Source organism: Lytechinus pictus, chromosome 13 (genome assembly GCF_037042905.1).
Source record: "Lytechinus pictus isolate F3 Inbred chromosome 13, Lp3.0, whole genome shotgun sequence".
Taxonomy (NCBI): domain Eukaryota; kingdom Metazoa; phylum Echinodermata; class Echinoidea; order Temnopleuroida; family Toxopneustidae; genus Lytechinus; species Lytechinus pictus.
Window position 1 is genome coordinate 5,671,369 of NC_087257.1, and position 212,046 is coordinate 5,883,414.

Sequence of the window (212,046 nt, forward strand, 5' to 3'; positions counted from 1 at the left end):
AAAAAAAGGAATGAAAGGACAATAAGGAAAAAGAAAATCAAGAGTAGCCCTAAGAAAAAAGGGGTATAGAAAAGAGAAAACAAGACGTAAATAATATACTAGTGTGTGCCCCTTATAATAAAAATAACAAGTAAATAGGCCTATATACCAAAGAAGAGCCCTTAAAGGTCCAGCCCACCCCTACAAAAATATATTTGAATGAAAAAAAAAACATAATACAAAAATAACACTTAAAATTTCATTAAAAATGGATTTAGAATAATAACGTTTTGTTTTAAGATTTTGCTTTATTACTTTGTCTCAGTTATATCCAAAACACAGTAATATGCAAATGAGAGTCCATCATTCACTCAACGTTATTGTTGTCTGTAAATATGCCATGTTTTTCAGCTTGTTGAATTAGTTTTCTCTTTTCATGAAGATGATTTTGTTTTCCGGTTAATTTTCCCTTCAGAAATGCCCACTTTCGAAGCATCTTATTTAGTTTACGGCCTTATGTAAAATTAGTCACCTCTCTTCTCGTGTGTGTGGGTGTGTGTGCAGTCGTTGTGTACAAAGTCAATGGGAGAGGAAAGAAGTCAACAGCGCTGACAAAATAAACGGTAGTGAATGGACTGGTGACTATATGATGCCTTCTTTTGGTAAACACTTATGTCTTGCTGCTGCAGAAACTCGAATAATTCTTGTTTGAATCTCAACTCTTCGGATTTTCAGAGGGTGGGGCTATTCCCTAAGAAACAAGGGGCCCGTCTTACAAAGACTTACGATTGATCCGATCAATACTATGGAAAGCAAGCATAGTCAACATATAAAATGCATGTTTGCTCATTTTTTTTCCTAGATAATGTATATCCATAAAATTCATTGATTTCTTGTAAGTTCGGTGTGTTCTCTTTTGTTTACAAAGGACATTTTGCACATTTCCTGTAGAAAAAAAATTATGACACTGATGGATTTCCATAGAGTTATGATTGATTGGATCAATCGTTACTCTTTGTATAAGACAGGGTCCAGGTGTGGCAGGGGCCGCGGAACGGTTTTCAAAGTGGGGGGGCTGACCATGCAAAAAATCACAATCATATGGTAATTTTTACGTTTTTGTAAAAGGTTTTTGAAAAAAATAGGGTGATGAAGCCCCCCCCCCCAGTGGCGTAGCTACGGGGGGCCTGGGGGGGGGGCACGTGCCCCCCCTGAGATTTGGTGTGCCCCCCCCAGGTGCCCCCCCTGAAAAAACTTGGCAGAGCAAAAAAAAAAAGGGAGAAAGAAGAAAAGAAAAAAAAAGGAAAAGAAGGAGAAAGACAAGAAAAAGGAAGAAGAGGAAAATAAGAGGAGGAAGACGAGTGAATGAAATAATGTGAGGGGAAGACTTGCAAAAAAAAAATCTTTCATGTTACTATATACAATTTTTGCTTGCGCTTCGCGCCAGTATTGCCTGTTCGATGAGATTCATATCTTGCTCAATAGGCTGATGTGGAGCAAGTTTTGAAGTCAATATACAAAACATATTTTAGCTCGGACATCGAGATTTCATTATTTTTTTTTCATTTACAAATTTAAGTGCTCTGTAAAATGTCCGTTTATGGTCTACATATCAGCATTTTAAGCTCACGCTGCGTGGTCACATTGTTTGATTTGCCAAGTTCCTATTGTCTACGTGTATTCCATAAAGTTCCATTAAACAAATGTATTCATAATGCCTAGATTCTAGGTCTAAATTTAAAACATGCGCGATAGCCTGCATGTTCTTTTTTTTAATGTAGTTAAATTATCCAGTTTCACATCAGAATATCAATAATTGTCTGCTCACGCTTCACGATTGCATTATTAATGATACCCAATTAACTATATCCTATTTATGATTTACAAAATATGAATAGAGTGTCCCGCTTTTAGGTCTAAAATCTCAATTTTCTTCCTCTAGCACTTCGCGCTCACATCAATTGTTTAGTTACATACCTATCCCATTTATTAATACAAAAAGTGCTTAGAATGACAATTTTTTAGGTCGGAATGTCAAAAATATTTGCTCGCGCTTCGCGCTCCCATTATTGAAATATATACCGTCTTCGTGGGTAACTGTAAGCAGTCCTTAACAGCTCCCTTTTTGATAATGCTAGAACAGTTAAATAAATTTCTGCTCGCGCTTGGCGTTCGCAGTAAATCATCTAGTTACATACGAATCTTGTTTAGGATCATACATAACATTGCCCAGAATATTAAATTTTCAGGACAAAATACATGAAAGTAAAAGATAATCGCTCGCGCTTCGCGCTCGCACTTTTTATAAGGCTTTTATGAGATCATTTCATGTATATGTTGTTTTATAAGAATAAAACTAAGAAGTGACTGATCGGGGAAAATAAAGGTGAAGATAATTTCGGGCTCCGGTCCCCAATTGGCGAAAGTCGGATCCGCCCTTGTGACACATACACACACACCGGAAAAATGGTGCCCCCCTGAAAAAGCAAGGACCCCCCAGTGCCCCCCCAGGAAAAAAATCCTAGCTACGCCACTGCCCCCCCCCCCCGCTTACGCGGCCCCTGTGTGGTCCCAGCATATTAGATTGAATGATAATGATGATTATAGAGGTATTCATAATAAATAATATGCAAAATTTATAAAGCGGTTAATAATTATGTTTCGAAGTGCTCCCGGCTTTATAGCTAGGCTACCCTTATCGGACGCTCGGGCATTCATGGAATTTCTATCTATCGGGTACCCATACACGTGGGTGGAGAATGGCAAATGTAGATAAACGCATTGCCAAAGGACGCGAGTGCTGCGGTGGGATTCGAACCCCATGCATGCAGATCCTGTGGTTTTAAAGACAGGAAACAAGCTATATAAGATCACACGGCCCAGAATCTAATCTTTATACTTTTCTTTCTTTCGGCTTCCATTTTGTCAGTCACTTCATTTTGTCCCTTTTTCACTACTTAAGAAAAATTGTGGGCGGTCGCCTCGCCCCCCCCCCCTCCTCTGGCCGCACGTGCGCCCCTGTTCGAAAAAAGGCCACGGATTATAAGCCATGATCCATATTGAATAAAACGACACTAAATAGTTTATATGATTGTATGTTCAAAATAGATTTAATTTCCTCACATTGCAATACAATATTGCATAAAAAATAGTCGATCGTGATTGTACGACCCGATAATTATGATATAAGTTCTTAATCCTCAATTATACATACGACATAATATGACGTCAGCCTATTTGCCCTGTGATTGTTTATTAGTAAGCATGCATGCATGCACTCGACCAAAGCAAAGATTTTTGTTGTAAAATAATTTACTGATTTGAATTCATTATTCATCCAAACTCTCGAATTAAATTGATGCCTTGCACAATGACAATTTTTTTCAGCGTGTTATTTTATGGCCAACATAACTATTATGATTCTATCGCCAATAAAAACAATTCTACATTTTCAAAATTTTGATATTTTTGTGTTGGTCGCGTGCATAATGGGTGTTGGCTGGTTTTAATACACGCGAGTTATAGGACCATAACAAACTCGACGACATGGGACATGTTGTTGCATAATACATTTAACCTTAATCTGGTAAAAAAAAAGAGGATAATCTCAAGTTAGCTACTATCTGATACTCATTTAAAGGACAAGTTCGCCCCAACAAAACATTTATTTGAATTCATAGAGAAAAATCAAACAAGCATAACAGTGAAAATTTCATCAAAATCGGATGTAAAATAAGAAAGTTATGATATTTCAAAATTTAATATCACAAACAGTTATATGCACATCCTGGTCAGTATATGAGGAGGCTGATGACGTCATCCACTCACTATTTTTTTTAATTTTTATTATTATATGAAATATTCTGATTTGCTTCGCAGTGTCAAGAGAAATGCGATTAATTCCTCCCTGAAGATGTGGAATTAGCATTGTCTAATACCATATGGTTCAGTCAAGTTGGTCCTTATTGTCAAATCTGTAAAAAAAAATGAAATATTGTATAAATTCAAACAATTAAAATCAAAAGAAATAGTGAGTGAAGGATATCATCGACTGTCTCATTTGCACCCTTGAGAACCAGCAACCTGCATGTATACATATATATATATATCACCTCAACTACTCTGACCATGCTTCTAACCCATAATGCAACAATCTTAGCAGTGTAGTCTTGTAATATAGTCCCATTTATGTGATGATATGCCAATTGGCTATTTAACACATTCATAACGCAATAACTATGTTACTAGTATAAGAAAACAGGTAACTCTCATCTAAAAACATTTTAGTATCTCTGTCATGTCTATACAAAATAAAATTAGACCTCTTTATTACCAATATTCATCTTAAAAGGTATATTTTTAAGACTAGCCATTTATAACACACATTCAATTAGAGACAACATACAGTATTGGTAAGTTCGCTCTTTCTTTAAAGGGGAAATTCACTGTCTCTGACAGAAAATTTATTGTAAAAATAGTTTAATGTTTAATGTTACATGTAAAAAATATATATTGCCGAAGGTTTAAGAGAAATCCATCAAAAATAAGAAAAAAGGTTATTAGATTTTTATTCATTTGATTTGTGAAGTCATATCATGTATAAGAGCAGCTTTCCTGCATTATAGTATGGTAATAAAATCAATGAAATGCCATTTTTTCAGAAAATTGAAAATGGTTTTGATTGTAACTTCAGTAGACCAATACAAAATTGATTTCACGCCCGCTCTTAACAAGAAAATAAGAGATAAGTCATCAAGTCAGGGTGAAATTCCCCTTAAGGAATCACGGGCCTAAAACATTTTCCCATAGACTCGTGTGTTAAAAGGGCACTTTAAAAAATCATTAAAAATAAGGAAAAGATTCGGGGGTTGAATGATTACTATCATGGATAGAAAATATATCTGACAATCAATATCTGAACAGAAAGGGATCCCTCGACCGGCTTATTTCAAAAATAAATCGGCATTTATAAAGGCATCTCCTGAGGGATCAATTCATCACCTGAAACCGTGAAATAGCCCTTATCCTTCCACCAGTCAAATATAGTTCCAAAGTTGGTGACATTTCTTCGCAATTCGGGAAAAGAAAGTTCAGTAGTACCCTCAATAGAATCAGTATTAGATGGACAATCATATTCATACACTTTGTCAATCAGCTATATATATCAAAATATAAAGAAATGAGAATGGGTTGGCTCGAATGAATATATTTTTCCTTTCCATTGTTAAAGGAGAATGAAACCCTTGAAACCAGCTGAATCCATATCAAAGAGAAAAATCAAAGAAACATATTGTTGAAAGTTTGAGGAAGATTGAATGAATAATAAGAAAGTTATGAGCATTCGAATATTGAGATCACTAGTGCCATGTAGATCCTCCCAACGGCAATGCGACCAAGATCTGTGATATCACACACGTACAACTCCCTCATTACTTTAGTACTTATTTCACTTATATTCTCACTTTTATAGAGTCTACCACAATGTGAGGTGTTCTCTTTATGAGATGACAAGTACAGAGGTTTCGCAACATTATATCATTGATGAATCGTTTGTCATATGATTAGAATGAGCAAAAAGAGATGTTTTGGGGTATATTTTCAGTGTCCAAATGGGAGAGTTGTACGTGTGTGACATCACAGATCTTGGTCGCATTGCCAATGTGAGGATCTCCATAGCATTAGTGATCTCGACATTCAAATGCTCATAACTCTTGTATTGCTAGTCCTATTTTACTCAAAGTTTTGTTGATCTTATTCTTTGATTTTTCTGCTTTCACAAAAGCTAACTTGCTCCAAGAGTTTCATTCTCCTTTAATGTGACCTTTAAAGTTTTGCAGACTCGAGTAGGTTTGCGATCTTGTTGAGGGCCAGAGTTATTTGGCGAAAGAAGAGGTGGGGATTTGTGTCCGCACAGCTCTTGAAAGAACTCACAGTAAAGCGAAGGCTGTATTTAAAAAAATAATAGAATTATGAAGAGGAGATTTAAAAAAATCATTAAATCGCTTATCACATCTTACATTACGAGCTATTTCTTTAATTTTGATTCAATCCCATCGCCTGCCCTAAACAAAGCTGAAGTTGCTTCAACATAACAATTAAAAAGCTACAATTTCATTCATTTTTTTGTTCCAAAAATTAAACCAAAACTACACACCAGATCATTTTAAATTAAACCCCCAATTAACACACAGCAAAAAAGAAAACAAAACAAAAAGCAAAATCTCAGCTAGTACACTTTGCTGCCTCGTTCGTTTGTATGCTGGAACATAAATTCTCCCCCAGGAGAATAATCCTGTGTTTGGTCATGAAGGGGGGGGGGTGAAAATGTTTGTAGGGAATTGTGTATGTGTGTGCTGTGTGTGTGGCAGTCAGACAGACAGAGAAAGTGAGGGAGAGTGGCGGAAAGAGAGAAAATAAAACTGAAAGAGAGATATAGAGAGAAGGGGGAGATGGAAGGGACAGAATGTGTGTGAGAGGGGGTGCAGTGTGTGTGTGGGGGAGGGGGGGGGGGGGTCAAGGAAAAGGAAGGCAACTTACTGCTGTTTATGATAGCTGTAACAGCACATATACCCATCCTGTCTCATGGGGGACATAGCTGCTACCCCGGGGGTACCCCCTAAGGTACTGGTAGAGAGTGCGAAGTTACCTCCTCCTCCACTGCCAAGAAAAAAAAAATTGCAAAGAAATTCGAGTTACATCAATGTCTTTGTTAATGAAGCCGAGTATGAATTAGAAAAATTATGTATTGAAGCAGTTCTTCTTTGTCAGATTTCCTGTGCAAGGGAGCGACTGCCCCCTCGACCAGTGGCGTACCTAAAATTTTCCAAAGGGGGGGGGGGCAAATTCGTCCGCCAAAAAAAAAAAAGGTCTTCAACCGCAAGTAAAGGACATTTCGCACCAGAAAAAAAGTGACAAGCAAAAAAAAAATTACTCCGGAGAAACTCTCTCCAAAGCATCGATTCCTTTGAAAATGGAATTAAAATCACAATTGAGAGCTGAGAGGCTTAATGGACCGGGACAGCATCAGAATCCCTTGACTCTGGACAACGACATAATTCAAATTGTTCGTCCGGTGCAAATATTCGAATGATCTGCTGTCCCGGTCCACCAACTTTCGACAAACATGACAAAAGCCTCTCAGCTCTCCATTGTGATTTGACTTGCAGTTTCAAAGGAATTTGTGCATTGTAGAGTTTAAGATAATGCGAAAAGTGCGGACTGTCAAGCGATCTTCGACGCAATGCTCCCTCAAGCGTAAAAAAAATCCAGGCTCCCGTTTTATAAAGATTTACAACTGTTGTAACTTGGCAATTATGGTAACTACTATGGTAACCTTGATTTTGATTGGCTACTGAGCCCTGTTGGGGGCAAAGTTACAACAGTATTAACTATTTATGAAACAGGCCCTGGACTGAACATCCTACCTGAGAACGAAAGCCTTGTCTAAGAATATCTCAGGTATTGGCATGTTCATTTCTTCGGATAGGACGTAGAGACCTAGAAGATGGCGATCAATCCCATTACCATTCACGGCTTCCGCCATGAGGGCCAGGTGTTTGTCATGGGCTTTCCGCAGCAGATGTAGCTGATGAGTGGGCTAGGAAAAAAAAAGTAAAAAAGGGTCATTAAATAGCCAAGAAGTGTGTGTGTGTGTGTGTGTATAAGTATTGCAACGCGATGTAGCCTGTTTTCAGAACCATACCCGGGAAAGAGGGAACTATATAAGTGGAAAAAATAAACGGTCTTTGCTCGTTTTCTGACATTTCGTTATTCGATAGATTTATTATCAATCACCAATGTTGTTCTTAATTTGTGTTCTTTTTAATTTTTTTTATACTGAAATACACAATTTCAGTGCATGGCCCTGCATGGATAGCGGGACTGTGGGAGCCTATAATCTAGGCGGAGGCTACACTTATTGTCTTTGCTGTAATGCTGAATGCAAGCGATACGCCTGATGTGGCAAAGACTACGACTTTGAGACTGCGAATGCAGTTTGTAGTCTTTGCCGCATCAGACGTATCGCTTGCGTTCAGCATAACAGCGAAGACAACAACAAAGCCTCCGCCGAGATTATAGGCTCTGGTAGCGGGGGTGCTTGTCAATGTTTTTCTTAACAGCTAGACTAGCACCTCCTCTTAGAAAATCTTTCCCCAGGCACCAGACTTTGAGTGTTTCAATAAATAACAATCTTACAAAATTGGTGGCTGGCCAGAGGGAAACGGGGCGACCGAAGAGGATCGACACGTAAGAAGTAAGTGGTGGTGGAGAGTATCTAGGAGGGTAGGGTTGAGGGAAGAGGATGTACCAAATACACTGCAAAAACTATGTTGATTTAACACCAGCCCGGAATCTATATATGTCCACTCCAGGGAAGTGTTAAACAACACCAGTTTCGTTTTGGTCTAACACCAGATAGGTGTTTATACAACACCAATTAGTATTAAAACAGCATCGGTTTGATTCCAAACGGGTGTTGTTTCAATACTTCTCTGGTATATATAGATTCGGGGATGGTGTTAAATCAACACCGGAGTTTTTGCAGTGTACTAGTAAAGTAAGAGGGAGGGTGTGAAACTGATCTCTGTGGGGCGAGGTGAGACCGGCTTCCCATACTCGGGGTCTACTATTACAAGACTACACTGCTGGGAATGTTGCATTATGGGCAGTAAACCTGGCCTAATTAGGACTTGAGGCGGGACGATAAGGTTGCTGCTTCGTGTGCCCTTTAATGCTTACATCTGGTTGTCTATCCAGCATTGCTTTACACCAATCAATGGCCTCCATGGTACACGATCTCATGGTGTCTGTTCGTCCATGGTAGAACTGACGAGTTGTTGCCGTTTCATATGCTGCTCCAGGCCTAGAAAATGGGGGAGGGGGGATGACCAGTAATAGAGAGTGCCGTGATGTTATTTTTTTGCTTCAGTAGAAATGTTACACTTTTATATATTGGTACTTTATTTTGTACAAACTATTGAGATGAATTAATGAATTTTATGTATGAATCATCAGATCAAATCCCTTTTGACGCTTGATTTATTTTCCATGTGTAGAGACTATTCAACCAAATTATTGCGCTTAAAACATTTTCATTAAAAAGTTATTGTTCATTAACAGGAAAATTTCTTTTTGCCAAGATTATGTTTTTTTAATGTGGCAGTCATATAATTTCTGACGTAAAACATCCGTATGCATCTTTTTAGAGTTTAAACATGCGCATTAGTTTGATTTCAAATATAAATTAATCAAAAGTTAAAAAAGCGCCCTCTCTTGATAAAACTTACTTATTAAAAGTTGTAAAGTAAGCCAGCTGGAGAGCCAATTGTATAGTTGGGTCGGGGTGCAGCTTGTTTCTCTTCAAGAGGTCGCCTTCAAACAATATGTACTCACTATACAAAACTTCGTAATTGGAAGCCTAAAACGATGAGTTTAAAGTGATTCGTAGGAGGTGGGGCATGGGTAAAAAGAAAGAAATACAAATGACTAGCTGATAATAAATTATATTCAATGTGATCTGCTAAATATTTGAGTAATTACGAAGACAAGGTAGAAAATCTTCCTTCATTATCTCTCGTAGGATGGAGATCTGTGTTAAGCAAGGTGGTGCGTCCAGATTGGACCTTAAAGGGATGGTCCGGGCTGAAAGTATTTATAGCTTAATAAATAGAGTAGAATTCACTGAGCAAAATGCCAAAAATTTCATCAAAATCAGATAACAAATAACAAAGTTATTGAATTTTAAAGTTAAGCAATATTTTGTGAAAACAGTCGTCATGAATATTCATTAGGTGGGCTGATGATGTCACATCCCCACTGCTTTTTTTGTATGTTATTATATGAAATTAGGTTTATTCAAATTTTTTCCTCCAAGAACTAGAAAAATTGGATTGGCAACTGATTTAGTGCATTAGATATTTATTGTTGCAACTTATTTCATTATAAGGAGACATATATTATTCACACAAGTATGAAATAATTAAAAAATTATGATTTTATGTAATAACATAGGAAAACGGAAAGTGGGGATGTGACATCATCAGCCCACCTAATGAATATTCATGACGACTGTTTTCACAAAATATTGCTAAACTTTAAACTTCAATAACTTTATTATTTGTTATTCGATTTTGATGAAATTTTCAGCGTTTTGCTCAGTGAATTCTACTCATTGTATTAAGATATAAATATTTTCAGCCCGGACCATCCCTTTAATGTCTGAAGCTCTCTTAAAGCTATAACGAAGAGGGTGCAAATGTCCTAATTCTCCCACCACCTGAATCCCACTGGTTTGTTTCCAATTGGTCTAATACCAATTGGTCCAATAACCAACTCGTCTACTATCATTTGGTCTACCTTCAGTTCGTCCACAATCCACATGGTCTAATCAACATTTCGTCTAACAGCCATTTGGTCCGATGACCATTTGGTCCAATAATTCGTCTAATCACCAGTTCGTCTATGACCACCTCGTCTAATAACCAGTTGGTCCAATAGCCATTTAGTCCATATGCCATTTGGTCTAATTGGACTAAGTGTTAATTGGGCGAAATGAATTAAAAGAAAATGGGTATAAGACCAACTGATTGTGGCGAGACGAAATGGTCATAAACGAACTGGTGATTACACGAAGTAATTATTGGGCCAAATCGTTATTGGACCGAATGGCTGTTAGACGAAATGTTGATGGATAGAATGGCATTAGACTAAATGAAGGTAGACCATGTGATGAATGACGAATTGGCAATAGACGAATCAGCAGTTTACCCCTTCCATATCATTATGTTAACTTTGGGAAAGAGAGCTTCCATACATCAAGGTACAATATAGTCGAGGTGATGCTGCGCAGGGGGGCGTGGGGCGGAGTGACCGCCCCTGTAATTTTTCAAGTCGTGAAAAATGAGAAAAACAAAAGAAGATGAAAGAAGAATACCCCGCGTCTTGTCCTCTTTCAGAATAAATGATGGCCCTCTAATCACAATTATCGAGAACTGGTGGAGGTGCCGTGGCCGAGTGGTCAAAAGGTGACCGACAAGACACATGAAAGTCCGGGGTTCGATCCCCGGCCACGGCTAGTGAGCAAGGCATTTAATCAACAGTGATGTTTTTATCCTACATTCAAATAACTGAAAATGCTATATGCAATCTTGGTAACTATTGTTTAAAACAGATTCGAAGATTTCTTTCCTATCCGCCTTCATCAAAACCAGACCTGCCAACCTTCTACAACAACAAAAGTATTCTTAGAAGGAAAAACAAATATTTTTTGAAAAAAAAAGAGGTTTTTTTTGGCTCAACATAACAATAGCCAGACTGTTGTAGTGAGATCGTTAAAAAAACGTGTCAAAATGAGTCTACTTGAAAATTTGATAATTCACCCTTTTAAACATGTGCTCATAGACGATAATTTACTTGTTCCTTTCATGCAAGTTACTGGCCCGACAGTGATTTTTACTGGTCTTGGACTGTTGGACCGGCCCAGTGTCACGCGCTGTGTATAATACATATATGTATTATATGTATTATACACATGATCAGAATTAAAAAAAAAAATAACAAATCGTACAAAAATCATTGATGTATTCATAGCAAAAAAGAGGAACAAATAATCTAAAAAGGGAACGGGTGGCATGTCTGCAAAACACATTTTCAATTTTCGGCCATCTCGGAAACATTTCTTTGTTAAATAGGGTATATTTTCTTTTTAAACTTTATAAACATCTGTCCTTTGACAGAAAAGGGCAAAGAAGGTTTATACCAGTTTATGATATGTCTCTGTCGCATGCTGAATGTCATCTTGAACCTTCTGATCGACAGTGAAGATCATTTCTATCGGCATGGGAATGTCTGGTCTGACTGTGAGCTCACCCTGAGGAAAAGAGAGACAGAATTAGAGCAGAGAAAGAATGAGAGACAGGAAGCAGTGGTGTGTCTAGACTATTTGGTTAGGAGGGAGATAATCATTCTCTGACGACTAAAAAAAAACTCGTCTCCGTTTCCGGAGCACTTTCGTCCAAAAATGTGGGCATGGCAGAGCCGATTGCGAAGCCATGCCCTCCTCAGGAAGTTGGTGAAGGGGAGAAGTAAGACGGGGGAGTAATAAACATTGGCTCATGTAGCTACATAAGTAGAACAGTATGAAGGTAGGCCTTGGGGATGCGGGTCGGGGACATGCACTTCAAGCACCCGCACGTTTCGAGGAGGAAAAAAAATGCCATGATTTGTATGATATAAACTTATACCGAAGTTACTATCATTATCATTCTCATTGTTCTTATTTTCATTTTTTAAAGTTATCTTTCTAGTCAAATACATCATGATCAAATCTGTTCAGAAAAGTTGTTTTGTCTTGCTCACACGCACTCACATAATATTGATAGGCCAATATGTTTACATTACCGTATACACCCACACACACACACACACACGCGCGCACACTAATATATTGGGGCTTACGGGGCACTTACCCCAACCCCCAAAATAATGGAAACAAAATGTGTACGCACTCACATATGTATAGGCCTATATGTTTACATTACCGTATACATACACACCCACATCCACACACACACACCCTCACCCACTAATATATTGGGGCTTAGAGGGCACTTACCCCAACCCCCAAAAATAATGAAAACAAAATATGTACGCACTTACATATGTATAGGCCTATCAGTGTGTTTACATTACCGTATACATACACACCCAAACACACACACCCTAACCCAATAAGATTAGAGGGTGAGGGTGTGTGTATATGTATAGGCTTAGAGGGCACTTAACCCAACCCCCATAATAATGAAAACAAAATGTTCCATCATTAGGAAAAAGTAAGGGAAAGCACAACAAAATGCCCGCTAGCCCCTTAAGCATTTATAATAGGCCTACAGCACTCACGGGCCAGTCTCCACCATCCTTTATGATCCTCGAGTTCACAAACATGCTTAAGATTACGACAGCCATTCCATCCATAGGGGCGTGCTGTAATAGAAACGACCATAAGCAAGATTTCAAAACAAACTCAGTCAAAATGACTACATAAGTAGTCAGCTGGATGTGACCATTATGTCTACTCATATTGGCAGACAATATTGACGGTGATATACTCTCTAAATTGCTGATATTGAAATAGATTGCGATCAAAGACCAATCCGGATGAAGTTTTTAAATTTAATAGATGTAGAATTCACTCCCATTCTATTGGAACTTTCGATCCAATTTTGGATTCATCTCTATTAGATTGACTTTTAATCTACGGAATTTAGAGAGTAGTAAACTAGTTTTTAATTACTTCCCTTTTAGAGACCATAATTTGTAAATCATCAATAGGCCTATTGTTCTATAAATGAATTGTTTTTTAATACAGACGGAGCCCACATAGATGAACAATTTTGGGCAATAAACTAAGATGATATTCAGACAAAAAGTGAATTTATTGTATTTATTTAATGCTCGGATCTTAACCCCTAATCCTCCTCTCGTTAGGGGTGATTACTTTTTTGGCATGAAAAATAACGATTCTTATTCCATAATGATTTATCATTTTATTTGCTCAGATAAAAAAATAATAAAACATGATTTGAAGGACCAAAGCTGACAGAATAATGTTTATGATGATAATAATCATAACTATAAATGGAAGAATATTATTTCATAACAACTACCAGGCCATAAGTGGTGAATAAAAAAACCCAATACTCACATCGGCATTAAAACAGATGGTGCCGTTGGAAGTGACTATGGAACTGAGTGTTTTGTCAAACCAGCGATTGCTAGCCGACGAACCTGCGACTCCGTTTGAACAGGTCTATGCAATTGTACGAATGAATGAATAAATTAATTTAAAAATATCATTAAATATATCCTTTCACCGTAGGTGAACCGATTAATGTATATAACTGCTTCTTACGAGCTACATTTAACTTCAGTTTTTTTTTTTTTTTTTTTTTTTTTGGGGGGGGGATTAGGGGGTTCTACCCCCCCCCCTCCTACGTCGGCTGCCAAGTAAAACAAAAAGTAATGACCTACATTTTGGAGCCAACCCCAAATTGCCTTCTATAGTGAACCTTTTTTTCAAAATTTTCAGTCAAACCCCCTCCTTGGATAAAGCTAGATCCGCCCCTGTAAAGTAGTAATTTCTTTCAGTTATATACCGCTTTGCTTTCTGATTCGTAAATATTTTATAGATTATGTGATGAAAAAGAAGTAAAGAATTAAAAAAAGCATACAAACTTATATAAATAAATTTCAGCTAAGACTGCATGCATGGTCGAGAAATCTGTTTGCGCCTGCGCACTGCCTCAGCTCCGGGTCAAAATTGACCCCGGAAAAGTATCGATGTGACAAAGCCAAAGAGCCAAATCTGACCCAGAAGAGTGCCCCAAATGGGCTAATCTGCTAGTCAAATTTGACCCAAGACTTTTTGTTTTAGAGATTCCCGATTTTTTAAGAAAAGTTTCTGTGTAGAATTTAATATACCGGAAATGGAAAAGGAGATTTTAATACTGTAAGGGCTCGCTATTCCCAAACATTTACTTTGCATAAACTGAAATATTCATTCGTAAAAAATATGAAATAGGACCTCAATCCGAATATTATTTTGTGCCATTATTTTGTGCATTTATTTCGAAGGTTCATTAATCCGAATAGAAAACAAAGTTTGTCATCCCAAAGGTTTGTTATTCCAAGTCTTCGTTACTCTTCAAACAGCACCCCATAACATCTTACCTCGGCCAAGTTCTTTGGAATCCCATCATCGAGAACCAAGCCAATGATACTCGTCTTGATTGTTTCTATGTGACCTCTATTACATGGATCGAGAGATACAAGATGATCGAACGCCTGCAAACGAGAAAAATAATTAATTTCAAAATTTGTGTAAAATAGCCCATAATATCAACCAGAATGTTTCGTTTGGTGTTATCACTGGAAAAACGAGAATCATTTAGAGGAGGAGAAAATAACCATATCGTACACTCTAAAAAGGATTAGTCAAAATGACGATTTTCTTGGTTAATATGTGCCCGCCCGAGAACAATTGTCAAAATCAACCAAATCATCGGATAAAATCTATCATAAATTTGGCTGATTTCGGTCGAATACAAATTAACTGAGAGAATGGTCATTTTGAACAATCCTTTTTAAAAGTGAAAAAATAAGGACAAAAACATGCGAATGAAGGTTGGCGAATAGAGTTACATGTTTTTCCTGAAGTTTTCATTTTGTGACGTCACTGGCGAGCAGCTCCATCACCAATAATAAATTATACCGTAATTGGGTGATTTCAAGTTCAGTGTTGACCTTTTGGTGTTGGTGTTAGGTCAATTTTTACATGAGTATAACACCAACCATAAAATGAAGATGGTCCTGAAAAGTCACTCACTGGCTGTTGAGCTGTCAATAATGTGATCTGGATCAGTTTTACAAACTCAGAATAGGTTTTGGAGCTAGGAGAAGCAATCGAAATTCCAACACTAGCACCAACACCAACGCCAACACCGGACTTGAAATCACCCAATGTGGCTGAGCCGACCGAGTGTGTAATAAGCGAGGGTGTGCGCGCGAGTGGAAGTGTGTTGGGGTCATAGGTTTGGGTATGGGTAGGGGTGTAGGGGGGGGGGGGGGGCTAAACATGTACTTTTTTCATACACATTCAATGATAAAAGTGTTTGGAAAGGATTGAGGTCTTGGTCTTTCCGCGGCTGGTGATGAAAACATAACTATAATCATGCATTTTTTTTTTAAGGCGCTTAAGATTTTTTTAAATTTCTTTATTATTATTATACCTGAGCGTAGGTGGTCCTGTCATCTGCCGTCAGTGCCCCGATGCCCTGCCCTCTCTGACGAGACAATCCTTTGATAAACACCAGCTGTCTATAAACCGACACAGTAACAACACGTAACACAGTCACACTAATGAAACCGACTCCATACCGACCGACTGTGTTATCATTAGAAATAATGTGTTAAGCTTTGGTCGGCCCATACTCAGATTCGCCGGTACGTCTGGGGCCCATCTTACAAAGAGTTACGCTTGATCCGATCAATCACAACTATGGAAAGCCAGCAAAGTCAACATATAAGATGCATGTTTGTTCAAAAGATTTTCTAGATATGAATGTACATCCATGAATTCATTGATTTCTTGACAATTCTGGTGTGTTCTCCTTTGTTTATAAAAGACATTTTGCAAATTTCCTGTAGAAATAAATTATGACACTGATGGATTTCCATAGAATTACGATTGATTGGATCAATCGTAACTCTTTGTAAGACGGGGCTCTGAAGTATTGGTATATTGAGTTTGACGATGATTATTTTCAAATTCAATTTAACATTTCTTTCTTTCCGATTGACATTTTAATCATTTTTCACGTAGAATATACAAATCAATAATATCATAAATATATTACAAAACCAATAAATGTAAAATGCAGAATGAAAATCATGCACATGGAAAAAGGCGTACCCCCCTCCCCTCCCCGAAAGCAGGTGCTTGTGTCGGGATACGCCTATAAAACAATATGGCTTAACAAAAGAGGATTAAAAAAAAATAGGAGGCTTTAGTCCTCGAATCGGAAACAGAATTGAATCATGAATAATAATTAATCCACGCTGTTTTTCGTATTTACAACTTTGAATGGATTATGTGCCTTAAGGGCATGAAATACAGTGGCAAAAGAAAATTGGTTATTGGTGCCATATCATGTAAAATCAAATTATTGATTTTGTGTATGTATCTAGGATTTACTGCCAATTTGTCTCAATCTGTACACGCACCATTGATTGCAACCCCTATTGTTACTGTTCATTCGACATATGAGAAATAAAAAAATTGAACTTAATTGAATTAAAGAAAAAGGGGCCAACAATATTTTAAACTAAGAAGTTTAACCATTTGTAGCTTTTGTTGTGATCTCTTTTACTCTCTCTCTCTATCTCTCTCTCTCTTTCTCCCCCCCCTCTCTCGCTCTCTCACCCTCTCCCCCTCCTCCCTTAACATTTATCTGTTTACTTATTTCTTTCATTATATTAAAAAAAAATCTTTGTTATAATATTATTATTTTCTTCTTCTTCTCATTATTGGGGAGGGGGGGGGGGCGTTCCTGTACTTACTTGTGTATTTCTGGAGCGGTCAGAGCTTGACCCTCCCGATCGAAGACGGTCATTTTGAAGATATGGCCGTTGCATATCACGTGAATATGAGTGGGGCATGGTCCCTCATTCTCTGTTTAATTAATGGAATTAGCGAGTTTTCGTAATTAAAACGGGGACGGATAATCTATTGAACAAGCCCGTAAATCATAAGAGGTCTTTGTCGAAAATTGGTAAACTGGGACAGTAGATTGTCTTAACATTCGGAGCTGATTAACAATTGCAAATGTCGTTTGTCCAGAACGACACTGCTGCTTTGATTCATCAATTTTCGACAAAGGCTGCTTTGTTATGAAGGGTTTTTGACAATAGATTCTCTGAGTTCCAGAACGCGTCTGCCTAGTGGTTGTGAAATTCCCCTTTTGACAGTAATCATTATCAGACGGAGTCATGGGGGGTGTTGGGGCTACCCCACCACCCCATCCCTTTTGAGTGATATGGTTTTTCTTCAGAATAAATAAAAATGAGAAGGGGGGGGGGGAGAAAGAACTGAAAGACAGCATTGACAACAAAACCCGGATTAATTGGCAGCAAAATATTCTTTTATTGATTAAACAAGTGGAACGCCTCTCGCAGTCTCGCCTGTATTACGCGTTTTAATATAGCAGCAGTGCTAACATTGAAAACTACTGTAAGATAATCATTCACAAAAACACCATTCATATAATGACATAATACCACGTTCATTGACCATAGATGACATTTGAACGGTGACTTAAGACTTGTCAACTACACCCATGTCCACATTTCATTCACTCTATCCATAAACTTTCAAAGTTATGATGGCAATTCAACAATTACCCCAACATGGCCTAAGTTTATTGACCTTAACTGACCTTTGACCTTGGTTTTGTGACCTGAAACTCACAGGGGATGTTCAGTAATACTTGATTACTCTTATATCCCAAGTTTTATGAAATAGATCCATAAACTTCAGAGTTAGAATGGTAATTCAACAAATACCCCAAACACGGCCAAAGTTCATTGACCTTAAATGACCTTTGACCATGGTCATGTGACCTGAAACTCGTACAGGATGTTCAGTGATACTCGATTACTCTTATGTCCAAGTTTTATGAACTAGATCCATAAACTTTCAGAGCTAGGATGGTAATTTAACATATACCCCCAACACGGCCAAAGTTCATTGACCTTAAATGGCCATTGACCATGGTCATGTGACCTGAAACTCGCACAGGATATTCAGTGGTACTTGATTAACCTAATGTCCACGTTTTATGAACTAAATCCATAAATTTTCAAAGTTATGATGGTAATTCAACAAATTCCCCCAACTTTGCCAAAGTTCATTGACCCTAAATGACCTTTGACCTTGGTCATGTGACCTGAAACTCAGGCAGGACGTTCACTAATACTTGATTAACCTTATGTCCAAGTTTCATGAACTAGATCCATAAATTTTCAAAGTTATGATAGTAATTCAACAAATACCCCCAACTTGACCAAAGTTCATTGACCCTAAATGACCTTTGACCTTGGTCATGTGACCTGAAACTCAGGCAGGATGTTTAGTAATACTTGATTAATCTTATGTCCAAGTTTCATGAACTAGGTTCATATACTTTCTAAGTTATGATGTCATTTCAAAAACTTAACCTTAGGTTAAGATTTGATGTTGACGCCGCCGCCGTCGGAAAAGCAGCGCCTATAGTCTCGCTCTGCTATGCAGGCGAGACAAAAATGGATGTCCTTTATAACATAAAGCCTATACATATCAACCCCTTACACCACCTCTGGGCATCAACGACACATTATGCATTATCGCGAAACGATAGAAACGGAGACATTTATTCACATTTTGGTAATATTCATTTATCACTTTATTCATGCATGCATTTTGCTTTTTTTATTCAGATATATTTATTTGCCATCTATTTCTTTTATTGAATAATAAATGAAAGAATATGTAGATTTATTCATCTATTAATCCATTCATTATTATATCATTGCTTAATTTATTATAATCATGAATATGAATTTTCTTTTGGAAGCGAGGGGGGGGGGTAGTAGTGGATGAAAATGACAAAACCTGTTTTGAAGTATCTGTAGAGGGCGTCCTTCTGTATTCCTGGCTTCCGACATGCATTGAACAGCCCTCTCATCTGATCCATAGAGAATCGTTGGGTTCCAGACCTGTTCTTGTCTGCTGGGAACATCTCCCTGTAATTTGTACACAACAACAACAATGATTATAATAATAATGATGATAATCCTGATGATGATGATGATGATAATAATAATATCAATAATGATAATATAATAATAATAATAATAATAATAATAATGATAATACTAAAAAATATTAATGATGATGATGATAATAATAATGATAATAATAATAATAATGATAATAATAATAATAATAATGATAATGATAATAATAATAATGATAATAATAATAATAATGATAATAATAATAATAATGATAATACTAAAAAATATTAATGATGATGATGATGATAATGATAATAATAATAATAATAATAATAATAATAACAACAATAATAGTACACTCTTAAAAATGATGGGCGACATATACTGTCCACACGACAATTCAACAGAATTTTATCAAATTCTGGGTAGTTTCAAACCAATGATGTGTGCTTTTGGTGAAAACTACACAGTATTGGTTGAAAACTACCCAGAGTTTGATATTAAAAAAAAAAAATTGCTGTGTGGATAGTATGTTGCCCAACATTTTAAGAGTGTAATAATGATTATCACGTTAATTGCAATAGTATACACAACAAAAAAGTAAGTCCCCCCTTAAACAAACATCAATAATTTCCAAACCAATGCGAGTTTTTGATATAATTTTACATGAGCGTGTAGGTAATTTTATAAGCTACCCTCTGTGTAAACGTTATGGACGTATTTTACTTCATGCTTCAGTGAGCACCGTCAGAAGGCAAAAATGTCACTTTTCAAAAGTCACAAGCCAAATATCATGACTTTGATTCCATTTTATTGGAACTAATTCCACATTCTCACCATAAAAAATAGTCAGAAGGCTTGTAAAAGGTACTCTCTAAAAGACAATACAACTTTTTTGCCTAAATTTCACGGTTGAATAAACACAAGTCCAAATTGGCTATAATTGGATTTTTTACACATTTATATCAATAAAAATGATAGAATATGGTGACAGTTATTTTTGGAAGAGTTTCTTTAACAATATTCATCGTTTCACGGTTCAATGAACATTTATTGAAAACAAAAAATACGATTTTCAAATAACATAGGCAAGTATTGGTTCATTTTGAGAACTGAAAATGATCTTTTCTCAACTTTTTCGTTATGTTCATGACCAATTAACATGCTTCAATGATTCAAAGGCGTTTAATTAAATATCCACGCTTGAATGAACATGTGGAATGCGATTAGCTCTTTTGTACGTTATTGGAAAAAATGCAATTTGTTACTATGAATATCTGTCACAAACCCCCTTGCATAGTTCATTTGATTTGATTTTTATGAAAATCCTGATGTTTAATGCATCAGTGAGCACACAATATTCGAAAATTATGCAAATGAGAAGAAAGTTCAAGGCCTTAGCCCCACTCTGTGTCGTATCGAATCGTTATTTTGGTGTGCGCGCCTTTAGGATAGTGTTACTCTGAAGCCATGTACGAAGTTTCATGAAATAACTATTGGCAGAAGTAACAAAAACCGTCCATGGAACAAACCCTCATTTCATTTTTGTTAAAATTTTGACTTCGTCTCTCATAGACTTGTGTACATTATGGGTGCACATGTTTAAGAATAAGTAACCCCTTATTCAATACGGTGGAACTTTTTTTAATGTTTATCAACCTATGGGCAGAATTCTGTGCAAAAATGAAATCGATTTGTTTATTTATGGATGAGTGAGCACGCATCAAAGTGGGAAAATTTGTATTTTCAATGTCACAGACTCATTTTAAAGGGTAATAAAGTGAATATTGGGGGCAAATTCGGTTTCAAATAAGACTTTAATTGCTATTTTTTTAATCATCCATCATTTCTATCACCACACACTTTCCGAACTTTAAACATTTTCATGGTTGAGCGTGCACATTCGAAAACTTAGGAATAAATACTCTATATACTGCATAAATGTATTCTTTTCCTAACAATTTCTCATGATCAGTTCAATTTATGGACAAATCAGTGGTGGGTCCAGAATTTTAAAATGGGGGAGGGGCCTATAATCGGGGGAGCCACCAACATTTTCAAATTTTAAAATGATCTAACAAGTTGTAGAGGATACTACCATAAACCCCTATGATGATACGTCACAATACAGGGGCCGGGGAAGGGTTTTCAAAGTGGGGGGGGGGGGCTGACCATACAAAAAATCACAATCGTATGGTCATGTTTACATTTTTGTACGTGCTTTTGGAAAAAAGTGGGGGGGGGGGGAAGCCCCCCCCCCGCTTCCGCGACCCCTGCAATACATTGTGCTCACTCAACCATGAACATATGATATCAAAATTGTGTGTGGAGTGGCTAAATGATGGATAGTAAAACAGCATAACACCATAAAATTCACCTAAAGACAACATTTGCCTAACTTTGTATTTGCACAATCTGAAAAACGACTCGTGTGACTTTCAAAAATTGTCATTTTTAATTCAATCTTTAATTACTCATGCATGACTCAACTGATTAATCTTATTTTTCCCCAGGAGTTGCTTAATGAGTGTAGAAAACCACCTACGGAATATCATATCTCAAAATAATTCTGTTAGAAAGTTACAGCAATTTGATTTAGGGGGGACTTACTTTTTTTGTTGTGTATAGTTGCCAGTATGGCGAATGTAGAATAGTCATATGAAACGGGACCGTGATGTGAGTCACGCCTGCAAACGTAAGTACCAGATAATATTTGAATATAAATATTCTTGAGCTTTGGATAAAGTATGTTTAACATTCAACATTAGACTTTACAGGGGCCGCGGAACCGGGGGGGGGGGGACTTCAGCCCCCCACTTATTTCCAAAACCGTGTACAAAAACGTAAAAATTACCATATGATTGTGATTTTTAGCATGGTCAGCCCCCCCCCACTTTCAAAACCGTTCTGCGGCCCCTGCTTTAGACTTTAGACTTCGTGTGAATTCTTACTCACTATACAAATATCGTACCTACGAGATACATGTACGTTATAGATAAAGAATCTACCCAATGCAATAGAATATGTTTCACTTTTAATGATATAAGATCTGTCGCATACAGCCCTGGAATACAACGATCCAATCTATGTTCTGCCTGCAGCTATATTCAGATATTCATACTTTGTTCATTAAATGTAGTGTTTTGTTTTGGGGTCAATACCATTATATTTTCTTGATCTACGACACGGTAAGACACTAATTAGTATATTCCAAAATTTGTTATATAACAATATTAATTACGACGCGTCATGTTATCGTCTTTGTATTGTCTACAAAATTTTTCTCCATAGATAAAGAAATAACATGAAAAATCAAAGGGTTTATATTGATATTGAAATCATTTTCTTATTTTTTGCTAGCAAGGGCAAATGATTTACGCCTTATTCACTTTAATTCATCATGAAAGAAAACGTTTATTGTGTATATGGATCATTTCCGTTTTGAAACCCTTCTACCAGCGGTCCCTGCACAACATAACTTGTCACTACAGTATACCCATCTCCAATCTGAATGCTGAGCTCCTATATAACAAGGAGACAGGAGGTCCCATTTTCATAAAGACGTCGGGATAACTCAGCCCTTATTCGTACCTCCAACCTTCCATTCCATCTACCACTGAGGAACATTATGTGTATTTGTGATATCCAATCAAAGGACAGATTTGAATCTGAAATTCAAATTTGCATAAACATCTCGTTTGATTTCACATTTTGATATCTATCACAGAAAACAGGTCATTTTGTGACGCGCTTTAATTAATGAATGAATGATAATTCTGAAGAAATAGGAATTGGCAAATATGCCCTGTCTACATTTTGATAATTATGAAATAAGGCTGGTTGATTATGTGGAAACAGCTAGTGAGGAAGGTCTATGGTCTTTCATTCTTTTGGTGTTTTACTTGACACCTTCCAGCCACGTTTATTATGATACTCACAATTTTGTTGGCAACATTTCATTCTGATTCGCCCAGGGCTTAGAGGGTGCTGGTTTAAATTTGACAAGAAAAAAAAGGTTTTCACTGCAGAATACAGGTCATTTTGGTTACATTTCCGCTATTAATCAATCTACCGGTTTTCAAGGGGTCGGGATGCTGCCTATGGAAAATAACATATGCATAGCAACCGATCATACCCTTATCTCCCCTTCGTACCAGAATAGTTCTCATATGCCCTAAAAACGTCCTTTCATTTTTTTATTTAAAATAGAAAGTAAAAGAAACACACACACTGGTTCCTATGACACCTACGCAGCATTTATTTTACTTAATGTATAGAGGCAGCAGCATGAGTTCCAGATTTTCGTCGAAGGTCCCCGATTGCGTGGTTCAGACATGCTACGAGTATGAGGGCGTCATCATGCCAAACTTCATGCCCTTGCGTGTAATGAAGCGCATTAGGACATTTGTATGTCGACCCGATGATCTTTTCGTTGTGACCTACCCAAAGTCAGGTATGTCGGCCTACACATAATCTGAACTTCCAAACATCATCTAATTCAAATTTGTTACAGATTTGAACATCCTATGTAGAAAATCATTTCAAATTTCATTTTCCACAATATTCCGTTCATTCCGTTTTCCCTCTTTTTGTTTCGCTTGCATGCATAAAGAGCGAGACTAAAATAAGCACCACTTTTCCGACGGCGGCGGCGTCGTCAACATCAAATCTTAACCTAAGGTTAAGTTTTTGAAATGATATCATGACTTAAAAAGTATATGGACCTAGTTCATGAAACTTGTACATAAGAGTAATCAAGTATTATCAAACATCCTGCCTTGGTTTCAGGTCAGATGACCAAGGTCAAAGTTCATTTAGGGTCAATGAACTTACACCATGTTGGGGGAATCAATATCGAAATCTTAACCTAAGATTAAGCTTTTGAAAAATCATCATAACTTAGAAAGTATATGAACCTAGTTCACAAAATTTACACATAAGGATAATGAAGTATTACTTAACATCCTGTTTGAGTTTCAGGTCACATGACTAAGGTCAAAGGTCATTTAGGGTCAGTGAACTTTGGTCATTTGGAGGTATTTGTTGAATTACCATCATAACTTTGAAAGTTTATGGATACACTTAATGAAATGTGGACATAGGGGTAATCCAGTATCAATGCTCATCTTGCACAAGTCGTAGGTCACTTAATCAAGGTCAAATGTCATTTAGGGTTAATGAAAGTAGCAGTATATTATTATATGAATGGTGTTTTTTGTGAATAACTATTTATAGCCATTTTCAAAGTCAGCACTGCTGCTATATTGAATCTCGTAATGTAGGCGACACTGCAAGAGGCGCTCCACTTGTTTATCTATATTTTCCATTTTCATATTCCATTTTATTTCTATTTATGATTTGTTTTCAGTTCAGATATATTCATTTAAAAATAAGTTTACTTATTTATTCATATATTTATCTATTTTTTTATTTTTATTTATCTATTCATTCATTATTGTTATCATTAATATACATCTTTTTTTTTGGGGGGGGGGGTGGGGGTGGGGATGGGCAACGGCACCAATCCCTAACCGCACGTAATTTCTGGACATGTAGCTTGGATGCTATTTCCATTTTTCGGGTTCAACATGGACGGGACATTTGTGTGTGTTAATAAAGCACGACGGTGATCTCGGCAAACTCGGAGGCGACCACTTGAATAGACATTTCCCGTTCCTTGAGATGGTCGAAGACATGGGTAACCCAACGGTAGGTCAATAGATTTCCTTTTATTTACACAAGCAGACAAGGGCGGTTCCAAAATTTTCAAAGGGGGGGGGGGGGCATTTTTATCAGGAAAAATTTGACAAGCAAAAATAAAGAAAAAAGTTTTCACTACCAAATCGAGGTCATTTTGTACCAGGGAAAACTTGCCCTCTCCCAAAAAAGGGTTTTCGCTACCAAATAGAGGTCATTTTGTTGCAGTAAATATCAAACAAGCAAAAGAAAAAAAGTCAGCACTAGCATAATGCATGACATGTTCCTCTGATACTGCACACGGGTAAATGATGCAGACCAAAACACCGTTTTTATTGTATTACTAAAGCCCCTTTCACAATTGGTGGCGCGACTGCTTACCGTTACGATTGTGTGAACATAATATTGTGACCAAATGATCGCAAACGATCACAAGAGCGATTGTGAAAGCCCCTTTATTGTATCGCTAAAACACTCTATATCGATGATAGTTTTGCATATTCATATCATGACGTCATTTCAGACCTCGCCAGCATTGATTGATTTGGCTGAGAAGATGCCATCTCCAAGGATGCTCAAATCTCATTGTCACTCCCCCTTCCTACCCGCGGATATCGGAACCGATGATCCGAAAGCAAAGGTAATTATTATACATGTATAACAATATGAACTTCTGATAAAACATAAACACATGCGCCAGCAATCATCCCAATTATAGTTACGTGATTGAAGAAAACAATATTATTAGGGGGCACGATATGGTGTAGGTCTACATTGGAGAAATTGTTGAATTTTTAAAATGACAATCTAACTTTTTGATAGATTTGATATCGTATGGAACAAAACAATCTTTCTACACCCTCATTTTTTTTTCTTCCTTTTTTCGTGGAAGTTTATTCATTAGATGTATTAACCCTATCTTAACTGGGCTATTTCAGACCAGTATATACTAGGGGGGGGGGGGAGGGGTCAATTTGACCCCCCCCCAGATCTCGGCCGCTGATCGCGCGATCGCGGCGAAAATTTGCACGCGCGTATAGAGCCGGATGTAAACTACAAAACTGTATGGTAAAATTAAAAAAAAAGTAATTCTTTATATTTTTAATTAATTAATTATGCAAATAAGCGTATGAAATTTGCCCTAAATTTTGTTTTTTGGATATGTTTTTGCCTTTAACTCAATTTATATAGATAGTAGAATGCTAATTTTTTGTTGGAGTATCAATTATTACATTTCTAACAAATATCTACAAAAAAATTGCAAAAATATAATTAATTTCTTATGTATTTAATTGTTTTTTTTAATTCTTATGTATTTCTTTGTTTTTTTAAACCTTTGTTTTTAATTGTTTTTTCCAATGAACTTTGTCGGGGGCCCTTCTGCGATCATAAATAGCATAAAATAAATCCATTTAAACCAACAGAAGTAAAAATAATCATACATCTATGATTTTTGGTTGAAAAACACAATTTGCATTGATTTTGTACACGGAATCACGTTTTTGAGCAATTTCGGGTCTGACATGCACTTACAAAATGTTGCGTAATTTCAGAACCGCGTCCCCGGGCGTCGCAATTTTGGTCTCAAAAGATGTGCAAGGATTGAAAGTAAAAAGTCAGTAAGCGGCGCGATCAAAAAAACTTTGTGCGACGGCGTAGTGATGAAATTTGTCGAGGGGGGGGGGGGTCAAATTGACACCACCCCCCAGTTTAATAAGGGTTAAACCCATGCATGCCTTTGGTCATATACAGTGCGTATTAAAAAAACGAGACATTTTTGAAAAGTCTATAAACAATTTGTTTTCAAATTATTATATCTATATTTCAATATTAATAGATGCTCTGAGATCTTATATTTGAAATGACATTTAAAAAGTAAATTTTTTTCATGCTTGAGCTAACACGGGACGTTTTTGTCGGGGGTTCAAAAAGAGGCTTGCGCCAAAATGGCAGAAATGAGAAATTTGACGATTAGACTTTTGGCTAATCAGCAGACTTCCTCTTAATCTTTTAATTATCTTTGCCATAATTTTCGAATTATGCTGTCAAATTTCATTTACAAATTTATTTATTTACCAGAATTATTTTGTTTTTCATTTAAACTTCTTTTACCTTTGAATTTTCCTTCATAAAATGTAAGAAAAGAAGACTTTTTGTCAACCCGAGTAAGAAGATTTGCATTATTAACTGGGATAATTTGTAATTATTCAAATCCTTTTATTATGTGAAACAAATTATGTTATGGTTCCTATAAAAGACATGAATCCTATTTTCAAGGGTTATTGAATCCTTCACCATGCATGTTTAATTTTGTGAATGACAGGACAAACAGGAAAGGACTCATGTCTTTCAATGGCAATGGTGTATTGAGTCAATTTTGAAGGAGCAAGATATGGCAGATAGGGTAAAATGTATCAAAAAGTTGTGAAGCGAGCAAGCAAACATTTCCACTTTTTTATTAAAATATCAAATTTTGTGATTTTGAGATAATATTCAGAAAATGATATCATATTTCACTTTTCTGTTATTTTCCTTTCCACTTTTTTTTCTTGGTCATGATTTTTTTTTTTTTTTTTTGGGGGGGGGGAGCATCCCGAGCCCAACCGATCAGTATGCCACTGTTCAAACGCACTATAACATTTGTAGCACACAATGAAAGGATTTGAAAAAAAAGCTCTCCCATACTTCAAAGCTAAAAGAGAACATATTAAAAAGCAACAACAGCAGAACTATTCAAGCAAATAAGTATATTTAGAAATGATTTTGACCACATAATTCGAAAATTATGGCAAAGATAATGAACAGTTTAAGAGGAAGTCTGCTGATTAGCAAGAAGTGCGACCATCATATTTATCATTTCATGCCATTTTGGCGCAAGCCTCCTTTTTAACCCCAGACAAAAACATTTGTGTTAGCTCAAGCATGAACGAAACTAAATTATTTTAATGGCATTCAAAGGATAAGACTTCAGAGCATCTATTGACACCAAAATATAGAGATAATAATTAAAAAAAAAAAATTGTATAGACTTTTCAAACCTGTCCCTTTTTTTTATACGCAATGTGTATTTTAGTTATACCGATACATGCGAAGATTCTTTGCTACATCACTCCTTTGAAGAAAACAAAAAGATAATTGAGAATAATTGCGAATGCTGGCTAGGAAATCTGCAACATTTTCTTAAGGGATTTAACATATATTTGGATGTGAATAAGAATTGTTTAGAACTAGGTGAGATAGTCGATAGTGATAGAGTATTAAAAGAAGAAATAAAAAACAAAGTTGAAGATATTTTCAATCGCCAGTTCTTATTGGATTTACGTAATGATCGAGCAAATGATGTTGAACAAAATAAATTGAGACCTTATAAACTTTTGATGTATTACTGATTTATACGACATACAGTTATGAATGTTTTTGTGTATGTTATCATTGTATATATTTTAAAGCAAAATATTCATGCCATATGAATAAAGTTTGTTAATAAATTCAAATTCAAATTCATGCGATACATAGGCCCTATATATCCGTACGACGTAGATTGATATATGAATTTTTAGGTCTGAATGTGGGGCATAAATCAAATATGTTAAAACGATTTCTTTTGTAAAATTTCAGGTCATTTACGTAGCGAGGAATCCAAAGGACACGGCCGTCTCCATGTATCATTTCTGCAACTATGTTCCGAATCTGCCAAGTTACGAATCTTGGGATGTTTTCTTTGAAGAGTTTCTAGCCGACAGGGGTAAGTCCTAATTCCATAACAGACCTTATGTATAGGCATCCTCGCGTAGCATTGTCTTGCATGCGTTGTTGGCGCGATCTGCAACCGGCGCGCCGCGGCGCATCTCTGACAACTCTGTTTCCGCGTATTCCTATATCCTCTGAGGGAGGGCGCTGTGAGATTATGACGTCATATGCATGAGGTGTATATTACTATACACTGTAATGCGCATGCCCAAGGGTACCGGGTAAAAATGACAGAGGTAAAAATGGCAGAGGTTATAATGGCAGAGGTAAATATGGCAAAGGTAAAATGGCAGAGGTAAAAGTGGCAGAGGTAAAAATGGCAGAGGTTAAATTGATAGAGGTCATAGGCGGCGGAAGCGGGGGGGGGGGACGGGGGGACGTGTCCCCCCCTAAATTTGAGGTGGGGGGGGGGTCGTTGATGACCTTTTTTTTTTTTTTTTTTTTTTTGCTTGTCAAAAATTTTAGTCGGTCCCCCCTAAAAATTTTGGTTGTTATATAACTTTTTTTTTTTGCTTGTCAAAAAATTTTGTCGGTCCCCCCTAAAAATTTTGGTTGATATATAACTTTTTTTTTTTGCTTGTCAAAAAATTTTGGTGGTCACCCCTAAATTGTTTGGCTTCCGCCGCCAATGATAGAGGTCATGTACTAGCAGCTGCCCCGTATTTTATGCACCAAAATACATACTTTTCAATTTTTTAATCAGTGGTTCATGATTGCCCAAAAAATTCTTTCAGGAGCGGATGTGAAATGATTTCTATGTTGATATACTTAGGGTACAATAAAACCATTTTCATTTTTTTAAGAAAATGACATTTCATTTATATTTTTTATTACACCATATGTGGGAAAAACTGCTCGCAAATGACGGCACCGTTAAAATGTAAAATTCCATTAGATTTTTAAATCTTTGATGGATTCCCTAAAACCCCCACCAATATCATTTTAATTATTTGCTTCTATTTCTACAATAAACTTTATGTCAGTGTGAATTTCCCCTGTAATGAATTAAGTATAATACTTGGGATCCAAAGTTTGCTTCAAATTTGAATATTAGAAGAGCGATGTAACATGAGACGGCCGTGTATGAAAGGCCAGGAAAAAATAAGAAATACCAATTCAAGTGTTATCAATTTGGTGCAAGATCTACAGTATCATTTTAAAATGTTACCCTTTCCATTAGTCAAACATTATAATTTCAGAACATTTCTTATATAAATTGTATGCATGCATTATGGAGGGGCTTTTTTATTTTTTGGCATGGGGGTTTAAGACTGACCATTTATACTTCTGCCATTTTTACCTCTGCCATTTTTACACCGAGCCTGCCCAGGAGGAACAGCTCTCGGCAAGCGTCTAACAATAGGTTTTGGCCAAATAGGCGTGTCACAGAATAAGTTGCGTCGCCTAAAACCGTTACCAGCGACGTATGCTATTTTTTAAATGCTGCAGTCAGATTTCAACTGCGGTGCCCGCACGGCGAGTCGAAAATTAATTCCTACTCAAACCATCTATAATTATGTAACTGGTCCAGAAATGTTCAAACGGCCATAAGTGCTGTCATTATGCTTGCTTTCACATACGTTCGGTGGCTATACATTCACAATAAAAAATAAAAATAAATCAACAATATAGCAAGTTGTTCAAGCCTGTCACTCAAACAACAAGTTGTTTAATCTTTGATGTAATTGTTTAAACTTTTTAAACAACATGCTAAAAATTTTAAACAGCGTTTTTACAGTGTTTAGACAGGTTTAATGACGAGTAAATATTGAATTAACAGTTGCACACCAAGACAGATATTCCTCCATCTAGCTTCGAGTTGAATGAACACAAACTCTATTTCCATATCGGTGGCAATATTTAAAGATTTCGGTCAAGGGAGGGGGGGGGGGGTCTACTACCATCTTCCTGGGGTCGACGCCCATGGCTGTTTATGAATAGAAAATTATTCATTTCGATGCTCCATTTAAAAGTTTCTAGAATCCATTTTTTGCCATATATATATATATTTACATATATATATATATATATATATATATATATATATATCAATATATAATTTTTACTTCAGCCCATGGATACACTTGATTTGAAAACGTGTTACCAGTAGACGAAATCTCAAGTACAAATATACGGGGAAAAATGGGTTAGGGGTTAGTTAACTTCGTTGGTTCTTATCTCTCCAACAGCTCCTGAAGGGTCTTGGTTTGAAAACGTGTTACCATGGTGGAGAAAAAGAAATCACCCTAATGTTCTCTTTCTCAAATACGAAGATATGAAGAAGGTAGGCATTATCTGGGATCGAAAAAAAAATGGTTTGACAAAGGTGGCGCTCACGGGGCAATTATTGGATGGGCATAATAGTCCGTCTATCGATCTATCTGATAATGCAACAGTTACAAAGCGCTCTATGCCATAGTCTTAGGGAAAAAAGGTGCGTATTTGAACCCTTTTGTCCAGTATTTGGAACCCACGAGAACAAGACTTTCCATAAAAAGGTTCTTTACTTGCTCAGGAACCTCCAGTGGTTCGATAAACGATTATAAAAAGGTTTAAAAGTGGCTGTTTAAGGTACTTCATGACATTTTATGGAACCTCTATGGTCCGTATTCTGAACTCAGGTTTAAATTAAACCCTGGTTTAACGTAGTGATTTAACTATGGAGAGCCAATTGGGGTACAAATCACTAACAGTACACATCCAATCTATTAACTCATGACACCCAAATTGTTCATAATTGTCTGGGAATGATAAATTAAGTATTTTGATGTATTTTTTCTTCATTATGAAAGCAAAACATTAAACATAGCAAATATAAAATAGAAACAGGATTTTTGAATATTTGGCTCCCTATAATTTTAGCACAGAGTTAGACCATGGCCTAAATTAAACCCGACTTCAGAATACGGGCCTATATGGATTTCAAATAAAGGACAAGTATAAAACTTCTAAGAACCATAGTTTTCTGAGAGTGAATGTGTCTAAGCGCTGCATGCTATTACCCCAACTTTAGCACGGCCACTGAGCAGATGCTCGAGCTTTCAAGGATTTTTACGTACCAGCTACCCATTTATACACCGGGTTTGAAAGAGTCCAAGGACACGAGGGCTGCGGTGGACTAGGATCCTGGACCTGAGTGCCTATAAGTCCTGAGACTATCCGCTGTGTCATACCATGTTAAAACGCCTTATTGAATGACGCATGTGTTGAGGCGGGATTTGGACCGCGGACCTATAGTGGTGCAAAGTCCAGAGACCTATCAACCGAGCTAACTATTTTTCATCCCAAAACTAATCAGGATCTCCCAGGGGCCGTGCGACAGATCGCCGAGTTCATGGGTATATCTCTTTCTGATGACGTTATCGCAAAAATTGCAGAAGCTTCGACGTTCAAAGCAATGAAGAACAACCCTTCATCAAACCCAGATACTATGATAATGAAGGGTATAGAGCAGGCTGGGATGGAGAAACCAAAAGACAAATCGTTCATGAGAAAAGGTAAGAGATTACATTGTTCTATGAGAAGTAGAAGTCAACTTGATACCGGGGTGTTCAAATCAAGCGCTTATCTAGTTCTGTTTTTATCTCACAAAATATGAACTGCAGATGCACTCGGCCGTTCTTAAGAAAACATTACACAATTCATGAATAACGGCTCAACAATCTTTTGGCCATGCCCACGCAAAATGATAAAAGAGATGAACACGTACTGCATCCACTTTCCGTGACCGGCAACTCCCAGATCCGAATATGAATGCAGTTTACAAATGGTTTTGTTTCGGATACTGTTACGGCTGTTAACAAACTTATCCTCATTTCCAAGAATCGCCTGCCACCAAGCACATAAGTGTTCCAATGACCATCCATGCATGCTATTACTAATGAAAAATGCAACAAAAATCATGCAAGATTTGCTAAAGTACAGGAAAATTGTGGCATTTTTCTGAGAACGACCCTATCTAGAAAACCAAGTAAATACATTTTTTAGCTCCTTGTCTCTTGTTCTAACATAAATATGTTGTGAAAGAATGAATGAAGAGAACAATGGTCATGATGGTAGGCGTAACTTAAATCAAGGTTCCCGAAAGCTATCTACCCTAAGTTGGAATAATTATTGGTGATGTCGAAAAATATCTCTACCGGGAATCAAACCCGGGCCCCCAGCTTTGAACGCCGGTGCCTTGACCACTAGACCACAGAGACGGGTTAGTGGCTAGAGCAACCCCGATCCGATTGACCGTCAGGTAAACAAATCTCCGACATGCACCACCAATTAAATTTTCTTTGTCGGATGTAGGTGAGTTTTGAACAATAAGCTGGGGAACCTTGATTTAAGCGACGCCTACCATTGTTCTATTCATATATATATATATATATATATATATATATATATATATATATATATATATATATATATATATTAATGAGGCAAAGTGGTAATGCATTGTACTTTGTTCCAACAGTGTATTTTGAATTCCAAATTTTCGACGTTAAACATACGTCTTCCTCAGGGATACAATAAAGCTCACCATACTGTATATATATATATATATATATATATATATATATATATATATATATATATATACAGTATAAAATAATCACAAAAGGTTAAGTAAATGCCGTGGAACTAAAATCGAAGATTTTAAAAGGAGCATAGCTATGCTCCTTTTAAAATCTATGATCTCATTTCCACGGCATTTACTAAACCTAGTTTTTGTGATTACTTTATTCCATATGCCGAAGCAGACTATTTCTATTATATATATAAATATATATATATATATATATTTAATAAATATACATATTTTATATTTTTTCTCCATCAGGCGTGGTCGGAGATTGGAAGAATTATTTCACTGATGATCAGAATAAACGATTTGACGAGCTATATGAGAAGCAAATGGCGGGATCTGGACTTGAATTCGAATTTTAGGATTACAGTCAGATTGAAACAACCAATCTCATCGTCGACACGTAGGAGACAAAAATATCTATAATTCAAAGAAATAATGGGCCCGTGAGCAAATTTTATATCCAAGAAATTAAGTAGTTCCTGTGTTCTAGAACAGAAGTTTTGTATTACGAAATCTAAAATCTAAGAACAAGTTTCGTTCTCTAAAACACTGTAACAATACTAGGTAAAGTTTTAACCAGCACGAGGGTAATTATGTGTCCAACCCATTTGGGGCAGTATTTTGTTCAATGCGGGAAGCATATTGTCCAGTAAGGTTGAAAAATAGGCAGCAATTACTTTACAATGGCCAAAAATTTCATCACACTTGATAAATAAAAATGCCCAATGTTGGTTGGAAAAATAATTACCAACATAGAGCATTTTTACCCAATGTTTTTTTAGAATGATAGGGCATAGGTTTACCATGTCTCATATCAGAAGGAGCTAAGAGCTCTGCAGCAGCAACGCTGCAAAATTACCCTGGCTTTAGCAGATCAGCTGTTACACCCGGCCTAAGCGTTTCAAGTGTTCAGTGCAGTATAAACATTTCTTGCGGATTGGACGCCCTGTAAGGTTGGTTAAACATATTTGAACTTGTATGCATGTAAGCCCTATAAGCAAAAGCATAATGACTCGATTCTCTAAAGCCCATATTCTGACGTCGGGTTTAATTTAAACTCGGGTTTAAAGTTGGGTTTAAGTATGGATAGCCAATTATTACATAAATCACTAACAGTAGAAATATAATATTTCAGCTCATCTGGCTCTCAACTCATTCATAATTGTCTAGGAAGTAAAAGTAGATGATTGTCTTCACCTTTGAAGAATCAGGAAAGAGCACAGCAAACATACGAAACATACAACTTAATAAAGATTTTGACAATTTTGGCTTTCTAGTTTAGCACAGAGTTAGACCATCGTCTAAGTTAAACCTGACTACAGAATACGGGACTAAGCGTTTCAAGGGTTGAATGCAGCGCAATAAAAATTTCTTGCGGAAGGAAGTGGACGTCCTTTTAGGTTGTTTAAAAATATTTGAAAGTGTATCCATGTAGGCCCTGTAGTCAGTGGCGTACCTAGGATTTTTCACAGGGGGGGGGGGGCAAAACCGTCCGCCAAAAAATTTGACAAGCAAAAAAAAAAAAAAAAAAAAAAAAAAAGAACTTCAAGCTCGTCAGGGGGGCAGACTGCCCCCTCTGCCCCCCCCCCGTAGGTACGCTAGTGCTTGTAGTGCAAAAGCATACAGACTTAATTCTCTATCTGTTTATCAAAATGTGCCAGGGTGTATAAATTCTACTTTTGACAATCAGCTTTACGAGTACGTAGTAGTATGGTCCATCCTACATGTACTTTAACTACTTTACTTTACTTTACTCAACGATGTAAAAGGAATAGGTCTGTTCAGGTATAGGCTGATGAATCAGATACTGTTATGCTTGTGTAATATGCCAAATAATATTTTGTATAAAATTATTTTATATGTGATATTTAATCGTGTTTAATTGTATGTCTAGTAACAATAACATCAGAACTATAATTTAATTATATATACAAGTGTCCTAGATTATTATAGATCATATTTTTTTACGATTTCTTATACCCAAAAATGTTAACATAATTGTCTATGCCGGTGATAACAAAAATCCACACAATTACAGATAACTATTTCTGTTATAAGCATTTATGTAACATACACTCTTGTAAAGATTTGGTCAAAATAGCTAATCAATAAACTAATTATAATCTATTAGAAATTTGGTTTATACTGACCATTTTTTTTACCCACAATACAGGAACGTTTTCTGAACAAATACACACAACGAAATGATTCAAACCGTTTTGACCTCGTCTTTATAACATAAATGACAACGGTCGTTTGAAATAATTTTGAGCTTTGAAGTTTTATTCAAAAATTTAAAGTCTTTGTCTGATGTGAAAACATCAGTAAAAGGTAAGTGAAGATAGAAAAAGAGAGAGAATGAGAGAGAGAGAGGGAGAGAGAGAGAGAGAAAGAAAGAAAGAAAGAGAGGGGAGAGGGAGAAAGAATGGGATGGTAAAGAAAGACCTCTGCCCAAGTTTTGTCTGTCTGGCTAAAAGTATTAAAGATCAATTAATTTTTTTAAATGGCCGACACAAAATTTTGATATTTGTTGGGTTTTTTTTTGCGATTTTCTTGCATCTAAAGCATAAAAGATGATTGACTAACTTTCTAAGAATCTGGTAGAAGAACAGAAGATGCCATAAGAAGATCGACGCCCTCTCTAGTTGGGTTCCATCTTCTGGCGGCCACACCGATGCCTGGAACGTGAGGGGGCCAGCGGGGTTCTGCAGGACCCCCAAGGGAAGGCGTGTCTCCAAGTACGCCTTGTCTTCCCACCATTGCTCAAGCTATTTGGGGGAGTGAGTGAGTGGGTGTGTGTGTGTGTGAGAGAGAGATAGGAGGGGAGAAGGAAGGGGGTGTTAGGGTGGGAAGGGAGAGAAAGTGGGTGTTTGTGGGTGGAGAGAGAGGTGGTATAGAGAAGTGAGTGTGTGAGAGAGGGAGAGGGGGGGGGGGTATACAGAGGGGGAATGGAGGAATGGAAAGGAGGCAAAGGAAGGGGTGATGTGGGGGAGACGAGGGAGGGGGGAACGAATGAATGAATTTAACATGAACACGCTGAATTGATTTCTTACGACAAAATGACCCCAAGTGAATAACACGGTGATAAGAGTTGCTTTGAATAATGACCCTTTAATACTATTAGTGCTCCTGATGAACATTGGTCCTATATTAATGAAACTGTGTTGTCCCCATGTTATCATAATTAGCAAGCAGACCCAGTATTATTTCGAAGCTCAATGACTAAACAAAATACACTGAAATATATTGGTATAAACAAAGTTAACGATAAATAAAAATGAAGTGACTATAAAGAAGAAGAAACACGAACTACACAATCTTCCTTAGATTGTCATTATAAGGCAACTTAAAGCCAACCGCACACTATACGAGTTTATGTTCTGCACAAACGCATAACTATAGTATTTGCTAAAAGTATATAGCACCAACGGAAGTAACGTCGCAAATCCAAAGCGGCCGCCTAATATCTACGGTAGATATGAAGTTCGTATTTCATCAAATGTTGTAGAGGGAGATGAAATGCCGAAAGACTTTTTTGAAAATATCGAATTATAAACTAAAAATAATAATAAACACTTTTGCTATCTGATTTACACCTTCTTTAATGACTCAGTGTTAATTCATGCCTAACAGTTTCATTTGAGAATATGAATATAAGAATGGCCCAATTCCATGATGGAACAATACTTCTGTTAGTCCAATGAGGGTTTTGGTCAGCCTTTGATTTACTTTGAGCCATTCTGGGTATAACATTTCAGGATATATATATTTCACACAGATGGACTCATGTTTTTAGAAACAATTCCTTGTATATAACTCAAGTTTGTCAAAACATAGACTGGCGTTCTAATATATACTCAATTATCTGACAAGTTTTGTTTGTTTCATGTGATATATTCACGGTTAAAAAGATAATAAGTAGTTTCCCGCAATCAGCATGAAGCTGTTTTTCAGCGAGGCCGTGATAATTACAAGAATCCAGAAAGTTATAAAAAGCAAAACATTATATAACAAAACTAAACAAAACAAGAACAGAAGATGACAAGAATATGATAAAAATGATAATAACAGAAAACAAATGAAAAAAGACTAATTATGAAAAGCGTTACGAATGAATGACTGTATATGAAAAATTACAAAATTATAAAAATAAGTCCTACCCAATTTTTCATCTCTTTGGCTCTGTCCTCGAGTTTTGTATGAAGGTTTTTGCCAACACCACGACCAAACTCCCCCACAATCCTCTCTGTTTCCTTGTATTCATCTTCCGACAGAAATGGCTTCACTATAGAAACGGAAAATAATACGATTTCTATTGTAAAACTGGTTATTTTGTTTCAATGTACATCGCCATTAAAATGGCCATACGCTGACATTTTTTTATGGAAGGGGGGGGGGGTGGACAACAACACGCACGCAAACAAGATTTTTTTGAGGAAGCTCGAAAACGAGGGAGCAAAGAGATTGAGCTTGTCACTGGTGCAATTGCTTTTTGCAAAGTGAAATTGAAGGATTTCATGCACTTTTTGGTGATTTTGAGAGAATTGTCAGAAAAAATGTATTTCTTAAAAATAACTTTGGGGGCAATTTACTGCCGCCTGCCCCATCCCCCCACTGCATACGGGCACGATCATCATCATTATCATCATCATCACCACCACCATCATCATCATCATCATCACTACTACCACACGGTAGGCCCTATAATTATTTTACAACCGCCACTGGAACCTTTACTTGATGAAAGACATGTTTTTACATTACACGTTGTCGTAACAAGAACCTGGCACCATATAAACTAATTTCAAACACCCCCACACACCCCCAAACACACACACTCACACACATCCACCCTTACCATCACACACTGCAAAAGCATTATTCCTATACCCCGGTGCCTACCCGATTCGAGGTATTTGTTGAGAGTTTGAGTGAGCGGTGGAACCGGCAGTGATGGCAGGCTCTCATCATACTTGAAGGTCGGTTCCCACTGCGAGGTCGAGTTCAAAGCCATGCTCTTATCCTTGAAGATTCAGAAGAGGGGAAAAATTAATATCACAAGCGTTTAGCATGAGCCAGACATATCAATGAAACCGACGTTATAAGGCAGAATTCTCTCCAACGGATTCAAAGACATAGAAAATGTATTGTCAAATGCCCTTCATAGGCGGTGCTGCACCAGCCCGAGTATGCTCAATCTCGAGATTTTAGTCCGATCAGCCATCTTCGCGATTAATCTCGAGATTCAAGAAACCCCATCTCCACCAGCGCAAGAAGAGCAATTCGTGCTCGAGCGAGGCATCTAATCCCTAGTCGAATCCCGAGTGTGTCTGCACCTGCGAATTAGCAGGATAATTCGTAAATAGCGCGCTATTTTGCAAATAATCCGAAGTTGACTTAGCTTGCATCAATTTTTTGTTAATATATCCATTCTCTTCATGGTTACAATCGAGTTTTCAGGTCTCAATAGAAAACTTTTTCAGCTCCCGCTTCGCGCTCGCATTTTTTTGTTTGGTGAGATATGTATTCTTTTCATGAATCTTGCAAACAGTCTTGAACAGGCCTTTTTGCAGTCAAGTATATTGAAAATTTCAGCTCGCGCTTCGCGCTTGCATTGGATCGTTTACTGAGATACGCATTTAGATTATGATTACAAAAGCTGCTCAAAATGTTAGATTTTCAAGTCTAAATATTTAAAGTATCCAAACATTCGAGCTCGCGCTTCGCGCGCTCTCATGGTAATTTTATATTCAGGCCACATGAAATGCCTTATCTTGTTTCTATAAGAATGAAAATTTTGTTAGGACTAACTCCTAAAATTAAAAAGAAAAAATAATCAGATGTTGGCGGCCACGACGGGGAAAATGTAAATGAAAATATTTTTCGCCCCCCCCCCCCATTGATATGAAAGCTGGGCTGCCTCTGGATATGACGACAGAAAATGTGACCAAGGAGAATGAGGAACTCTACCATGACTCATGGTTGCCGGACGTCGGTAATCGGGGCCTCGACACACCCCCCCCCCTCGGATCAGGCCTAGCGAAGCCCCTGGAGGTAACTTTCTGGAGCTAAACACTATATCTGGTAAATGAGTCATGAAATGTTTTTGGTTCTTAATCATATACAGTCTACATACCTCAGATGAACGTTTCAAGAAAATATCTCCAGGTTATAAATGCTCTTGATCAAACAGGGTACCCACTCGTTATAATGAATAATTTTGCAATAAATGTGCATGCATGTATTATGCAGAAACATGTATGTCAATAATGAATAAATGGACTATGAACGTCTCGTTCTATTTGCATACATAAACTTGTGTTATCTTCGTTTCTTGTCCTGATTGTGTTGCATTTATATCAATTATCATTATCATATTATTTTCATCCCTTTGAAAAAAAACTGTTTAAATACGGAGAATGATATTCCTAAGTAGATTTACAAGATAAGACACTTCTACACACCCGTCTTTGACACTATTGAATGACATACAGCAGAGATTAATAAGTGAACAGAGTATTAATTCAAAGTGATGATACCGATAGTTAAAGAGTAAAGGGCGAGAGAAAAACAGAGTATGAAAAGAGAATGGGAGAGAGAGAAAGGGGGATTGTTTGCACTCCTTAAAGGGATGGTCCAGGCTGGAAATATTTGTATCTCAATAAATAGAGTAATATTTACAAAGCAAAATGCTGAAAATTTGATGAAAGTCGGATGACAGAAAACAAAGTTATTGAATTTTAAAGATTTGCATTATTCCGGTGAAACAGTTCTACTGTTCTAGGCATGCTTTGAATATTCATTAGGTGGGTGGTGATGTCATATGTGATTAAGTGCATTAGTTATTATTGCCGCAACTTATTTCATCATAATGGAGACACATCATTTACGCAAGTATGTAAAAATGAAACATTTATGATTTCATGTAATAACATAAGAAAAAGGAAAGTGGGGATGTAACATCATAAGCCCACCTAATAAATATTCATGAAGACATGCCTAGAACGGTTTCACATATCTTTAAAATTCAATAACTTTGTTGTTATCCGATTTTAATGAAATTTTCAGCATTTTGCTCTGTGAATTTTACTCTATTTATTTAGATATTTAGATATCTTCAGCCCGGAGTATCCCTATATTAAGCAAAACTTGAAAATGTCACAACTAGCTTTTTATTTTACAATCAAGCTTTCATGAAATTTGCAGTTTTAAATTCTTGTTGGACTTTCACTCTATTTTCATATCAAATTTCTTTTTGGGGGTAGACTTGGCCTTTAATATTTTAATTTTTTCATTTATTTCACCTCCCTCAGGCTCTTTCTCTGTCACTTGCGTACTTTTCTCCTTATTCGCTATCATCAGATTTCCTATTCTTTACATGTAGACACAGACACAACCACCTTCACCCACACACACCTCACCTGCACCCCCACACACATACAATGGAAGTATGGAACCGAAATCCTCATATTAATACATACTAGTCTTCCATTGGTTTATCCCCCTCCATACAAACAATTACATTTACAACAAATGTACATTTTGAAGATTTGGTTTATTAATTTCATATGATTTCCATGAAAATTAACTGGAAAAATATCAAAAATATATATATTCATATCTCATCATATACAAACATATCAATGAAAGGATAGATTTTAAAATAGCCACAAACTACAGAGGATTTGCACAACTTAACCTCCCTGTGTCAAGTACATGGAAGGCCGGGGTAGCAGTAATTTTTTTTCTTTACCAAAGAAAAGATAACAAAATGCACATAAATAAACATTTAAACTATAATGATTTGATCATTTGATTTTTTTTAGGGGAAGGGGGGGGGGGGGGGTTATGACAAACCAGATACAGATTAAAAATTTTAAAAAGCGATAATTTTCTAACTTGTTGTACATGTACACAAGAAAGTATGTACTGGTCATCTAACACAGAATATATTCTCCACTATACATTTCATCTAAATGACCAATAACTCTTAATGTCTTTGTTAAAATATCTTGCTGTGCTTTAAAAAAAAGTAAAATTATATTTCATGCTTAGTCTTGCAATGAAATGTTCAACAGTTAATGCAATACGTTATTGCAGCATTTTTTTTCTCCGAGAAATATTGGCAAATGGATACAAAAAAAGGAACATAATATACTCTAAGCATTCGAACTTGATGTTTGATAATCAAAAACGGTACTTTACCCACAAAGCATGAAACAAACATCTTACTCTGTGTAGTTTGGTACAATATTCTGGGCCATTTTCATCAAAATGTTTAATTTGTGCAAGTTGCAAGCAATTGTTTGGTGAGGCAGAGAGAGTCTACCATTCATTACTTGATTACTTAGCCGGGAAAAGACAAGAAATATGCGGCACTGTAATAGAAATATTACATTAAGTAGCATTTGCATAATACCGACGCACAAGTACCACTAAATTAACCCTGTGTTTATTTCAGCTATCAAATATTGAATACCTTGACAACTTTAATTCAACAAGAATTGATTTTGTTATGACACATAACAGATACACAATTAGAGATGAGCTTACATGAACTTACTTAGCAAATACATTTAGGACTGTCAATAAAATGAATATTCATTGTCTTGAATGGCTGAAATCTGCTTTTCATGATAAATTACAAAATTACAAGATATCGGTAATGTTGTAGACCATGATTACATTAGGAAAAAATTAACTTAACCCAGTGACTACTGAATTTTTCAAATTCAAATAGACTTTGTACAGAGATGAACTGGTTATCGTACCTAATTGGTTAAACAAAATATTTTAATATACATGCACTGATATTTACCTGATGTTGAGTGTAGGGGAAGGGTGCACCACATGATGTCCAGAAATTTGAAAATTATATGTTAATAACAAAAATGTATTCATATTTTTTCATTTAATACCTATTAATATTTCTAACACAACTACATAATATGTGTAGTACTGCTTTCATATATATTCCAAAGAATTAATAATCTGATATATGTAACTTACACGTAAAAGGCAAAAAGGCAAAAATAAATTCATGAAAAAAATCATTTGAAAAAGCTAAAGATAACATCACATCTTGACTATTGGCTAAATGAAAAATATCCATCGCTATTTACTGATACACTGTACATCTAACTTACAAGTAAAAGGCAATTCAAGGTATTCACAAAATTCATAAAAAACAACATCTTTTGAAAAAGCTATACATATAGATCACATGTCTTGGCTTCTGGCTTTTATGAAAATTTTCCAGAAAGCGATTTCAGTTTCAATATTCAGAAAAATCATGACAAAATTGATACAAAATGAAATACCTGAGAGTTGATCGATAAGCATTAAGTAATGAGGTATTTCAAGAATTACAATTGTACACATATTAATGATACTAATAAACATTGCTTACATAGCGCATATAAGGTGGTATCATCACGAAGAGGAAGAGGAAAACAAAAAATTAGAAGGTAAAAAACAAAGGGGAGCATATAATCAAAGATGGTTCAAGTATACCTTAAGATCTTACAAAAAGGAATTATTTCAAAGGGAACCTACATTATTCACAATCATCATATCATAATTCAACGCACCAAATGCTTAGCATGAAAATTAAATCCTTACCAAATGTAAGAATGAAGGGATTACTGATGAAAGCACATATCTTTTGTGTACTTTCAAGTGCATCCATCTAATTTGTATTGTATTCATATTGGAAAACATTGTTTTTTGTCTAGTTTAGTATATTTATAAGTAATACCACACTGGTGCATTGGCTCAGTTGGTAGAGCATCTGTCTCACAACCGGGAGGTCAGGAGTTCAAAACCCGGCCGCATCAGACCAAAAGACGTTAAAAGATGGGAGTTGCTGCTACCCTGTTTGGCGGTCAACGATTAAAGGGATAGAGCCTTGTCGATCTGGCACTGCTCAGCAGCTGCTGGGCCCACGATCAATTGGGCAAAGCAAATTTTTTGAGTATTTCATTTCATGTTTATTTAAAACAATATAATATTGATTTTCATTTTTTTTTCAATATGAAGGGTACACAAAGTTGGTTTAGAAAGCAAATACGATTGCAAGAATGTTTGAATAAAGTAAAAAATGTCAGTCCAAATATTTATTAGAATTTCTCAAATTACTGATAATGTTGTTCTGGTTTGACTTTTAATAGAATTAGGCATTGAATGTTTATCATGGTTTGAAGGTATCTGTTTACCTTGGGAGCAAGACTTTACTTGATTGGCATTGGCCAAGTAGAAATTGTAACATCACTTACATTGATCATTTGAAAAACAGAGATATACTTAACTACTGGACCAGACGCAGCTGTCGCTTTAAGAATTTTGCAGAAAGGAATAAACTTTCCAATCTGTGATGAGAGCTGAGATGGCTAAGATGACCTCACCATAAAATAGGTGGGTATTGGTGAACATAACAGTGATGCCGATGATGATGGTGATTATGATGAAGATGGTGGTGGTGGCAGTGATGAAGATGGTGATGATGATATGATGATGATAAAGATGATGAAGATGATATTAAAGTTTGGCATTGAGGAGCAGGTTTCCAATCTTATTCAGAGCCAAGGTAATTTCACGGAATAATTGGTGGGTGTCGGTCTCGGCACAGTTCTTGAAGGCACTTACAGTAAACTGAAGTCTGGATGATGATAAACAAGACGAAAAAAGAGAGAAAAACACACTATACCTCAAGAAAATGATCACTTTTAACTAGCAAGAATATATCATGGCATATTAGAAGCTACAGGTATACTAGAAATGTTTATGTCAATAATAATGATAATACATGTAATAATAATCATAATAATAAATACATGTAATAATAATAATAGTAATAATTAATAATAATGATAAAAATGATAATAATCATACTAATAATAATAATAATACTAATACTAATAATACTACTACTACTACTACTACTAATAATAATAATACATGTGGCTTATAAAGCGCCAAATCCAGTCTGTCGAGTGCTCAAGGCGCATAAAGAAAATTAAGAAGTAAAAAGAAAGGTTTTAATAATTTTTTTTAAGACTCAACAGATAAAATGTGCATTGTATACATCCTGTCTAAATACACACAGCTTTATCACTAATATCATTATTACCTTTCTCATTATCATCATTATCTGTATAATTATATTTAATTATTATCAACAATATAGTCAACATTACTATTATTATCATCATCATCATCATCATCATCACCATTATCATCATCACCACCATCACTATCATCATCATCATCACCATCATCATCATCATCATCACCATCATCATCACCATCATCATCACCATCATCATCACCATCAACATCATCATCATCATCATGCATCATCATCACCATCATCATCATCATCATCACCATCATCACCACCATCACTATCATCATCATCATCACCATCATCATCATCATCATCACCATCATCATCACCATCATCATCACCATCATCATCACCATCATCATCATCAACATCAACATCATCATCATGCATCATCATTACCATTATCATCATCATTACCATTATCATCATCATCATGAAAACTGTAATAGTCTATATTTTTAGATATATATATTACTACTATTACCAATTGATTGTTAGATATTACTTACTCATCTTTTCCTATCCTATAGCAGCACATATATCCATCATTTCTCATTGGCGCTATAGATCCAAGGATAGGTGTATAACCAAGGGTACTGGTCGACAAGGTAAAATTACCGCCTCCACCACTGCCAAAAAAATCACAGCATTAAACAGGTTGAATGCAAAACTCATAATTGATTCCCTTAAAGAGGTATTTCAGACTGAATGGGCTAAAAATAGCACAATTGAACAGATCGATTCAAATTAGACAGAAAAAAAAACGCCGACATTTTCATCAAAATCAGATGAGGAATAAAAATGTGATGACATTTCAATAATAAAAATGTTCTATTTTTTTCTTACTCTCTGTTTTTTAATGTATCATTTTGGTGAAAAAGTTATATGCATAACTCCATTAATATGCAGAGTGATCTGATGCAATCTCCCAAATTTTTTTTTGTATAAAAAATATTCAGTTTTACTAAAAAACAAAACTTCGACTGAATATGTGAGATCACAATCACTGTATTCAATGTATGCATGCCTATTTGTGATCAAATTTGTCAGAATTATTAGTTTTTCATAGTGGTTGCGGCTCTGTAAATAGCACAGCCTCACCTGAGAGTATAGGCTTTATCAGTGAATAGGTCGGGTACTGGTAATCCCAACTCTTGAGAGAGAATGTAGAGGCCGAGAAGATGACGGTCTATTCCTTGACCGCTGGCAGCTTCGGCCATCAGGGAATTGTGTTTGTCATGGGCTCTTCGCAACAGAGATAGCTGGTGTGAACTCTGAGAGGTGAAAAGTGGGAATTGTCATTCATAAATTAGGGAATAACAGTCTCTCTGCACCTATATCTTTTTATTCTCCTCCTCTTTTTTTCCCTCTCCTCCTCCTCCTCCCTCTACTCTTCTTCCTCCTCTACTCCTCCATTGCTCTTCTTCTCCTCCTTCCCTTTTCTTCCCCTCCTCCTTCTTCCTCCTCCTCTTCTTGTTCTTCTGCCGCCTTCTCTTCCCCTTGTTCTTCTCCCTCTACCATTTTCCCTCTTCTTCTTTGTTTCTTCAACTTCTTTGTGATCTCCCCATCTTGGACTAATCTTTCTTTTGCATCATCCCCACTAAACCCTCTCTCTCCCTCCCATCTCTCTCTCTCTCTCTCCATCCAATATTTACCTCTGCCTTGCTATCCAGCATAGCTTTACACCAATCAATAGCCTCCATGGTACACGATCTCATTGTGTCTGTTCGTCCGTGATAGAACTGACGAGTTGTTGCCGTTTCATATGCTGCTCCAGGTCTGAAAAAGCATTTACGGAAAACAATAATACATCTTGTTCCTTCAAAATTTCCGGTTCTAGTCAAAATATAAATAGCATTGACAAAGATATCACTGGTTGAGTATGTCTTTGGACTGTTTATCTTGGAAAGTATGCTGTTCAAATTTTGCAATGACACTAAGACTTTCACGCAAATTATCAATCAGAATCTTTGGGTGCTTCATGAAACTGTTTCTTGTAGGTCCCTCTGGGCCCCGTCTCTCTAGGAGTTGCGATTGATCCGATCAACCAAAACTATAAAAAGCCAGCAATGCCACACTTCTAAAAGTACATGTATGTTTATTCAAAATGTTTTCTCGATATGATGCATACTCATACACGTACATTGTCTTGACAATTCAGTGTACTCCTGTTTGTTTATGAAAAACATTGTACAAATTTCCTGCACAAATAATTAAATCATTGATCGATTTCCATATAGTTGAGGTTGACTGGATCAATCGCAACTCCCTATATGACAGGGCCCTGGTATGGATGCTTGTTTTTTTTTGGATGGGGGAGTAAGAAGTATATCCAACAAGATCAAATTTTAAAGCTAAGTTCGTATGAAGACTTGGGGGAGTATCGACTTACATTTCTTTGTACCTTACATTTTTTCGTTGTTGTACATTAAAGCTAGGTCTGGGTTTACTATATCTAGACCTATAATAACAGGGTAACAATAAACCTGAGTAAACCTTGAATTGAAAAAAGCTTTCTTTGATTTGTGGAATAGTTTGCCAGTGTATCTATGGTCTCCTACATCAGTGGTGTCATCACAAATAAATCTAAGGACATAATCATCTTTGTTGTAGTGTAATAAAGGCCAGCTGCATGTAAAGAGCAAAGAGCAGTTTTCATTGATCATGCTCTATACAAGCAACAGTTTTATACATGTATATTATGAATATCATTATTTCATTTCTCATTGTCATTCCTCAAAATTCTGCTGTAAAACTAGTTCTTGAATCATCATCAAATAGCTCCCATTATTAAATGTAGAGGTGTTGTGGATCAGTGGATAAGTCTCCAGACTTAGAACCACAAGGTCTGGGGTTCAAATCCCACCGCAGCACTCGCGTCCTTTGGCAAGGCGTTTATCTACATATGCAACTCTCCACCCAGGTGTAGTAAAGGGGTACCCGGTAGAAACGAATTCCTTGAATGCTCGAGCGTCCGATCAGGATGGCCGTGCTAAAGCCTGGGTAATAGTATGCAGCGCTTAAAACATTTGTATAAAGCGATATATAAACTTGTATATTATTATCAAAATGAAATTATTATATATTATTAAATGCAACCACTGGCTCGATTCTTACTTCCCAGTAGCTGTATAGTATGCAAGTTGGAGTGCCAGCTGTATCGTTGCATCGGGGTGCATCTTGTGTTTCTTCATGAAATCTTTGCCAAACTGATTATAAGAACTGCATAGAACATCAAAATTGGAAGCCTGGAATTGGAAACAAACAAAAGGGGTGTTCAATCAATCTGTCCACCGTTAGAAGTGTTTAACTCTAAAGGCCACCGCACACCTTACGACCCGACTGGTCAGCGACTGGCTTGCGACTGAGTGAGGGAAGATGTGACGTCACGGCTCTTGTCAGCTTGTGCGTCGCAGACCGGTCAGAGACAAGTCGCAAGGAAAATCGGAAGGATTTGACATGTCAAATCCTTATGACTGGATCGCAAGCTCAATCCAACTTCCAGCCAATCAGACTGTAGAGTTGCACGATGCGTATATGATAAACAACGCGCATATGCAGTAGTAAGCACACTTTCTCAGTTGCTATGCCCAAAAGCAAAAAGCGCATGCGTAAGTCGCAGATCGGATCGCAAGGTGTGCGGTGTCGAGGCTTATGACTACCTTGCGATTCATTTCCCCTCACCCAGTTGCCGACCAGTCGGGTCGTAAGGTGTGCGGTGGCCTTTAGTCCCTCATAAAAACCCACCTCTTCTAATGAGTGTGACCATCCCATCCATCCCTTAGTTATTACACTGTAAATCATAATAATTGTATTTTGTATTTTAGAAGTTTCCTAGGGTGCTTGATCCTAACATTTTACAATGAATGTATCAACTCATGTGATTTTTACCTTATAAATAAATTGAATTTAATTGAAAAAGAATCATGGCCGACTTCAGAAAGAATTCTGGCTGACCAAAATCTTTTCACCGTTCAAACTCAAAGCTTTAAGACATTATTTACTTGATAGTATTGCCTTCCTCTTCTAGCAGGAACATGGTTATGATAACCAGGAATGTATGAATACAATACCCTACCAGTTTATGATATGTCTCTGTCGCATGTTGAATGTCATCTTGAACCTTCTGATCGACAGTGAAGATCATCTCTATCGGCATGGCAATGTCAGGTCTGACAGTATGCTTGCCCTTTTAGACAGAGATGGAGGAAATAAAGAATGTAAGAGAGGAGAGAAAGCTGATCGAGTTTTAAAGCAAGATGAAAGTAATCTCATCAAGCAACATTCAATAGCATTTAACATGCATCAACCTGATCAACTCGAAAGTATGCAAATATTCCATGTTTATGAGTGCGATCGCTCTGAATATAACATGAGTGGGCAAGTTGGAAGAATCTATTCAATGACGTGAAGCAGAGTTGAATAGACTGCTTAAAATGACTGAATGTAATATTTGAACAGTTGCATGGATGACAAAACATTGAATATTTGTTTTATACAATGCACGATTTGTAGACATAGTATTGACCAAATAACCAAAATAGATCAAAAGTATTAATAGGACTTTCAAGGAATAATAAGGCTAGAAGTATAGGGGCCTTTTCACACATGAATCTTGAATCATCATTGTATTCATGATTGCAATTCGTCTTTGGAATCATCAGACCTTCACATGCTCACTCGAAAACTGTGAGTTGAATTCAAATTCCCGAGCGAAGGCGGTATGTGTCCTTGGTGACTTGTCAATCAAAGCACTGCATCGATACGATGAGTGCATGACAATTGTGTTATCTACGGAAGTGCTTGAAAGGACACGTAAGCTCTGCTCCCCAAAAGAGGTCAAGTCTTTCACACGTAAAATTTGTACCGTAAGAATCTATATATGTGATGTATAATAATCACTTACAGGCATGTCGCCACCATCCTTCAACATCTTCTGATGAATAAACATGGATAAGACTACCACCACCATCCCATCGAACGGAGCATGCTGTAATGAAAGAAAAGAGATAATCACAATAATGTTCTGCTTTCATAAAGTGCTTATCGAGGTAGCATTTCATGAGAGGACTTGTCGGATGTTTTTTGCCAACAAGTCCTGTTTTATCCGACAGTTACTATAGTTACAGTGGCTCTCAGCCAATCAAAATCAAGGAAAGTTGTCAGATCTGACAACTTGAAACACTCCCCTGGGCCCCAATTTCGTTAAAAAGTTTCTATGATAGCAATTCTTGCTGGAATACCACCTTTCATTGGAAGACCCAACCCCAAAATCTGAATTTTCACGATTGGGGTGATTCCATACGTGTCGTACGGGACATTTAGAGAACATTTGACAGTTTTTTTTACAAGAAAAACAAAAATATTCCAGTAACTAAAGGTGATCATCAAGTACTACCAGTGTTAGAAAAACCAAGACTTAACATGACTTGAATTCACATCCTGTATAATACAGATTTAAAATAGTAATGTGTCGTACGGACGCAGAAAAGGTGGCTTTTTTCGAAACCTCAAGTTTGTACTCTAAAGTCTGTGAGTTGGACAGATAATTTTCATAGAAACTGAACTCAAATTCATATTCAATTACCCAAGAATAAACACATCTATGAAAGAAAGCAAAATAAACATTCATGAATAAATAAAGCAAATTACAATTTTCGAGAACATTGTGGCGTACGGGACACTCAAAATGTGTCGTACGGGACATCTCTAAATTGAAGCCAAACTTTCTTACTTTATGTCTCTTTGACTTCTTCAATCACTTTATTTGGCTGATGATAATGATAATCCTATCAAACTAAAGACATTCATTATGTTAAAAACCGCTATTGGCTGAATATTTCTGTCAATATATCATAAACAAAATAATGTGTAGTACGGGACACTTCTGTGTCGTACGGGACACTTGTGTGTCGTACGGGACACTTGTGTGTTGTACAGGCACTCGCGTGTTGTACTGGGCAGCCTGAATAAAACAATGAACTTTTTATCAGAAGGGGAGCATTGCCCCTAAATTCGTCCTTTTTAATGAAAAGTCTGTTAATAAGTAGTCATTCAGGACAATATAATTAAGTAACCTCAATATATACAATCGGGAGCAATATGCTAACATTTTTTTTTCATGTTGGGAAATGTACAAGGGTTCACAGCATTTTTACGATCTAAAAAACTTGAGGTTTTGTGTGAAATTATATTTTAGTGAATTAATTTATGATTTCCAATACACTATTTAAACAATGAATGAATGAAACTGTTTGTGTAAATTATGGGGCTAAAATGTTATAATTTTTCATATAAAATGTATATATATGACATATATCACAACTTTCACTTGTAATTCCACAAAATATTTTTTTCTAAAGAAATGCGGTTCTACTTTTTCAAACCTTTCTGCATTTCATGAAACCATATGGTTTGTCTTATTTTCCAGATTTTTTTTTTACAACTTGAAAAAAGTAAGGAGTTTCAATACCGTATATAAAAAAAATAGTGATCATCAAGGGAAGTCCAAATAGTTGATTGATATGTAATTTTTTTTTTACATCTTATAATAATTCCTAATTAGCATGCAAGAGGAAGTCATCTTCCAGGTTAGGGTGAATCAATTATAAAGGTTTTCTTTTCGTGAAATTAACCTGCTCTGACCAGTGAAAATCACCAGTTTAGCTGAAGGGATTCACAAAAGAATACACCTACATGAAATCAATTAAAATGGTTAGAATCACCTATTTCATGTTCTATGGAGATAAAAAAAACATATTTTTTTTAGTTCACTTTATGTAAAATCAATTACTTGAATTAAAATAGGCCTACTACTTACAGTTTCTGAATCCAAATCCTGCAATTAAATGCATTATATATTGTGTCGTACGGGACAACTTTTAATAGGACAATTATTGAAAAATGAAGGGCAGTGATTAGATCCTTATGGGATAAATCGATCACCCATGGGTCAAAGAAAGAGAAACTGATATTGTGAAATTGCATCATCAAAAATAAAATTGTAGGAAAAACTTTTGCATTTTCATGTGTCGTACGGGACATTGCCAAAAATAGGTTTGGAAAATTCAGCGCTGCCCCTATTATGGATCATGAAAATGTTGTAGATGTTATTTGGAACCATCAATGATACTTTATTCCAATGACCTGCAATATTTTCAATCTTCTCGTGCTTTGCCAATAATTGTTTCAGGCAGTGTTTGTACTTGACTATTTAATTAGCAAAGTTATTGGAAATTGAAAATTCCATTGTTACCCCAAAAAAAAACTATATCTGACTCAACTTTTGGTTAAAACTCATAATTTTCATAAAATTTAGGTATCATAGTAAAATATTACACTACTTATGACTTATTGAAAGCATGTTGAAATTTATGATATTTTTGAAGTTCTAGTGTGGAATCGCCCATTGTCATGATGGTAGTTGACATTCCAGCAAGACTTGATATACTAGCAATTCTGTATGAAATGGGCCCAGGTTAGCAAGTCTTGAGCACTTTAGAAAATATATTATAACCCTAGTCCGTTGAGTCTGTCTTGGCCACAGACGGGGTATGTACGACTGACTTAAGACATGTCTTTGAGACAGTGAATTGTGTGTTCTGTATGGCCTTGGTCTCAGATGCTATAAATGTCTTGGTATTCTGTCTCAAGGGGAAATTTCTCATGCATCGGATCTGATGTTTGGAGCGTCGTGGCCCATTGGATTAGTCTCCGGACTTTGAAACAGAGGGTCGTGGGTTCAAATCCCAGCCATGGCGTAATTTCCTTCAGCAAGGAATTCATCCATAGTGTGCTGCACTCGACCCAGGTGAGGTAAATGGGTAACGGCAGGAAGCAATTCCTCAAAAAGCTGTTTGCACCTGAATAGGTAGCCTAGGTTAGCTGGGTAATAATAATAGCAGGGAGAACAGTTTTCGGAACTGAAGTGGCTACACAGGGGCTCCATGCAATTTCCAAAGTGCCAAAAAATGAGACCAGGAAAATCTCCATTCAATGCAAAGTAAAGCCACTCAATCCAACGTTGCAGGTTTACGCCGTAGGTTATGAAAAATGCCCCCCCCCCCAGAAGTGACAAATCAAAATACCCTGGTGGGTGCTTCATAGAGCTGTTCGTAAGTTAAGAGCGACTTTAAGAACAACTGGTGATCCTTTCTTGTGGTATATGGTATATTCATTTGCGATGGTATGGCACGCAAGAAAGGTTCACCAGTCGTTCTTAAAGTCGCTCTTAACTTACGAACAGCTTTATGAAATGGCCCCCTGGGACTATAAGGGTTAAGCCATGCACTCCAAAATTTTTTTGCTCGATTAGCAGTGTTGAATGTCTTGAGTCAGTGATTGCGTAGAACTTGGTTTTAAATAACATCATGGCTACCTGTTCCTTGTTTCATGAAGATCATCATAAAAGACAATCTGACATTCAGACCATTCAACAGTAAAATTGTTATTTTGATTTCCGGAAACAACCGTCAATACATGGCAAATCTCTTAAGTTTCCAATGCAATTTGTCAATGATAATACCTTTTGAGGGCCTTGATGGCTAACACACTTACATCTAGATTTGAGCAGGCACATCCATTAGCAGTCATGACTGTGGAGTATCCCTTGTCAAACCATCTGTTGTGTGGTGATGGTCCCGCTATTCCATGTGCACAGGTCTACAGGAATAGAGATTTGTTTAAAGATAAATTCCAGTAGTTGCAGTAAACACTGATTTCATGAGAAAGTCTGTAAAACCAGGCTTAATTGTCAGTATATCATCGAGGATCTAGATCTGGTACAGTTACATAAACTGAACTTTGTGAAATCTTGAAATCTACGCTGAAAAATGTTCGGACTGAACTTCCCCAACACAGATAAGCGCACGTGGGACTGTGTATAATTATTGCTTTGAGCGTCGGGCCCGACGCTCTACCCGAATCCTGTGTTTATTTGCTGATTTCTCAGCAATTACACAATTTCTTCCAGAATCCTTTGGCACATGCGTTTTATTTATACAAACAGACACTTTGGTGGTCATTTCATTGGATTCTGTACGAACTCATTTTGATATCGTTACCAAAACTAGCATTTACCTTTAAAGGTCATGCTAGTTTTAAAAGATGCTGAAATTGGAATCCCATTCCATTTCGTGTGTATTAATCCTCTAAAATACTTGGAGGGGAAGGACTGGAATCCACATCTCGTACATTTTCAGATGCAACGTCTGCAACACACCTCGGTTTTGGCATGTTGCCATGAAATTCAAATGATCTTTTGGGACTAACCGAGTATAGAGAGCATATTATTCTAAAGTTTTGCAATATGTTGTACTTTGGACCATGTGATTTTGCACTTTGGTTGCCTGATCCATTGTACTGAATTTTACTGGTTTGTACTGGCTAGGACTGGATGGTGTTGCATATTACAGAACTGGTGCCATTGTACTGTATTTTACTGGTTTGTACTGGCTTGGTCCAGCTGGTATTCCATTTGTCACCTGAGCCATAGTAGTGGATTTTACTGGTTTAAACTGGTTTGGACTAAATGATATTGAATTGTTACCTAAGCGATTGTACTGGATTAGACCGGTTTGTACTGGTTTGAACTGACCAGATAGCGTTCTATTATTTTACCTGAGCCATTGTCTGTGGGTGACCATCGTCTATGATACAGCCTACGATACTACTCTTGATCGTCTCAATGTGAGCTCTGTTGGCAGGGTCTAATGATACCAGATGCTCGAAGGCCTGGGAATTAATTACAAAGAATTTTTTAACACTATAGCATTATCTTTACTGCATTCTGTCGAAGACTGGTTCCAACCAGTTGTCATGAATATTGTCCTCTGCAGAATTTATACACAGTCAATGGGAAACAAGGAACAGAGAAAATATGGTATGATATTGACTGCAAATAAGGAAAATGATTGCCAAGGAAAAACACCTCGTATATAGGTAATAATGTGCCAGAAGTAAATTGCCAATTCGTCAACTGCCAGCTCGTCCACTCACCACATGGTCTACTTTCATTTAGTCTAATACCATTCCGTCCATCAACATTTAGTCTAACAACCATTTGGTCCAATAACCATTTGGTCCAATCACCACTTCGTCTAATCACCATTTTGTCTCATAACCAGTTGGTCTAATATCCATTTCATTTTCATTCATTTTGCACAATTAACACTTAGCCCAATTAGACCAAATGGTATATAGACTAAATGGCTATTGGACCAACTGAATATTAAACGAAATGGTGAGTGGACGAATTGGCAATTAGACCATGTGGATAAGGATGAACTGATGGTAGACTGAAAGACAGTAGACTAGTTGACAATAGGACAAATTGGCATTAGATGTATTGGAAGTAAACCGTGCCACATTGCACAGTCTAATGAACAATGATCATTATAAAATGACAATGATATTGGATGGATTTTCTTCATGTGACCAAAAATATTCCACTCATTTGAACCAATAATGCACTGACCTCATAAATAAACTATTGAAACTACCATGATATTTTTGCTTCCCAAATCAGCCTCAAAATGGCAGTTATAAAGAAAATAAAATGTGAATACAAAAATGCATAACACTGAATGGTGGTAACAAACATACCTTTGCATATGTGGGTCTATCATCCGCAGTGAGAGCACCAATGCATTGCCCCCTCTCCTTGCTCAATTCCTTGATATAGGACATCTGCCTGCAAGAAAGAAAAGAACCTCTAAAAACATACAGGCAAAGTTAACCACTAAAACAAACAAAACCAAATGAAACAAAAACATTGTAATACAGTGAGCAAATCTATGTACAATGAACTTAATTGGAGTTTTATTTACCTACGTCTATGAAGAAGTCTAAATGAACAAAATTTGCTGTTTCTATTAAACTGTTTAAAGGGCTGCAAATTGGCTAGAAAGGGAAAATAAAAAGAGGGGGGGGGGAAATAAAAAGAGGGAGAAAAATAAAAGTTGCTTGGTGTAATAGCAAAACGAAGAGAGATATGGTAGATATTCTACAGGATTGCAAATAATAATTTTAAATTTTAACACGGGAAAAATCCTAGGTTCACACATTAACATAATTGCCTAGTACAAGTATGTTAGTCCTTGGAAATTGTCCTTACCTGAATATCTCTGATGCTGTCAGCAACTGACCATTGCGATCAAAGACGGTCATCTTGAAGATATGACCATTACATATCACATGGACGTGTGTTGGGCAAGGTCCCTCTCGTTCTATTAAACAAAAAGAAAAAAAGTAGGAGAGAGATCAGTGAGCAAACTAACAAGTATCAATAAGTTGTAGCACACCACTACATTTCTTATTCATACCAGCTACACATGGCAGAGTCACTGGTAATATAGAAAACTAAGATTTCTTGACGAAATAGATTCTTAATAGAAAGAGAGATGAAATTAATCAATAATTCTCTCTTACTCAGTCATTCAAGATTTAAATATTCAAGTCAAATGAGGGTGACCAATCTCTTGGGCAGGCAAGGCATAGACATTCTATCATGCTATTCAAGAAGGGGGGAGGGCATTACAACAGATCCTCCTCCCCGAACAATAGGCTTGTACTGAATCAATGACTGGTGGCCTTGGATTACTGTAACCCTTTACTTGAAGAGGGGGGGGGGGGGAGGACCATAAATAGCCCCCCGCTCAAAATCTTTAACAATAAATGTACTGTACGGGCACTTTTTACTTTCCTGTCTTGTGAAAATGTCGAGACCACATTTGCGAAAGCCGAGTATGCAGTTACAAAATTACACAACATTTATCTCTTTACGGGGGGGGGGGGGGGGGGGGGGGGAGGACCATGAATTAGCCCCCTTCGAAAGTTTTAGCAATCAATCTACCATGCAAATATTTTTTTGCACCCCTCGTTTACTTTTTTCTTTCAAGTTTTGTGAAAATGTTGAGACCACACTTGCGACGGTCGTGTTACGAAATTGCACAACATTTGATTAAAATAACCCTACACTTTTTGGCGGGGAGGGGGGGACCTTGAATAGCCCCCCCCCCCTCGAAATTTTTAGCGATAAATCTACAGTGCGATTTTAAGAAATTGTGCAACACTATGTAAATACATGTCAGCTCCCCCCCCCCCCGAAGTGACAAGAATCAAAATACCCTGGGACTATTAGTGTTACAATGTAAGCCATGCACTCCAGTTAAGAAATTAATAGAATTGTTCTTTATAAATACACACCTGTTTTGAAGTTTCTAAAGAGGGTGTCCCTTTCCAGTCCAGGTTCTCGACAACTGTGGAACAAGCCTCGTAACTGGTTCATGGAGAATATCTGGGTCCCTGCACGGTTCTTATCCACCGGGATCATCTCTCTGAAAAAAGTAGTACCAAATATAATGCATATTTATTATTTATCTTAGGGCCTTCAATCAATCCTACGAGATGGGTTTTATGTCGTGTGCAGACAAAAAACTGTAACATTATGATGGGAATTAAATATTTTGCTTGAACGAGTGTTAAAGACCATTTACCATGTACATTGTCTTTAATTTGTTACCAAGTCACATTCACAGATGCACATTTCTATGTTAATATTTTAAGCATTAACTAGTGCATTCAATGTAAATTGTAATGAATGTCTACCTGAATTATGATATACTTGAAATAGTGCTAAAAATCAATCCACTTTGGATCCCAGGAAGTTCATGATTGGGCATCCAGTTCAGTTCGGGTTATCATCACCCTAATCATCGGATCCTGGCTTGGCAACATAATGGAAAATAAGCACTTTCCTCCACTCACTGGGGAGCATTCCAAGAAAAGTTTCCGAACTCCATTGCGAGGCATACTGCACAAAGGCTTCCATGACATTATTTCAATTTCAAAAAGTTTTTGCAGAACTACCCTTTACTATTATATAATGTAGAAACAACTGGGCAATTCCATAAAATATGTACGTCCGACCCCATATAAACTGTATCTTTCTAATTTCTGGTTCTTTTGACAGTCTGTAATGTTCTCAAAAGGGGTCGGATGTACAAAAAAGGTTGATTATTTTACTGAATTGCCCATGTGTGATCCAATCATGAATCTAATCACAATACGTATGTTACTAATGTTGCACTGCAGCCTCCCATTTGCTTGCATATAACAGGCTTAGTACGTGTAGGCATTGTACAGTGAATTCTATACAACTCGCCTCATTGTGGCTTACTTTCTGATAAGTTGGTAGAAGCTGAGTAGATACCAGAGGCAGATAGCCCCCCTCTCGAGTTGGGACCCCTCCCTAGGGGGCCACATGGAACCCTGGGCGGGGATGGGTCCTGAAGGGTTCTGAAGAACCCCGAGAGGCAAGCGCGTCTCCAGGTAGGCCTTCTCCTCCCACCACTCCTCGAGCTGGAATGAAATATCAACAAGACATAGTCCGGTAAATTCATCTCTCGGATATTTGCAGGGAATCTCTAACAACTGTATGTATTTCGATAATGACTACTTAATCTTATCTTACTTTTTTTTTTTACTGCGGGGCAGTTTCAAAAAGCTGTTCCCAAGTGAAGAGTGACTTTAAGAATGACTGGTGATCTGTTCTCGTGGTAAATGATATTCACCTTTACATGTTCATTGGTGATTGTTTGGCCCGTAAGAAAGGTTCACCAATCGATCTTAAAGTTGCTCTTAACTTTATAGGAACAGCTTTATGAAATATCCAGCGGGACCCAGTTGCATGAAGGTACTATACCGGCAAATTTGCCATCATATGGCAACTACATGCACCATCAGGTTTTAAATTTTCACCGTTTTTAGAGCAAGGCCACTTTACACTGGAGCAAATGCCTATACATGTACTACAGCACAAATTGGGAAAATTTTACACAGGGCACAAAAAATAATCCATATCCATTTGAGAAGAAAGATTGAGGCCAACCAACAGGGAAAGAAAGGAAGAAGCAAATCAAAGTTAACAACCTTGGGCCCCTTGCATATTAAAGTTACTATTATGGTAACTTTGCCATGCGATGACAACTACCATGGTAACTACACTAAACAGCCAATCAAAATCAAGGATTTCATGGAAGTTACAATTGGATGGCAAAGTTACATGTACCACAATGGGAAGTTTTATGCAACAGGGCCTTGTTGGATCAATCGAAGCCTCTATACGTTGGTAATAATAATCAACAACCAATCAACATCAAGGATTAAAATTGAAGTGAACATTACTGCCGTACTTGGCAAAAGGAAGCAATTTAAAAAAGTATCATTTGTTGTAAACAAGCAATGTGTGTTTGGCATTTAAATAGGCATCAATGCAATATTTTCTTCCAAGATCTTTCCATAGAACAATCATTTCTTCCCCAAATTATGCATGAACGTGCAACATACAAAGGCTGTTTCAGAAACAACAATAACTTCCCTGAAATCCTTGATTCTTACTGGTTGTTGATCAGCGTTACCATGGTAGTTACCATTAGATGGCAAATATACCATAATAGTAACTTTCATGCAAAGAGGTCCTGATCTTAATTATTCATTTTGTTACAAACAAATGTTTTCAATGAATCCCACAAACATGAATTTCAAACCAGATATTGTAGTTGAAGCAAATTCAAATGACTCACCCAATTTTTCGTCTTACTGGCTCTCTCCTCAAGTTTTGCATGAAGTGTTTTACCGACACCATGACCAAACTCTCCCACAATCCTCTCTGTTTCCTGCAGCTCTTCTTCAGTTAGGAAAGGTTTTACTGTAGACAAAGCAAATGACACTGGGTAATTTCAAGTTCAGTGTTGACCTTTTGGTGTTGGTGTTAGGTCAATTTTTACACGATTATAACGCCAAACATAAGATGAAGATGGTCCCGAAAAGTCACTCACTAGTTGTTGAGATATCAATAATGTGATTTGGATCAGTTTCACAAAAAATGAATAAGTTTTGGAGCAAGGGGAAACAATCAAAATTTTAACACCAACACAAACACCAAGGCCAACACCGAACTTGAAATCACCCATTATACTATATAGTAGATGAATGATTATTTGAATGCACTGTAAAAAAAAATCTATAATTACAATGCTTGCTTTAATACTGAAGATACATGCACATACTATGTAGGTATTCTGGATGAATAAGACAATGGATAGAAAAGATGACTCCACAAGCAAAGAAAAATAAGGCAAAAAAGGTTATCCCTCAAGCACACAATCTCAAGGACTATGATTCAAATCAAAGTGTATGCATGGGCAATGTCCACCACTTGTATGTTAAATATTGTGTTTTCTAACATTATGAAAATGGGCAAAGGACCGAGAAAACTAATATCATGCGTATTCCTAACATTAATCGTAATGGGGTGTTGCATGAAAGAGGACGCAATCAACTACAAATAAACATTTAATCAAGGGACTTGATTACAGACTATTATAATAGGATGGCACGGACATGTGTCACAGTGCCGGTGAAAACAATCAACCACTGCACATATATCACATCCACGCAATATTTTCACTCGAAGTCAGTTGCTGGTTCGGCATGTAAGAGACCCAATTGGTGGATGTGGGACAGTCCCGGATGGTTTATTTTCATTTGGTCCAACGCAAATTCGTCCAATTGCCAACTCGTCTACTATCATTTGGTCTACCATCAGTTCGTCCAATATCCACATGGTCTAATTGCCATTTCGTCCCCTCACCATTTTGTCTAATAACCAGTTGGTCCAATAGCCACTTAGTCCATACCCCATTTGGTCTAATTAGACAAAGTGTTAATTAGGCAAAATGAATGAAAAAAAAAACCGAATATTCGACAACTGGTCCTGATATGAAATGATCATGGACGAACTGGTGATTAGGCGAAGTGATGATTGGACGGAATGGCATTAGACTACATGAAGGTAGACCATGTGGTAAGTGGCTGAGTTGGCAGTGGAGGAATTTAGAAATTTACCTCCCGGATGTCCACAAAGACCTACAAAATGTATAGGCTTGATGTGGAATTGAATGTACAAAAAAATCATGAAAGTTTTATGCTTTGCTACATTAGTCTTCTACATTGTATATAATACCTGATTGTAGGTATTTATGGAGGGTTTGCTGTAGTGGTGGAACAGGCAGCGAAGGCAAGTCCTCGTCATACTGGAATGTGTGTTCCCTTTGAGTAGATGAGCTTGAATCCATGGCAGAGGTGTGCACCAGACCGCAGTGGAACTCTGAAAGATAAACCAGTTATGAAGTTAATAAACAAATACAATTCACCCAAGAAAAAAAAATTTTTGCTTCATAGGCAAATTAATTACATCATCATAAAATTCAGGGATGATTCTACAGTGAGACAAATAACTCATGGCTTCATACATTGATCAGCAAGAAGAGTTTGTTATTTTCATATCAAAATTAGGTTGTGCAGAAAATTTAAAATTTAAACAAGATTGGTAAAAAATATGACAGTGTTCATGACGATTGGCTTTATTTCTTTTGTATTCTTTGTTAAGTTTCCTTCCCTGATTTATATGGAGAGTGGATTCAGATTCACACACAAGTTTCTGCACAAATCATCACCGATACGACTGGGTATTTTTGTAATCTGCCAAGCGTGAAAGATTTGCTAAGTTTTAGGACTCAAATCAAAGAAGAGATCCCCTCTTACCATATTTATCTTGCCAAATTGTTTATTAAAACATATTTAAGAATTGTAATGCACTGTAACTACATACTTTCTGCCTCGATCAGTCAAAATTCTAGAAGTCAAATAATCAGCAAAGTGAAAGCATTTTTTCTAACTAGGATGTTGTAACATAGTAATTTACAATCAAATGGATCTCCATGAAAATATGCTTTAACAAGTAAATTATTACAGGATCTGAGCGTGCATTATTCATCTTCTAGTGGAAAGTCATTCTTAAAATAAATTCTGAAATATTGTCTGAGAGATATGTTAACCTTTACAGTAGCCCACTCTTTAACCTGAATTGGATCATCAATACATCAATCTCCTTATAAGTAGTCTGTACCTTGACCTATTATTATCAAGTACTGCAGAGCAATCGTTATCATTGTCTTCTTGTAGTATGATGAATAGTGATAAATGAAGACAATGAACCTCTCTATATTTCTACAGTTTATTAAGTTTAAAAATAACCTAATTCTGATAGGGAAAACTTTGAACTTTGCACAACTGGGCCCCATTTCATATTAAAGGTTTAATATGATAGTCACGTAACTCTTGCTGAAATGTCAACTACCATGACAACAGTGACAATTCTGCTTCCCGGTTGGCTCCTCCATTGAAAAAATGTTTTACAGTTACACTGTTAGTCTCTCCAGTTTGTATCATTTTTGTTTTCCTGTTTACCAGTACCCCAGGAGGGTGAATGAGTTAATAAACTAAACTACATATATACTAACAAGAGTTTTTATCTTTTTTTTATGAAATGGGGCCATGCGGGGGAAAAATAGGTCTACCGTATGAACTCATCTATTTAGTTTAATAAAGAAAGACAGTAGAAGTCTAGTGACTGCAATACTAGGTGGTTTCAAATCTATAGCTAGAAATATGAGCATTATAACTTGAAGTTCTACATACATGCACCTCATAGGGGGGGGGGGGGGGAGAGTCTCAGCCTTGTTGGTAAATTTGACCCCCCCGACAAAGTTGAGCTTGCGCTGTAATTATTCATAAAGAGGTGGGATGCAAAACGGCAAGTGTCGTAGACCTCTCTATCGAGGGTCAGGGGAGACTTGGCTACTTGGTTGATGAGGTGCACATTTTAAGCACATTAAAAAAAAATTACACCTTTTACGGTAATAAGTGATCAAACTTTTCTTACAAACAATCAACTAACAATCAGGCAAGGTCATCAACTCAAAATCAGTGAATGAAAAAAAAATCAAGTACTGTACTGTAGGTCAAAGAATTTTACCATGACAATATTTCAAGGTAAAAATAGTTTGGGGAAAAACAGGCAGGTTTTGCAAGTTGCAACAATCAGGTACATGTACCATGCCAGCAATGTAAATTCAGCTGGTTTTAGTATAATTTAATGAAAAAAAGGAAATTTTTACAAAAGTTGCAAAGTTAGGCAACGCGAGTTGTTTTGTGTCCTGACAAGCCAAATTTCAATTTTAGAGAATTGCGAATAATATTTAATAGTTTGGTGGTAGTAATGAGACAGTTATTACAATGCAAAAAAAATCTCATATTTGATGCAACATACCGGTACATACTACATTGTCATTACATAATGCAGATCCACACATATTGATAAGACCCACAAGAAAAATGATTTCATTTACATGTAGGCCTAGATCTAGATATAGGCCTCGGTGTCACACTCAATGCCATTGGCCCACCCAAGTTAGGCCTAACATTAGAGATTTAGATCTAGGCCTAGATCTAGACTATATTTAAAAAAAAATTATCGGCTAGTGTCAAATTTTACTCAAAATCAATATATTGTTCAGCATCATTGCCATTTTATTACTAATTAGGTAGGCCTAGTGTCTTTTGTAACTAAGTTACAGACAGCTCTTTGTAAGTTAAGCTTTAAATATGAAACACTGAATGACTGATCAGAAAATTTTGATGTTAGACTCAGAGTCAGACTGTCACTTTCGTCATGTTTGTGCAAATAATTGGCCCCTTGGCCTTATTAATATAATCATGATAATTAATGTTACTTACATTCTGAATAGATCTAATGTTAGTCGTTACACAAATGATTTTGTTTCTTTGTAGTATAATACAAAACGTAGTCTCCATTGAGCTTACTTTTCTTTACAATATGACTGTCCCAAAAAGGTCTGATCGCTCTCGAGTGAAGTGCAAGCTGGAGACTTCTTTTCGCCATGTCAAGCGGCATTCTAGCGGCCATGAGTAAGATCGCAGTGCCGAAGCTCTGGGTGGGAGAGAGAGGGGATAGTTCCGTAGAACCGACCAAACAAAATCCAATCGACGCCAAATCAAATGCACGTTTACAATAATTCATTTAATCATAAACACATACCGTAATCAGAGAATGAAAAAAAAAGAAAGACAAAGGTCGAGGTATAAAAAATATTAGTCTATGCTTACCATACAAATCACAAGATACGGTTTTTCATGAACTTTGAAACAACTCCCGAGCTTCGGCGACGCACCTAGCTAAACGATCGTAAAGTGGGCCAAACAAAGTGGGCGGGGTTGAGGCATACCCTGCTGGTATATGCATATGGGTACGTATGGTGGTATGATCCGTCAGGGTCGGGCATCAGGCCGGGGCCTACATACACAACTTAGGCACTCGGGTGCACAGGCAGATCTTTTTTTTTTTTTTTTTTTTACTTCTCTCAATCTCTCTCCCTGTCCCCTATATTCCTCCCATACAGTGGCGGACCGTGACCCGGAGGAGACAAAGCATTGGAGGGGCACAGCATTGTTCACAAAGAATACAGTGCCCCTCCAATCATTTGTCTGCTTCGGTTCACAGTCCACTACTGCTGCTCGAATATATAGCGCCGGTCATATTTCTCCTACCTCTTTTATCGTATACTCTCTCTCTCTCAATTCCCTTTGCATTTTCATCTGTCTTTCTTCTTTTCCATCTCTAATTATCTCTTGCTCATTATTTCTTTATTTTCCACTTCACCTTACCCTGCCCCCTCCCTCTCCTCCTAATTACTCATTCTGTCTCTCTCTCCCCCTCTCCCACCTCCTCTCCCTCACACAGTATACCCAAGCCATCGTGTAAATCATATTAGTTTTGTCATGATATTTTTAAAATATTCTCGTGCTCGTTGATACATGAAAAATCATTGTCAAACAATGACACAGAGGGTAGGTCAGGCAAGAATCAGAAAAATAATATCATGGTATCCTATCTCAAAAATAATTTAATACAATCACTTGTACTATAAATAAATCAGACATATCATCTGGAATGTGGAATGTCTTGGAATACTATAACAGAAAAATACAGCACAATCAGGGAAATACAGTACATGATAAAAAATCTGAGAATATATTACATTACCATAAAAATCTACATCTTGAGATGAATAAATATCTCTTGACCATTCTATACACATGTAGTTCATAACTAATTCAAATACCACATTGGTTTGGCAGATGAACAATAAACGCCTCCCAGGAATATTACTCCAGGCTGAAAATAATATGATTTGAACAGATGAAGAAAAAATCAGACAATAACAAAGTTACGGCATTCCCAGAAGGTAAAACCAGTTCCACTGGACCAGTTAGACCAGTATAATTTTAACTGGTAACTCTGGAAATTGGAACATCGGTTTACTGGTCTAACTGGTCATACTGGTCCAGTTAAAATTTTACTGGTCCAGTTAAAATTAAACTGGTCTTGAAATACTGGAATTTTATACTGGTCTTGTTTCTGGTGGTTGTTACTGGTCTCACTGGTCTTCATACTGGTCTCCGATCAAGCTGGTCTTTACTGGTATTTTCTACTGGTCTGACTGGTCTTCGAACTGGTCCTCGAACTGGTCTAACTGGTCCTCGTACTGGTCTTACTGGATCAATTTATTACATGCATTTGGTTTGTTATATACCATGGTTAGTGAAATGTGATGGAAAAGATGGTTAGTAAATTAATCTTTCTGCTTTTATTTTAGGTGTGATATATGAAATTACACACTTTCATTGTAAATTAGTTCACACACTCATTTGGAAAGTTTTTAAACAACAATGAGTGCCATTGCAAGGATATTCCATTCTAAATCCTGATTTTTCTGTTTAAAATAGGAAATATGCAAATGAGGTAAACCACGTGTTCAGCATCATCAGAATTACTGGTCTTGACCAGTTCAATTTCAAACAATGAATTACTTTAGACCAGTTGACTATATCAGAGGAATATATCTTGCTTTGATCTTAATCATAATTAAAGGAATTTATTATTTTAATGATAATGTTAATACTTGATAATTATGATAATTAATAATAATAATTACAATATCGATAACAATGATAACAGTAATAAGAATGATAACAATAATAATAATAATAATAATAATTATGATAATTATAAGAACGAATGATAACAATGATAACGAATCATAATAACTTTCTCTGAATTGGAAGATTCATTTTCCATAATTCGTCAAATGATCTGACTTGAAATAAAGTCATTATTTATTGGACCAGTAACACCAGTTTGATGAAAAACAATTTAACTGGTATTACTACTTTGCTTCAACTGGAATGCAATTGTTTGAACTGGTCTCCAGTTGATTTTTACTGGTCCAGATAAAATTCAACTGGTCCAGTAAACATATACTGGAAACCAGTAAAAATCTACTGGAAACCATTTATTGGACCAGAAACACCAGTTTGATGAAAAACAATTTAACTGGTATTACTAATTGCTTCAACTGGAATGCAATTGTTGGAACTGGTCTCCGGTTGATTTTTACTGGTCCAGTTAAAAATCAACTGGCCCAGTAAAAATATACTGGAAACCAGTAAAATTCTACTGGAAACCAGTAAAAAAAATTACTGGTCTTACTGGTTTTTCCTTCTGGGTTTAAAGATTTGCATTATTCCGATGAAACATTTCTTGGCATGTCTTTATGAATATTCAATGAGCAACCTGATGTCTTATCCCCACTTGCTCTTTTGAATTCTATTATATGACATTAGGTTCAATCAATTTTTTTCCTTCAAGAACCCAAAAAATTGGAATGACAACTGATCTAGTGCATTACGTATTCATTGATGCAACTCATTTCATTACAAGGGAGACATATCATTCACACATGTATTAAAAAATGAAACAATTATGATTTCATGTAATAACTAATAACATAAGAAAAAAGAAAGTGAGGATGCGATATCATCAGCCCACCCAATGAATATTCATGATGACATGCATATGAAGTGTTTTTACAATATATTGCTAACCTTTAAAATTTAATAACTTCACTATTTGTTTATCAGATTTTGATGAAATTTTCAGCATTTTGCTCTGTGAAGTTTACTCTATTTTTTTTAGACATTAATATTTTCAGCCCGGAGGACCGGCCCTTTAAGTCAGCAAACTAGCACAGGTAAGTTAGGATTAAAGCACTTTCTCTGCCTCCTGGGGAAAACGTGGACAGACATAACTGTACACACCTGGGCCCACTGCATAAACTCAACCACTGATGATGTTATTGTCATTTATCATAACCAAAAACAGGGCCAACTTAAAAGCCAACGAAAATCAAGGTGGGTCAAAGCAAAGCTGTGTATAATGTTAAGCACATCTTCATGCATGATTGGAACATGTTCTTTGGTGCTAAGCCAGGTCCGTACGCATGGTGGGGTAACATCATTTAGCACAATAAAGGGTCACCACTCGTTTCTAATGTATTTTGTAAGTTATGAAGTACAAGCTTAATGAAACATCCACAAGGAGATTAAAGTTAAAAGTGAAGTATTCAATGGAACCTCGCGGATATCCAGTGACTGCATCTTAGAAGTGAGTTGCAAATTAATGTAGACACCATAGGACATAGTCCAGATTGGAAGTTGGTGTATGGAAGCTCTCTTTCTCAAAGCTGACAAAGAGGGCCTCCTCTGATTCCAAATCCCCTCCTCTCCCCTTCTCACCCGAGGAGGGGGAGATGAGGGGAATGGCACTGTGTAAGGGATTGGGAGTCATGATGCCCCTCTATGTTAGCTTTTGGAAAGAGAGCTTCTATGTATATGAATGTCCAATCTGGACTACACAGGACATTGATGGTGCTTAACAGTTTCGAACACTGAACCCTATAGATCCCTTTACAGAGCACAGTCACTACTTACTGTGGAGCATTCAAGAGACACTAAAAAAATATATACTTCAGAAGGTTACCATGGCTTCAGCTCCAAAACTAAGGATGAAACTGCTGTTTCGGTTCACCGCGAGTTTCAACCAAAACCTCCAAGCTGTTCATTGTCATTTGATGGGCTTTTTCAATACATTTGCTGTGTTCTTGGATCTGTAGTGCGTCATGGACGTCAAAGCTCCCGAGTATAATGCTTGAAGAGAAACTTAATTGTACATTAGACCAAGGTTTTGTGGTGAAGACATACCATTTGTCATCACAAACGTTCTCTTTCACATCCATATTTGGTGTCTCTATTTTAAATAGTACTGAATGATACTGATATGGTGGTGCCATGATTTATTCTTGAACAGAATAGAGTTCAAATCCAGCCTTGCTGCCCTCAAAAGTTTGGTGGCCTTGACATATCATTTTAATACCTTCAAGGTGATATATTTAGTTGTGTTCACTGGCGGATCGGGGGGGGGGGGGGTTCACAGCCGGCCGCATGCCTCCCCTCTGAGAGCCTTAATCAAAATTTGTGATGTAAATATACCACTTTTACCTAATTGTACCCCCCCTCCCCTTTTGAAAATGGGAACCTTTTTTTTCTGCTTGTCAAATTTTCAGCTGAAAAATTTGCCCCCCCCCCCTTTTGAAAAATCCTGGATCTGCCCCTGGTTGTGTTTATACCATGGCACCACCAGGTATCCTTGAAAATAAAAGATTTCAAATCTAGTCTTCTTGCTTTCAAATGCTTTGAGGCACTGACATATCACTTAAATTGTAGGTGGGTCAAGTTTCTATGGCATCGCCATCATTTATCCTTGATAGGCTACTTTTGAAATTTAGCCTAGATGACTTCAAATGCTTTGCGGCACTGATATACCAATTAATTTCTAGTTGGGTTGTGTTTATATTATGGTATTGCCATCCTTTACCCTTGAAAAGGCTAGATTTCATATCCAGCCTAAATGAAATCAAATGCTTTGCAACAATGATTATTAAACTTTCAAGGTGGGTTGCATCTCTACGTCTTCATCATTTATCGCTGATCAGGCTGGATTTTGCATCTGGCCTACGTAGATGACGTCAAATTAGTTATTTGGCAAAAAGAAGCTGCTGAAAACTGCTTATCTAATAAAAGAGAGCCAATGGAGTAAATTAGAAAGTCAAAAGGGGCCTAAGCTTTCGATCCTAGCAGAATCTTCGTCGGAGGCAAAATTAGTTATTTGAAATGTCATTTAACTTCAAGGTGGTAATCTTGGTTCTATAGCATATGGAGGCACCATCATTTGTCCTTGAATAAACTCGACTTCATATCAGGCCTCGGGGCCTTCAAAGGCTTGGTTGTGCTGATCATATGCCTTGCGTAAGGATTTTCATGAAGACCCGCTTTCCTCAGTGCCTGTTCTAGCTTCAGCCTTGGATCTGACATCACCTGAAAAGTTTAATTGAAAGGCAATTTTGTCAACGTTAATACAAAAATATACCGACCCCTTCCTTCATATTGGTGCTATTTTGCAGTCCTTAATAATTCTCTATTTTTTTTCTTCAAAAGAACCAGGAAAGTAGTACACAAGAAATAAAAAGATTGTAAAATAATACTGTTCTATAATGTTAAATTCAGTGACTGATAAAATTTTGACCAAACTGATTGTTTTGACGAAACTGATTCTAAATTGAAAATTTAGATTAAAAGAAACAACCTGAAAATAATATTAAAACCAGACACAAACTTGACATTGTGTCATTTGTTTCTATTCATAACAACTTTGATAAAACTTTTATACGAGAATCTTGACTTACCTTATCTGAGCTGAATGTATTCATTTCAAACAAAGGTTGCTGGATGTTGATGTCTTGTTCTACTCCTATACCCAGGTGAGCCTTATAGGCCTGAATGAAAGACAAGAAGGTTGTCATGCCATAATTCGGTTTGCGATGGATAGTACATAGATAAAACAGTAAACAATGATGATGGTAATAATGGTTATGTTGACGGTGGTGATGATGGTGATGATAGTGGTTATGATGACAGTGTTGATGTTGATCATAATGATGGTGATGATGATGATCAAGGAGGTGATGATGACGGTGGTGGTGATAATAATGATGGTGATGATAATGGTTATGATGACGATGGTGATGATGATGGTGGTGTTGATGAAGATGATGGTGATAATGATGACGGTGATGATGTTGGTGTTGCTGATAATGATGGTGGTGGTGATGATGATGATGGTAATGGTGATAATGATTACGGTGGTGATGATGTTGATCATAATGATGGTGATGATGATGGAGGTGATAATAATGATGGTGATGATGGTGGTGGTGATGATTATGATGATGGTGGTGGTGACCTAAACTTGTAAATAACTTACTGCGGTAGCTTGCATCACGCGAACTGGGTCACTCTCAACATGCACTGCAACCTGAAAGAAAAAGATTTTTAAAAGTAAAAATGACAAAATAATAAGAATAGGTGCATTGATAATCGCGCAGCTAACATACGCACATACTCCACTGGGCTTGAAACATGGTATCATATGATTACCACAGCCACAGCTGAGCTGCTACTGATGGCCATTATTAGAAGTATTCAAGGAATCAATGATGCCAGGTAACCATTCGCCTCAACTTGAGTGCCGCACAGTGCGGATCAATTTCTTGATGAAGGCAACCACAGCATGGCTGGGATTGATCCCAGACCGAGCAACTCCCCCCCCCCCCAGTGGCGTACCTAGGATTTTTCACAGGGGGGGGGGGGCAAAACCGTCCGCCAACAAATTTGACAAGCCCCCCCAAAAAAAAAAAAAAAAAAAAAAAAAAAAGGTCTTCAATCACAAATAAAGGATTTCATACCAGAAAAAAAATTGACAAGCAAAAAAAAAATAAAATAAAATAAAAAAGGTCTTCACGCTCCTCAGGGGGGGGGGGGCAAAAAAGGTCTTTCAAGCTCGTCAGGGGGGGGGCAGGTATACGTCCTTTGCATGGGTTGTGGCTCGTCAGGGGGGGGGGCAGACTGCCCCCCCCCCCCGTAGGTACGCTAGTGCCCCCCCATCTCCGTAACATGCAAACACATCCAAATATAACGACCCATCGACCAGACTTGACAAGATTTGCAAACTGACTGAATGGAGCTAATGCATTTTACGAGGGGGAGGGGGAGGAGAGGAAGAGGCAAGATAACCCATGGTGATATTTGAATAAGTAAGGCAATATAGAGTTGCATAACAAAGACCACCCTTTAAGGTACTCTTTTTTCTTACTTTCTCCTTCACTTTTTCTTCACTAATTGAAATAGCGTAGGGAAGAGGGAAGGGGGAAGAAGGGGGGGGGGGGGTAATCACCCCTGCCCCTCCTATAGCATCACTCTTGCTTCAAATTAAAAAGATTATCATCATAATATATATGGTTACCTGTTCCCTCAGCGCCTCCAGTCTTCTTTCCCTCTCTATTTCCTCCTCTCTTAACCTCATCTTTTCTTCTGCCATCCTTTCTTCCTTCAGCTCTTGCAAGTGTTGACGGAAAGCAACTCTGAATAAAAGAAACAAAGATTTCACGAGAAGGTATGAAGATCCTCTCAAGATCTCGATTTTATGTAATTACATAAACCTAACATTGTGATATCATGAAATCACAGCTAAATAAGTGGTATGCCCCTGGCAGTCTTGCCCACATTATGCATTTCAATAAAGCAGCAGTGTTGACTTTGTGACATTAAAATATTTTCTCCTTTTATATACCCTTTGGATACATAATTCATTGTGCCACGAACACAAAGGGCCAAGGGGCCCTGTTGACTAGCCATAATGCACATTGGCAATGGACATTTTTGGTCCTTTTCCCCATTTGCGCAGTTGTAAGGAATGGACTTGCCCTAAATAACTTTAAAAATGTTTGGCCTGAAATTCAATCAAATATTCTGAGTGACCAGGCGCGGATCCAGGGGGGGGGGGCACAGGGGGCACGTGCCCCCCTTTTGAGAAGCAAAATTAGAAATTTGTAATGTAAAAATGCCATTAAAACAGAGGTGTGCCCCCACTTTTGAAATTGAAGACTTTTTTTTTGCTTGTCAAATTTTTCCTCCAAAAGAAATGCCCCCCCTTTTGGAAAATCCTGGACCCGCCCCTGTGTGTGACTGATCGCTCATCCACCAGAGGTAAAGTGTCGCACCACTATGCTCATGGCTACTGTATTTGTGTACTAACCTCTCTTTGTCATGTTCAGCCTGTATTTCCATCGCCTTCCGGAGTTCAGCCAGTCTTTCTCGCTTCTCCGTTTCCTCTTTTTCATGCTCCTTTTGCAGCTGCTCCTTGTATACTTGTATCTATCAGCAAAGAGTAGATGTCAGTCACCCATGTTTAAAATCCAAATTAGTCCCCGACTAATAGCCAGATTCACCTTCCACTTCACAGGGATCACCCTCCAGGGTTCCCAGCTTTTCAAGAAAACAAAATTCCCCGAGTTTTCCCTGATGAAGTTTCAAAATTCCTTGATAATTATTCAAACCCATTCCCAGTTTCGCAGGTTTTCTAAGTTGTTGCAGTGAATTACATGTATTTTTTTAGTATAAAACAATAATGTAAAACTAATTAGTACCACCATAACCAGACATTCAATGGATGTTATTTTGATATGTGACAAAGTATAACAGAGTCTGACTTTTGGGCTGATCAAAATTCCCTGATTTTTCCCTCATTTGAGGCATTTTTCCCTGATTTGAGGTATTTTTTATCAAATTCCCTGATTTTTCCCTGACTGGAAAAAAGTAAAATAATTTTCCCTGATTTCCCTGATGGCCTGGGAACCCTGCCCTCACCCCCTTCCTTCATGTCACTCTAGGCAGGACCTAGTTCTGGATTTGGATTACAAAGAATAAAAAATAGACAGCAACAGTGGAAAACAAAGTGTATGCGATGGCTCCTTTTATTATAATGCAGACCTGCCAACCTCTGGGAATGAAAAATTGTATTCTGTGATAAAAAAAGTGTATTTTCCCCCAAAAAAGTGTATTTCATAATAAAATGCGTGGCGCACTCGCTCATGGCGGCGCTCAAGCTGCATGCAAGCTAAAATGGGCACTGCTCTTGCAGATGAAAAAAAAAAAACATTTAAACATGTGTTTATCTTACCCTGGTTTTAACAAGATTGAAAAAAAAAAGTTACCTGAAATTACATTGATCTAATAACCATAATTGTGTAAGTTTTCATGAAGTAGAGACATATAGAGATGATTTTTTTCAATAAATTACGATTTTGTAAAAGAAAAAAAAAAAAGTATTTTTTAAAGAAACAAGTGGAATGCCTCTGGCCGTCTCACCTGCATCACGCGATTCAATATAGCAGCAGTGCTGATTTTGAAAACTACTATAACTCGCACAAGATGTTCAGTGATACTTGGTTACTCTTATTTCCACGTTTTATGAACTAGACCAATACACTTATAGAGATATGATGGCAATTCAACAAATACCCCCAACGTGGCCAAAGTTCTTTGACCTTACATGACCTTTGACCTTGATCATGTGACCTGAAACTCGCACAGGATGTTCAGTGATACTTGATTACTATTATGTCCAAGTTTTATGAACTAGACCAACACACTTTCAAATTTATGGCTGTAATTCAACAAATACCCCAATTTGGCCAAAGTTCATTGACCCTAAATGACCTTTGACCTTGATCATGTGACCTGAAACTTGCACAGGATGTTCAGTAATACTTGATTACTATTATGTCCAAGTTTCATGAATCAGATCCATAAACTTTCAAAGTTATGATGGTAATTCAACAGATACCCCCAATTCGGCCAAAGTTCATTGACCCTAAATGACCTTTGACCTTGGTCATGTGATGTGAAACTCATGCAGGATGTTCAGTGATACTTGATTAACCTTATGTATAAGTTTCATGAACTAGGTCCATATATTTTCTAAGTTATGATGACATTTCAAAAACTTAACCTTAGGTTAAGATTTTGATGTTGATTCCCCCAACATGGTCTAAGTTCATTGACCCTAAATGACCTTTGACCTTGGTCATGTGACATGAAACTCAGGCAGGATGTTCAGTAATACTTGATTAACCTTATGGCCAAGTTTCATGAACTAGGTCCATATACTTTCTAAGTTATGCTGTCATTTCAAAAACTTAACCTCAGGTTAAGATTTGGTGTTGACGCCGCCGCCGCCGTCGCCGTCGCCGCCACCGCCGCCGTCGCCGTCGCCGCCGCCGTCGGAAAAGCGGCGCCTATAGTCTCACTCTGCTATGCAGGTGAGACAAAAACGTAATGCCGTATTTTGGTTGCAAAAACGTACTAAATACGCCAAAAACGTACTGGTTGGCAGGTCTGATAATCCCTTACAATATTGTGCACTTTGAAAAATATCTATTGAATCACTTTCCTACCAACCTCCCATATGGAATGGTCTAATAATAATTTCACAAGCTGTTTATCATTTTTTGCTGCTGGCGTTTGAATTTTTTTTTAACGTCTAAGCCTTACCTTCTGCTTGTCTGCAGCCCTCTTCTTTTCATCCTTCTCCTTCTCCAATTCCATCTCCTTCTGTACGTTCTTCAGCCTTTCTGCTTCAAGTTCTGCTTCAATACGCATCGCCTCAAGTTTTTGCTCTCTCCATAGCTCAATCTTATCAAAGGAACATATTAAAGATGCCATGAAGTATTCAAGATTAAAGATAAAAAGATTCAATAAAACCATTCATTAAAAATATTTTCAAGGAAATCCTAAAAAAAAAAAAACTTAAGGCCACGTTGGTTTCAAATCATAACCAATCATACGATTGCTAGGTCATTACTACTATATATTTTACATGCTGTTATTCCAATAATGATGGTAGCATAGTCAGAGATTTGAACATAATTATTGGTATGATGATTTAGAACTTTATGCAGTTCGATGTTCCAAGTCTCAAAGAGTTGGACCAAAACTTACTGTTTCATTCAAAAGTTGAATTGCACACAAATGTCCAGTGGCCTTTGGGAAATGCGCCCACTAGGAAAAGTCGTTATCGCGTCACCACGGTAACCATAATTTAACCATCTTCTCTGGTGGCCATATACGTTTTCTCACTACATGTACATCCTCAATTTACCTTCTCCCGAAGCTGTTGGTTGATCATCCCTTGTCGTTGCTCATTGATAGCTGCAATGGACTCGAGCTCCGCTGCGAGGCAAACATCCGCAAAGATAGCCGCTGCCTTCTCGTAGAGCTCCTGCTTGTCCTTGGCCCAGCAGCTGACCAGGGTGTTCCTGAGGCGGGTGTGGTATCGATGGGTAATCATCCAGTCCTCGTGTTCAACCTTGACGTTTAAGAACAATAGCGGCAAAGCATCAAGAATACACTGTACAATACTAGGAAAAAGTGCAAAGGGGTTGCGGGGTAAGAAAAGAATGCAAAGCGCACGAGAACGGCAAGCATCTGGAAAATACATATTTCAGCAACACCTCATCTGCTCTACTCCTAGCTTTTGCACTGCTGCTTTGCAGAGCTTACCATGATGCCTGAGAAGTTTTGTTAACCAACCTTGTTCGCTTGAGTAGTCTGCTCTTTCTAAGAAGACTTAGAAAGTGCAGACAACTCAAGCGAACAAGTAAAGTTAGAAAGAAGAGACTTTCAAATGAACTTGATTCACTGCACCTCATGGGTTAGTGATAAGATGACAGTTAACCAAAAAAAATGTTATCCAACTGTAGCGAGGTAAGATATTACCCAGCTAATGCAGTAATCCAGATGAGGTGTTGCCAAAAAATCAATATAAATGCAGGGTACCCTTGTCTGCTGATTGCACATAGCAGGTAGTATAAATCAATATATTTAGACACCTACCTAAAGGGACCCCCATGCGACTGTCCATTACTATATAATTTCTGAAGGTTTCCATGGCGAAGAAGAATAGTGTAGTAGGTTTCACGGTACACCGTGAAACCTACTACAATGTCAACCGTGACAACCGTTCAGAGGATTTTGAGAGAAGCCGACATTGAGGTTCGTCATAGTTCCTCAAATAAGCTTCAATCTGCCCTCACTACACATAAGGACAAGCGCAACTCCAAGGACCTCCCTGGAGTTTACCGAATTCCTTGTGAATGCGGTAAGGTTTACATCGGAGAGACGGGTCGTTCCTTCAACACTCGGATTAAGGAACACAAGGCCCATGGTAGGAGAGACGAGAGGGAAAAATCTGCAATCATCGATCATGCCCATACGCATGATCACCGGATTCTTTGGGATGAGAGTAGACTGGTCACCCGTGTCCCCTACTGGTATCAACGGAGAGTCAGAGAAGCGTTGGAGATTGAGGAACATAATACTGTTCCTCAAGACAGCGGCCTCCAACTCAGCAATATCTGGCTTACCGTTCTAGACAAAGAGGCTAATTTGCCTAATTAGCCTACCCGGACGTTCCACACACGTGTGAGCACTGCAGTGTATGGGCGGAAGTGGTGACATTTGTCATTCATGCTAATCCTAGCGGGAATGATAACTGACAGCAATTTCCGGTCGTCGCTGGTTTTGCGCGCCCAATTTGTGTGTTGTCACCCACGTCCGCATATGTGGATGTCATGTGACCTTTCTAGCCAATCAGAGACATGTACCCTGCGAGATACCGTGCATACGGCACTTCGACAGAGTATATAAGGCCTGCTTTTACAAACTTTGCTCATTCTCCTGAGGACGACAAGAACACACTTGTCGAAACGTCGAGATTGGGTGGTCCTTTTCAGGACCAACATATGCCCAAGAAAGAATACATGGTGTACCGTGAAACCTACTACACTATTCTTCTTCGCCATGGAAACCTTCAGAAATTATATCATTCGTCTCTACGGGGAGCAGACGTTCCAGCACACCAGAAGACTACAGCGGAACAGGATCAAGGAAGCCAGATTTGTCAACCATCTCACCTTTCTCAAAAGGTGCAGGGATTCAGGGGTTATCCCCCGCGGATTGGTGCTCCATGCACCTGTCCGTTCCAGACGAGCGGAGCAGGTTCTTAGACATGCTTCTGAGAGTCTCATCAGAGAGAGGATCAGACACGTCCATAACCAGCTCAGACAACTTCAACCTTTTGTTGAAACATCGGAAGAATACCTAAAGTCAAAGCTCTCGAGCAAGGACTGGGGTAAAATCGATCGTTTCATCAAATCTTCCAGCCACTTCGTTTTTGAGACAACTAAGTCCAAACAAGTGAGGAAGTTTGAGAAACTGATCCGTCCTTCCCGTTTCAACAAACACCAGCCGAGACACAACCGCCAGCCGAGACACAACGGCCAGCCTAGACACAACTTGCATCCTAGCAAAACTGTTGTCAACCTCAGTCAACGTCAGTTGTCTGAGAATGAACATCAGGTCCTCTCATTGGGACTTAATTTTGCTATGGCTCCTAAGCAAGTAAACCGAAAAGAATTCATCCAGAAGATTGAACCCAGCCTCAGACATCTTACTCGGTCTCAATCAGACACAGTGCGTATCCAAATCTCACAAGTACTGACTTCGGTTAACCCACCTCGGCCCAACCTCACCAAAGCCGAGAAGTCAGGCCTTGCTAGTCTCCGAGAGGATAACTCCATTCATATTCTCAAGGCAGACAAGGGTAATGCTACTGTTGTGATGGACAGAGTGGATTATGAGACCAAGGTTCAAAGACTACTGGATTCGGGGACCTATAGGAAACTTCCTAGAGACCCCACACCGGCCATCGAACGTAGGGTTAATGATAAGCTCCTCTCTCTCCAGAGGAAGGATGTCTTGTCTAGACCCATTTACCGACAACTCCGGAGCTCGTCTGCTCTATGTCCCATAATCTTTGGGCAACCGAAGATTCATAAACCAGACACTCCACTCAGACCTATTGTGTCTACTAGAGGATCTCCCACGTACGCACTGGCTCAGCATTTGACTTACATCTTACAGCCTCTTGTTGGTCAGGGCGTGCATCACGTGAGAAACTCTAGACATTTCGTTGAGCAGATCTGTCAGATGAACGTCTCTAACAATGACCTCCTCATCAGCTTTGATGTTGAGTCATTGTTCACAAGTGTACCAGTTAAGGATGCTTGCGCCATCATCCTTGAGAGATTGAAATTTGACAGAACTCTCCCTGACAGGACACAGTTGTCTCCTCTAGAGATCCATGACCTGCTTGAGATGTGCCTCAATTCCACCTCTTTCAGATGGAGAGACACATTCTACAGGCAAACGGAAGGGGCTGCCATGGGGTCTCCCCTGTCCCCAGTGGTAGCCAACATGTTCATGGAACATTTCGAGGAGACGGCTCTCCAGTCAGCAACCCACAAACCCAAAGTGTGGCTTAGATATGTGGACGACACTTTTGTGGTTTGGCAACACGGTGCTGAGGAAACTAGCAATTTCCTACAGCACCTCAACTCTCAACACGAGTGTATCAAGTTCACCATGGAAATGGAGAATGAGGGATCTATCCCCTTTCTTGATACAAAGATTACGAGGACGGCACAGGGATCCCTATCCCATCAGGTTTATCGGAAACCTACTCACACTGATCGGTACTTGAACTATCGTTCATTCCACCACCCATCAGTGCTAAGATCCATCAACAAGACGTTAGTCAAACGAGCGCATGAGGTTAGTGACCAGATCCACCTGAGAGGTGAGCTTGAGCATATCAAACGTGTTTTGAAATGTAACAACTACCCCTCACATAAGATCTGCACTGAGCTTCCCCCCTCGCGGAACCCTCGTGCAGGACAACCCAAGGCGAGAGTCGTTCTTCCATATTTGGGAGCAGCCTCTCACAAAATTCAGAGGATTTTGAGAGAAGCCGACATTGAGGTTCGTCATAGTTCCTCAAATAAGCTTCAATCTGCCCTCACTACACATAAGGACAAGCGCAACTCCAAGGACCTCCCTGGAGTTTACCGAATTCCTTGTGAATGCGGTAAGGTTTACATCGGAGAGACGGGTCGTTCCTTCAACACTCGGATTAAGGAACACAAGGCCCATGGTAGGAGAGACGAGAGGGAAAAATCTGCAATCATCGATCATGCCCATACGCATGATCACCGGATTCTTTGGGATGAGAGTAGACTGGTCACCCGTGTCCCCTACTGGTATCAACGGAGAGTCAGAGAAGCGTTGGAGATTGAGGAACATAATACTGTTCCTCATGACAGCGGCCTCCAACTCAGCAATATCTGGCTTACCGTTCTAGACAAAGAGGCTAATTTGCCTAATTAGCCTACCCGGACGTTCCACACACGTGTGAGCACTGCAGTGTATGGGCGGAAGTGGTGACATTTGTCATTCATGCTAATCCTAGCGGGAATGATAACTGACAGCAATTTCCGGTCGTCGCTGGTTTTGCGCGCCCAATTTGTGTGTTGTCACCCACGTCCGCATATGTGGATGTCATGTGACCTTTCTAGCCAATCAGAGACATGTACCCTGCGAGATACCGTGCATACGGCACTTCGACAGAGTATATAAGGCCTGCCTTTACAAACTTTGCTCATTCTCCTGAGGACGACAAGAACACACTTGTCGAAACGTCGAGATTGGGTGGTCCTTTTCAGGACCAACATATGCCCAAGAAAGAATACATGGTGTACCGTGAAACCTACTACACTGTCCATTACTAATTCTCACATTTCATCAGAGACAAAGCAATAACGGGGAATGTGGGGAGGCTGCTTTGATAGATACACTGTGCCTTTATAGCAGGTTCCCTGTTAAAAGACGCAGCACAGACTGTGGACAAGGGAGCCTTAGACACCGTTCACACTACCTTCCTAAAACTAGTTTAGTGGAAACTAGTTTAACATGCAGTGGGAACGGTTGAAGCGATCTTCCAAACCGGTTCAGAAAACCATCTCACAATGTAGTTTTCAAGATCGCTTTGCCTCGTTAAACTGGTTATAGCGTGAGGACACAACCGTTCTTCAGGAAGCTATCTTTGCACATTTAGAGCGCGCTACTCCACACAACAGGTGCAGAATGCATACACTGCGGTTTCAAATTTTGCGCGAAACGTGTCACCCAACTGCGTATCCATAGCAACAAGATCGCTTTACGTGAAGTGATTTTTAAAACCACTTTCGTGGGAACTCTAGCAAAGCGATCTTCCAAACTGGTTTCCTGAATCAGTTTCCAGTAAACTAGTTTTAGAAAGCATAATGAGAACGGCCTCTTAGGTATCTTGTTAAAAGCCAGAGCCTGTCGTTTGCCCAGGAATTCTGAAAGCGGCCTTTCATTACCAATCCTTACACTTAATCATAGACAAAAAAAAGGGGGAATGCAGAAAAGCTACTATGAAAAGATGCAAATTGCATTTACAGCAGCTAAAGAACCGGCACAGACTCTGGACAAGGAGCCTTATCCAGAATCTTCATTCTGCTTCTTGGGCAACATGACAAAGGTCTTTGGAGGGTCTGGTAGCAGGAATCCTGCAATAAGGATGCTATGCGTCTTCATTGCAGCTTTCCTGCGGTTCCCATTGTTTCATCTATAGTGACTAGACCTGCGACGAATGTCAGTTTTACCATTCGATTATTTCCTGAAAAGACAATCAAATGATTTGATTGTTCGTCGGGAATCACGTCTTTTAAGTCACAATAGTTGACCTACTTTATGGTGACCTCCCTCATGAAGAAATCTCCATCAAAGTCACATGTTTACTGTTTTGAGCACGCAGACAATGATGTGTATCGTGGGCAAGGCCGGGTGGGATTAACATTTCTGGAGCCCTTGCAGGTCGGTGCTTATAACTGTGAATGTGATACGATCATTTATCATTTTTGGCAAATTACCTCGGTAACATCATTTTCAAACCTGTATCAAGTATTCAAAAACCGTTGTCATCATTGTTATCTTGTCATTTTGTTATTATTACTTGGGTATTCAAGTTATCCCAACGTCATAATCGGGATCTGCCGAACATTCGATTAGTGTAAATTTTGCTAATCGATTGGCGATCGGCGGCAAGCAATTCGAACCAATCGATCAATCGATGTTTACTCCCAGGCCTAATGGTGACTGTGATGATGTATCATGACAAGATTCCTGCGGGAAGGGCCTGGCTCTGACATTTGACAACGTGCCTTACCAGTTGTGCTCTTGTTCTCTTCGGAAACTGTTTTCTGAGTCTGTCAATGTAAAGCACACGTCTGTTCTGCATGTCTCTGGGGTACATCTCAACTATGCTCTCAAAAATCAAGTGATCATCTCGACTCCAACCACCATAAGAATTCCTGCACAAGTCAAACAAGGATGAACATTTATTAAAGATCATGGACATAATAAATTTATTTATATATCTATTCAATTATTTCATTTCCAGGCAAGAAAGCATGATAGCAATAGAAACATAATACAAAAGAAATGTAAAATTGAGCACCAGCTAATGCCTGGGGATCACCTATTAAATAGAATTGAAAATTCTGTCAAGAGGTTCTCCACATTGGCTGGTGCCTACATGGGATAACACAAAATAGCAATAAATTTAAACATGTAATTACAATACTTCTAAATACATTTACCTTCATCGTAATATGAAGAGAGAAACAAACAAGTGGAATGCCTCTGGCCGTCTCACCTGCATCACGCGATTCAATATAGCAGCAGTGCTGATTTTGAAAACTACTATAACTCGCACAAGATGTTCAGTGATACTTGGTTACTCTTATTTCCACGTTTTATGAACTAGACCAATACACTTATAGAGATATGATGGCAATTCAACAAATACCCCCAACGTGGCCAAAGTTCTTTGACCTTACATGACCTTTGACCTTGATCATGTGACCTGAAACTCGCACAGGATGTTCAGTGATACTTGATTACTATTATGTCCAAGTTTTATGAACTAGACCAACACACTTTCAAATTTATGGCTGTAATTCAACAAATACCCCAATTTGGCCAAAGTTCATTGACCCTAAATGAACTTTGACCTTGATCATGTGACCTGAAACTTGCACAGGATGTTTAGTATTACTTGATTACTATTATGTCCAAGTTTCATGAATCAGATCCATAAACTTTCAAAGTTATGATGGTAATTCAACAGATACCCCCAATTCGGCCAAAGTTCATTGACCCTAAATGACCTTTGACCTTGGTCATGTGATGTGAAACTCATGCAGGATGTTCAGTGATACTTGATTAACCTTATGTATAAGTTTCATGAACTAGGTCTATATATTTTCTAAGTTATGATGACATTTCAAAAACTTAACCTTAGGTTAAGATTTTGATGTTGATTCCCCCAACATGGTCTAAGTTCATTGACCCTAAATGACCTTTGACCTTGGTCATGTGACATGAAACTCAGGCAGGATGTTCAGTAATACTTGATTAACCTTATGGCCAAGTTTCATGAACTAGGTCCATATACTTTCTAAGTTATGCTGTCATTTCAAAAACTTAACCTCAGGTTAAGATTTGGTGTTGACGCCGCCGCCGCCGTCGGAAAAGCGGCGCCTATAGTCTCACTCTGCTATGCAGGTGAGACAAAAACAAGGTTATCGAATTAATAATTTAAGAAAGAATGCAGATTGGGTCAAATCAGCAATTAGTCATTTATCAAATTAGAAACAGAGATGTTAGGTCAATTGGTTGAAATTTGAGTCTGAAATGAATTGTACATGACATTTGTTACAGTTATATGCGGGTTTAACAAAAACAAAAACAGCAAAGTAAGTATATAATAACAAATAATGATTAAAAAAACAATCAAGATTCATACCCAAAGTATATTCAAGAAAATGACTTCTTACATGTAGATATCAACTGAATTTAAGCTACCATATAAAGAAAAGTAATTAAATTTATGTGTAACTGAAAAATTAAGCAATATAAAGAATGGGAACATATGGCAAAGCATTAGAAAATCAAATAATTAATCACACATTCAAAGAAATAAATGAAATATATTTCATATTGTCTTGAGATTCCATGCAGAAGCAATCAATTTTCAATTATTGAAATATCCCCTATATCATAAATATCTCGGAGAGAAACTAGTAAGAAAATAACTTACGCCTACATAAGCACTCTCTTTGCATTTTGAAATTAGTGTATATCCAAGTACATCAGCATTTAAAACTGTCTTAAAAGACTTTCTTTAAATCTTCATGAAATTTATTTCACTGGTTTCAATATTTTATTGATAAAAAAACTCATAAAACTGCCTTGGATGCCATGTAGCCATCACCATAACAGCATAATAATTAGCAGTGTAATGATCCAATAAATTTGGTTTATTTCCAATTCGTCTAATGCCAATTCGTCCAATTGCCAACTCGTCTACTATGGTCTAATTTCATTTAGTCTAATGCCATTCCGTCTAATAACCAGTTGGTCCAATAGCCATTTAGTATACCACTTTCACTAACTGTTCAATTGTGCAAAATGAATGAAAACAAAATGGATATTAGACCAACTGGTTATGAGACAAAATAGTCATAGACAAATTGGTTATTAGAGGAAGTGATGATTGGACCAAATGGTTGTTACATGAAATGCTGATGGATGGAATGGCATTAGACTACATGAAAGTAGACAATGTGTTGAGTGGACGAGTTGGCAGTAGACAAATTGGCAATTTACCATAAATTTCAGGTGTATGGAGCAAAAGTTCTTTTAAAAGGTTTTGAGCGGCCAAAGTGAGTGAACCAAAAAATGACTGTCTCAGTGAGAAGAGCTAAATTGTGATAGATTTTGACAATAGATTTACAAAAAAGTACCATCACCCTTTTAAATTCCTTTCTTTCTTTTTCTTATTTCTTTTTCTTGGTGGTGGAATTTAACCCATTGACTACCGGAACAGGGTGGTCCCTGTACAAGGTCTATGGAAATTACAGAATTCAGTAGTCAGTGGGGTAAGGGGGCCCATGGTCTCCCCCTCTACAAACTGTATACACAAGTGATACTCACAAGAGTGTGCTTGAGTGCCTTCTATCAAGATCTCCCAGTCTTTCCTTGTATTTATCATCAAGAGTAAGGAATTCCTGAAGGACAGCATCCCGAATCTCCAGATCTGGACATTCCAGGACCTCAGCCTCCATCGGTATCCCTTCCGTCACACACTTCTCTGTACCTGCAATATTAAGTCAGATACGATATGAAAAGTACAGTATAGCGGATTGCTGCTCAGTCTGAAAACACTTGGTGTTATAGCCATTGGTCTACTCCAACTTGTTTTAAGTTGAGTCTTAAATATTGCTGCAATGCCCTTCCACAGAGAAGAGCAGTCTCAGCACAGATGGAGTAAACCAAGCAAGAATATGAGAGGAGATAGCTCATTTCCAGCACCCACTGCTTTTGCTAACAGGATGTGTTGGTCTCGAGACTGATCTTAAGCCAAATCTTTAATTGTTACTTTTACATTTCGATCACTATGGCCTTGTAAGAATCAAGCATCTAAAAACTTTTTTAGTACCCACTACTTCAGACCAAGACCAATACAATCACATCTTGGTCTCAATAATAGTCTTGACCATCATCTTAATTTCTATTTACCTAGACAAAGACCTTGGAATAATCCAGGAGCTAAGTCCCTCGCTAGTACCCACTACTTTGGACTAGGACCAAGACAAGTATATTTTGGTCTCAAGACTTGTCTTGATCTCATTCCTTAAGTGTTTTTTACCTAGACTAATAATACCTTGGGATAATACGGGATCTATAATACTCTCTACCACCCACTGCTTTGGACGAGAACCAAGAAAATCACAAGTTGGTTGCAAGAATAGCCTTGATCCTAATATATCATTGCCATTGTTCTCACCTAGACTAAGACCTTGTAAGAATCCAGCATCTAGCTCACTCTCCAGCGCCCACTGCTCGTGTTCCAGTTGCTTCATGACGGCTTCCTGTTGTCCTTTGACACTCTCGATGACTTCACAGACCTCAGCATGTTGGTCATCCAGTTCGTCATCTCCTCCACTCTGCAGCTTCACTCTGTTCCTTGATAACCAGACCTTCAGATCATCCTAGGAAATAATAATTGATGTTGTGAAATGTAGACTACTAAATTCTTTTTATTCTCTGTATCAAGCTTCCAGACCTCAGAATATTCTGAAGCCATCATAGGCCATAACCTCCAACTCCCCTATTATACCTTGGTCACATTTGCTCTACGGCGGCCGTACGGCGAGTCGAAAACAGCCGTTTTATTAATTTAAATTCAAACCACCTATATGTAGTTGGTACAAAAAAATGTTAAAACGGCTGTTTTCGACTCGGTGTACGGCCGCCGTAGAGCATATGTGACCAAGGTATTACCAACTGCAAAGCCCATGTTTTTTTATGATCAAAGTCAACGCCACTAAAATCAAGCCCTTTCTTGTTTGGTCATGGCCCACTTTGATCATAAATATAATTTAACTAAAATAATTACATGCCCCTTTAAATGTACATGTAGCCTTGTGCCCTTCCTATCGACCTTCGTAATTGTACAAAAGGATGAATTTACCGCCAATGACTAAGATTGTCATTGCTTATCATAGAGAGAAATAATACCTTGAGTGACCAGATAGGTTCAGCCGTAGCCTTCCGGAACTTCTCCAGCTCCTCCGTCAACTGCATCTTGTAATCCTCCGCCTCCAGCATGAACATGGTGATGGACGATCCTTCCGAGGTTCCCAGCAGAATCAGCCGCTCTTGCTCCCTCTCCAGCCGATGTCTGATGCCGTCCAGCTTCCCCAGCTCCCTCTGCCAGACTGTCCGGTGCTGCTTGAGCAGGGTGTTCTCCTTGCTGGCCTTGGAGAAGCTCTTGAGTTTGTTCATCTTCAGGAGGGAGCGGTTACCGGAGATCTTCCGCTCCAGGGCAGCGGCCTTCAGCTGGTCGTAGTCCAGCTTGGTGTAGCGAGTGCTTCCAAGGCCTTCCTTCATGCGGACTAGAAGCTTATCTTAAATAGGAGCGAAGACATGGGGTGATTTTAATGCGCATTGCAGGTTAGGCATATCATACTTCATGATTAATGTTTTAGATTTTGAGTTTTAAGGTGAAACAATGCTGTATATGAAGAGTTTAGTTGCAAAAGGGCTTAGGTCCACTTTGGAGCATTCTGAGAAAAACCATGTTTTTTTTTCTCACTTACTGCAATATTCTTATGAGAAACTAAATTGTCATGATGTACTACCCTATCATGTGAACATAAAATTGGGGATAAAAGAAATCTACCCGTCTTCAATTTTTTTCTATAAATTCTTTTAAAAATTATCATTGTGGACCTAAGCCCTTTTGCAAGTAAACTGAAATAAATCCCATCTATTTTGATTAAAAAAGTGATTTTTCTTTGCCACTTTTTTCACGTTTTTATGTAAATTTCAAATTTTCTTTGTTTTCATCAAAGCAAAAAAAAATTTAGAGGTTTTGAGACAGAAAACAATAAAATTTATGAACAATGGACCTAACCCCTTTTGACAAATGAGCTCTTCAGAAGAGTTTGTTTGCAAAAGGGGTTAGGTCCACTCCAAGAAAATCATTTTTTTTAATTCTCCTATATTGCATATTCTTATGCGAAACTAAATTTTCAAGATTCACTACCATGACAACATAAAATTTGGTATAAAAGAAATCTACCTTTATTCATATTTTTTAAAATATTCTTTTCCAAAAAAATTCGGTGTGGACCTAATCCCTTTTGCAACTAATCTGAAATGGACCTAACCCCTTTTGAAAAAAAAGTGATTTTTCTTTGCCATTTTTGATCACTTTTAAATAGGAATTTCAACTTTTCTTTGGTATCATCTTATTGATGAAAAATGGACCTAACCACTTTTGCAAGTGAGCTCTTCATATACATGTAACATTGAATCTATATCAAATGTTACATAGATACACACAAACAAATATAATGACATGGGGATACTACTTTAAATGAAAAATTTGTACACATAGTGGACACTTTCTCTGATGTCTTGTGCTTCAGGGTCCTGTCTTCCAAAGAGTTAGGATTGGTCCGAGCCACCTCAACTCTATGGAAATCCATCAATGTTATAATATTTTCTACAAAAAGGTTGAACAATGTCCTTTGTAAACAAAGATAAGCACACGGAATTTCAAGAAAACAATGGATGTATAAATATACAGCGCATGCAGAAAATATTTTGAGCATGCATAATAGATGTTGACATTGCTGGCTTTCCATAGTTGTGATTGATTGGATCAATCGCAACTCTTTGTAAGACAGGGCCCGATGTTCATTCCGTTTATGAATCCACCAATAGCTTGAAGTATCAAGGTATTCACAGAGAACAACACAAAACCTCATTGAGGGTTAGGATTGAGGCTTGAACAAATCTTTGGAATAATTTTAGGGTGATAACTTGTTTTAAAGTGATATTGTAAATTTGTAACAAGGTAATGACATCCATTTGATAGTTCTAGATAAAGACAATTTGGTTCAAGCTATATGACATCCAAAATTGTATGGTATTTTACAAATATTAAAGTGTGAATATACAGTGCATTTCAGTTAATCTACCAGCTACATTTGGTGAAGAAAGCATCACTGTTTTTGTCAGATCACGTTTGTAGGATGCACTCTACCGTGTCTTAATCAATGAGATTGTGTGTTAATCATGTGCGGGTTGTGACGTAAGCATGACATCTAATCAGACTTAAATCTTTGTGAAACACTCCCTCCTCCTGATCTTTAGTATAATCATGTACTAACACCATGTCAAGTTACACTAACCTGCTTCATCTGGACGACCCGTCTCCCTTGCTCCAGTCCTATGAGTCGTCAAGAACCCTCTGTAATCCCTACCGGTCATCTTTGCCCCCTCGATCTCAGGATGTTTCTGACTTGATGTTTGTTGTTGTTGCAAAAATCTCTCAGATATCTAGAGGCTATTTCATGAGAGAGACACAAAAGGAATTGACACTGGATGGTTTCAAATTGTAGTTGGTGTATGAATTCAATATTAAACAATTTATGAAATTTCTAGATTCTAGGTCTTGTGATATCGATGATGGCCATTATGGCCATCATTGACATCACAAGACCATTCCTCTAAAACTTCTAGGTCTAATATTTCATAAATTGTTTAAAATTGATGTAGTATAGACTGCATTTACTTAGATTACCGTAAAGCTTTTGATACAGTCCCACATGAACGCCTTCTCAGCAAGTTAGTAGCATATCATATGGCATAACAGGAAATGTCCATAGATGGATAGAGGCATATCTGTCTGGAAGATCTCAGATTGTTAATTCATGTAAATCAATGTCACAGCCGGGATTCCTCAGGGTAGCGTCCTCAGACCGATTCTGTTTTGTATGCTTTATCAATCACTTGCCTGATTATGTTGCATCTAGAGTTAAACTCTTTGCTGATGACACAAAAGTTTACAGAATCATGGATAATTCAAGTGATGCCAGCTATCTTCAGAATGATCTACATGTACATCAAATCTCAGACTGGGCAAAGAAATGGCAGCTCTAATTGTGACTAAGTGCAATACAATGCATTATGGGAGACAGAAGATTAAGGACATTAAGGAGAGCGAAGTTGGCTCAGTCGGTAAAGCGTCTGCCCGTCGAACCAAAGATCGTGGGTTCGAGTCCACCCGGGCGGATGACTGAAGCCAGTGCGTTGTGTGTAAACGTCTCTCCCCTGTTTCATAGATGCAGGCTATGTTATAGTGGAAAACACTCCGTCCCTTGGATAGGACGTTAAATGGAGGCCCCGTGTGGAGGAGAATCACCACCTTTGCACGTTAAGAACCCGCTGCACTATTCGAATAAGAGTAGGGGGAAACCCCGGTGTAGTGGTCCACCTGCATTCCCCAACCAGTTATCGGGAGAGACCTGCGGGTCACAGTTCTGTGTGCGCGCCCTTCTTGGCGACACAGATTGGCTGGCTCCTCCAATGCGCCTTTGAATGTCTTTGACAGATATATGGCGCTATACAAATGCTGTGCATCATCATCATCATCATCATCAAGATGGAGTTTAGCTACACCATTTCTAGCCAGGATGGGGAGTATATGATCCCCTCTGAGCAAAGTGAAACTGAAAAGGACTTACGAATTCTATTTGACCCAACTCTAGGCCTATCCTTTGCTCTTGCATACAGAAGGCAGAGGACAGAAGTCATCCTGGGGCCCGTTTCATAAAGGACTTGCAATTGTTGTAACTTTGCCATTATGATGGTAACTATGATGGAAAACTTGATTCTGATTGGCTGCTGACCCCTATTACCATGGTAGTTGCCTGGCCTTCAAAATCATAAGAGGATTGACAAATGTTGACACTGATCTGTTCTTTAAACAAATACATAACTAGGCATGGCCATAGTGCACTAGCGTGCTCTCGCGGATGTGCAAACAATTTGTATAGGTGCGTAGGTTCCCTTGTTTGATTCAAATGAAATAAAGCATAGATTATGTCATTTTCTTTCATTGTGCAAATTCTTCTCGGCCCCCCCCCACCACCTCTAGATTGACGAGACTCAAAATACCCGGGACTACATGTATAGGTACTGTACCGGTACATGTATGAGGAATAAACTTAAAAAGTGTTAACTTACTTTAGAAGTTTAGTGTTGTTTTTTTTAGGCATTCAATTTCCATGATTTAGTAATTTTGGGGGAAATATGAACTCTTCTGTTGGAAATACAGTAACAAAAATTGTAGTCATCTCTTACTTACTCCAAAAATGAATTTAAAACATAAATCAAGACTGTACAGTTTGATTGATTTACCGAAAATTGCATATTCGTTGGGAAAAAAAACGTTTTAAAACGATTAAAAGCGTTTTAAAACAATAAAAAAAACATTTATTTGTTTTTTATAATAAAAAACATTTTTTATTACAACCCTGCGTAAATCCAAGTAAGTAATTTGCTAGTAAATTCCTCGAAATTGCTGCCTTGACTGTTATCGGGCCTTGGCTCGGGACCCGTCAACTCAAGGGTTCATTACATGCCACCGCGCACAGAAAAATCAAGCCATAGAACTAGAAGTCGTGTGGGTAAGAGTTCCATATGCACCCACCACTAAAATTGAAAATAAAAATATGGAGAAGGTTCAGAATAATATATCTAGCCCTAATAATATATAGAACATACATGATGGGGGAGTGGAAATACATACCAAAATATGGCTTTATTCCGTCAAATTTTGAGCGGTTTATTTAGTCAGTAAAGGGTCTGTGAGTCAAGACTAGTCGAACTATCGGCCGATAATTGTTAAAATACCCCTTCCGGTAGGGTGTCTGGAGAAAAAAATTATTTTTCTTATTTCAAGAAAATATCACATTTTCTTTGTGAATTTGAAGAGAAATTACCTTCAGACTGACAGAAATGTAACATTTTTGAAAAAAATCCAATCATTGGCTGCAAAAAAGAAGAATGAAATTAGGTAAATTTTCAGCATTTCTCTGCCATAGACTGTGTAGTTAAGAAATGGACACACACAAATCCAAATTTTTAGCTTCCGAGAGCTGTTATAAATTTATTATTAATGCCAAAAACTTGTCCATAAAGAGTCCAATAGGATTTTTCATGCTCTATCTGATGGTATGATTTTTATAAAGATTTGGAAACCAGATCACAATGAAAAATTGCGACAAAGTGAAAAAAATTGTGCAAAACAGAAATTTTATTTTCCCATAGAAAACGCATGGAGAAATGGCAATTTCAACACACACAAAATTAAGGGTTTGCAATTTATCTCTAAATCCTTATTTAAAATGATCATATAAACTTGTCCTTACTGTCAAAAGAAGCCCCTGAATTTTCTCTTTCCATACATGCCAAACACAAGTTAATAATCAATTCAGATCACATTTTTCTAGTAGCCTGAACTTCCCCGAAAAAATGTGCCATATTTTCCCCTAAATTAGCCTGTTTTATGCTGACACTTTTCAGTGTGGCTTCAGACACCCTACTTCCGGTATCAGCGCTTCTCGCTAGCATAGCGCCTTAGCGGGAAAGGTTTTGACTGCAGATAAAACGAGGTGAGTTCGAGTCCCAACTAAGGTAAGCAACAGTAAAGAAATGATAGAAAAATCTGAAGTAAACGAACCGGAACGGAAGTCTCAACAATATTTTTTAGTTTTAACTTTTATTTTTGGTGGGCAGTAGAGGCGCACGGCCAATATTGGAGACTGTCTCAAATGTGGGAGATTATCTCCAATATCAGAGACTTTTGTAAAGAATTTGGGTATCCAATTTCAGAGACGGTCTCCAGTTTTGGAGACCAATTTCCTTTGTTTACATTTGCTGCAAAAGGATTACCTTGGCGGCAAATAAAAATGTGATAAGGAGATTCCTCATGAAAAATTACCCATTTTCACCTTCTACTTTAAAAATTCACCGTCTACTTTTGTTTTGATAAGGATTTTTGTTGTCAATCACACACAAAACAAATGGGCTTCTGACCTCAGTGAGACAAAATTTTGGGTTGAAAAAATTATGCTTTTGTTGGTGTTGTTTCTTTTGTCCTTTTGCAAAGCAAGTCTCCAATGTGGGAGATTGTCTCCCCTATTGGAGAGAGTCTCCCATATTGGCCGTGCGCCTCTACTGGTGGGGGGTGCATTAGACAGCTGGCAGCCGTCTGTTTCGAGGAGTTTTTTAACATTTTTTTTTTTTTTTAATTTCTCCTCATACACAGACGGCTCGCTAGCGTGCAGCCACCATTAGGGGACTTGCAATGCAAAATCCCCCCGTCGGGGCTCTTCAATTTTTGTCTTTAATGAGTAAAAATTTTGAAAATTCACGCGACCAAAATGCAAATTAATATTCCCTCTTGGCATCAATTGCCAAAAAACGGAGGAAAATCAAGTTAAAAGGAACAAAAACAGTGACTTACCTCGGCTGTCGCGCAAATTCACTTCCCCGTTTTATCCGATCTTAAGTATGGCAGTGTGTCCAAACTTCGCGCGTGTCCATACTTCGCGGACGGTCCTTATCTCAAAAACTAGCCAATATCCTTAAAATCTGACATCATCAACGTGAAAAGCGACCTACAATTACCGTTTAATGAAAATTTCTTTAGGATGAGTTCAGTATTCATGAAAATATTGGCAAAAGATCGGCAAATTTGCCACCGCTAGCGCCCGTTTTGAAGAAATCACAAGCATCACGATATCACCATTTTGCAAGCAGAAGTCATCAAAAATGTGAGTTAAATGTGGTACTAACCGATTCCATAGCATTTTGCCATCAATCTGATTTAATTTTTCACTTTTTGAACTTGAGTTTTTGTTTAAATCTCCACAAAAGCTTTGGTGCGCGAAGTTAGGTCACACTTTTCAGAACGGTTTTCCAGCACAGCCCGCATTCGCCGATCGGAATAGAATTTTGAGATCGCGATACCGGCGAAACCCCTTGACCTACTTTACATTTTCGTCCATGATTTTATAGTTTACGATCTTGCCGTCAATGTGGTAACTATTTCTTTAATTGGTTTTGTATAAATTATGAATATTTTGTGAACAAAATTAAGCCTGATGAATATTTTTGAAAAGTGCGCGAAGTTTGGACACCCCATCATACATAAACATATGGCCATTGAGTCCCCTGTACAGATCGCGCTAGAACTTCGGTCTCTGTATTTGGTGAGTGAAGCCAACGGAGTTCAGCTGAACAACCAACATAACAGTGACCGAAGCTTTTGGTCTAGGGGTGCATATATGATATGCCTATCTAGTTAATGGTCTATGCCTATGGAACTCTTTCCGTCATGTGTTGTGGACACCAGGCAGAAGTGGGGTCTCACCGTCTCAGCACGTGCGACCCACTACTCACTAGTTAGAAATCCACTGCCAAACGCGGTTCATGGTGCGAGGTTAGTATACCATTACCAATACTTATCCCGCAATACGTGCGAGTGGGACCCGTCTAGATCCAGCAGGGCTCTACACTACAGCACAGGCCCATCGGCCGCCGCCCTCGGCAGAGGCAGGGAAAGCAGTCTCCGTACCGCCTACCGGGTCTCTTTGACTTGAGCGTATCGTAACTAACAACCAGGGAAAACAACACAATCGACCTTATAGTTGCACTTATTATCTATTCTAGTCAACATTATTAGATTAAATGTCCACATGTAAACCTAGGCCTACACGAAAATGAAATGAAACACTTAAATTACAAAGCAAACTGATATTATTATTCATTATTGATAACTTACTTGAATTGAGCGAAGCGTTGATTTACGAACCTTGATTTACCTTGGGTACCAAGAATTTACAGTGTCTTCAATTCAAAGAAAAGAAAAAAGTAAAAGGGGCGGGTGGTGGTTATCGGGCGATAAGAAATGCTTAGGCCTCCCGGGTTAGGCCTATAAAGTAATAATATTCATGGGCGACACCAGAGTATTGGAAATGTATATCTGAATTCAAGTTTGCCAATTTATCATGTAATAAATACATGTATTTATATAATTGCAATATAAATTAAGGCTAAAGGGATGGTCCAGCTAGGCTTATAAGTATTAGAGTAAAATTCACAAAACAAAATGCTGAAAATTTGATTAAAATCGGATAAAAAATAACGAAGTCATTGAATTTTAAAGATTTGTTTTATTCGGGTGAAACAGTTCTAGGCCAAATTTCATCAAAATCGGATAATCAATAATTTTTTTTGGGGGGGGGGGTTTGTTTTTTGTTATCCGATTTTGATGAAATTTTCAGAATTTTGCTCAATTAATTTTACTGAATTTGAATTTGAATAGATATTTTCAGCCCGGACCATCCCTTTAATATTACTAAAATTCCAGTGGCGTTAAAAAACTGCACCAATATATATATATATATTTTTTTTTTTTTTTGGGGGGGGGGGCTAGATCAATGGCGTATCGGGCAAAATTCATTTTTTTTTTAAATCCAACTTTTTCATTAAAAAAAAAATCAAATTTGGTGATAGATTTTAACATAATATTCAGAAATAATATTATATTTTACCCTTTCCTCCAGTCTTTCCTAATTTTGTTTTCCTTTTCTCCTTGGTTGTTATTTTTCATTTTTTTTGTATTATTGTCATTATTATAATCATTATTATCATCTTTTTTTGGGGGGGGGGTGGGGGTAAACGCCCCAAATTCCCCTTTCTGTACGCCACTGATTTGAAATGATGCTGTACTATATAAAACATATTTGTTTGGTCTTTTGAAAGTTAAAGAATTAACAAAATATAGGGCTAGATACATATTTGATGTCAAAGGCCCTGTTCTACTTGTGCAGTATTTCAATTCCATCAGAATGTGCGGCCCCAAAGGCATTGAAAACTACCTTTACCCTTTCCAAATCCTTGTCCCCCCCCCCCCCCCTTCCGGCCAAAGGTCCATTCAAGATTGGTACTATTCGCAACAGAAGCTAGCACTCAACTATCACACAATCTCTTTTTTTTATTTGAACTTCTCAAATATCTAATTTTGGTGAGTTTGCTTCAAATATTCACAATTTTTCCTTCCCAGATCAAACCCGAATCCGATTTAATCCCAGGATTCAATATAATTGAAGTAAGGGATCGGTTTGTAGCGCTGAAGAAAAAACGGTAGGTCAGATCATTCACCTAGCAATCAGATGCATAACAAGTAGCATTGTTTTTCTGGGCTTTTGCTTGATTCCGTATGCATAAAAATTAGCGAACAAATGCTTTTGCTAGTAAGTTCAAGCAGTACGCGCTTACTGACTGCTAGCATTTCATTGACGATTAATCTATTGCTAAAAAGCGTATGCATAAAGCGAACATTTCGCTTGTGCGTTTAAAAGCACTTGCTCAATTGGTTTTCTATATTTTTTAAATTTTTTTTTCAAGTTCCGTTAGAGCAGCTTGAGCGTTTGCTTGATCAGGGCGCTCGCGCGTTTTATAATCATGTTTATGCAGCAGCACCTGAGAGGGCAAAGGTGTACAGTACAGCCTACATGTACGTGTTTTCTTCCTAGTAAGTGTAAAACCGAATGCAAACTATAGGTCTATAAATCTATTAATTAGAAACAAAAGGAATAGTTCGACACCACGTCTAAGGGAAAAGATGTTACATGACAATTTGTTTTAAGTGGACCCCAATGGCCAGTTTTTGGCAAATAAAGTTAGCGAAAAGACAACTACCAGATAAAATAAACTTGGGTGATGAGACCGTCGTTCAGAAGTGAGGACCACTTTTATTGATCTATTTATATATTTTTTGCTTGTCTAAAATTTTCTGGACGAAAATGCCCCAATGTGCTTGGAAATTTACGGTAACCTTCGAAAAGCGACCCTCGCCCCCAACCGCCAAGGCAAGAGGGTTCCATGAAATGCTAAAAAAATACACCCTTTTCTGTACCTTTCTTTCTTTTCTCCGACCGAAAATTTCACTGTATGTTAGCTTTCTTTCTCCAACAAGACTAGGTAGATGAATAATACAAGTGCGAAGCGCGAGCTGAGATGTTTGTTTGTTTGTTTGTTTGTTTGTATTTATTTCCATAAAAAGATAAAATACATACATGCTCAATTTAACATAAAATACAGATCATATGGAGGATGGCCCATTTCAGCGGTATTAATAAAATACCGCTGTTAATTCTTCCATGGGGTCCTTTAAAACATAAATACATGCATATAAAGCAAATATACAAAAATATACACAAAACTTCAAATTTTAATTTAATGCATGAAAAGAAAGAAACTTCACTACAAAGAAAGCAACAACAGGCAAAATGATTATGGAAAACCGAGATACAATTGAAGATTTGATTTAAAGGACTGAATCGTTGAACTAGACGATAAATTAATTGGTAATTTGTTATAAAGTGTAGCCCCCCTATACAAAAATGTCCGTTTACAGCTGTTTGAATTTGGTTTTGGGAGACTGAGATGATTTTCAGTACGCAGAGAGTAAGGGTATGTTTTACGAGAAAATTGTGTTTTCATATAGTCAGGTGCAAAATTATTCAAAACTTTAAACATCATTACGTACATATGTTCCTTTTGCCGGGTATTTAAAGTCTTCCATTTCAAGATATCATGGATGTATGAGGATGAAGTATGCAAATATGGATCGATTTTTAGAATAATTCTTCCTGCACGATTTTGTAGCTTTTGCAATAAATCCAAATACTTTTTCGATGCAGATTGCCAAACAATATCAGCATAATCAAAGTGTGGAAGGATAACCGAAGAATATATTAAATTTAAACTAGATTCATTAACAAATCGCCTAAGTCTGCCAAGGAAACCAATCATTTTACCGATTTTTGAACACATGTGATCAAAATGAACATTCCATTTAAGTTCCCTATCTATAAAAACTCCAAGATATTTAACACTTTCTACCATTTGAATATCTGTTTCGCGAATGCGTAAGTGAAGATTTTTATGTTTTGCCAACATATGCCGAGTACCTAAAAACATACTTACGGTTTTATTACAGTTAAGTTTTAATCGATTTTTGCTCATCCAATTTGCAACATTTTTCAGTTCATTATTAAGTGTTCTTTCAACTACAAGTGGATTTTTGTCCGAGAAATATAAAACAGAGTCATCGGCATATAAATGAAAAGAACATTTATGAAGAGAGCATGACAAATCATTTATGAATATGACAAAAAGAAGCGGACCCAATATAGACCCCTGGGGTACACCATTTGAAATTACATATTCATAAGAAAAGACATTATTCAAACAAGTTTTAATTTTGCGATCGGAAAGATAGCTTAAGAACCAATCGAGTGATTTACCAGTAACTCCAAGAAGAGAGAGTTTAGATAAAAGAATTTGGTGATTGACTAGGTCAAAGGTTTTTTGTAAGTCTAAAAAGACGGCTCCCGTATAATCCCCATTATCCATGGCAAGAAGCCATTCATCAGTAACCTTTGATAGTGCTGTCGTAGTTGAGTGTTTAGGTCTAAATCCTGATTGTTCAGAAATGAGGATTTGGTTTTTATTCAGATAATGCAATCGCTGTTTTTGAATGACCCTTTCAAGTAACTATGAATATAAGTGTATGGGCAGAATGTGATCAGCCAACATCCTAAAATGTGCAAAATGAAAAAACAAAAACTTGTTGAAAAGTTTTAATAGTCGACACTAATTTCAAAAGATAACATTTTGTCTGTGAACTAGCCAAATGCACATTATAAAATGTTTGAATGCATATTGAAATGTTTGAGAAAAAAAATGTAAGAACATATTATTATAGCAACATTCTACTAAGACTGTAATTTGGCGATGTCGGACCCATTTGTGATAGTAACTCGTCTGTCATTCCTTGTGAGCACTCGAATTCGTCCATCTTGGGTCCAGAGTCGTTTTACAATGTCTTTGTGTTTAGTTTTTAACACACGAATGAGATCACCTCTGCTTTTTGTTAGACTTTCCTGTATGTAGATTTGTTGTCCTTCTTGTTCTCTAAGCTTTCTCCTTGCTTGGTATATGAGATTACGTACTTTATAGTTAGTAAAACGCATTATGATCCCTCTCACCTTTCCTCTGTTAGGACCTAATCTATGAGATCTATCTATATCTGTTTTCTGCAACTTTATGTTAAGTTTCTCTTCACACATCTCCATCACTGTAGTATCAGTATTCTCCAACATACCTTCTGCTAGCACTTTCTCTGGTAGGCCATGGAAAATCAAGCAGTTCCTCCTAGAGTATTGCTCTGCATCCTCCTGCTTCTCCTTTAGGCTATCAATTTCCTTTCGCATCTGGTCTATCTTGTTGTCCCTCTCGTTGAGCTCGAAGTCAAGAGTTTCTTTAATATTTCCAGCAACGTTTTCCGTTATAGTATTGGTTAACTCCTCTATCAATGCCTCCTTTATCCTCTTTACAAGTTTATCGATGATATCATTGCTAGATTCAATGGCATTTCTCACCTCACCTCGGATTTCCTTCGTCAATTCTTCCGCTGAAATACGGGACCGTGTCATGATTGTAAACTCACTGGCAAGTCTCGATAAGACACATAAGCTTCTCGAAGTAGATTGTTAAAAATCACCGGTCTCTCGTTTCACAAATAAAATCGACAATACAATGCTGACAATTGGAGAAATATCACGTATGATTCAAGTTCATGAAGAAAATCCTCGGAAAAAAAAACTCATTATATTCCGTAACTTTACTACATAAGGCAAAAGGTAGGGGCCGAGAACGGAGTGGAGCGAAAAGTAAACACGTCCTTACATGACGACGAAAACGACGAAAAAAAAAGATGTTTAGAAAGAATGGCATGACCATCAATTATCCATTTTGATGACTCTCAATTTGATAATTCCCTTTTCTAGTCTCTTTTAAATTTCTGTTAGCATTTCTTTTGTAAGATCTCTACTAATTTTATACCATGAACCTAAATAAAGAAAACTTACAAAAATGAAGTGATATTAAAAAGGGTAGTAAAAAAAACCCGGGGCACTTGGTGACGGGGAGGGGTAAATAATAAAAAGAAATGTGTATAAAACCATGAACATGTTATTCTATTTATTTTCATCCTGCATTTTTGTTTCTTTCTCCATCCATAGGCGGATTCAGGGGGGCCGAGGGGCCCGCCCCCCCCCTATTGGCAGAGCAAAAAAAAGGAAAAAAAGGAAAGGAAGAAAAAAAAAAAGAGGGAACAGAGAGGAGAAAAAGAAGAGGAAAATAAAAAGAATCTTTCATGTCACTATATAAAATTTTCGCTCGCGCTTCGCGCTCGCATTGCCTGATAGGTGATTTTCATATCTTGTGGAGTTTAGATATCAAGTTTGGAAGTCAATATACAAAACATATTCCACCTCGGAAATCGAACTTCCATTATTTTGTGTGATTGTTTTCAAGACAGTTTGTAAAAAAAAATTTGGCTTGCAATTGCGCTCGCATTAATGGTTAAAAATATATTAAATGATGCAACCTATTTATAATTACAAAAATGCTTGAAATGCCCAGTTTTCAGGCCATAATATCATCAGATTTTGCGCCCTCTTAGGCATTAATGAATAAGATATTAATTTAATAATTAAATTGTCCCTTTTGTTTCATCTCGCGCTTAGCAAGAGGAATAGGAAGATAGTCATCATTTTCATATGATGACATGTCCCGGATGTCCCGGTCCTATGTCAAAACGCAAGGTAATAATGAAAAATATCAGCTCTTTATTAAGTGCGATCCTTATCAACCTCACAATTTTCCTACAAAGTGGTTGAAATATAGAGCAGAAATTACTCTTTTTTCAGATTGGAATATCAAATAGTTTAAGCTCGTGCTCGCTTTGATTTTCATGATAAAAGATGTATTTAGATGTCCCGTTTTTAGGTCTAAATCTCGATTTTTTCCGCTCGCGCTTCGCGCTCGCATCAATTGTTTAGTTTTATAGCTATCCTGTTCACGATTACAAAAATTGATTAAAATTTTCCTTTTTTTATGTAGAAAATTCAATTTTTTTCAGCTCGCGCTTCGCGCTCGCATTATTTGATTGTTGAAAAATGTAACGTCTTCATGGCTAAGTGCAAGCAATCCTTAACAGGTACCTTTTCGATCAGCTCAAAACATATGTAAAATTATCCTTATCCATCAGTTCATTTCTGTTCGCGTTCGTAGTAATTATTGCATACACATGCATCTTTTTCAGGAAAACAAACATTGCCCAGAATGTTCAAATTTTAGGAAAAAATACACAAGATTGAAAAAAATTAACTCGCGCTTCGCGCTCGCATTATATAGATAAGCATTATAATATTATATATTAATGTTGATTTATAAGAATAAAGCTAAGAAGTGACCTTTAGGACTACCCCTTCAAAGAAACCAAAAAATCATCTTCGAGCGGCCGATCGGGGAAAATATGGCTGAAAAAATTCCGCCCCCCCCCCTATTGGCGAAGGCTGCATCCGCCCCTGTCTCCATCCATTATGTATTTATCAGTTTTCCCAAAGGAATAGATTCATTCAATCAGTCAATTGCAGTAACAATTCGATTATCATTATTACTATCATTATTGTAATAATAAAAAAAAGCTATCGAGATACTTGCCCTAATAGCGTCAACAAAAATGCAGGTGTTAACAAACCCCTCCCTCATCTTTAATTCCTCGAAAATTTATAATGAATATTAATTGGCCTATGTCATTTTGTTTAACTTGAAGATCTGTCACAAAAAACATGTTTGATCTTTTACTACATGTTGATAGTTTATAACATCGTAAATAATGAAGAAAAAAAACTGTTATAAAACAAAAGTATGAAGATCGGTACTTGCCCTTTAATATACGGGAGTTAAAAATAAAAAAAGAACAGTCGCCCTTTCAAACTAAGTCACGAATTCATACAGCGTGACTGTCGTCAACAAATTGCTTAATCGCATCGAATTAAGCACGGGGGCGGTTCTAGATTCATTATTCATACTTTTTTTTTCGGGGGGGGGGGGGTGATATAAATTGTAATATAATTGAAGGAGAATGTCCTATATATCCTCAATTAAGTAACTAACTATTATGCTTAGGCCCAGCACGGCTTATGTCTTAGGGGTAATTGTAAAGATTATTATCATTCTTTTTTATTTAAACTATTAAAAGAGTATATAGGCTATCCAATGATGCAAATATTATTTCGAAACTCCAAGTAAAACTCAATATATCATCAAATTACAAAGGTCATAAATATAAATAATCGTAAAAATACCCTGTGGAAAGCCGCCGTTTATGTTTAAATTTTAAGCACGACATAATTTTTTGTCAATCAAATGGATTTATGTCATGATTTATGTCGCGATTTATGACATAAAGCTTTATGCAACAGATTTATGTCAATATTTGTGTTTATGTCATGATTTACGCTGATGACAAAAATCTTAACATAAATCATAACATAATCAATACGTAATTTTTTATGCAACAGGGCCCAGGCCTTAATTTCGAAAGTATAGAGGGGAATTATTCGTCCACGGATGTACTGGCAAAATTACTATTTTCGCCCCTCTGGGAAAATAGTAATGCCAGTCCATCCTCGGACAAATATTGGCTCTATACTTACTCAAAGCCTGGTATATTTGTATACTATATATCGCCATTATTGATTAAAGTAGCCTAGTAATAGTAGTCGTGGGGGTGGTGGTAGTAGTAGTAGTAGTAGTAGTAGAAGAAGAAATAGTATTAGTAGTAGTAGTGGTAGTAATAGTAGTAGTAGTAGTAGTAGAGGTAGTTGTAGTAGTAGTTGCAACAGTAGCAGTAGCAGCAGCAGCAGCAGCAGTAGCAGTAGTAGTAGTAGTAGTATTAGTGTTATTAGTAGTAGTATTAGTATTAGTGTTATTAGTAGTAGTATTAGTGTTATTATTAATATAATTAGTAGGAGTAGTAGTAGTGGTAGTGGTAGTAGTAGTAGTAGTAGTGGTAGTGGTGGTGGTAGTAAGAGTAGTAGTAGGCCCAGTAGTGAAGTAGTAGTAGTACAGTGGAAGTATGCAGTGTTAGCTGTAGAAAAAGTAGTTATAGTATATAAGAGTAAGAAAATAATCTGTTGTTAGCACTATATTGCAATTATGATAACAATTTATGCTCGTATTTAAGTTTTTTTTACTGCATGTATCAATTTAGTGACCCTTCTTTATACATTTCTAGTTCATGAATATGCTTCTTTAAATATGTGCGTACTCTCTGCAGGTTTTGTATTGGAGAAAAAAAAAGATTGTCATGTTTTCTTATTAGATTCGTTGTCCTATTGGATTTTCTTTGACCGTGTTGACTGAATTATTGTTAAAAAACACCCCTTTACAACGAATCTAAATTCTTCACTCATTACACAAAACATTAAATAAAAATTATCGGAAAAGTCATTTTACTATAATTTGTGAAGATGATGCATGATCTGTAGTCTAATTATAAGCTCAGCCAAATGAATTTATTCGATTCATTCATAAAATTCACACTAGCATTATTTTGTCCACTTTGATCTGCCACGTTCTACCTACAATGAATAAGAGCATCGAATTTTCAATTTTCCATACATTACAAGAATTAGTCAAATATTTGGTATGATATTTTTTTAATGACGTTAGTTTATTTAGTAATGCCATATTATAGTTTTATCAGTTTTAACAGAACTCTACCCATGCGAGTATGCAACTGAAAACTTAGTCAGTAATCATGTAGTTTAGTTTCTATTTTGTCCTAAAATATCTTTACATAATATGCACTGGGAAAAGAAAAGTTTGTTACTAAAAGAGACAACAGGGGGCAATACAAAACGAGACATATCACCTACTTCATGGAAAAACAATATCTCGAATAAAATGACAGAAAGGGATGTTTGGAAGTGAAGGAGGGGAAAAAGGGAAGAATTAAAAAGTGAATTTGGCTCAAATGAATCACATGAAATATTCACAGTGTGGCCACATTGATTTAAGAAAAAATAAGAGACGAGGAAATAAAAAGTTGATCCTTTTCCTTTTCTTTTAGGGATTTATCCCTCCTGAAACCCCCTTATATTTCGTTTAATAAAATTAAACCAATATTTTCCTCTTTAATCACAATCAATAAACTTGTTTCAGATTCATCATAATTATATTTAAGAAGGCCGCAATCTATTTTTATACATTTCACGATAGAATGGCATGGAGTGGTCAACGCATTGGATGACGTCATCTGTGAGCTGATCACGTGGTATGGGCCCAGATTCACGTGGCGCCACAAAACTTGTGCTGTTTAAAGCTGTGGCATAGAGCTGCTTGCCCACAGCTTGCGACATATTCTCCAATGGTGTTACAAAGTTATTTGGGAATTCTTGACTGGGGGTCCATTGTAGAAGGTCATCGCTGTATGGAAATCCAACATCATTACAGAAGGCCCTCAAAATTTTCCGAGGTTCGGAGGCGAGGTCGAAAGCGTCAATGATGATTGGATTCGGTTCGATGTGCTCTCTGACGTATTTCCAAAGTTCGTGCTGCTTCTCGTACCAACTCTTCGGGCGTGTCGATGCGACATCATCACGAATGATGTCGAACATGCGCTCATCTGTGGCGTGCTCCGGGAGGTGGCTTTCTGGAATTGATGGCGCCGCAGCCAGAATGCTCTTCCGGTAAGATGCGAAAACTCTCGAAGGTTCCCGAGTTAGAAACACATATCTGAAGCCTCGGGGAAGATATTCTTGAACAAAGCTGTAAGCCATATCTTTATTGAAAACATACTTGCTTGACGCATTCTCTAAGTCTTGCTTGATGTCAAGGAACCTGAAAATAAAGAAACGACAGACCTATACGTTAATTTTTTATAGGCTCAGACTCTCTATCTCATTTTCTCATTATTTCTCTCCCGGGTTATCTCCTCCAAAATCTATAAAGCTGAAATTTCCATCTGTTAATGGTTAGGATTTTTTTGTACGTTCCATTTGTATTGTATACATATGCTTGTATTTTGCTTTGTTCTATGTTATACAGGGCCAACATGTACAACACTATTTGCATTCTCATGGGGCTACCTTTTCTAATTAATTAAATTAAATAAATGAATAAATACATGAATACTTAAATAAATTTCTACATGATTTACCGAAGCGAAATTCAAGAGGCATTTATTTCGAATATCTTCTCAAATCCACCGTGATCCACCGAAATGAGTTCGAATTTTAAGCATCGCCACATGAAGAGATCGACGTTTATTGAAAACAAATAATCTATACCAAGCGAAAAGATTTTAGAGGCGACCTAATAAGAAGTCCGAGCTCATATATACTAGCTGAATTGAAAAAGAAAAGATCTTGGAAAATAAACTTACGATGCTCTCCTTTGGATGATTTTTCTGCCGATTGACATTGCATTGAAAAGCTCACTCATCTGGTCGTAATCCTTCTCGTTTCCTTCTAATTGGGATGGGAGCCTACGACCCACTACCGACTCGAACATATTAGATGCCGCATCGGCGTGAGAAAACAGTTCGAAATAGACCTCCGTCCCGTCGATGACACTCAGGCATTTGGTTAGTACTGTGGACAACGATCGTGGCACGCACCACAAATTTACTTTAACTTGCTTCTCGCCCATGGTATTATATAAAATGAAAATATATATTCCTTTGAAGATTAATATCAACGCGACAAGACTTGTAAGCCACCCCTTTTACAGTGGCCTCCAAACATGCTAAAAGGTAAAATATTAATCTGCAAAATAGAGTCTGAACTCGTGATAATAAAGATTAAAGCTAACAAACCCGAGTTAGATTAAACAAAGTTAGTATTCATATAAATTATGTCAATGCCATGTCAATACAAGAAACTCAGCACCTTAATTGGCAAATATCAGTCGGACTCTGAACTTACTGAGATCCCTTTTTTTTCGAGGTGGTCTCGAGTGTGTCATGGTGTCAAAGCAAAAGTGGAACGATGGAATGAAGTTGTCCAGGCTAGAAGAGGCATGACCTTTATATATATTATATATATATATATATATATATATATATATATATATATATATATATATATATATATATATATATATATATATATATATATATATAAATGTGATCAATCTTGGCTCATCATAATTATATATATATATATATATATATATATAATTATGATGAGCAAGGACCTAAACATTGCGTGGGTGCTTCAGTGAGTAATATATTGGCGAAGAAGCTCAAAAAGCATTGAAGCTAGAGACGTAGTCTGGATTTCTTTAACTTTTATTAGTACAAGCTTTCGGCCATTTAGTTGGGCCTTCTTCAGGTATCTGAAGATGTAAAATACATAATGGCTTTACAATTACCATGCATATATTTGGATTAATTTACTAAATATAGGTATATCTTAAAAGAAAATGTTTACATCGGTAATGTTTAATTAGGATTATCCAATAGCTATTAAAATCAATTAAGTTTACGCACATTTTTATTACAAACATTTTATTACAAACATTTTCTGTGATTAAGGTATCAAATAAAAGAGCAGATATTGAACTTTTTATACAGGTGATTTTCTTTTTGAAATTCAGATACCCCCCCCCCAAATGAGTTTTTGGTATCCTTTCTTCAATTTTTTTTTGCTCACTCATGCATGAATGAGGAATAATCAAAGTAATTTCAGATAAAAGAGGAGATTCGAAGCTTTACATTGGTAGGTCATTTGTCCATTGTATTTACGATTAAGTTATGATAAATCATCACTTAATCTCCGTTTTTGTTTTCTGGGACGCACTGTATGTAAATATATATATAAATGTGTGAAGTTATACATGTACAACAGCTTTGGCAACTCTTTTCTTTAAATATTGTGTGAAAGAAATGGATGAAGAGAACAATGGTAGGCGTAGCTTAAATCAAGGATGCCAGAGCTATCTACCCTTTGGAAAAATTGGTGATGCCGAAAAATGTCTCTGCCGGGAATCGAACCCGGGCCCCCAGCTTTGAACGCCGGCGCCTTAACCACTAGACCACAGATACGGGTTAGTGGCTAGGGCGACCCCGATCCGATTGACCGTCAGATAGACAGATTTTCGACACCACCAGTTATAATTTCCTTTGTCGGGTGAAGATGGGTTTTGAACAATGACAAGCCGCCATGTCTCAGCTGGATCAAAGGTATTGCTTTGATACAGTACACGTATGGGAAAAAGTATACAAATGTGTGAAGTTATAAATGTACAACTGCTTTGGCAACTCTTTTTATTCAAATATTGTGTAAAAGAAATGGATGAAGAGAACAATGGTAGGCGTAGCTTAAATCAAGGATCCCCAGAGCTATCTACCCTTTGGAAAAATCGGTGATGCCGAAAAAATGTCTCTGCCGGGAATCGGAGCTTAGTAGAAGACATCAAGAAATCCATGAAATACGACACAGTGTACGAGCCCTGCAGCGGCGTTGGAAGGAGGCAAGAAAAAAACCCCAGAATACCATAGAAATAAAAGATCTAGATGACCTCAGAGATGAGCAGAGAAGGAGGTTGAAAGCCCTGTCTAAGGCTGAGAGGCTTAGAAGGAAAAGGAAAGGACGCGCTAAACAACTACAGAAATTCTGGTGAACTGAAGGTCACTAGAGAGGAGTTACAAGATCATTTGAGAAACGCCTACTCTGACAGTGTGAGGAACCTACCCCTACCTACAATGGATAACTTGGTAGTCCAACGTCTCCAGGTGAAAACTTTGATATAGACCTTTCACGCCCATCTGAGGTAAAAAGATTTGTCAATAAGGCAAGGACTGGCTCATCTCCAGGACCTAATGGTGTGCCATATAAAGTCTTAAAATACTGTACCGGGATGAGGAGGCTATTGTGGAGACTGTTGAGAGTACTGAGGAGAAGTAACGTGGTGCCAAAGGAATGGAATACAGCTGAAGGTGTGTACATACCTGAAGAAAAAAATGCTGAGAGGATAAAATCATTCCGTCCAATATCTCTCCTTAATATTGACGGTAAGATCATGGTGGGAATCCTTGCTGGGCGTCTTTCCAATTAAGTACCTACTCGTGAATAGATTTGTTGACACAGCTGTTTAGAAGGCAGGAATTCCAGGATTTTCTGGCTGTGTTGAACACTCTGCAATAATATGGCCCTGGGGGGGGGGGGGCACTCAGTACATAATGTGCCGCGGAGGGGACCCCCGTTTTTACACTAGCTCAAATTTCCGTTCCAAGGCATAGCATTTTTGTCTTATTGAAAAAAAAGAACAAAGAAAGCCGCTCCAAAGCATGGCATTTTCTTCTTATCGAGAAAAAAGAAGAGAGAAATCCGCTCCGAAGCTTCGCAAATTTTCCGTTACGCCGTTCCAGCCGTATTGATCTGCTACAATGAGCCGCAATTTTGGTGAAAAGCGGCCGCAGAGCGCTGTCCGACCATTGCATCTGCGTTAGCGCACCCGGCGTCCGTGCCGCCGGGCTAGCTGCATGCACGTATGCCCGTTCCATAGGGATGAAAACGCACTCATTCACAGGGGACCCGTTCCAAGGACCCCCGTTTTCACAAACATTTGTAGTTCCGAAGCCCGTTCCGAGGACCCTCCTTTTTACAATAAGCCCGCTCCAAGGCCCCCGTTTTTTGTCTCGCCCGCGGCACATACCCACTACTTTTTTGTCGAGTGCCCCCCCCCCCCCGGGAATATGGCACACGACCCAAGAGGCAAAGAGAAGGAGGATGGACCTTTCAGTTCTATGGCTGGACTTGGCCAGTGCATACGGTTCATTGCCACAGACGGATTTCTTCTACATTCCTGAGAAACTTGTTGATTTTCTAAAGTGTTACTTCCAGGATTTCAAGATGAAATATTTTTACCAAGAAATATACAACGGCCTACCAGCACCTCGAGATAGGCATCCCACTGGGATGTGCCATTTCCCCAATTCTATTTGTCATAGCAATGGAAGTCATAACGAGAGCTGCATGTTCCAGTTGTAGAGATGTGATCGAACCTGGACTCGAGCTGCCACCAATACGAGCTTTTATGGACGACATTACCTTACTCAATCCATGCACATCCGATGCACATAAGGCTCTGGAGCGGCTAGATCAATTGATAAGCTGGTGCAGGATGAAGTTAAAACCTAGGAAGTCAAGGGGTTTGACCATGAAGAAATAAAAGGTAGATGACAGGACACACTACAACGTTGGTGGTGAGGCCATTCCATCGATATCAGATGCCTCTGTTAAGAACTTAAGGAACTGGTTCACGGAGGATATATTATCAGACAAGAACCAGATAAACGAGGTCCGAACGATGGTAGAGGATGGACTATATCGTATCGATAGATTTACCCTCCCAACTCCTAAATAAACTTATGGAGCCTGAAGTTGTTTTTCTTCCCATGGATCATGTGGCCATTTATGATGTATGAGATTGCAATGACGCATGTTGAGAGGATGGAGCAAAGAATCTCAGTGCACATCCGGAAGTGGCTTGGCATTCATCCATGCACAACAAACATAAGCTTCTATGGCCATTCCACAAAGCTGAAGCTACTCCTGAGTGCACTTACACATGAGTTTAAAGTGAAATGGCTCACATGTACTCAACCCTTAGGGACTCCAGCGACCAGTTTGGTAAAGGGACTGTGCCAGACATTCGCACAGGACGCAAGTTGGAAGACCAGCAAGAAGTTGATGAAACGGAATCTCAGCTGAGGCAAAAGTTTTATCTTAGGGGTCCAAGACGTGGGCCAAGACCGAGAATGGCCATAGATGTGGAAAGGAAGGTTCACTCAGGCACATTCTATCAAATTGTCAGATGTCTCTGGTAGACATGGTAGAGGGCTTGTAGACATGGAGGCACAATGAGATTTTGAAAGAACTGAGCAATGCCCTAACGATCACTATTAAGAAAGTAAAACCAGACAAAACCACAAAATGCTCCAGCGATGATCTCATTTGTGAAGGCTTGAACAAGTACTGGAGCAAACAGGAAAGTTACAACGTTGTAAACTTTGTTGGACTGACAATGTATGCGCGTGCACTTCCATCAATGCTTGAACGTTGCCCACTAACGTTGAAGCAACGTCGTAATTGACAATTCAGACAACATTGTATCTGGAACATTGTTGCTGGACAAGTTTGACCAACGTTTGAAACGTTGGTCTAACGATGTATGCGTGACTGTGCACTTCTATCGACGATGCCACGTTCCCTGCCAACGTTGAGACAACGTTTGAAAAAAAATTCCCAACGTTGGTCCAACGCTGTACATTGTTCCCTGGGTATATACTCGTATTTAAGTTTTCTTTATTTCGGGTACAAATTTAGTGACCCTTCTTTAAACATTTCTAGTTCATGAATATACTTCTTTAATGAACTCCATACAGCATGTGCGTACTCTTTGCAGGTTTTGTAATACTGTATATGAGAAATATTGTTTTTCTTAATATAATTTATTCGTTGGCCTATTGGATTTTCGTGTTGACTGAATTAGTGTTTAAAAACACTCCTATCCAAATCGAAATTCTTCACTCCTGAAACAAAACATCAAAACAAAAATAAAAAATCAGAAAAGGCATTTTACTATAATCTGTGAAGATGATGCGTGCTCTGTAGTCTAATTATAAACTGAGCCAAATGAATTCATGTAATTCATTCATAAAATTCACACTAGCATTATTTTGTCCACTCTGATCTGCCACGTTCTGCCTACAATAATTAAAAGCATCACATTGTCAATTTTCCAAACATTACAAGAATTAGTCAAATTTTTGATATAATCTTTTTAATGACGTATTTTTATTGAGTAATGCTATATTATAGTCTTATCTTCTAAGTATAAGCAAATCTTTACACATCACATTCAGTTTTACTGAGAATTGGTGATAACAGCGTTAATAAAATTGGAAAATTACAAGGTAGAACATTCACATTTGACTCTTTCAGGTCTTCCGTAGCAGAAATGATGTGTTACAAAAACTCAAAGAATAATTGGTATACACATATTCGTTTAGTTAAAAAATGCTTTTAGAACTGGAACCACTTTGAATTTGTCAAGAATAAAGAAACTATTTAAGTATGGGGTGTAACAATGGGAATTAAGTTCCAGACGGTATTTTTTCTAAGGTGTGCATTCTGAAGTTTGTAGAAAAATATTCAAAAATATGATATTTTAAATGGGTTTGCACACTAATATATTGACAAAGAGTGTACCCTACCGGTCAACAGAGCCCTACTCATGCTTCTGAAAACTCAGTGAGTAATCCTATAGTTTAATTTCAATTTTGTCCTAAAATATATTTACATAATATGCACTGGGAAAGAAAAGTTTGTTACTAAAAGAGACAACAGAGGACAATACAAAACGAGAAATATCACCTACTTCATGGAAAAACAATACTGTATCTCGAATAAATGACAGAAAGGGATTATGGAAGTGGAGGGGAAAAAGGGAAGAATTAGAAACTGAATTTGGCTCAAATGAATCACATGAAATATACAAAGTGTGTTAAAAATGAATCAAGAAAAAAAGAGACAAGGAAAAAAAAGTTGATCCTCTTCCTTTTCTTTTAGGGATTTATCCCTCCTGAAACCCCTTATATTTCGTTTAATAAAATTAAACCAATTTTTTCCTCTGTAGTCACAATCAATAAACTTGTCCGAAATTTGACAGAGATTAATTTTGAATGTTAGTACAAGACAGTTGGAAATCTGATGCAGATCCAATTTTTCCAATGAAAAATGAAATAATTTTGTGCATGAATTTCACTTCTGAATAATCATTTAAAAACATCGTTCATGTTTTATTTAATCAATGCATGAATCTTCAAAACAAAAGTATAGGCCTATTGTTTTTATAATAGACACAGACAGATTTTCATCTTATATGTTTAAGAAGGCCGCAATCTACTTTGATACATTTCACGATAGAATGGCATTGAATGGTCAACGCATTGGATGACGTCATCTGTGAGCTGATCACGTGGTATTGGCCCAGATTCACGGGGCGCCACAAAACTTGTACTGTTTAAAGCTGTGGCATAAAGGTGCTGGCCCATTGCTTGAGACATATTCTCTAATGGTGTCACAAAGTTCGTTGGGAATTCTTGACTGGGGGTCCATTGTAGAAGGTCATCGCTGTATGGCAATCCAACATCATTACAGAAGGCCCTCAAAATATTCCGAGGTTCGGAGGCGAGGTCGAAAGCGTCAATGATGATTGGATTCGGTTCGATGTGCTCTCTGACGTATTTCCAAAGTTCGTGCTGCTTCTCGTACCAACTCTTTGGGCGTATCGATGCGACATCATCACGAATGATGTCGAACACGCGCTCATCTGTGGCGTGCTCCGGTTGGCGGCTTTCTGGCATCGATGGTGCCGCAGCCAGAATACGGCTCTTCCGGTATGATGCGAAAACTCTCGAAGGTTCCCGAGTTAGAAACACATATCTGAAACCTCGGGGAAGATATTCTAGAGCATAGGTGTGAGCAATATCTTTATTTACAACATACTTGCTTGACGCATTCTCTAAATCTTGCTTGATGTCGAAGAACCTGAAAATAAAGAAACGACAGACCTATATATCAATTATAAAATATGGGCTCATATACTCTCATTTTCTCATTATTTCTCTCCCACCCAATGTCCTCCTCAATCTATACAGCTGAAATTTACATCTGCTAATGGTTACATTTATGTATCTTCGAATTGTATTGTTTATATATATATATATATATATATATATATATATATATATATATATATATATATTTTGCTTTATGTTATACAGGGCCCCCACAGGGACACCTGTATTTGCCTTCTGATGGGGCTACCCTTTCTCAATAATTTAATAAACAAATTCATAAATAAATATGTACATTAGTTACCGAAGCAAAACTCAAAATGTATTTATTTCGAATATTTTCTCAAATCCACCGTGATCCGAAGAAATGGGTTAAAATTTTAAGCATCGCCCTTTGAAGAGATCGAAGTGTATGGAAAACAGATAAACTATAAGGTATAGAGCGAAAAGATCTCAGAGGCGACCTTATTAGAAGTCGGAGCTCATGTATACTAGCTGAGAAGAAAAAAAAAAGATCTTGGAAACGTACGATGCTCTCCTTTGAATGATTTTCCGGCCGATTGACATTGCATTGAAAAGCTCACTCATCTTGTCATAATCCTTCTCGTTTCCATCTAATTGGAACGGGAGCCTACGACCTACTACCGACTCGAACACATTTGATGCCGTATCGGCGTAAGAAAACAGTTCGAAATAGACTTCCATCCCGTCGATGACACTCAGGCATTTGGTTAGTACTGTGGACAACGATCGTGGCACGCACCACAAACTAACTTTAACTTGCTTTTCATCCATGGTATTATACAAGATGAAAATATATATTCTTTTGAAGATTAACGTCAACGCGACAAAATTGGTGAGCAACCCTAATACAGTAGCCTGTAGACGTGCTAAAAGTTAAATTATTAATCTGCAAATTAGAGTCTGAACTCGTAAAAATATAGTATAAAGCTAACAAACCCGAGTTATAAAACAAAGTTAGTATCCATATAACATGTATAAATTATGTCAATGCCATGTCAATAAAAAGCAACAACAAAAACTTACGTGACTTTTGGCACATATCAGTCGGACTCTGAACTGACTGAGATCCTTTTTTTGAGGTGGTTTCGAGCCTGTCATGGCGTTAAAATAAAGAGTGGAACGATGAGATGAAGTCGTCCAGGCTAGAAGAGGCATAACCTATATAATTATATATACATATATATATTATATAAATGTGAGAAATTATACATGTACAACAGCTTTTGGCAACTCTTGTATTTTATGTTATGAAAGAAATGAATGGAGAAAACAATGGTAGGCATAGCTTAAGTGAAAGTTCCTCAGAGCTATCTGCCCTTTGGAAAAATTGGTGACGCCGAAAAAATGTCTCTGCCGGGAATCGAACCCGGATTCCCATTTTTGAACGCCCGTGCCTTTACCACTAGACCACAGAGACGGGTTAGTGACTAGGGCGACTCTGATCAGATTTACCGTCAGATAAACAGATTTTCGACACTATACCAATTATAATTTCTTTTGTCGGGTGTAGGTGGGTAATGAACAATGACAAGCCGCCATGCCTCAGCTGGATCAAAGCTACTGCTTTGATACAGTGCACGTATGGGAGAAAGTATACAAATGTGTGAAATTATACATGTACAACAGCTTTGGCAACTCTTTATTGAATTTATGTATATTTATTAATTTATGTATATTATATATGTATATATATATATATATTGTAAAGAAATGGATGAAGAGAACAATGGTAGGCGTAGCTTAAATCAAGGTTCACCAGAGCTATCTACCCTTTGGAAAAAAATGGTCATGCCGAAAAAATGTATCTGCCGGGAATCGAACCCAGGCCCCCAGCTTTGAACGCCGGTGCCTTAACCACTAGACCATATATATATATATATATATATATATACATATATATATATGTATGGCATCTTGGTTTTCCACGTATTGGCAATAATAAGACATCAGAAATGCGAAACAAATGATATTCACGAGTAATGCAAGTTTGCAATGCCAACAAGTTCTTTATTTATTATTTATTGGAAAGTGAATAAAGAACTTGTTGGCATTGCAAACATAATAATAATAATAATAATGTGGTTCTTATATAACGCATTTCAGACCCGAAAGGACTCTCAATGCACTTTACAAAAATAAAAATTATACAATATAAGGAATTACTTAGTATAACAATTGGGAACAGCAACATTAATCAGTTACATACATGTATGGCATAAGTATTTGGAAAGGCTTGCATTACTCGTGAATATCATTCGTTTCGCATTTCTGATATATATATATATATATATCAAAAAGTTGATAGCATTACAAAAGAATGTGGAATCTGTTGGCTACAATTTGCAAGAAAATGTCAATAAATCACATGCCTGACATATCAACTGAGAGAGATGGTACTCCTCCCTTTTTACCTTCATGGTGAGATATTGAACGGTTCGATCAATCATTATACATTCCTGCTCCGGCCACGGATCGAGTAATCTAAAGAAGATCTCTGCATCTTTCTTTTCCAGAGGAGAAGTGTGGATTGCTTTGATGTTTACTTCGATGGACTCTAATTGTCAGGTGAGACAAAGATTATTTTCTGGAAACTAGGGGATCTCACCTGTTCCAAATTAAGAGCTACGTATGAAGATGGTTACACATATATCCACTATAGATTTAGCTACCTCTACCCTTTCCGAGATGGAAGCTAGGGCAATCGCTGAGTTCTTAGTTGATGTGAGCTTTGGACATTACCTCAAACTCTCCATCATACAGTTAGTTCTAGTATTTCGTTGATTCAGCCAGTAATGTCCAGGTCCCTTAGGGCACATCTGATATATCAATCTGGAAACTTAACACAGGAACAATAGGACTAACATAAAGACTTAGCCACAGTTTGCCCAAATTTACCTCAAAGGCTTGTTTTCTTATTTTCATGTGAATGGTAAAAAATTATGTTGTTTAAATGTTCAATACTCATTACTCACAGTTGTCAAATAACGTTGAAATATCTTTGGATGTAAATCATATCATTACCAATTAATTCCAGAATTTTGTGCTTAATTTAACCCTAGTATCAGTATCATTACAATGCAGATACAAGTATTCTAACATTCTTAAAGAATTGATTTTCATAGGATTATCATAATCTCTTTTTTTCCACTTTTATTCATCCTTTATGATAAAAATTAGTTACAATATGTCTTACTTTTTATCAAAGAGCTGTTAATTTAGTTAATTACTTACACTTATTAAGCTAATTCTTATAAATATCTGAATGAACAAATTGTTCTCCCCAAAACTTCTACATAATGCATGAAATATCCCTCCTTTCAATGATAAAAACACTTCGGTTGATTTCATATGTCTTAGAATATATTGTTTCTCTGTCTTCAAATTCTTATTCATTATTTTACAATACCTGGCATTTTGAAGCGAAAACTAATTTTTGTCAAGGATTTAACGTTTTCATTTTTCTAATCTTCACAAATCGAACACAATACCTCTGTTGAAATTAACCGTCTTTTGAAGTATTTTTTTGTTAACCAGCTGCATTGTCGTATTCTTCACGCTTCGAATCAGTTAATCCTCATCCCTATGTCATGTATGTATAGGCAACAAGAATGTTGTAAAATAATGTATATTGTGTATTGACTTTGAAAGATGAAGATGAAGATGAATGTAGGCCTATATTATCACCTCCTCACCATTAAATTTACGCTGTTTAAAAATTTAAGCACGTTTACTAATTTAAGCTCGTAATTTCAATCAAATTGTTTAAACTTTTTAAACAAGTTGTCTAAAAAGTTTAAACAATTACAAAAATAGGTATAAAACAACTATTTGTTAGAGTGACAGGCTTAAAGGGATGGTCCAGGCTGAAGATATTTACATCTCAATAAATAGAGTAATATTCTTAGACCAACATGCTGAAAATTTCATCAAAATCTGATAACAAATAACAAAGTTATTTAATTTGAGAGATTGGCATTAATTCCGTGAAACAATTCTAGGTATATCTTCATGAATATTCATTAGGTGGGTTGATGATGTCATATCCACACTTGTTCTTTGGTATTTTAGTGATATGAAATTGGGCTTATTCAAAAAAATTCTGCCAAGAACTAAAAAAAAAAGGAATGAAAACTGATAAAGTGCATTTGTTATCTATTGCCGCAACTTATTTCATTATAGCGGAGACACATCATTTACACGTGTATGAAAAAATGAAACAATTATGATTTCATGTAATAACATAAGAAAACGGAAAGTGAGGATATTACATCATCAGCCCACCAAATGAATATTCATGACGATATACATACAACTGTTTTCACAATATATTGATAAACTTTAAAATTCAATAACTTCGTTATTTGTTATCCGATTTTGATGAAATTGTCAGAATTTTGCTCTGTGAATTTTAATATATTTACTTAGATATAGATATTTTCAGCCCGGATCATCCCTTTAAACAACGTGCTATTTTTATTTTTTTAGTGTGTATGATTGAAGAAGTCTATGCTCCCAATGGGAACCCTAAGCGATATGAATGTAAAGCCATACATACCATACCACAGAGGAAATTTTGTTCAGAGCAGGGGCGTGATTGCCCGGTCGCGAATATTTTGTCCGTACATGGAAACGCTATGGGACATGAATTATTCATAAGTTAATATAAAAACTGAAGTGCGCAGGCGCCATGGACTAGTTCGAGATTTATGAACGAATGGATGAGCACAATGAATGGACTGTTCTCGCATTCTCTCTCACCCTCTCCATTGCACTTTCTCCCGGTTTCTTTATTGCCTTCCTCTTTCTCTCTTTAAGTTAAAACAAAGACGTCTTTGGAAAACACCTTTTTTTTATCGACACCACTCGTTCGCCCATCTCACACCACCATTTTTACCGTCACTTAATAATACAGTTAATTTTTTGCTGCGTTGTAAACTTGCTGTCATGATTTCTCACTGCGGATTGTGTGAGCCTAACTATCTTGACTGTTTTAAAGGTACTTTAGAGGTAAGTTCCAATTAATCATAATTTTAAAAAATATTCAGATGACCATGCATGATGTCGTCGACCGCGCGGTCATGCATGCGAACCGTCACACAGATACGACATACAGTGCAAACCCATTTCAGAGAAACTCGACTTCAAATTTTACTATAATTCCAACACTTTTGTCCCAAGCTTTGAAATATTTTCAATTTCTCGACAGTCCTTAAAAAAAAATGATTTCGTCTTTATGTTTTTATGTCACCGTGCACTCGTCCTGAGCATGCTGAGTAATTACATGTATTTATTAGACCTGTTTTAGAAAGTTTTAGAAATGAATTAGTGTTTATACCTTTGGAAATAAAATAATGTTGAAATGAAATGTTGATCATTAAAAAGGCTTAAAATCTCAGGAGCTTGTAATTTCGGTATGAGCGATTTAGTTATACCGTATAAGTTCTCCCCAAACCCCCAAATCTATGGTGGCCCTGAAGGGACATCGCAAATAGACCAAATCGCGAATATTCACGACGAAATTGGCGACGAAATTCACGACGTCGCCAATTTCGTCGTCAATTTGAATATTCACGACGAAATTCACGACGTCGTGAATTTCGTCGCCAATTATTTCGTCGTGAATTTGTTTTGCTTGCCTGGGCGGTATGCAGGTTGAAACCAATTCGTCTGCTGCTAATTCGATCCTCCACTCACAACAGGGTCTACATTCATTTAGTCTAATGCAGTTCTGTCCATTAACCTTTCGCCTAACAACCATATGGTCTAATAACCATTTGGTCCAGTCATCACTTTGTCTAATCACCAGTTCGTCTATGACTTTCTCGTCTCATAACTAGTTGGTCTAAAAATCAATTTTATTTTCCTTAATTTTGCCCAATTAACACTTAGTTCAATTAGACCAAATGACATATGGAATAAATGGCAATTGGACCCATAGTGGTCGAACTGATGGTAGACCAAATGATAGCAGACGAGTTGGCATTAGACCAATTGAAAATAAACCATTGAAACGACAGAACGATGTCCACTGCTATCCATATGCATAGGCGGATCCAGGGGGGAGGGGGCCGAGGGGCCCGCCCCCCCCCCCCTATTGGTGGAGCAAAAAAAAGGGAAAAAGGGAAGAAAGAAATAAAAAAGATGGGAAAAGAGCGGAGAAAAAAAAGAAGACGAGGAAGACGAGGGGAAGACATGGAAATAAAAAGAATCTTTCATGTCACTATATCAAATTTTCGGTCGCGCTTCGCGCTCGCATTACCTCTTAGGTGTTCCAGGGGCGGATCCAGCCTTCGTCAATAGGGGGGGGGGGGCCGGAATTATTTTTCAGCCATATTTTCCCCAATCGGCCGCTCGAAGATGATTTTTGGTTTCTGTGAAGGGGTAGTCTTCTTAGCTTTATTCTTATAAATCAACATAAATATATAATATCATAATCCTTATTTATATATTGTGAGCGCGAAGCGCGAGCTAATTTTTTTTTGGAAATCTTATGTATTTTTTCCAAAAATTTGAACATTCTGGGCAATGTTTGTTTTCCTAAAAAAAGATGTGTATGCAAATAAATAATTACTACGAACGCGAAGCGTGAGCAGAAATGAACTGGTGGAAAATATACCTGTTAAAGACTGCATGCAGTTAGTCATGAAGACGTTACATATTTAAAAAATCAAATAATGCGAGCGGGATGCGCGAGCTGAATTTTTACCTAAATAATGGAAATTCTAAGGACTTTTTGTAACTTAAACAGAATAGGTATATAATAAACAATTGATGCGAGCGCGAAGCGCGAGCTGAAAAATTTTGACATTTCTACATAAAGAATGAAAAATTTTAATCAATTTTTGAAATCGTGAACAGGATAGCTATATAACTAAACAATTGATGCAAGTGCGAAGCGCGAGCGAAAAAAATCGAGATTTAGACCTAAATACGGGACACTCTATTCATGTTTTGTAAATTTTGAAAAGAATGAGTAATTCCTACATTTATGATGCGAGCACAAAGCGCGAGCAGAAAATTGTTTATATTGTGATCTGAAACTGGATAATGATTTAAATAGAGAACAAGTTGAATATCTGAATAAACATGCGCGCGCGTGTTTCATATTTAGACCTAGAATCTAGGCATTCTAAATAGTTATTGCATCTTTTATCATGAAAATCAAAGCGAGCGCGAAGCACGAGCAATAACTATTTGATATTCTGATCTGAAAAAAAGAGTAAATTTCAGCTCTATATTTCAAGCACTTTGTAAGAAAACTATAAGGTGGATGTGGATCGCATAGAGCTGGGTTTTTTTTTCATTATAATTACTTTGACTTTTGACATAGGACCGGTACACCGTTAGGACATGTAGGACATGTCATCATATGAAAATGATGACTGTCTTCCTATTCCTCTTGCTAAGTGCGAGATGAAACAAAAGGGACAATTCAATTATTAAATTAATATCTTATTCATTAATGTCTAATGAGGGCGCGAAGTCTGATGATATTATGGCCTGAAAACTGGACATTTCAAGCACTTTTGTAATTATAAATAGGATGCATCAGTTAATATATTTTTAACAATTAATGCGAGCGCAAATTGCGAGCCTAAATGTTTGTATACATTGTCATGAAAAGGGGATTGTATAATCAATATTGAGACATACAATCAAAATGCGAGCGTGCAGCGCTAGCTGATACGTTTTGACAATCAGACCTGAAAAGGGATATTTTGAAAACTTTATGGAATACAGGAAAATAATAGGTACCTGATAAATGGAAATTTGCGAACGCGCAGCGCGAGCGGAAAATGTTAATATTCAGACCATAAAACTGTCATATTTACAGAGCACTTTTTAAAAATCAATTTGTAAATCATGCAAAATAATGAAAGTTTGATTTTCGAGATGAAATATGTTTTGTATATTGACTTCCAAACTTGATATTTCCCTCCATATTGAACAAGATATGAAAATCACCCAACAGGCAATGTGAGCGCGAAGCGCGAGCGAAAATTTTATATAGTTACATTAAATTTTTTTATTACCATGTCTTCCCCTCATCTTACTTTATTCACTCGTCTCCTCCTCTTCTTTTTTTCTACTTTCTTTTCCCTCCTTTTTTTTTTCTTTTGGCGACGTCGTGAATTTCGTAGTGAATATTCGCGATTTGGTCTATTCTCGATGTCCCTTCAGGGCCACCATACAAATCACATACCCAATATGTCAAAAGCCATCAATACCAATGAGCAACAGCTGTTCTCACATTTCAAAATGTATTATTGTTGATATATGTATATATATATTTTTTTTCTGCTATTTTTTTTTTACAATAAAAAAAAAAGAAGAAATTTATCAGGTATAAGTATATTTCAATTAGATTGTATATCATGCATATGTTATTAATTATATAATTTGCTTATTATGTTATGCTAAGAAAAAAAAATGATTACACTTTTTTTGGAATGTGGAAATAAATAAATCAAATCAAATCAAATCAAATCATGCACCCCTCCCCCTAAAAAATTATGGGGGCTGACCGAGGTCACTTAATACATATAAAAGTATTGGGCATGGTATAACGTGTATAAGGAAATGATTGTCCGAATGTTGCTGTATGCAGAAATAGGTCTATGGTGATCGAGAGAGAAAATACAAAAGTGAGCGAGACAGGAGAGACAAGATTGCTATGGCGTTATCTCAGAACCTATCAATTTCCCTAATCAATGATGCTTGATAATCTGTCTTATTTCGTCTATGCCTGTAGAAATTATGTAAATTGCTGGATGAAATAATAATAAAAAAAAATCAGAATATAGATTCAGATTCAGATTCAGATTTATTTCCAACAGAAATAACATGAATATTGATACAAATCATTTTCATACATTGTAAAAAATATTTGCGATACAAATGATTGTCATTATAACCATAGTAAAAAACATCCATGATAATTAACATATAAAGATATATACATAATGTGGTGCATTTCGTAGACAAATAATATATAATTCAAATAGAAAAAAAAGGTATGTGTGGAAATAGGAGATTCACTCAAAAGCAAAGCTTGTATAATGTGAACCTCCATCAAGGAAGAGAAAAGAGGAGAGAGATTATAGAGATTATATAGATTAATTATTGTAAAACCATCCATTAAACAAATTGAATTGCGTATAAAATTTAGGGCTATTTGCCAGATAAAATTCATGAAGACATATAATATTTAACAAAATGCAAGACTTGAAACGATTCCCCACATGCCCCAAGAAAGAAAATACATCCCTACATTACACAATCATTGATGTGATTGCTATTATCCATATTCTTATTCTCTTATTATTATTATAATTATCATTATTTATATTATTATAATTATTTTTATTACTATTATTATGGTTATCATTTATATTGTTATTATTATTGTTGTTGTTGTTAGCATCAGTATTGTAATCATCTTCAATGTTATCATCAATGATATCAATTTGTTATCATCAAATATGTTTCTATAATTCTTCTTTTGTTAATTGTTCGAAGTAGGAGACAGTTCAGAACTGATATTTTTGTAAAATATACCCGTGTTTGAATATGAAATAGAAATTCATCTGGAATTATAAATTTCAGAGATTCCATTTCATATTCCATTTCATTGCTATACGTTAATTGCAGACAATACTGCCATCACAGTATGAACATGAAGTTTGCAGCTATGAGCCTCTTGATGGGGACAATTTCAAGTGCCAATTCAGGTTGAAAATAAGCAGTGAAGAACAAGTACAGAAATGGTTGCAAGATTTCAAAAGGGGGACCAATTCTTCGACATGGAAGGTGGCTAGGACTTATCCAGATGCTGGTAAATTCAACCAATTTAGGGTGAGGTCTGCATCATTATGAATATTGACATGTACATCATCTAGATTGTTTTGTGAAAATCTGTATGAATAAACTTCGAAGACGATTGTTATTTTTATCAGATTATTTCTACAATTTACCTCATAATTGCATTCCTTGCTCTATCCACCTTTGGAAACTGTCAAAGATAATCTGAGGAGCGATGCTCAGAAAGCTCACTTGTTTCCATAAATCTATCAATGTTCCAATCGGTCTCACCCACCTTTCCACTCCCCCGTCTCTCTCTCTCACTCACTCTCATTGTCTGTATCCCCGAATGCTCTACAGCCTTTCTTACTTGAATAGTAATTTTGAACAAGTTTTTGCATTTCATTCATATACATGTATCAATAACGAATTAAGATCTTCATACAATAACAATGATATAAATGAACACATTTTTAACGTGACAATCACAAATTATAATGTCAAAGACCGACAGTTTCATTATAAATAAAGCATGTAAAAGAGTAAGTCGGGTAAAATGCAGGGGCCAGATATGATATGCAAAAGACTGCCTAAAGCAATATAGCAGCCAGGAAAATGTAAGAGTCAGTTGTGAATTGAGTAGACCCTATATACTGATTTTTTTTCTTCTACAAAATGACATTCTGGATTAAACAATATAATTTAACAATACTGAAAGACCTATTAATTTTCCTCTTGATCAATGTTCTTGATTTTTTGTCAGGTCGATTTACGATGCCAACATAACACCAGGTACACCTCGAGACCTGGGAAAAAAACTAAAAATACATTTTGTCCTGCCTCGGCATTCATCGTGCTCAAACGATTCATAAAGCATTCCAGGTATGAATCGATTAATTTGATGCATAAAGAACGTTATTATTATCACATTATTAACCAAGTTGCACTGTAAAGATAACCTTCTTGACATTCTTGACAATAGCTAAATTGCATTGTTGATATAAAGTTAAATAAACAGTAACTTTAAAAAGACTTTAGTAGAATCAGTACCGGGAGTACACATTTTAGATCACCAGTTAGACATTTTCTTTTTGCCCTCTGCCATTTGAATAAATTGACGATTCTATATGATAACTGGCTGCATGCCTTTGATATTTTAATTGCATCGTGTAAATTTTGCTCTATGTTTTAGGTCTAAGGATTCCCACATCGAGAAAGGACTCTTGTTCATTGTGACCTTGAATTACGCACACAACCATCCCCTGTCATGTGCAGATGCTTTGAGAAGGAATGATGTATCTGAAGCCACGGAGGAGAAGCTTAGAAGTCTCTTCGAGCATGGTCACTCACCAAGCTCCGCTCTGGACCTGTTGAAGGACGATCTCCCGGAGGAACACGGAGACAATTACATCAACGCCTCTGCCGATAGGTCCTTGTGCCCCGATGTTCAGTACTGTTACCGGTAAAACTATTTTGTATATATCATAATATAAAAGAACTGGAAAACCTAGATACTACGACTAGAAACGGTTAACTCATGCTAATAGTATGGGTTTGTTAGAATTCAGGTTAAATAAATTAATTGCCCCGTTTTAAACAGCCACGAACAAACTGCAAATTATTTCCAACGGGAATCAGATGTTTGGCAAAGGGAAACATCCGCTGCTAAACATAAATACAACTGATAAATAAGACTGCCTGAAGGTGAAATGGCCCAAATATATACGTTTCAACCTCAGTCTTGTTTGTTATTGTCACTTGAAGTTCCGTATTTGTCTCCATTTTATTACATATCATTACAGGTTGTATGCTAAAATTTTCAAGAAACGATATGGAGCAGCATCCGGTGAAGAGATGTATGCTGACCTTGAAAGAAAGATACATGAACTTAACGAAGAGCAGCACCGGCTATGCGCCAAAATTAAAGTGACACCTAACAATCAAACAATTGTTGCCATTTGCACCCCTCTTATGAAGAGGGTACATGAAAAGATGAAACATAGTGGCGAGATTATTTACGTCGATTCAAGCGGGAACTGTGACCGGCACAACAGCCGCATCTTTGTGGTTTTAACACACTCATCTGCTGGCGGCCTTCCACTTGGGATGCTCATAACTACGTCAGAATCAATGCCCACAATTCAAGCAGGATTTAGTCTCCTCCAGTCTATCCTACCAGAGAGGGCATTTTTTGGAAGGGGTGCAATGGGGCCGCAGGTTATCATGACGGACGACTGTAAAGCCCTCCGTCAAGGACTGCATGCAGTGTATCCCCAGTCATCGTTGATCCTGTGTGTTTTTCACCTGCTACAAGCCCTCTGGAGATGGTTGTGGGACACGCATAACCATATTAGCAAGCAGGATCGTACATACCTCCTTAACACTTTCAAGGAGCTCATTGGTGCCGACAACTCTTTAGATTTAGAAAGCCGGTTTCAACAGATTCAGGAAGACAAAGTAGTTGCAAGGTATCAACAATTCAAGGAGCACTTAGCAGAGATCTTCGCGAGGCGCAATGCTTGGGCTCTTTGTCTCCACCAATCTGCAAACCTGCCTCTTCGAGGAAACGTAACGAACAACTTCGTTGAGGATGCCATGCGGGTAATCAAGGAGAAGATGTTTAACCGACCCAAAGCCTTCAATGTTACCCAGTTGTTCCACTTCTTGGTTACCCGTTTGACTTCGTACTACGAGCACAGATTGATAGATGTGTCAAACAACCAGATGACGAACCCTGCTCAGTCAAAATACAGAAAGGATGTCAAAGACGTCAATGTAGACGGCATAATACATGTATTTTTTTAAAAACAAGAAACACTTTTTATCGATCAGTAGAAGGAATACAATTAACCCAGATTATGTTTTTTGACGAGCATGATGAAGGCAACAGAAGATTGATACAATTACCTGTACAGAAAGAAATGTAAAACGAGAGACATGCACATTTTGAAGCCACTAATAGGGAGAGAATATTGCACTAAATAGTGTTAACTTTTTCGAATGTGATCAATCCAGTAATTCCATTTCGTTTGGTATACAACTCATTAAATGCATGAAATAAAGGAAAGGATTTCTATTTTTGACTTAATGTAAACTGTGATTTTTAAATAGAAATGTTATGAATCGACAGCTTCGTATGATTACAAATTTGTTTAAATAACAACAAATATATAGATTATAAGAGCGTACAGTAGCAAGCGAACCAAAATTTACACAAATAATTGTATACAGAACATTCAATCAACTAACTAATTGCTTGAAATAAATAGATTGATTTGTTAAATCCACGTGGAAGCGATAAATAGGCCAAAGAGACTCCAGCTCCCAGTGGTATTTGGTCCCTAATGCTAATTTCACCATAGTCAGTTTACATGTGCTAGATATCTGTGTTAGATTTTTTCTCGCAATTGGAATACTAGTATTTACACAAAGTCCCATGACTTATTTATCATCCTAATCTTATTGTTTCTTGATTACATTTGCTCATTGTGGTGTCTTTTCATTTTCAATTCTGTCCTACTTAGGAAACTGATTCTACTTACGCTGTACCCAGTGCGCAGTCGGAAGTTGTCTATTATGTCGACACAAACTTGGAAGCATGTACCTGTACCAAGGGAGGGAGTGGTGGGCCCTGCAAACATCAGTACGCCGTGATGAAGAAGTTCCATGTCACCAATTCGAACTGTCTTCCAGCTACAACGCCGCATCAAAGGAAAGTTTTTTACCAAATCGCAACGGGTAATTATTAGTATGGCAAACATTCATTTTGAGTAATCAGAACCCGCCTTTTCTCAAATATACCGAGCAGTCGCCCCCCCCCAAAAAAAAAATGTTTATCCAACAACAGCAAAAATCAAGGGGGAAATATTAAGTATGGTGTTTCTCACCATCTCTCCAGGCTCAAACAGATTAGATAAATAATAAGAAGCTACTAAAATGATATGGACGGCCATGCATGAATCCTAACGTTCATATTGATATAATGACGATGATGATGATAATAATACAAATAATGATATCATAGTGATAATGTAATAATAATAACAATATTATATGTAATATATTATATATATATTGTATATATATTTATATATATATATATATTCTTTATTTTTTTCAGGTAGAGTTGATGTACCGGACGAAGGGTTTGCGGACCTTCTCCCTGACGAGCAAGCCGACTTTCTTCCTGACGATGACGACATGATGGTTGCCTCCACGTCAAATGTACGGGATACTCAAATCGAAAGACAAGACTCTTTGCACAGAGATCTTCAAAATAACTTTTCTCACAGAGGACAGAGAACGCGCACTAGCAGCCTTTCAAACAAGCTTGACAATATGTTTGAAACCCTACGTTTCAAACTTGATAATGACGAGGAATCCTTCCACGCTCCGCTCACTAAGTTCGTTGAGCGGTTTGAGCACATCACTACGGACAGTGCTCTCATATCTGCCTTGTCGACATTTGGCAAGTACAATAGCGGCTTTGCCTTGTCAAAAAATTCTAGCCATGTTGGCCAAAGGAGAGCGATGCTCACCTCAAAGAAAATCGGTGTGCAACCAACAGCAGTCAGCCGAATGAAGACTACAGGTGGTAGAAGAAGGGCACCTATTACTGGACGCCCAGTAAAAGGAACTCAGAAGGAGCATAGTTAATATGCTCGAGCAAAGAGCTCTGTGAAGAGAGGCGTTCTTTCAAGAAGTCACGATCGTCCAGCGCCACATTCACTTTCACAATGTGTAGAAAGAAACATGGCATTGGGCATGTTGGGTAAACATTCTTCGTCGTGTTAAGATGACTTGACAAGAAGAGCGCGAGCGGATCCGGGGGGGGGGGGGGGTGTAGGGTTGTGGGGACTACGTGCCCCCAGCCCACTTAAGGATCTTCATAAAATATTTCAAGAATGGTTGATAAATGCTAATTATTCTTTTTTCACTTGTTTTTAAATGTCTTTTCTTTAAAATTTTTGTTTTGACTATAGTTAATAAAACAATCGAATTCTGTGCCCCCTTTTAGTAAAACCTGCATGGATCTGCCCCCACTTGACACTGCTATTGTAAAAAAAGTTTTGATATTATAGAAAGTTTCAATACTGTTGAGCCTCATTTTTCAAATGATTTATTCATGACAGATGACTTAAATCGTTGAGTTATTCTTCACATGTGAGATTCCAGCCCACACAAAAGAGAAAACAATGAATTGAATAAACCCTCACAGAAATATAAAGTACACTTATCCATTAATAGAAGAAGGGCCTATGAGCAAAGAAGAATACGATAATCATGATAATAAACACGATAAAAAATTTACAAGCCGGCAAGCACTGTGCACGGATTATACGCAAATATGACCATTGACAATAGACTTGTGCATAGCTAAGACGGGACCGTTTTTCATAAGACATAAGACATACTTGACAGAATTATGACAGAAAGTTAATGTAATTATTCGGGGAATTAAATAATCCGATTTAATTCATATCAAGTATATTAATTCAAACCCTTCTTAGGTTTAAGCTCCATGAAGCTTGTATTTTCTATACGAACTGTAAACGATATAAAAATGATGTATGTAATGATAAGATTCTATTGGATGATTTGAATTTGTGATGAATAATTGATTATTATTTTATAAGACCAGCTGAATTAATGGTCGGTCCCTCTTAATGTCTTCTACTACCCCCTCTCTTTATTTTATATTTCCATCACTTTCTCAGTCTCCCACTTTCAGTCTCTTGTTATCTCTTGATCCCCCTCTCTCTTTCTCTGTTTTTTCCACCAATTTCTATCTCATCTAATTGACATTGCGGCTACGCTCAAAATATTCCACGTTTCACCATTTTCATCGTATCCATGACAGCTTTTAATTGGGAATCATATCTAACTGCCACTTTATAAGTGACACGCACTATCATCAATTATCATTTTTTGAAAATCCCTGGATGGCGATTTGACGCAGTTTCATTTTCACGTTTGGATACAAATTATCGATCAATATCTCAAGGGACTGTCTCACTCTTTGACTCTGTCGAACACCGAGCAAACGCGATACAAATTGTATTAACTTTGAGAGACGGTCTTTATTTCATAGCCATATACACTTCATTACCGATATCTCAAGAGTCTACCTCTCACTATTTGAGTTTTTGAATTTTCGAGCTTACACAGTGTAAATTATATTTACTTTGAGAGCAATTCATTTCATCGTAAGATAGACGTGGTTACAATGGATGGTAGGCCTACTAATTGGTCAATGCTGATGACGAACCTAACGACGTCCAATGAGTCGAGTACCAGTGAGGACATCGAGGAAATCGGGTTGGATTTCGATATCAGCAACAACACCGCCGTCAATCTAACCTACTACATTACCTCATTGATCTTTGGTATACCAGGCAATGTTATCATTCTGCGGACCTACGCTTGGAAGAAACGGAAGACGAGCACGGACATCCTCATCATGGGCCAAGCCGTCATCGATCTCCTCGCTTGCTCGTTTTCGTTACCTTTCATCGTCCGGAGCGGTTTCCCTCACCTTACTACGATAGGTTTGTGTCGCTTTGTTTTCTACGCGGAAGAGATGTTTGCGCTGAACGCAGTTCTGATGACCTCCCTAATCGGCATCGATCGTTATCTGGCCGTATGTCGTCCCCTCCGACGTCGGTTGACGGTACGAAAGTCGATCGCACTTATCACACTTTGCGTCGTTTTCTCTGTCTCGATATACCTACCAAGTCCCATTGCGATATCTTTGGTCATGTGGAAGGGAAGAGTAGTTTGCAAGATAGTTTCACTGAATCCTCTAGGCATCGTCTTATACGTAATGTTTATTTCACTTGTATTTACCGTGTCGTTTGTTTTGAATAGTATCCTCTACAGCTTGATTTATGTTTTCCTGCAAAAGAGGGCAAAGATTCACGCCGAGTTGACGGGTGGCACCGAACCCACAAATGCGGTTGCCGCCTCGACCATCGCGAGTTCGCTCGAGTCGAATTCGAGGGCAAATCACGCTGAAGCAAAAAGTGACATTCCTCACAGCTCGCACGACACTCACATGAAGAACCCATCTCGACCATTACACAATTCGTCGAAATTAGATACAGCAGAGTGTTCAAATAATACCAACCAACCACCGTCCATCAACCATGACAGCGATACCCCAGGTTCTTACCTCGCAAAATCCACAACGGAACCCACCAAACAGCACAAGGTGAAACTAGATAATAATGCGCCATCAACAACAATAGAGGCAGTTCAGCAAGGTGGCAATCAACGCCCGAATCCGGCAAAGAAGAACAAGAAAGACTTTGGACGAAAAACAACTCGCATGCTTCTTGTTGTAACCATATTCCTCTTCACCACTTGGATCCCGCAGATTGGGGTTCCGTTCATCCCTTCTTCGGAGATACTTGGAAAGGATCATCTGAAAACTTTCATCTCCGTTTTCTATAACCTTCGGCTCACCAATCACATTGTCAACTTCTACGTCTACTATTTCGTCAATAGCTCGTTCAGGAAAGAGGTCAAGGAGTCATTTGCAAAGTACCCGTGCTGCAAGTAAACTGAATAGAAATATGCAGTAAATATACATTATAAAATCATAATTACACTCGTAATTGCGCTGACTGTATAGGTTAGGCTTATCTTTGCATTGTAAGAAATATTAATTTGTTTATATCGACCCATTGTTCATGATCCTATGACCTTTGACTTGTGGAAGTGGTTTGTGGCGTGTGCAGGGAGTAAGAAGTCTCTATAGGGCAACTCCTATCCGGGAGGACAACTCCAATGGGAACACTCACAAAGGGGTTGCCTCAGTAAGGTGATCTCTGGGGAGACAAATACGTAAAAAGGCCTCCACCAGGGCCCCGTCTTACAAAGAGTTACGATCGATCCAATCAATCGTAACTCTATGGAAATCCATCAGCATGATCAGTGTCACAATTTTCTCTACAGGAAGTTTGTGAAATGTCCTATGTAAACAAACGAGAACACGCCAAATTGTCAAGAAATCAATGAATTTATGGATATACATTCGTATCTAGAACAAATTTTGAACAAACATGCATTTTATAAGTTGACTTTGCTGGCTTTCCATAGTTGCGATTGATCGGATCAATCGCAACGCTTTGTAAGACCTCCACCAGGTGAGATGCGTTCTACCGTGAGCGTAGAAAAACAAAAATTGACACCTCGCAATTTCCCAATTTAAGGAAAAGAATGCCACGAACACATAATTATTATATATGACCTAAAAGAGTATGTTCACCCAAATAAGTTGCTGCCATATAAATGTGGTACATGTTAACGTTTGGATGACCAGGAGAACTATTCTTTGCAGTGATGTAAATTTTGGTTTGCGCACAAATTAAGGCATGGCTGCAATAAATGAATCCAATGTCAATGATGTCATATTCCTACAAGGGTTGTATCAAATTTCATTTCAAACTACTTTTTTTTTGTAATTTACATTATATTTGTTTAAAAAGGACATTTCATGATCAATTCTAAAGTTAATTTCATTGAGAATGGATTAGCAAATATGCTCACTAACTCATGGAGGATTTTGACCACATTGGCGTCTGGATTCATTCATTGCCGTCATGCCTTACTTTGGCGCAAATCAAAATTTACATCACTGCAAAGAATACCTACTGATTGTCCAAGCGTTAAAACATACAACATAAATATGGTATCAAAATATTTGGGAGAAGATATTCTTTCCAGCCATATATAACAATTATATGTTCATCTATATTTGTCCCCTTGAACTTGGGAGTTGTGAGATGTCAAGTTTGTTTTTACTCACACGGTTTATACAAAGATTCAAATTGTATAAGGGCAATAGCTACAATGGCGAGGAAATTCAAAGTAAAAGGCGACAGGACAGGACGTTGATCAAGACTTGGCTTGGTGATGACGTAGAGACAAGTAGATGATGATACAGTCACAATGTAAACCGATAGATTGTATGTAATTTGTAACTGTATAGAAATTGGTCGATCTGGAGTCGATTTCGCCAGTGTATCACTGTGCCATTAGACAAAAAAAAAACGAGACACGGTTTCTTGTCAGGATGCTGTAATGTGGACGTGAACAACAAGTTGATCTGGTATATATAAGGATAATTTTGTTTGTTGGTTTTCGCCATATAGCCACTAACCCGTCTCTGTGGTCTAGTGGTTTAGGCATCGGCGTTCAAAGCTGGGGGCCCGGGTTCGATTCCCGACAGAGAAATTATCGGCATCATCAATTTTTCTAAAGGGCAGATAGCTCTAGTGAACTTTGATTTAAGCTACGCCTACCATTGTTCTCTTCATTAATTTCTTTCACAATATATTTAAATAAAAAGAGTTGCCAAATCGGTTGAACATGTATAAATTCTCATTTATATATATATATATAGATATAGATATTTTATAGCGTATAGCGAGGAAGATATGTTCCATAATACTCTATTCCATTCGGGCACTTGTGAAGACACAGTGGGGGAGGGGGAGGGGTGCTAAGAGGTATATAGCCCTCCCTTTTGGTGAGTAAATAAAAAAAAATCGGAAAAAAAGAGAAGAAAGTCATCCAGTCAACTTCGTAACACTTTTCGTAAAACATACAAAATAACCAAATCACGCCCCACGCCTTACGATATACCGTCATGCATGTAAGAAAAAAAAAAAGGTTTGTACTGTTGAAGTTAGCAAAATTTGACATGATTGTTCGGTCGGTATGATCCCTGGCACATCTTTCCTACCCTTTGCGGTCACTTATATTCCAAAACAGGGTCCTTGTTTGTGACTCCATATGCCACGTTACTGGAGGAAATGTGTATAAATCATCTTCCTCGAAAGGTTACTAGCTTCTTTTGTATTAAATATTAAGGGTATAATAATCCTAATTATGCTTACAAAAGTCAGCTGTGGTCCGTCAAACGAAATTCAAAGATGTCATCGAATTATCAACGAAATAATTTGAGGCAGTTTAGCACGCATTATTCTGTAATCATGAAAATTGCAATTCCCGATAATATTTTTTAGGATTAAAAATGGTTTAGATAGAATAAAAAAATAAACTCCTAGTGGTCTTTGATTTGTTAAGTGTTTCAATTGTGACAATCATGAAAGAGGAGGTGAAGTAGGCTCCACCTAAACACTATGGACATTTTTTTTAATTAGGGTTCATACATGTATTTATTGTAGTATAAATTACGATACGTATTCGGTTAGTTATCAGAAAACTTTTTGTTGTTGTTTCATCTTTTTGTAGGATTTTGATAGGTTTAATAGTTATAATAATAATAATAATAATATAGGGTATTTATATTGCGCACATATCCACCTTGTAATTAGGTGCTCAAGGCGCTCCTATATTACCCGGCTAAGCTAGGCGTTCATAGCGCACACAGCTTTTTAAGGAATTACTTCCTACCGGTACCCATTTACCTCACCTGGGTTGAGTGCAGCATATTGTGGATCAGTTTCTTGCTGAAGGAAATTACGCCATGGCTGGGATTCGAACCCACGACCCTCTGTTTCAAAGTCCGAAGACTAATCCACTGGGCCACAAGTTATTGACTTGATGCTTTTATGAAATTATGTTTACAATCTTTTCTTCAGTGTTGATTATTACATGAAGTATTCGATTATCATAATGTCATGTAAAATATGTTTTGGGTCATTTTCGTGGCACTCAATAGATGAAGATACTTAAAGCCCAAGTAATCCCTTCTTGTATGCCCTATGGAAAATGACCTCTTGATTTCAAATGTTACTTGTATATTCAATAATATCTGATGATTATTTTTATTGTAATTCATGTTCAATTCAGTTTTGTACTGCAAGACGTGCTGTCTTTGATAAAAAACATTTTTTTCTTATTTATTCAAAAGATCGATATTCATAGCTCAAGGATACATTTATGACTAACTGTCCTTGACTTTTGTGTGACCCCCCCCGAAAAAAAAAAGCCTACAGCATTTTTCACATATTTGAGTTTTGTATTTTTTTTTTATCTGTCCTCAGTCAATCGCAATTTTTCTTTGGAACTTGCCAGAATGTTTATGTGCATTAGACCGTATTAAGTATCCTGAAAAGTCATAATAATATACATCATACATTTATATGTTTTTACTTTGTAACACTTTGCCGTCGGACTTTTGTCATGTATCCATTTCTCACAATGAAATTAGTCAACTTAATTAAACTCTCATTTTATTACAAACAGCTAAAATAAACACTTACATGCCGAAAGATTTTGAGGATTCTGTATAGCCTTTCAAATTTCTTATTAACAGTATATCAATTTGTAATCAATTTTCTTCAATATGATTTTAATTGAAAAAAAAATTATGAGGTTTTTCTGCTGAAACTTAATTTTTCCCAAGGATTTTTTTCTCACACTTTTCGAAGAAAGACGTATTCCATGTTTAAAATACACTTCTCTCTCAATTGGAGTCCTCCATTTTCTAATGTGCGATTTGTATTCAATTATCGTATAAAAATGATCACCATAGCTAATTCATGTTTTTCTATTACTTTCTTTTATAAACCTATGAAACCTCACCTGAGCGTATAATCTGAATTATTTACACCTGAGAAGTCACCAAATTGCCTGTGGTTAATCAATAATTCATTTGATATCATTCGAAATGCAACGACTGACATTTATCTCAACAGATATCTAATATCCATCTCTATGGCAATGATGTACTCGTTCAGGAAATTCGCTCCTTAAAAAAAATCAATTATAGAAAATAACGGGGCACATGCAGACCTTTTAACATAATTAATTTATAAATGGTTGGGGCATGGAGAGACAAGCAAGGTGAGAAAGAATATGCTCGCATTAACAAAGCACAGAGGAGGAGGAAGGAAAGATGTGTGTTGTACGTGACGTCCGAATGCTGGTGGTGGTAATTGTGGGATGAGTGTGTGGAATGAAAGGGGGGATGGTTAGACCGATCGCAAACATGGCAAATGAGACAGAGATGAGAGAGACAGAGAGAGAGAGAGAAGGGGGGGGGGGGGGAGAGAGGGGAATGAGTATGTCTTTACTTATGTGTGAGATGATATTGCATGTGTGTGAGAAATGAGGGGAGTGTGAGTGTGTGTGTTCCGTGGCCGAGTAATCTAAAGCGACTGACTAGACACAATCACGAAGGTCCGTGGTTCGAAACCCAGCCACGGCACTTATACCCGTGAGCAGTGGCGTACCTAGGATTTTCCAGGATTTTCGTCAGGGGGGGGGGGGGGCAAAAAGGTCTTTCAAGCTCGTCAGGGGGGGGGGGCAGGGATACATGCATGGGTGGTGGCTTTGAATGGGTGGTGGCTCGTCAGGGGGGGCAGACTGCCCCTCTGCCCCCCCCCCCCGTAGGTACGCTAGTGCCCGTGAGCAAGGCATCTAATCGACCATGTCGACAATGCTCTTTTATCCTGCATTCAAACAAATGGAATAGACATTGCTCTTATATCCTACATTCAAACGAATGGAATTGACAGTGCCCTTTTATCCTACATTCAAACAAATGGAAATGCTATATGCATTATTGGTAACCATGCATGGCCCTTTGAAGCGGGCATGCTGAAGCACCCCCAAGATTTTCCCCAGGGGTTGCTGCGTGTATTGACTTTACATTTTTCATTACTTTACACGAGTGGAGTACCTCAAGAACCTCGTCATAAGGACAAACATTTTTTTGCCAACAAAAACAAATATTAAAAAGTCAAAGGTCACTTCCATTCCAAAAGCATTTTCCTTCCCGTCTGATTTTTATTGACCAGTGATAAAAAAGAGCTCAAAGACCACCATTGTCTATTGTCCTATAAAAAAAACTCCTTAAAATCCTCAAGAAAATAATTTTTGGCTACCTTATCATCTAAAAAAGTTTATATTTTTTTGGAAAAACGGAGGTCATTATATTTTCATATCTGTATTTCATGTTTTGCTTTACATTGTTGAAGTCGAATTGAAACACAAAAATATATACAATGCAATATCCCCCCGATTTTCAGTCCAGACTTTAACCAATATTTCCACCAAGCAGCAGTCATCATAACTGACATGATTAATGGCTTTGCAACATTTGAAAAAACTATGAAAATATTATAAAGCTAGTATTGTCTGGACATAACTGTGGGGAACTATAAGAAAAGTGCGCAGTGGGAGCCCCCCCCCCCCATTCTTCTGGGACAGGTTTGGTTTCCAGGCAGAGGAACTGTCATCACAAAGGGAGGGGGCACCTTAATCGAACACAAAAGCACGTATAAGGGTAAAAGTATATTTTTTTTCAGTACAAATGAAATCAAAACAATATACGCATTAAAAAGAAATACAAATACGAAAGTAAACATAGTAATATATAGATATAAGAAATAAAAAAAATACAAAAAAAATAGATCCTTCTATTCATAGCCATTGATAATAATGGCTCTCTTCTTCCTCGATGTACATTCCTCATACTCGATCGCCAGTCATGTTGATAGCTCTATAATCAGTTTCGTGAGTCTTTTATATAGGCATGATATTAAAATTCTAATGAATTTTTATTCTATTATGGATTTTTCTCAAACCTCCGGCAATATTTTTTCAGCTATTTTTACAATGAACTTTTTGCTAGGTTGTAATTTCCATTTAAGTTATTTAATTATACGATTTCTAAAAAAAAAATATTACTAAATGTAACTGATATAAAAATCAGTGCTGGACAGTTCAGTGACGTAAATGAGCCGAACATTTCGAGGGGGCTACAATGTAGATAATGCATATCGGCAAGCGAAGCGAGAGAGCCTAAATTTCGACATTTTAAAAACAAAAAAATCAAGTTTTGTGATGTACTTTGACGTAATATTTAGAACATAATATCATATTTAACCCTTCTTTTTTTTCTGTTCTTTTCTCCATTTTTCTTGGTCGTAATTTTTTAATTCTGATAATTGTAACACGATTGCTCATTTTGAGGATGTATACGTGATTGTAATTCATAATTAAAACCAGATATATAGATAATGGGAGGGGGGATGGGTGGGGGCGATCGCCCTTCCCCTCCTACTGCAATGAAAATATTGGGAGGCAAACATATCGATTCGTTGTCATACTCTAGACTACTTGAAAATAATGTATGATACGAATTGCAAATATCTGATTATTTCTTTTTGTTTTATGAAAACATTATAAAACCATTAAATGTTTAATTGAATTGAACAATTTAATTTCATATTCGAAATTGTAGTTTTTCGGCGGGCATTGCTGTATTGTAATTTAACGCATTAAGCGGACAGAAATATTTGGATTTGTTTGCCTCCCCCTTCCAAAACATGGATCGTCGCCCCCGTCATTATTTTTCATCCTTTACCTTTTACTACATTAACAATTAGAAATCGTTTTCTCATTAGAACTCAATGGTTGAGTCAAATGATAAAAAAACAGAAGGCCTAAAAAATAGACAAAGAGAAGTCGTGGCGGTCTGAAAAAATGTCCTTAATCCAACTGATCGGTGAAAGTTTTGAAAGGCTGCACACTATAAACACGTTCCGGTCATATTGATAAGTGCCCCCTGACCCGTTGACGTCACACTTAGAAATAAATTCATATAAAATCAATGATGCACATTTGAGAATCCTTTTTAAAATGAACGGAAATTGGTATTACTTCTGCTTCAGATAAGCAGTAAAGTAGTGTCATTTGATCCTTTTAGCATATAGGTACTTTCTTAGTTGCACAAGAATACCTATCACCACTGTTGCGGGAGCCAAGTTTAAAAGAAAAAAAAACACCGCAGAAAAACATTTTTTTATATTCTCAGGAAATGAAGGATATTTGAGGATCTATTAATGACAAAGGGTATGAATTTTGTTGTTATTAACACTTTTTTAGTGGTTTTACAAATCTCATGAGCCTAGTAAAATGTGCCCATATAAGTTACATATACCAGCGTATTTCGTTATGACATTCATGAGGTCAGTGCAGGGATAACTTTCACATTTTCTCCTTTATCAAATAAACAGGCGAATTAAATCATTTGTGAATGCATCGTCCAAAGTCGAAACATCCCTCGAAGTTCATTTGCACAACTAGTCGTCATGTTACATGTATCATGATCTGCTTTCAATTTATGTTTTTTTTTTCATTTACCTTTGAACTGAGTTCGTGTGTAATCATCAGGTGAGCTTTTCGCCTTATTTAGGTAAGGACGGCACATTAATGTGTGGTAATATTACGAAGTTTTGCTGCATGCGATGGGTATAGTATAGATTTTGTTTTCTTTCAACACGGCAGTAAGATTAATAGAACATAATTATCTTAGGAAAGAATCGAGTTATGCATAGGTATTGCCATGTTTTAAGAGCAAACAATATACCATGCAGTATGCATGCCAGCTCGTTAAAAGTTGTCACTTTCTGATAGACCCGAATAGACATATTGTTTTATTTTTCATACCTCTTGCCAAACAATGGAACAGCTATTTATCGACAATTTAAAGAATGCTATTCATCACTGAACATGTTGAATTACCATTGTCTAACATTTTTTTGTTAAATAAAGAGGGTCTTTTGTCTCAAAGCAATACAGAAAATATTATAATGCAAACAATAAAAAGGCCACACAAATTGTGAGTTAGTGAGTGATACCCTCAACTCTCTCATTTGCATAGCACGTTGTGCTTAGCTTATTTGTAAGAGATAAGCGAAAATCTCAATGGTCATAACTCTTTTATATTAAATCCGATTTTGATGAATTTTTAGGGTTTTGCTTGTTTAATTTTTCTATATACACTGTAAAAAATGAAGTGATAATTTAGCACTTCATTTTTTACAGTGTAGGGTCGACTCAAATCAACATTTTCCTGGGTTGCACTTGACCTTCATTTTTCCCTACGCTGTACAAAATGAAGTGCTAATTTAGCACTTACAGTGCTTGTATATAGTGACTGCACTACGAGCGCTGATTTTCTAGTTTTTTTTTTTTAAAGCAGTATTTCTGCATTTATTAATAAATCAAAATTACAAATTTATAACAATGATATAAAATGAAACATACATACTGATCAAGTTACAAAGGTGACAATTGTATAGTAGTTAAGTAGATATAATAGACATAATATTCATGTAAACAATAACAAATGAATGTAAATGCAGAGGCCAGCTATCGTAAGCTGAAAGCTTGAAATAATAGCAGCCAGGGGAAAAGAGGCTACATGGAAACCATAATAAAAATACCGAGTCTTTATTATTTAAAAGTGATGTCACTTATATAGCTTAAAATATAATAAAAGGAAGGGGGGAAGGGGCAAGATGAAGTGTGTGCAAGTGAGTGCGAGTGCAGGTGAGAATTTATAAGTATTTAGATAAAAGGTACCTCTTTAGTGAAGCTTTAAATGATATAAGAGATGCAGCTTGTTTGATATCATTCGGAAGGTTGTTCCAAACATCCGGGCCGTGATGCCGTATTGTTTTGTGAGCAATTATTAGTTTTGGGTTTGTTAAATGAAAGTCAGATGAATGTCGAGTAGGGTATGAATGAATGTCTCTATTATAGACAAAAATATTTCGAAAGGGTGTTGGTATAGTGTTGGTGGAAAATTTGTACATAAAAATAGCAGTTTGATAAGTGTGAATATCGTAGATCTTCAATGTTTTAAAATCATGAAATATAGGATCAGTATGAGCGAGATAATGGGAGTGATGACAAATGCGAAGTGCTTTCTTTTGAAGGCGCAATATTGAATCGATTTTGATTTTGTTACTATTTCCCCATACAATATTACAATAAGATATATACGATAAGATAAATGAGTTATAGAGCATAAGTAACGATCTTTGAGAGATATAATATTTTAATTTATACAAAATGCCTATGCCTCTTCCTGCCATCATGCTTATATTACGAATGTGACTACTCCAAGTTATGTTAGCATCGATCACTACACCTAAAAATTTAGTTTCTTGTTTTTCATTAATGGGTATATCATTGATATAAATATTATCGCGAAATATATGTTTAGAATTAATGTGTTTGAAGTACATGAAATTTGTTTTATCTATGTTAAGTGAAAGTTTGTTTGATTTAAACCATATTGATAATTTCTTTAATTCTTGATTGAGAGTTGCAACAAGTATGTTTAAGTTGTGGTGTGAATAAAATATGTTGGTGTCATCTGCGAATAAAACATATGTAAGTAAGGGTGATGTGTTCACAATGTCGTTCATATATATTAAAAATAATAAAGGTCCCAGGATTGAACCCTGTGGTACTCCACATATTACGGGGCATATATTAGATGATTTGGATTTAAAATTAACATATTGGCGTCTATTAGCTAAATAATCTTTAAACCAAGATAGTACGATCCCTCTGATTCCATATGTCTTTAGTTTACTCAGTAATATGCGATGGTCCATTGTATCGAACGCCTTCGATAAATCCATAAAAACCCCAATAGTGTGCTCCTTTTTTGAAAGTGAATCAGTTATTTTATCATATAATTGTAAAATTGCATAATCGGTTGAATGGTTTTTTCTGAAACCATATTGATTGGGGATTAATAATTTGTTAGTGTCCAAAAATGAGTATAAACGATTGTAAACAATTTTTTCAAGTATTTTGGAAATGCTTGGTAACAGTGAAATAGGGCGGTAGTTTACAATCCGACATGGGTCATCTTTTTTATATATTGGAATAATTTTGGCAAGTTTTAGCGATTCAGGAAAAACACCTTGAGAGAGAGACAGATTGAAAATATGTACAAGTGGAGAAGCCAGGAAAAAAATTATTTGTTTAAGTAGATATACACTTATCCCATCATGGCCACTGGATTTGCTGGGTTTTAAGGATCGAACAATTTCTAACATTTCCTGAATATTTGTAGGGTTGAAAAATAAGGAGTGTTCGTTATGGTTATCTAAATATTGTGAAAAATCATGGTCATTGGTAACAATTTTCGAAGCTAGGTTTGGACCAACATTAGTAAAAAATGAATTGAATGCGTTTGCAATAACACTGGGGTCTCTGATGTGGTCACCATTTTCTAAAAATTCATCATTGTCTCGATCATCTTTTTTCTTACCTAGAATGTCATTTATTGTATGCCATAAAGTTTTGTTATTGTCTTTATTGTTTTCAATTTTGTCTGAGAAGTAAGATTTTCGTGCTAAACGGATTACAGATGTTAATTTATTACGATATTTTTTGTATTTATTTTGATGTTCTATTGTAGGTGATTTAAGTGATATCTTATACAATCTATTGCGAGTAAATATAGATTTAATTATTCCTTGAGTGATCCATGGTTGTTTATTCTTCTTTTTGTTTGAAGTTATTTTTGTCAAAGGTACGTTTTTGTTGTAATAATGAAGAAGTTTGTTTATGAATATTTCATATGAATTGTTAACATCCTGCTCTTGATAAACATCTTGCCATGTTTCTGTAAACAGATCTGTTTTTAGGGAATCTATGTTGCGCTTGGTCTCTTTTCGTCGAGTATTGTGTTCTGTGTTGCATTGTTTATGTAAGCGATAGGTGCTTGAACATATCGTGAAAATAGGTAAATGATCAGAGATATCATAATATATTATTCCATTATTATTGGTATTAAATACATTTGTAAAAATATTGTCAATAATTGTATGTGTCGCATTTGTTATCCTCGTAGGTTTATCAATGAGAGGTTTAAAAGAAAATGATGACATCAAAGTGATCATGTGTTGGCCGAGGGCAGTATAAGGTATTGAGAGATCTATATTAAAATCGCCCATGATGTAGATGTCCTTATTTTCACGAGATACAGTTTCGAGACATAATTCTAATCTATCTAGGAATATATCAACAACGCTGTTTGGTGGCCTATATATTACACCGACTATTTTATTTTTATGTTTATCATCGATAATTTCTATGAATAAAGTTTCTAACCCGTCAAGTTGAATATCGTCCCTTATTTTATAATGCATATCATTGTGAATATAAAAAGCGACCCCACCTCCCTTACCTTGTTTACGATCTATATGGTTAAATGTATAATTATCAATTTCGAATATGGGAGGGGTTGTTGAGTGTAACCACGTCTCGGTCATACCTATAATAGAGAATGGAAATTTATTCAATATATTTAAGAATTCACTGAAAGTTTAAAAGTTCTTTCGTAAGCTTCGAATGTTTATGTGCATTAAGCTAAAGTGATTTGGTTTATCGTTTCGATTTTTAGTATTAAAAGCTGAAATAAATTCTTTAGCAGTGTAATATTTGCTCTGGGGGGCAAATACTTCATCATTAAATATGTCATCCAAATGAGGTACATTTTGGTTTGCAGTACGACTGGGAGTGCTCGGTGCGTGCAAGGTGCTAGGAGGGGTGCATGTGTTTTGCGTTGAGTGTATAAGGGTGTGTTCACGCGTGACGGTCTGACATACTCAATTTAGTTCATATTTAAACGAGAAAATCAGCACTCGTAGTGCAGTCACTATGTTTCGATCTGCACACATTTATGAGGACGGTTAAAATGAGTGTAGGTCAGGACTTCAAAGATAAGAATATCAATTGTTACATCAAAAACTGCCCCCCCCCCCTGTCGCCACCACCTCCTTTGCTTGTCTCGCACGTGTCCCATCCCCAATAATTATGTTTTCCTCTTTCCCAGTCTACCTCTTTATTGAGCCAAATAATATCACCTTTTTAAAAATTAATATTTTCTCTTTTCCGTATACAAATATGTTGTACACCCTCCCCCCATCTCTTTATCTCTCTTTCTCTCCCATTATATCATCTCTCTCTCTCCCTCTTCTCGCATTTTCATTTTTTTCTCTCTCCCTTTTTAAACGTTTACTTCTCTTTAATTAGACTATGATATCTCTTTTCTCTCTCTCTCTCTCTGCTCTTTCTTTACAGTTATCACCCTCATTCCTTTAAATTCATTTCATTATGACGTCTGAATTCAGCTCAATAGTAGAGGGCGCTGTTTGTAAAGAAGCACACTGTGAATCGATTACCGACGTCACGTCATGAAGGAAAAGAAGAAGCTCTGTCATGACTGCGCCTTGAAAAAAGAATGCATCGGAATAGTTCGAAGAGGTGAGCCTAATCTCTTCTGTCAGGAACATAACGAATTAATACGTTTGTATTGCAGAACACATAACGTAGCATTATGTTATCCATGTGCGTTGACAGATCATCGCCAACAACATTGCGTTCATGAGGATATCATGCTCGCACTGAAGAAAAATAGAAAAGATCTCAGCATCCTAAAGAATAGGGCGATTGATAAATCAGAGATATGTCGCATCTATGGGATTGAGATTCATAAGACCAGACAAGCCAAATACCAACATTTACAAGCTATTCAGAATGATGTTGATTCCGAAATCGAAAACGCGATCGAAAGAGACAGAGCCAGGGAAAGGGAAGATGCTGATTTAATCGACAAGGAGATTGATAGGGAAAATGAGCAACTGCAAGAGGAGATTCGAAAAATCCAGAATAAAATTCAAAAGAACAATGAGAAGAGAGAGAAGCGGCACGAAGAAAATCGATTAAATGCAGAGAAAAGACGACAACCGATAAACAACACATTCTTCATGCTGGCATTCAGAACATCGCTCAAGAGATCGAGAGAAAGATGGGAGAGCTTGAGAAATCATGGCAAGACGACACCAAATCAGCAGAGAAAGCAAAAGAGACACTGGACAGAATTCTTGAAGACGATAAATATATTGTCATAGATGGACATCGTGTGAATGCATCAGTGAGTGAGGAACTAAAGAAGCAACTGAATGAGGATGAGGTGAAAGAAATAAATCGTGTTGTATCAGGTGTGAGGTTTGTGAAGGGTGTTGGGAGAGAGAAGTATGATGGAAGAATTGATGGGTATGATGGAGATTGGAAGTTCATTGATACAATCAATGTAAGTGATAAAATCAGATTCCCGTTCATTGTTGGATGTATAGATGAAGATAAGGTGACGATCAGAGATTCACTGATTGGTGAAGGACATACCTACATGTTAGATTTGAACAGTAAAACCACACAGGGAGTGATCAACGGTCGTGATACATCATTTACATTCTCATGTGCAGTACTGAATGATGACGAGATAGAATGTGGTAGATACATCAAAGGTTGTACAGGAGACAGTCTACCTGGATGCATCAGTGTATACGACAGACAGTGGAATCACATCAATTACGTCACAATACCAAGAAACACGACGAATAACGATGCAGGGTTGCGCGTTGCAATCGATCATGATGGGATGATCATCGCTGCTGAATGGGGTCAGTCTATGATATACGTCATCAACCCAGTTAATGATGAGTTTATCAATACCATCACGTGTAAAGAGAAGATAGTAATGTACGATGTGCTGTCATCAGGTAACATCATCGCTCGACCTTCACCACCTGATCGCAGAGCTCTCATCATTGACAGAGAGGGTTATCATAGGGAAATCTCCCACAGTGATGTCATCTTGAATGTGTGTGTTGATTGTATGACAGACGACCTCTACGTCGTGACATCAGATGACGAGTACAATACGTGTGTGATTGATCAGGTGATGAGTGAGGGTGATGTGAACAAGAGAAGGGTAGCATCATTCCCTTTATCAACTAGACCGGGGAATAGATATAATCACCTGTTAGGATCTCGAGTGATGATGACGTCATCAGGGAATATGATTGCTTGTGATAGGGAAGATATTCTCATATTCAAAAATATATTTGTCTTCTAGATCCATGAGAGTGTTGACGCGGTATTGCGACGCGGAATATGAGTTAATCGAATTATTCGCTCTGTAGAAACAGGTTGGTTTAAGTGCGATACGGTTTTTCGATTCCGGAAAAAAATAAACCGTTTTCAACCTTTCTCTGAATTGTACACTTTATACCAGATTAAAACGTTACCTTCTGAATAATGGTTGTTATGTATCTGCAGAGCAGCGTTTTATCACTTTAATTATGCATTTTTCTTTTTTTCCCCCTTTTCACTATGTGATCAGTTGTATAGTTATTATCATAATCACAATAATATTATGCCTGATTATAGGCATTCTTTTACCATGTATAACGTGCCACCTGTATTAAAGCTATGATGACATAATGAATCAGTTCTTGATGCTTCAGTCTTCACCTTATTCAATACTGAAACGAAAATTGCATGACGTGTTATATTATGATATCCGAGTGAAAATAGAGAAACTATTGTAAAAGGATTGGTTTACACTCTGAATCACATTTTATATGCTGTAAATTTAAACTAGAAAATCAGCACTCGTAGTGCAATCACTATACAAGCACTGTAAGTGCTAAATTGGCACTTCATTTTTTTACAGTGTATGAAGCCAGGTTTAAACATTATCCTAGTGTACGGTACCACGTGTATTATAGCTATGACATAAGCATGATAATGAACCAGTCTTTGTTGCTTCAATTAAATGTTCAATGATATTCTTATTCAGCAATGAAAATGAAATTACATGACGTGTTTTTCTATTATCCCGAAAATATAGAAAAACTATTTTAATATGACATTTTTACACTCTTGATCGAATTTACTGTGTGGAACCGACTCTCATATATATAAAAAAGAATAATAATGAAATAGTCCCTTATTTCTATCTCGGAAAACTGGTAAATGATATGACCCTTTATAAACAATATAGATCACAAATGCACACGACCTCACGATCACAAGCACATTATTTCAAAATAGCTTTCATAGGTTGTGATTTGAGTGATAATAACAGCCACGTTTGATGTAGCTAAATGCTCATTACCTTTGTATGTATGTTTGTTTGTCTGAATTTATGTCCAAAATCAGACAAAACTCTTTTTGACAAAAAGAGGTATAATGATGTAGCTACATAGGACCAACCCCTGGAATGATGTCAATAAGGTCTTTGACTGGGGCCAATGGCCGATTGATCGGGATTCGCCGGGAGAGGGGGCTATATTAGGCGATACATTTTAGTAAATTGCACACTGTGCAATAATATGCTGTACTGTACAGTGTTACTTAAAATTCTTTGTGATTTTGTAAAAATAAAATACCGGTATATAATGCAAATTTATCACATTGGTAAAGTAATTTATAACACATTCAATTTGGTTACGTATAGCTATGAGACAACGGAAACATTTTTAGAGTTATGTCTTTCATTGGTTCTTTACACGGATAACGTTTTACTTATCACTATTTACCCTAACTTCCTACAATTAAAGGTGATTCTGAAAAGAGTTTGAAAAAAAAATGTAATTGATTGCTAGTATATTTAATTTTAAATTGCTGTAACCGCGTTTCCCTAATACAGTACCATCTCAGACTGTTTATCTTGCCTATATTGTTTATGAACTTTTCATATTTTTCAAATATGTATGAACCACTGAGAAAATGAATTAAGAATATGACGAACATAATCACAAAGGGCTTTTGAAAAGTTTCGTTTGTAATCATTTGATTTGCTTCATTTTTTCATGCTAACTGATTAATGTTTCCATGTTTTTAATAAAATTATGATGTTGGCGACATTTTGAAAATATTTATATCTCAATATGAAAACGGCCCAAGTCCAATTTTTGGCGATATTGAGTTAAATATGGGAAATTGTTCCTATACAATGACTCATCTTGTGTATAAATGATAATTCTGAAATTATCTCAGAAATGCCTTATAAAGGAGGAAAACCTGGTATGAGTGTAAGAAAAGCCCATGTCCAGGACTAGACATGGGCTTTTCTGGCACTCATATCATAGCGCCCTCTCTCTTTACTACTGCTTTCTACAGAAGTCTACCTTGTGATGTATATGAATGTAAGAATGACCCAAGTCCATATGATTCTAAAAAACGACCCAAGTCCACCAGACAAAAGACCCAGCCCACAAGTAATGTGAATATTAATGTTCTATTAAAAAGATGTACACTTAAATTTGTTTTATAATGTTCTTGGATGTCTTTTGGCAAAATATACTTTAGTTTCCCAAATTAAAGAAAGAAAAAAAAATCGATGTAAGGGTAATCAAGCATTACTAAAGATGCTTCTTGAGCTTCAGGTCACATGACCAAGGTCCGAGGTCATTTAGGGTCAACGAAACTTGGTACTGTTGGAGCATTTGTCCAATTGTCATCATAAATTTAAAAGTTTATGGATCTTCGTGTACTTCATGAAACAATGTAATCAAATATAAATAATTGTTTTGCACACATATTAGGTCACAATGATCATGGTCAAAGATCATTTTGGTCAATTGACATAGTATTTTATTACCATTTGAATATTTTGTTTTGTGACTAATTATCATTTAATAGCTGTTTTCAAAGTCAGCACTGCTGCTATTTTAAATCACGTAATGCATGCGAGACTGCCAGAGGCGTTCCACTTGTTTTTACTATTAACCAGGGGCCCGTTGTATAAACCTTTTGCCATAAAAAAAAAACTCGGGCAAATAAAAAAAAACTCTGGCAAACAAAATAATGCCATTGAAAATTACACATTAAAAAATTTTTCATGGCAATTTTTTTTAAGCAACGGCCCCACAGGAGTAAGCAGACCATTTGCATATACCTTAGGCTTCAGTTACAACTCAGAGCGGCGACCGGCCGATAAGTAGCCTTCTCGGGCGCCGCTGGAATTGAGGCATCGCCCAACGATTTTTGTAGAAGTCGAGCGGGCTATAGAGACTTATCGGTGGCCGAGCAGTACCCGGTCGATTACTCATTACTCAAGGCCAAATCTGGGTCAAATCGGGGGAACTTTTCTGTTTGGCGTCCGAGAAGTAATCGGCTGACGACCAACCGATTCCCTATCGCCCGTCCGATCTTGAATTTGCCGTGATATCATCGACCGATCTCTGAGCGGCCAGTGGCCGGTGACCGACCGGTGACCGATTGACAGCCTTTGATCTAACGATTTCAATTTTTGATCTAAATCGTTCGACAGCAACCGCTCGACTACGTCGGGGCCCGGAAGGCGACCACCCGGGCACCGAGCGTATTTAGGGCGGTGAGTGAAAAGTGAGCAGTCGCCGCCAGAATTTGAACACCGCGCTAAATCTTGATCGGCGACCGAGCGATGCCCCAAAACCAGTGGTGCCCGGACGGCCGCCGCTCGGTGCCCGGGCGAAATTAGTTAAAGACTCGCCGCCCGGTCGCCGAGCAGGCTTATTTTTAGGGGTTGTGACCTTAACCTTACATTGTATTATTCGGACATCTATCTGCTAAAAAAAAATTGAAAAAAGAAAAGATTATTGGTGTTTATCATCATGCTGAGATTTCTGTTTCAATAAAATTTCATTACCTTTCAAAAAATCCAAAAAATTTGAATTCGTAATTTTGATTAGCATTTGTGATTCTAGTTTGGTTTCATACGTGCTAAAAAATCGTTATTAGCCTTATTGTTCACTGGAATCATCATCTAAATTACGATTTTTTTTTTACCACGAATCTGGGAGCATGCGCAGTTCAACATTGAGAGAACATATCAAGCATGAGCATGCGCAGTTTTCCCCATGAAAGTGTATCGAAAAATTTACGGAGCTAGAAGAAAACTACACGGAGCTATTTGCATCGATGCGTTTTCCTATTGAAATGATACTTTGTCACATGATCACGAATTGACCAATTGTTTATCTAGAAAACTCGTGAATATTCATAAGAGGGATGTTATATGAAATATAATAATTTAGATACATGAGCTACCGTGAATCTTTATTATATTTGTTTACTTTCCCTGTTTCTACCAAGCGTTTTACACTGTATTCGAACTTTTCATGTTTGTAGTCGTCGTGTAATTGATGATCATCAACAAGAATAAAGAGCTATTTAATAAAAACGTTTTTGTTAGATACAGTCCTCTTTTGAAGAACAGAGAGAACGAGTTATACCCGCATTAATCAATTAATAAAATCCTATTACACCATTCCACCTGGAAATTTGTTTAATCAAGTTTTCAACTGTGTAGGAAAACAAGGACACAGTGAGACATCTCAAAATCTAATCATCAAGATTAATTTGAAATGGCTCAGACGTAATTAGCGAATAAGAATAAATTAAGATTAATTAACAGCTTCTACACATGTACAAATCTATAATTATTACCGCCTTTCTAATATCCCTTATGAAGTTGCTTTCCATCTTTTCCCGGTCTTTCGCTTAAAATTTCGTATTGATTTTCCCCCTTTCAAACAGGACTAGAAAATGTCCGTTTACAAAACACAACATGATACAAATTTGTCATAATCAGATAATGAACGATTAACGATTAAATGAACAATTAAAGTTTTCGACAATTAAGTCTACTGATTTGATTTCGAATCATCCTACTGTTATTTTAAGATGCAAATTCTTCGTACATTAGGCCTACCCCATCACTCTTGTTGGTGAAAATTCCGCTACTCCGCCGATTCAAACTGTAAATCGACCAATCATTTTCATTTGTGGGTGGAAGAAATGGGGAAGAATTGAAAGTACTTTTTGTTATACTTGCCTACTTACATTTCCACATTTATTCATGTAGAAGATAAACAGGGTGCTTTAGAGGTTTCCTCAGTGATTGCAGAAAATCATGGCACCCTCGTAAAGCAATGACATACTTCATAACGGACAACTTCAGAAACACTTCATATTCGACATATTTTCATATTGACGGGTTTCGCGTCCTCTTCCACGTTCTGTATCTGCGTTCTACATTGTTTGATTTCGGTCCTATATCCTCCATTTCCCAGTTTTGATGGTCAGGGTAAAATAAGCCAATGCTCTCTTGATGTTTGCTGCTAATGATGCTGTACTTCTCATACCGGATTAACATGTCGACATTGCTGAGTGCTTACAAAGAACGAGATATGAAAAGTTTATTTGCTGATAGGAAATATTTCATCGAACGCTTTGAGAAAGGACAGCTTCAGGCCAACCTCAAAGTCGACATATATTAATTCAAACTGATAGAAGACGATAGTGTGTCCCTTCCACGTCCTAGACCAGAGTTGTTGTTGTTGTTTTTTTGCTTACCTCGGTCCTAGACTTACTCTACCATTATCATGGATGATGATCATATGGACGACCATCATATGGATGATGATCATATAGATGATGCTTTTATGCATGATGATCATATGGATTATGATGTTACGCATGACGATCATATGGACCATCATGATCATATCATGGACCTACATGATCATATGATCGAGACAGACTTTGATGAGCAAAACGCATGTGAGGCCGAGGTCCACGAACACCACGACGAGGATGTACACCAAGAGGAAATGACCAACAATGCGATCATCAGCTTGGTCTTCTACATCCTGGTCCTAGTCTCTGGCTTACCAGGAAATGCCATCATCTTGCAGACGTACGCGTGGAAGAAACGGAAGACGAGCACAGATGTCCTCATCATGGCCCAAGGCACCATCGACTTCATCGCCTGCTCATTCACGCCTGCGTTCATCATCGAAAGCGGGGTCCCGGACCTACTGACATCCGCCTTGTGCAGGATGAAGTTCTCTATAGAAGAGGTAACAGCTCTCACTTCGCTTTTCCTGACCACTCTGATCAGCGTCGAGCGTTACTTAGCAGTATGCCACCCTATGCGACGTCGAGTGTCGGTAAGGAGGTGGATTGCAGTTCTGGTAGTATTCGTTGTCCTCGTGACAGTATTTACTGGTAGGTTTGCGAGTTTTGCTGTTGTTTGTTCCTATCACGAGATGATGGTCTGCCAACAGCCAACATCACTGGGTTACACTATGTCCAAGACGGTATTCTTCATCGTATCGTTTACGACGACCACCATACTTTACGCCCTCGTCTACGCTTTCCTCCGAAAGAGAGCGATGATCCACGCCGACCTGGTGAGCGGTCAACTCTCCCAAGCAACAGTCGGCTCAAATCACCCAAGACCACTCGTCGCGATGATCAGCCATGCAGCCATGAGTTCCAATCTTCACCAGTCGGGAGATATAGGAAGTCATGAAAACAAAGTTGAAAGAATCCAAATTCCATCGTCTTTGATGACTCCTGGATGTTCAAGTCAAACGAACTCTCCCCTGCCATCAAAAAAGCTATTTGGCGGGACGAAGACGAAACCTGAATTGATAACCACGGAACAATCACACGATAGCAATGGCCCGGCACAATTGCTTGCAACAAACACTGATTCCTACTCCACCCTACATCCTAAACAACAACAACAACATCGCTCTCTCGACAAGGATCGCCTTGCCGAGCCAAAGAGCCGAAAGGAATTCGATTTCGGACGGAAAACCACGAGGATGCTACTCGTCATGACGATGTATTTCTTTCTGACCTGGCTCCCACATATCGTGATCATCCACATTCCCCATCACGTGATAGAAGAAAAAGGGGAAGAGATCCAGGGATTTTTTGCCCTGATTGGAATCCTTTTGACGGTGAGACTCACCAACCACACGGTCAACTTCTTTGTGTATTACCTGGTAAGCAACAGGTTCCGTAAAGACGTCAAGGACTCCTTCAAAGTATGCGCGAGCAGGATTGGCGGGAAATAGTTCCGCAATGATACAGTCCCACCAACGAAACAGACTCGGAACGACAGGTGGCATGTCAATGGGAATAACGCCATGGGTTTGGTCAATCTGGGTCCCGTAACACAAAGGTTTAAATAGCGATTGATCGTACGCTTGATTTTCTCGATTGATTGTACATTGTAGTCAATGGAATAAATCGTAGAAAAATGTTCTTCGATCATTTCCCCTGGAGACCTGGAGCCGGTTTCGCCAGTGTGACGGCGCTATGATGAATGACAGTTCCCAAAACGATAATATTACTACTCAAGCGTGTTCAAATACTAAATTAAGCTGCGACTGTATTTTCGCATTGCGCATAATTTTACAGTATGTTCTACAATGTATGCTAATGTTTGTATATATATATTTTTTAAATTCATTTTTTTAAACAGAAAACAATGTGATTCAATTTCTACTGTACAGCGCGTCCCACGAAAAAAAACCGAAACCGAGATTTATAATAACTTAATCACAAATATAATAGAAAAATGACATATCATTGTACAGTTTACATGGCTTAGTCTATTTTTTCTGATATAAATCAAATGACACCTTAGTCACATGAGCGAAAATAAAAATTGAATAAAGGAAACCAAAAATTGATTGAATTTCGAAAATGAATCACATGTCCAAGAAGTTCAATCAATATCTGCTCTTTAATTTTTTTGATACCTCAATCAATCGATTTTTGTATATAGTTGTATATATAGTTTGTTTATAATTATTATCAAAACTAGTTCAGGGGCTTGCCTTCTCTACAAGCTTTTGCTTTTCTTGGCAAGTCCCTCCGTTCATTTCTACATTCTTTTCATAGATAAAATTATTGCAACACATTGTAGTTTTGTTTAATTTATATTCAACATTTGTTACGAAATTTCATTGATCTGTTTGTATTATATTAAATATGCATTGTTACTTTGATTATATTTTGAAAAAAAATTGTTGAACGGAAATAAATAAATCTAAATCTAAATCTAAAGAAATGTTCAAGAAATTCCAATTAAGACGATTGACAGGCTAGTCGTCGGATTTGCTCCACATTCCGTTTTGCACCCATTTTGTTAACCATACGATAGCATCGTTGGGAAATCAGTGAAAACGCATTTGTTTTATGAAATCATGGAAATACTATTTCAAACAAACAGAATTTTGTTAATCCATGGCGATTTCTTCATTCATCGATTGACTTTCATTTTCTAATAATTTCCCCTCACCGCGATGTATATTTTTGGACTTCCTTTTCTCATTCATCTCTTGAATCTCAAAATACTGATGAATTGCAGCTTTGTGGGGTTAATGTGTATCAGTCGATGCCGATTGACGACTGCGGCATGTTAAGAGTTAATAAATATGCGTATATTAGAAAGTGAAAGTTGGCATTAAATATCATAGATATTATGAGACTGATTTCTTAGCTTGGGGAAATCCAGAGTCTGAGAGTCGAGGGTTTAATACTTCCGGGTTGGACGTATCCTCGCTTTAATCACATTTTAAGACAGGATCAAAATACTGGTAAACAATAATGTGATTCTCATTAGCATGAAAACGATTTCATGCTAAGGGGATATTCCAAATTATTTAAAAATTAATATTGAACTTGTTTATGATCTGGGCGATTTTCGAAGAAAAAAAAAACGGGATGGAATCAGATATAGCATGTCTAAGATAAAGTTGAAGAGCAAATTAGGGAACTCCTGCTAATATTTACCCACCTGTCCAGAAAATGATCGTTGAGAGGGAAAAAAAATTGTCATTTTCTTTTAAGGATTTCACTGTATCTTGGGAGCTGCGCAGCCGCTTAAAAGACGATTTCAAAGACTTGTGTGTTTTTTTCGCCAACCAAAGAATTTTTCGGGATAAAAGAACGATTCGAATTCAATCAATCACGAGTTGTATCACCATTTGATACCAAAAAAAAGAGGAAAATTATCATTCATCGTTTCCAAGCAATATTGATGATTATTTTTTTTCTCAATCTTTGCACAGTTTCGTAAACATGGTAAAGTCAAATTGCATGAATTACAAATCGCTCATATGAATAATATCATGTCACATGTCTTGTATTAGTTACGATGCATTTAGCGCTACTTAAAAACTGATTATTAGTGTAATTCTCATATGTAACTTAGAAGTAATGATCGTTTACTCAACCTGTTTTACAATTATTTTAATCATATTTTGTTGACTGCGTAAGTGTTTTTCATGGCAAACTTATTTGTTTTTGTCTTTTTATATATTAAGTTTTACAATTCATCGTGTAAATTTAGTGGTCTAGACTTAATTGATGTAGTTTGTAGATTTCTATAGGTGTTTTTTCATAGATGTACATTGTCTTCAATTACTGATGTAAGGACCCCATTGAAAATAAGCCATCTCGGCTTTCATGGGTAATCCTGTCAAGGTATACACTTCTGTTTATAATTTCCTTGTACTTGTTAGTTACCTGACAAATAAAATCAATCAATCAATCAAACATTAATATACATCGCCAGAAAATCTAATGAATGAAATGATTTTCTTAAATCTGTAATGAACACTCGTACTTCGCTCATTCACTTTTCTTGAGCTAGAAAATAATCTTCATTGCTCTTTTATTGTAGAATGAATAAATGGAAAATACTATTTGCATTATTGGTACAGGCTTGTGCATGTGTTTATTTTAAAAAGCGGTATAGCAAATTAGAAAACAAATTTATTGAAGGGTTCCGCTTTAGTCTTTCAACATGCTAAAAATAAATGGATACGTATACACAATCGGCATTATAAATCATTGACCATGCTGACAAGGACTATAGATTTATTCAAGATAAAAATTTGATAATTTCAACGGAACTTCGGAATATCTAATATTAGTGAACGCTAATAGTGTGATTTTCGAAACTTTATTTTGGCTAAACTATGATGTTCCGAAAGGAAAGCTCCCTTAAGCTCATTGAGTTTTTCTCATTATTCTGGGTCCTTTTGCTTGAGATGTCGTCTACACACTGCAAAACTCCGGTGTTGATTTAACACCAGCCCGGAATCTTTATTATGGCCACACCAGAGAAGTGTTAAACAGCATCGGTCTGATTCCAAACTGTTGTTGTTTCAATACTTCTCTGGTGTGGACATAATACAGATTCCGGGCTGACGTTAAATCAACACCGGACGTTTTGTAGTGTAACATTAAGAGTTTGTATTTTACTTTAAAGAGTATACTTAGAGTTTTATGATTGGCTTGCCGGAAACAAAATAATTAGTCATGGGGCAAATGTGTTCTACACTAGAATGAATATTATAAAATTGTAATAAATAAACAGATAAATAGATGAATGCATATGCCTCTATTATTTTCTCAATAGTCTAATCAGGACCTATATTCTGTTTTACGACAGTCGGATCCCGTCTTCGACTACGTGCCTGCGTCAGCCGTAGTGGTCAAGATCCCGCACCCACCATGCCCACGAGGCTGCAAACACTTACTTCTGGTGACTGTGAAAAATTGATGCAGCAATGATGACCAAACAAGCTTATATTACCTGGAAGTATATTAATTTATGTATAAATTGATAATAATCAATCGCAGACTTTCTCCCCGAAGGCTGACTACCACCCCCCCCAAAAAAAAAATCACCTCATGAAAACTTCTATTCAGCATCACATGTTTCCGTGGAATATTATAGCAAAGGCAAGAATGGCGTGCAATACAGGATCACCTGGAATGTTAGAAGAGTGAAGGTATTTTAAACAACTATACATTTTTTCTTAGCCCGTCGCTCTAACAACTACAAATAACTATTAAAGAACCAATGCTGTTTAAACTTGTGTTGGCTTTATTTCTGGCAATATTGTTTAAAATTCATGACCTGCATTTTGAATAAATGTTGAAAAATACGTAACTGATTATTGTGAAATAACAACGCATTGGGAATTGGCGATAGACAGGTTTCTTTTTAGTTCACACCTTGGTCATTTTCATCATGGCGCGTTACTGTTTAAAAAAGTTGTTAGAGTGACGAGCTTAAACAACGTTCTCTAAAATTTTAATCAGCGTATTTAGAACGGAATGATATCCACCAGATACATCATAGGACAACATGGCTGCAGAGTCTTTCTTTCTTTATTGGAGACACTCTTTCACCCTAGCCCAGTACCTCAGGGTTGATGTCTTATTGAAACCATAGGGACCGCCGTTGTGTATGCGGGCGAAGTCTTCACACGTAGGGATATGACCGAGGCGCGTCTCGACAGCGTAGCGCGCCATATAGCCCTGGACTGCATCTCCGCTACATCTGAAGTCACCAGAACACTTTCGCCAAGCTATGGATACGAAATACAAAGAGAACACCAAGGAGTGAGAAAGGAGGGTTTAGATTAGGTAGCTGGCTAGTATTTTACATTTGGGCAATGGTCTATAATTATGGTCTAATTCTGAGCTAAAAAATCAAGCCGATAATGTCAAAATCTTGTTTCCCAATGTTTACTTGTATGTACCGTATGTGCTCTTTTTTACGCTTTAATGGCGGAGAAGGATATTTAGGTGTCATTCTCGGAAAAAATGATTTGGAGTGTAAAATGAGCCGAATGAATTTTTAATGACCTGTGAAAGGGACTTATGTCACGTGGCGTTCCATAGTTTAACTACAACTCGGTATAGAATAAAACCGAGTTTAAATTAAAACTGTGTTCAGAAAGCGGGCAGATGTGTCCAATGGTTTGGCAACCCATCGAACACCTCTGTACATGATTTTGATCTTGAACTATCGAGAGTGGCATTTCATACATCAAGTCCATCACATACATTACGATTGGCCTATAGTAGTCTACAAATGTAGACCCACCATCTGCAGTATGTGTATCACAGCTGATTCAACGAGTCTGCATAGCAGACTAGGTCTACTGAGGCTGCAGATTGGCTCGCTTCGCTCGCCCTTTCATGCTGGTTTGCTTCGCAAACCAGCAGATCCCACATCACGAGCCATTCAGAGTCTGCATAGCAGACTAGGCCTATAGCGGCTTCAAATCGCAGCCGATAATTACGTCATTACGATTTCGAATTGAATATTCTTTGTTCGTACGGAAATAGACGGGAATTTCGCTTTTAAAATTGAATACAAATAATTAATTTCTGCCCTAGGCCTACATCTAAACATTTTGAGATTGATATTGAGATAGATTGACAAATAGATCAATCCATTTGGATAGACATATACATATAGATCCACACACAGACAGGCAGATATACAAATTAATAGATAAATTGTTTAATGACTTGGTACATAGATAGTCAGATATATAGATAGATAGATAAATATATAGAAAGAAAGATCGATAGATATAAAGAAAAAAATAGATGAACAGATAGGTAGATAATTAGATAGATATAAAGCAAGCAAGAAAGATAGATAGATAAAGAAGAAAGAAAGAACGAAAAATTGATAGATAGATAGATAGATAGATAGACAGAGATGGACAGAGAGACAGACATACACAAATGTGAAAGGTGGAGACCTACATCCATCGAGTGCACCGCCTTTGAGTCTAGCGTCATTCCAGTAGTCTTGCTTCAGCTGGTAAGGACCACATGACAAAGATCCGACGTCCACCTGACAAAGAGGGTTGGGCATCTTGCATTCGGATTCCACAAAGCAAATACACTTCAGACAGTCGAGTGGAACCGGAGTCGGAAGAATGACATCTTTTGCTATGAAGATATTAAAACAATGGAATGCTAGTAGCAGATGAAAATAATGGCAGTATACTACTACTTCTACAACAACAACAACAACAACAACAACAACAGCAACTACTACTACTACTACTACTACTACTACTACTTCGTCTTCTTTTACAACTACCACTACTTCGTCTTCTTCCTCTTCTACTACTACTACTACTACTAATAATAATAATAATAATACTCATACTAAATGATTAAATAAATGAATGAATAAATGAATACATAAATAGATAAATCAACAAATTGATAAAAAAATTGAATAATACAAATGATGATAATATAATTTTTAAATTAATTTTGATGGTTAAAAGGGTTTACTGGGTCAGATATGAAATGTAATTCCTCTCACAAGCCAAATTTCTGCTAGGGGTTCACAAAATAATTCATATTATTTGAACTCATGTAAGTAAATGAATTTTATTGCTGATCCATGTTTATGTTTAATTTTAAATTCATCCATTCATCCATCCACCATGTCCGTTTATTCATTCATTAATTAATTCATTAATCCATCCATCCATCCATTCACTCACCCACTCACTCACTCGCCCACGCACTCACTCACTCTAACATGAAGGCCCAAGATAAAAAAAATCGAGCAGGCCTGTAAAATAAAGTTTTAAAATTCTGCTTACCATTTTGACCATGGTTAGCGGCGCGTTTATCAGAACCGGGGAAAACCTTACAAGAAGCAGTGATAAATAACACTACACACAAGATCAGTGTTTTGCCGACAGCCATGATAGAGCCTCAATCGCCGAATACAGCTTTACTCGTACAGTATTTACTGGATATGTCTAGACGGTCAAAACTGTTTCTATCTGTGAGTTTCTATCATCATGTTATGAATATTCTAGGGTGCATTGGCACGTATCGCAATGAATACAATGCCCATTTCCTTTTGATTACTTCCGCGAATGGTCATAACGCTCATCGGGGGAAGTCCCGATCGCATATTGCTTTTTATTCGGTCTTTTCTCGAAAGGTTAGAATCGAAACATATTTTGCGCGTAGTCACTGACGGTATTTTTTAATATGGAAGAATCACGACTTTGCTTTAGAAATAATGGAACAAACTGTTTATTTCGGGGAAGTTCCATGTAAACTGAATTGGATTCGAGACGCGTATCGGGCATGTCGGCCGGGGGGGGGGGGGGGGCTGGCAATTGGGGATTATTATATTGATACTTGTTTGTTTTGTTTGTTTGTTTTATTTTTATTTCTGCGTTCACAATACATTATCATAAATATTTACATTGTTTGTAATATACAAAATAATTCATAATGCATACAATATAAACATAATACATAATTTGAAGGGAAAAAATGGTGTGGGCATATACTTCACATTTTGATAATAAAAAGACTTGGGGTCGCACACTCGCAGCACTCGCAGTAACAGGTCTATGGGAAGGGGGTGCATGTAGGGGCACATGCCCCCTGACGGCACTCTCTGGGGCGCAAATAATAGGCCTATGAATGGGAACTGAAAAAGTATAATGAAAACTTAATTGAATGAACAAACGGAGAAACCAATTGTTCCAAAATTAGCGACGATTAAAGCCATTCATATTAAGTTTTTGTAACTGCTTTAACAGTTCATCAGTGCCTTATATAGTACACTGGTAAGCCTATTTGATTTGTTTATAAAGGATAAAAGATCACATACGTAATCGTCATATTACCAAAGATAATAAATATGCAAATTACGTTAGAACCAAATCATAGTACAAACCTCATGCCCTGTCTTCATCCCTACCCCTCGCCTCCTGCTTCTCTCTCTCCCATCTCTCCATCTCCCCTTCTTTCTTTCTTTCTTTCTTTCTTTCTTTCTTTCTTTCTTTCTTTCTTTCTTTCTTTCTTTCTTTCTTTCTTTCTTTCCTTCTTCCTTTCTTTCCTTCCTTTTTTCTTTCTTTCTATCTTTCTGTCTTTCTTTCCTTCTTCCTTTTATTCCTTCTTTCTTTCTTTATTTCTTTCTCTCTTTCTTTTGTTTTCTTTCTTTCTTTCCTCCTTTCTTTCTTTCTGTCTTTCTGTCCTTCCTTCCTTTCTAGTTATTTGTATTACTCTCTTATTCTCGTTTTCTCCTCTTTCCACCTATTCTATTGAATTTCTCTTTAGGCTACGATCTTGGGTTGAATTATCATCCGTACACATTTCTCTTCATTGTTTAATTCTAAGTTTCTCATGTGATGTTCTTTAAATGGATCCTTTGAAAGGAAACGTAATTCCTATTTTCGCTATAATATTTTTTGTTAAACATATCAGGTTTTGAAAAAACCCTGAAAAATATTGTATTTTTCTACATCCAACCCACATGCGCGGTCAAACATTGTAAACAAAAATCGATTCATAAGATTATACCTTTTATTACATGAAGAAAGCAGGGGGTTTACGGGAAAAAGGTGTTGATGGGCTTGCCCATGGTCCGGCGTTATACAGGGGTGCGATGGGAAATGACCATCCCTGTAATTCTTGAAGTCGTTAAAAGCAAAAAGCGAACAAGGAAAAATAAAACCGAAGAAAGAAAGAAGGGTATCGGCAGATCAAAGGGAGATAAGTGAGTAGCAGACTAACTCCCTATATGCAAACTCATATTATTCAATTGAAGAAAATCATGACGTCACATGTAGGTCGTCTTATCCATATCACTAAAATCTGAAGATTTGATGTCCCCTGGTTTATATAAAATATATTCATAAATTCTCAACACCATGACTATGATCTACACAACAAAACGCCCGTACAATGTATACATAAAACATAGTCATGATAGTGTGTTCGTCGTAAGTTATATACATACATGTATATCCCATATATAGATATCCCTCCCTAATGTTGATAAACCTCATAGTTAAATTCATTATGGGGAACTTGATAGACCAGACTTCTGAACAAAATAGTATCGGCATGAAAAAGTGTAACGAACAGGTAAATACTACTCTCAGTACAAATTATTAGAAGAGACCATAAGTTCACTGTACAATAAAATGTTTAACATTCGATAATAAGCGCTCTTGCTATAAAAGGCCGAGAAAGGGAATATTGGGTAACTAACTCTTTTTCTTGATGATCACACACAGATATGCACATAGTGTATGAGCCAGAATGAACCACGCTCCTATCGAAGATAGTTAAGATTAATCTATTTCATCTCAGTAACCTATGTCTGAGTCTGACAACCTGATAAGGGGTACATACAGGTCCTCAGATGATCAAATTTGGGTAATCGATTTGGAGAAATAGATGAACTGTAAAACTTACCCATATATTTGTAACCTTTTTTTAAAATAGATAAATGACTCTACACAATAGTTGTTCATTATCATCATCAAATATGCAGGCATGTTTCAGGTAGAGGGAATCTTCGTACAGATAAAGACCACTAGATATATGGAGATATAATTCAAATTCAAGTTCCAGTGTGGCGTTTCACAAAGCTTTTCATAAGTTGTGCATGAATTTACACACGAATAAGACAATATACTAAGTCACCTATAGGGATCGATTGGGTCACCAGACACTCCAGTCGTATAGAACAGTTTTTTTAACTGTCCCGTGCTATGAAAAATTTGCTATGGTATACACATCAGGGGCCCGTCTTACGAAGAGTTGCGATCGATCTGATCAATCGCAACTATGGACAACTATGGAAAGCCAGCAAAGTCAACATATGAAATGCATGTTTGTTCAAAAATTGTTCGAGATATGAATGTGTATCCATAAATTCATTGATTTATTGACAATTTGGTCTGTTCTCCTTTGTTTACAAAACACATTTGGCAAATTTTCTGTAGAAAAAATTATGACACGGATGGATTTCCATAGAGTTACGATTGATTGGATCAAACGTAACTCTTTGTAAGATGGGGCCCTGATTTAACATCAAGGGTAATCAGTCTGATCCTATAATTGTGGTCATCATCGAAAGTGTTGGTCTTCGTCGGTACACATAAACAGATCCCCTATCACAAAGAACAAGTTCATTAGGTGACAGACTGGCTAGCTGGAGCCACTCACGCTGCTCGTGCCACTCTAACTGGAGCTCCTCGACAACGGTCTCAAGGTGGTCTCCAGTTGGGGAATACTTTCTGAGAGTGCATCTCCCATCATTAGTTACCATAGCGACGAAGATGTTGCCCGCTTCGTCGATGCAGGAGAAAGGAGAGCATCCCAAGCGACCGATGATGTGTCCCACGGGACGTCCTTCCTGGCTCATGATCTCGACAGCATCTCTAAGACCTATGGTGCATTCGGTGACGGCGATGTGGCCCGACTTCATGATGGACATACACCATGGCTGCAGGACGGTGGCGATGTTCCTCAAGAATCCGCCAGTTGTCTCAAAGACCTCGATGTTGCTGAACTCTGAGTAACCCATATATATCGTATCCTTGTCGTCGACGCTCACGCAACATGGTTTGTTGGTCTTTTGAGTGAAGAAAAATGAAGACATTTTGTGTCCTGCCTGTGTGATCATGCCTAGTTTATTGTCTGTTGTACAGAGAATAATGTGTCCCGAGCTCATGAGAGCCATACTGCTGATCCTAACATCATATGCGATTCTGCTCGACTTCTTGGTATCTAGATCTATTATATCCGCTCCACCTAGCCTGTATCCCACCACGATTTTCCGATCCGTCAGTTTGATGCAGACGTTCATCTCTTCCTTCTTGTCTTCGGGAAGGTCAAACTGCTCCACAAATTCCCATCCGGAGACTTCCTCTAGGTGGCCCAGGTAAACCGAAGGACACGCTACCATTTTCATATCCAGCTTGTTCAGGTTCATAAGGGGTCCCCTATCAAGACAAGCATTTAGAATGACATCAATCTTCTGAGACGCAGATTCGAATTTGGTGACGTCGTTGACATACTGTGCTTTCTCCTTCACCTCCATCAGGGCCAGCTCGCACTTCTTCAGCTTCGACAAAGCGAACCCATACACCTCTGGGCTCGCCGACCTCTCCAAGACGTTCGCTTTCTCAATGAGTGCATCCCTTTCCTTGGACATCATGTCATGAGCTTCGGAGAATACTTTGTAAATACCTTCACGCATGACTTGGATACCAACTTGTGTCTTCGTGATCATACCGGTCATGCCACCCTTTCCTTGCTCCCTAATCCTCTCAAGACGATCTCTGGCCTGGTTCAGCCGATCGAAGCTGCTCTTTAACCTGTGTTTGATCTCGATGTGCATATCATTGACGGGGACGATGTTCACTGTGTCATATTCCTCCAGACATCGCTCGCATATTTTATCCTTACTCTTTTTACAGTAGTAGGATGCTTCCCTGAAGCTGTGTTTATTGCACATGTATTCAACACGTTCTTTCTCGTCTTTTGGCTGTTCACCTAAGAAGTCAAATTTAAAAAAGTCATTTAATATCATCAATAACGGGTTTTGAATAAAAAATAAATAGTGAACGTACTTCTAGCAAAAAACTGTAGTTATTCATTTCTAAGAGTAGATGTTTTAAATATGACTAAAATATAAATGTAAGGTAACTGTTTCAAAGAGTATACGAAACTTAGAGTTTAGGATGTAGAAATATGATAGAGGTGTCATATGGGTCATGGGCTCTCCCTGCCCCTTCCACCGATTCTCGTTGACGTCAGCAATTTTGTTCCAAATCATAATTTTCATTCAACTTGTCCTGCCTCGGCCAAATATAAATTACATGCCGTGTTATTAGGATGGTTGAGCGATAAGTGAATGTCAGAGGTATACTAAAGAGTGAATAGTTACATTGCAATTGATCAAATCGATAATCACTTAATAAGGCACACCCCCCCCTAAAAAAATCAAATTATTGAATTAGTGGCTGGAAAGTTCTTTCAAAATGGCAACCTCAATTGAACTGATAATTTCGATTTGCATGTACACTTGTGGAGGGCTACGTGAGTACGCCATAAAGCCTGTTTAGTTGACTGAAGCTTTGCGATATACAGAGCATGCGCAAGCACGCACTGTTTGTCCACTTACCTTAGGGAAATACGTGATTTAGTAAAATAAGTAAATTGCCAATTTGTCTATAGCCAACTCGTCCTCTAATCACATTGTCTACCTCCATTTAAAATTCCAACAGAATCCAGATTTCGATTGGCCCGTTACTACAATCTATTTGGATCTATCTGCAATTTAGAGTGAATGTCTTTGCCATTAACAGTTGATATGCCAGGCCCCAATGGTCGAGTTTGCTGGGCATTCTTAGTGTCTCGCGTTGCTTCATTACTATGACTTATTAACGTCACATCCACTACACGTGGACTCACTAGTCGAAAAGCCCCTAATGTCATCCGTCCAAGCCAACACGAATCAAAGCCGAATCAAGAGTGGATGATTTACCTATAACTCTTCCGGCTAGATCTTTCCTCTCGACGAACTTGAGTGCTTCAGCAAGCATTAATCTGGCTGCTTTGGGCGAAACTGTGACGTAATTCTCCCAACTGAGAAAAAGGGCCTTGAAGGCCGCGCTTATGTCATCTGGGTGATCACCTAATGTAAAAATAAACATATTAAAAAACATTGTAAAGGAAAGACATCAAATGATAAGTGCACTTTGCGATCAGTTAGGCCTAAATATAATTCATCATCGTTTTATTTCAGGTTCATACAAATATCTCTGCTGTAAATCACACTATGTTTACAACCACATTGGATTTACATGCTGGAGTATACGATGTGATTCACAAATGACAGATAATTTAACACTGTGGACACCACCACGGTACGATTGTTCATGAAGACTGTGTGAAAGTGTGTTCACATAGTAGACTCTTTGAATGTGTGATTAAAAGTGGTTATTTGAGCCATCTAACAGTGTGAGGGCGATTTCACATTGCGTTCCAGAGTAAGGACGCACTGTGGAACACAATGTGGTATACTGTTTTCTATCAGAAGGTCGTCCAAGGCTCACTCGAATTTAAAAACGTGGTGATTTTCCTGTTACTTAGAAAGAACACATATTTTTATTTATGTATTTGCTTGTTTATATTTATGTCTTGGCTGTAATGTTTAAATCTCCGTTAATTTTTAAGCCAATGCGTATAAATTGGGGATTATCCTCGATCATATCGTTAGGTCTTTGGCCTTTGTCAATCCCCTAAAATCCACTGCATATCCCTATATTTGTACCATTTCATTTTAAATTCAAATGACTTTTTATTTATTGATTTCATTCTTATGTTCACATATTGCATGTATTGTATGTATTCTTGATTTTATTTTAAGGGATGTGAATAAAGTTAATTTGAATCTTTAATCTGAATATTTACTCCCTATTTCCACAGATATTTACACATTTTTGTGTACTTTTCGAATTGTCTATACAAATTAAATAATCTACGTGTACGCTTTCTCAATCTGCTTATTCTCAGTTATACGTACAGTTGTAGATAATAATTATTTTGATTTACATCTTTTCTGTTGGAAATAAGGAAACATGATTTTGCATTGATCGATGTATAAGTGTTTGATCGCTTACCTCTGATTTGATTAAGGGTGTCTTTATCATAGTCGAGCTTGAGACCAATCGGATAGAAATCTCCATTCTCTAAGGTCGGAATAAGGTCCAATAGCTCCTCATCCGAGAGCCGTTCAGTCAACTTTTTACTGGATAAATACAACGCAAAAGAGAATATGTGGTGTCAAGATGGGTATTGTTATTGGAAGCATAAATTAGATGGCATTCCCCATGCAGTACAGCCAGGGGCGGAAATCTCTCCCAAAAGGTAGGGGGGACACAGGGGCGGATCCAGCCTTCGCCAATAGGAGGGGGACGGAAATTTGTTCCAGCCATATTTTCCCCGATCGGCAGCTCGAAGATGATTTGTTTGTTTCTTTGAAGGGGTAGTCCTCATTAGTCACTTCTTAGCTTTATTCTTATAAATTCATATATAATATCATAATCCTTATTCATATGATGCGAGCGCAAGCTATTCTTTTGGAAATCTTATGTAATTTTCCTAAAATTTGAACATTGTGGGCAATGTTTGTTATCCTGAAAAAATTACTACGAACGCAAAGCGCGAGCAGAAATGAACTGATGGAAAAGATACCTGTTAAAGACTGCGTGCAGTTAGCATTTAACAATCAAATAATGCGAGCGCGAAGCGCGTGCTGATTTTTTTTTACATTTTCACCTAAAGAATATAAATTCTAAGCGCTTTTTGTAACTCAAGCAGAATAGGTATATAAGTAGACAATTGATGCGAGCGCGAAGCGCGAGCGGAAAATTTCGAGATTTAGTCCTATAATATATACTGAACGAGACACTCTATTCATGTTTTGTAAATCATGAAAAGGATGAGTATTAATAATGCGAGCGCAAAGCGCGAGCAGTAAAATTTTATATACGATTTGAACTGGTACCTGTTGAAAAGCTACCTGTTAAGGACTGCTTGCACTTAGCCATGAAGGCGTTACATATTTCAACAATCCAAAAATGCGAGCGCGAAGCGCAAGCTGAAAAATTTTGAAAATTTCTAAAGAAAGAATGGAAAATTTTAATCAATTTTTGTAATCGTGAACAGGGTAGCTATATAATTCAACAATTGATGCGAGCGCGAAGCACGAGCAGAAAAAAAAATCGAGATTTAGACCTAAAAATGGGCCACTCTGTTCTTGTTTTGTAAACAGCCATAGGCTGATCGAGGGCTTTTTACCGTGTTTAAATAAAATAAATCAATCAAAATCAATGTTTTGTAAATCATGCAAAGGATGAGTTATAGGGGGTCTTCCTACATTAATAATGCGACCACAAAGCGCTAGCAGAAAATTTTTGATATTGTGATCTGAAACTGTATTAGAGTATTTGAATAAACATGCGCGCGCGTGTTTCATATTTAGACCTAGAATCTAGGCATTCTAAATACATCTTTAATCATGAAAATCATGAAACTTTGATATTCCGATTTTAAAAAAGAGTCAATTACAGCTTTATATTTCAAGCATTTTGTAGGAAAATTGTAAGATGGATATGGATCGCACTTTAAAAAAAGAGCTAAAATTTTCATTATTATTACTTTGAGTTTTGACATAGGACAGGGACATCCTTATGACATGTATTGAAAATGATGACTATCTTCCTATTCCTCTTGCTAAGCGCGAGATGAAACAAAAGGGACAATTTAACTATTGAATTAATATCATATTTATTAATGCCTAATGAGGGCGCGAAATCTGGTGATATTATGGCATAAAAACTGGAGATTTCATATTTGTAATTATGAATAGGATGCATCAGTTAATATATTTTTAACCATTAATGCGAGCGCAAATCGCGAGCTAAAATTTTTGATAAACTGTCATGTAAAGGGGATTTTATCAAAATGCCAGCGTGCAGCGCTAGCTGATAAGTCTTGACAATCAGACCTGAAAAGGGATATTTTGAAAACTTTATGGAATACACGAAAATAATAGGTACCTGATAAATCAAAATTTGCGAGTGCGCAGCGCAAGCAGCAAATGTTGATAAAATTATTTAAACCATTAAACTGACATTTTTACAGAGCACTTTTTAAAAATCAATTTGTAAATCACACAAAATAATGAAAGTTCGATTTCCGAGGTGAAATATGTTTTGTATATTGACTTACAAACTTGATATTTGAGCTCCATATTGAAGAAGATATGTAAATCACCTAACAGGCAATGCGAGCGCGAAGCGCCAGCGAAAATTGTATATAGTGGCACGAAAGATTCTTTTTATTTTCCAAGTCTTCCCCTCATCTTATTTTATGCACTCGTCGTCCTTCTCTTCTTTTCCTCCTCTCTTTTTCCTCCCTCTTTCTTTCCCTTTTTTCTTTTTTGCTCCACCAATAGGGGGGGGGGAGGATTTGACAAGCAAAAAAAAAAGGTTATCATCCCAAAAGTACGGTCATCTCGTCCCAACTCGTCCCAATTAAAATACATGTTTTATTTCGATTTAGAATGATGCATTTCTTACCATCATAAAAGACACAAAATAGTAGGGGGGACATTAGATATTGTGTCCGCCCTACTATTTTGAGTAAGGGGGACACGTCCCCCCTGTCCCCCCTGGGATTTCCGCCCATGAGTACAGCTTATAACCTACATGTACTCTGAGTTATCATAAACATGGCCCTGGGAAGCGTGGGTAGAATTTCCTTGGGGGTGATGCGTGTATTATTCCCCATAGGCAGCACCCCCAGGTATTCTGAAAGATGACTATGGGAAAAATGTATCCAACCAAAATAACCTTCAGTTCGGAAACCTTTTTCGCTTTTCAAATTTCTCGGGACCAATTGGATCTCCATTTTGTAGTGAAAACCTTTTTTTTTTCTTGCTTTTCAAATTTAAATCAGCGCCCCCAGTAAAAAAAAATCGTTCCCAGGGCCCTTATCATGAATGATCAAAATCACATTATTGAAAGCTTGACCCCTAGCAAGATTTATCCAAGGATCATAATCATTTTAAACTTGGTGTTCTGCTGACGTAATAATTAACCTATCACTAACACCGAGAGGACACCGACGGACTTCAAATCGCCATTTGGATATTTGATAGCGCATTGTTGGCTGTTGCGTTTGAAAGTATCCTTAGTATCATAGGTTAGCCAATAAACCAACCCATTATTATACCTACTTTTCAGGCGGACCAGGTCCGACGTGATTCAACTCTTTGCTGTCTTCGCTTGTAGCCATTGTAGACTGATCTTTATCATGAGAGAGAGAGAAAAAAAAAACCAAGAAGTAAAATTGAGAAGATATTGAGTGTCAGTGTTTCTCTGTTTTTAAATAAAAATTGATTTCTTCCCCTTTAAATCAATATCGTATCAAAAGAAAACAATCACTACCCGTCACAACGAAAATAGTTTACATTCATTGGAACTGAATGCAATATGTTAATACCTTTATAAACATAAATAAATGTAACATTCTACAAAATAATCCATGATTACATAAAGGATTATTTCTTCAAGAAAAAAAAACGCATGTGCATTATTGTTTGACATTATCATTCCTTCCATAACATTTCATGACAAACATGATTGATAAGAATACCTCAACAGATGGACAAGTCTCACAAACGTTTACCGTGTTGCAATCAAACGAAAAAACCGCGAAAACAAATCTATATCATAACAATGAATTACAAAGTAATCACATCCATATAAGAAAATAAATAAAAGGATGAATGGATTAATTCATATATAAATTGATAAAAACAAAAAAGCTTGTCATTAAAAAGTGTAGAACAATGCGTGTCGCATAACCCCTACACTCATCGATACAGTTTGTTAAACGGGACGAGTACTATACTGGGAGAGAGTGCAGTGCTTTGGTTATGTAACTGATTTTTCACATGGAATTAAACTGATTTCATAATACGATCTTGAATTTCTAAATTAGAATATATACACTGTTTTATTTGAGCAAATTTTATCTGCTTCTACTACTAATATTTCTTTTTTTTTTTCTTAATGATGATGATAATAATAATAATAATGATGATGATGATGATAATAATGATAATAATTATGATGATAATAATAAAAATAGTAATGATAATAATAATAATGATAATAATCATAATAATTATAATAATGATAGTAATAGTAATAATAATGATAATAATAATAATAATAATAATGATAATAATAATAATAATAATAATAATAATAATAATAATAATAATAATGATAATAACGTCATAGGGTAGACACCCAGGGTAGACACTTCAGTTCTGAAAACCGTTCTACCAGCGGACCCTGATTAACATGATAATGTTATTGATATCCAGTCTTTTTCTTCTTCTTCTTCTTCTTCTTCTCCTTCTTCCTCTTCCTATTCCTTTTCTTATTTTTTTCTTTCTTCTTCTTCTTCTACTGCTCCTGCTTCTTCTTCTTTTTCTACTACTTCTTCGTCTTCTTCTTATTTTTCTTTTTTTGTTTCTTCTTCATCTTCTTCTTCTTCATATAAGCCTACATATCCACCACGTTAATCAACTGCTATACTGCCGACATCTATTCACATAATCCCATCTTTAAGGTAACCGACAAGGTAACCTGAGGCCCGTAACACAAAACATAGCAATCATTGTAGAAGCATACCTTTACGATTGATTGCATCGACCACAATGTGCGATCAGTCGTAAAAATCAAGCGTACGATCAATCGCTAACCTTTGTATTAAGGGACCGTGTCCATAACGCCATTAACATGCTTCAGGCATCTCTGTAATGTGATAATGTCAATGAGTGTGAAACTCCACCTCACCTTGGCTCGTATATTCGGGGTACTGATTGAAAGAAATATATAGCCCCGCTAATTGGTATACAACACCAATGTAAATGTTGTTTTAATTATGCTTCGGATCGATTCATGATATTTCAATCGCCATCTAGACCTACCCCTCTCATGCCTACGGTTTTTTTGGCTCTCATTTATTAAACATAGGCCTAACATCATTCAGTTTATAGTTTTTTCCCTCTTTTTTTGCTTCGTCGTATCTTTTAAAATGTTGAACATGTTTTCTTAGAGTGTACTGGAACGGACACAGTGTCCCACAGTGTGTGCACAGTGTGGAACACAATGCGAAATCCCCATCACACTGTTAAGTTTGAGCCTTTCAACAGTGTGAATCACATATTCACACAGTCGACCATGTAAATACGCTGTGAACAGTCACACTGTGTCCACAGTGTGAAAATATCTTCACACTGTTGAATTTAAGTATTTTTAACAGTGTGAATAATACAATAGTCCACAATGATAACACACTGTGATCACACTGTGTGACAATGTGTTGTTTCCAGCAGGACTTGTGTTAAAACCATTTTCAATCTAATGTAGATGTGAAAGTAGCATTTTTTGTAAGAAAATTTAGCTCTTTACATTTGTTTTATATAGCCCCCTGCAACAGCTTTAAAAGTCGCCGTGCAGCCGCCGCACAGGTGCAACTTTGCACCAGTTGTGTATTCGTGAACTTTTTAACCAGAAAAGCGCAACATTGCAGCTCTCAAAGATGATTCCAAAGATGACCCAGGTGAGGTGAATGGGTACCCGGCAGGATTTATTCCTTGAACGCTTTAGCGCCTATCAATATGGCGGCTTAGCTACAGCCTGGGTAATGATATGATACCAAGTATCAAAGCGCAGTTGAGTATATGCACATAGTAACTGCGCTATATAAATGGACATATTATTATTATTATTATTCCTGTACGACCTTGCTAACGATGCGAAATTATTATCTTTTCATTGAGTGTATGATCTCCGAAAACCGGTACGAAAAATCATCCTTTTCACTGACTGCAAATCCATCCACAGGGGAATACCACTTATTCACCCTTTCTCACTTGCCCCCTCCCCCCTAGTACACACACTGTACTAGTAATTCCAGATTTTATTAATAAACCTGAACATAATATCAATAAAACAAAATAAAAAATGGAAATAAAAAGATATGAAAATAAAACATACATACATACATACACCCATACACCCATACATACATACATACATACATACATACATACATACATACATATATAACAGGTACTTATATAGCGCTTTACCAAACATCTGATCAATGCGCTTCACAATGAACAACCACAACAACTAATAATAATAATAATAATAAAATTACATTGAACAGCACTTGTATTTATCTACGGGGACTGGTGCCTGATCTCTATGCCCTGTTCACCCGCAGTTTAAGGAACTTGCCCAGAAGGCAATCCGGCAGGCTCATAACTCACAAGGGCTCTAAAAACACCGGGCTTAGGCTAAACAACAAAACCAACTTACGAAAGCATGCCATATTCACCAAAACAAGAACTAAACATGAATATTTAAACCACTAGTTACACCCCCCCCCAAAAAAAAACATATAAGGAGAAAAAGTCTGAGCAAATAAGTGTGTTTTAAGCATGAAGATTGCACATGGAAAAGGTCTTACAAACCATGAAACTAGTCTCATATAATGCGGGTTTCTCAGCCTCAATCCTACAAAATTATATTGGTATAGTTTTTACAATGAAGAAAGGCGAGATACGTGCTTACCTTGCAACAGCTACAATTTGTAAAGAAAATATCCTTCCGCGTATTTAACCAAATCGTCTTTTTTGGCGGGAATAATTAGCGACAGACATGGAGGTATACCGAATGAATAGTGATGTAGCTGATCACCGGGGAAAGGGTATGCAGTTAATCATTTGGTATATACCTAAAGCAAGGGACGGCGTCAGGGTATTTTGATAAAGGAGGTGAAGGGGAGTGCTGGGCGGGGTAAGATCATTTTATTTTTTTCTCAATCGAATTTCAGGGCATATATCTCTCTTTATGCTTATCTTTATTTTCTCTTCATTTTTCATTCTTTTCTTTTTGATCCTCTTTTCTTATATTGTCATTACTTTAATAATTTACAGGGTCCCTGCCCCTACCCTTAGCACTGCCCCTGCCATTAGCGCATGTCTGCATCTAGGCTATTGAGCTCGGTTGGATTGATTTCAAATGCAGAAGGGTATACTATACTGGTATGGGGCTTCATCTTCGCCCCCATTATTCCAGGGGAGATGCATTGAGTCGGCCTGGAATGTCGGGGATCATGACCGCTATAAGACGGGCTCAAACCGTCATCGGATGTAGGCCCAGTGACGGCGGACCCTAGCTGTTGGCTCGCGAACTATTTCTAAATATAACACTCACTCGCGTTCCTTTTTATCTATCTCTTCGTGTTCATATAATTATACATCATCAATCTATGTCTGTTTCCTTAGCGGTCTCCCCAAGTCTCCTTTTCACTCTCCTCGTGTCTTATTCTGTCAGCCACTTATTCACCCCGTTCTGTCTGCCCCCTCTACCCCACCCCATTCCCAGCACATTTTCTTCTTCTCTTCCTTCCCTCCACTTTCTACACTCTCGTGTTTACCATCCTTCTCCATGTAGCCCCCCCCCCGCCTCTTTCTCTCTCTCGATTTTAAAATGTTATTCTTTAATTATTTTTCTAATTGATCCACTGTCATTTTTATTTTACAAGGCAGTTAAATTATGCACTTTTCGTACTTAAAATTATCTCAGTTCCACACAGTAGTATTCCGTGGATAAACAGAGAAAGACACACATAGACGGACAGATAGGTAGAGAGTGTGTGTGAGAGAGAGATAGAGAGAGAACGAGGGGGGGGGGGGGATAGTGGGGGGGGGGGAGGGGGGCGCGAGAACGGGGGTAGGGATAAAAATATAGCAAAGGAGCAGGAATTGTGAAAGGTTCCAATTGCGTTATTATGAACTTTAAAATTGAGAAAATCTCTAATCCTTACTTCCGTCCATCTTCTAACATTTCTTTCCTTTCATCGCTTTCTTTGTCATTATATTTCTTTTTTCTCATATTTTTTCTTTCTTTTAACTTTCTCTTTCTCCCCCATCTCGCCTTCTCTCGTTCACTCTCTATTTCTCTTTCTCTCTTTGGCCCCTTCCCGACCTTATCTACAGTAAGTATATACTTGAACATGTAACCACACGCCCCTCTTTCTTCATGTTATTCATTATTTTTGTATTTAGTATATTTTCACCGTTTGAAGACGGGTTGTTAAATTGGTTTGCAACTTCGTCGAAATCAAAGGCGGATCCAGGGGGGGGGGCCTATCGGCGGAGCAAAAAAAGAAAAAAAAGGAAAGAAAGAAAAGAAAAGGGGGAAAGGAGGGAAAAGAGAGGAGGAAAAAGAAGAGGAGGAAGACGAGTGAATGCAATAAGATGAGGGGAAGACTTGGAAATTAAAAAGAATCTTTCATGTCACTGTATAAAATTTTCGCTCGCGCTTCGCGCTCGCATTGCCTGTTAGGTTCAATATGGAGTTTAAATATCAAGTTTGGAAGTCAATATACAAACATATTTCACTTCGGAAATCGAACTTTCATTATTTTGTGTGATTTACAAATTGTTTTTAAAAAGTGCTCTGTAAAATGTCAGTTTTATGGTCTGAATAATAACATTTTTTGCTCGTGCTGCGCGCTCGCAAATTTTGATTTATCAGGTACCTATCATTTTTGTGTGTTCCATAAAGTTTTCAAAATATCCCTTTTCAGGTCTGATTGTCAAACCGTATCAGCTAGCGCTGCACGCTCGCATTTTGATTTGTGAGTTATGGATGTCTCTATAATGATTATATAACAAACTACTTAAACTTCACTTTTCATGACAGTTTTTTTCAAAAAAATTGGCTCGCGATTTGCGCTCGCATTAATTGTTAAAATATATTAACTTGATGCATCCTATTTAAAATTACAAAAGTGCTTAAAATGTCCAGTTTTCAGGCCATAATATCATCAGATTTTGCGCCCTCATTAGGCATTAATGAATAAGATATTAATTTAATAATTAAAATGTCCTTTGTTTCATCTCGCACTTAGCAAGAGGAATAGGAAGATAGTCATCATTTTCATATGCATGTCCTCAGGATGTCCCGGTCCTATGTTAAAACTCAAAGTAATGATAGTGATTAAAAATATCAGCTCTCTATTGAGTGGAATCCATTTCCACCTCACAATTTTCCTACAAAGTGCTTAAATTATAGAGCTGAAATTGACTCTTTTTCAGGTCGGAATATCAAATAGTTTAATCTCAAACTTCGCGCTCGCTTTGATTTTCATGATAAAAGATGTATTTAGAATGCCTAGATTCTAGGTCTAAATATGAAACACGCGCGCGCATGTTACTTTATTCAGATAGTCAACTTGTTCTCTATCTAAATCATTATCCAGTTTCAGATCACAATATCATAAATTTTCTGCTCGCGCTTTGTGATCGCATTATTAATGTAGGAAGATCCCTTATTACTCATTCTTTTTCATGATTTACAAAACATGAATAGAGTGTCCCGTTTTTAGGTCTAAATCTCGATTTTTTTCCGCTTGCGCTTCACGCTCGCATCAGTTGTTTAGTTATATACCTATTCTGTTCACAATTCCAAAAATCGATTTAAATTTTACATTCTTTATGTAGAAATTTCAATTTTTTTTCAGCTCGCGCTTTGCGCTCGCATTATCTTATTGTTGAAATATGTAACGTCTTCTTGGCTAAGTGCAAGCAGTCCTTAACAGGTACATTTTCGATCAGTTCAAAACGTATATAAAAATTTTCTGCTCGCGATCTGCGCTCGCATTATTAATGTAAGCAAGATCCCCAATTACTCATCCTTTTCATGATTTACAAAACTTGAATAGAGTGTCTCGTTCAGCAGGTCTAAATCTCGAAATTTCCTGCTAAGTGCAAGCAGTCCTTAACAGGTACATTTTCGATCAGTTCAAAACGTATATAACAATTTTCTGCTCGCGATCTGCGCTCGCATTATTAATGTAAGCAAGATCCCCAATTACTCATCCTTTTCATGATTTACAAAACTTGAATAGAGTGTCTCGTTCAGCATGTCTAAATCTCGAAATTTCCTGCTCGCGCTTCGCGCTCGCATCTATTGTTTAGTTATATACCTATTCTGTTTAAATTACAAAAAGTGCTTAGAATTTCAATTCCTTAGGTTAAAATGTAAAAAAAAATCAGCTCGCGCTTCGCGCTCGCATTATTTGATTTTAAAAAAATGTAACGTCTTCATGGCTAACTGCAAACAGTCTTTAACAGTTTTCCATCAGTTCGTTTCTGCTCGCACTTCACGGTCGTAGTAATTATTCAGTTGCATACACATCTCTTTCAGGATAACAAACATTGCCCAGAATGATCAAAATTTTAGAAAAAAATACATAAGATTTCAAAAAAAAAATTGCAAGCGCTTCGCGCTCGCATTACGTGTATATAAATAAGGATTATGGTATTATATATTTATATTTATTCATAAGAATATAATCTAAGAAGTGACTTTTCAAAGAAACCAAAAATCCCGGCAAAAATCATCTTCGAGCGGCCGATCGGGGAAAATATGGCTGAAAAAGAATTCCGCCCCCCCCCCCTATTGGCAAAGGCTGGATCCGCCCCTGGAAATAGATATAAATTATTTCACAATAATTATGATACCCCACCATAATCAAAGTTCAATTATAAGCTATTGGCCTTGTTCTTAATGAAGCGTGATAGACACGTTTTGATTACTCTTCTTACCCCTTTCTCTATCTCCCTTCTTCTTTTTATTTCTCTCTCCCCTCCCTATTTCTCCCCTTCTCCTCTCTCCCTCTCAGCGTACCTCCCTTTCTCTCCATGGCCATTTTTTTTCAAATTCACATCAGCACCCCCCCCCCCAGTTAAAAAATAGTCGTTCCCAAGGCCCTGTTTCTCTCTGCTACTTACCCCCTCTCTCTACCTCTAGATCTATATCTGAATCAAATTACTTTCATCATAAGCACTATGTTTTCTTTAAGGTTGATTACGTCCCCTTTCCTCTGTAAGCCATTACATCATAGTGACGAAACAAATAAACGTTAATTTACATATCTGTTTTTTTATTACATTCATCATAATGCAACACTCATCAGATCCATATATGGAAATAGCATCGGTATATTCAATCATTGTCATTTTACCCAATCGATGCAAATTTAATAAAGCATTAATAATTATTATATGAAAGGAAGCTCGCGTGTGTATGTCTTACCGATGCCATCAACGACACGCGACAATTGTATAACATCAAACGCAAGGCTATATAACATGTAAATGAGCACTTCTGATCGTTGAACATTGACTGATATTTTGATCTATAAGTTGCATATAGAACTGTCGTTGATTTTGTCGTATATTAATGGTTTATATAACGGAATAAAGGTCCCGCTGAACTTAATCAAATTTATAATTTTTAATCAATCATTCTAAAGAGATTATGACATGACATAATAAGGTCATTGTAGGTTAAGTAGTGAACAGAAAAAAAACTTATTTGATTATGTACGTCTTTAAAACGAACATACCACCCGACAAGCACCCTGATCCTCATTTAATAATCAAAAATTGCATTTGTATTAATAAAACAAATTGTACTTGAAGAAATCCATTCGTCTTGGTCATAGTAATATATGAGTAATTAGACGAAAAGTTCGCATAACTTTCTAGTATTTATTCTTCTTTCATTCTATGTGTAGTCACGGTAGTTTCAGTTTATAATTGTGAAATATAAATCCGATAATGAGGTGGTATTTTTGGTAGAATGATCTGCGTACTAGGATCAACATAACCTACGTAGTTTGATAATTCAATTCACACTATCACATGTAGTAATTCACAAAATATAATTTATATATCAAACGTTTTAAAGATTATATTGTAAATTCTATTTGAAATAGAGCTCAAACGTTTATATCTTACACAGACAGAAATATACATATAACCATCTCAATCAAATTAAGAATGGATGAATAACTATGCTGGATTTCGTAGAAAATGTCGCGCTCCGTCACGGTCGCTTTGGCGGCTGCCGGAAATCTTGACGCAGCATTTCTATCCATGACGAGCTTCCGACTGATATCGGAAGACATTTTGTTGCAATCGGCAACTATCGGAGGAACTCGGAAACCTTCGGAAGCAGACGAGCAGCACACAGTACGTCTTGAGCAAGAATGTATAGCACAGGTTTAGTGGTTATTCGAATAACTTTCACCGGGCTTGACATCGCATATGACCTCGGTCCGTCCAAAAGCGAAGAACGAACTCTTGCCTGAAGGGAATAAAAGGAATGGAGAGGGAAAATTATTACAAAACCGTTGATTCGGGAAAATAATCGTAAGTTACGATAATGCTTCTTTCTTTTGAACACGCCTGGCGGTACACAATCAGTTTTATCAATCGAATTTGTAAAGACTAAATGCAGCAGCAGTGAACATTATGATACTTTCGATATTCATGATATTTACATCTCGATCTGGTTATTGGTGCCAATATTGGTTGTTTGTTTGCCATAAATTATCATTAAGAACAAATCTTTGCTGATGTTAAATTACGATTTTTATTCAGTGCCAACAATTCCTTTTACAGAGTATAACCAAAAGACATTTTGAATAAATAAATTCTAATTGAAAAAAATGATAATAAAAGGGAGAAAATCAGGAAAAGGATAAGAAGCAACAGTAGCAGAAGAAGAAGAATAGGAGGAAGAAGAAGAAGGAGGAGGAGGAGGAGGAGGGGAAGAAAATTACGAAGAAGAAGAAGGAGGGGAAGAAAATGAAGAAGACGAAGAAGAAGGAGGATGAGGAGGAGGAGTATAAGGAGAGGATGTGAAAAAAAAAAACACTCACTCTCTTCTTTCCATGACAACCGTTTCGCTGCACACGAGTCCATCCTCACACGGGCACATCGAATCGATGACGTATTCCATACCGCCTGGTGGGATGTAACATTTCGCCTGAAGGGGGAGTTTCTGCTTGCACACCGACTCACCGTGCTGCTTCGCACAACACATGTTGCTACCGCAATCCTTTTCGTTCCTGCATCGCGCCCCTAAAAGAACAATGGAATAGTCCAAAAACATTAGTTTTCCAAGCCGTGCTTAGATTGGGTAAATTCGCAACACGTGACGCTTGTGAAATGAAAGGAGCTGTCAATCAATGGATCACTCGAAAGAGACGGAGGGAACTGTCTACCTCACCCCAGGTGTTCCACGCCTAAACCACTCGTCTGGATTGAATGAGTAAGTGCCAAACTCTCTTCAAATATAAGCATGGTACAGGGTGTGTTTCAACCTACTCAGATAATTCTAGATTACGTTAATGTGATATATATTTCTTAGAAGATCGTACCTAAGTTAGTTTAATGTTCAAATTCTTTGCGAATCATGTAGACCTATACTATGACAAATCAGGGAATTGTTAAGCCCTAGCTGAACCATTTTATAATTTATACATGAAGTTTATTTTCGTATGTTTTTGTTAACCTTTCTATGTTCATTTAAATGATATGACACACATTGCACGTGAAGCTACATACATGCATACCCAGATATGTAACAGCAGTCTTTCAAACTTTACCCACATGATTCAAACGCATTTTGAACAACACAGTAAGAACACACTTTTTAAAAATGGATTACGGTTAAATATTGCTGATCATTTGTTGCATTTTGGACTTTATGGGTGTCGATTTTGTACTAAAACGTGACATTTTGTCGGCAAATATTGACACTAACCAATACAACGCCTGCGGACATTGTGCAAATATTTACTTCCCGCAAAGTCATTCGATATGTTAGAAAATATATGCTGGAAAGGTAATTGCGGTGGAGAGGCGGCGAAGAGGAACAGTATAAGATATGGTAAAACTGCCAATTAATTTGGTATTTGGTGAATGTATTTAAGAAACTTCGCTATTAATACCAAAGATTGTTTATTCTTGAGACGCTCATGTGTGCACAAAGCTTTGATATTTTGGCAACTCAGATAAATAATTTATCAAATATCATTAAAATTATATAGTATTATGCCTTGATTTTATTTGTTAGTATATGACTTGTCTAGTGCAAGGCCTTTATGGACCAACAATCTAGCGACAATGCTAGTAGCACAAGGAGCGACCCATCAGTTTTGAGGGGCCAGACAGAAGTGCTGGGCAAATTTTCTAAAAAGCTGGGAGCGGGCAAAGCAAGAGAACAAAAAGTTTGATATTTTTAAACACTAAATCTTATTTTTATTCATTTCTTTATCTATTCATTTCTTTTCAAATTTGACATAATATTAAGAAGAGACTATCAGCCTTTACTTTTAGATCCCTTTCCTTTTCCCCCTCCATTTTTCGTCATGAATATTTTGGTGTCCAATGCCCACCTCCCCGGTCTCCGTACCAGTGAATCATGCATACCTAGCGTTCTTTCTGGAATGGTTTCGCTGCAAGTTCCAAACATACAATCGTATCCTTTCTGGCAATGTCCGTCTCGTCTGCAGAGATGTCCCGGTCGTCGATGTCGATGACATCCACCGTAATGCAGGTCACAGAAACGGCCACGGCCGCATTTCTTGTCGCTGTCGCAAGGGAGGTCCTATTTGTGGAAAAAATAAATGATAAATTGAGGACGATTATCGACTATGTAAGAATATGTTTACAGCTGAAGTGCAAATACAATAATTGATATTAACTATTTACATTAAAAAATTATTTACACTTTTGTTCAATTTTATACACACTCTACTTGTGTGCAGTTTACTCAATATCAACCAAATCAACATTTTTTTTTCGTGAAGGGATAATTATCATGATAAATCTGTATTGTAATTCACAGCAACTTGCTTCCCCTAAAATCATTAGTAAGGGAATCAGAAAGCATTCATGATAATCAAATATATTGTCCACATAATAAACATGATATGCCTAAACATGTAGCTCACTTCTGAAGAGAAGTTTGTTTTATAGTGTCTCGTCAATGCTCGGTAAAAAAATATCGGACTTCACTTGCTGAAAGCATAACGCCGCGGAGGATATAGTAAATTACTATTGCACTCTACGTCGACCTCATTAGGCTGGACATTGGATCCCAAGTATCGATTTTACTGTTCTTAGTTTTATTTCAGAACGCGTCGACTGGTCTCTGTGACATTCTGCGTTTGGATAATGAACTAAAGGTATCAGACATTGATAGAGACGAGGTGTCGAATCCTGATGGGCGTCTGTAATGATTCGGTTCGTTTCCAATGCTACAGTTCATCAGAAATCGATCCAGAATGAAGTCCTTTGAAATCAGGACCCGACTCCCCATCGTTCCCTATTGAGCCTGTAACGCTATCTAATCACATTGGACCCTGGGCCCATTGTAGTCTAGCAATAGCCCCACGTCGACGTGTGAAAGTGAACAATAGGCCTTTAATTGCGCCCCGATTAATTGACAGATATCAAGGAATTAAATGTTGCATTTCGACGACAACCACAATGTTCGAAACTCACTCAGTATGTCACCGTGCATATGCATTTTAAACCTCTGTAATTTCATTTATATATGGAATGTTTCGATATGAGTTTATGATTCAATTAATCTCATGGGGAAAAAAGTAGGAAGTTCACATGAGGTGTGTCGGGTTAGGCTCGTTCAAAATTAGGCTACCGTTCTACTAACTTCTAGTTAAACAAAAGACTAGGGCCTAAAATTGAAAAATTTAACGCAATTCGTTTTGTTTGTAGCTTCGTATGCATATAATTAGAAAAAACTTAAATATATATTTTGTTTTAAATATGTGGTTATCAATCCCATGTTATTTATTGTTGTAATCACTAACCAGAAGATGGTAACGTTTTGCGTTGCAATAAGTATTTCTTGGAATCTCTTGAGAATAGCATTTACCCAAACTGGTGAGGGTTATGCGATAAGCCTCATGCACATAAGAAAGTAATGACCAAACTAGTTATGAATAATCCAAAAGTAAGTCAATTTTGAAAATGATAATAATAATGACGTCATATTTAGCAAGTGTAGCCATTTCAGCTCTTTTGAACTCTTCTCAATTCGTTTAACCTGGAAGTGACATTTTCATTTACTTGCTCTACAGCGCATCAAAATTGGTATTTAAGTGTTTATAAAAAAACATGTCGAATGAAGATGAGATGCCTCTGCCATCTACTTACCTCATAATACCGAGCTTCTGTTTCGTTGACAAGAAGTCGACCTTGGATGTTTTTAGGATGGCTGATGTCGAGGTCGCCGTTGACGACGGGTCCGTCGCCGTCCTCGATCATACCCGGAGGAGCTCGACCTTGTGTAGCAGATCCACTCCACATCCAATTCCACATGTACGCATCGCCGTCATCAATGACCACTGCGAGGAGCGCGAAGATGCAGAGCGTGGCAGTATCCAGAACACGAACCATCTCTGGTTATGGATGTTGGATGACTTAGGTTGAACACAAGACGCGATAAATTCTTGACGGGGGAAAAAACTGAGTTAGCTCAGACGAGGAAAGAATAATTATGAATATGTAGAAATAGATATTCCTCAGGGATGTTTGTTTACAACTGCAGTGTTTGCATGGAGCTTTTCAGTCTACAGCTTGCAAGTTCCTCAATTGCGCATCAGGTCCAATAACTATTTGTTTCTGGATGGATGTATGATAAACCCAAAAAAAATCTTGAAGAATTTTTACAATAAAGACGAAAAGTTCGTATCGGGTCAAGCACTACATTCCAGAACCTCTGTTCGTTTTGTCCAATTTATGGCCGTAAACTTGACGGAATGACCTTTTCGTTACGAGCTGCTGATCGTAAAACTGCACAACAGCTAAAGGTAATTCCAGTGGGTTGTTCTGTTGATAACTTAAGTGACGAGAGTTGTCTGAGAATCAAAGCTCAACTGGCGAATCGAGAGAATTCGAGCCGATAGTCTATCATTCACCCGTACGCCGGTTGAATGGTTTGCGAATCACAACTACACTAAATCATGTTTTGAGTACCTTCTCTGTTTCTTTACAAAAGGTGCGAAAAACACCTGTATTGTTATTCAGCTGACTGACACGGAGAACAATACGTGAATCGCTATTGTTGGGACTGGCTTGAATGGACGGACAGCTGTCATTTACGGTGATTGGCGTTAGTTAGGGTTGATTGTATACATGGGCCGTATTGAAGGGGCGTGCCATCCGTGTATGGTTTCTGACATTAAGACTTTTATTGGACGTCTTTTCATATTGTAGTCCTCTAGGATTATCTGTCAAATTGACGGGAATTATGATTGGAACATTTTTGACGAGGGACTTCGTCAGTTTCTTATCACATACCTCCGAACAAAAGAACATGAATATTCGCTGAAGATGCTGATATAGTTCAAACGAGCAATGCCACTCCATTCCTATTTAACTTTTCCTGGAACCAAAAATATTGCCTTTCCTTTTTCATCCACTTTTTTTTTCTCACTCCCCCTCTCTCTCAATCACCCCTTTCTTACGAACCCCATAACCTTTTTTAAACATTTTTAAATTTCAATTTAAAACCCTGCTATTATCATCCTCGTCTATATCGCTTTTTTTTTGTATTAAGGTGAATATAAATTTTCCATTTTCATTAACTTTAAAAAACTAATCATTACTATTTTGCTTGTCACGTATCTTCTAATTTCACCTGTTCGAAACAACTGGAGAGAACGATGTTACAATCAACAAACTGATATAAATTAAGATAATGAAATAAAATTAGAGAAAACCAAATGAAAAATGCTAACACTAATATATCCAACATCGGTATAACCATACGAAATTAAAGTAATGGATAATGATCTCCGAATGAGAGAAGGCGCGATGTGTGTTAAGAGTTTTACATACTTGTATTTAGGTGCGGGCATAGGGCCCTTGCCCCCACCCCCAAGAAAGAAATGAAATTCCACAACTAAGACACCAAAAAAGGAAAAAAAAAGCGGAAAGGAACAAGGTAAAACATTATACTACATCCAAATTTGTGTCCCAATCTCACAAAATCGGACTTTCAATTCAAGAAGGTCAAAATTTCTTCGACGAATTCGCTCACTCGCTCGTTACTTATTTTTGAATAAAGATTGTGTCCCTTTGACTTCCTTGCGCTAAGTTCTGCTCGCTCATTTGGTTTCCTCTTACATTAATTTTGGGCCGACCTTTGACGTCACCATCCGAGGGACATGAAGGTCCAATGTAGATAATGTTCATGTAGGCCAAGATGAATATTGTGACGTGGTTTCGAACCTCGCATTTTTATATTTGTACTCAAGCGCTTTCGACCACATTACTTTTAACCCCACCAGTTTATAAAAGCCAGGAGTCAGACTATATTGTTATTTCGAAGGGTATCGAACGATTGGGAAAAACGCAATTTTGTTAAATGGAACGATTAATTGGTTTGATGATGATTGATTGGCAAGAACATTTTTTAAATATAAAAAGACACATAATTTGTTCGAAACAAATTTGCTCACGAGATGATGGTTCGTTATCTCGATTTGGTGATTGATTGGAAATACAGACTATATCCTTTTTATTGTACGATCAACACAAGACAAACCAACTCCGTTCTAAACTAAAAACGACGATTAGCGATCAGTTATTCGATCAGAATAAAACAAATACCATGAATATTGGCAGGAAGGTGCCGTGGCCGAGTGGTCAATTGCGCCCGACTACACCATGAAATTCCGGGGTTCGATTCCCGGCAAGGCTTTTGACCAATGCATTTTAACTGCATTTTGCTCTTAGATCTTGCATCAAATAAATGAAAATGCTTTATGCATTATTTGTACCAACGTGGGCACGTGTCTTGTTTGAAGTCAGGTAGCTCGGATATCATCCATGACCATGATGGCGCTCCATTTCCAATATTACGGTGATGTAGGCCTATGTAAAAACACGAGGTAACCAAACTACCAAAAGTAACCAAATAAAAAATTTACATACAGATCATCAAACAGAAGTTTTATGGAAATTACGCATTTGGCCGAGTTTATGAATGAGGCGAGTTGATTTACTCTTAATTTTAAGGATTTGAAGAAAGAAAATCAACATCGGCTGTGTATGAGGACCAGCCAATACTTAGGTTAATTTTTTTTAATCCTCAGGACTTCTCTTTTAATCTCAAAGACTTAGATAAAAAAAAACGTTTTAGCTTAAAATTCCAGTCCACAAGGTTTAAATCTTAATCTACCTTTCGGTTAGTAGCGATTCACAGCCGATCGGGATTTGTTTTACATCCTTGATATTTAGAGTGTTCAAAAAATAATCACGTATGTTGGACCCATCGTGCAATGAAAGTGTTAAAAAAGTAAATTTCACTGTCATCCTCGGCAATTTGTCATTTTTTCAACTAGAAAAATCGTACATTATCAAAAAATAATCTTGTAAAAGTCGCTCTACATTCACGCCGCGGCCGAAAAGGTTCGAATTCTTGGTAATTATAAATCGATCGGTTTGACGTTTTCCTGGCACGATCTTCATGCGGATCGAACCATGCACCCCAGGTAAGCCGAATATGATTGACAGGGGTAATAGCTCTTACCCCCGGGATTAGTTGGTTTAGCGCTGTTATGCCCCTTTCCGATGAAATCCACGATCCCTCTCAAACACAGCAGGGCGCACGAAGAAGATGACTTTAATGGACCAAGAACCCTTGATTATTGATAATGTAGGTGGGCTGTCATGCAGGTGTCAAGATGGAATAAGTATCATTTCGGTGAAGTTTATCGCTAATAAAAGCAGAAGAAGGTGAAAAATTTATTGATTGAGAGGTGGAAGAAAATTCAGGTATAAATAATGATTAAAAACCTAAATAAAAAACAAGTTGAAACACACTGACATTTCAAAACACCTCGCTAAACTATATAAAAATTAAGCTTAATCCCAATTAGCCAGTTCGCAAGCTCTTTTTTTCGATTCTTCCCGATTTATGAATGGACATTTGGGGCCCTTTATTCAGCGAATTTAAGAAAAGCAATTCGGTCTAAAATCATTTCATACATCTAATCGCTTATGCATACCATTCACAATGGATCTACATGTATACTAAATTGAAATTGAATTAAAATTAGCCCTAAAATAATTGGAATATAGAGAAATCACACAGATGGGACAAATTTTCTTAATAATTGCGAGAGTGGAAACAATTTGAGTAAAAAATATACCCCCAACAACAACAACAAAATCTGACTAATTTTAGAATTGATTTTGACAAGATATTTGGAAACCTTTAGCCTTTTACGCAATCCTCTTCTTTCCTTCTTTTCATTTGCCCGAGTGCAAATTCATACAGATTTGTTGTAAATAACAACAAATGCGCAATTATTCTATTAGCCAATCAAATTGTACGATTTCAGTAGCTCTTAACTGTAGATTCGTTATTTTGACAATTTTTATGAAACGGGCCCCTGATCGGGGTCCGGACATCGCAGCATTCGAAAATGTTTGGCTTTGACCTGACAGATAAATAGACCTAAAATCTGGGGGCAATATGAGAGTGTGCATACAATGCAAAAATAGGGGAATGAAGAAAAGCACAATTTTTATAATGCCCAATGTAGAGACATAAAATTACTGCTTTTTATGGTTAAAATTTCCTCTCTTTTCTGGAGCTCGATCGCTTCGCTCATTCGGATGAACATTTCTAATTATCATAATGGGTATAAGTATTTATCTATTATCCATGAATTGAAACTATTCTTGTTTACATGCCGTGCAAATACATAATAAAGACAACAAATTATATACATTCATATACCTGTAACATAAACAATGCAATCTACATTTGGAACATGCCAATAAACATTGCTTACATAATAAGCCATATCAGTGGTTTTATATATATAAGAAAGGCAATTAGATGAGTTTATTGCAGTATCTGAAATGTGGGAGATATAAGAGAAAGACATGATTGATTTAATAATAAATTAAATAATAAACCTGACCAAACATACAAAAAAAACGTTTCAATGAGTCATAGGATTTAGATTATGATTTGATTTAAGATTTTTCAAGCATTTTTTTATGTTGAAATTTCTTACTTTTATTAAAGAGATAGTCCAGGCAGGAGATATTTATACCTAAATAAATAGAGTAAAATTCACAAAGCAACATGCTGAAAAATCTTTCATGTTCAGATATCAAATAACGAAGTTATTGAATTCTAAAGGTTTGTATTTTTCCGGTGAAACAGTTCGAGGCCTGTCTTTATGAATATTTTTGGTGTAGGCTGATATCATATCCCCACTTGTTCTTTTGTAGTTTGTTATATGAAATTAGGTTTCTTCAAATTTTTTCTACCAAGAACTAAAACATATTATTGGATTGACAACTGATCAAGTGCATTAGTTATTTATTACCGCAACTTATTTCATCATAATGGAGACACATCATTTACACAAGTATGAGAAAATGAAACATTTATGATTTCATGTAATAACATCAGAAAAAGGAAAGTGGGGATATGACATCATCAGCCCACCTAATGAATATTCATGACGATGTGCATATAACTGTTTTCACAAAATATTGATAAACTTTAAAATTCAATAACTTCGTTATTTGTTGTCCGATTTTGATGAAATTTTCAAGATTTGCTTTGTGAATTTTACTCTATTTATTTAGATATAAATATTTTCATCCCGGAACTTCCCTTTAATACCATTAGACCCTGAGTATATGTCAAGGACTTTGTTAATTTTACTAGTATCCTATAAAGCTAGGCTTGTGATCATCTGTATACCTTTAATTTAGTAGTAATTTTTTTTCTGAGTTTTATGAGCAGGATTTGCAGGAAATCTCGCTTTTCGGACTAAAATTTCAATTGAATTTCCATACTTTGTTGCTTCACAACTTTGCGTGCGTATACAAAAAAAATGGTGATACGTCGGTGCAGACATGAACGTGGGGGGAGGTGGGAGCATTACACCACTGCATAGGCGGATCAAGGGGGCCGAGGGGCCCGCCCCCCCCCCCTATTCGCGGAGTAAAAAAAAGAGAAGAAAACAAGAAGAAGAGGAAGACGAGTGAATAAAATAAGATGAGGGGAAGACTTGGAAAATAAAAAAATCGTTTATGTCACTACATAAAAAATCGCACGGGCTTCGCGCTCGCGTTACCTGTTAGGTGATTTACATAGCTTGTTCAATATAATTTGTTGTCTTTATTACGTATTTGCACGGCATGTAAGCAAGAAGAATTTCAATTTATGAATAATAAATAAATACTTATACCCATTATGATAGTTAGAAATGTTCGTCCGAATGAGCGAAGCGACCGAGCTCCAGAAAATAGAGGTAATTCAAACCTTAAGAAACATTAATTTAATGTATCTACATTGGACATTATGAAAATTATGTTTTTCTTCATTTCCCTATATTTTTGCAATGTATGCATACTCTCATACTGCCCCCAGAGTTTAGGCCTATTTTTCTGTCAGGTCAATGCCAAACATTTATGAATGCTGCGAAGTCTGGACCCCGATCAGGGGCCCGTTTCATAAAACTTGTCACAATAACGAATCTGCAATAACAGTTAAAAGCTACCGAAATCGTAAACCTCGCGCTCGCGTTATATAAATAAGGATCATGATATAATATTTGTATGTTGAAATATAAGAATAAAGTTAAAAAGTTACTATTAGGACTACCCCTTCATAGAAACAAACACAAATCATCTTCGAGCGGCCGATCGGGAAAAATATGGCTGAAAAACATCCCCCCCCCCTAAATTGGTGAACGCTGGATCTGCCCCTGCACTGCGAGATGCCCATCCAATCAATTGCCCAGTTAAGACTGATTTTTTACGTTAATTTAATCGATTTCGCATTTTTCAGAACACCTCCCCGTTCAAACTTTTCAAAGAAATGTCGAGTTTGAAGAATGTAAATCTATTTCAGGGTATGTAAGGGTTGCTTGATAATTGTGTTTTGGTTCTGAAGAGGCACCCTGTGGAAACGAAGGGTCGAGTGGCATTATTTGTGAACGAGATTGACGGGTTTGGATGTTTCCTCTGATCGTATGTCATTGGTTCAGATTATTTTGATTTTGTCACAACCGTCTTGTGATCCTTTACTGGTGGGGCGTACTGGTTTATCGGTTATGACTCTCGTCTTTCAATTCGAGGGACGTGGGTTCGATTCCAAACCATGGCGTGTTTTCCTTAAGCAAGGTTTTTATCCACATTGTGCTGCACTCAACCCAGGTGAGATGGGTACCTGGTAGGAATTTATTCCTTGAAACGCAGCATGCGTAATTTAAGTGTGCTGCATTATTGCAGAGCGCTTAGAGACTTCCGATAAAGTGTTAAGCGCTGTATAAGCAAGTATAATTATTTTAATCGTTATTAACATTGTCATAAGCAGCAGAATCTTCATCTTCATATTTGCTAATCATTATTCGCGGCCTTAATCACCAACTTTCCTCCTCCTGCTCCTCCTCCCCTCATCTCTCATCCTCCTCCTCATCATCACCAGCATCATCATCATTATCATCCTCATCATCATCCTCATCATCATCACCATCATCATCACCATCATCATCATAACCATCCTCCTCATCATCATCCTCACCGTCATCCTCATCATCATCCTCATCATCCTCACCGTCATCCTCATCATCATTACCAGCATCATCATCATTACCAGCATCATCATCATCATCCTCATCATCATCACCATCATCATCATCATCATCATCACCAGCATCATCATCATCATCATCCTCATCATCATCATCCTCATCATCATCATAACCATCCTCATCCTCCTCCTCATCACCATCCTCACCGTCATCCTCATCATCATCCTCATTCTCATCATCATCACCATCATCGCCATCGTCACCATCCTCATTATCCTAATCATCATCCTCATCATCACGTGTGAAGTAACAGCAGAATTATGAATGTATCATTACCAATGATTACTGAAGCCTGGAGCCCTGATTTTGATTTTAATGGACTCAGTATTTATTATCTGTATCGACTATTTCATTGTTCATGTTTCAAGTTAAAGATATTGTAACAACATCCATGCAGTGGAAAAGCTGCAATCAAAAATTTGGTATTTACAGGTATAAAATTTACTAACACAGACAGGTCCGGGCAGAGTTTAAAAATATTTTTGAGGGGGGGGGGGGCATATAAATCCGCATGTCGAGTATGGAATTCCCAATTTGATGTTCGTATATATAACATAAGTCCTGATCTCATTAGATTTACAAGAAAAGAGTTTCAGCCCCCCCCCCCAAAAAAAAAAAAAAAAAAAATCTATATTAGAGGGCGTTAATCCAATATTATATTCAGGTGAATTAATAGAGTTTGGCCAACATAGTTTCAATGGGTTACCAACATGGCGCATAATACTTTGTTAGGCAAGCTCAATTAAAAAAAAATTGCGCCATGTTGGCAACCCATTGAAACCGGGTTAGCCAAACTATATCTCTATAGATACATAATATTAGATTTTGAATAATGAATATCACATTGGGAAGTCCATACTCGAGATGCGGCTTTATACCCCCCCCAAAAAAAAAAAAAAAAAAAAAAAAAAAAATCTGCCCAGGACCCGTCTTTGATAGATTTTTACCTCTTAATTGTAAATTCATACCCATAAATTCTAAAAAAATATTACACTTTCCCGCTACTTGGGTGCTGACACAATCTCTTTAAAGGACAAGTCCACCCCAACAAAAAGATTTTAATACAAAGAGAAAGATCCAACAAGTATAACACTGAAAATTTCATCAAAATCGGATGTAAAATAAGAAAGTTATGACATTTTAAAGTTTCGCTTAATTTCACAAAACAGTTATATGCACATCCTGGCTGGTATGCAAATGAGGAGACTATGACGTCATCCACTCACTATTTCTTTTGTATTTTATTATATGAAATATGAAAATTTTCTCTTCATTGTTAAGTGATACAACGAATAATTCCTCCCTGAACATGTGTAATTAGCATTGTTTACAATTTTTATTGTTCAGTCAAGTTGGTCCTGATTGTCAAATCTATAAAAAATGAAATAATGTATAATTCAAACAATAAAAAACAAAAGAAATAATGAGTGATGGACATCATCGACTGACTCACCTAGTTATGCATATCACTGTTTTGTGAAAAAATAAGCGAAAACTTTAAAATGTCATAACTTTGTTATTTTACATCCGATTTTGATGAAATTTTCAGCACTATGCTCGTTTGATTTTTCTCTATTTATTCAAGTCAGCATTTTCCTGGTGTGGATTTGACCTTTAGCTTTATTTATAATAATGGATACGTCTCAACTGCATAATTATGACAATACATTACGGGTGAACAGGACAATATAATCAACTAGACACGGACAAATTTATAATATAAGATTCATGCGACAACATGTTCAATGCACATACATACATTCTACATTTTGCCCTACATACATTTCAATGATTTGAAATGATAAATAAAGAAATAACAACGTAACAATAAGATTTGTGTAATGTGCAAGCCGCTGCGTCACCTTCTAAATGTATATTCGAGATTGCCAGAGTTGATAGGAGACAAACGTTCGCACTCAGATTATTGAACCCGTAGGTGTCGGATTCAAAGAACTAAGTGCTTTAGCTTATATCCCAGGGCCCGGTCTTACTAAGAGTTATGATTGATCCAATCAATTGTAACTCTACAGAAATCCATCAGTATCATAATTTATTTTTTTACAGGAAATTTACATGATGTCCTTTGTAAACAAAGAGAAGCACAGTGAAGTTTCAAAAAGGAAAATGGAATGCATGAATATACATCGTAGTGAGACAAATTTTTGAACAAACATACATAATAGATGTAGACGGTGCTGGCCGTCCATAGTTGCGATTGATTGGATCAATCGCGACTATTTGTGGGACGGCGCCCGGGTCTCCTTTCACTCCTTGCTTGCAATTACAATTTGATATCATTTATTCAAGTGCATTTATTGACATGATTAATGGCCTTATCTCCAAACTATGGCATAGATAAGTCAATGGAATACAAAGGATGGGCTTGCCAAGAAGAAAAATCCTTGTACGAGAGGCGATTCCCATGACTAGGAGTAAATTCTTCAGCATTTAACAAATCCAGTATGTACACAAACGGTGAGGACGAAAACAATTAAAAAGAAACATTAATCAAATATTAGAACGAACTAGAAAATCGATACCAGCGAGAGCGGAAAGAAAGGGGTGGAGGGGGGGGGGGGGGGGGGTGGGGGAAGATGGTGCATTTAAAAATGGAAGTGAAAGGAGGGACAGGGCATGGGCATGGACCCATCATCATTTATATCATATTTTCTTTTATCTTTTTATGTCTTCGGGATGAAGGTTGAAAACTCTTGCATTCAACAACGAAGACAATAGATAATGCTACATTTCTGTTAAAAATAAATGATGTAATTGTATATGGGCTTTGACCGAGTGGTCTGAGGCAACTAACCCCAACATGGATGTCCGGGATTCGAAATAGGCACAGCTGTCTGGCAAGGGATATTATCTACATTGCTATTTTATCTTCCCTCAAAGGAAAATATGAAAATGCTATATGTCTGTATGAGCTATATTGATACAGGTCTACGTGCACGTGTTGAAAAAAAAGAAAGAAAGAAAAAATAATGGCGATGATGACGAGTCTAAACCACGTGATCAAACATGAAGTCAAGCATGTCAACGGTACGGAGCCTTCGTGGGACCTTGTACTGGTTCGCAGTCGTATTGGTCGTGTTGAGTACATACTTCTTCAAATCTTCAAACGTGCCGGGCTTCATGATGTGAATACGAGGACGGGAGATGGCGCCCTCTCTTCTCAGTCTCTCGTAATCGCTGTTTCGATGACGGAGCTCCTTGTCAATCTACACCCGAACAAAGAGAGAGAGCGAGGGGGGGGGGGGTAGAAAACAATGTAACCAGTATAGAATCCGAGGGGGGGGGGAAGCAAGCAACCCCGCACGCTCTCTGTATTATGAAATTTGCCTATTGAACATAGGCCTACATACTAATATAATATATATGATATTATAATCTGATACAATAATAATACATCAATGCGAAAACTTACAAAGTGCTGTACGAAAAAGATTAATATAAAAGTAAACGAAATGAAACACTACTTGCAATATATAAAAAACAAATTAGACGTGAGCATCTCCATGAACATATTAATAAAGGCACTGTTTAGGTTTATGAAGTAATGCATTCCAATATTTTGGGACAAACACAGAAAATAACGTATATGTAATAATTCACATAAAGCGGCACAGTTAAATTATAGCATTATTGTAAATTTTAAAAGCATTTAATTAACTAATAAACCTTTAGTTTCTTTATGTAAGTGCTTAAACAGTCCCGAGAAAGCAACGCGAGATAAAAATGTAATTTTGCAAACGTGGTTCCTTGTTGGCCAATTTTGACATAATTTTCAAAACTAATAATGTGTTTTATTCTTATTCCTTTCCGAATTTCCCTTTTTTGTTCCGCCTTAAGTATCGGGGATTTTGGGGAGAAGAGGGGGGGGGGGGGGGGGGGTAAAGTGCCTCAATCTTTACGCCATTAAATAAAGGATTAAGAAAGTGAGGAATCTTGTTTTGTAGCAACCTGTAACATTATCTATTACTTATTACAAAGACCGGTAAGCCTCTGCATATTATAGTGCACAGAATATGATAATTTTGGTGAAAGGCGAAATAAATGCAGACAGGTGATGTTTTTATATACCAACCAAATTCATGATTTCATCGGATGTCGTGGTTCCTTGTTGGCCAAGCTCTAAGAACATCACGTAATACGGCATGTCTTCTGTCTCTTCGAAAGCTGAAGGAGAAATCAGTTAGAAATCAAAGAATGAACTGTTAAAAAGCAAGGCTTCGTGTTGTTTTGGCATGATAGTTTTTGTTGTTAGGCAACTTATCTCTTCCACCCAAAACCAGGAATCAACCGAATTCGTTTATAATCATTTTAGTTCGATATTGGGTGATTTCAAGTACGATGTTGAAATCTGGTGTTGGTGTTGTGACAACACCAACACCAGCCACAACACCGTACTTAAATCACGCTGGTGTTGGGATTGACCACGGAAAAATATGACGTATTTCCGGCAGTTCGTGTTGAGCATGGTGTTGAATGTCGTCTGCTGAACCGAGCAATACAACTGGTGTTGACGATCTACGTGTAATTTTCCCATTCACCAACACCAACCCCAGGGATTGGGAAAATCGTGATTACAAGTTCGGTGTTGGTGTTGATGAACTGTAGCCGGCGAACACGATGAAACATCCCCGTAAAATTATATTTTACAGTTAAAGACGAGCGCAAATCATTAGAGTTTTTTATTTTTATTTTAATGATATGTACGCTTTCTGATTCTTGCAGTGATTTTTACCTTTGCATTCTGTACGATAAGATTTTACTGCAATTTCTCCCCGATTTCACTTCCGTCGTCGCGTGAAGTTGAGATAATCAGCAGCGCAGGGAAGAGGCGTGACGTCATAGGCTATCGATAACGCAATTGGTATCGTTCCTCTGAACCCAGCTCGGTGTTGGAGCTCGGTTCAGCGGCATTTTCACGCTCTCAACACCTACGCCAACACCGAACACCGTACTTGAAATCACCCATTGGGTCAGATGCATAAAAAAAATTGCTTTTGCTTGATTCCGTCAGCATAAATAGCTGTTACTTTTGCTTGAAGCAATTGCTTGCCAGCTAGCAATTGCCACTTGATATGCATCTGACCCAATATCTAGCCAAGCAAAATATCAACAATTGCTTTATTTCATATGCATGACCCTTTGCTAGTGCTTGAACCCTTGCCTTTAGAAAGCAATTGCTAACGGTTTGAACAATAGCGACGTCACGCTACAGCGGGCTGGTGCGAACACGACTCACAGAAAAGGTATGACTCAAACGCAGAGGAAATAGGAATGCGCGCAAACGCAGCTGTCAGAGATGCTCCAGCTGCAGATCACCAACGCATGCAAGGCGATGGCTTCGGTCTCAAGGATGGCGGCGCGATGACATCTATGCATAAGGTCTATTCCTGCAAAGTTTGACAAATGGCTATGACAAGTTCTTTCGAGAATGAAGATGCACACTGTCCAAAATGAACCCTGGGGATTTGGATGTCATACTATATACTTTCTCCCATCTTTCTCTTTTCTCTGTTTTGTACAGAGCCCGTATGGTGACGTGACATGTTGTGTCCATAACTCCTTCCCATGAGTTAGTAGCTCGTTACCTCGACTTTTATAACTAGTTCCTTAGACTTAAAACACGATACCTCGACTAATAACTTGTTTCCTCGACTTATAATTCTTTCCGTCGACATATTCTCCGTTCCAACGACTTAGAACTATACTCCAACAATGAAATCCCTGATTGGATGGTTGGTGAACAGTGTTAGCATTGTAACTACCACCGAATGACAAACTTACAATGATAGTAACTGTTATGCAATGGAATCTATAGGGGAAGGCGGGGTAAGTTGAGCATAGGGACAAGTTGAGCCACCACCCCCAGGCCAATGATGAATTAGTCAGACATTGTGGTGGTGGTGTCATGTATTGATGACCCATTACATAACCCTTTACTCCACCACATTGTTTTTTATTTTGAAACAAAAAGTACTTTTTTAGAGAGAAAAATACAAATTTCAGCCAAAAAAGTAAAAAAGGGTGTAAAAAAGATCAGTGCTTTTTACCCACACACGTCTTTAAAATATAATAAAGAAATAAGAACAATATTGGTAGTCCAGGTATGGATCTTCATTCTTGTCATGGTCTTTTACATGATGGATGCATAAGAAATGTGTGGATGTAAAAATATCGCATTAAGTTAGGACTGGGGTACTTTGAGCCAGCCAACATGGGGCAAGTTGAGCCATGGTAATTCGTATGGTAATGTATGATAAAAAAGAAACAAACCTTGAATAGCCATTGATATGCAGGCAGAGGTGCAAATTCACATGACAGTTCCTTTACTTTGAGAGGGTGTTAGTATTTATAAAGAATTAGCAAGTGAAGACTTGAAATAAAAAATTGACATGCTGGTTCTTCCCACATACATTTTGTATACGCAGTTTCAACTTACCCCACAAGGTGGCACAACTTACCCCACATATGGGGCAAGTTGAGCCATTTGACATCGGTTTTTTCAAAGGTCACAATGAATTTCAGTGTGGGGGTAGAAAGTTATATATAGGTGAAAAATATTTCCCAAGAATCAAATTTAAAGGTAAGGTACTTATTTCTACAATATTATTAGTCATATCAATTCTAACATGCAAAATGCAAAAAGTGTCACAACTTACCCCGCCTTCCCCTACACTCTAAAAATATTGAGTAAAAGTGTTCCATGTAATGAGTGTAATTATGTGTCCAACCAACATTGGGCATTTATTTTGGGCATTTATCCAGTGTGATGAAATTTTTGCTCATTCTAAAGTAATTGCTGCTACTTTTTTTTAAACCTCACTGGACAATATGCTTCCCGCATTGGGTAAAATACTGTCCCAAATTGGTTGGACCCATAAATGGCTGCTATTACTCAAGCATTTATTTTGCTTATATAGTTTGCCACTGCATTTGTTTTTTCACTACTTTGTCTTATCCTTAAATTGTATTCATGTCTAAATTTTGTTATGACACTACTATAAATTTGTCACATTACAATGTACTTTCATGTCATACTATGATTATGTTTATGTATTGTAAATTTATTTTGACTTTACAATAAATGCAGAAACTCCTGGAAAAAAAAATACCCTCGTGATGGTTAAAATTTTATCCAATATTTTTTTACAGTGTATGACGTACTTTTGTAACATTGTGTAGAGCAATAAAATCAGTTTATCAAAGCAAATGACACTTAATATAACCCCCGTAAAGTGGTGTACAGCTTACATGGCAGTGTGATAAAGATTGAGAATATAAAAATTTGGGAAACTCATATATATAATATAATATAATATAAATTTACGAAATACAGATTTTATCACCGATTATAATAAATTGAGACGTGGGGGGCGTATTTTTATGACACTTCAGAGGGGTCTATATCTGAATGCGCGGGAAGTGAACATGATGAATATCAGATAAGAAATTGTAGTGTTGTTGAAATAACATAAGAGCCAATGTAGACAGCAGGTATAGTGGAATTCAGTCTTGACTCTCTGAGTCCAGTTTAATGTCTGATTCAATATTGTACATTTAGGTGTGGCTTCACTCAAGCACGATAGTGCAATTCAATAGCTCAACTTAAACATGTAAGATTACAATGTTTGCAGTAACTAACCAGGTGGTGACCTGAATATCTTTAACTGTTCATGCACAACATTACTTTGAATACATTAAAGTTGCATCAATGATTGTATACACACCATTCTCCCCCTTGTCAAACTTGAACAGAGTAAAGTGGTGACAATAACAACACGTTAAACTTTCAAACTGATTATTCTATGTACTTGCAATATCTTTCCAAACTAAACACATTTGTTTTGGTGTTTTTTTCCAATTTATCCACATGTAAATCTCTCCAGAATTGATTGTATACACAACAGAAATGAGTGTTAAAGTTGAAGGTTGAAGATGTATTCATATCGACATACGGAATCCAAACCGACTGATGACTTATTGGAAATACCATAATAGCTTTAGGTCTAGTCTAGATCTGTACTGACCTCACAAAATGTTGTTAGCGCTAACAGTGCACTATTACAGGGCCCCTGCTACAACCGGTAATTGGGCAGCGATGCCTATCGATGCGTAACTTACACATTGAAATAAATGTTTTGACTTCACAATTCGAAAGATGTGACTGAGCCCCCGGGGGGGGGGGGGCAGTCAAATATATTGCTGTACACACGCGTGACAAAAAAAAAAACGCGTTTAAAGGGGTGTTTTTCAGTTTTGGACGCGGTCCGCGCATGGACTCATTAAGGATATCATAAACACCGATTTTCAAGAAAAAGGGTGGTTTTGAAAGACTGTTCAATGGTCGATCGCGGGGTCAAACGTATTTAGGGTATGTTTTTATCCCCAAGCTTTTTCCCCGAGGTCATATTTTGGCGACAACTTGTTTAGGGGCCAGAATGTGTAAATAAAGCCCGCGAAAAACTCGTTTAGGGGGTGCTTGGAAATTCCTTGGTCACGTGTGTGTACAGCAATACATTTGACTGCCCCCCCCCCCCCTGGGGACTGAGCTTACTGTTCCGTTAGGCAAACAACGTTTCTGTGCGGCCGGCTCTGGACGTTAGTAGTTATTTGTTCTGAAAACTCTACAGTGAGTGAGTGTCCAGATCCAGGCTATATGGTAGGTCCGGAGTCGGTTCAACGATGTGGCAAATATATAGTGATTAAAAGGTATATAATTATTAAAAGGTACCTGATGATGATTTCGGAATAAGGGTGCTCTCAGCTACTGCATAGTCGATTAGAATTACAAATTTCAGCTGATCCACGGCCGACTGGAGACCTTCTTTCAGGACAACCTGATTCATCTTCTCGTAACGCAAGTTCAGGATTAAGCCCAACCTGCCGAAAGAAGTTATAATGACATACCAATAATACACAAAACCGTATACGAACATTACTGTAGTAAGAATTACACACAAGACGTATTAAACTTTGGAACAGTTCTAACACTCCCGAGTCGAAGCCGAGGGCATTTGGACTGTTTAAAAGATAACAAGTGTGTGTAATAATTTATGCCCGAGTAAAATTTATGGTGTGCATTATTAATATTGGTTTATAATAAACAAATAATAAAAATGATAATATAGGATTTGTATAGCGCACGTACCCATCTTGCTAGGTGCTCCTATATTACCCCGGCTTAGCTATAGGGTTAGGGTTACCGATTCTGGTGCGCACAGCTTTTTGAGGAATTAATTCCTGCCGGTGCCCATTTACCTCACCTGGGTCGAGTGCAGCACAGTGTGGATACATTTCTTGCTGAAGGAAAACACGCCATGGATAGGATGCGAACCCATGACCATCTGTTTGAAAGGCGTGAGTCAGAACCACTAGACCACGACAAACCCACATGGATCCTCGTTTTTTATTGAAAATCATTCTCATCTAAATACCATGAACGGTCAATATAACAAGTTATTGTAGTACCAGCCATTGGGGAATTTTCATATTAACTAAAAATAAATGACTAAACCACGTGGTAGATTTCAACCACTGTTAATTACGATTCATACCACCGCTTAAAAGGTAACACCAATTACATTCACGATATAACCACAACGTTATTCGGACTTAGCCGCAGTCGTTTTCAAGGATAAAAATTTTGCCACATATGAAATCCCAAATTTTGACATTTTTATTCCCATATCTTCCTCTGCAATCAGTAGAAGTACATTTATGGCTCATTGGAATACCCCCTTGCAGCCTATCGAATGTATCATAATGAAAGTAACCAGATAATGGCAAGTCGCTCAATCTTTAAACCACGTATCCTCAAAAGGCTAAAACTGAAGATGAATGGTGGAAGCAATCCACAAGTTTCATGAGAACAGCGTGCCCAACACAGGTTCTTTGCGTAGACTAAAAAAAAAGAACCATATGTTATTGAATAACATTTGGGTATCACGTCGGGGATATTGCGATGTGTCATCCAAATTGCTAATTCGTTAACCCTTTCTGCTTTTCCTTGTTGAATTCCAGAGAAATCGCAGGAGGGTACTGCGTGCATATGCCCAAGGGTATTTTCATTATTCTTATTACGATTTTCTTCATTGGACATTTTACTCACCGATACATGAATTCGAATGTAGGGCAGTTGTAGTGATATCCAGTTATCCGTACGACATCTCCGACCCGGTATCTATATAGACCACTCTCTTGGGTGAAGACGATCTCGTACTCCTGCCCGACCTCGAGCTCATCGATGAGAAGAGTTTTAGGTTGGCTCTGTTTCCTAAAATGAATATTAGATCAAACAAACGTGAATACCGATTACGCATTATTGTCACGTCAGCAAAACCGATTCTAGAAACGACCCAACATGTTAGTTTCTACCATGTTATTAAATGACATAGCATCGGTAGGCGTTTAGTAAAATTCGTTTGTGTACCCTGTTCCATAACTCATTAGTGGATATGTCATAGAGACGCTGGTTACTTTTCGGCCCAACACTACTCAGGGGCCGCGGACGCGGGGGGCTGGGGGCCGAAGCCCCCCCCCCCCACTTTTTTTCCAAAACCGTGTACAAAAACGTAAAAATGACCATAGGATTGTGATTTTTTGAATGGTCATTCCCCCCCCCCCCACTTTAAAACCCGTTCCGCGGCCCCTGCTACTCTTGCGCCATCTACAAACCACCGGCGCGCCGCTAAGAAGACTTTCTTTAGTTAATGATACCATCAAGCATTTAACATGCTATATGTCACGTGGACCAATCATTGCCGTGGATTCGACCTCGCGATAACCATGCGACAACGTCTCCACGATCATCCTTGTCCATAGCCCTGTAAGTTTGTCTCAGCAACTATAAGGACCAATGAAAAGCTTGCAGGCATAAACAATTGGTTTGCCGGAATACCGGGGATGAAAGTAAATGTGTAATTAACCGTTTCCAAACCTTTGTCGCACCATGACCGTGTAAAGCAAGTTGGAACTTGGGCTTGGTCTTGTTGATTAGTGCATATCGGAACCTGTACCTGCAGAGGGTCTGATTGAAACGTCGCAGAAATGTCTTCGAGAACTTCTTGAAACCTGAAAAAAACCTGTAATCTAGCATGTTCCAGTTTCCTCAGCTACCCGCAGAGACTCTACGCAGACTCTATTTTGGAGGTCTCCGCAACAAGCTGAGACCTACGTCGGCAGCAATTCGGAAAAGGACTTGCAGTACGTTTTATCCGACAAGTCCTGATTTATCCGGCAATTACCATTGTTCTTAACCGATCAAGATCTAAGAAAGATTACAGATCTGACAATTTGTTGGACATATTTTGTTTAAACAAACACGTACTACAATTCAGTGATACGAGATTATTGTTTAACCGTTAGAATAATATATTTACTCACGAGTCTTCAAGTCTGATGAACTCGAAGAAGGCCAAGCTTGGCCAGAATGCCATACTACGGTTATCCTCATGATACCAAGGAGAACATGCGAGAAACATTCCCTCTGAACTTCCGTATCCAATATTCACTAATTGCAAGCCTAAATTGAAAAAAAAATCCCAAAGAACTTTCACTTTGATTGATCACGATCAATCGCCTATATAACCCCTGTTTTAAACTAATTATATGAACATTTAGACTCGTCAGACTGATAATATTTCATTTCCAGTCGGGAAATTAATTTTGAAAAATGAGCGGGGATTTAAAGACACGTCAAATCAAATATTCTATTAACTTTAATAATGATAATTACTGTCAATTTTAGCTCATGGTACTCTGAACACATTATCCTATTCAGTCTAAAGATCACCAATGAACGGCTGAAGAGGTGGAAATATGGACAAGATGGAAAAGGCGGCAATTTTGTTACCTGTCAAAAAGTGTCATAATTTACATACCTGAAGCATATGTTTTCTTAAGATCCGGCCAAATTCCAGTGTTATCTACTCCGTACATGAGCTCAAGATTCGGCCACAATCTCCTCATTATACCATCGAACCCTTTTTTGAACTGACGTCTAAGCTCGCCCGCCCTCTCCGGATGACCGTTGCCAAGAGCCTGTTCCAGAGACGACCTGATGCCATCATCATCATCAAACTTCACCTTCTCATTAATTGTTCCACGCTCGATGTCACAAACAATGTCCTCCCAACATTGCTCCAACTGATTCATCATAGAGGCAATACTACCTATAAAGCCGCCACCGAGTGCACCAAGATTCGGATCAAGGAGAGCGAACAAAAGGTGAACGTAATTCGCTGTTTGAAAGGACTGGATTCGAAAGCCTGAGGGTGGTGTCGAATAGCATGATGCAACGAGGCCATCATCCTCATAAAATGACAAAGCAGACCTGATACTCCCTCCACTTTTAGCTCTAGAAATTACAGGATGGACATATTGGAATAGCCTTTTCTGAAGGAGTCCGAGGCGTGGGCAGATGTTATGAATATTGGCGAAAAGAATATCGAGAGCGAGTGTTAAGACATACTTGTGATTTCTCTGTGGGAAATACTTTGAGGGACCAGTCGTTCCGGAAGTTTGGATGAACGCATCTGGTAACTGTTGTGTCATAACACCACGTTCTCCAGCCATCACGCGCTCAATAAAGGGTTTGTAATCTTCATAGGTCGTCAACGGATGACGTTTGCGGAATTCTTCTACGTTCCAGATGTTCTTCAATTTAAAGTTCCTTCCGTAGACGGTGTCCCCATTTTCCTTTAGAACTCTCATAAGAAAATCTCTTTGCACACGCCGTGGGTTTATCCATCCTGCCTTAAGTTTTTGGAGGTGATACTTTCCTCTGATGTAAGAAGTACCTGCATAGTAAAGTTGATGCAGGGCCGACAGAACTCCCTGCTGAGGAGATGGACGAAAGGTCAGTATCCACAAGAACAGGACAGAGATGCACATAGCGACGACAGCAAGGAATCCTTGACATTAGAAATAGGAAAAATGAAAGCAAAAGATTCGTTTCAATTGCAAAATAAATCTCCAAGTGACCACTGAGAGTTTTCTGATGGAAGCCCGGGTGGCCACTTCCATTCACGAGTGGATACCATGCGCGACCATGAGATCTCAAAAATCACACTAAACACGTATTTTCCATATTCTGAAAATGCACCCCTTAACAAGTATTGGCGTGTGAAACCCTACCCTTAACAAGTATTGGAAACAAAACGATACTATTGGCAAGATTCCCTGAATTGAACCCCTTAACAAGTACAGCGATATTTTAATTGTTATGTCACGGACGTCGGTCGTCGGTTTTACCTTTACCTAGCCCAACTCGCACAAATCGTACTCTAAACACGTAATGTTGACTCCGAAAGTACATCCTTTATAAAACATTTTAGTCTTGATTTTTATACCCTCGCAAATTTGACCATAAACACGTAGCTTTCCTAGCGAAATAGATACCCTTTTTTCATTATTTTAGTGTTTTTGACACCTTTATTACGTTACGTACGTAACGTGCCCTATCTTGAAAAAGACATCCTTTTACGTGTTTTCTTGGTCGCGCATGGTATCCTCTCGTCAACGTTAGTGGACCCCCCCCCCCCCCGGGATGGAAGTTGTATCCTTTAGTATACTACGTTAATGTCTACTGTCATTAATCTTATATCCACCTTTTTTTCTTGCAGACTTGTGTTTGGATTCCTTGTTTCGAGTTACAGCATAATAGTTCAGCCACCTTGGCCTCTAAAGGAGGATATCGTAGCCGGAAAAAGATAGAGATCATTAGGCCATACAATATTTTAATTTCAAGAAATTACCGAATATTATTCTGACAAATACTACTGATAACGTATATTTCTGATCACAAAAATGCAAATGTCACGACTTACCATATAACATTGGTGCCCAGTTTCCGTAAGGTAATGATGTTGCTTCATAAGTTGCCCATGCTGCCATGGCTGCTATCGAACCCCATATGCCAGAAATGGCAAGTAACTTGGAAGCAAGCATTGTCGAAATCACCAGCTTATTTCACTTATTTCAGAATTTAAGTGGAGAACTTCTCTGACTAATTTGTAGTGAACTCTATGAACAAAACCTGTATCCTTGACGAGAAATTAGCATCGTTTTTGCAAAAGTTTCCTAAACTTTCCGTGTTTTTTTTCACGATGGGAGCTAACACCTTAGAACTGATACAGAGCAATCAGTCATGAGAATGGCATCGTGCCAGTGAATACTATACAAAGTCATGTAGAATAGTTTAACTTATTACAGATAATAATCAACCTTCCCTACCAATGCAAATAAATTTAATCAAACAATGTTTGCCTATTGTGATCATTTTATTAGCGATACTTTATTTTACTATCAATGGGAACAGGCAGCAGGGGGTGAGGGGGGGGGGGGGGTCAGTCTACCTCAGAAAGTTTGAATACTTACATTTTTCAGAAAATTTCACGAAATGATTCACTTTCACTTTAGAAAGTACGGATGCCCCCATTTACAAGCTCGGTCGCTTCGGTCCCTAACTTTCGATTTTTTGTGGGTTTTTTTTAATGCGTCTTGCCCCCCCCCCCGAAATCATTTCTGCATACGGCGATACCATAACCATACACTTTTATTCATCTATTCCGCACGTCATCGTAAGAATCAGGTAACGTGTACCTATAGCATGCCTGGGTGACTGCCATAAAATATTGACCGAAATATATCGTTATAATGTAACTTAATAGGTCTTAGATTGCTTTTTCTTTTAATCAGAATAATTCTCACGCCTTCCATCGACATTATGCCGTCTGGAATAAAACAATGCTGGAATGTGTGTGCTAGTGGGGGGGGGGGGGGTTGGGGGCTGCGACCACCTAGAAAAAACGGCATAAAAGAAAAGAAAGGAAGATGTGAAATTTGATATAATTTTCTGAATAGTATGCCAAAATCTTTTTTAAATTTTGAGCGTTGTTGTATTAAAAATGACAATTTTTTTGGAAGCTCGTTTCGCTCGTTCGCACCTCTTTAGATTTTTTGCCACATATGCCATGTCCGGCCCGCTCAGTTTCTTTTTGTTCATTACGCCACTGAGGGGGGGGGGGGCGACGCCATTTATCCATACTTTCTAACAACAGGACATAGGGCAATAACAATGGACAATGAGGGGAAATCATGTATGGACTATTCATTATCGAGACAAAATATTAATAATAATATACAACATTTATATAGCGTTTAATGCAATGTTTCTAAGGACTGAATACTATAAACCGGCTTTAAAGTACGGCTACCCTGATCGGACGCTTGAACATTTAAGGGGTATCTTCCTTCTATGTGGAAACCTGGGTGGAGAGTGGCAGTGTAGAGAAACGCCAATATACCCTGAATTGTTGTTTGGAAACCTATGACATTAATCTTTTTGCATGATTCGTCTCAATTCTCTTTTTTTCGCCAGCAAGATTTTCATTTCATTTGCTAATAAACAAAGCGTTATAATGACAAGAGGAGAGTCAGAACTGCTACATCACGTTGCGTCAACCTTTTAAATCTAATAAATACAACATAAAGAGTAATAATAATAAACAAAATCAATAGTTTCGCTTCGGTGCTCTTAATATCAAGACACGTATAAACTTATGCATATTTTTATATTTTTATAGTTTGTAATAAAGATAGAGAGAGAGAGAGAGTGGGGGGGGGGGTGTATAAGAAGTAGATATTTGTATTCAAAGTGCGGCATCCTAATCGATCATTTACGAGGACATTAGCCGAGTTATTATCGCCCAAGGTTAAACTCAACAATTTGCACTAGAGCCCCACTAGAGACCGAACAGCTAGTACATGCTTTTGCAACCTCTTATCTTGATAATTGTAACCCCCGCCTTTTTGGCCTTCCGAGGTATAAAATTCGCAGATTACAGAAAATTCAAAACACCCCTGCCAGACTCGTCACACAATCTATAGGCCTTCGACCCGCACTAACCAACTACTTAAAAACCTTCGCTGGCTGCCAGGAGAGCAACGCATTAAATACAAGATATTGCTTCTTACCTACCGTTCACTCCCTAACCTTGCTCCTTCTTACATTCCTCTTTCATTCATCCCTCTTCTACTACTCGTACAGGTCTTTGCTCATCTATTTCCATCAAACTAAAAGAACACAGACATGAACAACCAGGGCATGGGGTGACAGAGCCACGTCTCTGGAACTCACTTCTCCACACAGTTCAAATCTCATCTTCTCTTTAGTAATTCCAAGCAAACTTGAAAATATATATTTTATGTCCATTAATACATGTAACATAATAAGCCCCCTCTCCTAATGAATTAGAGTGTATTTTTATTATTAATGCATGATTTAATATGTTTTCGAATTCATTGTTTATCATTTTGAATTGATATTGAACTGTCAGGCACCTTGAGCATTTCTTGGAGTGGATATATGCGCATTAGAAATTTAGTTGTTATTATTATTAATAAACCCTCTACACCCGAATTTACACCCCCCCCCCCCCCTTATAATGAAAGGTGTAAAGGAAAAGGTATAGGGAATTGCCGACAATTTCCCCAAAAAGATGCTGGCAATGACATTACTGAAGAGAAAACTCTTTCTGTCATTTCCAGAGACCGAACCCACCGAGGGGGTAGGGGATGGCTTATGATATATTCATCATCTAGCCTGTCCCCAATTTCTAAATTTTGTTTTTTATCCTTAATAAAAATCTAATATTTTCACCATTAAACAAAAAAAATGGATAGTCATTAGAAAATAATGCTTCATTGTTCATCCTCCTTTTCCAATTTCGAAAAGCGCGGTTTTCTTGCCTTTATTTTCGTCTGGAAATTGTTTTTTAATTCAAATTATCATCCCTATATACTCAGAACCCCATATTATGTGCTTAGCACAAATTTCATTGGTGTTGTTACCCATGGACATGATAGACGAGCATCTGAAGCCCATAGGGGAGAATGGGGTTAGTTGGAACGCGGGGTAGCTTGAAACATTGTAATTTTCTTTAACACTATAAATAAAATTTATGCAATTTTATTGCCATTAGCTACATCCATCCATCATGTTACAGACAACACATGTGCAACAAAGCCTGGTGAAGTTAAAAAGGAATGTTTGTTTTTTCACCTTCTGAGTAGTTTATTATCTTTCAGAAATGTTTTATTATCTCAGAGAAGTTTATAGATCAAGTTGCCAGTTCGGGGCTCTAATAAATACTTGTATCAAGCTACAAAATGAAATGTTATTAATATGCCATGGTGAAGTCCCTTTTAATGATAATAATGAGACATGAGGTTTGTATAGCGCACTTTCCATCTTGATTAGATGCTCAAGGCGCTTCAGAGCAGAACAACAAAAACTATTTTCATATAATACATGTCTGAACAATATGTCAATGTCTATCATAAAACACTCTTATAAAGGTATATTTTTAGGTTGTCACTGAAGTCTGGGTTTTCTTGAATAAATCTATTTGGACTTTACAGCCATTTTTGTCAAAAATGTTCCAACTAACCCCATTTATTGTCTAAGTGTCACATTTGTAATTTGTAATGAACTGTTTGACATATTTGTTCTGAACATTTATTATTATTTATTTTTTTGAAACAAATGCAGAAGCGCCTACAAAATAAAAATAAAAGAAAAAGAAAATCCGGTGAAAGCGTCCGAGCTTACAATGTCGATGGCAGTTTCACACGGGCTGCTAGAAATATATATCTACATGCTTTGAAGGAAACGCCATGTACGGCTTGCCCACAAATACGGGAAACTGTATATACCTACCTACCTTCCCGTCCTCATATCAAGCCCCGGGAAAGACCACTAACACTGGTCGAAAGCTTGGCCTAAAATAAAAATTGGCATGGATGCATGGACGTATGTCTGCACTGAATTGTGGCATAGATGAATAGTTTCTCGTGATCTAATTGGTTGAAACTATACACGTATTGGCTGGACTTGCATGGATGCATGGAGGCATTGTTTGGCAGAATGATGGCAGTTTGGCCCGCTTACTATACTGTTGTGTTGGGGTTGGATCGAATGCTCTTAGTTTCAACCAGACTTAAATGAGACGAATGGATGCATGATGTACAGTTCATATACATTTATTAATTAGAGATGGTTACTTGATGATGATGATGATAGATACATGAGTAAGTCTGATGGTGACTATACTCTGAAGATGAAGATAACATAAATGCTGCAAACTGATGTAGTATACTTTTCTGTAGCTCTAAACTCTAATCTCTAATCTATCTGTATGCTGGACAAATCTCTAAAATAATCTGATTTTGGGTTCAGAAGTGAACCCTTTTATATTGGTCTGGTCTAGACTCTTTACAGCCAAACAGGTGTTGGTCAACCTTGGGCGCTTGACCAAAATAATCTGTACGTCATAACTTTATTATGAATTTGGGGAGTTGACCTTTTAGGGAGAACTTTGCTGGGGTGGCTCAGGATATCCCGCCACTCTGCAGAGAGAATTTACCAGCTTACTTACCTGCAGGCCCTTGTCCTTCAGTGCAACCATGGGAGGTATTTCGTGAGCTGAAGTATATCAATACAACGCGTGTTGGTGGCCCCGATGGGATTCCTGCTCGGGTGATTAAAGAATTTGCTTTAAAGATTTGCGGACCATTAACCCACATTCTGAATTCATCCTACGCTGAAGGTGTTGTACCATCTGTTTGGAAACGAGCGATAGTGGTCCCAGTACCAAAAGCAAAACCTGCCAATGTTAACAACCTTCGCCCGCGTTCACTCACTGACCAATTTGCTAAACTGGCAGAATCCTTCGTCGCTAAGTGGACCATGCGTGATATGCAGTCTACGATGGACCCGCAGCAGTTCGGAAACATCAAAGGACTGTCCATTGTCCATTGTTTAGTTGACATTATCCATCATTTGTATTTACATGCGGACCGACCCAGGACATCATCCACACTCATTCTCACAGATTTCAGCAAAGCGTTTGATCGCGTAAACCATAATGTCGCCATCGAGGAATTGCTGAAGATGGGTATAAATCCGCAATATGTTGATTGGATTGCTGATTTTCTGTATGAGAGGAAACAGTGCGTCAGATACAAATCCAGCACCTCCGACTGGATTGATCTGAATGCAGGAATTCCACAAGGGACCAAGCTTGGGCCCATAATTTTCCTCGCTCTGATCAATAGTGGATATCGACAACACTGTGAGGAGATACAAACATGTTGATGACATAACACTGCTAGAGTCTCGCGAACACAATCAGCAATCGCAGCTTCAGGGAGTCGTAGATTCTCTCCAGGCATTTTCAGCTTCTAGGTACATGAAGCTGAATCCCTCGAAATGCTTAGAGATGGAAGTATGCTTCATGAAACGACCACCTCAAGCTCCACTGGTACAGATAGCGGATGAATCGATCACTCAGCAAGAATGTGTTAAATTACTCGGCATTCATATCCAAGCTGATCTAAAGTGGGATAAACAGGTTGGTGAGATGCTGAGAAGAGCAAATGGTAAGCTCTACATGCTGAGGGTTTTGAAACACCACGGCGTACCAGCGAGAGATCTTCTGACATTCTTCAATAGCTTTGTAAGACCGACACTGGAGTATACGGTACCAGTGTGGAACGCTGGTCTTAAAAAAGATCAGGTTAGAAGGATTGAGAGCATCCAGAAAAGAGCCATGAAGATCATAATGGGCTCTCACTACTCTACCTATGAGAGCGCTCTTCTAAACTATGGTATGGCTACCCTGGCTGATCGACGTTATAAACTGTGCAAAGACTTTGCAACTAAACTGGACTATAAATCCCGATTCAGCCACCTCTTTCCAACTGCTCCCGAAAGAGGATCAGCTATGAGGCTCCGAAGGAGGCAGAAGGTACCGGAGATAAGATTTAGGACAAATAGACTTCGGGATAGCCCGGTACCCTACTCGATCAAGCTGTTTAATGAATCGTGATCACCAATAAGACGTTGCCTATTTTGATGTATATATTGTATATTCGTATTTAAGTACATGTAAAATAATATACATATGACATTCATTTGATTTGCATTCTGTGATTTGGTTAAGTTATGAAATTAAAAATGAATTTCAATTATGATCAAATAACTTCAATAAATAAATCGAATGTCTTTACAATTAAAATTTAAAAAATTGCAATCTCTTTTATATTGTATCATATCTACTTAATGTATTTATTATCTGTATATTGTACATAAACATTCAATTTGCATTTTGTAATTTTGCTCTAAGATAAGTTTTGAAATTAAAAATGAATTTCCATTATGATAAAGTAACTTCAATCAATCGAATGCCTTCACAATTCAGATTATATTTATTGCAATCTCATTCTTGTACTATATCTACTCAATAATTATCTCAATCTTAAACAACTCAATTCACAAACTGATGGATGCATTATTTAGTAGCTAATCGCAGTTATTGACAAATTTGCAATAGTTTCTCAACTTCTCATTCAAATCATTCCTAGTTTATATCATTTCATTATTGTCGCTATTTCACATTTTGTTATATACATTCAACTAACTACTTTTCAAAATCAATGTTTATATTACATTTATCAATTAACCTCCACTTTAATTCAGTTTCAATTCAATTCAATTTCTGCTAGTTCACAATTATCCAATTTCAATTATTTATGCATCAACGATTGTAGTTACCTTTGCAATTATTAATGAATTTGCATTTTAATCATACTATTAGGTATTTCTATTCAACAATACTTGCACTTATTAATTATTATTCATTTCAATGATATGTATTCCATTTTTAATGTATTGATTTATTTTAATTCATATGTAAATGCATCACAATTCGGCTTGGCCGCCATGATGTATGAGTTTTATCAAATAAACCATTTATCTAGCTATCTATCTATCTATCTAACATGAAATGTAGTGAATAAAAAACCCATAAAATGTGTGTGCGTCAGAAGTTTAGATGGAAGAAGAATGAGAAATACTTTCTTATGAAAGTTGAAACTGGTATACTTCCTGTAGAAGAATTGATTATGTATTGATATAATATTGAATATGTGATATATGTCTTATCATCACATAACATCCCCTTTTGTTAGAAAATGTGGCTTTCCCACATTTGTTAGAAAATATATTGAAATAATAGTCCAACAGAGTTAACAATTAAAATTCATATAAAACAAAACAATATTTGTGAAACTTTACCTTCTACTGAACTATAATTTCCTACAGAAGCAATGATCAAAATATATCAACTAAACCTAAAATAACATCATATAAAAAATACAAGATGTAAAATATTACACACAAAAAATAACTTTAGTCATATCAATTTTTTCCTTAATAAACCTAAATGAATTTGAATTAAAGATATCATATTCTCAGATTATAATCAATGAAATGTTTGAATATTAATTGGAAACAAAATGTTCTTATAAAACGACATTTTGTTCTGACAAAGTACAATTACACTATTTCGTCAATAAGATTTGGGCAATTTCAGATGTCTCAGAATAGTATCAGTATACATTATGATATGTTACAGCTAAGTGTTACTCAACAATAATATCATGTAAATCAATCATTTTTCGAGCTGCAGGCATTCTCATATCTTAGGGAGATGTGCAACTATTTCCACTTCCAATTCTGAAGTATAATAATAATAATAATAATAGCGGCATATTTACCCAGGGTAGCGACTTCAGTTCCGAAAACTGTTCTCCCAGCGGGCCCTGCTATTATTACCCCAGCTTTAGCACGGCTACCTTTATCGGGCGCTCGAGCATAAAACAATAGTTTTATAATTCCTCCCTGAACATTTAGAATGAGCATTGTTTAATACTATATGATTCAGTCAAGTTGGTCCTTATTGACGAATCTATAAAAAATGAAATTTTGTATAATTGAAACAATAAAAAGCAAAAGAAATAGTGAGTGAGGGACGTCATCAACTGTCTCATTTGAGTTGTGCATATCACTGTTTTGTGAAAAAAGGGCAAAACTTTAAAATGTCATAACTTTCTTATTTTACATCCGATTTTGATGAAATTTTCAGCATTATGCTAGTTTGACTTTTCTCTATTTATTCAAATCAACATTTTTCTGGGGTGGACTTCACCTTTAATGGCCTGTTTGGCCCGTCAAAGACGTGCCATCCTCGAAATCAATAATTCTTGGGTGAAGCACTGAACTGATCTCACTATTATCATGATGGTGTCTGGTTACCGATCGTGAGAGTGACATCTGTTGTTTCCTGCAATGCTCAACAAAGAATATTACACCTTTTTGGTCCATCCGGCCCTGAATGATTATTGAACCGAAAGCAGGACAAGCAAATTACCCCATAGCTGGATGGAATGGACCATTCAGTTCACAAAAATACTTTGCTGCTGGGTATTATCCTACGCTTGGTCTTCCCACCAAATTTCATGCGTTTCTAAACAATTTACACGTTGCATAAACTCAAGACAATCTATCTCACCTAAAATATAAAAGTTTTTGTAACATAATCAAGAACCTAATGTTAATTGACAGACATGCCAAATTTCAGCAACGCAAATCACCAGTAACATATGTAAATTAGGTCGTGAAATTTGCATATCATTCGTTTTCGAGACAACTTGCTTTAAAAATAGCTGAAAATTGATTTTAAATTTCTTCTTCTGTTTTACTGTACTTTCTGTGAAATATTTTCCGTCAATCATCATATCATTGACCATATCTCCTCTTTGAATACAAATTTTGTCAGTAGTTTGAAGGGTCCTTTTTGTTTTCAGCCCCTTTAATCGTGGTTCGTACGTAGAAATCATGCGTTTTAGCATATTTCTTTTTCTTTTTTCACCTAATAGCTCAGGTATATAACCGATATGCCAAGTGCGTTGATGTTTCCAGCAATAGTATACTCAATTTTGTAAACATAACTGGAAAATTCATAACATGCACGCTATGAGACAAGCCTCAAACAGAAATACGTATATGTAATGAAAATAAACGGCAATTATCATTAACGCAGAATTCGTTTTGGTATTTTATAATTCTCTCCTATTTTCCTCCATTTTAATGGACGTGGAAAAACTATGTATGTATAGTTGTTTATATATAGAATTTATATATATATATATATTTATATATATATACATAATAAAGGATATTCTAGAGGGAATTATTATACCTCTATAATCTATATAAAAAATTGTTGGGCATTGGTTGTTATCACAGGTCCCGTGATATTACACTGTGAATGATAAAATTGTGCATCACTTCAAAGCGTAACCAAGAGAGAAAAAAAATCAGTATTTCATAATATCATTATGTTTTGTTGGTTTTTTTTTTCATGCGTAGCAGGCTAATACGTTGATAGTGATACATAGTAGAAACTAAGCACAAACATTACAAACAAAATGTGTTTGAAGCGCAGAGTCCCTTAAATAACATGATGTAGGTAAATAATGCATTTGAACTAAAGCATGGCTCCAAATAAGCATTCATGAACAAAAGAACAAAACCTAGAATAATGCCCCTATAGCATGTTAAGATATAGACATCATTTGCATCTTGAATAAAACTTTTAAAAACATCATCATTGTCCTCTGTTATGAAAAGTATTTGGAAGAAATATCATTTTTAGTAGACTGCGAAAAATAAATCCTTCGTATTCTTCTTGAATGATAAAACATTGTTATGAATTCGTATAAATAAACTGAATAAAGGTAATGAATTCCAAATGTAAGGTTCTACATGTTTTATAGATTTATGGGCTAAACAACTTCTCGGAGTGAACAGAGGAAAATCAATAAATGTCTAGTTGGATAGCTATGAATGTCTCTATTTAAAGTAAAATCATCACAACATGATAAAGATAACTCTTGTTTATTTAAGCGATACATACAAAGTGTTATTTGCATTACAGTGTATATGAATATTTGTCATTTTTAATGTTTGAAGTCCACAAAATAGAGGATCAGTTTGGTCAAAACATCCAGATTCAGTACAAAGCCGTACGGCTCTCTTTTTAGATATTAAAATACAGTCTGTATTTACTTTATTGTTGGCCCATGCAATACTTAAATATGAAATGCGAGTATGAATTACAAAATTAATTGTAAATCAAAAACAAAATACAAAGTGGTACAAACGGTCATAATTTGTACATAAGACAAATGTATGAAGACAACACTTGACAAAGGTCTGTGGAGCCGTATTATGTGCAAACGCCGGGATATGTGCAAACAACGGTATATGTGCAAAATTTCGCCGGGATTTGTGGTGCAAACGTGACGAAGCCTATGTGCAAATGAACTATTTTCACGGGAAATGTGCAAACCTCCGGGATATGTGGAAATCACTGTTTTTATCAATATTAAGGCTATTTCTCATGAAATGTTTCATAACAATACTGTTAAAATGAGGAACATGCCTGCATACGGAAGCTACAGTGCCATCGGCAATGAAACGCTTTTCAGAGAGGCGGCGGGGCAGTCGCGTAGCTAGGATTTTTTTACCTGGGGGGCACTGGGGGGTCCTTGCTTTTTCAGGGGGGGGGGCACCATTTTTTCCGGTGTGTGTGTATGTGTCACAAGGGCGCATCCGACTTTCGCCAATAGGGGACCGGGCCTTAAATCATCTTCGCCTATATTTTCCCCGATCAGTCACTTCTTAGTTTTATTCTAATAAAACAACATAAATATTAAATAATTTCATAAGTCTTATAAAAGGCGCGAGCGTTTTTTCTTTGTTTTACTTTCATGTATTTTGTCCTGAAAATTTGATATTCTGGGCAATGTTATGTGTGATCCTGAAAAAGGTTCGTATGTAACTAGATGGTTACTGCAAACGCCAAGCGCGAGCAGAAATTTTCATTTACTGTTCGAGCATTATCGATAAGGGACCTGTTAAGGACTGCTTACAGTTACCCACGAAGACGGTAAATATTTCAATAATGCGAGCGCGAAGCGCGAGCAAATTTTTTTGACATTCCGACCTAAAAAATTGTCATTCTCAGCACCTTTTGTATTAATAAATGGGATAGGTATGTAACTAAATAATTGATACGAGCGCGAAGCGAAAGAGGAAGAAATTTGAGATTTTAGACCTAAAAGCGGGACACTCTATTCATATTTTGTAAATCTTAAATAGGGTACAGTTAATTGGGTATCATTAATAATGCGATCGTGAAGCGTGAGCAGAAAATTATTGATATTCTGATCTGAAACTGGATAATCTAAGTACACTTTAAACAACGAGCATGCAGGCTATCGCGCATGTTTTAGATTTAGACCTAGAATCTGGGCATTCTGAATACATTTGTTTAATGGAACATTATGGAATACACGTAGAGAATAGAACCTTGGCAAATTAAACAATGTGACCACGCAGCATGAGCTTAAAATGCTGTAGACCATAAAACGGACATTTTACAGAGCACTTAAATTTGTAAATGAAAAAAAAAAATAATGAAAGCTCGATGTTCGAGCAAAAAGATGTTTTGTATATTGACTCCAAAACTTGCTCAATATCAGCCTATTGAGCAAGATATGAATCTCATCGACCAGGCAATTCCGGCGCGAAGCGCAAGCAAAAATTTTATATAGTAACATGAAAGATTTTTTTTGCAAGTCTTCCCCTCACATTATTTCATTCACTCGTCTTCCTCCTCTTATATTCCTCTTCCTTTTTTCTTTTCTTTTCTTCTTCTTTTCCTTTTTTCTTTTCTTCTTTGTCCTTTTTTTCTTTTTTGCTCTGCCAGTTTTTTTCAGGGGGGGAGGGCACCTGGGGGGGGCACATCAAATATCAGGGGGGGACCTGCCCCCAGGCCCCCCGTAGCTACGCCACTGCGGCGGGGGGGGGGGGGGGGGGAGCACCAGACTAAAATTGAAGGGACACTCAATTTCAAACACTGCCTGAGGCACTTTCAATGCAAATGGGGCACAAGAGTATTTTTTTTTTGGAGGGGGGGGGGGTCAATCGGGCGAGAGATGTAACAACACCCTCAAACTATAACGCATTACACACAAAATATTGACGGCAAATGTAATAACTCTCTTACCCATAAATGTACTCCGCGGACCCACCATTGTGTGGAATGCATATATATATATATATATATATATATATATATATATATATATATATATATATATATATATATATATATATATACAGTGCGTCCCAGAAAAAACGAAACCGAGATTTAGCGATGATTTATCATAACTTAATCACAAATAAAATAGACAAATGACCTACCTTCACGCATGAGTGAGCAAAAACAATTTGAAGAGGGGATACCAAAAAATTATTTGGCGGGTTGTATCTAGCTTTCAAAAGGAAAACCACATTTTTTAAAAGTTCAATATCTGCTCTTTAATTTGATACCTCAATTCCAGAAAATGGTCAAGAAATAACGAAGTTCTGGTTATTTGAAATAAGGATTAAATTTCAATAATTTCATAAAATGAAGAGGTTTTACAGGCTAGCGTTCAAACTCACTCGACACTCCGTTTTGTTGACAATCAGCCATGCATTAAGTCTTTTGTTAACCATGCGATAGCTTCTGTGGGAAACCGGTGAAAACAGTTTATTTACTGAAATTATGGAAATTCAAGCCTTATTTCAAATAACCAGAACTTTGTTATTTCATGACCATTTTTTGTAATTGAGGTATCAAATTAAAGAGCAGATATTGAACTTTTAAGACATGTGATTTTCTTTTTGAAATTCATATACCCCCCGCCAAATGAGTTTTTGGTATCCTTCCTTCAAATTGTTTTTGCTCCCTCATGCGTGAATGAGGAATAATCTAAATAATATCAGATGAAAGAGGAGATTCTAAGCTTTAAATTGATAGGTCATTTGTCTATTTCATTTTTGATTAAGTTATGATAAATCATCGCTAAATCTCGGTTTCGTTTTTTCTGGGACGCACTGTATATATATATATATATATACATATACATATATTTAAAAAATGTCAAGAATTT

The 212,046-nt window shown here is 37.2% G+C and overlaps 13 protein-coding genes, 1 long non-coding RNA gene and 1 pseudogene across 15 annotated transcripts; 5 read left to right on the top strand and 10 right to left on the bottom strand.

The window, feature by feature from the left end:
- Window positions 1–5,751: 5,751 nt before the first annotated feature.
- Window positions 5,752–19,309, bottom strand: LOC129274804 (peroxisomal carnitine O-octanoyltransferase-like). The gene is made up of 12 exons (XM_064108538.1): window positions 19,184–19,309; window positions 17,095–17,206; window positions 15,765–15,852; window positions 14,707–14,820; window positions 13,682–13,786; window positions 12,877–12,960; window positions 11,738–11,848; window positions 9,267–9,397; window positions 8,719–8,842; window positions 7,404–7,576; window positions 6,517–6,636; window positions 5,752–5,923 (listed from the first exon to the last, which is right to left on the bottom strand). The coding sequence occupies exons 1-12, from the start codon at window positions 19,263–19,265 to the stop codon at window positions 5,803–5,805; spliced, it is 1,365 nt and encodes a 454-aa protein (XP_063964608.1). The 5' UTR covers window positions 19,266–19,309; the 3' UTR covers window positions 5,752–5,802.
- A 3,042-nt stretch (window positions 19,310–22,351) lies between these two features.
- Window positions 22,352–34,844, top strand: LOC129274378 (sulfotransferase 1C2A-like). The gene is made up of 6 exons (XM_064108697.1): window positions 22,352–22,496; window positions 25,529–25,645; window positions 28,624–28,750; window positions 30,945–31,039; window positions 32,054–32,252; window positions 33,584–34,844. The coding sequence occupies exons 1-6, from the start codon at window positions 22,395–22,397 to the stop codon at window positions 33,688–33,690; spliced, it is 747 nt and encodes a 248-aa protein (XP_063964767.1). The 5' UTR covers window positions 22,352–22,394; the 3' UTR covers window positions 33,691–34,844.
- A 1,207-nt stretch (window positions 34,845–36,051) lies between these two features.
- On the bottom strand, window positions 36,052–38,346 carry LOC135156338 (uncharacterized). The gene is made up of 3 exons (XR_010295442.1): window positions 38,234–38,346; window positions 37,492–37,616; window positions 36,052–36,099 (listed from the first exon to the last, which is right to left on the bottom strand). It is a non-coding gene; the product is annotated as an uncharacterized LOC135156338 (long non-coding RNA).
- A 2,522-nt stretch (window positions 38,347–40,868) lies between these two features.
- Window positions 40,869–63,915, bottom strand: LOC129274801 (peroxisomal carnitine O-octanoyltransferase-like). Of its 2 annotated transcripts, XM_064108548.1 has the most exons (17): window positions 63,486–63,915; window positions 63,183–63,309; window positions 60,481–60,624; window positions 59,039–59,163; window positions 57,634–57,815; window positions 56,661–56,791; window positions 55,570–55,681; window positions 55,059–55,146; window positions 54,075–54,188; window positions 53,013–53,117; window positions 49,363–49,446; window positions 48,535–48,645; window positions 47,574–47,704; window positions 46,112–46,235; window positions 45,558–45,730; window positions 44,966–45,085; window positions 40,869–43,988 (listed from the first exon to the last, which is right to left on the bottom strand). In XM_064108548.1, exons 1-17 carry the CDS (start codon window positions 63,486–63,488, stop codon window positions 43,868–43,870), a joined length of 1,995 nt encoding a protein of 664 aa, XP_063964618.1. In that variant the 5' UTR covers window positions 63,489–63,915; the 3' UTR covers window positions 40,869–43,867. The 2 variants fall into 2 exon arrangements, with proteins under 2 accessions (XP_063964618.1, XP_063964619.1); XM_064108549.1 differs by lacking the exon at window positions 63,183–63,309 and having other exon boundaries at window positions 63,486–63,800.
- Window positions 63,916–66,412: 2,497 nt separating this feature from the next.
- Window positions 66,413–92,424, bottom strand: LOC129274936 (coiled-coil domain-containing protein 148-like). Its single transcript, XM_064108561.1, has 13 exons — window positions 92,362–92,424; window positions 86,921–87,075; window positions 84,738–85,126; window positions 84,004–84,208; window positions 83,151–83,313; window positions 80,320–80,464; window positions 74,332–74,538; window positions 73,725–73,865; window positions 71,428–71,546; window positions 70,636–70,753; window positions 69,598–69,648; window positions 69,020–69,109; window positions 66,413–68,651 (listed from the first exon to the last, which is right to left on the bottom strand). The coding sequence occupies exons 2-13, from the start codon at window positions 86,997–86,999 to the stop codon at window positions 68,502–68,504; spliced, it is 1,857 nt and encodes a 618-aa protein (XP_063964631.1). The 5' UTR covers window positions 87,000–87,075; window positions 92,362–92,424; the 3' UTR covers window positions 66,413–68,501.
- Window positions 92,425–100,939: 8,515 nt separating this feature from the next.
- LOC135156456 (uncharacterized) lies at window positions 100,940–103,256 on the bottom strand. The gene is made up of 2 exons (XM_064108985.1): window positions 102,889–103,256; window positions 100,940–102,344 (listed from the first exon to the last, which is right to left on the bottom strand). Exons 1-2 carry the CDS (start codon window positions 103,152–103,154, stop codon window positions 101,684–101,686), a joined length of 927 nt encoding a protein of 308 aa, XP_063965055.1. The 5' UTR covers window positions 103,155–103,256; the 3' UTR covers window positions 100,940–101,683.
- Window positions 103,257–108,101: 4,845 nt separating this feature from the next.
- LOC129274410 (uncharacterized) lies at window positions 108,102–111,003 on the bottom strand. The gene is made up of 2 exons (XM_054911222.2): window positions 110,621–111,003; window positions 108,102–110,062 (listed from the first exon to the last, which is right to left on the bottom strand). Exons 1-2 carry the CDS (start codon window positions 110,884–110,886, stop codon window positions 109,399–109,401), a joined length of 930 nt encoding a protein of 309 aa, XP_054767197.2. The 5' UTR covers window positions 110,887–111,003; the 3' UTR covers window positions 108,102–109,398.
- A 3,820-nt stretch (window positions 111,004–114,823) lies between these two features.
- Window positions 114,824–125,214, top strand: LOC135156449 (uncharacterized). The gene is made up of 7 exons (XM_064108958.1): window positions 114,824–115,122; window positions 119,767–119,970; window positions 120,680–120,798; window positions 121,109–121,378; window positions 121,719–122,709; window positions 123,441–123,654; window positions 124,037–125,214. The coding sequence occupies exons 1-7, from the start codon at window positions 114,847–114,849 to the stop codon at window positions 124,570–124,572; spliced, it is 2,610 nt and encodes an 869-aa protein (XP_063965028.1). The 5' UTR covers window positions 114,824–114,846; the 3' UTR covers window positions 124,573–125,214.
- Window positions 125,215–126,048: 834 nt separating this feature from the next.
- On the top strand, window positions 126,049–127,477 carry LOC129274411 (D(2) dopamine receptor B-like). The gene has a single exon (XM_054911223.2). The coding sequence runs from the start codon at window positions 126,143–126,145 to the stop codon at window positions 127,475–127,477; it is 1,335 nt and encodes a 444-aa protein (XP_054767198.2). The 5' UTR covers window positions 126,049–126,142.
- A 12,344-nt stretch (window positions 127,478–139,821) lies between these two features.
- Window positions 139,822–141,625, top strand: LOC129274874 (uncharacterized; annotated as a pseudogene).
- Window positions 141,626–146,924: 5,299 nt separating this feature from the next.
- On the top strand, window positions 146,925–148,409 carry LOC129274412 (uncharacterized). The gene has a single exon (XM_054911224.2). It carries the CDS (start codon window positions 146,925–146,927, stop codon window positions 148,407–148,409), a length of 1,485 nt encoding a protein of 494 aa, XP_054767199.2.
- Window positions 148,410–151,055: 2,646 nt separating this feature from the next.
- Window positions 151,056–155,065, bottom strand: LOC129274415 (lysozyme-like). Its single transcript, XM_054911227.2, has 3 exons — window positions 154,782–155,065; window positions 153,922–154,110; window positions 151,056–152,726 (listed from the first exon to the last, which is right to left on the bottom strand). The coding sequence occupies exons 1-3, from the start codon at window positions 154,885–154,887 to the stop codon at window positions 152,527–152,529; spliced, it is 495 nt and encodes a 164-aa protein (XP_054767202.2). The 5' UTR covers window positions 154,888–155,065; the 3' UTR covers window positions 151,056–152,526.
- A 1,616-nt stretch (window positions 155,066–156,681) lies between these two features.
- Window positions 156,682–168,800, bottom strand: LOC129274413 (uncharacterized). The gene is made up of 5 exons (XM_064108488.1): window positions 168,171–168,800; window positions 164,750–164,819; window positions 161,628–161,755; window positions 160,490–160,639; window positions 156,682–159,495 (listed from the first exon to the last, which is right to left on the bottom strand). The coding sequence occupies exons 2-5, from the start codon at window positions 164,806–164,808 to the stop codon at window positions 158,039–158,041; spliced, it is 1,794 nt and encodes a 597-aa protein (XP_063964558.1). The 5' UTR covers window positions 164,809–164,819; window positions 168,171–168,800; the 3' UTR covers window positions 156,682–158,038.
- A 3,737-nt stretch (window positions 168,801–172,537) lies between these two features.
- On the bottom strand, window positions 172,538–178,662 carry LOC129274937 (uncharacterized). The gene is made up of 4 exons (XM_054911692.2): window positions 177,647–178,662; window positions 175,895–176,072; window positions 174,340–174,541; window positions 172,538–173,762 (listed from the first exon to the last, which is right to left on the bottom strand). The coding sequence occupies exons 1-4, from the start codon at window positions 177,887–177,889 to the stop codon at window positions 173,702–173,704; spliced, it is 684 nt and encodes a 227-aa protein (XP_054767667.2). The 5' UTR covers window positions 177,890–178,662; the 3' UTR covers window positions 172,538–173,701.
- An 8,160-nt stretch (window positions 178,663–186,822) lies between these two features.
- On the bottom strand, window positions 186,823–199,296 carry LOC129274884 (uncharacterized). Its single transcript, XM_064108818.1, has 7 exons — window positions 198,966–199,296; window positions 197,019–198,050; window positions 196,522–196,660; window positions 195,248–195,412; window positions 193,871–194,019; window positions 189,215–189,306; window positions 186,823–188,348 (listed from the first exon to the last, which is right to left on the bottom strand). Exons 1-7 carry the CDS (start codon window positions 199,084–199,086, stop codon window positions 188,130–188,132), a joined length of 1,917 nt encoding a protein of 638 aa, XP_063964888.1. The 5' UTR covers window positions 199,087–199,296; the 3' UTR covers window positions 186,823–188,129.
- Window positions 199,297–212,046: the final 12,750 nt, after the last annotated feature.

Excerpts from the sequence above, each read along its gene's own strand:
- LOC129274410 (XM_054911222.2), bottom strand. The coding sequence starts at position 110,886 with ATGGATGAAAAGCAAGTTAAAGTTAGTTTGTGGTGCGTGCCACGATCG. Across the intron at positions 110,063-110,620 it reads ATCATTCAAAGGAGAGCATC|GTTCTTCGACATCAAGCAAG; the intron begins GTACGTTTCCAA and ends CTTTATTTTCAG.
- LOC129274804 (XM_064108538.1), bottom strand. The coding sequence starts at position 19,265 with ATGGATCAGATGAGAGGGCTGTTCAATGCATGTCGGAAGCCAGGAATA. Across the intron at positions 12,961-13,681 it reads CCATCTGTTTTAATGCCGAT|CACGCCCCTATGGATGGAAT; the intron begins GTGAGTATTGGG and ends TTTCTATTACAG. Across the intron at positions 9,398-11,737 it reads CAGAGACATATCATAAACTG|GCTTCCAATTACGAAGTTTT; the intron begins GTATAAACCTTC and ends TCATCGTTTTAG.
- LOC129274884 (XM_064108818.1), bottom strand. The coding sequence starts at position 199,086 with ATGCTTGCTTCCAAGTTACTTGCCATTTCTGGCATATGGGGTTCGATA. Across the intron at positions 198,051-198,965 it reads CTGGGCACCAATGTTATATG|GATTCCTTGCTGTCGTCGCT; the intron begins GTAAGTCGTGAC and ends TCTAATGTCAAG. Across the intron at positions 195,413-196,521 it reads TTCATCAGACTTGAAGACTC|GAAACAGAGCCAACCTAAAA; the intron begins GTGAGTAAATAT and ends TATTCATTTTAG.
- LOC129274412 (XM_054911224.2), top strand. The coding sequence starts at position 146,925 with ATGGATGATGATCATATGGACGACCATCATATGGATGATGATCATATA.
- LOC135156456 (XM_064108985.1), bottom strand. The coding sequence starts at position 103,154 with ATGGGCGAGAAGCAAGTTAAAGTAAATTTGTGGTGCGTGCCACGATCG. Across the intron at positions 102,345-102,888 it reads ATCATCCAAAGGAGAGCATC|GTTCCTTGACATCAAGCAAG; the intron begins GTAAGTTTATTT and ends CTTTATTTTCAG.
- LOC129274411 (XM_054911223.2), top strand. The coding sequence starts at position 126,143 with ATGGATGGTAGGCCTACTAATTGGTCAATGCTGATGACGAACCTAACG.
- LOC129274415 (XM_054911227.2), bottom strand. The coding sequence starts at position 154,887 with ATGGCTGTCGGCAAAACACTGATCTTGTGTGTAGTGTTATTTATCACT. Across the intron at positions 154,111-154,781 it reads CGCTAACCATGGTCAAAATG|CAAAAGATGTCATTCTTCCG; the intron begins GTAAGCAGAATT and ends ATATCTTCATAG. Across the intron at positions 152,727-153,921 it reads AGGCGGTGCACTCGATGGAT|CTTGGCGAAAGTGTTCTGGT; the intron begins GTAGGTCTCCAC and ends TCGTATCCATAG.
- LOC129274378 (XM_064108697.1), top strand. The coding sequence starts at position 22,395 with ATGTTCTGCCTGCAGCTATATTCAGATATTCATACTTTGTTCATTAAA. Across the intron at positions 22,497-25,528 it reads TTTTCTTGATCTACGACACG|ACCTCGCCAGCATTGATTGA; the intron begins GTAAGACACTAA and ends ACGTCATTTCAG. Across the intron at positions 32,253-33,583 it reads CAAATCGTTCATGAGAAAAG|GCGTGGTCGGAGATTGGAAG; the intron begins GTAAGAGATTAC and ends TTTCTCCATCAG.
- LOC129274937 (XM_054911692.2), bottom strand. The coding sequence starts at position 177,889 with ATGGTTCGTGTTCTGGATACTGCCACGCTCTGCATCTTCGCGCTCCTC. Across the intron at positions 174,542-175,894 it reads CATTCCAGAAAGAACGCTAG|GGGCGCGATGCAGGAACGAA; the intron begins GTATGCATGATT and ends TTGTTCTTTTAG. Across the intron at positions 173,763-174,339 it reads GTTGTCATGGAAAGAAGAGA|GCAAGAGTTCGTTCTTCGCT; the intron begins GTGAGTGTTTTT and ends TATTCCCTTCAG.
- LOC129274801 (XM_064108548.1), bottom strand. Across the intron at positions 49,447-53,012 it reads GTGCCTGCTCAAATCTAGAT|CATGCTCCGTTCGATGGGAT; the intron begins GTAAGTGTGTTA and ends CTTTCATTACAG. Across the intron at positions 43,989-44,965 it reads TATAGGATAGGAAAAGATGA|ACTTCAGTTTACTGTAAGTG; the intron begins GTAAGTAATATC and ends ATCATCATCCAG.
- LOC129274936 (XM_064108561.1), bottom strand. The coding sequence starts at position 86,999 with ATGACCGGTAGGGATTACAGAGGGTTCTTGACGACTCATAGGACTGGA. Across the intron at positions 83,314-84,003 it reads CTTACAAGGTCTTAGTCTAG|GTACAGAGAAGTGTGTGACG; the intron begins GTGAGAACAATG and ends TTAATATTGCAG. Across the intron at positions 71,547-73,724 it reads GGGCTGCAGACAAGCAGAAG|ATACAAGTATACAAGGAGCA; the intron begins GTAAGGCTTAGA and ends CTTTGCTGATAG.
- LOC129274413 (XM_064108488.1), bottom strand. The coding sequence starts at position 164,808 with ATGGCTACAAGCGAAGACAGCAAAGAGTTGAATCACGTCGGACCTGGT. Across the intron at positions 161,756-164,749 it reads GGACCTGGTCCGCCTGAAAA|TAAAAAGTTGACTGAACGGC; the intron begins GTAGGTATAATA and ends GTATTTATCCAG. Across the intron at positions 160,640-161,627 it reads CACCCTTAATCAAATCAGAG|GTGATCACCCAGATGACATA; the intron begins GTAAGCGATCAA and ends TTTTTACATTAG.
- LOC135156449 (XM_064108958.1), top strand. The coding sequence starts at position 114,847 with ATGGACTGTTCTCGCATTCTCTCTCACCCTCTCCATTGCACTTTCTCC. Across the intron at positions 120,799-121,108 it reads CGATTCATAAAGCATTCCAG|GTCTAAGGATTCCCACATCG; the intron begins GTATGAATCGAT and ends TCTATGTTTTAG. Across the intron at positions 121,379-121,718 it reads GATGTTCAGTACTGTTACCG|GTTGTATGCTAAAATTTTCA; the intron begins GTAAAACTATTT and ends ATATCATTACAG.